Consider the following 288,358-nt stretch of genomic DNA (forward strand, 5'->3'; position numbering starts at 1 on the left):
CTTTTCTGGTTGTCATATTGAATACTTTTAATTCAGGTGTTAAATAAGTAGTAATGTCTATGGTGATTGTGTTATTTTTCACGTATTCCGATGTCAATTTGCGAATGTGCTCGAGTAGCTCCTTTTGACTCAAACTTCTTTCTAACAGCTTATTAGTAGATGGAAATACTGAACGGGTTATATTTATGACAAGTTCATTAGGCATCGAGTCCCTTTTGACGCTTTCAAAATTTGTGGTCAAATTAGATAGCCTGGTATCAACCATTTTCAGCCTTTCTTTTAAGGATATTAGCTTATCTCGCATGTAATCATGAGTTTTCAAAAGTGGATTAGTTTTGACAAAAAAAGGCCTAATATCCAGTGCATAATCTTGCTTAGTATCACTTTTGCTTATATCGCTTGAGACAATGATTAAGGAAGTAGCTACCTGTGTTTCGTAGGTGGATTGAACCAATGAGTTTGTGTATCTTTTAACTAGCATTCTCGGGTTGTCGATATTGTATAATATGGGTAAAGCCAACGGGGCCGAAACACCATTGTAAATTAAAGGATTTTTGATGACTTCAAAAAATTTCCATCCATTATATTGATAAATTGAAATTTCTCCGAAAAGAGTAGTCAAGATTAAACAAAACTCGCCGCTGTGACCTTTATCAATAATTAGTTTAGAAAAAAATATGTCAAAAAATTCAGATTTCTTATTAGAATTAAAATAAGATACTAAAAATTCTGTTAACTTTGGAAAGCCGTGAATTGTTTGGCTCCATTGGTGTGTAAGTTTTGAAACAGTATAAAAGAGCCTCTATAAAATTTGTAAATGACGGAATTCGTTCTGTAAAATGGTTTCCTCGAGTTATCTATAACAAATTTTTTTGGGAAAAAATAGTTATTATATCATAAAAAGATTGTTCATTTTCATATATAATCCATTATATTGTATATAATATTTTTATTATTTTTTTTTTACAAACAAGAATTAAAAGTCTGAGGTTTAAAGATCTAATATAGTATAGAGATCTATCCGGTCTCTTCAATCAATAAAATTTAATATATGATCTTGTCTAAAATTTGGCTCCTCATGTCGTGAAGTCAAATAAGGCGATAAACGAGAAATGTAAAACGATTCTATATTAAATTTTGATATTATAAAAGGAATGATTTGAATAAAGATTATAAAATTTATAAAAAAGAAATATTTTATATTAAAAATAGAGAAATAATGTTATAATTCAATAAGCTGCTATTTAATACCGGGGCCCCCATGCAAAAAATATTAATTACATATACTTATATACTTGGCACTGATAAATATATATAATAATAATAATATATGACCTTTATAGGTGTACTGATTAGCTACGACTAAGAAAAAATCTTTTTGAATGCCTGTTCCGAAGATGAAAAATTCCCAATCGCTAGCAGCGCTGGTGGGTATATACTGAAAGTGATTAAAAGTGTGTTCCTCCAAATTGTAGATCAAAATTTGAGAGTTAACGTCGACTTGAAGTTTATTGTCGTGATGATTAGCTACAGCTAAATAATGATTGTTGAATATTTTGAAATGGGCCACGTCCCTAGCGTTATAGGTGACAAAACTAGAGAATATGTCGAAATGTCCAGTCTGACTTGAACCTTAAGAATCAAATGAACACTTTGTTAAAATTTGCAAAATAATTAGAAAAATTATCGAATTCCTTTTTCTTTTTTTGAAGGGTTTTTTTTTTAAGGGGGGTGGGGGAAGTCAGTTTTTCTTCCCCGTTTCGATTTTCTTTGTTAAATAATACACACCTTATTAATTTTATATTTAAAGGATTTCTCATAGTTTGGGTTCAAACTTTTTTAAAAATTAAATAAGGATATAATATTATTAGTAGATTGATATTAATTTTGTGATCCTATAATTTTATAAATTTATAATTAATTAAAACAAATTTTATATACCTCTCCATTCGTAAACGTAACTTTCAATTTCAACGTTTTCTTTGATGCCGGAATTGGCTACGGCTAAGCAGAATATTCTACCGATCTTGAAAAAATCTATGGAAACGGGACGGTGGGATCTTATAGAATGAACGTGTGTTATATCGCAAGAAGGGGTAATCCTGTAAAGAGCGGATCCTTGTGTTTCGTTGATTATGTCTTAAATTAATGAAATCATGTATTAAAATTAATATCAATTTTTCAAAAAAAGGATATATACTATATCCAATTCAATCCAATGAAACTAGTGTAGGCTAAAAAATTCTCTTTTAGTAATGGAAAATGATCTAGAAGTATATATATTAATGACTATAGCGCTAAACAAGCATTGTTCTAACTGAATAATCTTCTATTTTTATTTTTAAGCTTAACTTGCTACCATTCTAAAAAAATATAATCTTCTCATCCATAAAGAAGTATATATATATAATTAAGGGATAATTATTTAAATTATCATTCTGGAAAAAAAATCTCACCCACCCCCTGAAAATTTTTATCCCAAAAATATGTTTCCTTGAAAATTGGTCTCTTAAAAATTGATCTCCAAAAAATATTAAAATATTAAGAATATTAAATTTTTCCTTTTTTTTGTAGTTCTTTAAATTTCCCTTCCCTAAATATATGATCTATATAATCAATTAGATGTGAATATAAAAAAATTGAAATCAAGCCCCAGCCCATGGTGTGGATTTTGAGATGGCGGATTCATTTTTAACCCCCAAAACTAGACTAGGTATTAACAGAAAAACCTTGTATGGCTTGACACTATACCCGAGAGAAATGCCTATAGCTATACACCCCCTAAACTTATTTGTTATATTAATAGTATAAATGCTATGGAAATTAAATATATTAAAGAGACCAAATAATTATAATTGCTGGTGTCAATTTTCTAAGGACCAATTTTCCGGTTACCCCATAAACATTATACTAACCAAAATCTTGTCCCACGAACAAATAAGTTGAGTTTTTCATGAAAAAGCTCTTTAAACATAAAGGTCTATTCGTTTTGACGGAACAGTGCATAGGAGAGTACTTTTCGTCCTTAGTAGTTTATTTTTCACATTAATATTTCATTAAATTTGAAATTTTTTACACATAATAATTTAATTGCTGTCTATTTTTCAAAGTTAATTATAATATACCATTTAAATATAATATGCACACTTTTTAAATCCTGAAAAATTGATAACTCTAAATGAGATTTATAAAAAAAAGAAACAATTCTTTTAAAAAATGAAATTACTAGGTTGTAAAAAACAGAGTTGTTAAAGATACTTTTTAAATGAATCTAGTTACAAATACAGAGAGAGATACATAGTCTAAAATGGATCTAGATACAGATACATCATTTAAAAACGTATCAGGGTTCGTCGTTGTTCCCGAACAAAGACCCTTACTATGAGAGCACAAAATAAGTAAACAAATGTCATTCCCCCTATTTTTATCATTCTTTCGAACTAATTCTCCTTTAAACGAGCATTTTACATCAAACTTATTATTTATTCATTAAAAGTCATGGGAGTAATTATAAAATTATTTAAAAAAATTCTAAATAAATTTATTTGCTTAAAATAATTTTATCAAAGGTATTGTTTTTAATAATTAATGGGCATCATGAGTAAGCAAGGATTTATATATTCCTTTTAGTTCAAACAATTTGAACGTTTGCGTTTGCAGTAAATTTTTTTAACCTACATAATTAAAATATCCTTAACAATCTTGAACTGATATCTATAGTTCTAAGGGGAAAAAAATAATATTTAATGAATTATATATTTTTTTATATTTAAGTTTTAATATAATATAGACATTTTTTTTTATTATATTAGTCTAAATATTTTTTAATACATATATTTATTTAAATTATATGCTCATATGAAATAAGATGAATTTTGCATTCAAATATTTTTATTTTTAATATAAAAAAGCGTTAAATAAAAGTATATCAAAATATATCTGAAAAGTATCTAAAAACGGATACAGGTACCTCTAAAATTGTATTTCAATTCAGATCCTCTTTACAAGTTTATTTAGATACAGATACCACATTTTTATATCTAGATACATTAATGACTGTAAAAAACACAAATAATTTTTAAAATATAAAATAAATAGAATTGGGTAACTAGTAAAAATAATGCATCATATCTTAACTGTAAAAATTATATTGGCAGACATTTGTTAAAAATAATCCTAAAATGAGGACATTTGAAACGTAAACGAATTATAAAGTTAAAATGCTGATAATAAATTTTCTTAGCAGGATTCTAATTTTTTCTGTATCAATTGCACTAAACGAGGGCTTAATTTTTTTAAAAAAAATTTAAATTGATCAAAAAATATCGTTTTTATTGTAATATATAAAATGGATAGTAGCTATTCTTAATATTTGATTAATTCAAGTATATTATACTGATGTATAAATAACAAAAAATAATTTATACCTGAACTTTCATAAAATTGACAGTTTGATGTTCTAAGTTTCCGGCATATTTCATGTCTATATACGCTAATAAATTATGACCGTTGGGAAATGTAACATACTCTACATCTGTGGCAACCATGAATGGCAAGGTAGCTAAAGTCTTCATTTCACTAAATCCATCAAAGCCTATATTAATATATATAACATTTTAGGCATATTATTTTTGATGGAAAGAAGTTTTTCACGACTTTGAACCAATAAATTATTGGTCATTTTTAAAAAAAAGGATGAATCTTTTTAGAATTCTAAATAGCTGTGATAATCGAATATTATTTTTAGACCTTAAAAGAATAATAACTACACCCTTTTAAGCATATTTTAAAAGTATCATCGCTTTATGTCAAAATTTATAATAATAATAAACAAAAAGTGTGCGCTTACTGCTTGAATATAATTATATCTATTCAAAATTATAAATAGATTAAGACACGTAGCCTTATTTTATAATATCCAATTTCAATCGAAGCGTTAAAGTTGGTTAACTATGACTTTTCTATAAAGGGGAAAACACTATTGGGTGGGGTTTCCGCCGATTTTATTGGGGGTCTTAGGCCTATTTATTGTGACCTTTGTTGATATTATAATTTTATATAAATATCGGTCATCACTTAGGAGAAGGAGGGGGTGCGGGGGAGGGGTAAGGAGAAATTTTTTATTAGCCTAAATATTTAAACAGATAAATCTCCAGTGGGGTAGAAAATTTCCCACTTTACCTGCCGTTAGTTAAACCTATGATTGAGATTAAACTATGACATGAAGTTAACTAAAAAGTTGTTTTATATCAAATTTGAGTAAAAAAAATAAGATTATCTAATTATTTTAGATGTCTTGTATTTCATAAACAAATCTTAAGAGCCCAGCTCACGGTTCAGTCAATTTAACACATTAGCATTACAACTAATTTGTTATAGTAGGATTATTGGAAATGTAATTAGTTATAAAATATCATTGAAAATTTTGTTTTAAGAAACCTGTTTTATCTTCGTATAAGACTTGCTCATTTATCCCTTTATCGTTATAACTTTCTAAAAGAATCATTTAAAAAGAATAAATAATATAATGATGTATACCAAATGCATAATAATTAAGTAGTCCATTAAATAAAATTGGTTAATCTCTAAACTTTACTTTATCTTTTTAATATGGAAAAATAGAGATTTTTGATCAAATTTTACCTAAATGCCAAATAAAAAAAAAATTTAAGTAAATCTTTTGTAATTTTCATATAAAAAATCTTTCAAAAAGAAATCTTTCAAAAATCTTTCAAAAAGAAACCACAAATTTTAAAAAAAAAATTAATTAATTTTTTGAAGATTTTTTTCAAACAAACGGCTCGATCTGAGCCAATTTTAAAAATGGCTAACTCAATTTTTTAACCAAAAAAATCTAGATTTTGATAATAGATGTTCAAATCTTTGTGTCAATTAAGGCTTGCGTAATATTTTTCTAGGTATATTGAGTTAACCGTTTTTAAAAATCGGCTCAAAGAGAAGTTTAACAACACTATGACAATAATTATGTTTATAAGTTAAAATTTATTTTTATTTTACTCAATCAAAACAAATATTTTGAGGAAATTAATATTTTTTTGAAATTACAGAAGAGAATTGGCAATAAAATTCTTCATCTGCAATTAATCATAAAGGTTTTTAGAGATCAGCGCTGCCCAGCTTGCACATATATTTAAAAAGATATTTTGACCCGGCCAGCGAATATTTTTCCAGGTTGGTAAAGTAATGCTGTGCAAATTTTTCAGCCCGGTCCGAATAATTTTTTATGAGGAAGAAATACATCAATTTGCGAACTCTAGACCTAGCCTGTAAAAATATTAAGTTACCCGACTAGGCCTGAAAATTTGTTTGGGGACTTACGGGCCCGCCCATATTGACCTCTAATCTTGATCATAATGAAACTTTTATTTTAGCAAAATATATTATTTATATCAATATTTTCTTATAAACATTGTGTAATTTTTTTCAAGAATGGAAATTTGTATAATATACTTGTCGAAGGAATGGATCGTTGATCTAAGGAATAATTATTATAAGTTATTGCGGATACTTTTATTATTATAGATATCAAAATCCAAATGAATTTAAATATAACATTCAGTAATAATGGCATTGACTAAGTATATTATATTTGAAGAGAGGAAAGAGGGAATATATTATTATGACAAAAACTAAACTTTTTTGTCGAGAATATTTATTGAAAGTCAATTTTTTAATTTTTTAATATTTTAATATTTTATTTAATCAATTTACAAGCATTTTCTTAAAATGAAAAATTTATTGTAGTTAATTGGACTTAAGGGCTTAAAAAACTATAATGATAATCTATTATGTGAGTTGTAAAAGTAAATTGAATATTTATTTTTTCTAGAGACCATTCTTATATAAATAAAATGTTATACCAATTTTAAGCTTTAACAAGTTTTTATATTACATTTATACTAACAAAAATAAAGCGTCATTTGACATAAAATATTTTTAAATCTAACACAGGAACGTAGAAAAAGAGAACGAGAGGGGGGGGTGGTAAAATTTTTATTATAATACTTTATATTGATATCTAAAAGAGAATTTGCTTAAACCATCCTTAATTTTCTAATTCTAAAAAATAACCTGAGAAAGAAGTGCGTGAAAAGATATTAAAAATCAACGAATAAACAATACTATGACATTTCATTTTATAATTAAATTTATAAAAAAATTTCTATAAATTATTATTTAAAAAATTAAAAACGGGACGCTTCCCATAAACACCGTAATTAGAATAGGATAGGCTTTTGACCATTTCTATTCCCAATCATAGTACTACTTAAACAAAATCATTTAGTATTACTTTACTAAACAATCGCTCAACCTTAGCTCTTGAGGGTAAAAAATCATTCATCGTTTTCAATTTTATGGTAATCAGTCCGTCTATTTTGGTATGACATTTTCCAATGCCACAAGTTTATTAAACTACTTTTTAATTCTACCGCTACTAAACTATAAGAGTATTAACTCTGCAAGAAACATCGAGTCTCATATTACGATAAAAGATTGATTTTTTAAGTTGATGATGATTATGGTAATTATTTTTAAATGTTTCGTTTTATTAAAAGCTCCTTAGCCAGGAATTTCCTATGAAGGGGGGGGGGCGGGGTTATAATTTTTCGATGCATAAATGACTTTTTTTAGCATAAAAAAATTATTAGAACTATAATCATATAAAATTTATTAGAACCTATCATGTTTGAAAATTTATAATTTCGAACACAAATAATAAAATATTGAAAATACAAAATATTTAGAAGCGAATATGAGCGATTAAAATACTGTTAAAAAATATTAAAGCCATATAAACCGTTATGTAAATCACAATAAAATATAAAATTAGATATAATATAATGATTTAAAAAGTTAATCAAAATATCATTCATAAATGTTTTTAATAATTTGTTTTGTGCTCTCTTGTTAAAATTTATAGTAAAATTTTGATATATATTATTAGAGGATTATCTAATAAAATTAATCTTTCATACCATTTGAATTCTGAAATTTAATGGCCTTCAAATACATTTGCGAATCTCTTTCGCCTCAACAATCACATAAATCTCGAGAAATTTTTGGTCGATAATATCTCGTAGATTTCTAAGTTGCAATATAATAATATTCGCGATCCTCATGACTTCAGCCAAATTCATACATTTTTTTGAAAGATACTGCATAAAATTGTTGAGTATAATAATTTACTTCAATGAAAAAATCAGTAGTCATATTAAATCCAATAATGTATCAATTTCCGTTGAAATATCTGTTTCCGGTCACTGGCTCTCCAAAATTCAAAAAATGATGTAGCAGGTAGTATCATAAGATTCAAAAATATTTTAAATCAGGGAAAAGGAAACCTTAATATTTATAATCCCATATTTAAGACTTGAGCTAAGACGTGCATTATTAGTTATAATTTCGCCTATAACTATTCTCTGTTTATTGCCTGGACTGGAACATGATTGATAAATGCAGCCGCGTACTCAGGAGTATTCTATGGGGGGGGGGGGGGGGGGGGGGATAAGAATTATTATAGGAATTATTTAACAAAATCTTAAGTTTCAGTAATTTATTAGGACTAGTGAGAAATTCAAATAAATATTATTGCCAGTTATAGAATATTAAATGTATATAACCAGCGAATGAACCATTATAAAAAAAATATCCCGAAATAGAATTTCGTTAAAAAATATATAAATTTTTTAATCATTTAAAATTTGATATATAAATTTAAATCATAAAAAAACAAAAAAGTTGGAAATATAAATAACGGCACAAAAATATTAAGAATTATTGTATGTATATATATAATATATAAAGTCACAAGTATTCATGAAAAAAATATGTATTAAAAATTGGAATTGCATGAAAAAATATAATTGAGAAGCATATTATAAATTTATTATGTGAAATTTAATCTTCTTTGGGATTAATTCATTTCATTGATTTCATCAGTGCTTAGTGTTAACTCCCTATATATACATTACCGCCATAAATGATTGCCCACCCTGAATTTTCTTATTCTTAAAATAAGATAAATAACACACAATATGAGGTTTATCGAATTTATTTATAAGTTTACATATTATTGCATAAAATTACAAAAAATAAAAGACATAGCAATTAATTAAGTTCAAATTTTTATCTCATCAATATCACCACCTATATTCTTAAATACTGCTGCAAAAATTTTTGGTATTCTTTCTATGAGATTTTTTAAAAATTCGGAAGTGATATTGTTCCATTCTCTCTGCAATACTTCCCAAAGGTGCGAATGAGAGGTTAGTGAGCTTTTCGCGTTTGTCAATCAAGGTGATCCCATATATGTTTGATTGGATTGAGATAGGGAGACTGGGATGGCCAAGTCATCAACTGGTGACACTTATCGGGTTTTCCCGAGTCAGATTAATCTCCGCAGCTATCTCTGAGGTGACAAGGTTCGATTGCGTACTGATCCTTGCTATATACCTATCATCACCTAAAGTCTTTTTTCGGGGTCCAGGCCTCTTTGGATTCGATATTGTATTATTGTTGCGTAATCTTTTAAGTACACAAGCGATTATTCGTCGAGCTAGGGTTAATTCTCTGGCAATTCGGCTGTTACTTTTACCACTTATGTGTAAATTAATTATTTTGCATTTAGTTGGAATAGAAATTTCTTTTCTTTTAATCATTTTGGTCGAATGTTCGTTAAAATATTTATAAATACTGAAAGTTTCTTTAAACAATGATTTAAAACTAAAAAAAATCTAGGAATTTTTTTTAAAATAATTAAATAGGTATTAATAAGCAAATTAGAATGTGATTAATGACTTTCTTCCAAAAAACAATGGGCAACTGAAAATTGTTGCTGAAAAAAACTAATGAACCCTATTTTACCAAATTGGTCATTTTTGACATGTTATTTTCAAAGGCTAAAATTTCATAGAAAGATTTATAATTCCGAGTTTTTTATTTCTAAATGTTTAGAGATCTTAAATTAAATAATCAATTCGCTTTTACCCAAATAAGTTAAAAAGTTTTAAGTTATTAATTTTTTTATGTAAAAATGCAGGGTGGGCAGTCATTTATGGCCGGTAGTGTATATTAAGATGGTCCAGTCCATTCAATCTATTTTCAGAGATAATACTTCTCATATATGTTTTTATTCTTCTTAAAGAAGAAAATGTTCTTTCATTCATAGAAGTACCAATGAATAGATTTGCCAAAATATATAATAATTTTAATATATTGGGAAAATAGTCTAAAACGTGCTTGAAATTATGCAAAGCATCTATACCAATTTTTGGAACATTATTAACTGTAGTTAGCCAATAGGCGTATCTAGGATTTTTCTATAAAGAGGAAAAATACTATTAGGAAGGGTTTCTGCCATAAATTTATTTGATATCTTTAGGTCCACTTATTGTAGACCTTTGACTATATTATATTTTAATAAAAATAATATTGGGGATTCACTTATTTTTTTACAAGTGTTTTTTCTGTAAATTTTAAATTATAGTCGTTATTTTAAAAAGTTATTAACTTTTACTAATTTTTCTTTCAAATTCTTCTTTTTAGTGATATATATTGTATACATTTTTGAGAAAAAGGGGGTGAGAGGGGGGGGGGATTTATTAGTTTAAATGATATTTACGAGAACAGACAAATTTGCGAGGGGGAGGGGGGGGTTCCCTCTTTACCTACTCCCATGGTTATGCACCTGAGTTTCATACCAAGTTTGTATTTATCTAGTGGTGCTTCATGGAATACTTTAACATATTCTTAATAAAAATCTGCAAAATATTTAATTTTTTTCTCTATCAAGATTTGAAATAGAAGGCAGGATATACAAGGTAATATTTGCAGATTTGTAAGTGTTACCAGCTGAGTCGAACATTTTATTCATTTGAGTTATAAAAGTTTCCCGGGGGGGGGGGGGGGGGGGGGGTGGAGTTGAGATTTATTCTATAGTAGGGCTGTGCTGATATTAAATAGCAAATCGGAACAGGGTTGATATTTAGCGTTAAAAAAATCGGGCCCATATTTCCCTAAAAAACTATCTCATCTTATATCATTATTTTAGCTTATTTTCTGCTTGTATATATATAATTTTATAAAATTGAATTTTATACACAATTTCATAATAATAAAAAATTTAGAAAAAGTGCAACAATTTAATTTATATACCATGTTTAAAAAAAATTATTTTGAAAGATGGAGCTAAAAATATGTGTATTATCAGCAACAAGAAAAAAAAATAAAAATATCTAACGAGTCGCATTCAGCTAGTGTTGTTTAACGACTCTATTTTGCTAATTAAAACGGTAAACTCAAGATTTTAATCAAAAAATTTACCCAAGCTTGAAAATTTTGCCCACAGATGATATAAAAGTTTGAGATTTAATGGCTGAATTTAAATATTAGGCAAAAATTTATATATGTTATAAAACCTGAGATCATATTTAAGGCATTGTGGGAATTTAACTTTGCGATCCAAGCCTAAAACTGATTTAGACTAAAGATATATAATAAATATTTATATTATTTATTAAATCTTTCCTATTGTATGCAATAAAAGATACTATTTAATTTTATGGAATATATTTTGTTAAAGAATTAAATTTTTTGTTTTATAAATACATTATAGTTTTTTTTATCTATCACTTATTCAAAAAAATATATTTTTAGTTTTATATTTTTCTTTATAATGTTAAGTTTTCATTTTAAGATATTCAAAACTGTTTTTTCTTTTTTTGAACATTTAGATAAATGTTTTATTTTATATTCAAAACACTTATTATAAATTTATATGTTTCATTTTACTTTAAGAAGTCAATCAAAATTAAATATTTCATTTTACCTTCAAATACAATCTGAATCAAAATATTTTACTAAGTATATTATTTATATTTTGTATATAAGGATCATTTATTTTGTATTAGATCATCATTTTGATCATTACGATTATTTTTATTTTACCAATAAACTTCATTGTGTGTCTTCATTTTATGGTAATTTTATAGTGCTTCTTCATCCTAAACAATATTGTGCATATTACCAAGCGATAAAACTTCATTGTGGCAGAATACCTCTACTTATTATTTATTAAATATCCAACTAACTACGAGATCAGGAAATTTGACGACAATATTGGCGAAACAGTACAGCATATACACAGGAGGAAATTTAGGGTTCATTTTTATTATGACAACATTGATTATTTAAATATGATGTATGATATAGTCCAAGGCTTAGAGTGTTGAAATGCCGATTGGGAAATTTTTATTATTGTTATTTGGTCGTGATTGGGACATGAAGAATGTTTAGAAGAGATTTGTTACACGATAATATTCTTGATGAAGCACTATATTATTACCATGAAAATTACTAAGATACACAATGAAGAAAATTCTTGAACACGATAAATTTATTGGTAAAACAAAATTAAATCATAATGATCAAAAATGATCAAACAATACAAAAAAATCGTTTCTTAAATACAAAATAAAAATAATATAATTAGAATAAAATATTTTGATTTAGATTGTTTTCTAAAGTAAAATGGAAAAATCTTTAATTTAGAATGACCTTTTAAAGTAAATTGAAACAAAAACCTCTACATTTGTTTTTTGCATATTATTAATAATTAAAACTAATAGTTTTTCTAAAAAAAGAAAAACAATTTTGAATTCTTAAAATTAAAACTTGACTTATTAACAATTATCAATGCTCATAGATACCAAGGAATATAGTTATATTAAACATATTTTTTTTCCATAACGCATTTAAATGATAATAGAATTAGAAAACTATTCAAAGTAATTGAAATATAGATGAGAATAAATATATTATTAGATGGATAATTTAATATAAAAATCATGGTAATTGTTTTCCATAATATTTTGTGCTCCATGTATCTTTTTGCATTCCTTTATATATCATATAAAACCAATAATCAAATGTTACCAATTTTAGTTAGTCGCTAGCAGTGTTAATATTATAACAAACTATTAAGTTAATGTATATTATTATAATGTAAGATGAAAGAAATAAAAATAAAAATCAGTCCGTAAAGTAATAGGTTATTACGGTTAAGTTAAGGTTTTTTTTTATATTATATATATATCAGAGACTTGCAGGCCCGGCCCTAAACCCGGCCCGGCCCTGGGCCGTATTTTAAATTTTTTAAATATATCCGGGCCGGGCTGGGCCTAAGAAAAATAAACATATACGAGCCGGGCCTTAAAAATTTTTTTTTAAATATATCCGGGCCGGGCCTTAATATTTTTTATGAAAATTTTTACATTATGAGTTAATAGTTATAAGATTATATTATATTATAGTTATGATTAATATAATATTGGGTGATGGTTAACACTACCTAACAACCCACAGATCGATCTAATTATTAATTTCCTGCAAATTTATTCAAAGTATTAATATATTTTTTTATAATTCATATCTAAATTTTTACAACATATTTTACCAAAACAATCAAATAAAGGAATATCTTAAATAAGCCCCAATATTCAAGTATTATTAATATATTTTTTTATAATTCATATCTAAATTTTTAGAATATATTTTACCAAAACAATCAAATAAAGGAATATCACTTCTTAAAGTTTGTAATACCTTTCAAAGCGAAAAGGAGAAATAAAATTGATTTTACTTAATATAAAGCATTTTTTAATTGAAAAATTTGTTTTACACAAGTATCATTTTATTTCTCTTTTTCTCTGTCCCAAATTCAAGCAATTACGTATGTAGTCAGGGACAGATCGCAAATTGACGGAAAACTATATAAAAGATTATAGTAAATTACAAGAGGCTCAGGAAGTAAATGAAATACCATCGACCAGTCAAATTACGACTGTTGTTAAACAAACTGAATCGTTTTATGACAAATGGGGCGATGGTAATTCTGGTAATATGTCAATACCCGATGATGAATATTATAATTACATAAATAAAAAAATAGATGAAACATTTAAGGTGGATAATTTGTTAGAGTGGTGGGCGGCTCATCAAAGCGAATTTCCAATTTTAGTAAAATTGGCAATTCTTGCTTCAAGTGCAAGCTGTGAGCGGAATTTTTCCACTACGAGAATTCTTGAAGAAAGAAGAAGTAATCTTCAACCTGAAAAGGTAGATATGCTTCTCTTTCTTCATGATAATTTGTGAATTTTTAATATCTTTCTTGAGTATAGGGTTTCGTCAATTATGCTGGTTTTTTACTTTGCAAACTGTCAAATATTTATTGCATTTATTATATTTGCCTTGAGTCATAAAAGTTTTTAATCCAACATTTTTCATTATTTTTTTTTACAATATTATATAATACAATTATCTTCTTTTGTTAAAAATTTATATTATAAAATAAATTATATTAATATTGTGCAATTAGATTATATTTTCAAAATACTATTTATTATACATGCATTTTTTTAAATAGCGATTTATTTTTATTTTATAAATTAAATAGTAAATTAAATACAATATATTATATTCTCAAAATATTTTCCATTTTTATAAATTAAATATTAGTTTTATTTTTTTTAAATGTAATATAAAATATAGTATATGACAAATATTATTACCATTTTTATGAATATTAGTTTTATTTTTATAAATGCAATATAAAATATAGTATATGCTCAAAATATCCATTTTTATAAATAACAGTTTTATAATTTTTATAAATTCAATATAATATTTTCAAAATATTAGCTTTTTACATGTATTTTTTAAATAATAAGCGATAATACTGGCTGAAAAATATGGTAAAATACCTCATAGGTGAATTTTTGTATATACCAGGTCGAATATAATTTAAAAAAATTCCGAGCCGGGCCTGAAATTTTTTTAAAAAAAAATATCCGGGCCGGGCCTTAAATTTTTAAATCCGGGCCGGGCCGTAAAAAATTTTTTTTAAAAATATCCGGGCCGGGCCTTAAATTTTTAAATCCGGGCCGGGCCGTAAAAAATTTTTTTTTAAATATCCGGGCCGGGCCTTAAAAATTTAAAACCGGGCCGGGCCGTGCAAATGGTACCTCTGCAGGTCTCTGATATATTTGTTAACGGCAATGTGAAATATTCGGCAATGTGAGGTAGTGGTAGGCAGGGTAATTTTTTTATTTCGACCATTTAAATTTTATTGAATTTTTTTACAAGAAATATATCATATATTCATTTTTAGTTTCTTTAAGGTTAATATAACATTCCAAAATAAAAATATAATTTGCATATAATCTACTAATTAAAACTTATAATCTGAAAATATAATAAATAAAATTAATATAGTCCCCTTCAATCTCAGGTAAAAATTGATATATATATCATAATTTCATTTTTTAGCTAATTTAGATTTTACCTTATTCTTTATTATTATGTTTTATTTCAGCTGCAATCATAAATAATGGTAAGCAGCTTTACTTTATTACATGACACCTAACCTCCTAATGGAGTATATAATATAACAACAATCTTTTATTTTACAAAAGGTATGGACACAAATAGGTGTTGATTTAACTGCTTTGCCTGAAAGTGAGGATGGCTATAAATACATTGCTGTAGCAGTTGATTATTTCAGCAAATATATTGTAGCCATGCCTTTAAAAAATAAAACAGCAAAATCATTATCGCGATTCCTTTACTCGTTACTATGCACACATGGTAGGGCAAAAGTATAATAAATTTGGTAATAAAATATTAATATTATATATAGATTCAAATTAATGATCAAGGACGTGAATTCGTAAATGAAATAAGTAATAATTTTCACAAACTCATAGGGACCATGCAGAGGGTGACAAGTGCTTATCACCCTCAAGCAAATGGCATGGTTGAAAGAGTGAATAGGACAATCCAAAATGCACTACTAAAGTGTATTAAGGATGATCAATTAATTTGGACAGATGCCTTGCCTGGCATAATATTTGCCTATAACACTTCTCTACACGAATCTTCGAAGTTTACGCCATATCAGCTGATGTATGGTAGAAAAGCAAAACAAGCTTATGAGGTATGATAAATCTCATTTTATAATCATATACTATATATTATGTCTCTATTTAAGATTGACGAGGAAGAGGATATTGATCCTGACAATGTACCTGAAGCAGATTTGGAATCTTGTTTTCAAGATACAGTTTCCAGGATGAATGATATTCATGAGATAGCTGCTGGCAATATAGATCTTGCTCAGCTTAAACAGCAGAGGGATTATAGAAGTCGTAATGCTGGTAGAAATAACCATTATTTAGTAAATGATCAAGTGCTTATTTGGAACAGCCGTCGGGCTGATAGGAAAGGTGGTAAAATGACCAGACCTTGGATGGGTCCTTATACAATAGTTAGGATTCTTAAAAGTGAAATTTATCATTATTATTAAATTATTTTTAATATTTAGGCAATATTGAGCTCATGAATGCTAGCGGTAGCATTTTAAAGAGCAAAGCAAATATATGTAATATAAAACATTACTTTGCAAGAAAAGGTATATAATTGTCTTAATTACTTAGTAATATACATATTTTTTAGATGATAAAAACTGTGAGGTAGTGAGTTATAATGAGGAGTTAAATGCTCAAGAAAATCACTTGAACGGTATTATTTATAAAACTCACATTAATTTTTTTAAATATTTAGTCTCAAAATTACTCAACACGATTATTGGGGAAGAGAATAAGAATTGTGAAGACCAAAAATATAAAATATTTATTATTATATGTATTTTTTAGATGATGCAGATTTTAAGAGGATAAAGATATTAAATGATGAAACGAAGATGGTAGAGCTTGGTAGCCATCGAGAAAATAGTAATATTTTTATAAATCGATATAATTTGTTTTTTAAATTATTAGTTATGCCTTCTAATCCTAATATTTCAGCTGTAATTGACAAAGTAGGACTGTTAATTGAGAAAGGTATTAATATGTGTTATTATTTAATTGTGCATATTTTTTAGATAATGAATTGACAGTAGAGACTGTAATTTCTAAGAAAAATGATGCAAATCTATTTCTTCCCACCAACAGAATATGGAAAATTTATCATTCTGAACGTTTTCATTTTCCGATCAAGAAAAGATATCCAAAAAATGATAATGGTGTAATGGGAGATAATTTTTCTACCGAGCGGATTATTGGTGATGGAAATTGTCTCTTCAGGTATACATATTTAAAATAAATTATTGTTAATCATTATTGTAGATGTATAAGCAAAGAAGTTTGTGATGACGAATGCCACTACGATTTTCTGAGACAGCAATGCATTCTCTTTATGAGAAGCAAGGATATTGTTGAGCAGATGGAGGGGTTTTTGAGAGAACCCGTTGACAAATATTTGGAGAGAACACGCATGGCTCAAAATGCAACTTATGGAACAGAGGTGGAGATAGTTGCATTGGCAACTATGCTTCAAACAAATATAATTATCCATACCATTTATAAATGGGCATATTACACACCAATTAAAAAATTAAGTTACATTAAAAAATTTAATTTGAATATATATTTAAGAAATTATCGCGAACATTTTGACCGCATAATAAATTTTAATTAATCTTTATAACGCATGTCTTATTTACATCGCACATCTTTATAACGCATGTCTTATTTATATCGCATATCTTATTTATACCGTATATCTTATTTATATCCCATATCTTTATATCGCTTATCTTTATATCGCATATCTTCATAACGCATGTCTTATTTACACCGCACATCTTTATAACGCATGTCTTATTTATATTGTATGTCTTATTTATATTGTATGTCTTATTTATATCGCATGTCTTGTTTATATCGTACGTCTTGTTTATATTGCATATCTTTATAACACATGTCTTATTTATATTGCATTTTATATACACGTCATTCATAAATGTCTGTATTAATAAAAATATTATATTTAATCTTTACATATGAGTCATAAATGTCAGTATTATTAAAAATATTATATTTAATCTTTACACGTCAGTCATAAATGTCAATATCACTAAAATATTATATTTGATCTTAACATGTCAGTCATAAATGTCAATATCATTAAATTAAAATCTATTTAAAACAGGGATTCACTTAAATATCTATAACAATAGAAAATATAATATTTGATCTTTACACGTCAATCATAAATGTCAGTATCACTAAAAATATTATATTTAATATTTGCGCGTCAGTCATAAATGTCAATATTACTAAAAATAATAATATTAAATCTTAACATGTCAGTCATAAATGTCAATATCACTAAATTGGAATTTATTTAAAAAGGAATTTATTTAGAACGTTGCACCGGTTTAAATCAGGCAATGTATTTATTCTATTTTACAAATTAATAAATTTATTATTTATTTGAGATTAATTTATTATTATTTAATATTAATTTATTATTATAAATTTATTTTATATTTTTTTTAAAATATATTTTAATTTGTTACAATATATTTTTTGATTGATATTTTTTTTTAATATATATATTTTTTTGGTTATTGCTTAAGTCGAAGGGTATATTATTTTTTTTTTATTTTTTTGTTATTTTTTTTATGTTTTTTTTAAATGTTATTTTAAATTAATATAGTATTATTATGTAAATATATTTTTCTGTAAATCAAAAGTAGTAATATATTTAAATCTATTTATCTTAGATATAATAGGTTGGATCAAACAAATTATTTCCATTATAGGGTCAATCATTCCCGAAACTTCGTTGACCCAAATGATAGATCCATTCACACCCAAAAAGTCGAAAGACGATCTTAAGGAAAACTATAAAAGACATGGGGATCGAGAGAATATTCATGAATATTTACTTGAATATAGATATTTTAGAAAACATAAATTATTAAATCGCTTTGATCTTTTTATTCTATTTATAAATGACTGTATACATTTTAATACAATTTTTCAATTTAATGAATAAAATTGACTCGTTTATTACAATATTTCGATATTTTTATTTTGTATAAATTTCAATAATATATTTCAATTTATTTCGAATTAACCCTTCCCAACAAAGGTTAAAAAAATCACTTAGAATTTAAAGATGGGGTCTATTTTACCCCTAATAAATACAAAATTTAAGATTTTGTGCTAATTTTCCTAAAATTGCTTAGATTATCAGACTATATTTCAATTTAATGAATAAAATTGACTCATCACAATTCTTCTACCCTCCTCCCCTCCCTAGGAATTAAGAAATATTTTTAAAAAAGAAAAAAATATTTTAAAATATCTTAAAAGAAAAAATACATATTAATTTAAAAATTTATCACCAAATAATAAAAATATGCTACATTATTTTAAAAATTTATCACAAAACCAAATAATACTATATTAATTTAAAATAACATTTAAAAAAAACATAAAAAAATTAACAAAAAAAATAAAATAAAAATACCCCTCGACTTAAGCAATAACCGATATATCTTTTGATCGCTAATTTTTTTAACTTTTGTGTTATAGGATTTTTTTAATAAATTTTTTTGATTGATATTTTTTTAATATATTTTTATAATAAATTTTTTTAAATATATTTTTTTGATTGATATTTTTTAATATATATTTTTAAAATGTTTAATATATATTTATATTTTACTTAATTTAATCTATTATATATCTTTTGATAGATAATTTTTTAGGTAATAGTGACAAATGTCATAATCGCTATTTTTGAACTTTTTTGAGTTTTTTTAAAGCAAATAGATAAAAATATGTTTTGTAAATATGTTAAATTAGTATTTCAGTGAAAGTGTACTATAGAAAAGTGACAATTGTCGCAATCGCTATTTTTGAACTTTTTAAAGTTTTTTTAAAGTAAATGGGTAAAAATATGTTTTGTAAACATGTTAAGTTAATATTTCAGTGAAAGTGTACTAAAGAAAAGTGACAATTGTCATAATCGTTATTTTTGAACTTTTTTGAGTTTTTTTAAAGTAAATAGGTAAAAATATGTTTTGTAAACATGTTAAATTAATATTTCAGTGAAAGTGTACTATAGAAAAGTGACAATTGTCATACTCGTTATTTTTGAACTTTTTTAAGTTTTTTTAAAGTAAATGGGTAAAAATATGTTTTGTAAACATGTTAAATTAATATTTCAGTGAAAGTGTACTATGGAAAAGTGACAATTGTCATAATCGTTATTTTTGAACTTTTTTGAGTTATTTTAAAGTAAATAGTTAAAATATGTTTTGTAAACATGTTAAATTAAAATTTCAATATAGGTGTACTATAGAAAAGTGACAATTGTTATAACCGTTATTTTACTTTTTTGAGTTTTTTTAAGGTAAATAGGTAAAAATATGTTTAATAAACATGTTAAATTAAATTTAAATATAGGTGTACTATAGAAAAGTGACATTTGTCATAATCCTATTTTTGAACTTTTTTGAGTTTTTTTAAGGTAAATAGGTTTAAATATGTTTTGTAAACATGTTAAATTAATATTTCAGTGTAAGTGTACTATAGATAAGTGACAATTGTCATAATCGTTATTTTTTAACTTTTTTGATTTTTTTTAAGGTAAATAGGTAAAAATATGTTTTGTAAACATGTTAAATTAATATTTCATTGAAAGTGTACTATAAAAAAGTGATAATTGTCATAATCGTTATTTTTAAACTTTTTTGAGTTTTTTTAAGGTAAATAGATAAAAATATGTTTTGTAAACCTTAAATTAATATTTCAGTGAAAGTGTACTATAGAAAAGTGACAATTGTCATAATCATAATTTTTGAACTTTTTTGAGTTTTTTTAAGGTAAATAGGTAAAAATTTGTTTTGTAAACGTTAAATTAAAATTTCAATTTAGGTATGTTTTATATTTTTAAGTCACTAACAGTAATATCAACAATAAAATTCCTAAATTCGCTTTTATTTATATATTCAAAATTGATGAGTTATTTTCCTGCTAATCGTCATTCCTTGATTTGATTAAACTCGAGATTTTATTAATAATACATTAATCACTTCAAATGATAATAAATTCCACTATTATGATTAAACTTTATCTTCATAGATCCGGAAATGTTTTTTTAACATAATTTATGATAGTAGGCCGATATAAGATTAAAATAATTGTAAGATTAATTTATTTTTCCCCAAAATGTTAACTACGAAATATATTAAATATAGAATCCTGCATTAATACCTTTGATTTATTTATTTCAATTCTCTGAGTAAATACATTTTAAATATTTATTCACTTTAGTGAACAATCTGAAATTACAATTTAAAGCTACTATTGAAATTTAAATCTATCAAAGTATTAAATAGCTTTTCGAAAATGATAATTACGAAATTAATTTTATCATTTTCAAAGTTAGCCCTCATATTTATATTTATTTTAAACAATTACTAAGATTATACACCAACTATTCTAAGTTTATCTAAGTTTTTTTCGAGAAATGAAGGCCTTTGGATAATTTTTTTTACTTTATTTTATTGAATTATGCTAGGCTCTCTCTTTGAAAGCCTTTGGCCAATTTATGTTTTAAATTTTCATCGGGTTTATAATCTTTTTTTAAAAAATATTTCTCACAAATTTTATAAGGTCATTATTTTTTTTCATTTTTTTATATTTTTGTGACATCATATACGCACCTTAAGTTATTTGATAGGGGTAAATTTTAATATTTTAAATAAAATTTACCAAATCAGACACGTTTGGTAAAATGTGTGGTAATTTTTTCTTCCCCCCCCCTATCATATTTATATGCTTCTTAATATTCATGCTACAAATAAAAAATGTCAAAATAAATGATAATTTTATATATATATTGAATTATATTGAATTATATTGATAATAAAAAAATGAGTTGTAAATATTGTTTTTTCTATTTTGAAGATACAAAATCTTACAAGATCTTATAGGGAAGGCTTGCTACCAGATTTCCGTTAATAATATAGCGTAAAAATATATTTTAATAATATTAAGAAGCATATAAATATGATAGGGGGGGGGAGAAGACCACCCATTTTACCAAATGTGTCTGATTTGGTAAATTTTATTTAAAATAATAAAGAATTTACCATTATCAAATAACTAAAAGTGCGTATATGATGTAACAAAAATATAGAAAGATGAATAAAAATAATGACTTTATAAAATTTGTAATAAATATTTTTAAAAAAAAGATTATAAACCAGAGGAAAATTTAAAACATATATTGGCCAAAGGCCTTCAAAGAGAGAGCCTAGCATAATTCAATAAAATATAGTAAAAAAAATTATTCAAAGGCATTCATTTCTCGAAAAAAACTTAGATAAACTTAGAATAGTTGGTGTATAATCTTAGTAATTGTTTAAAATAAATATAAATATGAGGGCTAACTTTGAAAATTCAAAATTAATTTCGTAATTATATTCATTTTGGAAAAGCTATTTAATACTTTGATAGATTTAATTTTCAATAGTAGATCTAACTTGTAATTTCAGATCGTTCACTAAAGTGAATAAATATTTAAAATGTATTTACTCACAGAATTGAAATGTCAAAGATATTATAGTTAATTGATATGCAAATAACCGATGCAGTATTCTATATTTAAATATATTTCGTAGTTAACATTTTAGGAATAAATTAATCTTACGAAATCTTAATTTAACATGTTTACAAAACATATTTTTACATATTTACCTTAAAAAATTTCAAAAAAGTTCAAAAATAAGGATTATGACAATTATCACTTTCTATAGTACACTTTCACTGAAATATTAATTTAACATGTTTACAATACATATTTTTATCCATTTACTTTAAAAAAACTCAAAAAAGTTTTAAAAAATCGATTATGACAATTGTCACTTTTCTATAGTACACTTTTACTGAAATATTAATTTAACATGTTTACAAAACATATTTTTACCTATTTACTTTAAAAAAACTCAAAAAAGTTTAAAAATAACGATTATGACAATTGTCACTTTTCTATAATACACCACTGAAATTAATTTAACATGTTTACAAAACATACCTATTTATTTTAAAAAAACTTAAAAAAGTTCAAAATTAATGATTATGACAATTGTCACTTTTCTATAGTACACTTTCAATGAAATATTAATTTAACATGTTTACAAAACATATTTTTACCTATTTACTTTGAATAAACTCAAAAAAGTTCAAAAATAACGATTATGACAATTGTCACTTTTTTATAGTACACTTTCACTGAAATATTGATTTAACATGTTTACAAATACTATTTTTATATATTTACATAAAAAAAACTCAAAAAACTTCAAAAATAACGATTATGACAATTGCCACTTTTCTATAGTACACTTTCACTGAAATATTAATTTTACATGTTTACAAAACATATTTTTACCCATTTACTTTAAAAAAACTCAAAAAAGTTTAAAAATAACGATTATGACAATTGTCACTTTTCTATAGTACACTTTCAATGAAATATTAATTTAACATGTTTACAAAACATATTTTTACCTATTTATTTGAAAAAACTCAAAAAAGTTTATAAATAACGATTATGACAATTGTAACTTTTCTATAGTACACTTTCACTGAAATATTAATTTAACATGTTTACAAAACATATTTTTACCCATTTACTTTAAAAAAACTCAAAAAAGTTTAAAAATAACGATTAAGACAATTGTCTCTTTTCTATGTACACTTTCACTGAAATATTAATTTAACATGTTTACAAATTCTACTTTTATCTATCTACTTTAAAAAAAACTTCAAAAATAACGATCATGACAATTGTCACTTTTCTATAGTAAACTTTCACTGAAATATTAATTTAACATGTTTACAAAACATATTTTTACCCATTTACTTTAAAAAAACTCAAAAAAGTTTAAAAATATCGATTATGACAATTCTCTCTTTTTTATGTACACTTTCACTGAAATATTAATTTAACATGTTTACAAATTCTACTTTTATCTATCTACTTTAAAAAAAACTTCAAAAATAACGATTATGACAATTGTCACTTTTCTATAGTACACCTTCACTGAAATATTAATTTAACATGTTTACAAAACATATTTTTACCCATTTACTTTAAAAAAACTCAAAAAAGTTTAAAAATAACGATTATGACAATTGTCACTTTTCTATAGTACCGTTTCACTTAAATATTAATTTAACATATTTACAAAACATATTTTTATCTATTTGCTTTGAAAAAACTCAAAAAGGTTTAAAAATAAAGATTATGAATTGCCACTTTTACCTAAAAAATTTTCTATCAAAAGATATATAATAGATAAAATTACGTAAAATATAAATATATAAAAATCATTTTAAAATTATATATTAAAAAAAAATACCAATCAAATAAATATATTTAAAAAAATATATTTAAAAAAATCATATAACACAAAAAATAAAAAATATCTATCAAAAAAATATATTGAAAAAAATATATATTGAAAAAAATATATATAACACAAAAAATAAAAAAAATTAGCGATCAAAAGATATATCAAGTAAAATAATTATATTTAAAAAAAAATATCAATCAAAAAAATATATTTAAAAAAAAATATAAAATTAAAAAATAAAACAAATTAAAATATAATTAATCTTAAAAAATTATTAATAATATAATATTACAAAAATTACACATTGCCTAAATCCGTGAAGTTGGCCCCACAATTTTTGATTTTCAGTGGTTTATCAGTTGGTGTGATTAGTACCCGATTTGTACCGTTTTCAGTTCGATTTGTACCATCACCGTTTTTGAGATATTCAAAGAACAAAATGGGGGGCCAACTTCACGACAGCCTCCCAACTTTTGAACTTAAAAATAAAAAGTGAATAGGTCGATGGAGAATGATTTGTACCGATTTGTACCGTTTTCAGTTCGATTTGTACCATCACCGTTTTCCAGCTATTGACCGTTGAAAATATGGTGCCAAAAATAAAAAACACTCAAAATTTTTTAAAGTTTTTTAACATACAAATGTAGAGAATTTTTTTCTCTTCCTAATGATGCCTCAAATTAAGCTTTATCTTCATTATTTATTTCGGAAATCAAATTTTAAACCTTATATTATAGCGTGAAGTTAGCCCCCCCCCCCGATATTCAAAATTTGAGATTTTTCGAATTTTTAAAACGGGATTGATTTGTACCCGATTTGTACCGTTTCAAACTCGATTTGTACTATTACCGTTTTCCAGCTATTAACCGTTAAAGATATGGCGCCAAAAATAAAAAAACACTCAACACTTATTTTTTTAAAAATTTTTTTAACGTACAACGGTAGAGAATTTTTTTCTCTTCCTAATGATGCCTCAAATTAAACTTTATCTTCATTAATTTTTTAAAAAAATAAATGTTGAGTGTTTTTTATTTTTGGCGCCATATCTTTAACGGTCAATAGCTGGAAAACGGTAATAGTACAAATCGAGTTTGAAACGGTACAAATCGGGTACAAATCAATCCCGTTTTAAAAATTTGAAAAATCGCAAATTTTGAATATCGGGGGGGGGGGGGGGGGCTAACTTCACGCTATAATATAAGGTTTAAAATTTGATTTCCGAAATAAATAATGAAGATAAAGCTTAATTTGAGACATCATTAGGAAGATAAAAAAATTCTCTACGTTGTACGTTAAAAACTTAAAAAAAATTTTTGAGTGTTTTTTTATTTTTGGCGCCATATTTTCAACAGTCAATAGCTGGAAAAAGGTGATGGTACAAATCGAACTGAAAACGATGCAAATCGGTACAAATCATTCTCTATCGACCTATTCACTTTTTATTTTTAAGTTCAAAAGTTGGGGGGCTGTCGTGAAGTTGGCCCCCCATTTTGTTCTTTGAATATCTCAAAAACGGTGATGATACAAATCGAACTGAAACGGTACAAATCGGTACAAATCGGGTACTAATCACACCAACTTATAAACCATTGAAAATCAAAAATTGTGGGGCCAACTTCACGGACCTACATTGCCTGGTTATTTCGGCAATATTGCCGAAAAAATTACCCTGCCTACCACTACATCACATTGCCGGGTTAAATCAGGCAATGTATTTATTCTATTTTACAAATTAATAAATTTATTATTTATTTGAGATTAATTTATTATTATTTAATATTAATTAATTATTATAAATTTATTTTATATTTTTTTAAAATATATTTTAATTTGTTACAATATATTTTTTGATTGATATTTTTTTTAATATATATTTTTTTTTAATATATATTTTTTTTTAATATATATTTTGATCGCTAATTTTTTTTATTTTTTGTGTTATATGTTTTTTTAATAAATTTTTTCAAATATATTTGATTGATATTTTTTTTTAAATATATTTTTTTTCTTCTTGATATATCTTTTGATCGCTACTTTTTTTTATTTTTTGTGTTGTACGTTTTTTTAATAAATTTTTTTAAATAAATTTTTTTGATTGATATTTTTTTTTTATTTTTTATTTTTTGTGTTTATATGATTTTTTTAAATAAATTTTTTTGATGTTTTATTTAAATAAATTATAAAATCTTCTTTTTTTAAAAATTTATATAAAAATTATTATAAATATAAACAATTAAATTAATTAAGGTAATATAAAAATATAAAGAATGTATTAATTTAAAAAATATATAATAATTAATATTTGTATATATATTTTATTTATATACATATAAAATTTAAAAAAATAAATAAATATAGTATTGGAGGATATGTTTGTGACGGTGTTAAAAAAAAAATATTGAGGTTAGGAAGGATAATCTTGTGGGAAGAGACTGCCTATGGAGCTAATATAATTAGCCTTGTGTATTGCCATGGCGAGCCTTTGCCTTAAGAAGAAGCCCTCGCGGGGTTCACCGGTTAGTTGACGAATGTGGGAGCCGAGTTTCTTGAAAAAGGATAAGGCATATTTCCCAAAAGTAGTAAGGGTAGTGGAAATAATGGGGATGAAAATATATTCTTGAGAGATTTCGGAATATTTCGATATTTTGAGTGTCTCCTTTCTCTCGTCGAGTATATTGACTGTTTGATTTGATGGAGCGAGTGGATCAATGCAAGAGTAGTCCCAGACCAGGAATTGACCACGCTTCCAAGGAATTAGCGAAATACCGTCAGGCCGTTTCCCATCAGATCTGAAAAGACCGAATGGTTCGACCGAATGGTTCAAGAGTGGAGGGGATTTGAGCAGATCTAAGAGCTCTAAGAATGATCGAATTGCATAGATTATGTCTTACAATTCGACCTTTACATGAGCGACAATGAAGACTATGTCTTCCATTGCCCAAATCTGCGGAGCCGCAACCTGAACATATGTGGGGTTGGGTAATAAGGCAATTTAATCGGATACCGATTGCGTGTGTGAGCTCGTTTTTATTTAGTTGTAATTGCAGATTAATAGAAGGAATGGCCTCGAGAAACTCATGGCCTGAATGGCCTGAACCATTAAGCTTGATTGATATTTTTTTTTAATATATATATGTTAGCGGCATTGTGAAATATTCGGCAATGTGAAGTAGTGGTAGGCAGGGTAATTTTGTTATTTCGGCAAAGTATACATTGCCGAAATAACCAGGCAATGTGTTATTTTTGTAATATTTTATTATTAATAATTTTTTCTTTATTATTAATAATTTTTTAAGATTAATATTATATTTTAATTTGTTATATATATTTTATACATAAATTTTTTCAATATATTTTTTTGATTGATATTTTTTTTTAATATATATTTTTTTTACATATACATATATTTTTTTTTAATATATATTTTTTTTTCAATATATTTTTTTGATTGATATATTTTTTTAATATATATATTTTTTGAATATATATTTTAATCGCTTATTTTTTTTATTTTTTGTATTATATGATTTTTTTATTAAATTTTTTTAAATATATTTTTTTGATTGATATGTTTTTTCTTGATATATTTTTTTTCTTGATATATATTTTGATCGCTAATTTTTTTTATTTTTTGTGTTATATGATTTTTTTAATAAATTTTTTTAAATATATTGTTTTAATTGATATTTTTTTTAAATATATTTTTTTCTTCTTGATATATCTTTTGATCACTAATTTTTTTTATTTTTTGTGTTATAAGTAATAAATTTTTTAAAATATATTTTTTTGATTGATATTTTTTTTAATATAAATTTTTGAAATGATTTTTATATATTTATATTTTATGTAATTTTATCTATTATATATCTTTTGATAATTAATTTTTTAGGTAAAAGTGACAAATGTCATAATCGTTATTTTTAAACTTTTTTGAGTTTTTTCAAGCAAATAGGTAAAAATATGTTTGGTAAACATGCTAAATTAATATTTTAGTGAAAGTGTACTATAGAAAAGTGACATTTGTCATAATCGTTTTTTTTTTGAACTTTTTTAAGTTTTTTTAAAGTAAATAGGTAAAAATAGATTTTGTAAACATGTAAATTAATATTTAAGTGAAAGTGTACTGTAAAAAAGTGACAATTGTCATAATTGTTATTTTTAAACTTTTTTGAGTTTTTTTAAAGTAAATGGCTAAAAATATGTTTTGTAAACATGTTAAATTAATATTTCAGTGAAAGTGTAGTATAGATAAGTGAAAATTGTCATAATCGTTATTTTTACACTTTTTTGAGTTTTTTAAAGTAAATAGGTAAAAATATGTTTTGTAAACATGTTAAATTAATATTTCAGTAAAAGTGTACTGTAGAAAGTGACAATTGTCATAATCGTTATTTTTTAACTTTTTTGAGTTTTTTTAAAGTAAATAGGTAAAAATATGTTTTGTAAACATCTAAATTAATATTTCTGTGAAAGTGTACTGTAGTAAGTGGCAAATGTCATAATCGTTATTTTTAAACTTTTTTGAGTTTTTTTAAAGTAAATAGGCAGGGGCGGACTGGCCATAAGACCCAGTGGATATTTTTCCCACGAGGCCGCGAGAAAATGTCGATTTTGAGGCCGATGAGAGGAAAATATCAAAAAAGAGGCCGGTAGGAAAAAAAAATATTATTTTGTTCACATTATTTTCTCTTATCATTTATTTATTTTTAATGATATCTATTATTTGAATATAACATTCCCTGAGAAGAATTATCATGTCGTATACTATATTATGCATAAAATATCAATTACGTCGCTTGACGCTATATATCATTTACCACGTGCTTTTCGTTTTTTTTTCAAAGGAAGTGAAAACGCTTATGTTTGAGTTTGAGTAGAGTGAAAGCTAAGTTTTGATTAATTTATTATATTAATTTTTATACATTAATTTATTGTACATAGATAACTATAGTGATTGATTGTATTTCTTCTTCTTAATTCACTGATCCTTTTGAGCAAAGGCTTGAGTAGAGTAAAAGCTAAGTTTTCATTAATTTATTATATTAATTTTTGTACATTAATTTATTGTATATAGGAAACTATTGTGATTGATTATATTCTTGTTCTTAATTCATTGATCCTTTTGAGCTTGGGCTTGAGTAGAGTGAAAGCTAGGTTTTCATTAATTTATAATATATTTTTATAATACATTAATTTATTGTATATAGGAAACTATTGTGATTGATTATATTTCTTAATTCATTGATCCTTTTGAGCTTGGGCTTGAGTAGAGTGAAAGCTAAGTTTTCATAATTTATTATATTAATTTTTATACATTAATTTATTGTATATAGGAAACTATTGTGATTGATTGTATTTCTTGTTCTTAATTCATTGATCCTTTTGAGCTTGGGCTTGAGTAGAGTGAAAGCTAAGTTTTCATTAATTTATATTATATTTTTATACATTAATTTATTGTAAGATAGGAAACTATCTTGTTCTTAATTCATTGATCCTTTTGAGCTTGAGTAGAGTGAAAGCTAAGTTTTCATTAATTTATTATATTATATTTTTATACATTAATTTATTGTAGAGGAAACTTTATTGCGCCTAATATTTGTATTACAACAATTTACTGATCATTAGCAAACAAACATAATATAAAAAAAGAATCAACTTTATATACTATTTTTACACGTAAATTGAGATGCATGTAAATAGTCAAAAGTAAAAAACTTATTTATATTTCATAACCCAAAGATAGTAATGTTTTTTTATTATTATTACTGGCTGGTAACATAGATTACTTTATGCTTTATATTAAAATACAATTCTTTAAAAAAAATTATAATAAATTTTATTTTAGTTGAATTGATATATTTTCATATATGCATAGAAATGCCAAAAGGAAATTTAAAGGTGGAGGTGAAAAATTAAGAAAAAAAATGCTACTGGTCTCAAAGCAGCTGCTGATCCAAAACAACTTAAATTATCTTTTTTTGATAAATCAATACCAAGTATTTCAAATACTATTACTTCATGTAAATAAACTATTTTTTTAGAGATATCAACAACTGCCTCCCATTCACCACTACCTGAAACAACTACCTTATCTGCAACATCTTCATGTATTATGGCATCAGTTCAATCATTGCCACTATCCTCACACTTGTCAGAAGCAACTACATCAATAATGGCTTCAGATATTTCTCAAAGTGGATTATCAGAATTGGATATGCATACACATGAAAATTTTAAGTTGCAATTAACAGCCACTATACCTCAAAAACTTAGAATGCAACATCCTATACAACCAATAAACATTAAATATGATAAATTATATTATCGAATGGTAATGAGTGAAAAAATACCTAGAAAATGGATTACCATAAAAATTATATGCAATAAAGCCCAAGCTGTGTACTGCTCAATCTGCCTGGCATTTGTATGTGAAAACACTTTCACAACAGGCCAAATTTTCGTCACATGCACTCAGTTATTAAAATACATGAAAATTCAAGAGTGCATATTAGTGCTGTCGAGGCCTACCTCAGAGCTTCAAAAAACCAGTCATTTAATAATTATTTTCGTCACATGCACTCAGTTATTAAAATACATGAAAATTCAAGAGTGCATATTAGTGCTGTCGAGGCCTACCTCAGAGCTTCAAAAAACCAGTCATTTAATAATTCAATTAGCGTTAAAATATTAAATGAAAAAAACTAACAAATTCATAACAATATCCACATAATAAAATAAATATTTGAGATAATAAAGTTTTTAGGTAAACAAAACTTACCATACTGAGGATCAAATACTATCGAAACACTTAGCCTCTTTGATAATGAAAATTTAAATCATGGCAATTTCCTGGAAATAATCCGTATTATATCAAAGAATGATCAAATACTTAGAGATCATTTAGATAAGGCTATTTTAAAAAGCAAACGTAGAAAAGATACGCTTAAACTGTCTAACAAATCAAAATCGAAGGGAAGAGGTTCTCTCATAACCTTGTTGTCAAAAACAACTGTCAACAAAGTTATTGATGCTGTTCTTGATCAAATCAGGAATTTAATAAAAAAGGAGATTGGTAACAAACTGTTTAGTTTGCAAATGGATAGTACTCAAGACATTTGCGTTTATGATCAAGCAACCATTTGCCTACGATACATATATAATGGTAAAATAACAGAAAGGCTTTTTGCACTTACAAAAGTTACGAACTCTTCTGGAAAAGGATTTTTTGATATCTTGAGTGAATGCTTTTTTAAACATGGAATTCAAATGAGAAATATAATTGGAGAATCATTTGATGGTGCTGCAAATATGCGGGGGGAATTTGTTGAGTTGCAAGCTCTTATTAGACAATAGGCTTCAGGTAGCTTGTATTTTGGTGTTATAGTCACATATTAAATCTCTGTATATGTGATACATGCGATAATATTGAAGGCAAAATTTTATTTGGACTATTGAACAGACTAGCAACTTTCTTTGGTGAATCATATAAATGGATGGACGCTTGGGTGAAACAGAATAACTCAACTGGCCAAAATAAACTGAGAAGGCTACAAAAAATAGGTGAGACAAGGTGGTGGGCACGTGAAAAAGCCCTTAAATAGATATATGGCAAAGAGAGCTTACTTCCAATAACGATAAGTGCACTTCGATTTATAGTAGATAATAAATCATTTGAGGCAAAAACCTCATCAGAAGCGCAGTGGTTGATAGATAATTTATGTAAATTTAAGACTCTTAGTACAGCTGTAATATATTTAGAAATTTTTGAAATAATGGGGCCATTGTCATTGTTTCTTCAAACCAAAAATTTAGTTATTTTGTCGGCATGGAAGATGATAGAAGATGCTAAGTCTTCTGTGTCATCGATAACTATTACATCAATTCAAAATAAAGCAATAAAAATGGCTTCTGATTTAAATGAAACACTTTCATATTTAAAGCTTCCGGAGAGTATCTGTGTACAGACTGCTCTGCCAAAAATTCGAATAGGACGAGCAAAGAGAATATATAGTGATGAAGGCCAGGATGAACGTCCTCAAGAATCGATTGACCTTTATAGGGTTGAAGTATTCCGTCCTATAATTGATCAAATTATAAAAAGTTTGTCGGAACGCTTTTCTGCGAATAGAGAGCTTATTTTGAATGTGCGATATTTGCATCCAAGGAATTTTGATGACATAAATAGTAAAGGTATTTCTGAAATGGCCTTGGAAAAACTGGCGCAATTGGCAAATATATCGAGTGATAAATTACATAACGAATTGTGTTCATTTTCTAGTGGAAATTCTTAAGAGGTACAATATGCATACAAGTGCATACACCAATTTATTTTTGGCGTATGAATACATTTTAACTTTATCATTTACGCAGGTTAATTGCGAGAGAACATTTAGCAAATTGAAAATTATAAAAAATAGAGAGCTAATATAGGCCAAGAAAAATTAGAAGCGCGTTTTTAATGATGTCAGTTGAACGAGAACTATTATCGCAGATTGAAATAGAAGATATTCTTGTTTATTTATGCAAAGGTTCAAAGTTAATGAGAGATTTATTAACATAAAAATTATATATTATTAATTCATTTATTTAAATCTTATTTATATCTATTACAATACTCTAATTTTATAAGTGCAACAATTTTATTCTCTGTTCAATATTGTATAATTGTTATAATTTTATATGTGTAATTAATTGATTTTATATATTGAGTATGTATTATATTATATTTAACATGTGATGTATGATTTGATTTTATAGTGCAATATCCTTGTAAATCTAATATAAAATATATATGTGCAATGAATATTTTTTTATATGTGCAATGAATATTTTTTAATATGTGCAATGAATATTTTTTAATATGTGCAATGAATATTTTTTTATATGTGCAATGAATATTTTTTTATATGTGCAATGCATGTGTTCAATGAATATGATTTTGGATGTGCAATTTTTTAAAATAAAATATATGATTATCGTGTCATTATTCTTTTCTTTTTTTAAAATGTAAATTGTTTGAACCTATAAAAAATAACAAGTAATAAAAATATATAATAAAGAAGCCATTTAAGGGAACCCAGCCATAGGCCGGGCAAAAGCGGACCGAAGGCCCGCAAAATAGGAAAAATGATCCCGCTATAAAAAAATGCCTACGAGGCCGTAACGTCGCGAGTCCGCCCCTGTAAATAGGTAAAAAAAAATGTTTTGTAAACTTAAAATTTCAGTTTAGATATGTTTTATATTTTAAAGTCACTAACAGTAATATCAACAATAAAATTCTTAAATACGCTTTTATTTATATATTTAAAATTAATAATGAGTTATTTTCCTGCAAATCGTCAATGCCTTGATTTGATTAAACTCGAGATTTTATTATGAAAAAATTAATCCCTTCAAATGATAAAAAATTTCACTATTATGATTAAACTTTAATCTTCATAGCATCCGGAAATGTTTTTTTAACATTATTTATAATAGTAGGCCGATATAAGTTTAAAATAATTGTAAGATTAATTTATTTTTTTCTAAAATGTTAACTAGGAAATATATTTAAATATAGAATCCTGCATCAGTTATTTGTATATAAACTAACTATAATATCTTTGACTCATTTATTTCAATTCTGTGATTAAATACATTTTAAATATTTATTCACTTTAGTGAACGATCTGAAATTACAAGTTAGAGCTAATATTGAAATTTAAATCTATCAAAGTATTAAATAGCTTTTCAAAAATGAATATATTTACGAAATAAATTTTAGCATTTTCAAAGTTAGCCCTGATATTTATATTTATTTTAAACAATTACTAAGATTATACATCAAACATTATAAGTTTATCTAAGTTTTTTTCGAAAAATGAAGGCTTGATAAATTTTTTTACTAAATTTTATTGAATAATGCTAGGCTCTCTCTTTGAAGGTTTTGGGCAATTTATGTTTTAAATTTTCTTCGGGTTTAAAATTTTTTTTGAAAATATTTCTCACAAATTTTATAAGGTCATTATTTTTATTCATTTTTTTATATTTTTGTGACATTTTTGGTAAAATGGGTGGGAATTTTTTCTTCTCCCCAACCCCTATCATATTTATATGCTTCTTAATATTATTAAAAAATATTTTACGCTATATTATTAAGGGAAATCTCGTAGCAAGCTTGATCTTGTAAGATTTTGTATCTTCACAATAGAAAAAGACAATTGTCACTTTTCTACACTACACTTTCACTGAAATATTAATTTAACCTGTTTTAAAATATATTTTTACCTATAAACTTTTAAAAAACTCAAATAAATTTAAAATAAAAGATTATGACAACTTTTCTACAGTACACTTTCACTGAAATATTAATTTTACATGTTTACAAAACCTATTTTTTACCTATTTACTTTGAAGAAACTCAAAAAAGTTTTAAAATAAAGATTATGACAATTGTCACTTTTTTATAGTACACTTTCACTGAAATATTAATTTAACATGTTTACAAAACCTATTTTTACCTGTATACTTTAAAAAAACTCAAAAAAATTTAAAAATAAAGATTATGACAATTTTCACTTTTTTATAGTACACTTTCACTGAAATATTAATTTAACAAGTTTACAAAACCTATTTTTACCTATTTACTTTAAAATAACTCAAAAAAGTTTAAAAATAAAGATTATGACAATTGTCACTTTTCTACAGTACACTTTTCTACAGTACACTTTCACTAAAATATTAATTTAACATGTTTACAAAACCTATTTTTACCTATATACTTTAAAAAAACAAAAAAAAGTTTAAAAATAAAGATTATGAAAATTGTCACTTTTTTACAGTACATTTTCACTAAATATTAATTTAACATGTTTTTACAAAACATATTTTTACCTATTTACTTTAAAAAACTCAAAAAAGTTTAAAAATAAAGATCATGACAATTGTCACTTTTTTATAGTACACTTTCACTGAAATATTAATTTAACATGTTTACAAAACCTATTTTTACCTATTTACTTTAAAAAAACTCAAAAAAGTTTAAAAATAACGATAATGACAATTGTCACTTTTCTATACTACATTTTCACTGAAATATTAATTTAACATGTTTTACAAAACATATTTTTACCTATATACTTTAAAAAAACAAAAAAAAGTTTTAAAATAAAGATTATGACAATTTTCACTTTTCTACAGTACACTTTCACTGAAATATTAATTTAACATGTTTACAAAACCTATTTTTACCTATTTACTTTAAAGAAACTCAAAAAAGTTTTAAAATAACGATTATGACAATTGTCACTTTTCTATACTACATTTTCACTGAAATATTAATTTTTTTACAAAACATATTTTAACCTATTTATTTTAAAAAAACTCAAAAAAGTTTAAAAATAAAGATTATGACAATTGTCACTTTTCTATACTACATTTTCACTGAAATATTAATTTAACATGTTTACAAAACCTATTTTTACCTATTTTCTTTAAAAAAACTCAAAAAAGTTTAAAAATAACGATTATGACAATTGTCACTTTTCTATACTACATTTTCACTGAAATATTAATTTAACATGTTTTTACAAAACATATTTTTACCTATTTACTTTAAAAAAACTCAAAAAAGTTTAAAAATAAAGATTATGACAATTATTATTATTTTATAGAACACTTTCACTGAAATATTAATTTAACATGTTTACAAAACCTATTTTTAACTATTTAGTTTAAAGAAACTCAAAAAAGTTTCAAAATAACGATTATGACAATTGTCACTTTTCTATACTACATTTTCACTGAAATATTAATTTAACATGTTTCTACCAAACATATTTTAACCTATTTACTTTAAAAAAACTCAAAAAAGTTTAAAAATAAAGATTATGACAATTGTCACTTTTTTATAGTACACTTTCACTGAAATATTAATTTAACATGTTTACAAAACCTATTTTTACCTATATACTTTAAAAAAACTCAAAAAAGTTTAAAAATAAAGATTATGACAATTTTCACTTTTTTATAGTGCACTTTCACTGAAATATTAATTTATCATGTTTACAAAACCTATTTTTACCTATATACTTTAAAAAAACTCAAAAAAGTTTTAAAATAAAGATTATGACAATTTTCACTTTTCTATGCTACACTTTTACTGAAATATTAATTTAACATGTTTACTAAACATATTTTTACCTAGATACTTTTAAAAAACTCAAAGAAGTTCAAAAATAACGATTATGACAATTTTCACTTTTCTACAATACACTTTCACTAAAATATTAATTTAACATGTTTACAAATCTATTTTTACCTATATACTTTAAAAAAACAAAAAAAAGTTTAAAAATAAAGATTATGAAAATTGTCACTTTTTTACAGTACATTTTCACTAAATATTAAATTAACATGTTTTTACAAAACATATTTTTACCTATTTACTTCAAAAAACTCAAAAAAGTTTAAAAATAAAGATCATGACAATTGTCACTTTTTTATAGTACACTTTCACTGAAATATTAATTTAACTTGTTTACAAAACATATTTTTACCTATTTACTTTAAAAAAACTCAAAAAAGTTTAAAAATAAAGATTATGATAATTATCATTTTTTTTATAGAACACTTTCACTGAAATATTAATTTAACATGTTTACAAAACCTATTTTTACCTATATACTTTAAAAAAACAAAAACAAATTTAAAAATAAAGATTATGACAATTTTCACTTTTCCATACTACATTTTCACTGAAATATTAATTTAACATGTTTACAAACCCTATTTTTACCTATTTACTTTAAAAAAACCCAAAAAAGTTTAAAAACAACGATTATGACAATTGTCACTTTTCTATGCTACACTTTCACTGAAATATTAATTTAACATGTTTACAAAACCTATTTTTACCAATTTACTTTAAAAAAATTCAAAAAAGTTTAAAAATAACGATTATGACAATTGTCACTTTTCTATACTACATTTTCACTGAAATATTAATTTAACAAGTTTTTACAAAACATATTTTTACCTATTTACTTTAAAAAAACTCAAAAAAGTTTAAAAATAAAGATTATGACAATTATCATTTTTTTATAGAACACTTTCACTGAAATATTAAACTAACATGTTTACAAACCTATTTTTACCTATTTACTTTAAAAAAACTCAAAAAAGTTTTAAAATAACGATTCTGACAATTGTCACTTTTCTATACATCATTTTCATTGAAATATTAATTTAACATGTTTACAAAATATATTTTTACCTATTTACTTTAAAAAAACCCAAAAAAGTTTTAAAATAACGATTATGACAATTGTCACTTTTCTATGCTACACTTTCACTGAAATATTAATTTAACCTGTTTACAAAACCTATTTTTACCTATATACTTTAAAAAACAAAAAAAAGTTTATAAATAAAGATTATGAAAATTGTCACTTTTTTACAGTACATTTTCACTAAATATTAATTTAACATGTTTTTACAAAACCTATTTTTACCTATAAAAAACAAAAAAAAGTTTAAAAATAAAGATTATGACAATTTTCACTTTTCTACAGTACACTTTCACTGAAATATTAATTTAACATGTTTACAAAATCTATTTTTACCTATTTAAAAAGTTTTAAAATAACGATTATGAAAATTGTCACTTTTAACAGTACATTTTCAAAAAAGTTTAAAAATAAATATTATGACAATTTTCACTTTTTTATAGTGCACTTTCACTGAAATATTAATTTACCATGTTTACAAAACCTATTTTTACCTATATACTTTAAAAAAACTCAAAAAAGTTTTAAAATAAAGATTATGACAATTTTCACTTTTCTATGCTACACTTTTACTGAAATATTAATTTAACATGTTTACTAAACACCTAGATACTTTTAAAAAACTCAAAGAAGTTCAAAAATAACGATTATGACAATTTTCACTTTTCTACAATACACTTTCACTAAAATATTAATTTAACATGTTTACAAATCTATTTTTACCTATATACTTTAAAAAAACAAAAAAAAGTTTAAAAATAAAGATTATGAAAATTGTCACTTTTTTACAGTACATTTTCACTAAATATTAATTTAACATGTTTTTACAAAACATATTTTTACCTATTTACTTTAAAAAACTCAAAAAAGTTTAAAAATAAAGATAATGACAATTGTCACTTTTTTATAGTACACTTTCACTGAAATATTAATTTAACATGTTTACAAAACCTATTTTTACCTATATACTTTAAAAAAACTCAAAAAAGTTTAAAAATAAATATTATGACAATTTTCACTTTTTTATAGTGCACTTTCACTGAAATATTAATTTACCATGTTTACAAAACCTATTTTTACCTATATACTTTAAAAAAACTCAAAAAAGTTTTAAAATAAAGATTATGACAATTTTCACTTTTCTATGCTACACTTTTACTGAAATATTAATTTAACATGTTTACTAAACACCTAGATACTTTTAAAAAACTCAAAGAAGTTCAAAAATAACGATTATGAAAATTGTCACTTTTCTACAATACACTTTCACTAAAATATTAATTTAACATGTTTACAAATCTATTTTTACCTATATACTTTAAAAAAACAAAAAAAAGTTTAAAAATAAAGAGTATGAAAATTTTCTCTTTTATACAGTACATTTTCACTAAATATTAATTTAACATGTTTTTACAAAACATATTTTTACCTATTTACTTTAAAAAACTCAAAAAAGTTTAAAAATAAAGATCATGACAATTGTCACTTTTTTATAGTACACTTTCACTGAAATATTAATTTAACATGTTTACAAAACCTATTTTTACCTATTTTCTTTAAAAAAACTCAAAAAAGTTTAAAAATAACGATTATGACAATTGTAACTTTTCTATACTACATTTTCACTGAAATATTAATTTAACATGTTTTTACAAAACATATTTTTACCTATTTACTTTAAAAAAACTCAAAAAAGTTTAAAAATAAAGATTATGACAATTATCATTTTTTTATAGAACACTTTCACTGAAATATTAATTTAACATGTTTACAAACCTATTTTTACATATTTACTTTAAAAAAACCCAAAAAAGTTTAAAAATAACGATTATGACAATTGTCACTTTTCTATGCTACACTTTCACTGAAATATTAATTTAACATGTTTACAAAACCTATTGTTACCTATATACTTTAAAAAAACAAAAACAAGTTTAAAAATAAAGATTATTACAATTTTCACTTTTCTACAGTACATTTTCACTGAAATATTAATTTAACATGTTTACAAAACCTATTTTTACCTATATACTTTAAAAAAACTCAAAAAAGTTTAAAAATAAATATTATGACAATTTTCACTTTTTTATAGTGCACTTTCACTGAAATATTAATTTACCATGTTTACAAAACCTATTTTTACCTATATACTTTAAAAAAACTCAAAAAAGTTTTAAAATAAAGATTATGACAATTTTCACTTTTCTATGCTACACTTTTACTGAAATATTAATTTAACATGTTTACTAAACACCTAGATACTTTTAAAAAACTCAAAGAAGTTCAAAAATAACGATTATGACAATTTTCACTTTTCTACAATACACTTTCACTAAAATATTAATTTAACATGTTTACAAATCTATTTTTACCTATATACTTTAAAAAAACAAAAAAAAGTTTAAAAATAAAGATTATGAAAATTGTCACTTTTTTACAGTACATTTTCACTAAATATTAAATTAACATGTTTTTACAAAACATATTTTTACCTATTTACTTCAAAAAAGTTTAAAAATAAAGATCATGACAATTGTCACTTTTTTATAGTACACTTTCACTGAAATATTAATTTAACTTGTTTACAAAACATATTTTTACCTATTTACTTTAAAAAAACTCAAAAAAGTTTAAAAATAAAGATTATGATAATTATCATTTTTTTTATAGAACACTTTCACTGAAATATTAATTTAACATGTTTACAAAACCTATTTTTACCTATATACTTTAAAAAAACAAAAACAAATTTAAAAATAAAGATTATGACAATTTTCACTTTTCCATACTACATTTTCACTGAAATATTAATTTAACATGTTTACAAACCCTATTTTTACCTATTTACTTTAAAAAAACCCAAAAAAGTTTAAAAACAACGATTATGACAATTGTCACTTTTCTATGCTACACTTTCACTGAAATATTAATTTAACATGTTTACAAAACCTATTTTAACCAATTTACTTTAAAAAAACTCAAAAAAGTTTAAAAATAACGATTATGACAATTGTCACTTTTCTATACTACATTTTCACTGAAATATTAATTTAACAAGTTTTTACAAAACATATTTTTACCTATTTACTTTAAAAAAACTCAAAAAAGTTTAAAAATAAAGATTATGACAATTATCATTTTTTTATAGAACACTTTCACTGAAATATTAAACTAACATGTTTACAAACCTATTTTTACCTATTTACTTTAAAAAAACTCAAAAAAGTTTTAAAATAACGATTCTGACAATTGTCACTTTTCTATACATCATTTTCATTGAAATATTAATTTAACATGTTTACAAAATATATTTTTACCTATTTACTTTAAAAAAACCCAAAAAAGTTTTAAAATAACGATTATGACAATTGTCACTTTTCTATGCTACACTTTCACTGAAATATTAATTTAACATGTTTACAAAACCTATTTTTACCTATATACTTTAAAAAACAAAAAAAAGTTTATAAATAAAGATTATGAAAATTGTCACTTTTTTACAGTACATTTTCACTAAATATTAATTTAACATCAAAACCTATTTTTACCTATAAAAAAACAAAAAAAATTTAAAAATAAAGATTATGACAATTTTCACTTTTCTACAGTACACTCTCACTGAAATATTAATTTAACATGTTTACAAAACCTATTTTTACCTATTTAAAAAGTTTTAAAATAACGATTATGAAAATTGTCACTTTTTACAGTACATTTTCACTAATTATTAATTTAACATGTTTTTACAAAACATATTTTTACCTATATACTTTAAAAAACTCAAAAATGTTTAAAAATAAAGATCATGACAATTGTCACTTTTCTATAGTACACTTTCACTGAAATATTAACTTAACATGTTTACAAAACATATTTTAACCCATTTCTTTAAAAAAAGTTTAAAAATAACGATCATGACAGTTGTTACTTTTCTATACTACACTTTCACTGAAATATTTATTTAACATGTTTACAAAACATATTTTTACCTATTTACTTAAAAAAAAACTCAAAAAGTTTAAAAATAAAGATTATGACAATTGTCACTTTTCTATACTAAACTTTCACTGAAATATTAATTTAACATGTTTACAAAACATATTTTTACCTATTTACTTTAAAAAAACTCTAAAAAGTTTAAAAATAACGATTATGACAATTTTCACTTTTTTATACTACATTTTCACTGAAATATTAATTTAACATATTTACAAAACATATTTTTATCTATTTGCTTTAAAAAAGTTCAAATATAACGATTATGACATTTGTCACTATTATCTAAAAAATTATCTATCAAAGGATATATAATAGATAAAATTACATAAAATATAAATATATAAAAATCATTTTAAAAATATCTATTATAAATATCAATCAAAAAAATATATTTAAAAAAATATCAATCCAAAAAATATCAATCCAAAAAATATCAATCAAAAAAATTTATTAAAAAAATCATGTAACACAAATTAAAAAAAATTAGCGATCAAAAGATATATCAAATAATTTAAAAAAATATATATATTAAAAAATATCAATCAAATAAATATATTTAAAAAAATTTATTAAAAAAAATCAAATAAACACATACAATATAAAAAAATATATCAATCAAAAAAATATATTTAAAAAAATCGTATAACACAAAAAATAAAAATTATAAAAAAAAAATATCAATCATAAATATATATTTTAAAATTTATTAAAAAAACATATAACACACAAAATAAAAAAAAATAGCGATCAAAATATATATTAAAAAACAATATCAATCAAAAAATATATTGTAACAAATTAAAATATATTTAAAAAAAAATATAAAATAAATTTATAATAATAAATTAATATTAAATAATAATAAATTAATCTCAAATAAATAATAAATTTATTAATTTGTAAAATAGAATATATTGCCTGATTTTACCAGGCAAATTGCCTGATTATTTCGGCAATGTATACTTTACCGAAATAACAAAATTACCCTGCCTACCACTTCCTCACATTGCCGAATATTTCACATTGCCGCTAACATATATATATATTATTAATATTTATATTTTAAAACATGACATATCAACATTTCACCCTCCAAAAAATCTTGCCTAGGTTTTCCTTGGACATGTAGAGTGAACTAACAACCGTGTTAAATCATTGTTCATACTAGTCCATTGACAAAATTTCTGTTTTTGCCAATACCATTTACCTGGGTCGTACTCTGCCCACTGGTTTTGTTGACACCCAATATGCCATTGATGTTTATCAGGGTTTATGGTGTCTTTAAAGCCAGCGCACAACTTCATGGTGCCGTCTTTCTTGAAGACATGTGTCAGTGGACTTGCCCATCTGATTTGAGATAAGGCTCTATAATTTATATTTTTGCCAGATGTTTAACTCATGAGTCATTGCGTCAACCCTGACATATGTCAATCTCCTAGGTGGTATGATTCTAGGAATAGCGTCATGTTTCAGATGAATCTTCACTTGCCTGATCAATTTGGATTCGTTGGAGCGTGTTGACTCAAGGTCTTTTTTCATTGTCGAAATCATTCGAGATCATCGTCTACGTTACCCACAATGAATGTTTTTAATATATTATTGAATGCGTGGGGACATGTCCTAAAATGGGGCTCTTATCACTATCCACCACTACGGCCTCCAGCGTTTGTATGTTTCTTTCAAACTTCAAGTTAACATTTGCTAAGCTTGTTATTTTCATAGCGCTGCCGCGTCATACCCTGTCAGCCTCATATCAGTCTTGCGTGTCGTGACTATCCCTACAGCCTTAACTGTGTACCTCGGTAATATCGTGAACCTGGCTGATGTCTACTTGCATCAACGTGGGTATGTCGTTAATGTTCACCGTGATATTGTACGCATTATATCTGGTGATTGTCCACCCAATAATCATTTTTTTTTACACACCCGTTGTTGAAAAGCAACTGACATATTATTTCTAACGCATGTTTTTCTTTCTGCTATTATATTCGTCTTAGTCTCTACTCTTATACTCCGAATTTTTTTAAATTATCGTATCTTTTAAGCAATCTATTTGTATTCGAGTCTTTAACATTATCTTCGCATATTTTCAGTTGTAATATTATTACAAATAAATTAATTTAATCTCCACAATTTATGTTCCTTTTTCTTTATCATAGTTATCTCCAGTGATCAATTATTTAATAACTTATAATAATATCTAAAACATCTTATAGACTCAATTAGATTCAGTTGGTTTCTAAGTTTACCAGTAACTTCTCTGTTAACTATAAATTTCATAAATTATCACCTTTAAATAACTATTACACAAACTTCTTTATATCTTGTGTACTATGAATACTACCTTTATACTTCTTTGTTTCTCATTTTAGCTAATCATATTGCTACATCATTTTGAATAATCTAAACAATATTTACAAAATAGTCCGATATCGAAAGGAGCTATCTTTAAAGTTTGATTTAAATAACTCTCAATATCTTTCTTATCCAAAGTAAATTTAATTTTAAATTTAAACGATAAATTTTCTTCCCTTTTTTTAAAAAAATACGTCCTTATAATTTTAATTACATTTCACTAATAATTTTTCTTTTCCTTTTATTTTTAGAATTTTTGCATTAGTATGCAGTTTGACACCCTTCCTAGTCCCCATGTAACCATTAGCGGGCATTAGACTGAAATTTTTCTAAAGTGGCCTAGAAACGCGTTCTCTCTTTGGCACCACTATAAAATTGAGTGATTTGAGGGCATTGTAGAAGATAAAAAACATAGCTGAAAATCTAAATAAAAAAGATAATTGATTAAATAATGAAGAATATGAAAATTGATACAATAACATTTCCTTTATTCATCTCTATTTCTAAAATAAGTAAAATATTTTCAATTAACATTGTAAAAAGATTATAGTAAAAAAAAATATAAAAACAAAATAATATAATACCAATATAATATAATACCAATATAAATACCAATATTAATATGTATAATATAAAATATATAATAATAATTATATAATAATAATAATATAATACAAATATAATATAATATAATACCAATATTATAATGTGTATAATAATATAATACCAATATAATATAATACATATAATATATTACTAATATAATATAAAACTAATAATATAATACTAAAAACGTACTACATTCTAATACTTATATTATAATTAATCTCCTAATATCAGTGAAATATACATAATATAAAATATAAAATAAAAATAAAATCCTAATATAGGTATAATATAATAAAATATATATAACTAAAAATATATTACACTATAATATTAATTTAATGTAATATTATAATACAATAAAATCCTAATATAAGTGTAATATAATATAAAATATATATAATTATAATATAATATAATATATTTTAATATAAAATATATAATAATAATATAAATGTTTTAATCAGGCGTCTTCAATAATATTTGAAATGTAGTGGATGGTAGTCATATTAATTCAGAAGTATATGAAACTCACTTGTCTTACTAGAAACAATAGGAATAAAAATTTTTAAAGGTTTATATTGATTCATAAGTACATGTAACTCACTTGTCTTACTAGAAACTATAGGAATATTTTTTTTTGATTAATAAGTATATGTAACTCACTTGCCTCACTAGAAACTATAGGAATAATTTTTTTATTGATTCATAAGTATATGTAACTCACTTGTCTTACTAGAAACTATAGGAATATTTTTTTTTTGATTCATAAGTATATGTAACTCACTTGTCTTACTAGAAACTATAGGAATAATTTTTTTTTCACTTGTCTTACTAGAAACTATAGGAATAAATTTTTTTAAGGTTTATATTGATTCATAAGTATATGTCTCTGTTTTACTAGAAACTATAGGAATAATTTTTTTTTGATTCAAAAGTATATGTAACTCACTTGTCTTACTACAAACTATGAATATTTTTTTTTTGATTCATAAGTATATGTAACTCACTTGCCTCACTAGGAACTATAGGAATAATTTTTTTATTGATTCATAAGTATATGTAACTCACTTGTCTTACTAGAAACTATAGGAATAATTTTTTTTTGATTCATAAGTATATGTAACTCACTTGTCTTACTAGAAACTATAGGAATAATTTTTTTTTCACTTGTCTTATTAGAAACTATAGGAATAGGTTTATATTGATTCATAAGTATATGTAACTCACTTGTCTTACAGAAACTATAGGAATAATTTTTTTTTCACTTGTCTTACTAGAAACTATAGGAATAATTTTTTTTATTGATTCATAAGTATATGTAACTCACTTGTTTTACTAGAAACTATAGGAATAAATTTTTTTATTGATTCATAAGTATATGTTACTCACTTGTCTTACTACAAACTATAGGAATAAATTTTTTTATTGATACATAAGTATATGATACTCACTTGTCTTACTAGAAACTATAGGAATAATTTTTTTTTGATTCATAAGTATATGTTATTCATTTGTCTTACTAGAAACTATAGGAATAAATTTTTTTATTGATTTATAAGTATATGTAACTCACTTGTTTTACTAGAAATATAGGAATAAATTTTTTTATTGATTCATATATGTTACTCACTTGTCTTACTACAAACTATAGGAATAAATTTTTTTATTGATACATAAGTATATGTTACTCACTTGTCTTACTAGAAACTATAGGAATAATTTTTTTTTGATTCATAAGTATATGTAACTCACTTGTCTTAGTACAAACTATAGGAATAATTTTTTTTTGATTCATAAGTATATGTAACTCACTTGCCTCACTATAAACTATAGGAATAATTTTTTTATTGATTCATAAGTATATGTAACTCACTTGTCTTACTAGAAACTATAGGAATAATTTTTTTTTGATTCATAAGTATATGTAACTCACTTGTCTTACTAGAAACTGTAGGAATGTAACTCACTTGTCTTACTAGAAACTATAGGAATAATTTTTTTTTCACTTGTCTTACTAGAAACTATAGGAATAAATTTTTTTATTTATACATAAGTATATGTTACTCACTTGTAGGGCTGGAAACCAATAGTAAAAACCCAATATTAACAAAATATTGTATTGGTATTGGTATTGGGTCTAAAATATTGGTATTGGTTTAAACAATATTTTCTATTTCTTGTATTGGTATTGCTATTGCTATTGGTATTGGTTTATATTGGTAACTATTGGTTTATATTGGTAACTATTGGTTTATATTGGTATTGGTTTATATTCAAATTACTAATTAAAAGAATAGAAATAGTGATTATAAAACCCTTAATTTCTAATTTTAGATAAACATGGGGAAAAAAATCATGATACCATAAAATCAGGGCTAAGGTGGCCTGAATTGCTAGATAATCTCTGGCAATATTTGATAATACTGGATATCTATTTTTATTTAATTTCCACCAATCTAATGGATTTGTATCATTGGAAATTGTGGCTTCATCTACGTATTTACTTATTTCTAAGTTGTTATTATTATAATGTTTCACCTGATAAATTTTGTCATAAAAGGACAATTTTTTGTTATTTTGTGCTTCATTTGTAAGTTCCGCTGAATTGTTATTATTTATTTTATAAATATTGTATTCATTAGTAAGATATCCAATAAGAGTTTCCATATTATTATGCTTTAATAAATGACTTGATAGTTTAAATCTTGGGTCAATCATTGTTGAAATAATAAAGAGGTGTTTATTAAAATTATAGTATTTATTAAGTTTTGTTAAGTCAGCTAAAGAAGCTGTCTTTAAAATAGCATTAGGATTATTATTATAACTCTCCACATGCTCAAAAATACTGGAATATAAAGGAATAATTGTTGAAATTGTTGGAGTATTAGCACATGAGGCCATCTCTGTAGCAAAATTAAATGGTTCCAGAATATCTCGGAATATTTCTATATTATTCCAGGCTAAGGCACTAATATAATTTTCTTGATTGGTATTTTGTAAATGATTGGTATATGTTGTCAAATAGGGTTTGAGCAATATTGTTCTTTCAAGCATTTGGTATGTTGAATTCCAACGTGTTGGTACTTGGTATATCCAAAATTGGGTGAGGAAATTTTAAGTGTGGATTTTTTTCAAGATATATTTTTTCGAGTTTATTAGAAAGTTTAAAAATTTTTTAAAAATTTCTTATTTTTTTTAAAGTTGTATTTAAGGGTTCCAATGTAGCCATGACAGCCAAATGTATAATATGGCAAAAGCATTTGCACACATTATCAAAATTATCTTTTTGTTTTAAAATTTTTAGAAATGCTAAATTATTACTTGCATTGTCTGATGTAATGCAAAAAAAATTTCAAATTTTACTTTTAATACAGAATTAAAAATATTAATAGAATTATGTGCTGATTTAAAAGGAATAAAATCTAATAAATGATTATTTAATTTAAAATCATTATCAATATAATGAATTGTTATGCCCATAAAGGGTATTTTATTTGGAGAGGACCAAATGTCCATTGTTAAGGAAAATTTAGATGTAATGTTAGAAAGTACAGATTTTAAATTGATAAAAGAACTATGATAATGTTTCATAATTTCTATTTTTAGCGTTTTTCTAGAAACTAATGTTTGTATGCTATTAAATTTTTAAAAGTGATATCCTCAACTATTGAAAAGGCTAAATTATTTTGAATGAAAAAGTTTATAATTAAATTAGCTTTATTATTTATATTATTAAGTAAAAATAATTTTATTGTCTTGATTTTTTTACTGCCAATATTTATTTGCTCACATTTCTTATATAATGTTGGGTGGATGGATTTAAGATGTGTCCATAATCCTGAGGTTCCAAAATTAGGAAGTGATATTTTTTTTTACATTTATTACAAATTGCCTTTTTTTATTATCACAAGTAGTATAAAATTCCCAGATTTTTGCTGAATTTCGTCTTTTATTAGATATTGATAATTCTTCTTGTTCATTATCGCTATTATTATTAGTACCAACAACATCTATATTTATTAACTCTATTTGGTCTTCATTTATTATAATATCCTAAATAAATAAATAAAATTGATAGATATCATGTAAAAAATTTACTTCCATAATAAAAATAAACTATAATTATAAATAACAGAAATATTGATATTACAGTAGTATTTGGAAGAAACAACAGATGTAATCAGTTTTTGCAATGAAAGTAAAAAAAATACCACGATATAATTATCCACGATAAACCCAAATAATTATGTTATTTTTAATATTGGTATTGGTTAAAATTGTAATTAAACAATATATCAAAACCAATATATTTAGGTAATTGGTATTGGTTGTAAAAGCAATACCAATATTTATATATATATTGGTTTATATTGGTATTGTAAACCAATATTATATTGGTATTGGTCCCACCCCTACTCACTTGTCTTACTAGAAACTATAGGAATAATTTTTTTTTGATTCATAAGTATATGTTACTCACTTGTCTTACTAGAAACTATAAGAATAAATTTTTTTTAAGGTTTATATTGATTCATAAGTATATGTTACTCACTTGTCTTACTAGAAACTATAGGAATAAAACGTATATCTTTGTAAAAATATAAAAAAGTATTATTTATTATATTTTCGGATTTCAAATATAATAAAAAACAAAAGTACAATTTCATATATACGCATATCTTTTGTAAAAATAAAAAGTATAATAAAGTACAATTTCATATATACTTATATCTTTGTAAAAATATAAAAAAGTATTAATATTTATTATATTTTCGGATTTAATAAATATAACAAAAAACAAAAGTACAATTTCATATATACGTATATCTTTGTAAAAATATAAAAAAGTATTAATATTTATTATATTTTCGGATTTAATAAATATAAAAACAAAAGTACAATTTCAATATACGTATATCTTTGTAAAAATATAAAAAAGTATTAATATTTATAATATTTTCGGATTATAAATATAATAAAAAACAAAAGTAATAATGTACAATTTAATATATATATAAAATTTAATCAGAATAACTTGAATATATATTAGATGATTGAAAATTAACTAAAAATGATATTTTTTCTAAAAAAGAAAACAAATTTAAAATTTCTCTATCATACATAGACGTTAAATTGTCTATTTTATGATTCAATCTTTCATAAGTGCGATTTGCCCGCCGAACAATCGATCCATTATGAATTTGTATCAATTTAATATCGTTCGAATTCTGATTTTCGATCAATATTTTTATTAGGACGTACACATTCGGATGTGCACTGCTTGTTTTTCTTTTTAGGGCATGATGGAACCCCTCGAGATGGTTATTTGTGCGGGGCCCATCTACATGATACCTAATAAATATTTAAAAATGATTGATTACAATTATTTTAAGTTTTTATACCTTGTCCATATAGTATGAGGGAATAAGGCAGTTTCACCAAGCCATGTATGGTCCATATACTCCATAAAACGAAGTAAGGATAGATTATTAGTTGCTATTGAGTAGTAAGATAAACGAACTTCGGCCATATGCTCCTCCTTGCAAAATGGTAAAGTTGTCATCCGCCTAACAACTAAATGGACATAAGAATCGTTTAGATAATCTCTAACTAAACCCAAAGCTTGAGATTTCCGCCATAAAGCTTGAGAATAATGAAAGAAACATCCTAAATATTTTAAATTAAAATTTAGTATATCATAAATTAACCTTTGATCACTATATTTGGGAATACAAATCGAAGAGCAGATATAGCTGCCGCCTCAAAATCTGTTTGGCCAATTGGAGGATTGAAATAAATACCTTCACGGGTACAAAATTTTTTGACTATATGAAAAAGTTGAATATATGTCTCCCTTGATTTATCTGGAAGGAGAGCATATATAACTGGGATCATAACGTTTTCATACATAACGTGTATCCTATAAAGCTGACAATATAATCTAGGAACTATGTAGAAAGTTCCGTCCATATAAATTGTCGTAGCAGATCCCAGCAACTTTAACATATCACTAGTCCCAAAGACCAATATCCTATTATCATCGGTAGGAATATGGAATCTTTGAGATCTTGAAGATGTAGCATATGCAGGAGTTAAGACAATATCTTGAATAGAATGAGGCATGGAAGGCCTATATTTCTTAAGAATTCTGTCGATAAGGCCCCTAATTGATATGAAAGGGGGGATTGCCTCAGAATAATTTTCGATATAATTTTTCTCTAAGCATCTTATATCAATAGTTTTTTGATATATATTCATCCTCGTTGTAGGATTTTGGGCAATAGTTCTTTCAAGAACTTCTCTTGTTTTGAGGACCTCAAAATACCCGACATCAGGTTGGTGTTCATGTACGCTTGATGAAATGTAATATGGTCATATTTACATTTTGCAGGAAAGCCTTGTTTTCTGCAACGGTAATGAACTACATCCCCCCTTTCATAGTGAAAACGATAGAGATATTCTCGATAAAAGAGGAATGGTTTTCCCTTTTGACCATTAACAAATTGACCTTTAATAACATATATATATTATATCATTATATTATATTTTTACCATAAATGTTTTGATTTATGTCAAGCATAGCATATGCCGCATCTATTATTTCAAAATCATCTATAGTTTATTTAATTTTATTCAATAAAAATATTTAATTACCATCTACATTAGGCAGTAAATTTAATGGTGGGCTTGAAGAAGAATGCAATTGTAAATGTGTTACTGTAGCATCTTTAAAAATAAATGATATAAAATAAAATATTGTATTATTATACCTCCTGAGAGTCCTAATTTGAGGTATTTGGGGGATAAGATTATTATTTGCTAAAAAAATATTAAATTTAATAAAAATTTTAAAATACATTGTAAAGGAACAGGGAGCCTTGATACTGTTGCATCTTTAAAAATAAATTATATAAAATAAAATATTGTAATAATATACCTCCTGTTGCCCTAATTTGAGGAAATTGGAGGACTCTAATTTGAGGGATAAGATTATCATTTGCTAAAAAAAATATATTAAGTTTAATAAAAATTTTAAAACATTGTAAAGGAACAGGGAGCCTTGATACTGTTGCATCTTTAAAAATAAATTTATAAAATAAAATATTGTAATAATATACCTCCTGTTGCCCTAATTTGAGGAAATTGGAGGACTCTAATTTGAGGGATAAGATTATCATTTGCTAAAAAAAATTATTAAGTTTAATAAAAAATTTAAAATACATTGTAAAGGAATAGGGAGCCTTGATATTGTTGCATCTTTAAAAATAAATGATGTAAAATAAAATATTGTAATAATATACCTCCTGTTGCCCTAATTTGAGGAAATTGGAGGACTCTAATTTGAGGTATTTGGGGGATAAGATTATCATTTGCTAAAAAATATATTAAGTTTAATAAAAAATTTAAAATACATTGTAAAGGAATAGGGAGTCTTGATATTGTTGCATCTTTAAAAATAAATGATATAAAATAAAATATTGCAATAATATACCTCCTGTTGCCCTAATTTGAGGAAATTGGAGGACTCTAGTTTGAGGTATTTGGGGGATAAGATTATCATTTGCTAAAAAAATATATTAAGTTTAATAAAAATTTTAAAATACATTGTAAAGGAATAGGGAACCTTGATACTGTTGCATCTTTAAAAATAAATGATATAAAATAAAATATTGTAATAATATACCACCTGTTGTCCTAATTTGAGGTATTTGGGGGATAGGATTATTATTTGCTAAAAAAAATATTAAGTTTAATAAAAATTTTAAAATACATTGTAAAGAATTAGGGAGCCTTGATACTGTTGCATCTTTAAAAATAAATAATATAATAATTTGTTTCAATAAATGAAGAAGATATATTCTTACATTTACAAGTGTCAATATGTTGTTTTGTAACAACAATATCTACTAGTGAAAGCTTGGCTCGACTCCCACATTTACATCTACATATTAGGTAAATGTAATTTTGACCATTGCCCTTGTTTAAATATTCATAGCCCAAATAGACAATTACATCATTGTTTTTTTGGGTTTTCTAATAAAAATATATAATGTAATAATAATGGTAATTTACTTTAAATTGAATATTTGGTATCCTGGAATAATCTTGTAAATTCATATTGATGCAAAAAGGTTTCTGTTAAATATTATAAATAAAATAATCCTTTCTAAACAACTTTGGCTTATTTTTTAAATTTTAGCGGCCATTTTTTGAAGCTCTTTTTAGGGATGTTTTGAGGATGTTATTGTACGTTTTGGCAATTTTGAACATGGCGATTTAGTGGTTATACGGATTTTAGTGCGTGTTTTTAATTTCCTTGATAAATTTGATTTTATCAGATCTATTCTGAAGAGAATCTACCCTGGGAATTTCATACGATCGCCAAAAAATTTTTATATTTAATAATTTATAATGAAAATCTATATATATTAAAGGCTAAACCCTATAAATTTTAGAAGATTTTATATTGAATTTCTTAAAATTTTAATTTACATAAAAATATTTTGAAAAATTATAAAAAAAATTATTATAAATTAAAGTCTCTCCATATGTTTGTATAAAATTGTCCGACATTTATAAGTAGTGTTATTAGCTTAAAAATCAACTATACCTAATTAGGCCTAACCGAAAAATCGCCTAAAACTAATTAGACAAAATGTAGGGATTGGGAGACGTTACACAACACTAAGCCTAGCCTTAATTTTTCTATAATCCTATTTATCAAAATTAAATATATATAATTATTTTATATATATTTATTATGTAACGATATATTCAACACTATTTTGTAAATATTTCTCTTAACTTCTGAGAACTTTTCTATTAAAGATACAATAGATATTTTTTGCTCCTTTTTATCTGATGATAATTACCTTTTTTTTTCTCTATATAATAATAAAATTTCCAGATCATCAATATTGCTATCATTATCATTGTTATCGCTACAACCAGTAGATATTGTCGTAGTTCCAATATATTGTAAATAATAGAGTTTTGGGTATGCCATAAATCCTCAAGATGGTCTATAGCAATTTATTTTTGCTCAATACTTAATAAAACTTGATATCGAGGGTCTAAATATATTGAAGCATATACAACACTATTTTGTAAATATTGTTGATCTCTAATTTTCATATTTTCTAATATTTCATAAAAAAAAGAACTTGTAAATCTAACTCTAATCGATATCTTATCCATATGCCATAAAAATCCGATAAACATAACTGTTCTGCTTGCAATCTTAATCTAGTTATTTTTAAAGGAACCAACACACTAGTAAGGTCTTTTATTTGAATCCAATCATCTTCTGACAAAATGGCTTCACATGCTCCTATAATAAAATCATTACAGAAATCTTTCAAACTTATTAATCGCTCTAACATCATACAAATAGAGGACCAACTTGTTGTGCAATCTAATATTGCCATTTGCCTTTTCATAGATTTTAATATTCTTACAATTGTGGGATTTCTTAAATATTTTACAACATCCCTTGCTTTATCAATTATAGTTTTAAATTAATGGTATCAATCTCTAAATAAAATAAAATGAAGTCCAGGAAGAAAAACGAAAGAAAAACGAAAGAAAAACGCGAATATAAAATAAATGATTCTAAGAAAAAAATTAATGAAATTACATAAATTTATATTTTTACATTATTTTTTAAAATTAAAATCCCTTCACTTTTTAAAATGTCGGGTTCAGCCAAAATACGAGGGTTCAGGGTTAGGGTCCGGGTTCACCTTCCTGAAATAATAATATATTGTTAAATATATATTTAAGCTTTTTTGAAAAAAGGTATTATAAGAATCTTTAAAATAAAATTTAAAAAAAGCTCTATAATAGTTTATGAGGTAGAAGATGAAGTTTTGTGACAATGTTTTTCTAGCCAGTCATTACATTGTTTACTGGCCATAATAAATTATTTAAGAATTATCTGAAATGATTGCAAAAAACCTATCTTATATATTTCTTCATTTTTTAGGCATATAAAAATTTAATAATGTAATTAGTATTAATGTCTAAATTTATCAATATTCATTTAATGATTATACTTTATCAATTTATATCTTAATTATCTTTTTATTAAAAATTCTTATTTCAATTAATCACTATTTATTTTGAATTTATGAATTATTAACTTAACTGTTTTCAATCATTTTATCATTCATGATGTATTAAGTTATTTAGGGAATTATTAACAATAATGAAAACCATTTTATTAATTTATAAATGAAACAATCGTATCACTATTTACATACATAACATACAAATAAATCATTGTTATTCGTACATTGAGTATGAGCCCAGTTTTCAAATTGCAGACAATTAATCCACTCTTCACCTTTAAGGTTTTCTTAGGAATATTAAATTTAGTGGATATTAATAATGTTTATCTTTTATTAATGAATATATCATCATTTGCAAGTTTAATTTGTTCATCATTTGATTTTGTACCAAATATGTTTATAGCGAGCTTTTCATTTCTATATGAATATAGAATTTTGGCCAGTCAATACATATGCCTATTAAATAAAACTTAAAACCATAATTTTTTGTGCGTATAATGCTGAATGCCTAAGGATAATATTTACATAAAATAACAATAATCTAAATTAGTAATTTTTTCACCAAACAAAAAAATGTGTAACGAGATTTTTCCAGAAAGAAGTACTAAAAACAGCTTATTTAAAATTTTTTTTTATTGGATTGCTCTATTCAATAGGTAAAGTACATATCATAAAATACACATTTTGACAAATTTTGGGAGAAATCGGTCGAAAAAATAATAGTTAAAAGGTGGTGGCTAGTCTTCAAACATGGCAATTTATGCCACATTTCCCATATATATTATGTTAATGTTATTTTTCGTTTTTAATATTTAAAAACGCAAAATATTCGGCGTTTTTTTTAGTAATTTAGTAATATTAATTTTTACTTTTTTGCTTCGTAATCGCCTTAAGATCCTTATTTTCTATATAAATTATAATTGTTATATTTGCTTCACTTGCATTTTGATTTTAAAAAACAAATTTTGTTAATTTTTTTAAAAATTTTAAATAAATTGATCGATAAATATTTTCTATATTTCATATAAAGTTTAATATTTTTCTCATTTTCTGAATTTACGCAAATGAAGCTCTACAAATATAGAACGTCGATATATTTGGTATAATATGGGATTCAAATCATATTACTTATATTTAAAGAGCAATAACTATTGTTCTAGTAATCGTCAGTGTAAGATTCTAAAAATATTAGCGATAGTGTTGTTAAACGGCTCGATTTGAGCCGATTTTTATAACGGCCAATATTTTAAGAAAAATATTGCCTAAACCTCTAGATTTTTCTAATAGATGTTTAAATTAAAGGTCAGCATTGGGCGAGTTTTCTCCCGCATGATTATGCCCGGCTATAAAAAATTATTTGAAATTTTTTAACATCCTTATAATATATTCTTTTTAATTTTAAAAAAAAACTTAAAAATGACGATTATGACAATTGTCACTTTTCTAAGGTACATATTCACTGAAAATTTAATTTAACATGTTTACAATATATATTTTTACCTATTTGCTTCAAAAAAATTCGAAAAAACTTAAAAATGACGATTATAACAATTGTCACTTTTCTAAGGTACATATTCACTGAAAATTTAATTTAACATGTTTACAATATATATTTTTACTTATTTGTTTCAAAAAAATTCGAAAAAACTTAAAAATGACGATTATGACAATTGTCACTTTTCTAAGGTACATATTCACTGAAAATTTAATTTAACATGTTTACAATATATATTTTTACCTATTTGCTTCAAAAAATTCGAAAAAACTTAAAAATGACGATTATGACAATTGTCACTTTTCTAAGGTACATATTCACTGAAAATTTAATTTAACATGTTCACAACATATATTTTTACCTATTTGCTTCAAAAAAATTTGAAAAAACTTAAAAATGATGATTATGACAATTGTCACTTTTCTAAGGTACATATATACTGAAAATTTAATTTAACATGTTTACAATATATATTTTTACCTATTTGCTTCAAAAAAATTCGAAAAAATTTGAAGATGACCATTATGACAATTGTCACTTTTCTAAGGTACATATTCACTGAAAATTTAATTTAACATGTTTACAATATATATTTTTACCTATTTGCTTCAAAAAAATTCGAAAAAACTTAAAAATGACGATTATGACAAATTTTAACGCAAACCGACCCAGCAAGCCGACCAAATGGGTCGGCTCAACAGGCCTATTAGGTCGGATTGGGTCGTGAGCAGATTTCTACGACTTCGGCTCGGGTTGTAGGTCGTAAAAAACCAACCATTTAACCACACTAGCATGATGAACACATTCAAATGAGGGAATAAATATCCCTATTTAGTAAAGATAGAACGAAACGAAATAATGCTGATCAACTGTAAAAATGGGATGTAGCGAAAGAAATGGAGAAGTCAGGGAGAGAGGAAGGAAATATGAAGTCGGAAATAGTTGAGGAAAAGACTGATGAAATTTTATTGCCTCGAGAACTAGGAACAACAATGAGTCGGAAATTACAACGATCGAGGTAGCCTGCCTACACATCGTCTGATTGAGAAATTTTAAAATATTAAATGTGGTTAATATGATAAATGGTATATAAGATATTATTATAGTTCATACATAGAATACATTCTATTTGGATTATTTTATGATGTTTATCATGTTTTTTATGATTGACAGCTATGATATACTTTTTGTTATGGGGAATAAATGATTACACTAGAAAGATTACTTTAGCACCCGATCTAAATTGTCAAGACAAAAGCGCTCCAATGGGAAATTACCGATTAAATGAAAATATAAACTAGAATAGAATTAGTTGGAAATAAATTCATTTGAGGAATGAAAATTGTAATGCTGAGAAGAGACGTCGTTGGGTTTTGGGTGTGAAAGCCAAAATTAGCATCAGCTTTAAAATAATTTGCACACATTAAATAACAATCACATAATTTTAGAGCCTATTTTAAATAAATATTCCTTGTGGTATAATTATTTTATTATTAAAATGTTTTTCCTTGCCTTAAATACAAAATGGCGAAAAGTCAAACATAATATATGAAATAAAGGTATATAATCTATAATTATTTTATAAATTAATATTTCATTAGATGATCCTACATATCAAAATGAATTAAACCTAATATCTGGATATCGTTAAGGTTGTATAATTTCAATACATAATCATTTTTACCCATTGTGCTTCAGTATTTTAATTCTGATAAAATTATTATCATAAAACAAACTTCAAAGAATCTAATTTTTTTGATAATTGGGTTATTTTAGGATTTAATATGAGTAAAGCATTTGAGTTAGATTCTACATTTGTGCTAGATATTATTTTGATTTGAGACTATATGTTTATTTTAATTAATTATAGTAAAGCATAAAATCTAGTGTAACCCTACAGAAGCATGAGCAATAACGGGCTGAAGCTTCTCCCTTTCCCCAGAAATTTATACATAAATACTGTAAATTAATTTATAGATATTTTAAGATAATAAAAAAAATTAGCCATTTATAGCACGCCCTTTTATATAAAACTCCCTACATCCCTGGAGTCGCGATGGAAAGAAGAAAATGAAAGAGATCCTTTCATAAAGATTAAATAAATTTTATATTGAATAATCAATTTAAGAAAAAAATAGTCTATTAGTACAATTTTTTATTTGCACAAGTTATAATCATATGCTTAGAATTAAGGTAATCTTAATAACAAAATCATCCTTATATTAAAATATATGATTAATCAATTTAAGAAAATGATTCGTACCCAAACCTAAACCTGTACGCCGCAGACCACGCTAGCACCGCCTGTAATTTTATTCACGCCGGAAATGCCGCCGATTGAGAGTAGCATCGCCGGCTCACCGCCTATTTTTTTTTATGGCGGCGGCGCGGCGTTCATAATTTTTAGAATGCTGTTTAATAATATTTATATATTATATTGTTATTATTTAAATTTGAATATTAACATTAATAAAATTAAAATATGAATTTTATTCTATAGCTATATATAATAGAATAGTGTAATCATTTACGTTCATCCTACATCATATGTTATTTCCACACAATATATTTTCATGGACCTTCATGTTTTATACCACGCTATATACTATTATGAAATAACAGCTCTCTCTACTAATCATAAATCAAGTTATGCCTGGAGGTATTTTGGAAATCTTATTTTGAAGATTGAAAATAAGAAAAGCACAATAATGTCTGATTATAATTATTGTGAACCTTGCTTAAAATTGAGGGAAAAAAATGAGGAAGATTCGGATAAACTTAATACATTTTCACAGTAATTTATTATAAATTTAAACTTAAATTTATATATAATTTATATTTAAGTTATGAAATAAAATGTTTTAGTAAATATATAAGTACAAGTAACCTTTCTCGGCACATAGATAATGTTGATAAAATATCAGAAAAAATTAATTATAATAAATCCATTCAAAGACTAAAAATATTTTTTAAACCAACACCAAGATGTAGCAACAATATAAAGGATAAAAAATGGCTCTTAGGTTAGTATTAAATTTTTAACTGGTTGCTTAAATTAAATTTATTAAGCTTTATTTTGAAAGTTCCGATTTCAAAATCTTGAAATTGTTTCAGAATATTATAAATTCGAATTCTACGACGTCATCGCAATTTTTAATTAAGAGATTCAAGTTGAAGATAATGGGCAAACATTCAGTTCTTATATAGCTAAAATAACTCGTAAACATCCTTCTAAGCAATGATTATAACAACATTAGTAATCTAGAACAAGAATGTCATATTTTGCTAAGCGAACATAATATCCCAGAAGAGGATGCATTAACGTTTTGGAAGAAAAAGTGACTGGAAGTTCATAGGCTTGCTAATTTAGCTAGGAAGAAGATTCATTATATATTTGCAGCCAGTACACACAGCGAAAGTATTTTTTCCATTGCAGGATACTCAATGCAAAAAGGACTTCTTTATGTCTCACCTATCTTGATAAAATACTATTTATTCATGACAATTATAATTTTCCTTTGAATTCTGGTTTATTATATTTTATGCTTTATTTTGCTTGCATTCCAAATTTATATTTTAATCTGTTATAATAAAAATCAATAGAATATTACTAATATGTGTTGCTTATGTGACTTATCTTTGTAAAAATGCAATTCCTTAATCGACTTCCGAGAATGAAAAGATACATAAATTTAAATTTAAGTGAGACAGGAATAATTTGAAATGAACTAAACTATATTAAGTGTTAGAAAAGAGACCTCAAATAAATTATAAAAAAATGTAATACATTGATTTATAAATTAAATTCATTAAAAAATTTTAAAATAAATATCGTGCCGCCACCGCCGATAATTTGATGGCGGCAAAATCAACGCACGCCGAACGCCGAACGCCGATGAAAAAATCAAAAAATACCGCCGCCATCGATTGAGACATCGGCGCACAGGTCTACCCAAACCTATTTTTCAAGTGCCTCCTTGTGAGAATTTTCAAAATATTTTATCATTATTAAATAGTAATATTTTAGTTTATTGTAATTGAAATTGAATAAATATTTTATTTAATATATATTTTATTTTTTCCAATATAGATTGTGTTTTTATAACTAATAAAATCTTATAAATATTATTTATTGATATTAGTGTATATCACTATCGTAAACCTAATAATAATTGATTATTTATGTAATGTTTTGGGAGATTTTTATCAAAGAGATGTCAATTTTTGTTATCACATGAGTTAAACTTAAAGTTTGAAAGGAAATGTGTCAAATTTATGCCAAATTCATTACATGCTTAAAACAGCTGATTAACTCAATTTTCTATGATTTTAATCAAAGATTATATTTGTTGCTGTTGTAATGAACCAATGGGAGAAGTTAATTAATTATATGATACACTATCACAATATATTAAAAGAATGAAATAGATGAAAGATCACCATTGCTCAATCCTAATCAACACGCTTCAAACATGTATTTAAAAAATTTATACATTTTAGTATGTTTTTAATTGTAATAGAAATGAAATAATTATAGACGTTCCTGTTAACGATGAAGGCTCATGTCTAAATAATATACTTCACAAAACTGCAAGGTATTATTGATATAAATAGAATACATAATAATTAAATAAAATGAATTCTGAAAAATAACTATTTAGAAGTTGCATGTTACATTTTTAAAACAAATAGGTTTGTGATTTACATATTTTAATTAAAGCAATTTAACTCTAGACAATTTATAAATTTTAATAAAAGCAATTTAATCCTAAAATACTTATATTAGCAAAAGGTTTTACTAAATCGAAATTATCATGAAGTGAATTGTCATAACATTGAAATAACTTCCAAACTAAAAACTATCAAGTTTTTATTTAAAAATATTTTTTAAATTTCTGTTTCATATACCATTTAAAATATTAGATATTTTTTGTGCAATTTTAATAGAAATTTACTCAAACTTTTGCCAAATTGCTTTTTTATATTGTCCATTTACATATTATTTGGGAAGGGAAAGTTTGGAAGAATACCTCAATTGCTTATTAAGTGTAATAAATTAGTATTTTATTATATTATCTTAAAAAAAATAATAGAACATTCTATTTAAAATTAAAATTATGTGAATATAAATTATATTATTTTATTTGACAACTTGAATTAAATATATAAATAAATCGATGAAATTATTATAGTTTTGTATGGACGAGATGTAAGAAAAAAAAAACTATTTATATGAATAGTATAGTTTAATTTTAAATGGTGGGGTAATTCCATACCAAATCGATAACTTTTCAGCCCGACCTTTTTATTTTCGATAAAATTTTGTATGCTGATAGAATATCATTAGAAAGCATCGAATCCAAAATTTTAGCCTCCTAGTACTCATAGTTCCTGAGATATCAATGGTCAAAAGTGCCAAAAATGACCTTTTATCGAAAAATACGATTTTTTAAAATGGAGATAAGTTAAAAAATAATGATTTTAAAAATATAAGTTATATATCATTTTGTAACTCTATTAAAGGCCTTTTATTAAATATTAAGGATTTTTTTGAAATAATATTGTTGCGGTTTTTATTTACGTTATAAATTTTAAACATGAAAACTCCAGGTGTTTCGCTTTCCAAATTTTTTTGATTTTAATATTATTCTCTAACCTATCTATTCATAAAAATTTTTTTAACTTGGGACAGCCATGGGTTTTTTAGTCATTACGATTTAAAAAATCAAAAAATAAATATTTTTTTCAAAACTACATAGCTCCTTTATAAAATAACGTGTTTTGTTAAGTTTATTATTTTTTTAAACTTTTTTCATTTTTAAACATAAATAATAAGATTTTCCAGCATTACTATCATGAAAAAATATTATATATAGTTTGATAGGCTTGCTTATTATTATTATTATATTGATAACTTATAAAAATTGGTTGTTTTTATAATAAATGATTAAATTTCTTAAAAAGATAGTTAAGATTCCATAAGTTCTCATGCACCTGCCCTAATATTAATTAATTTTTTATTTATAAATATTTTGATATTAATATTTTTTCTTTTTAAAATTATTTATAATGTATAAATATAAATGCGTTAAATCCTTTTAAAGAATCTAAACACTTTAATTATAAAAAGAACCTGCGTATAGTCATGACGTGGATGACACAATATCCAAACATTCAGGCGGAACACTATATTTGTGATAAATGTCGTAAACGATTATCACAAAAAAATATTGAAAATATAATTATTTTGATAGCTAATATGTAAATAATATCAACACAGCATCAACATCAATAGATACAATCAATATAACTTTAAACGAAATTGGAATATCTCCTATTACGAAAAAAAAATTATCTAAAAAAAGGATAGCGAAAATATAAAAAGCTTATTTCAGATATAATAATTAACAATCCAGAATCGGGTACAAAATATAATAATACTCAATAATATGAAATTACAATATCCTAATTTATCTAAAAATAAAAAAAAATACCAATTGCTGACCATTCTGCCTCCTAATTGGAGCGCAAATAAAATAAAAACGACATTCAACGCTACATAATCATATGGTATGGCATATAATTCCAAAATCGTTTTAGAAAAAAAGGAAATTCTTTCAACTCCAAATCGAAAGCCTGCAAATATATCTCAATAAAAAAACAGTTGATATTGTTAAAAAATTTTTTGTGATGAAGTTAGTAGGGTATTACCAGGAAAAAAAGAATGCATAATCTAGCATTGAAAAGGGGGAACGAGTGAACGCTCAAAAAAGGTTAGTTCTTAATAATTTGAAAGAATTATATAATCATTTTAAGGCGAGTAATTGTTTAACTAAACTCAACACTAAACTATATTCTAATTCGCAGACATTTATTGTGGAGAATATAGTATATCCACGAGGATCCTTTGATTAGAGGATATGTAACATGTGCATATGAAAACGATTGGTGGTTAGGATGTACAAGAAGTGAATGTAATTAGAGAAGTAAAAATTAATTTTCTTCACTCTAAAGGACCAGCAAATTCTTTTGTTTATCCAGCTGCACAAGATATCCTTTTCATACCAAAAAATAATATTTTAACAATAGTAAGCCTATCAACGGCTACTGTGCGTACATATAATTTATCGCAACACGAAATTATCATGTCGTCAAAAAAACTAAATTTAATGAAAAACCGAAAATAGAATTTTAATTTATCTATTAATAAAATTATATTAAAAATAACGGAATTTAAGAAAAATATATAATTTAACAATTCTAGAAATTTTAAGAAATTTAACAACCAACGACTTCATAATACAAAGTATAATAATGGGAATATAATTAGTGCAAATGATAATACGAGGAAGAGGGGGGGGGTAATTTTAAATGATTTAGGGAAGAAGAAGAATATCTAGATTAATCGGGCTCCTCGGGGAATGAACCTATGAAGCATGTGAAATTAGATTTTATAATCTGAATTCCTATGCGTTGACGTAAGTAGACGCCTTCTTTTGGGTCTCCTGATTTTGTTCTTAAGGTTCTGCCAATCTTTTTAATTAGGCTAAGAGCCTGACTTAGAGATGTTAAGGTTGTCGTGACAACTGGTACGAATTTATACTCATATATCTCAGGAACTATGAGTACTAGGAGGCTAAAATTTTGGATTCGATGCTTTCTAATTATATTCTCTCAGTGTGCAAAATTTTATCGAAATTAAAAAGATCGAGCCGAAAAGTTATCGATTTGGTATGGAATTACCCGGTGGTGATTCCTTAAATGGTGATGATACCTTAAATGGTGATGATACCTTAAATGGTGATACCTTAAATGGTGATGATACCTTATATGGTGGTGATACCTAAATGGTGGGAATTTATTCTTAAATTAAATAATGTTGATTTAGTGGATAAAAGAAAAATGACAGGCTTATTCACTTTAAATTTGATATTTTGAAAATAGATGACCAAAAATTAAGCAAACTTGTCCATTCACCACATATGGTGACCATCCATTAGATGTTACGGGTGAGACCCAAGTTAATATTAAGATTTGATCACAGACAAGGACCCTACCTGTGCTAATAATGAACTCTAATGGGGAATCTCTTCTAGAATTACTATAAATAGTAGCATTCAATTTAGAAACTCATCAAGTTTCGATAAATCAAGTGCGGAATTTGGTAAAGGTTGCTTTGTTTGACCAACATCAAATCTCGCTATTGACAAAGAAAAATGTTGCCTAGCAATAGATTCTAGAATTAGTTAGTTACACCAAGCAATTTTCAATGATAAGATGGGACATTTACATGATTTTGAGGTGCGAATACATTTAAGGAATAAAGCTGTACCAAAATCGTCAGCCCATAGGGTAGAAAGGCCAACTGGTGGCTGTAGGAATTATCGTAAAGATTGATTCATCTGGGTACAGTGGTCAACGCCAACCTTGAATGTCCAAAAGAATTATGGCATTTGAATTTGCACTGATTTTAAAATTATGCATAATTCTTGTTTATTGTATGCCCATCATGTTATTCTTACCTTCGACGATTTTTTAAAGAAAATTCAAGGTAATGGAAGTAGAATCTGAATCTCAGGAGTTTTTAACGATAGCGACTCATAAGGGGTATTTTCGTTTTCGACAAATGTATTTTAAATTGGGTAGTGCACCTACTATATTCCAGATATGGATGAATTGTTAAAAGATGGTCAAATGGCCGGTGCTTACTTAGATGATATAATTATTTCTGGTCGAAATGATGAGCACATAAAATTTGCGGATCTTGTTAGACAGATTACAGACGGCTAGTCTTAAGGCGAAATTGATGAAAGTTCGATTTTTACAAAAATCCGTATCATTTTTAGGGATTATTGATAAATCCGTTATACATCCAAATACAGAAAAGGTGAAGGCTATCCGGAATGCACCAAACCTAAGAATTTACAACAACTTAGATCTTTTTTGGGACTCTTGAACTATCACGAAGATTTTATCTGTAATCTACATAATAAAGCTGCGCTATTACATAAATTAATGAGCGTGAAAGTACCTTGGCAGTCGATGAAAGATGAACAAGATTTCTTCAAGTTTCTTTATCAATCGAAGCGTAGTGTTTCTCTGATTTTAATAAAGTCCGTAATGCGAACGAGATTGGTTTTGTCCTTCCGTCTACTAATTTATGTAATAACGCAGTTACTAATCTAAATAAGATGCGTCGCATTCCAAAATTATTGAGCAACTGGGCGTTATAAGGAATTAACCTTTCCTATGATGATAGTAATTTTTTAACCTCTTTTAGTTTTATATTGAAAAATTTCATTCATTAATTTATGGTAAAAAATTTTTACTTCGAACTTACCACAAACCATTAGAGCGATTATTTGGGGAGAAACGAGATCTACTTCAAATTTCTAATAATCGTTTGACTCGCTGGGCCTGGAAGGTGGCTTCTTATGATTTCACAATTGATATAGGCCTGTAAGTAGAAATGTGATTGCAGATGCATTATCAAGTCTCCCAATTTTGGACGTGGAAGAGAATCAAGATTCTCAACATACATTGGAGATTCGAAGTATAAATTTGAATGACATGCATTTGGCAGAAAATAGTTTACGAAAGGAGTCGAAGCAAGTTTTAACATTTAAAAAAATAGAACGGCATATTCAGCAAAGCTGACGTAACTTTGATCGTCATAGATAAAGAAATTGTTAATTTTTATAATCAACGAGAAAAATTATCTATCGATTGTGATATCATAGAATGGAATGGGAGATTGGTTATTGCCAATAAATTAAGGAATGCAACGCTAGAAATGGTTCATCGGGAACATCCTGGTGAAAATATAGTGAAATCGATTTTTAGATTATATCGTTTATGGCTAGTTAGGATATCGATATAGAAAATTATACCAAAATATGCTCTGGCCAGATAAATAGATCTGGATGTATTCTTGGACTATAGGCAAGTAATTCTGGGAGCGAATCCATAATGAAGTAGATTCGCGATGGCTAATTGGTGAAGATTACCCAAATGGTTAGAAATTGATCTAATACAGAATCTTTGCTGAGACTATGATTAAACGATTAAAAAATGGTTTGCTAGGTTTGGAATACTCAAGTATATTGTGTTTCTTTTTTAATACTTTTTTTTTGAACAATTAGAATATAAAATTCGAATTTTTTTCTAATTCTCATTTTACCATTGGTTAATTTCATAAATATCATTTTTATTCTAAAAAATAGTAATATTATAGATGTTGCTGCAACTGATAGTTATATTTTTGATCAAAATGAATTTATGGATAGGACTCAATATTATAAGTAAGAAAAATCGATATTATAAATAATAGAAATCAACATTTATAAGTAGTATTATTAAACGGCTCATTTTGAGCCGATTTTTAAAAACGATTAACTAAATATTTTATTCAGAAAAATATGCAAGCCTTATGATTTTGCTCATATATGGCCAAAGGATTGAACATCTATTAACGAAATTTAGAGTCTTATGCACTATTTTCTGTCGCAAATATTGAGTTAGCCGTTTTTAAAAATTGGCTCAAATTGTCGTTTAACAACACTATTTATAAGAAATAGAAATCAGCATTTTAATATAAATCGTATATTTTAGGAATACTAAAAGAATATTCCATTACAAATCAGTATAAAAAAGGGACCATTTTGAAACATCTTTTAAATCAAATGAAATTTAGTATAATGGTTAGATGTGGTGTTATTATTGCAATTAATTATTACCTTAGTTATATATTACGGAGATATGAGCGTTTGTACTTTTAAATGGTGCGTTGCCCAATTTTGTAATATACATAAAAATAAAGATTACTCAAAAGTATAAATAAGAAAGTCCTATAAATCTTCGAAAAAATTTTATTATTCGCTTTTACATAAAAAATTAACCAACATTTAAATCTTTTAGTATTTAATCAGTGACTTACAGCGCTCAATTCAGGCCCAACATAACCCCAGGAATAGTTATTTTTATTTATTGGCTTGGCCGATAATATGTTCAATGACCCCCCCCCCCCTCCTCAGGTAACTATATATATTATTCAGCCCTATCGAAAGTCCGACGCCTGGTCAAAACGAATTTACTAAAAAATTATAATGGGAAAGAGGCCCAACCGTACATTTTGTACATAAAAAATATATGATCCGGGCCTCGCGAATCTACTTAGTATTCTTTGAAATAACAACAACGAGCTAATTTTTTTTCATTTTATTTTAAGAACTGCCAAACTAAATTATTTAATCCCTAATTTATAAAAAATTATTGGCCGGGCTGGACATTTCGTAAAATTCTAATGGGCCAACCCGGGCATTAAAATTTTGATATTTTTTTTTGAAGTTAATATTATGATTAATAATATACAATACAGATATGAAAATGCAATTGATTTAGAAAACGGTTGTTATATAATTAGTTACTGAAAATTTAAAAAAAATCCCGGAATTGAGATTTATTTTTAGTCAAGAGCTTCCTAATTTTTGGAATAAAACTATTTTACAGCCCAGTGACCGGTTTGGACCTGCAGGTCTTTGATAAATATATTACTTGATAAAAAAATGTAATGTTTAAAAATGACAATTTATGCAAAAAATTGATTTCTCAATGAAAATAATAATTTATTTTTTAGAAAAACTGAAAATTTGTAAATGTTGCCAAACAATTAAAAAATGTCCATATTTTTATTTCAAGGCAACCGGAATAGGCAAAATGTTTAAAAGTTTGGGCCTGGCCTGTCTGAAAATATATGGGCGAAATTTTTAAAAAATTTTATTCACATATTTAATAATAAATATTTTGATACTTATTCATTTTTTCTATAATAATATGGAAATTCATTAATTGATATATTTTTATTTTTGACATATTTCGATAACTCTAATTGTTATCTTTGTAAATCAATTATTACAAATTTGTTGACTTTATAAATTTTTAAACCTTATTCGCTTCTTATATCAAATTCCCGTTGAAATCTTTAAAATACTCTTTAAATTATCAAAAATCTATCAATTATTTTTAAAGGCCTGAAAATAAAATTTTTAGTTTTTCCGGGACAGTTTAGGCCTGGAATTTTGAGCGCTGGAGGGGATTGATACTTAAATTCTAATAAAGGTAATAATTTTTTTTAGTGGCCATAGAATAAAAAATTATGAATTAAATATCTAATTCTAATACCAATTTTTACTCCTATGAATTTATATAGAATACATTTATGTTACTTTAATTAACGTTTATGCTAAATTTTAGAAACTTCGAACTCGTCACGGCATCTAAAATAGTCCTGTATCTTTTCGAAAGTGATAAAGCACTGGAAATATTTTTGGGGTTTTCTTTAAGGGCTATCTAATGACATCGAATTAGGTGTTTATCATTTAATTCCGAGTATAATCTATATTTTTAAACATATTGTAAAATTGAGCAACGCATCATTTCTAAACTTTAAATTATCTTCGGAACTAATAGTGCTGGGGCAAAATTTTAGAATGCAATAATCCTCACGACATAATTAAGATATTTATTATTTTATTGAAAAATGTCTCCGAAACTTTTCTGATTTCACGTGGAATGATCTTAAAATAATATGCTAGAACTCCATTATACCATGTTTACAAGTTATATCGAACAAAATTTTAAAATTCTATTAAATATTAAATAGAACTGTTTTGTCAAATATTTCTCCTTTAATTTTGAAACAAATTGCTTTCAAAATTGACAAAAATCTCGGGAGCTCTTGCACGTACTGGAAGCACGAAGATATTAACAAATTATTTTCTGGAGAAGTTAGTAAAAGCATTTCAAATAAGCCACAACATGGAGACACCAAACATACTTCTCGATATTCCTTTACCAAAATGTTAAATATTGGTGGAAAAGGAGATTATAAAAATAAAAGTGGAGTCGCAAAATCGAAAACTTCTAAAAATAATCTCACCTTGAATATTGAAGAAGATCCACAAATATATCTAAACAAGGTTAATTAATATTGCGAATTAAATTATTCGATCTTAATATTTAAACTATATTTATTTTTGTATAGAATTATCCTCATATAAAAAATAAAGAAATCATCCAAAATACTATATTAGGAAGTTGGGTATCGACCGTTAGGTATAATGGTTCGGCCTTATTCCATTTATTATTGTTCGAGTTATTTTTAAAAACTTCAATTGGTTCAAAAAAAATTTTTGAAAAATAAAAAATCAAGAGGAAATAACATATAATCACTTATAGATTTGTATTCGTATTTTTTTTAAAAATATTTCAAATTATGCAAATAATTTTTAACTAATAATTATAATTTAAAAATCGATAGATAGTAGTTATAACGGCTTCCTTCACTTTTTTTTGATATTTATATTGTTTCTGTTACTGTTCGGAAAATTATAACAATTCCATTTTTGCCATCGCTTCGAACCCTGTTAGGAAGGAATTATAATTTAATAAAGGCTCCTATTGAATCTCTCAGAATTAAAACTGAAATGCTCAGAAAAAAATATCCTTAAGGCTTTGTACGACCGGCTGTTTAGCCAGCTATTAGGCTTCAATTAAACAGCTTAAAAAGTAAAAGAAATTTTTAAAAAAAATGAAAAACGAGAAACGAGAAAAAAATACGAAAAAGAATGCCAAATAACAATTACACTGCACTTAAAACAGACCATTGTGCCTAGTTCAAAAGCTGTTTAGTCTAGGTTAAATAATATTAAGTTACAAAATAAGTCGAATCAGGACACAGCCTAAACGCTCAGAATAAATACTTAACGTTCAGAAAATATGCTCAGATAAAAAACTTATTTGCCTAGAAAAGAACTAATTGTTCAGACTTAAATGCTGAGATTAAAAAATGATTTGCTCAGAAATGTATAGAAACGCTCAGAAAAAAGACTTTAAAAAAATCTCTACTATGAAATTTAGGAAAAATTCGTATCCTAGTTCGTCTTATTTTTGAAATTTATGGCTTAATAGATTTTAGAACTTAGCTAACCCTGTTTTGGTCTTTGTACATTATATAAAATTTGTTATTTATATATTTTTTCGGTACAATTAATAAAGAACCGATATCATTTTCGTAAATCTAAATAGTTATTCATTTTAAGTTATTTGAAGCTATTAGATGTGTGCAAATGTCGAAATTTTCGCCCATCCAGGTTGGGATTTAGATTTCGCTCGATCTGGCTCGGTTCTAATTTTTTTACAAAGGTTGCTCACCCCGGTTTTTTAAAAATTTCTGTCAGTAATGATTTGACCATGTTTTGAGATTAAATTATAATTCGAGATTATGATTTTATTTATAGGATAGATAAATATATTAAAAAATACAAAAATTCTATTAAAATAAAAATATAAAAAAATTATAAAATTCATTTTATATACTTTCATAATTAGAATTTAAAAATAATAAATAATTAACGCCAAGCAATTTAGATCTATAGAAGCTATATAAGCGGCTAAACAGATGATTATTTAGAAATAAAACAAACCGAGACATGGCCTAAATATTTTTTAATTCTAATAAAATTTTTGAGCATTTAAGTTTTTATTCTGAGCGAAATAATATAAGCCTTTAATAAATTTATACTAAGATCCTAAGATAAGTGTTTAATATAAATATTTTATAATAAACTTATTTATTTAGTTACGATAATAATTTTGTTTTAAAAGAATCCTCATTTTAGCTCTCAAGGATTGGGCGAAGAAGCAATAATTTCTCAATGCAAATATTTGTGTGAATTTAATCGTTCAAAGAAAGATCTTGAACAAGTTCAAATAATCGAAAAAGTTTGTTATTTTATTCTTGGAGTATAAAATTAGCAATTCGCGGAATGATACATTGTATTAATGCTGTAATTAAAGATAACACGCTAAATATTTAAAATAATATTAAAAACATGTAGGGTAATTCTAATTTTTATGAATTTATTATAATAGAAAAAATCTTTTTTAGTATGGATTAGTTCTATTTATGATAAATATTATTTCAACTTTTTTGCACCTTTAAAATATCCAGAACCTCTTGGTTCTGGTAATAATTTAGAAAACTATTTAGCTTTAAAATTTTTAAACCACCAAGATATATTATAACCCATATTTGTAATTTGGTACATAATTTTGATATAAAATTTCATATATTTAAAGATCGATATATGGTATGAAAATATTTTACAAGCCTTAAGTCAAATCAAGATTCAACATAAAGAAGATTTTGTTATACAATTTTGAAAAATAATTGTTAAAAAATTTTTAATTAATTTAATAATGTCAAATATTTTAAATTTATATTATTAAAATAAAAATTGTATATGAAATAAGTATAGTATTGTTGATTATTTTATAACAAGCTGGCCAGCCCAACACAAATGACGGAAATTATCGTTGGTTATAAATCCCAAATGGCGATGAAAAACAAATGATGGAAAATCATAACAGGTAATAGTGGATTGTGGTCATTTATGGTAGCCATTAGTAAATTTAAAAGTAAAGTTTCTTTGACTGTTACTAATGATTTGAAATAAAAAATAGTAGTGAATCATCAGTGTAAATTAATTACAAATGATGGGAAATACCATAAAATTAGTATTGCTAGTTTAAATATAAAAATTTTATTTATAAAACATTAATACATAGCACAATATCATCGTTGTACCGAGACCTTTAAAATTAATTCGATTCCTTTGAATAACCATAATTTACCTAGGATTATTTGGTCATATTTATTGAATTTTAATCATAAATATTAGTAAGGCATATAAAAATTAATATAATGTATAATTATTAAAAACTAAAATATAGTAAATTCCAGGGATGTTAACCCGGACCCTTGTATTTTTGCTGAATCCAAACCCTGACTTTTTAAAAGTGGATAGTTCAAGAGTTCTAAGGGCTGAGATATTTTCTATTTCTTGTTTTGGTAAAAATTATTAATAAATTAAGAATAAAAATAATGATTAAAAAAAACTATAATCTAAAAATGGAAAGAGCATTGCTGTTTCCCAAAAAGGGGCAGAGAACCAACCCTCGAAATTTTACTGCATCAATCCTTTTTTAAAACATGATTCAAAATTCTAGATGAAAATTTTTGAAATATATTTTTTTCTTTTGAAAACGCACTTTCAGAGCTAATCGAGGCTGAATTTCCTGATGTATATTCTTTATGTAAATTACACCAGTCGATAGCTTATTTATAGGCAACTAGTATTATGAGTGTACTATTTAATTTGAGTTCAAAATAATGTGCAAATATGAGAAAGGCAAATTCCAAAATATGATTTTCCAGCGTAATTTTGTTATATTTGTCCCAAATTCTCATTTTATATAATATCTATTGGCATTTTTTTTTACATGATAAATTAAAATTTTGAATATAAAATAAATAAAAATATAATAGTGTTAAAATTAAATTAATTATTGGAATATAAATAAATTTTAGTAATTTTTAGCGTACAACTATATTAAATTAAAATAATGGAAATTGTGCGCAACTCTCCTACTACCATTATTTTTAAAAAGTTGCCAAACCTTAACAACTGATATGTAGATGGTATAAAAATTATTTTACCTTGATGTCAGAAAACCTTTTCTGAAATATAATTTAAAGATCTACAAAACATTTTAGGTCTAATAAGCCACATGTGTGTTTTTGGATAATCTGTAATTACAAGAGTTAACCGTATTACTTTATTTGGATTGGAATCAAATAAAGGTCCATAAGTTTGTTATAAAAGTCTTTAGTTAAATAAATTAAATTTTTAAAAAGGAGGAACACTATATATTTATGTACATTCGAGTAGTAGAAATTGCATGTGGCGAAGAACTGTGAAACACTGTAGATGGGCAAGAGGGATTAGACATAGTGTCAAATATCATATTAGTCATAAGATCCCTACATCGTTGATAGGTGGTATCAATGTACACGTTCATTGCTTTGCCTAATTTACGATCTTTTTAGGTAGAGATCTGCAATGATTGGGTTTTTATTCTTGCAGGCGTGGTCGGGTTTTCTAAAATATTTTTAATATTAGGCGGGTAGCGGGTTAGTTAAAATTTTCTGGGGGTGGACGGGTGAATTTTTAATATTTTTCAGGCGAAATGAGCAGAACGGACTTCAAATTAGTAAAAACAATTGTTTTATTGCATATTATATATATGTTTAATTTAAAATTAATAAGAGCCAAACCAGCCATTAAAATAAATTTTAAATAGACGGGCGAGTTAAACAAAATAAATAAATGGGCGAGTGGCAAATTTTAAAAATTATAAGTATGAGGTCAACGGGTTAATTCCAAAACAATGAGTGGGCAGGCTTTTTAGTTAACCCCACCCCCCCCCCCCCCCACTCTAGTTTATCCATCAAAATTAAATATATATAAATGCATTATGAGCATTTATCTGGCCCAGAGCTAGTCCAAAAGAGTGATATATAATTGTAAATTATAAAATAGAACAAAGTGACAACTGATACTCAGGTAACGGTCAGCCGTTATTAATATGAAAGCAAGAATTTATTAATTTAGAGATGGCTTTTCTTGAAATCAGTTTAATATAAAATATTTCAAATAAAATTATTTAATGATGATTCTTTTTATCAAATAGGATAAACTTACTTAGGGTTTCATAGAAGGACGCATATTTAAAAATGGTGGATTGAATGCATAGAAAATAATAAAATAAATATAAAGAACCAACATTACGCTATAATCTGACCATATTTAGATATTTTATTTTATTTATTAAAACTGAATAATTTATATAAAGATATCGATGCATAATCTATATAATATAAAAAGAAATATATTGTTTCGTTTATTGTCCGAGATCATTAACAAAGTCTTTGATGTGAGGATATTTAGAGGGTTCATAAATGGCATTCTTGTTTATACTATTTTTCATTTTGTCAGCCAGCATAGTTCTGAAAGATTTTAACAAATTTTCATCCAACATCATTCTAGTAAACATTTCCTATTATTTATATTAATAAATATGGTAATTAATTTTAATATATATATTATTAATAATTTATTAAAATGGGCAAAAATTAAATATATTTTTCCCCTATAAAACTCACATCAAATTCAGTGAATGAAAGAAGTATTCCAGATTCGTGCAGCGATTTTTCCAACATATCTCTGAGATATACATCGATGTAAGGGGAACATAACCTGGTATTTTGGAAGTTCTCCATCATCTAAAAAATGATCATAATGGTAATCGTATTAAAATAATGCATTGGTAAATTTACTTAATCAATTTAACAATATTTTTTTTACTTTTCTTCTTTTTAAGGGCATCCCAGATATATAAGCATCACTATAAGTCATTAAAACTGGTTCGGCGTTATCTGTAGGCAAAGATCTACTTGTTCCAACTTCATTATTATTCAAAGAATCGCCGTTAATCTTATTAATATCATCTTCTATGGTGTTTATCCATTCCTAAATAAAATATTTAATATTAGAATAAGAGGCCAATATTAATTAACATAGAAATAGAAAGGAGTTGTATTTGTAATCTTGAAATTAAATGCTTATTAGTTATAAAAATGTAGTAATTTATAAACAAAGGATTTTTAAAAATATTGTGAAATGGACGGAACCTTAGGTAAATGATTTTTCCAAGAATCAGATTGTTCGACTATAGGTCTTCCATTTGTTTTGTTATTTTTGTGCATATTTTTATTTTCCGCTTTATGCAAATAATTTAGGGCATCTTCGAACGAATCTTCCTCATCTTCGATATCCATATACTTAAAAATCCAAAAAATATTCAATGTAGAAAATGTTATTTGAAGCAGCACATTGCATAAATTTACTATCTAACCATAGATTTAGCCGATATCTCATAACCGATAATAACACGGGTTCAGCTGATACACAATACCGACACCAAAATAATAATGTATATTTCTTATAAATATAATCATAAATATTATAATGTTCAATCTATTAACTAATTAATCAGAAATAGGAAAAAGCTCTTCTTAGTGATAGTTATCATTTTTAGGTATCGCTCGATACTGATACCTTGAGCACGGTGCATCTACAAAATATCATAGTGACCATACTCTTATAATTGATTTAACATTTGATAAAAGTATTTTTAAGCTCACATCAACTTTTCTTTTATCGTTTTCCTTTGAAGGTTCATCAAAGTTTTGTTGAGATGACACGCTATCTGTCGCCTTTTTAACAATTCTAGCATTCTCACCCTGGCCTTCGTTATATTCGTTCGTCGATGTGGAAGAACTTTGTAAATATATGTTTTTTTATAGTGTAATTAGAATGCCATAACAGTAAAACAAGATTATAAAAATAATAATTGTGAACTAACATTTTAAGAGCCAAATTAATTTTAGTAATGTTTTTAATCTTAAACAATTAAACTGAAAATCTATTAACCCTTTGAGGCAGGATAATATAAATTGGATATTACTTGCAAAATATTAAATTAAAATTAAAACCATCAAAATATTAAAATATTTATATCTAAAGCAGGAGAGGAGTTAGTCAAATATGGCATTTATTATTTTTAAATTATCAGCGTTAAAAACGAAAAAAGATTTGTTTTTAAATAATAAAATTAATTTTGATAAAACATTAAGACCGAGGTATCTTTTAGGTTCTATGTCAATTCAGCGAAACTTTTATCGCGAAACACTTTTTCGAACTTTTATCGCGAATGAATTTTATAGCGAATCCAAATTAGCTAATACTTTTCCGCGACAATATAGCGAATTTTTTATAGCGAAACTCTTATCGCGAAACCTTTAATGCGAATACAATAGAGCGAAAACTATTTCGCGAAATATAACGCGGCCTATTATTATTTTTTTATTTTTATTAAAATAATTTATTTTATTTATATGTTAATAATATTTTATTTATCAACAAATAAACATAATTATATGATATATATTTTTTATTTATATTATTATATTATGAAATGAAAAATAGATTTCTTTTATTTGATATTTTTTTAATAAAAAAAATAATATGCTACTATTGTAATATTATTTTTGCTAAATTTATTAGTGATTTTCACGCCCAAAATTTTAAGAAACATATTTTGATAAAAATTTTTAATCTTTTTTGAGGAATTCTTTTAGTGAATTTTTATTATAAATAAACAATCTTTTAGGTGAAATCTTTTATAGATTTTTTTATCATTTTTGTAAAATTATCTATTTTTTAAGTATATTAAAAGAGGTGGGTTTTCTAAATAATATTTAAAATATTTTTATTTAACTTATTTATGTATATGATTTTTTTATGGATAATAATTTAATCTGACAATTTTTATATTCTTTATTGAAGATGTTCCTTGGAAAAATGACAATTATCATAAATCGGTATTTTTAAAAATATTATATTTTTTTATAGTAAAATATCTATTTTTAACATGTTAAATTTAAATTTTAATTAAGATGCACCATATAAAAGTGACAATTATCTTAATCGTTATTTTTAAAGTTTTTTTGACGTAAATCGGTTAAAATAAGTATTGTTAACATGTATTAATAAAACTTCAGTGAAGATGCACCCTAGATAAGTGACAATTGTCATAATCCTTATTTTTAAAGTTTTTTGAATTATTTTGATGCAAATGGGTAAAAATAGATTGTAAACTTGTTAAATTAAAATTTCATGTAGATGTACCACAGAAAAGTGACAATTGTAATAATCTAGGCCAAAAAAGGTATTGATAACATGTTTAAATAAAACTTCAGTGAAGATGTTAACAAGATAATGACAATTGTCATAATCATTTTTAAAGTTTTTAAATTTTTTTGACGCAAATGGGCAAAAAATAAATTGCTAACATGTTTAAATAAAACTTCAGTAAAGATGTACGCTAGATAAGTGACAATTGTAATAATCGTTATTTTTAAAGTTTTCTGAATTTTTTTGAAGCAAATGGGCAAATATAGAAATTGCTAACATGTTAAAATAAAATATCAATGAAGATGTACCATAGATAAGTAACAATTGTCATAATCGTTGTTTCTAAAGTTTTTTGAAATTTTTTGATACAAAAGAGTAAAAATGTCAAATTAAAATTTCATGAAGATGTATTATATAAAAGTAAACAATTGTCATAATCTTTATTTTTAAAAGTTTATTGAAGCAAATGGGCTAAAATATAAATTGCTAACATGTTAAAATAATATTTCAGCGAAGATGTACCCTAGATAAGTGAGTATAGTCATCATTGTTATTTTTAAAGTTTTTGAATTGTTTGACGCAATTGGACAAAAATATAAATTGTTAACATGTTAAAATAAAATTTCAGTCCAAACAAAAAAACAAATCGCTATTTTCATTATCATAATCGTTGCTCCCTTTATCCTGCTTAAAATTTGATTAAAATATGCAAAATGATTATTAAAGATAGTTGTAATGTAACCTATGTTAAATTCTAAACTTTTAAGATATGGATTCAGAATCTTATTCCTATAATTAATAAATTTTAATTCTACATTATAAAAATGTATAACCTTACATTCATAGTTAGCAAATATTTTTGTATACTCGTGGCAAAATAGTGCTGAGTCTGAATTCAGGGTAGGATTTTTATATAAAGAACCTAAAAACAATATGAATATTATTTAGAAATATGATACAATCAACATCCTATAAATTTAATGTTAAGATTTTATTATGGTTAAAATGGATTACAATCTATATTTTAACACATCAAAGAACTTTAAAAATAACGATTATAAAAATTGTCACTTTTCAATGGTATATCTTCATGAAATTTTAATTTAGCATGTTTACAATCTATATTTTTACCCAATTGCAACAAAAAAATTCAAAAAAACCTTATTAACAACGATTATGACAATTGTAAATTATCTATGGTACATCTTCACTGAAATTTTATTTTAACATGTTTACAATCTATATTTATACCCATTTGCGTCAAAAAATTCAAAAAATTTAAAAATAACGATTATGACAATTGTCACTTATCTAGGATGATACATTTTCACTGAAATTTTATTTTAACATGTTAGCAATATTTATTTTAGCCCATTTCCGAAAAAAAAAAATTAAAAAAGTTATAAAATAACGATTATGACTATTGTCACTTTTTTATGGTACATCTTCATGAAATTCTAATTTAACATGTTTATATATTTTTATCCATTTGCGTTAAAAAAATACAAAAAAACTTAAAAATTGCGATTTTGACAATTGTCACTTATCTAGGGTACATCTTCACTGAAGTTTTATTTAAATATGTTATCAATACTTATTTTGGCCAATTTACGTCAAAAAAAGTTTAAAAATAATGATTATAATAATTGTCACTAATCTAGGGCACACCTTCACTGAAGTTTAATTTAAACATGCTAGCAATATTTATTCTAACCCATTTTGGTCAAAAAAATCCAAAAACTTTAAAAATAACGATTATGACAATTATCACTTTTCAATGGTACATCTTCATGAAATTTTAATTTAGCATGTTTACAATTTATATTTTTACCCATTTACAACAAAAGAATCCAAAATAAACAACGATTATGACAATTGTAACTTATCTATGGTACATCTTCATTGAAATTTTATTCAAACATGTTAGCAATACTTACTTTAGCCCATTTACGTCAAAAAAATTATAAAATAACGATTATGACAATTGTCACTTTTCTATGGTACATCTTCATGAAATTTTAATTTAACATGTTTACAATATATTTTTACCCATTTACGTTAAAAAAATTTAAAAATAATGATTATGATAATTGTCACTTATCTAGGGTACATCTTCACTGGAGTTTTATTTAAACATACTAGCAATACTTATTTTAATGCAATTTGATCAAAAAACATTAAAAATAACGAATATGACAATTGTCACTTTTCAATGGTAGATCTTCATGAAATTTTAATTTACCATGTTTACAATCTATATTTTTACCCATTTGCAACATAAAAATTCAAAAATCTTTATAAACAACGATTATGACAATTGTCCATTTTCAATGATAGATCTTTATAAAATTTTAATGCTTACAATCTATATTTTTACCCATTTGCAACAAAAAAATTCCAAAAACTTTATAAACAACGATTATGACAATTGTAACTTATATCTATGGTACATATTCGCTGAAATTTTATTTTAACAAGTAACAACTTATATTTTTGCCCATTTACGTCAAAAAATTGTAAAAAACTTTAAAAATAATGATTATGACAATTGTCGCTTTTATATGGTACATCCTAATTGAAATTATAATTTAACATGTTAAAAATACATATTTTTGCCCATTAGCGTTAAAAAAATCTAATATGTATATTTATTGTTTTGCGGTAATGCGCTCGCGATAAAAAATTCGCTATAAAGTGGTCGCGTAAAATGTATTCGCTCTAATAAATTCGAGGTTAAAATTTTGGGGAAATAAATTCGCGACAATGGTTTCGCGAAATTGTCTTCGCTATAAATGTTTCGCGGAGATAAATTGGCAGAATTGGTTTCACGATTTTACCTTTGCTATAAAAACTTTTCGCTATAAACGACATTCGCGATAAAAGTTTCGCTGAATTGAGCTGATACGTATCTTTTATGAGTTGTGGTATTAAATTGTGAAAATAATTAAATTAAGGAATTAATTTAGTTAATCAATTAACTAATCTAACCTCCCTAGCAAGTCAGGTGGCATTGAAATTCGATCCCCGCTACAACTTTCCCTTTCAGACTTAATTTCATTCTGTCATGTTCAAATTATCATCAATAGTATATCTATCCACTCCTATAGATCCTGACCTATCCCCGACCTGTACCTTTGGGACAGCAACAGTTAGTCCACCCTTTGTCGTCCTGCCTTCTCAAAAAGACTGGGATGCTCCCTCTTTTGATCACCCATTCCGTTGCATACCTCTTTATGAACAGGCTTATGTGATAAATTTCAATAACATAATTTTAATGGCAAACTCAGGATATGAATGGTTAGATGCTATCCCCAGTTCCAATGTTGGCCCTCATGACTGGGGAACAGGCCTTGGCGGTAATGCTGTAGTACTCTCTATTTGCAACGATTGTGGCCAACCCATCGAATCGAATGCCTACCATCCCTTGCACTGCAAGTTCTCTCGTGGACGACAACCCCGCCATAAATCCATCAACAATATTCTCCTAGCTACCCTCAAAAAAGTTAATATCCGTCTATCCTCAAACCAGTGGGCTCTTCAAATGAAAAAGTCAAACGCCCCGATGGTATATCCCTCATTCTCTGGACTTTCCCGTTGACCTGGGACTATATTTGTACCGATTTTTCAGCAAAGCCCAACTTCTCATTTTCTGCCGTCGAAATAGCAGAAATCCGTAAAAACAAATACGCTGGCCTCACTAACACTGTGTTCATACAAATCGTTACCAATACCCTAGACATGTTTGGAAGTGAGGCCTTCAATTTCATTAAAATCATAGGAAAAAAATAAGACAGATCTCTGGAGACCCCAATGATACCTTCGTCAGCAGATTTCCCTTGAAAACTGCCGGTCCAATTTTTTAAGCATTCACTCTTCTCGAGGGTTATATGTACCTTTTTTAAAATATATTTCTAATTATTGTTCGTATTGTATTTAATTTTTTTAAAATTGAAACTACTTTTGTTTAAAAATAAAAAATTTACTATAAAAAAACTATTTACATCTACAAATATAAAAATTTTCCAACGACTCACAAAACCCCTTTCCTTAGCTTGACTGTTAATCCGATCGGGCGCTCTTTGCTGGATTCTCCACTGAACGTTCTTTCCTGAACAGCCAGAAATGGATTATTGCTCAGAGCCACTACTGAGAGTCATAATCTCATTAAATGATTCTCTACACAAGCCCAACTCTTCTATCCTCGTGGATTTCTTTATTTGTCCTATCTCTGCCCTGTTTTTCTTGTGTGGCCTTTTATCAGAGTATCTTGGGTCATATCCCCATACCTTTGAGGTACTTTCTCCCTGTCAGCATCCACCCATCTTCTCGATTCTATAGAGCCTTCATGATTTGCTAATGTAAACAAAACTTTATGTACTCATTATAACTTTACACACGTTGTTGAAAAAACTAAATCATGATTTTTATAAATTCCACACACGTTGTTAAATAACAACTTTACTATAATTATCATCTTCACACACCTTGTTTAAAAACAGCAAAATTGATTCTCATAAATTTCACACACATTTTATTCTTTTCTACCAATTTTCATTTTATATGTTTAATATATCTTGACCAGATTCCTATTTATTATTCAATCTTTACCTCGACTTTTTTCTTTCCGAGATACAAGATGGAATTGCAATCATTATTAAGAGCCATAAATTTATACCATCGTTTAATACCGAATTATGCTGAGGTAATATTACCGTTGTATACGAAAAATATGAAATTTGAATGGGAAGAAAAACATAATGAAATAATATTAAAGATAAAGATAGTAGATAAACCTATTATGAATTGTTTTAATGAGAATTTTTCGCAGTGAATGCATTTAATAATGATATAGAAGGAGCTTTGTTACAAATGGTTGATAATATTGAGAACCCGATTTTATTTTTATCCAGACAATTTAATAGTACTGAAAAAAATTACTAGACAACAGAAACAAGGTTTGGTTTGAAAGTGTAGAGAATATTTATTGGGTCAAAGGTGCTATATACGGATCACAAACCATTGTAGATTTGTTCAAAAAGACAATAAGGAATTGATGATTTCATCCAGGTTACAAAAATGTTTGATATTGGTTGGTAATTTCAATTTTGAAATAAGATTCTAGGCTCGTTTTGAGCCGATTTTTAAAAACGGCTAACTCAATATTTCATCCAGAAAAATATTGCACAAGCCTGAAGATTTTGTTCATAGAAGGAACAAAGATCTAGGCATATATTCTCGAAATCTCGAGGATTAGGGCAATATTTTTCTGTAAAATCGGCTCAAAATGAGCCGTTTAACAAACTATAAGATTCAGTGCAGATAGATAAAATTGTTTACAGATATATTATCAAGACTGTTTGTTAAGGAAATAGAAGACGAAGAAATAGAGCCCAGAATTAATAGTTTAGAGCAGTTTAACGTAGAAGATGAGCGTTGAAAGTAAATGCAAAAGAAAGACCTTTAACTATAGACCTGGTAGATAAAATATTCAAGCAAGATGAAGAATTAATGAGAATAGGAGCATGTTTGAAAGAAGACATAAAATGAAGACAAAGCGTTCAAAAATATAAAGATGAATTAAGTATAAAGAATAATTGTTTAACGAGAAGATATCGCTTAGTAATTCCTGATTCGTTAAGAAAGGATATAATAGCAGCTGTGCATGCCCGACATCAATGCTAGAGAGAATGATGAATAAAGCATGAGAGTAAGTTTAATGGTCCAAAATCAATAGTGAGATAGAAGTATTAGCTAAGAGTTGTGATATCTTCAACAAGTGACCAATGTACCATCAAGAAATAAGGAAGATAAATGGCCAGACTAATTCTATGTAAAAGAATACATGCAGATTTTTAAGAATATGACAAGAAAAGATGTCATCATGGTAGATGCAGGTTCAAAATGGATGAATTTGTCAGTAAGTTTCAGGTTTACAGTGTTGTTAAAATAGCGCGCTACTTTTTGATAGCGGTAACTCGCTACTAATTTAAATTACATAATAAATACATCTAAAAATTATTAAAATATATTTTTTATAAAATCTAAAATTATAATCCTTTTATTTAATTTAATTTTGAAATTTATATTTAAAAATATACATTATTGTTATATATTAGATATAAACAGTTGTTAAATAGCAATCTGTATTTAATTTATATTTTGCGCATTCATTAAATTATATATTTTTGAAATTCCGTTATTGGTATGTCCTTGCTTTTATCTTATTTTATATTTCATTTTATATTAAGCATTATAAATCTTGTTATGTGTGAGATTGTTGAAGATATTGAAATTTCTTTGGAAAATGAGCAAAATATAGATGATCCTTTCCCAAAATTCAAGAAATACTTTAACCTTGAAGAAAAAATTAATACTGGATATCGGTTTCGGTGCAAGATCTCTTCAAATCATACGAGCAGCTTTAATTTGAAAAAACATTTAAAGGTAATATATTAAACAAATTTAATATCAATGTGTAGGCTAATCTTTAATTTTTAAAATAAATTAAAATCAAAAACCAATCATTTTTTTTATATATTCATAAATTTTATCTAAATTATTTAAAAAATTTTAAAACAGTTATTTCAATCATTTTTATGTACTTATCTCCTACATAATTTTTATTCTAAGTATTTTATAATTTTAGACTGTGCACACTTCAAATTATAAAGAGATTGAAAAATATCTCAAAAGTTTTGGGGTAATGGAAGAAGATAAACCCACTTCCAAATCAAATTTAATACAAACAAAATTAACCAATTTGGATTCATCAACACCTGGTGTATCCCAAAAATTGGCTGATAAAGTCATTATGAACTTTATAATAGATACAGTTCAACCATTATCCTTGGTGGATAATGATTCTTTTATAAAGATGATAAACACTTTTTCTCCACAGACCAAGATATTTTGCCGGCAGACATTGATGGCAAGAATTTTGGAGAGCTTTAAGGAAATGAAAGAATCTTTGATATTAAATCTATCAAGATGTCTCCTACGTCTGTACAACGGCAGATTGCTTCACAATAAAAGGTAAAAATGTTTATTTTCTGATTTATAATATGTCATATTTTTAGAGCTTATTTAGGAGTAACTGCACATTGGATTGATCCTAAAATCTTAAACGAAAATCTGTAGCGTTAGCTCTAAAGAGAATAATTGGCTGTCAGACTTATGACATTCTAGTATTATTGCAGAAATCCATAGGTCTTACAAAATTCAAAACAAGGTTTGTAAGATGATTACGGATAATGGGTCTAATTTCCTGAAGGCCTTCAGGTTTTAAATTTATTACAATTTTTTTATAATATGATATAAATAATATAGAATATTTGGGGAAGATAATAATAATAACAATACTAGTAATATTCCTGACAAAAATATTGAAGATGGAGAACAAGAAGAGGATGATGAAATGGAGTTTGAGATAATTGATGTTCATGACATCCTTGGTTTTAAATTATTTTATATTTAATTTTTCACCAATATAAAATAAAATTTATAATATTTAGGATCTTCAATAAAGTCTTCTATGTTACCTAGCCATCATCGTTGTTCCTGCCACAACCTAAATTTAGTTGCGACAGTGGATGCTGAAGAAGCATTATTAAATGAGGATTTTAAAAGAGTATCAAGATCTACATTTTCTAAATGCCAAGCTCTTTGGAATAAACAAAATAAGTTATCAAATACGTCTTATATTTTCAAAAAAAAATTAGGACGTTATTTATTGACACCAAACACTACAAGATGGAATAGTGTTTTAGCATTGTTTCTAGATGAGAAAAAAATGGAAATGAATTATATATTGAATCAAATGGGAATATAGTATTTTAATGTGGAGGAGCATACTTTTATTAAAGACTATAATGAAGTATTTTTAATTAAACTCTAGATGCTTTTTTTAAATCTAAAAATACTAATTTAAATATTTTTGATGATTTTTTATAAAAAGTTTGTTTATTAAATTTAATACTGTGTTGCCCTCAAGTGCTAGTGCTGAACGATTATTTAGTATGGCAAAGCTTAAACTTTCTGATTGTCGCTCTAGACTTGGGGATGACAGTACCGAAATGTTATTATTATTAAAGTGCAATAATAAATAAAGTAACAAATTATAGTCATGTTTTTATATCAATATATTATTGTGGAAATAAAGTTACGTAAAAAAAAAATATTAAAAAAAAAATCAAAGTAGCTAATAGCGCGCTACTCATTTGAAAACGATAGCGGTAGCGCGCTATTTTTAAAAGTAGCGTTTAACAACACTGCAGGTTTATCAAGAAAAGTAGCTTTGGACTTGTTTTTTTAACAACGTGTGTGAAGGTGATGATAAAAATAATTTAGTTGTTTTTGTTAACAAAGTGTGCGAAGGTCATGATAATCACAATTTAGTTGTTTTTCAACAACGTGTGTAAAGTTATGAGTATAAAAAGTTTTGTTGAGTAACGAAGGATAGATTAGTAAATTATGAAGATAGGTAGGTGAATTTCACAGAAATAGAGATAAGGGAGGATATATATATACGCATGTTAATTCTATTTATAGATGAGTCATACTTTCGATTGGGGAACAAAATAGCCAAGATAAAGATCCGAGAGATAGAGAATCGAGAAGATGGGTAGATGCTGCTAGAGAAGAAGCACAACACCAAAGGTATGGGGAGATGACCCAAGATACTTCGATTAATCGCTAGACAAGAGAAACAGGGCAGAGCTGGGACAAACGAAGAAAATCGACGATGAGATGGCTGGGCTTGTGGAGTAAATCATTAAATGAGATTTTGCCAAGTGTCAGTAATGGCTGTGAACAATAATCCATTACTGGCTGTTAAGGATGAAGAAGAACGTTCAGTGGAAAATCCAGCAAAGAGCGCCTGATAGGACTAACTAACAGTCAAGCTAAGGAAAGGGGTGCTGTTGAGTCGTTGGATAATTTTTATATTTGTAGATATAAATAGTTTTTATATTTGTAGATATAAATAGTTTTTATATTTGTAGATATAAATAGTTTTTTTATATAAAATTAAAAATATTATATACTCACAACTAGGGGTGTACCGATACCACTTTTTGGAAGACGATCCGATCCGATATTTTAGATATTAAATTAATATCGGCCGATAACCGATCCGATATCATATCTAATTTTGTATTCTGCAAAGATACCGGTTTTAATTTTTAATATACTTTTTATTAGTACAACATCTATAATTTTACTATACCATAACATATGTCATTTAAATATATTATAATGGTCAGTTATAGTTTATATTCAATTCAATTGCTATTATTTATATAATAAGTAATAACATTAATCTATTTACATAATTAGTAATAAAAAAATATATTATGAAATTTGAAATTAATATTTAAAATTAATATATCGAAGATTTCTTTTTATATCAGAGATATGTCGGCGGTGATGGGGACTGTTAATATCACTAGCATCACTAAAAACAGATACTGAAGAGATTAATGAACACTTTTTTAAACAGATTGCGAAAAAAAATAACTATATTGCAGAATGTTTATTAACTAATTATTTCTATTAAAAAAATTAAACATAAAAATGTATTTCGATTTTATTTATAAAAATAAATGGTTTTTAGATATAACTTTTTTAAAATTTTGTTAAAAGCGCCATTTTATATCAGATCGGAAAATTTTATAATATTTGCCGATAACCGATATTTTAAAATGAGCGAAATATCGGCCCGATCCGATATAAAATATCGGTACATCCCTACTCACAACATAATCAATGAAATGTTCCCCTTCATCTAATTTTATTTAAAAAGTTCTACGACAGATGATATGGCTGGGGGTGAGCGTATCCACACTCATTTATTAAATATTCAAAGTAAATTTTTTTATATTGATAAAAAATTTTTTTACTATAACAAAAAGAAAAAATTATCAACATGTTCACCTGAAAGGATTAAAAGGATAACTTGAATCATTTGTATAAAAATATTTTAAAGGCCAATAACTTAATTATTTAATAATCCTAAAAAAACTTGTCAGCAACGTAGAAATATCTCAGGAATTGGGCCTCTTGAGTATCAATATTTTCTCTGGACGTCAGGATGCAAGACTGTAGCCAATCCATTACTATACCTGTCAGAAAATTTTCTGCCCCATTATTGCTTCCAATGATTGGGAAATTGAGAGAAGAGGATGATGAATTGAGCGATCTTCTAATAATAATGGGTAAGTCTGAAGAGGGTTGAGTCAATGCACAGCAAAGCAATTCGTTCAATTGCTGTGCACAACTAGTAAGAAGACTTATCATGTCAAAAGGAGTTCTTAATATGAAAAAATTTAACAAGATAAAAATGGTGTATAGTAATTTTTTTAAGACAGGCTGCTTAAAATTTTTGGTAAATACTAATAATTTAAAATTCTCATTCAATTAAAATTCCATAAATGGTAACGGTAAATTTTTTTATATAATAGCAATTAATAAAGTTTAAGTTTTTTAACCCTGTTTGATCCTGAGGCATTAAGAAAATTGTTATTAATAGGTAAGTCATAACAGAGTTGATATATTTCAAAACGGTTTCGGACAAATCAATGTCTTCGATAGTGGGTAAATCTCTCTATATAAATTATAATAGTCATGATTATTTCTTTAATTGATATTAGTAAATCGAATTGTTATAAAGATATAAGCATTTTTATTTTTAGCAATTCAAGATTAAAATTTTGTACAATATATTTACTTAATTCTTATAAATAAAAAAAAAATATTTTTAATATCATTTTACAAAAATCTCATCCAAAAAAGGTTCTAGCTCAGCCTCCATTCGGTCCATAAGCATAACGAGATCTTCTTTACTTGGTACAACGTTTGAGACGTTAAAATCCTCGTTAACAGAAGTCGCGGCTGGAGAAACTTCTCGGGTGATAAAATTTCTTATCAATCGATTGAAATGGACTAAACCTTCGGATCGTCTAAGATAAGCATTTTGAAGTGTAGGAAAATCTGTGTTTCTGAATGCGTAAGTTACGAAACGAGACAAGATGTCTTGATCTTTATTGTAATATGCATAAATAGATTTTTAGGTATTATCTTATCAAGATATAATATATAAGATCTGTAATATATTTATTATTTTAATCTTAGGATACTAAATGCGATATTTTTAAGAGCTTTAAAATTATTTATATCTATTAACTATTATGTTATTAGTTACCTTTAAAATTAACTATTATAGTTAAAATCTTAAAAATATATTGAAAGTTAATTTTTTAAATTTTATATATAAATCAGCATTTTTAATATATAAAATAATTATATAATTGCATTGAAAAAATAATAAATAAATATTTATTTTAATAAATATGGGCAAAATTTTTATTTGATTAATAAGAAACAATAACTAGATCTGTGCGCTCACATTCTTATCGGCGGCGCGGCAGCCTTTAATATTTTTCTAACTTAAATTTTTTAATTAAAATTATGAATTTATTGGAAATACTTTTAAAATAAAATTTATGCATTACTATGGAAATTTCTAATTAAATTATAACTATAATTTAACGGTTTTATTAAGTTATAATTATCATGTATAAATATTATTTTATTTAGATTTATAGGACATATGATGATATTTTAGAGTTGAGAGTGAGCACAACTATGGAAAATGCACGATCACCAGGTGTGCTCGATGCTGGAACACGGGACTTTTATAGCTATTATTGAAAGTTTAGGAAGATCCAATTCCAAAAATATAAAAACATTTATCTCTAAATTATAAGGCGAAAATAATGAAACACTCTTTTTTTAGACTAGTTAGATAGTCTTGTTCCAGATTTTTGTGATGAATGTTTGTTAGCTAATATCATAAAATAGAAATCTGAAGGAACTTATGCGGTTTCACATTCGGTTAATTCGTCTATGTAAGGCAACAGAGAGGTAGCGTTTTGACATAAAAATTGCACTGGAGTAATATTTTTTCCTTTAAATATTCACTTACTATGTTTATAGATTGAAAACGAGGATCCAAATCAGGGATGTGAACCCGAATCCGGGTTCAGGAAATTTATAATTGTTTGGTTGGGCATTTTGAAACCATAGAACAAACCGAGACCAATTTAGGGCAACTCATTAAACCCGGGGTAAAATGGACCTGGGACAGGTTCGGACCCCTCTTAGGAAATCGGTTTCGATTAAGTTTCTGTTAACAAAATTACCATTAAATGGAATTTAAAATTATTGTACCCGGGTTCGGGTTCACATCTCTGATCCAAAGTGATCCTAACACCTAAGTAAAATAATAAAAAGGAGAAATATTAATAAAAACTAATTTATGTATTTTAATACTACCTAAAGATCGGATTGATCTATGATCAAATTTATTTAGCATATTTTGTTTAAGGGATGCTATGGGAGAACCATCTATGTTATTGTCACTAACACTTTCTAGCATTATTAAAATACTATGCCAACGTGAGGCACATTTAGTTTTAAGGTTTTATATTTTTCCTCATATTATTTTTGATTTGCACCATCATCATTAAACCCAAAATGAACTCCGTAAAAAGAATCAATATCATCCAAATCTATAATATCCGATGTAAATGATATCGATAAAAAGCATTTCCTATTTTCGATATCGATTATACCGCTGTTTTGAATCTTAAGACAACTATAATTTCTCTCACTTTTTAAGGAGATTTTCCATTTTATTAATTTTTTTCATTCCATCTATTTACTGTCACTAATCCATGTCTCAAACATAAATGATGGTCATATTCTCCTAGATGAACACTTTTTTTAAATTGGACCTTGCATCCGTAACCATTTGAATTTTCTTAGACCCTAAATTTAATTCATTTTCAAACTTTATCTATCTCGGAAAAAATAGTTTAGGCGGTATGTTTATGAGTGACATGATGCGTAGCCAATATATAAAATGCGATATTAAAATTATTATCTATTTCATAAAATAGAAAAGTAAAATAATTTCGCCATCTATATTTATCGACCCACATATCAATATTTATAGCAAAAAAATAAAACCGCAATTTTTAATAATTTAAAAAATATTTTTCTTATTATTCATAAATAAAATAAATATTATTTTTAATAAAAAATATGTAACACGCCACCTCGTCGACGAATTTTTACATCGGCGGCGGCGTCGGGGTGTCAAAAATGTCCAGTGGCGCACAGGTCAAACAATAACTCTATTTAAAGCTGGTGTCCTTTCCTCAAAATATTTCCTAGAGTAAAGAAACCTTCTACAAGCGCTTGATGTAAATGAGGCATAATAAATAATTTTAAATAGGAAAATCATGATATAAAGATAATGAATGCTGTATAAAATGTATACAAGTATTTAACATTTAATTATTTCTAAATTTCATTAAAATGGGTTTTTAAGACTTGAAAAAAATTTTTTTTAAAAATATGCTTTTTTTGTTCCATTACATCCCTAGATAATACTATTTGTTATTATAATTAATAGCTTATGAATTATGTGACTTCTAAATAATTGATGATGAGAAGTCTTGGAACCTTCCAAACTGTGTTAAGGCGATGGCAAGCACATTGAGATTCAAAATCCTTCTAAATATGGGGGGCATATATTACAATTATAAACAATATTTCTGCATATTACAAGCATTAGTAGTTGATAAAGGTATTTTTATAGTAATTGATGTATGCAGTTATCAGTGAATCAGATGGAGGTGTATACTAAATTATTTATCAAAAATGATTGAGAATGGAGACTTAGATATTCCCCCACCTAAAAATTTACCAAATTAAAACATAATTCTGCTACATGATTTTGTTGCAGATGATGCCGACCCTTTAAAATATTATATAAGTTAAAACATATTCATAAAAATTATAATTATCGTCTTTCAAGCGCCAGAAGAATGGTGGAATGCATATTTGGCATCTAAATGGCGTATTTTTAATCGAGCCATGGATACCAATGTTGCCAACAGTGAAATAATTATAAAAACTTGTGCACTGTTACACAACTTGTTGATTAATAGAGAAAACATAGAATTCCACCCCAAGAATACTCTAGATCCTAAACAAAATAGATTATTTATGGAATCATCTATCTATAAAAAGTCCCTCAAAGGGTTTTAAAGATATTAGAGATGCCATCTGAATATTATTATAAAAATAAATTATCATGGCAATTATAACTTTATAATTTAATAAAAATAATGTGATAATTAAAATAATATAAAAGGCCTCCAATAAAATAATAACAATGCAATATAATAGTTATTATTAATCTTCATCAGTTTCATATTCAAATAATATATCAAAAATTATTTTAATTAATTTTTTTCCCATTTCTGATCTTTTTGCTAAAGTTTGGTCAAGCATAATATTATCCAAGAGTTTGTTAATAATCTTCTTTCTTTTATTTCTTCAATTTTAAGAACTTGCTCAAATAAACTAGTTTAAAATAATAAATATATTTACAAATGCAAATTACCTTGATCAATATCCCTCTTAATTTTTTGCATATACATCTTTTGTAATAAAGATAAGAATGGTACCTTATTGTATTCCTTTTCAATTTTATATAGCGTCCAAGATTTGTTAAATTTGTATTTTTTCATTGCGAGAACTTATAAACAAATTTTTCTTTCAGTTGATTTATGGTTTCGGCTTCATCTTTTTTTGCTTAATCCTCTAGATTTATTTAAAAAAAAATTTTTCCCCTGAATTTTCAAAAATTTATTTACAGGATATTTTTTTCATTTAACCTTTTCTTTTAAGAGGTGTCTCCCCTAAAAATGGCAAAGTTTCATTTAAAGTTGAAATTGAAGTATTAAAATCTGTGTAAGATTCGGGATTATTGCATGGTTGATCAGGTTCAGATCACTAAATGTTTCATTAATAGTTGAGGTAGAGGGTAAGTTAGAAGAAGTTAATGTGATTGAGATCGTAGAAGTAAAAGATAGGATGGTATTTGTTGAATATTTTTTAAATTTTTCCGGCAAACTAGAATTTTTTTGATTAAATAAGCTAGAATTCACTTGTATCATCAACTGTAAAACACCTCTAAGATCGTAACGTAATGAATGAGATTTTATTCGAAAGGGGTTACAGAACTTTATTGGAATAGAAATAACTTTTGTAGACATTTAAATTTGTTTGGTAAGAAATAAAAGATGCTTATTAATTTTATATAATTTTTTTAAATTAGTAAATAAATTGGATAATGAATACGTTAATTTAATTTCTTAGAAAAATGGCTATGTAAAATTAATCAATAAAAATGACGACTGTTGCTGTTGGAATTAATTTTGAATATGACTTTAGGCCAAATATAATTATTTTGTTTGATAATTAATTATAAGTAGATTTCGCGGGATTGTCGTGTCGAAAAAGCTCACTATGAATAGTCATTGGTATTTACACATATTTGTATTTTGTCGTGTAGCTCTCTACTATGAATGCACCCTAATAAATCAAATTACAAAACATTTAGTCATCTTCAAAGCGACTAACTACAATATGTTCAAATAGATAATTTGCAAGTGAATTTTTGAAATACCATTAAAATAATAATGTTATATATATTTTACTAAATAAATAAATATTATGATATATATTTTAAATTATTTGTTAAAGATAATCAATAAAGAAGCTTTCATTACTTCAATAAGGTACCATCCTTGTCTTTATGACAAAAGATACATAGGGTATAAAAACATACAGAAAATTCAATATGGAAATACATTGATGTGGAAAATAATTTTGAAACAGATAATTAAATAGTATATTAATTTGAAATATTTTTCTTATGCAGTAGAGATGGCCAAATCAACATGGAAAAATCTAAGATATTGCTTTATAAGTGAGCATAAAAAATAAAATCTCTACAGAGTGGGTAGGGGTTAATCACATTCCCACTTGGAAATTGTACCATAACTTGATTTTAATTACACCCATACAGCGAGGGAAACAGTATAAAAATCTGAAATAAATAACTCAATATTGATGAAGCAAATATTGCTAAGGCATTTTTTGAACAGATGAAATGAAAAATATCAATATGAAGATAGTAAATGATGTGTAATAAATTGTAGTTTTTTGGAAAATGTTTATTTTTTTATTTAATATATTATTTGATATTATTTTAAAGAAAAGATGATTTTGGATACAAAATAAAAGAATAACTACTACTGAAATTACATTACAGTAAATATATTAGGTTAAGATTTTATTATTACATAGCTGTTGAAATTCCATGCATAAAAACTAGTCAAAGTTAATCTAAAATAGGATCATATATATCTTGCAAGGAATTAATTAAAAAGAAGGATACTGCTCGAGGTAATTTGCATTTGTAAATATATTTATTATTTTAATTTAGATTTATTTGAGCAAGTTCTTGAAATTGAAAAAATAAAAGAAGGTAGATTATCAACAAACTTTTGGATCAATATTATGCTTGAGCAAACCCTTGCACAAAGATCGGAGAGGGGAAAGAAAAACTAATTAAAATAAATAATAAATATTATATTGCATTTGTTATTATTTTATTGGAGGGTTTTTATATGATTTTATTCTTCCATTGTTTTTATTTAAGACAAACATATAATAATACAGATAGACAATAATTATAATTTTCTTGAATGTGCTAACTTACCTTTATAAAGGTTTCATAATATAGTATTTTAAAGGGTAAGCATCATCTGCAACAAAAACATGAGGCAGAATTATATTTGATTTGGTAAATTTTTAGGTGGATCTAAATCTCCGTTCTCAATTATTTTTGATAACAAAGAATTTAAGTAAACACCTCCATCTTCAATTATTACAAATCTACCTTTACCATATAATAATGTTTGTAATATCATGAAGGAGTATTAATATGGGTTAAAATATAATAAGGTTTTTTGAATACAAAAATTTAGATTATACAATGAAATATTAACTCTGGTTAATCTCATATAATTGTAAAACTTTTCAGAATTCTTTACATGTGGGAAAAGTAGTGCAAACTCTCCTTCCTCTTCTTTTCTAACATTCAGATTACTTTTTCTTGTAACGATATAGTAGAATTTATTTTAGAGTTGTAATGGATACCAAATTTTAAAAAAATATTAAAATATGCTTGACGCAACTAACATGAATGCAATGACGCTTACAGCACATTATCTGCTCTATCGCTTAATATCATGTCATGTTTACTTGCTGCTCACTAATGTGAATGCACCGTTATATTAAAAAATTACTTGTCAAAAATTTAGATTTCACCGATTTGAAAAAATGGCTTATACCTAGGCCTTAAAATTTCGAATACAGATAGCAAAAAAATATAACACATTCTCGACAAAATGAATTGATCTCGTTTTCGGTTCATATTTTTTTCTTCTAATCTAAGCAATTTATTTCCACATATTACATAATTAACCTCAATGGTAAATCACTAATAGTAATATCGATGCAGATCTGTAATGTTATGAGAAGATTAATTAATTAATAGAGGTTTAGGAGTAAGTTGGAAAAAACAGAAGGGCGGTTCATTTTTGGAAGCAGTTTGAGTGGAGAGATTTATCAAACACTTAAGTTTTAGCAAAACAATATTTTAATTAATATGGCTGGTTCGAACCTTTCCCCAAATATGATAAACATTAAAAACATATACCTTCATTATCAGTCGTAGTTTGGTTAGACGAGGTCACGGGTGTACCGACGCTAAAATCAAACTCTGGAAATAAGTGTGAAAAACCGGCTAGAAAATCGTATATTGATGGGTTTGTAATGTTGCTACTATCAGAGGCAGTACTTTGATCTGTCTGTTGACTCGGCAAAATGAACTGTCCTAGAAGGGCTCCCAAAAAGTTCATTACATTAGGACTAGGGCCAGAAAAGCTAGAAGTGTTGACCTGCTGGGGCATCATGAAGGTGTTTAATAATTGGGAAAAGGGGGAAGTGTTATTTAAGTCCGGGAATGTAGAACCAGATCTAGGGTTAGCCTAAAAAAAATTTCTTATATTATGCTCATGTAATATTAATAAAAAAATGGTTATTATAAAATGCTATTTTTTAACTTAAAACATTTAAACCTAGAATAATATAAATCTCAAATCTTTATCAATTCATTATTTATTTTTAAATAAATTTCTAATAAAATGACAGGGTTTCTCATTCAAAAAAGGCAAAGTCCCAAAGGCTTAGGAAAAAGTACAATCAAAAAAGAAAAGTGTCAAAAAAAAATGATAAAGTCCTGTCCAAATTATTTTTTGATGTTCTACCTGGTATAATATAGTGAGAAACAAAAATTTGTATTAATCATTAATAATTTCCCATCTTCCCCATTTTGGAATATAGGTTTCAATATTTCTTCTTTGCATTCTCCTCATATATTGCTCTCTCTCCTTGATCCGAATTAATTCCTCCACGTTATTGGGATTTTGATTTCTGACAAAATCTTTCCATTGAAAAAACACATTTTCAATGGGATTAAGATAAGGACTGTAAGGTGGTAAGTATTTCAATGTATGCCCTCTTCTTTCTATAGATTCCCTAATTGTATGGTTATGATAAAATGGAACATTATCCATCACAAAAATAATATTCATCATGTTACCTTCTTCAAAATGATTTACTATTTCATTTATAAAGTTGCTAAAGTGCATAGCGATGCAGGGGTAATCAAGAACCTCGAATCTGAATATTCTCGCAATCGTGAGAGCAGCAATGATAGTATAATTCATTGTCTTTATCTCTTGAACATTTTTAATAGCCTTTTTATTTATTTGTGAATATCCTTATAACCGCTTCATTGATATTGAAAACCCGTTATCATGGATAAAGATAAATTTTTATTTCATATAAGCTACATCTACAAACCAATTCGCGTATTTTCTGCAAATCTCGATTCGGTATTTTCTCTAACTGTGCTTAGTGATACTCTTTAAAACTATATTTAAATCCAGATAGTACTATTGATACCGTATTTTTTGATATTTCTACCTCATATCTTAATTATTTCACATAACTATTTTAAGGATAAAAGTGCAATTCAAATTTATACAATTATTTATATTCTTCCTATTCTAGATTTTGCGAGCACGTGAGCCTCTTTTAGGTAAACTATATTTATTTCATAACTGATAGGAGTATTTTATATTTGTCACTGTTTTATGGCTTACTTTAAAACATGATGCAATATTTTTGATACTATCCTTTTTTAAAGCGCCAATTATTAAAGCTTTTGTTTCACTATTTTTTTTCTTCTTGTTATTACAATATCTTCATGATTTTATTATTTAAAACAATAAAATTTATTTTTAAAATATATACTCAACAAATAGAATGAATGGCAAAAAAAACTAAAATCCTTTAGATTATAATATTTACCTCATTTTGACATTTAAATATTCATAAATAAAAAATGAGGCGTAATAACATTTCAAATCGACCAGTGATTCGGCCGACCATCTAAAAAATGAAAGAAACTTGGCATGTTAATTATTTATGCTAATAAAATTCAAATTTTAGAGCGCCAGCTCAACTAGATCCAAAGATATACGCCTTCAAAGTAGAAAATCAAGTAATACATGATTTCATTAAAGTGTATAAATATATTTCCGAAAGGGGGCGTCTTTGAATAAAATTATATTTAAATCAGTTTTTAATGGTTTTTTTTGAACAATTTGATATAATTTAAAGGATTATTCATCTTGTAAATATAAATTATAATATTTTCTTCACTTTAAATGGGGCTTTCATTCAATTATAGAAATTATCTATCGATAAAAGAAACTCAATTTATTACACTATTTATAATTATTATATCCCATATAACATATTAATGAGTATTAATAAAATATGTTCAACCAAGTTTCGATCAATTTTTAAAATTTGATCGTCGCTTAAAAAAAATAAATAATTTTTTCAAAGTCAAGATATAATAAATTTTTTTGTGTCTTCAAATTATGTACATTGTATTTATTATTTTTATCGAAAAAAATAATATATGAAATGACGAATTATAATAGTTTCCATTGACATACTTATAAATAATGAGGAGTAAATTTAATTAGAAGTGGAAAAGATAGTAAAATATTACAAATATTAATTTATTATTATTATGAAATTATATACAATAAAAAAGTATTGGGTAATTCCATACCAAATCGATAACTTTTCGGCCCGACCTTTTTAATTTCGATAATATTTTGTATGCTGAGAGAATTTCATTTGAAAGCATCGACCAAAATTTTAGCCCCCTAGTTCTCATAGTTCCTGAGATATCAATGGTCAATTTTGAAATTGGGATAAGTTAAAAATCATGATTTTAAAAATATAAGTTATATGTCATTTTGTAACTCTATTAAAGGCCTTTTATTAATATTAAAGATTTTTTTGAAATAATATTGTTGCGGTTTTTATTTACGTTATAAATTTTAAACATAAAATATCCAGGTGTTTCGCTTTCCATTTTTTTTTGAATTAAATATTTTCTTATTCTCTAACCTTTTATCTATTTATAAAAAAATTTAAACTTGGGACAGCCATGGGTTTTTTAGTTATTACGATTTAAAAATCAAAAAATAAATATTTTTTTCAAAAATAGATGGCGCCTATAAAATAACGTGTTTTGTTATATAATTATTATTTTTAAACTTTTTTAAATAACAAGATTTTCTATCATTAATATCATGAAATGAGATTATTTAGCTGCGGTTATAATCTTTTTTTTATAAGAAATTTTAATTTTCGAAAATTATTTTATAAATTTTGAAAATATAATAGATAAATTAAAATTCATGAAAGATATTACCTATTTTCGGTTTTTCATTAAATTTAGTTTTTTTGACGTCATGATAATTTCGTTTTGCGATAAATTTTATGTACGCCCAGTAGCCGTTGATGGGCTCTATTGTTAAAATATTATTTTTTGGTATGAAAAGGATATATTGTGCAGCTGAATAAACAAAAGAATTTGCTGGTCCTTTAGGGTGAAGAAAATTAATTTTTACTTCATCTCTAATTGCATTCACTTCTTGTACAAATCCTAATCACCAATCTTTTCATATGCACATGTTACATATCCTCTAATCTCATCGATTAACAGATCCTCACGTGGATATACTATATTCTCCACAATAAATGTCAGCGAATTAGAATAGTTTATTGTTGAGTTTATATAAGCCAATCAGAAACACTGCATGAATTTTTTGTTTCCCAGGTATTGAGATAGATTTACTAAATCTTTCACTTAGCCTTATCTCTTCTTCCTCATACTCTGGTGGTGGCATAAGAAAAATTTATAGCTTTTATATGCTCTTCCGCATATTTATAATATTGTAAAGGTGTAATTATTTGATAAGTATAAGGTCTTTGTAAGCTTGCCTTGGCAACTAACCTTTCTGTGCACTTTTACCATGTGCCGTAGGAAAAAAATGCCATTTTGCTTGAACACCAACAACGATTTCATGGTAGCAAACATTGATGAAGTTTTTCCTATTTTTATATTGCGCTGCTGAACCATCAGAAAAATAGCGATTTTTTTCTGGTGGAGTGTCGAATTTATTTTAAAAAAAATGAATCAAATTGCGATTGGAATAAATGGAATGAAACAGTATTATGAATTAAGGATTCCGATATTACCAAAAAACTTAGATTGTTTATTTGATCTTCTATTTTATAATAAATTGAGAATAGATGCAACGTAACTTGCGAAGTTGTCCAATGATAACCCTGAACTTGGTCTTGGACAATAAAGGAATAATTTTTTGAAAAGTCACAAATAATTAGTGATTATTTTCTAAATTATTTTTAAGGTTATTGTGAAATGAACTTTGTTGTTCACAAATAAATGAATGGCGTATGAGAATATTCATTTTATCGAAAAAATAATTAATAAATTCGTCTGAAGATTGAGAAATAGTCTCCAGAGTTGTTCTATCTACCGAAACCCACTGTTTAAACGTAACAAGAGCTATATCATTTTTTATAAATAATTTTTCGATGCGTTCTTTTAAGAGTGCCGAGCCAGGACATTCGTTGCAGTCACCAAAATAACAGGTGGGTAACGGGGGATTGCAAATCATTCTGCCTATAACATCTCTATAAGTTGTTAATGTATCCTCACCATTTTTAGTCAATGTTGCTAATTCACAGCCTAAAATCATAAGTTTAATATTCAGGTTGTAGCACTATGTGTTCCGCTAGCCCCAGCTATAAGCTAGCAAATTTGGAAAATCCAATTGTTATGTTTGAATTACTAGCCTTATAATGATTATATAATTCTTTTAATTTATTAAGAACTATTTTTTGAGCATTTACTCGTTCCCCCTTTTCAATGATAGATATGCAATCTTTTTTTCCTGGTAATCCCTACTACATAACTGCAAAAAATTCTTTTAACAATATCAACTGTTTTTTGATTGAGATAGCAGGCTTTCTATTTCGAGTTAAAAGAATTCCCTTTTCTTTGAAAATGATTGGGATTATATGTCATATGATATGTAGCGTTGAATGTCGTTTTTATTTTATTTGCGCTCCAATTAGGAGGCAGAATAGTCAGCAATTGATTTTTAGATAAATTAGGATATTGAAATTTCATGTTATTGAGTATATCGTTATTATCTTTTGTATCTGATTCTGGATTGTTAATTATTATATCTGAAATAGCTTTTGATATTTTTGCTACCTTTTTTTTGGATAGTATTTTTTTCTTGATAGGAGATATTCCATATTCATTTAAAGTTATATTGATTTTATCTATCGATGTTATGCTGTTATTTACATATTCGCTATCAGAATTTATATTTTCAACATTTTTTTGTGATAATCGTTTGCGACATTTATCACAAATATAGTGTTCCGCCTCAATGTTTGGATATTGTGTCATCCACGTCATGACTATACGCAGGTTCTTTTTATAATTAAAGTGTTTAGATTCTTTAAAAGGATTTAACGCATTTATATTTATACATTATAAATAATTTTAAAAAGAAAAATAATTAATATCAAAATATTTGTAAAATAAAAATTAATATAAGAGGACAGGTGCATGGAAATTTGCTTTTATCTTTTAACAATTAATTATTATATTTTCTTGTAGGAGATATCGGAATCTTAACTATCTTTTTAGGAAATTTAATCATTTATTATAAAAACTAATTTTTACAAGTTATCAATATAGCATTAATAATAAGTAAGCCTATCAAACGATCTATATAATATTTTTTCTTGATAGTTGCTGGAAATCTTATTATTTATGTTTAAAAATGAAAAAAAGTTTAAAAAAATAATAATTACAACAAAACACGTTATTTTATAAAGGAGCGCCATCTATTTTTGTAAAAATATTTATTTTTTAAATCGTAATAACTAAAAAACCCATGGCTGTCCCAAGTTTAATTTTTTTTTATAAATAGATATAAGGTTAGAGAATAAGAAAATATTAAATTCAAAAAAATTTGGAAAGCGAAACACCTGGAATTTTTATGTTTAAAATTTATAATAAATAAAAACCGCAACAATATTATTTCAAAAAAAATCATTAATATTTAATAAAAGGCTAGAGTTACAAAATGACATATAACTTATATTTTTAAAATCATTATTTTTTAACTTATCCAATTTCAAAAAATCGTATTTTTCGAAAAAAGGTCATTTTTGGCACTTTTGACCATTGATATCTCAGGAACTATGAGTACTAGGAGGCTAAAATTTTGGATTCGATGCTTTCAAATGATATTCTCTTAGCATACAAAATATTATCGAAATTAAAAAGGTCGGGCCGAAAAATTATCGATTTGGTATGGAATTACCTTACCCTATTATCATCAACAACCCAAAACAATTGGATCGGATTTTCTAAAATCGGAATAGCCTTACTTGTATATAGGAATAAAAATAAATGAGTGTTTCAATAAATAAAAATTTAATTGATTAATCATTCAATAACACATGCTCACTATATTAATTCATTTTTTAATTGATTTCTTAGTATTTTAAAAAACTATAATAAATTCTAATTATTCTTATAATATCAAAGGTAAAAAAAATTATTAGTAAGAATGTACCAATATTTTTCATCGGATATAGGGTCGATTTTTTTATTTTTTTCGATATATTTAATTTTTTGATATTTAAGAAAATATATTTATCAAGTTAAGAATATTCTTATATAATTGAAGTGATAACTAAATGAATAATAATTAATAATATGTTTATAAGGATATTTTTGGTTTTAAAACTAAATCAATAATATTTTCAAAAATTAACAAGTTACATTGATCATGATAGTAGATGGGATACTACTTTCTACATCAAAATAAAGTTTTTGGAACAAAAAAAAAGATTATACCACATTTTTACTAAATTTTATATATATTAATATAATTGAATAAATAGCCCTAAAATACTAGGTTAATTTAAATTTTATAATTATTTGTTTTAAATTAAGATAAAATATATAATATGTAGAGCGAGCAAAATCAGATTAGTGATATCGGTTATTTGACCTATAACAATATTATATCTGCAATATCGTATCGGATTAGCCTCCTAAAGGTGATTCCAAATTCACAAATTATATTTTTACACCGATCGTTATCTCTTCCCAGCGGAACAAATTCTTAAAAAATATAGGCGATAAGATAAGAGCCCTTACATCAGAACCAAAAGAATACTATTTTTTAAAACAAAACCTACAAATAACTATTTTAAATAACTATTCATGTTTTTTGGGAACTTGTAGTCCCACCTCCGTTTTTATAAAATAATGTTTTATTTTTTATATTGATATATTGTTATCTAAGGTGATATCGGTACACCTGTAATTATTAGATATTCGGTGATATTTTATAAATTAATATTTTTTATCATATAGAATTTCATTAAAATGAACAAAAATCTTATTCGAAAAACTAGATGCTGTAACCATTTTAAAATACCGAAATATAATAATGTAACTACAAATCTTAGAAATGTACAATCTTGGATGTCACTTCACTCAGATGATAAGATATGTGATAAATAACTCGGAACAGCTCGTAAGTCAAATGACGCATTTATAGACCGTAATATTCATTATACCGAAGTGAACCCAGCTATTGAATCATTTAATATATCATTGATAGAAAAAAGATATCAAATTTAAAAAAATAACAAAATAAAAAACTATAGAATCTCATTTAGATATAAATGCGATTGAGCCAGCTACTATCGCTTGATGATATTCTAAGCAATATTAAAAAAAATCGCACTCTTATCTAAAACTGATAAATATAAAATTTGACGATACTACCTGAATGAATTTAATACAACAAAATACATGGCAAGACAAGCTAAATTATTGATAGCGCCTGGAAAACCTATAGACGAATATATAGTTAAAATTGTACAAGAATTTTATTGTATGGACGAAATAAGCAGAATCATGCCAGGCATGAAAGATTGCGTTTCAATTTTGACCGATGACGCAAAAAAGGATACCATACAAAAGAGATTAATTTTAGATAATTTGAAAGAAATTTATATATTTTTTAAAGAAATGAGGCCTAATGTTAAAATTGGTTTTTCGAAATTTGCAAGCATTTGCCCAAAAATTTGTATACTCGTTGGCGGTAGTGGTACATATAATGTATGTGTTTGCAGCTACCACCAAAATTTTAAATTAATGATCATTGGATCAAATTTACCCAATTTAACCAAAGATGATATGTTGCCCTTTTAAACATACAAACATATTTTACCCTTAATAATTTGTAATCCGCTTCAACCATCCTGTTATATGGGCAAAAGTGATAATTGTCCAGGGTCAACAAATTTATGCGATCAAATAGAAATATTGTTTCGTTCTAAGGACATCGAATTTATAACATACAAACAATGGCTATCTGTGGATAGAACCACTCTTGAAACAATAACCAAGCCAGTAGATGAATTTATCAGCCTTTTTTGAAAAAATAGAATCTTTATTACCCCATTCTTTTATTTCAACGCAACAATCGTTGTATCAAAACAATCTAAAATTGAACTTAGATTAAGGCCAATATTTAATTTTATGTGATTTTTCAGAAAACTATAGCTTTATACTTCAGGATTATAAGTTATCATTGGAATAGGGCTCAATCCACTGTTCACCCTTTTCCTTTTGTTATATATTATAAAGATAATTTTGCCAATATTTGTTGCCTAAATTACTGAGTTGTTAACTCCTTTTTAAAAGTAGCTAGCTCGAGCTCCTACCTTCTCAAATAGAGCTAGCTCGCACCTTCGCTACTACATTTTTGAAAGGAGCTAGCTCCAGCCCCTCAATTTTAAAAAGGAGGGGCGCTTCAGGTGTTTTGAAAAATGTAGCGGCATTCCTAAAGCGCCGCTCCTGTATGGGGGCCGCTCCTTAACATTTCTGCTAAATGTAATGATATCCGAATCTTTGCAACACAATACAATAGAAGTACATTATTTCGGAAAAACATTGGTAAATTTTTTAATTAATAAAATTTGCAAACCAAATAAAATTTTTATTTTTCCGATCCGCTGTACAATATAAAAATCGTAAAAATTTTATTAATATTTGCCTGGATTTCGGGGTACAGGCGGAATGACATTTTTCTGCAGCACACGGGAAAAGTGTTTGTGATGGGATTGGTGGCACTGTTAAAAGATTAGCCGCTAGAGCTAGTTTACAAAGGCCTTACTCAAAGCAAATAACCACATCATATGAATTGTACGAGCTCGCTAAAGAAAATATTAATGTAATATATTTTGAATATATGACTCAAAAAATTATGATTACTAGGAACTATTACTCAGGGAAAGATTTTCAAAAACTAGACGTATCCTTACTCAAAGCAAATAACCACATCATATGAATTGTACGAGCTCGCTAAAGAAAATATTAATGTAATATATTTTGAATATATGACTCAAAAAATTATGATTACTAGGAACTATTACTCAGGGAAAGATTTTCAAAAACTAGACGTATACCTGGAACACAGAAAATTCACACCGTGATTCCCACAGGTCTACATCAATTTAAAAGTAAAATAGAAAGCACTATTGAATATTTATCATATGATGAAAGTATAAGAAGTATAAACTTGGTTGAATATATTTTATTAACATATGTTATATAGGCAAAAATTTTTATAATAAATTATAAATAAAGTAATAAATTGAATTTATTTTATCGATAGACAATTTCTATAATTGAATGAAAGCCCGATTTATTGTTATTTTCATTTACAAGATGAATAATCCTTTAAATTATATCAAATTGTTCAAGAGAAACCATTAAAAACTGATTTAAATATAATTTTATTCAAAGATGGGCCCTTTTGGGAAAATATTTATACACTTTTCTAAACATTTTTATCGATTTTGAGAATGAAGATGGCCGCGTCATAAACCAATTTTTTCTATAAATATAAAGGAAGAGTTTAGTAATATCTACTAAATTTTTTTAAGAAATTGAAGGTCTTCAAAAAATCGTTTTTAGTTCTTATATATTAAATAAAATGGCCGGAAATTGAATTTTTTTTTTAATTTTTTCTAAAAGTGGAATCTTTGTACGTAATTTTGATATCAAATTTGTTATTTACAATTAGATAGTTTTTAAGATATACTTAATTGAATGAAGGCAAATAATGGTAAAAATACGTCATTTTTGCCACTTTGAACCCTAATATCTCCAACAATATAAATATTACGAGGCTAAAATTTTGGCTATTTCTTAACTACACTAACCTTTTTTGCTTACCAAATTTTAAAAAAATCGAAGGGGGTGGGCCAATAATCTCATTTTTTTTGCTCATTTGACATGAAATGACCCTTTCGTGTTATTTTTTTAAAGTTTTTCTTGCGGATATTTGTATTGGGGATTGGCCCAATTCTACTAGACACATATTATGTTCAAAGTTGAACTGAATGGGGGTGGTTCGGGCTCTTCATTAGTTATATCCTCAATGTATTCCATATTTATCAAATATAAGTGACATAATGATTGGCCTATTGCTAATAGACCTTTGGATATTTTAATCATGCTTGATGTCACCTAGTAATATATATATTTAAAATGATCAAGACATCCAATAATAAAAAAATAGATAATAAACATTTTTAGGGAATATCAACATCCAAAAAAAATCCCTTCCTAACAAAGTTATTTTTTTATTTTTAACGGAAATAAGAAAACACTTGAAATTTTTTTAATTTTTTACGATATTTTCCAAAAGGGATATAAAATGATATATAATTTGTAACGCTATCTTAAGTATTTAAAAAAAACAAGATTTAATGAAATCACTTATTGCTCGATTTTCGACTTTGAAGGCGTATATCTTTGGAGCTGGGTGAGCTAGCACTCTAAAATTTTAAACAACTATTATCATGATAGTTATCTATTTTTGCGAAGTTTTGTTCTTTTTAAAGATGTTTGTTAGAAAAATCTCGTTTTTTGGTCAAATCGTTTTAAAAATAATTACAAAAAATTATTTACTTGCTCAAAAGTATTGAATGTTTTTTGGATAAACATTAAAATAAGAATTTATGTATTTTATATTTTATTAATTTAAATATTTGGTATTATAGTTCAAATTTATTTAATTTTAAAAAGGTACATTATACCCAAATGATTAATTTAATTCAGCAATTGTAATTAAATAATTTGATATGCTAAAAATTGTAATAAAAAAATTGTCTACCAATGAGAAATAAAAAAAAAGTGAAAATTAAAAATAATTACAAAAAAGAATGTTCCAAAATGAAAAGAAAAAAAAAATGAGAAAAGATAAGAAAAAATTGCAAAATATAGAAATAAAATAGGAAAATAAAATAAATATTGACAAGAAACTAACGATTTTCCTTTCCTTTTGGGAATTTTTCTTCTTTGTTTGCCACTTTTCCTTTTTTTGAATAATTAATACTAAAGCACAACTAATATAAATAAAAGACATTTCAAATCAAATAAATTCAAATAATACACATCATATTTACACAACCTACTTATTTTTGTATTCTCATTTCTTTTAAACTTCTTGCCAGTACTGAAAATAATTAATTACCACTATATACACTTCTACCTTCTCTCTAATTTAACAGATTTATAGGTAAGGAATACTGGGGTAAAGTGATTGACAGGGTTACAATTTAAACGCGAATAACTTTTTATCCATTGAGCATAAAAAGTTTAAATTTGTTATTTTTATGTCTAATTCTCTACCTATATTCATCTTTTGAAAAACTTTACCTGTTTGACATATCTTCCCCCCAAAAAACGTTTTTTACCCCAAAATTATAAAAATAATCTTCTAGTTTTTTTTTGTTTTTAGTAAGGCTCGTAATTTAAAAATTTGCATACATGTTACTTGAAGCCATAAAATAAAATTTATCGTAAGTTTATAGCTTAACTAGACACGTAATAATTATTTGTACAATATATATCACCTTGGAGTAAAGTTGTGGATAAAACGGTTAAAATGTTATATCTGATTTAATCTGTAAAGATATAATTTTTAAATATTAATGACTACACTATATAAAAAGATATCTTTAAGCAAATAAATAATTTCTGTGTTATTTGGAATAAAATTTTAAGAACAGTCGAAAAGAGGAAGATTAGTTGAAATGTACGATGGCCTAAAATGGGCACACTCAAAATGTGTTATTTTTGATATAATTTTTAACATTTCAGTAATTTACTATAAGTTTATATTTAAAAGTGATGAATAGATGTCAAAATTGCAATATTATGTTCAATCAAACAATATAGTTATGTTCTGTTTTATTTTAACCACTTTACTCTGTAAAATGGCGAAAATAGCATATTTCTCATAATTAATCACAGCTTCTAAGATATCTTAGGTAAGATTTGTTCTGTTATGTTAATATTTCAAAATATTTTGGTAAAAATGTAAAATACCAATCGTTTTACCCCGGTCTCCTCTATTGCCATTCCTTTAAAATCTTGCGGGCCTTGTCTATAGGTAAATTACTGCCTAAAAGTGGACGCTAATCCACTGAAATAGTATATTTCTTTGGGATATCCAATAAGACTCTATAGGACTTTAATTATTTTTGGTTCTATCCATGATTATAGGTAAAATACTTAAATGGCAAAAATAATTATTTTATTCAATGAGAATGAAATCCAAAAAATAAAAAAAATGAACTCTAATTTAGGTTTTCGATGATATAATTAATCAATTTGTATCAAGTTATTAAAAGATTCAAACACCTAACTGAATCAATTAGTACCCCGTAATAAATTTTTTAACCTTGTATTTCATTCCACGTTCCACAACTTATGAAATAAATATCTTATAAATAAAATGATCAATTGGTTGGTATGCAATGAAGCAACGATCTATATTCTCGATACAAATGGTGGTAATTCTAAATTATTTAGATTTTAATTCTCAATTACGAATAGAGATCACAATAAAAATCAAGGTTTTGATTTATACAGAAAAACGGTTTTACCGAAAAATTAGCTAGGCGAGTCTTCCCATATTATTTATAACTAAATGAAAATAAAAGTTAATGATTATTTTTAATTAAGGTAATTATGAACTACACGTTCTCGGTTCATACGACTCGAGTTGTTAACTAAGTTCGTCAACTAAATCGATTAACGACTCTGAGTTGAATAAAATTGATTATTTAAATTTTTAAAAATATTTTTTTTACAAATTATTTTCTCAATTTTTCACACATCAATAAAAGATAACTGAAAATTAGATAAACAAAAGGTAAAAATAAATGTTTTTGAAATTAGTTTATATATATTTATTATTTTTGATAATTATATTTTGTAATAATCATATGTGATTTTAAATCCCCATTATGCAATTAAAATGTTTTATTTGAGTTTATATTTTTAGAATTATGAAGGAAGATTCTAATTTAAGTGACACTTCTGATGAGGAGTTTTTACCAATCTAATTTAAAATTTATGCTCTATAATCATTTTAAATATCTAGATTCAATTAAACAGGCACAAAAATTGACATTTTTTTATATGGTGTAAATAAAATGTCAACAAAATAAAAAATGTTAAGTATTTTGTGCTATCATAATAAGAGCTTCTATGCGAAAAATCGGCAAATCCTGTATATAAAATAATTTCATAAATATAAACATATATTTTTACCTTTTATTTATCAAATTTTAATATTTTGAGATATGCCAAATATCTTATCTATTTTGATATTGAGAAAAATATTTTATAAAAAATAGTAATCTTTAAAATAAGCTATAATAAAAAGAATAGATCACGTGTCCAAAATTGACACTTGAATCGAAAAATAGATTGTTGCTTTAATTACGTAACAAACAATTGGTCCAAAATTTATTTATAAAATATTTATTATATAATTTATGAAACATAGAATGAGATACATGGTATGAAGTACAAGGTAGAACCAGAACCTAAGAAGTGGTTATAACTAAAAAAGGAGGTTGTTGAGTTCTTAATTCACCACTAAATACAAAATTATATGAAAACATTTTAAATGATATTTTAATTATAAGAAAAATAAATCGATTAAATATAATTCTATTTTATTTTTATATGGTGATGATTTAATAAAAAATCATTTAAACATGTCTTATACGCAATAGTTTAAATAAATTATGATAAATCTAAAACCTCTTTAGAACCAGAATCATATACATTTCATTTTCGTTAATAATTTTATAATTAAGTATCACGAATAACAAAATGATATATTTTTTTATAATGCTGATTATTAATTTTAAACTATAATATTAAATATAGCTCCATATCACTAAGTTTACCATTCGGCACAAAATAATATTGAACACAGTATCACAATAAGTGAGACTGTATACGGTAGGTATTTTGCTCTTTTACGAGATAATTTCAATTTTATTTTAGAGGATAAAATTTAATTGGATAGCCTTATTATTAGACTACAAAATAAAGAAACCCGAGCATCTATGGGCGTTATTAAGGTGTAAGTAAAAATCATGCCTTTTACTATTTAAAAATAACACTGGAAGATGACAAATATAAAATTTAACACCTAAAATTTTTATTAAGAAAAATACAAATGATAAATATTTCAAAAAATTAACCTTTATAAGATGGGCATATAGAAAATGGATGATTTCTAGTAAAGATCTACAAAGCCCGGTCCACTAGAAATGCGAGCCCGGAATTTTTTTAAAAAAATTAAAACGGGCTTTAATCCTTAAAAAATTTTCTGGCAGGACGGGGTTGACCATTTATATATAAAAAATAAAACAGAGCATAGATAATTTCAGATTTTTTGTAAAATTTTTATATTTTTTTGAATAAGCTAATATTTTGATGGTAATTACATGTTTATTTCTTTGTATTTTAAGAGCTGTCTGACAAAATACTAAATCTATAAATTATAATAAATTAACAAGTTATTTACGCGATTTATAAAACTGTTGTTGGAGATATAGATAGCCATAGAGGAGAGATATAAGAGCCTTAATTGACATTAAAAAAAATTAGATACATATATGTATATATCAGAGACATTCAGGCTCGGCCCTAAGCCCTGGTACACGGGCGGGCAGTATTTTTTTTAATTATCTCTGCCGGGTCAAATAATTTAACTTGCCATTATTATCTATAAAAATTAAATGTATTTAAAAATTGTGCATCATAGAACAATATATCACACATTTACTTATCATATTTCCTTTTTTCATTTTTTTCGATTAGAAAATATTTTTAGTAAAATATTATTCAAATTAATTATTCAACTAATCATTATTTTAGGTAATATTCAATCAAATTAGATTCAACAAAAATACACTTAGTATTTAAAATAAATACACATTTCAACTTGTAGAAATTTTTTTATATCCAAACCGAATTTTTTTTCAAAGAAATCCGGGTGAAAATTTTTTTAAAAAATACAATTAGGGCTGGCCCGTGCAAATGTTACCTCTGCAAGCCCGATATTTATATTAAAAATGTGAAGGCAAGAAAATTAAAAAATTCGGGCTGTAAAATTTTAAGGAGCCGAGCTGGCTTTTTGAAAGTAACTTTTAAAAATTTTTTAACAGGCCAGATCAAACAATTTGTGGATCTTCAATTCGTAGCACACTTTATCCAATCTTTGAGTTTTTTTAACTATGTTTATAACTTTTGCCGCACATTATAAAATTCCAATTCTTATAATTATATATTTTATTCTTATGGAGATGCTGTGATTATTTCTATGCTTTTACCTTTTTGTCCAGATATAAAGGTTAGGCATAAAAATAACTGAGGATTAAGCTTATGTCGACACAAAGAAATTTTAGATCATTATATAACATTTCAATGTCACTATCAGCATTTGATAATGGGTTAGCAAATAAACTCATTTGATATAATTATTAAAATCTAAAAAAAAGAGATTGGAATAGTATAATGTGAGGCAAAAATTATAACTAGAAGATGTAAATTTCCCAGGAAAATTGGGGAAAAAAAGAAAAATTAAAAAATAACCACAATATACATTTTAATATTTCAATTTTTTTATTGAATAACTCTATTAAATTTGGGAAACTAAGAAAAAAAATAATTTAAAATACACTGTAAACATTTCATTTTTTTGATTATTTATTAATTACAAGAAGCATGTATCATAAATTAAATTTAAAATTCATGGGATGCTAGTGAAATAGCATCAGTATCTTCATGGGATGTAATTGAAATATCATAATTATCACTTTATATTGATAAAACGTTGAACTCTTTTGATGATATCCTGAACATGATGCTGTGATCCTTTAAATGTATGCTACGCCTGATTGATATTAATTTTTCGACTCTTACATTTTTTATTCTATTTTCCAAATGCTCTGACCAGACACTTTCTGACAATACACTTGAGGGTGGTATCGCATCTTACTGCCACTTGACAAAGGGGTTGATTTATACACAATCCTTTCCACCATATGAGTGGTTTGGTATGTATTGAGCTCTCCCATAAACTAGCACATTTATAGAAACCTTGTTTTGAATGATATTCTGCTAAATTACCCATAATTAATCCAATATCGCAATTTTGGCCTGAAATAATTATTAAATTTAAAGCTACTGTTAATTCGCAGTATGTTAATTTCACACTTTAATATTTAGGATCCAGAAGATTTGTTGCTTAAAGATATTTTCGGCAACAAAATTTCTTTCGTTTATTAATATGCATCTTAACACTTTTTAAATCATTTTCATTAAAAATAAAAGTTGATGAATTGAGTTTATCTTTTATATCCCAAAATATTTCCGGTACGTCAGATAATAGAACCGAATACTCCTAATTTTAATAGGGATCCTCCAATTATAATTTTGTAATAATAAATTCCAAAAAAGTAGTACAGACAGTAAATTTCCAATATAATACGCCTTCTTTGTTTGTCTATATATAAACTTGAAATATTTCTTACAAACCTTCCTTATTTTTCAAAACACTTTGCAAGATTATAATAAAACCTCTCCATCCTGTCGGACTTGGAATTTTTAAGGAAGATTTATACCCTTTAAATATTTGCCTTTCTTTAAAAGTTACCAATAGAATACCATTAAATTATATATATTTATTATTTTTTTGGTGTTTTGGTATCTTTTCAATAAAAGGTATTTGGCATAAATCTTTAATAAGCAGATTCAAGCCATGTGAACATCCAAAGCATTCAATTAAAGACTTACGAGGAAAAAAAATGATATAATAAATTAAATTATAAATCATAATTATTGCAATAAAATATTATATTTATATTACGGGAAAATATGAAATTTCCCTTACATCTCTAGTTATAACCATAGTAAAAAAACGCGAAGACTGGATAAAGTGTAAAAAATCTGAATGGACATTTAAGCTGGGTAAGAAATTACCTATTTTATGTGTACCCATTTGGAGAGATTCATTTTTTTAAAAAATATTTATAATATGTAAGTAAATTTTATATTTGCTATCTCTGCAAAAACTTCGTTACTAACAGTACCTTTTTTGAAGAAAACGAACGCCATTCGTTTCTTGTTTCAAAAGGTAACGAGTAACACTTAATTTTAAGTAATGGTAACAGGAAATGCTACTTTAACATTTTATTTTCTTTAAATTTTATAAATAATGTAAGCCGAGTTTTTAATTCAAATCAACCAAGTTCTTCATTTCTATTTTATTTTACATTTTGATTGTTAAATTTTATACAGCCAAGATTATTAATATAATTAATCAATGTATGTCAATTTATATTCTCTACTATTATAATTTATTCTATAAAGAATATGTCCATAATACTTATTATTTCAGATGATTTAACTCTGTCCTGACCCCAATATGTCAATATGAAATTTTTTTATAAATATAAAAAATTAAGGGCATTAAGTCTACACTTTGAAAGTGTAGATTGTGCCCGATTTCAAATATTTTAACCTCAAGTAACTCAAATCTAAAAAAACATATTAAGGTAAAAATATAAATTCAGAATAAATTCTAACGAGGACCTGAATGATGAATCTAATAAGTTTTTTTGAAAATAAAAATCATTCTTTAAATAATACCCCCCACCCCATTAAAATTTTTGCTTATTAAATATAATATTGGTCTTTTATCTAATCAAAATCTTGAAAATCAATTGTGGTTAAAAATAAATAAAAAATTATTACAAAAAGAGCTTGTCTTATTAAGATATTATTTTTGTATAATTTTATTATCTATGGGAAATAAATAAAAAGAAAATTTATATAAAACACTTAGTATTATTTTAAGTATAACGCGTTCTTTTTTCACAAGGTAACACATTTCTTTTAGAAGTAACATTTAGAGCATTGGCAAAAAGTAAGAAGCACGACTTTTACGTACATCTTAAGAGTGCCCATACTAAAAAAGGTAGGATGCCAGGTTTTTTAAAATTATATTCTAAAATAATAACAAAATTTTATCGTAAAAGAGCAAAACACCTGCAGTATAGCCCCTATCTCTACTTCATACTTTAATTGTAATATTTTAGAAATCAAGAATTCTAAACTAAGCAATGAAAAAATCTTATGGATCAAATTATAATATGTTCTACTTGATTGACGAAGTAATATCATATGATCGTAATAATTATATTTTAAAAGTTTTTTACGAATCTTTCTAGGACAGATGAAATCATGTTTTGCAATCCTGGAAGCATATCCATTCCTGGCGGAAAAGCTAAGTTAGAGGCTTGAGATGATACTAGAACATTCGTTGAATGAGGAGGTTGGCCTTGGTGAAAAAAAATAAATTTATGAATTTAAGGTTTATATTTTGTGTCAACATGAATAATAAAGTTCATTTTTAGGTATTATTTATTTTTGAGTATCGGCAAGGTTATTGTTAGATCAAATTTTTTATTTATTTGCTTTAAGTTTAACCGCATTCTTTTAAATTCACAAAAAATGTTACAACTTTAGATAATATTTTAGAGTTAAATTTCAATTCCACATAAAAAGGGTTTCAAAGGCGTATCTATCTTTAAAAAGATAAAATGAATGCTCATAATGAAGAATCTATTTTAAATAGTCTACCAAACTTTCACCTTTCTCCGGGAGTAAGTGCTGAAGGATTTACTTTTAGAAGTTGTTTAATGAAAAATAAATCAGATTTATTTTAAAATATTATATATAATAAAATATGAATATATCGAGATTATGAAGGGTCATGACCTTTTTAAAATGTGAATTAGAACATTATTTTCTTAAACAATGTTGGAATTCCTAACACTTAATTTTTGTTTTTTAACATTCAACTTCATATGGATTTAAGACAACCAAAATAATTCCCAAAATTTGAATAAAAATAAAATATTATCAAAATTTACTTTTAGTTGTCTGTCTTTCCTATATTCAATGAATATAAAAAATATTCTTTTTGTAAATGTGGTACTTAAAATTTGCATTTTTGAGAAAAATTATCTGATATGGAAGACAGAAAACATTTAATCTAAAAGGAGGACAGGTGACAACGCTATCCACAGAAGATGAACGAAGGTGTTATGAATTGTATATTTTTATACATCTAATCAGATTTGAATATAATATTTATGATATTATTTATTTTGTTGTCAGTGAACTGCAGAAGTCGAATTTGAAAAAGCCCGGGATTTTTTTTGCTAGGTTCAGATTATTATTATTTTGAGATTTTTAAGCTTCGCTGAGTATTTAAAATCATAGCTAAAATAAAAAGTGAAACAAGTAATAAATAAATTTGTTTTAAAGATTGATTCAACCAAAAGATTAGGAAGAAATATTCTAGGAATAAATATAAAGCATGTAAAAGAAATTAATATAGTAAAAAGGAGTGCGACTTCTGAATACATAAGAATAATATTAAAAACATAGAATAAACTAAAAGACATGTTTATACAATTACTATAGAGAATGGGTATTCTTATAAAATCACCAATCTATTAAATGAATAGTCAGTTGAAGAGTAGGATGTTGATAATTATGATATAATAAATGAAGGAGAAATTAAGCTGGAAAGATAAGGGATTTACTCACGAATATCATATTACATCAGGTGCGCAGCCTATACTCACCAGTCAGTTATTAACGATGCCTTGAAAAATAATGATGCTAAAACTATTATTGATATAGCCCGGGAAGTTGTAAAATTAACTAATTCCGATGATTATTAGAATATTAATATGAAATCAATGAAAATGTCAATGACAGTATTCATAACTCTATCGTCTTTAGTTTATGGAATGTTGATTAAGTTAGATTTTATAAGTAAACATTATGTCATATAGAAAGTGATATTACTAAAATATTTGCATTTTTAAAAATATCAACACTAAGACATCAGTCAGAACAAATGCGCCTGTCTGATTTTTATGGCATATGAGTTAATAAGCGATAGGATTTAGAAATAAACAAGTTTTTCATATGAAATATTGAAACACATGAAATTCGAGAGACCTATTTACAAAACAATGTACTATATATTTCTTTATATTTAGGCCCTCGCTATCAAGTTATGTTATGTAATGAGCTAAAATAGATGGCTAAAGATTATCTTAAGAATTATGAGATAAACATCACTCAATTATTTTAAAAATATTGTAGCCCATATCTTATTTGATAATTTGATTATGATATTAATAAAGATACAGCTTAAGATGTAAAAATGTACTTTTAGAAGGAGGAAGTAAAAAGAAGGAAGAACGAATCCCTATCATAGAAAAGTTTGTACATGTCAGAATAATAAAGGTGAAAATATTTTAAAATACTGGGAGAAAAATTCTTCTATATCCTGAATACATGATCTAGAAATGCTACGAGTACATACATTAATTAAATTTAGGTCAGCTTGAAAGTGTCTTTGGTTATAAAAATCTTAAAGAGAATATTATGGAACTTGTTATGATTGTTCGATTAAATAAAGCATTTATATTAAATATATATTAATTTAAAAATTTTTTGCCAGTAAATTATGAATACGAAATATATAGAGTAGAATAATTAAATGAACAAAAAAATTTATATTTTATTAATGAAGAGTCGGTATATTTCTTTATGACTCACATACCCTGAGAGATAGTTTTTTAAATTATTTACTCTTGAAATCTAACCCAGACCCGCTTTTTTGACGCAATCTGGATTTTAGTTAATAAAGAATTAATATATAACGTTCGTCACTAGTGTTGTTAAACAGCTCGATTCAGCCAACTAAAAATTAGGATTTTAGCGAAAATAATATTACGTAAGCCTCAAGATTTCGTTAATAGTTGTCCAAATCATTCAGCCATTTATGATCAAAATCTACAAGGTTGATATTTTTTGGAAGATATTGGGTTAGCCATTTTAAAAAAATCGAGCCGTTTGATAACACTAGTCGTCAAACTCTTGAAACCCTTTAAAAAATATAATTAACGTTAAATTTGTACCATATTTTTATAATAAAATAATATAAATTCGAAGAAGATCATTTTTACCGATACCAATGGCTCACATTCTAATTTTTTAAATTTTTATTTATTTCACTTCCCCTCTCTTTTTAATTGTTATTGGGAATGGGATAACACAAAAAAGTCTGTAAAATTAGTCATGTTTATATATATAATTTAGAGATTAATACTAGATTTAAAAAAAATCGACTGTATAAGTAAGTATTGTCAGACAGTGGCATGGGTGGCATTTGATAAATATATGTATAATATAAAACATTGTAAGATATTTTGATCAATATACCTAAATTGGCATTGGAAGTGGGACCAGTATTATTCAATGCAAAATTAGCCAAAGGAGGGTTTCTTCTAATAACTGTCCTTTGTATGGTGGCACCCACTGGTTGAATCCTAACATAATTAATGTTTCTTTCCTCATTTTCCTTTAGAATAAATTAATAAAAAAATGATCTTATTCATAGGAAAAAAAAACGTTCGAAAATCAGTCAATTTTACCCTCAGCCTCAACGTGACGAGGGAGTAAGGATATTCAAAATCCCTGTGGTCGGGGTTATAACATAATCACCATCTCCACGATAAAAAGTAAAATCCACCAAAAAAAGTTGCTGCGATGGGCATATCATTGTAAATTTTTTACAAAGATTGAAACCAAATATTGGAGATATATAATCCAAGGTACCTTGGGAACCTCCCCTACCAAGGATAAAAAGAACTTAGAAGAATTCAGTGGAACCACAATTGGTGATAACGAGACCTATAACGGCCATAAACGATATGACACTATGTGGAATTCGGCGTAGTAATATAATAAGGGTTGCCACATGGAATGCTAGGAACGACGAAGGGAAAAGTGGTGGACGAACTGAACAGAAGGAGTGTAGATGTATGTTGTGCACAAAAGAAAAGATATTGAAAGGTTATGGTATAAGAATGATTGGCAGAACAAATGAATGTAGTTTTTATGGCAAGGAAGTAATGATGGCAGAGCTGGAGTTGGTGTATTTGTTGCAATAAAACTAATGTACAAAATAATATAGGTAAAAAGACTAGGAATGATATTTTTTGGGATAGTCTACTGGAGGCAAGTGACGAAGAGAAAGAAAAGTAGATAGATAATGGGAGGTAAGTGTGCAAGAAAATTATACATGTTGGGATAGACTATTGTATGAATACTACGAAATGTTTTTTGCCTGGTGATTGAAAGGAGGGACATGTGGGAGTGAACAGTCAAAGAAATGAAGGAGCGCATGTGACAGCTCGAGGAATCCTGAAGGGTAATAATTCTCGATTTTGGCGAAGCTATCGAATGGTTTGACCCTGCTTAAGAAAGAATCAAAGAAGTTGGTGGAGTACAAATCGGTTACTGGTAAAAGTGCAGTGGATTATTAGTTAGTGAGGGTAGATGTGATCGATGTATAGTGAACAATGTTAAGGTGACATCGAGGGGGATTAATGTATTGAGCAGCAAAATCTAGTTGTAGGAGATTTTATTTTAGGTGTGAACAACACTTATAGAAATTTTGCGCCGAGGCTGAGGGTTTAAAAATTGAAGGAGTGTGATAAGAGAGTGAGGTTGTACCAAGTCTGAATTCAGGAATTAGTTAAAGTGGGGGGGGGGTGCAGATTGTCTAATATTGGAAGCAAGGTTATGGGACCAACAATTTTTCATGGTGAGGCAAGAGGCGACCCTCAGTGTTCAAGAGGCTGGGTTGCACAAGCAACAGGTGTAATGACAAGTGGGAAGCTATGGAATAGGTCTGGTTAAAGGCAACTGCGTATTTATACGGGACAAAAGGGCCGCCTAGACACAAGAAGGCATGGTGGTACCATTTAGAAGTAGAAAAAACTATATATAAGAAACAAAAATGTTACAAATATGCATGATAGTAAAATGGGAAGTGAGAAACTATGAAACAAAGTGAAATACCAAGAAATTAATATCATGCACAGAAAGATTTTTGCGAAAAGAGCTGGAATACGCGATAGGAAGAGGGATTATGTACTGGATTACAAGGCAGATGGTGAAAAAATAGATAGAATGAGGTAGGTATTAAAGTCTGAAAAATATGGAAGTAAAAACGGTTATTGATAGCAAAGGAATTAAGAATATTTGAAAGACTCATGTGCCAAAACTATTGAATGAAGAGAATGAATGGGATAATAAAGCTAAGAAAGAAAGCGTTGAAGATAAGACAAAGGGATAGCAGTAAGTTCAACAAAAGGGGTAACATCAATGAAGGTTATGACGACTTGGGATAAATGGCTTACGAATTAATTCAATTTAATAGTTAGACAATGAACTATTCTGGCGAAGAAGTGTAATTATCCCGGAATAAAATGGAACATGTGATTTTAAATAGTGGGTAAAGTATTAAACTCTTGGAGCATTACGAAATTAGGGACAGTGTTAGATAAACGAATAAGGGAACTAATGAAATTCGATGAACTGTAGTTTGGATTTATACCAGAGTAATTTTTGTGTAATGAGATAAATACAAAAAAAGTATCTAACGAAGGGGAAAAAAACTATATTATGCGTTTTGTAGGGTATTTGACAGGATGCAGCATGAGGTTATTATATGGACGTTGAAAAACAAGGTGAAGAAGAATAACTAGTTACGGCAGTGATAGCAATGTATGTGGAACAAACTAATGTCCAGATGGACGATGGATTGTGAATGTTTTAAAGGTAGGACTAGATCAAGGATCCGTTCCGAGCCTGTTATTATTTATCCTAGTATGGACAATCCTTGAATGAAAGATAGCTAAGAGAGCAAGGGGATTAAAAATAAATACAAAAAAACAGAGGTTGATAATTGGTGTTGGAACTTACAGAAGAAGAAATCTTGCACCTGGCCTTATGGGAAAGGAGTGACTAAAAATTCAGTTTAATGTGTCTTCTACAAAAAATTCATAATCTGATGTATTAGTGAGAAAGGTAGTTTAAATAGGTGGCTTGATATTTATATGTAGAATGTATGTGAAAGAAGTATATGATGATAACGTAGTTAAGGTTGGATTGGATTTTGAATGAATCAACTTTGAAGGAGAGAAAGTTTGTTATTAGATACATGCTAAGCACAGATGAACGTGTTGATTTTGCTGTTGTTGCAAGGGTCAAGATATACATGGAATAAGTTCCAAGAGATGTTTTCTATTATAAATAAAACAGTTTCTATGAAGCTAAAAAAGTTTACATAAGCTGTGCGAGGAGCTGTACAATCTATGATTTAGATGGATATGTAGGGCATCTCTGAGGGAGGGAATAGAAGCGATTGGGTGGTGATGGAGAAAAATGGGTCTTACAAATGGCGATGCCCAGGAACGTAAAAAATGGAGAAAGGTAATCAGGAGGGAAACTGGCTTACCTCGGTAAACGGTCATTAAACGAAGATGTTTATTAGAAAAGTATCCGAATGATAACAATAAATACAAATCTTTTTATTAAAATAAACCTGCAAATTGACGAAATGATGAGAATAGCAAGGCAGTAAGGGATCATTGTGATTAAACAAAATATTATTATTGTTGAAAGAAGGAAACAGAGATGAACTAGCTTCGTGCATGGGTCTAATATTTGGAATATAATTGGCTCTAGTGGCTGTTCTCCTTCTAGTACTACCCAATCTGGGGGCTTGATAAGTTAAAGCTGAAGTGGTTAGCCTGTTGATATTAGGCGAATTATTGTTGAGACTTAAAGGTATCCGTCTGGCGTTATCTTAAATAATACATTAGTTAGGCTGAATAAATAGTATAAAATACTTTGAGTGCCAGGTGCCAAAGTGTACGTCATTCCATTTGTTAGCGTAAAATTTTCGGGAAAAGAATTCGTGCTAGAACCAATGTTGGTATTGTTGCCAACAAAATTAAGGACTCTACGGTTGGATCTATTGCCTATTATAGATGAATAAATTTATTTAATACACGTCCCATTATATTTTTAAATTATTTTTTATGTTCATAATTACAAATATCACTTGGCTTCTTACCCATAGCGAAAAATATAATTATATAATACACTTAAATATATTAGTTATATTTTTAAATAATATAAAAAAATTCAATTTTTTTAAAATTTATAAATTTGTTATATTTTTAAATAATATAAAAAAATTCAATTTTTTTAAAATTTACCATATCATAATACAATCTAATTAATGGATATTATTGTTCATTGTAGATGTATATTTCAATAAACAATTATTTTTGTTGCACATTCATTTAAAATAAATAATGATAGATCAAGGTTTTGGATTTTTTAGTGTTATTAGATTTATTTTTTACTTGAGAATAATTATTATTAACAAAATTTCCAGTTTATAAACGCCCCTGTTTTTATTTTAAATTTGGCAAAAACAATAAAATACCTAATGATAAAGACCGTCTCAGAGGTTGATTACCACTAGTTTCCACCGAACTGTTGGTTATGTCATTGGGAATCATATTTGAAGTTGAACCGTTTAAATTTGTCATAATTGAAGATATGATTCCTTGCACTGCGCCAGCTACATTGTGAGACCATGATTGGTTAGTGGTGGGTGATTGAACTATATGAGGTAAGTTATGGTTTTGTTGAATTCCTATACAAGATAGAATAATTTGTTAGAAAATATATAAGAATACTGCCAATTTATAGTTGGAGACACGATCTATTCAACCATTGGGGAGGGGAATGCAGACGGGTATACCCCTAGTCCTAAAAGGACAGAACAATCAAAAACTGTCCCGTTCCAAAAAACGTCCATGAAGTACGATCCTTCATTGGACTCGTTACATACTACACAAAATTTATAACGCAAATGTCTATCATAGCAAAACTGCTATATGATCTATTACACCAAGGGGTAAATTTCAACTGGGACCAGACCACGTCGAACAGCTTCAACTATCAAGACTTTACTGCCCCAAATTTTATGCAATTACAATCTCGAAATCAACCGACCCCTATCTGTGATGCTTCCACTTATGGGATAGGAGCCGTTCTATCACATCTATGGGATATATAAATCGAGAAACAAATAGCCTATGCTTCTCGAACCTTATCCAAGTCCAAAATCAACTATACAAACGTGAAGAAAGAAGCCTTAACCATAGTTTTTGCCGTTAAGATCTAGGAAGACAATTTATCATAAACCGCTATTAGCCATGTATGGAAAGCAAATTTGGATCCTAACTATGACTTACGCAAGGTTGAAACGATGGGGAGTACGTTATCTTGGTTCAATTTCAACATCTATTACAAAACGGGAGCATCAAATATGAATGCGACGCACTGTCCCGACTATCGCTCCCCAAAATAGAACCAAAAGGATACCGAAAACCAAATTAAAGACCTACCCTTTACTTGAGACAAAATAGAATCCATAACCATGCAAGACCCAAAACTATTACAAATCAAAGAAAACATATCAAACGGCTGGCCCCCAAAGATAACAACCACCGAATTACAAAAATTTCGATAAAGAATGAATTGTTGATAGACGGAGAGATAATTGTCTGGGGAACCATTAATCATTCCTAAAACCTTACGACCTGCGATATTGCAAGAAATTCACTCAGTGTACACCCGGGAATTGTACGAAAAGAAACAGTTAGGAAGTATGTCTGGTGGCCCTAATTAATAAGGGATATCACAAAAATCAGCGAAACGTGCGACCATTGTAAACAAGTCAAGGAAAACTTCTCATTGATACTATTCTATAACTGGCAAGTGGCCCACATTGTTGGAGAAATTGTACATGTTGATCTCGCATGACTTTGTGACCTCTGTGAAATAACACATATTTGCATCCCAACATATTCCTCATAAAAGTAATGTAATAGCAGAGCGATTCGTACGAACTTTTAAAAAAGCCATAAAAGGATAATTCAAATGCAGCTGACCAACTTTCTAATAGCGAATAGAAACAGTACACAGCCTGCCACAAAACAAACACCAGTAATGTATCTATGACGCGAAATACGGCGTCCATTAGACATCCTCCAAGAGAAATCAGTATGCAGTCCCACCCACTCCCCAATTCTTGCCGACCTAAGCAAAGGTCCAAAAGTTCCCAATTCAAGATAAAAAAAAGAAATCATAATAGATGTTCAGGTATCCGTCGTTTAGTGGATACTACAAAAATAACGGCACCATCGCCGAGATATATGACCCCGTCGGGATTCTGAAAAGTCAGGAAAAATGAGAAGCACGGGAGGATTCCGCCATCAAGACCCCCGCAGACGATCCTCCGATCGTCCCAAGGCTGTCGAAGATCAAAATAAAAGGCCACCCGAACCCCACAACTCCATGCAAAGTTCTACGGAAGGCCAAAAGAATTCTCAGATCCCCGACCTTAGGGGCGAGCCGTAGCATCTCCCAACGAACAGAACCGATAAAGTATGAAGAGCAATCCGCAAGACAGTTTGGACCCCCTTTTGGGGTAGCAGAGCTTAAGGGGGAGGAGAGCTGTATTTTTAAAGAAACCAGATTTTTTTTGTAAAATTAAAATTATCCTAGGAATATAAATGCGCTATTACCCAGCGGTGCGACACATGCCTTTTTGGGGGGGGGTCCATATAGAGTAATAAAGGACCATGAATCCGCCTTAACCCAGCAGTGAGGTGTAGGCCTGGTCATTTTTTGTCTAATTGAATTAACTTAGGACTAAAATCCGCTCTAACCCAGTGGTGTGGCTTATGCCTTTCTTTTTTGATTGATATTTTGTTTGTCTAAGTAAATAACTGGACTAAACTCCACTTTAACCCAGCGGTGCGGTCAATGCAGTTCGTATATACATTTAAATTTAATGAGGACATAAATCTGCCCCTGAACCAGCGGTACAGCGAAGACCGTTTTTTTTACATAATTAAGGTAGGAATTAAATACGTTCTAATTCAGCGGTGCGGTGTATGTCGTTCTTTCTTTTTGTCTATTTAATAAAATTTATTTAGGCCTTGTGGAATAGTTAGAGCCACGATCGTTAGCTGTTCAACCATCGGGGAGGGGGGGGGGTAGACGGCGTTCGATGGTCCGGGATTGTCAGAAAGAGGGACTGGGGGACCGAACTTTGAGGGCATTTTGGTCATAGTACACACTGGAGTTTATGTGGAAAAATTGCGAATTTATTGAATCTAGAATAGTAGCCGTAATCCAAAAACAAACGAGAATATTATAATTCAATTCGAGACGATAAAAAACATTATACAAAATAAAATCATAATTGCTTAATGATCACGATTACATATTTTACACTTCTTATATACTAAATATTTTGTTGATAAAAAAAAATCCATCGACGTATTTTTAGATTTTCACATATTGGCCATCCTTAAAACTGACTACGACTAGTTTCAAGTGAATAAAATATAAAAATAAGCTTTGTTTATAATTTACATATCGTGTAAAACAAAATAAAGAATAATACCGTTTTAAGTGAAAAAAAATATACAAATCTATTTTTTTAATTTATAAATCGTGTAAAACAAAATAAAGATTTATGATGAACAAAGGGGACAAAATGTGAAAATAATGTGGGGAGGCTTAAAAGAAGTAGTATTATAAGTAGACCTATGCGCCGACGAAACAATCGGCGGCCGGCGCAATTTTCAAAAATCTAATCGACGGTCGGCGGCACGCCGATTTTAGCCGCCGTCAACAAAATCGGGGTAAATCGGCGCAATTATAAATTTTTATAACACATTTTTTTTAAAAAAAAACAAATATACAGATACACATCTGTATATATTTCGGCATATTTTTTAATTTTTTTAATAGAAAACTCATAAATCCAAAATGCTTTCGTAATTTTATAATTATCATGTTTAAAAATTATTTTATTTAAATTTTCGGGACATAATGATGATCTCCTTGAATTTAACGTCAATCCAGCGGTTGAGAAAACTCTTTCATTATGTGTGCTGGTCGCCGGAACGCAAAGAACTTTTTGGCGAGCCTAAAGATTGGGAAGTTCACTCTTCTTTTCTCACCAAAATTTTAGAACGTCCACATCTTGTAAATGTCGTTTTCCAAGAAAACTGTGGCATTCTTGTTCAGTCACCTAACTTGGAATCATAATTTATATTTGTTAAATGTTTATTTGCTAATTTTATCAAATAACTTGAATTTAATAATTCCACTTGATCCACATTAGCTATATTTACTACCTGATTATCATCATTCTCTATATGTTTAAAATGTTTTATTATAAATTCTGAAGCTGAGCAATTTTGCTCTATTAAATACTTTGACACAATTGTCAATTTTTGTAATCTTGGATATAAAAGAGAAGCTAATACCTAGATAATTTTGAATAAAAAATAAAAGAATATACTTATATATTATTACTTGCAGATTACAAACCGGAAATCGTAAGGCAATATTTTTAGCATATTTTCTTTAAGTGAAATTATTTCAGAAATATCAATATCATTTACTATTAAATGTGTTACAATTTCACTTTAAAAAGTAGCGCCAAGTTTAAAGTAGACCCCTTTTGTACTGAAAGAAATTCGACAGTTTCTTTAGATTTTGAAAGAAATGATAATAGTTCTTCTACCAGATCAGATTCATAGTTTGATAATTAGAGAAAGTGCTTCCCAATTCTTTTCAAAACATTATTAATTAAATTCTTATTTAATCCAAATATGCTTTCTAGCATAATTAATATACTATGCCAACGTGTTGGGACATTTAATTTTAAGGTTTTCATATGCGTGGAATTATTGTTATTATTATCATTGGAATTGCCAACTATAAAACGGGTATCCGGGTATGGATCAGTGCTGTCAAGATCTAACATGTCTGATGTTAAATCTTTTTTCAACAAAGGGTACCTTTTTAATACCATCTACTGTAACCAGATTGTGAAAACCATGACCCAAACATAAGTGGGGTTCATATTCACCTAATCAAACACCTTTTCTAACATTAGGCCCAGCATCTGTGACCATTTGTATTTTTTTTTTAAATTAAATTCCTCTTCTATTTTATCAATCTCAGTTAGAATAGTCTCTGTTGTGTGTTTTTGAGTTATATAAAAGTAAATCATTCCAAAATTATCATTTATTAAATGAAGTGTATCTTCTGTATTGATCTGTCCACATATCAAATGTAATCGAACAAAATTTTGGCCCTAAGTTAATTTGTTCTTGTACATGTGCTTTCATTGATAGGTAAACATCATTTAGAGCAGTACGGATTAGTGTTGTCCTGTCTGGCAAATCAGAATTGATAACTTTATATTTCTAATAAGTATTTTGAAATTTATAACAGAAAATCATTATATCTTTATTATATTAGACAACAAATTAGGGAGAATTTATCAAGAAGAAATAAATTTGTTAAAAATTTATTTTGGGTTGCAAAGCTACACAAAACAGAGATGATTGAAACAAATGAATATGCAATTATCCAATATTATTTAAATCATATATGTCTATGTGTAATAATATTGTTAGCATGGCTATAAAATTCAACTATTGTAAATCAGTAGCCAATGTTATTTCAATAGAACAAAAGAGACATAAAGGTAGATCTATTATTAAAATAGATAATATATCTATAAATTTGATACCTTCAAAAATCTTACATTCCTATATTATCAATTGAATGAAAAGGAAATAAGTCATAACATAATAACACATAATTACTTACTAGAAGCCATTTTTTAGAGGTTATGGTTTTAGAATTTGCCTGGAATTTTGGTTTGGATATATATTTTTTTAAATCTTGCGATTATCTGCTTTAATATTATGCTCAGAAGTCAAGTGTTTTAATAAATTTCCTGTGCTAATGTTTATTGAAAAGTTTTGAATTTTATAGCTAGATTATATTTTACAAAAAATATATTTATTTATATCATCATCGTCTCCAATAGCCTTTTCTAAGCAACAATTGCAGTAAAATTTGTGAGAATTTATGTGAATTGTTTTATAACCCTTTTTTAAGTGTAAATAACCAAAAAAATTTCAGACTATGGATTTTTTATTTTCCAGAGTTAGGATACTTTTTATAGAATTATTAAATGTAGATGCATCCATTTTAAAAATATGCAAAATTATGGTAACTTTTATAATTTTAAATTTTTGATTGATTGAATTCTATAATAACGTCGATATAATTATGATTTTAAAATAGTGAAAATAAAAATTCAACAAAATCCTGATTGACATTAAAAAAATTACAACAGGGATGTTGACCAATTATTAGAATAAAAAGATATAAAATATGCGGCGTGATTTTCTAAAACGGCGGCGTTTTTGGCATAACAAAAAAGGTCGGCGGCCAGCAAACGGCCGGCCAGTACACAGGTCTAATTATAAGAGATTTTTTATTGTAATAAACACAACATTCCTCCTCGCTTAAATACTGACACCGCCTCATCGCCAGATCAGAGCGGATTCAAAGCTTAAAATTTTTTTAAATAAAACGGCAAGGGTTAGAAGGGATTTTAGTCTTAAGTTATTTCAATTAAACCAAAAAAAAAATAAACCAGCCTACGCCGCACTGCTGGGTAAGGGTGGATTAACGTCCTCATTAAATTAAAAAGTAAAATATGAACGACCTTCACCGCACTGTCGGGTCAGAGCGGATTTACGTTTTGATTAATTTTAAAATGTAAAATACGAACGGCCTTCAATGCACCACTGGGTTAGTGCAGAGTTTAGTCCTAAGTTATTTTACTTAGACCACAAAACTTCAAACATAAAATGAACGGCATACGCAGCGACACCAGGTTAGAGCGGACTTTTGTCATAAGTCAATTTACATAGACACATAAAACAACTTAAATAAAATAAAGCCAGGTTAGAGCAGATTTAAATCCTAAGTTAGTTTAATTTTTTTAAAAAAATGTACGGAATATAAAAAAAGTCTCTTAGATAACACCACTCTCCCCACTTACATTTTGCTACCCTGGGGTGGGGTCAAGCAATCTGGCGGGTTTCTCCTGCTCTCACTTGGTTCCAGGTTATCTGCTTGGTAAGGTGGTTTCAGATTTATTTATGGTGAATTGTAATATGATGGGGTTGTGTTGTTGTATGCTTGTATATTTGAGAAATTGATTTGGTAATGTTATCGATTCCCACATTTGTAACAGGTGGGATTACTATTAAGTTGAAATTTAGGTGTGGGTGTGGAAAGAATTTTTGTTTGCGGTGGGTGTTGTGTAGTGTTGTTAAACGGCTCGTTTTGAGCCGATTTTTTAAAACGGCTAACTCAAAAAACATTGTCTAAGCCTCGAGATTTTGTCAATATATGTCAAGACCTTTGTTCCTTCTATGAGCAAAATCTTCGGACCTGGATGAAATATTGAGTTAGCCGTTTATAAAAATCGGCTCAAAACAAGCCGTTTAACAACACTAGTGTTGTGTATGTGTATACCGTAAAGATGCATTATTGTGGCTCTGGTAAGTTTTGTTCATAAAATGGTTTTTGTTTAGTGTTTCAGCTATTTCCCACGTTTGAGTTATTTTTAAATTTTTGAAGTTATTGGAAGTAATTACTCGGCCACTTTCAGATGATTAAATTATGGCTCCAAATTGTGACGAGGAAGAGATCTAGGGTCGTGGGTTCGAGCTCCACGGTGGGAGCCAGTGGAATAGTTGGAGCCACGATCGTTGACTATTCAATTATCTGGAAGAGGGTGGGATCGACAGCAGAGATAGGGACTGGGGGACCGGACTTTTCGAGCATTTTGGTCATAGTACAAATTGGAGGTGGAAAAATTGAGAATTTATTGAACCTAGAATTTTAGCTTTAATCCAAAACAACCGAGAATTATGTACAATTAAATTCGGCAAAAAAAACTATATAAAAATAAATTCATAATAGCTTAATGATTGCGACTACATATCTTACTCTTCATATACTAAAAATTTTGTTGACAATAAAAATCCATCGACGTATTTTTATAAAGATTTTATACATATTGGCCATCCTTAAAACTGGCTAGGACCAGTTTCAAGTAAATAAAATATAAAAAAAAGCTTTGTTTATAATTTACAAATAGCATAAAACAAAATAAGGAATAATACAGTTTTAAGTGAAAAAAAATGTAGCAATCTTTGTTTTATAATTTACAACTCCTGTAAAACAAAATAAAGATTTAAGATGGACAAAGAAGACAAAATGTGACAAACAATGTGGAGGCTTTAAAAGAAGTAGTATTATAAGAGATATTTAATAAACACAACAAAAATAAAAGCTAGTAACTCAGGAATGGGATGGAAGAGATACTTCAATGAAAAAAATTTCATTATTAAAAACAACTAACCCTTTCAAAAAGCATTTTTTTAAACCTATATTAGGTGTCGCAAGAGTAGAACCTGGCTGCTCCATTGGTTGAGTTGTCAAGGAATTAGTCCCAATAATAATGATCCTGTGAGGTTGATTATTTGTTTCTAGCGGTAGTGATGAAATGCCAAATTGAGTAAGTGGCAAGGGTTGACTGGGAAGGGAAGAAGGTATAACATGTTCACTGCTCATTCCATCTGATTGAGTTCTCAATGTGGCATCTTGTTTTAAAAAAATAAAATGTAAATTTTTTTAAAAATTTATACTGACCTGCGTCTATATTAGTAGGGGATAGTAAATATACACAAAAAAAATTATGCTCAATGGTGGTATCCATGCTATGCTATGATAAGGGAATAAACTAATAAAATTTGGCAAGCTGCTTAAAAAATAATATAATAAATATGACGGCCATTTAAACTTTAAAATGAATATTAATCGAATAATAAAGGAAAACAGATCATGAAAGATATTCTTTCCTCATTATTTAAAAAATTGAATCACAATGCCATCAATGAGACATTGCTTTTATAAAGCAAATGCATAATTACAATTAGAGATAAAACATAATATTATGAAAGATAAAATACCTTGATTATCGTCCAATAACATAATTTGTCGTTCGATACTATTACTGATAAAATCTGCCATGGATGAGGCTATGTATTCTTCTTCCATTTGAGTCACATTTTCCCGATTAATATCGTTTTCATCTATAAAAAATTTTGAAATGGATTAATCAATTCAAAATAATATATTAAAACAAATAATCTCAATTAATAAATATGCAATGTAATTAGTGATAATCTCTAACTGTTATTTAGTCGTAATTTACTTTCATCGTCTGTAAAAAGGTTATCAACATCTCTTTGCTCAATTACTATTCTGAAGTTGTCCCTGGCACCCATTTCCTCGCCAATATTAACATTCGATGTTGATATGGGACCTGATTGGCTGATAAGCTAAATTAATAAAGTTATTATTTATTAATAATAAATGTAAAAAAATAAATTTTTGGAGGCATTTTTGAATAAACACTAAAGTATTATTAAACATATACAAATTAGTTAACCATGGAAATAACATTAAATTTACCTGCCCAATTGTTGAATTTGAATTGTTATTCAAATTTAACGAAATATTTAGGGGTTGAGAAGTCATATTATTGTTAGCAGATGGCATAACGAAAGGGGGAAGTTGGTATGGCTAAAATTAAAAATTAAAATAAATTACATAATTTCATGATTTTTAATAATGGTGAGCTGTTAAATAAACTCGATTTAAATCTTCATTCATTTAGTAAAAATAGAGAGAGATACAAGATATTTCGTGTAAGAACCATGAAATATTTTACCACTGTAATTTCGACGGGTACAACGGCTTGGTGTAAAACGGCAGCTCTTAAATACCTGGGATCGGATTCGGCAAAATCAACCACAATATCACTCATAGCGTGCTGGGCATGGCTCAGGTAATGCATTATACGAGATACGAGGCTGAATTCCAATTGAATTCGCTGTCTATCTTTCTACAAAAAGAAATAGAGATAAAGAAAAATCTGTTCCTTTCTTATTTCTTTCTAAGTTGACCCATTAGAAAAAAGTAAAAGGTTCCCTTAAAAAATCAAAATTTTGTCAAAAAATGTTAAAAGAAATGTTCTCAAAGCTTAAGGAAAAAAATTTTTTCACTTGATATCCTCTTATTTTAATATGATTCCTTTTAAAGATTCTAACTTAGAAAATATAGTTAAAAAATAATGAAATTACTGAATGTTTAGAGCAAAGATATTGAATTGATTACATATAGCTAAGAAAATATAAATATCACTTATCAAAATTTATGAAAGTGTTGTTCAAATTAATAACACTATATAATAAAATACCTTATAAATTTTGATAAAATGTTCTAAATTTATATATAAGGATGAGTTTTTAATGCCTATTATTACTTCATCCTGATCTTAAAAAGGGAAAAGAAATAACAGAATAATCATTTAAACAAAACAAAATTTTTTAAAAATATAAATGTTTAATTCAGCCATATGGGTCGTTTCATGTCAAATCGAGCAAAAAAACGGGATTTTTGGATGACATTTCTAAAATGAACAAAACTTGGAATGAAAGTTATGCTGTATAAGTAAAATCAAAGTTATAGAGCACTATATCAAATCGCCCAATAATTAAATCCAGTTTTTTAAAAAAATACTTAAGATAGTTACAACTTATATATAATTTTATTACCCTTAAAATTCTATATTGGAACATGTCAAAAAAAACATATTTTTCTTTTTTCTGATAAAAAAAAATTTATAAAATTATTAGGAAACGATTTTTTTGGGTGTTAATATTGGATGGGAATGTCCATTATAATATAAACATTTATTGAATATGGACCAAAATGAAAATAATAAACAACACAAGCAAAAACAAACCCCATAAAAATAATTATATAAATATTAAATATATATGTTTATATAAGATAAGATGGATTTTTAAAAAATGAAGTTCCTTTCATATTCATTTTATTTATTTATCTTAGTTAAAATGAAATTAACTATTCTAGCACCCAGAATTAAGTATAAGTATTAAGAAAATTATAATACCACCCACCCAATTCCAACTAAAATGAGCCATATTTGTTTCACAAACATAATCCACAATATTTAAGTATTTTTCTGGGCTAGAGTGAATCTACTTAAAATATATTTATTATTCAAACTAAACATCAACATTTTATCTAACATAGATCAATAAAATATAAAGGAAAAATATATAGATAACCATGATAGCTATTTTATTAAATATAAATTCTATATTTTTTATTATCATGCATATAATATATAGTAAAAAGTGAAAATACAACTTGATGATAAATCTTGTAAGAACTTAGAAAACAGCAAAAGTTGAAATCTTGTAAGAACTTAGAAAACAGCAAAAGTTTTCTTTTTCCAATATAACAACTATAAACTTATCAAAAACATCTTCATTTCTTGAAACTTTTTTAGACTCTCCTTTTGCTCCAATGACATTCTAATTCATATCATAATCCACATAAAGCACATCTAAAGAAAATCATCTATCTTTATGTTTATTACAAGTATCTTCACCTATTATAAGTTTTGGTTCATGTTCCAATATAACATCTGATTTTTCTCATACTCAAACCACAAATTTAAAAAAATTAGCATTAACAAGAAGAGATATAACCTCTACTACAATTATATAAAATATGCTCAGAGAATCCAAATTCTTCTTTACCTTCTATGATAATACAATTTCACAAAATATTCCAATACCATTTATTTCAAATGATAATAGCATTCCTATTCTATCCCTAACTTTAAAGGAAACTTCATCTTTATCTATATTATATCTTTATCTACATTACAAATACCTACATCTGAATTCTAATCGAATATCTAGCTTAAAGAAAAAGATCTCACGTATTAAATCAAATTTATTATTTAAATTCAAATACAATTCCACAAAAACTTGCCTTTTGACAAAAACATCCAATCCAACCTGTGAATCTGGGATTAAATACATCGCATCTGTATTATAGAGTAGTTATGAAATATAGAGTATCACGAAATTGGCTTTTAGTTGCTATAATTAATCATGGAATTATAGATATTTACTGTTCATTTATATTTGCTAGTTATGAAAATTCATTTTCAAAAGGGTACACCAATTATAAACATATATATTCTGTTGTTGAAATTCATGAAAATTCAATTTTTCATATCTAAGCAGTAGAATACCTTAAGGCATCCAGTGATAACAGCATACAAGATTCAGTTAATAATAAACTTATAACTGGAAAAGAAAAGCAGATTTCAAATGATACTCATATAATAAAACATATATTTGAAATTGTTAAGGTATTAGGGCGTCAAAATATGCCATATAGAGGTTCGGATTGTAATGAAACTTTATCAAATTTTGAAGATATAAATTTAAACATGGAAATTTCCTAAAACTGATACGTCACCTATCTAATTATGATCCAATCATGAATGATCATTTAAATAGTCATTAAAAGAAGCAAACAAAGAAAGGAAAAACTTAAACTCTTAGGGAAATTATATTCCAAAGGAAAAGGTTCCTTAATTACCTTATCATCAAAGACGAGCGTTGGCAAAGTTATTGATGCAATTCTATACAAGCTTAGAAGGCGAATTAAAGAACAATTAGGAAATAAAAGATTCAGCATACAGATAGACAGCACTTAGGATATAAGCATATATGATCAAGCTATAATTTGTTTGCGGTATATTTATAAAGGAGAAATTACAGAAAAACATTTTGCAGTAGTTAAAGTGACTAATTCTTCAGATAAAAGACTTTTTGATTTATAAGTTTTTGTTTCTCTAAATATGCGCTAAAATTAAAAATAATATAATTGGAAAATCTTTTGATGGTGCAGCTACCATGAGAAGTGAATTTGTTGGCTTGCAAGCTCCAAATTAATCAAAAGTGCCAGACAGTATATATATTTGGTGCTATAGCCACATTCTTAACTTATGTGTTTTGACACATATGGTAATCACGATGCGAAAAATCTATTTGGATTACTTGCAACATTTTATAATAAATTTTATAAAAGAATGAGAATTTAAAAAGTCTTCAAAAAGAAACAATGGCGGGCACACGAGAAAGAAATTTTTTGGATGTTTAATGAAAAAGATGCTCTAATATATACTACAATAGGCGCCTTACATTATATATACCAAAAATTTTTTTATGCAAAAACGACTTCAGAAGCCAAGACTTTATTAGAGAGGTTATGCAAATTTAAAACCCTCCTAAGGTCACGAATTTTTTTGAAAATTTTTGAAATAATTGGGCTTCGATCAATATTTACAAATAAAAAACTTAGACATTTTACTGATTCTGTAAATTACCTCTCAATACATATGAAAGCTACAAATATGGGATCATCTATCAATAAAAATTTGGATGATTTGATGATACCTGATGACATATGCATGGAAACTGAAATACAGCAGTGTAGAATTCGTCGTAAAAAGAAGATGTGTTTTGAAGAATGTTCAGATGAACGTCCAAATGACTCTCTTCAAATTTACAAAATTGAAGTGTTTCGCGATATCATTGATCAGATAGTAACTAGTTATACAGAAAGATTTTCGAAAAATCAACATTTAATAACTGTTTCTTCGTTAGCAAAGTTAGATAGATATAAACTGCGAGAGAAAATAATTTATTTCATTAGAATATATAGCAATCTATTCATTGAAGAGTACAGAAATTTTGTGATTACACGTCAGAAAGTGAAGGATTTCAATATTCTATTAAAGAAAATTGCAATGGAGATGATATGTGTATATGAGACGTTATGCCAATATAATATGCATACATCTGATATACTAATTTATATATAGTATATGAATATCTACTCACTTTATCTTTTTCACAAATTGTGAACGAACCTAGTAAAATTAAAAATAATTAAAAATAGACTGCGAACAAATATTGGGCAGGACTTTTTAATGATGTCGGTAGAAAGGAAATTATTAGAAGAAATAAAATTAAGTGAGATTCTTAAACATCTGCCCAAATGTTGACTATTAAGAAAATTGTTAAGCTAACTTTGGTGAAAATTTAACCTTAAACACAATTTCAGCAAAAAATTTTTCTTTCCAAATGTTCAAAACCAATTTAAAAGTAAACGTTTAATAATTTCTTATAGTATTCAAATTATATCGATTAGCAATTGAATATAATACAGTTATTTATTTTAATTCTGTTTTGGGAATTGATTTTTATATTGGACCAAAATACATGTTAAAAATCGAATCGGAAGTAAATTTTAATACAATTATCAATACTATATATTATTTAATTTTAGAAACATAAAAAGAAAAATTATTTTCATTTTATCTCACTCTATGCTCCAATTTTTAAGACCAAACCTTTTGTAGCAGATGCGAGATTTAGTCAAATGATATCGATTTTGAGCTGTACACAACGATATATTATTATTGGATCAAGCTCACTATCAGCAGACCATTGCATTAAACAGTTTACATAATTTACTTCTTTTTTTTTTAATATATTTAATTTTTATATTAATATATTTCGTTTATTATATATAATATACCAGAGCTTTTATTTTATTCTTATAAATACTTTATTTTTTTTGTTAAATAAATATTTTATTAACTTATTTTTTTTCTCAGCCTTCCATATAAATAAAAAAAAACATATATAAAACAATTAAGATTTAGTAAATAATATATTACAAGAAATAATAAGAATATGATATAAAATTAATCCTAATATATAAAAAATATGGGAAGATTATTTTAAATCATTTATTTATTACGGATTGGCTTGCTGCGGCCATTAAATGAATGAAATAATATCATTCAAGTCAAAGGACGAGTAATTCTTTTAAATTGATCATACATAAATATAAGAATTATTTTAAATTATAATATAGTGTACTAGATTTCAAATACCAAATATCGGGCCTCTTTTAGAAATCTCCCAAGGGCTTTTAGCCTCCCAGTCGGCCCCTGAACATCAAGGTAATAAACATTTCTACACCCCTAAAAAATCCCATCTCAACAATGTTAATTATTTTATTTTTACCGGAAATAAGAAAACATTTAGTTTTTGATATTTTTCAATAAATGATATATAATTTAAAACTTTATCTTAAGTATTTTAAAAAAAACAAGATTCAATGAAATCACGCATTGCGCGAATTTCGACTTTAAAGGCGTATATCTTTAGATCTGGTTGAGCTGTATAAATAACTAACTGCCAAGTTTCATTCTTGAAATGGTCGTCGGAAACATTTGTTGATTTGTAATGGAATGGCTTACATATCAATTTTTTTAAATGTAAAAAAGAAACAAAAAGAGGATTTAGGCATTTTCATAAATAGACCAGAAGAAACATTATTTATGATTGAAAAAGTTTGCATTTAATGTAATGTTGGATAATGCTAGAAAAGTGAATATTAAAATTCCGAATATAGATTCGTTAACTAAAAATAATTTAGAAAATTTTCGTTAAATATAAATCATCCATTCCAAATATATTTTTTATTACATTAGTTACAATTTATAATTGTATCAGAGATTTGCAGATGTATCTCTTTTCATGTCAACCCTGGGTTTTTTAAATTTGGTCATTTGAAATAATTTTGGCATAAATGATTTAAAGGGAATTCCAAAATAAGAGAGGATAATGAATATTTAAATGATCCATCATATGATTTTTCAACCAGTTGATAGAATTTATATTTAATTTGGAACCCAGTCAGTGAACAAAATTGATGCCTGCAGATCCATGCAATAATTGCCACTCGTAAAATAAAAACTAGAAAGTGGAAAATATATTAGTTTAGGTAAAGTGTATGGTATTATGTCTGTGTAAACGTGTTCATTATTTTTAGTCCATAGCTCTGTGAATAAATATTTTTGAGACAAAAAAACTTAATATTAAAAAATTGTATACCAAATCTGGGATATTATCTGTTCTTCTTAAACTTTGAGATGTGGACATTAGATGAGGCAAAAAAGCGGTCAAGATACTGCTGTATTCATGTATAATATCAGCCATCGCATCGGTTTTAGGACGGCTATAGTAAACCAGAATTACAATAAATACAAATGCTTAAAAAATTACTTTTCAAAGGTCCTAGAAAGTATATCAGAATTCGTTTCAGTGATAGTATGATTAATGGTAGAATTTGCAGCATAATCATGATCCTCAGGGTTTTCGTTCAAATTTGTATTTGTTGGATGGGAAGTAGAGGGTGTCTGGGTTTGAATAATATCCGCGCTACTTGACTCAGAATTATTCAATTTTTCGATATCTTTTTTAGCTTCCTTAAGCATATTTTGGGCGATTTCTAATCTAGACTTAGAAAAACTAAGAGTGTGAGGTGGTGGATTTAATAATTGATCCGAATTGCTGATTGGTGAACTAATGGAGGAACCAGGATTAAAATTCTAAAAAATATTTTTGGTAAAATATAAATCAAATATAAAACTTGTATTATCGGCATCGCTTGATTATTAGAAGGTGGCATATATTGATTTGTTAAATTGTGGGCGAATTGATGAAGTGCGTTCTATTTTTTTATATTTATAAAATATATATTATATAGAAAATAAATTGTCTTAGTTTCTTACAGGCCTGTTCGGGTGGATATCTACTAGAAAATAATTCTAACCCAAGCTTTAACCAATATTTAATTTAAACAACATAAAACAATTTAATGTTTAGACGTTGAAAATAAGTTTTTTTTACCACACATAATATTTTTTTAATATTTGATTGTTTTAACTATTTTAAGGACAACAATGTTAGCCATGATACTGATAATAAAGGTTGGTACAGCCCAGACCGAAACCTGGGACATGAGCTGAGCCGAGAAAATGTTCAAAATAAAAAACGCGAGAATTACTTAAAAACCCATCCGATACCGATCAGATATTTAAATTGATTTTTTATTTACCATCTATCTTTGTATCAATGTCATAAATATATTAATATTTTCTACTTAAAACCAATAACTTTCAGAATGATTAGTGTATTTTTTTTTCCATAGGTTAATTTCTCATTTATATATTGTTTATGAGGGAATGTAGTGTTTTTAAACAGCTATATCTAGTCGATTTTTAAAAAGGGCCAAATCAAAATTTTAACCAATATATTATTGCATATCCCTCGAAATTTCGTCAATAGAAGTCCGATATCTGTGGGAAAAATCAATAAGCATGGGTAATTTACTCTTTAGTAAAATTTTGAGTTAATATTAATAGCTTTTAAAATTGGTTAAATCGAGTCGTTTAGCAAAACTAACTGAATGTAACTCGTTAGAAGTCACAAAATCCTATAACAAAAAAACAACAAATAATTTTAGTTTCTATTATTAATTTATTATTTATAAAATAAAAAATATTATATGATTATATACACAATTATAAAATAACCAAAAACATTAATAAATATCGGATCAGATAGGTTTTCTAAAAAAGATCGGCCCGATCCAATCCATATTAAATATCGACCCAGCCCTATTCAAATATAATAACGAGGCCCCAATTTTCCTAAATGTTAGAACCCAGAACCAAATCCAATTTTTAAATATTAAAAACTGGAACGCTTCTTAGTTTAGGTTACAATGTATGATTGTAATTTAAAAGGTATATAAATATTACATAAATTATTTCTATTCATGAATCCCATTTAAAAAAGACAAACTCCTAATATTATTAGTGCATGAGAATAAGAAAACAGAAAGAATATGATGAATATTATTTCTAAGTAACAGCAATCGCTACAGCTTGAGCCACTTCTTCTGAAACCATCAAAATATTAAAATTACATGTATTTTTAATCATTCCAGATTGATACAGAGTTATGTAATATTTATATTTGAAACAGGAGTTACTCAAATATTTTATTATTTTTAAATTTATCAATTTAAAAAAAAGATAAGATTTTATATTTTTAAGGATATATAATTATTAATTTTGATGATTAAAATATATTTAATAAGACGAAGGTGCAATCAATGCAATGTTATCCTTTATTTAATCATTTTTAAAATTGCTATGCCTCTTGATATGGCTGGGGGAAGTGGTATCCATATGCTGCCACTTATTTTTTTTAAATATTTTAGAAACATTTAAATTATATTCTATTTATATAGAAAAATATATAATTAGAAGAAGAGAAATTAAAAAAAAATATTTAGGTTTGGTCGGCATGGCTTAATGACCCATGTAAGATATACAGTTTGGTTCGACAAATTTCTATTGATATTCTTTGTCATAGGTAAAAGGCTTCTTTTGAATCACCTGTGATTAAACATAACCTTTGACCTATTATTTTGAATAATTTTAGGGCTTGGAGTCCAAATGATCCACAGGTGTCTCAGATTACCTGAACAAACAAAATATTATTAAGTTGTCTATCTAAATTTGTCCTTGTATTTTCAATTTTCTTGATGAAGTTGAGAGAATAAGATCTGGCAAAACTACACATGTATAATCCAAAGGGTGGGGTATACCTTGGTTCCAAGGGACTATCATCATTCCATCAGGTCTGGTTTGATTATCAGGGATGAGGCCAGAGGGTTCCAGGGCTGAAAGAATGTTTGTGGATTTCAAGATTCTATTGATGATAGAAATGATGGCATAGTGCCTGGGTAATATGCCTTTTAAAAAACGACAGTTAGGGGGTGGTGTCCAAGGCTATCAAAAAGTTTCGTTTAATCATAGGTGATCAAAAAGAAGGCTTCTACCTACGACAAAGAATATCAAATGAAATTTGTCGTATCTTTAAATGGGTCATTAAGCCTTTCCAAAACCTAAATATTTTTTTTAAATTTCTCTTCTCTTCTTTTAATTATATATTTTTATATAGAATATAGATATAATATGTTAATTATAATTTTATAATAATATTTTAATAAAAAAAAACTTAGAATTTTATATATAATTTATTATAATGTAACTTCATAAAATCAAAATAATAATATGATATAGAAATAATTTCTTTATATAGATAAAAATAAAACTTTTTAATATAATAAAAAAAAATTATTGACATTTCTGTGCCTCAAAAGGCTTTCTCAATAAATTCTAATAAAATGAAAAATAGTAATTAAAACATACTAATGGGTGATTCCACGTCAAATCGACCAAAAAACGAAATTTTCGGCCGACCATTTCAAAAATGAATGACACTTTGCATGTTAGTTATTTATGTTGTAAATGTTAAGAAAATCAAAATTTTAGAGTGCTAGCTCAACCAGATCCAAAGATATACGCCTTCAAAGTCGAAAATCGCGAAGTGCGTGATTTCTTTAAATCATGTTTTTAAAAAAAAATACTTAAGATAGATTTACAAATTATATACCCTTAAAATATTACGTTGGAAAATATAAAAAAAAAATTAAAAAATTTCAAGTGTTTTCTTATTTCCGGTAAAAATAAAAAATTTTAAAAATGTTTATTACCTTTATATTAAACGATTTAATAAAAAATCTAGATAGCCATTTTTGTTTTTTAATTTTATTAATATTTTTATTATTTTTATATATAAAAAAATGTAATTAGAAGGCGGTATATTAAAATATTTTTATAATATATAATTTTTAATAAAAATATGAATAGTGATGTGATTAAAATTAAAAAATCAATTGAGTATAACCTAGAATGATGTCCTGAGGCGATATATAAGCAGGCAGCTTATACAGATATTATTTTATTTGGACGCTCTATTCTAAAATAAAAATATTTTAAAATTTTATACACTAACAATTATTAAAATAAAATTTCTTGTTTTAATCTTATCCCATTTTGTTTTTATTAATAGAATTTTTTGAGACGATAATTTGATTAATGGGTAACCATATCTTTTCCTCAACTGTGGGGTAAAATAAGGATGGTGATGGTCCATGGGGATGTAAAAAGGATATATATATCTCCTCTGTAATTTCATTCTTTTTTAGTACTGTGGCTAACCACCAAAAATCGTCATAAACACATGTTACGAATCCTTTAATATCGGCAAAAAACAAATTATCGGTAAAAGGCAAATTATCAACATTTGAGATAATCTTAATTTGAAAGTCCTCTGCACATGAATATATTTTTGATTTAAGCTTACTTAAACTCAAAGGAAATACAGCATGTATTTCACGAGTTCCTAGAATGGGAAGAGCTAAACTGAATCTTTCTCGAAGTTTAATCGCTTGCAAATTGTATTGTTCTTTTGTTATATACGTAAAATTTGCTGATGGCATGTTTTGTTTTGCAAATTGATACAAATCAATTGGGGTTAAAATGTGGCCAGAACTGATGCGCTGAAGGCTTGAACGTGCTGCTAATCTTTTTAATGTTCCGCCAAGGCCGTCACATGGACCTTTTCCATGGGATGTAGCTGAAAAATGCCATTCAGCTGCTACACCAAAATCTAATTCATGATAACACATTTTTATAAAAAAATTTCTGTTTTTATATTCCGATCCGTCACAGCACTAATATATTTTGTTTGGCTTTCTGTTGAATTGATTGGTCAAAAACTTTATCATTTTATTCTGGTATAAATGTACTGCAATAACATCATGTTAAAGTGACTCTAATCTAAATAAACTTACCTTTTGTAGATTTTTTGAAATAGATTTGTGGCCCTCTCTAAAAAATGGATTGGTACAAAGCAACTTCATTATTACAATTTTTAATGCTAAATTTAAAAAAAAATAATATTATTTTAAACCTTATGTTCTTATCAATCATTGATTGATAATTAAATTTTCTATTTATCGATTAAAAAATGTAATAGAAAGAAAGGAATAAAAAAATAAAATAAACTGATAAAATCTTTGATTTCAAATAATAACGATAGTAGATCCACAAAAATGAAAGGATATATCTACAAATTATGGCTTTATGAATTTCTATTAATAAGCGCAAAATTATAATAGTTTGAATATAAAATTTTAAAATATGTTTATTTTACAATATAGCGTCCAAATAAAATAATATCTGTATAAGCTGCCTGCTTACATATCGCCCCAGGACATCATTCTAGGTTATACTCAATTGGTTTTTTAATTTTAATCACAATACTATTCATATTTTTATTAAAAATATGATATTATAAAAATATTTTAATATAACGCCATATATATTACATTTAATTATTTATAAGAATTCAAATAAAATTAAAAAAACAAAAATGGCTATCGAGATTTTTTATTAAATCGTTTAATATAAAGGTAATAAACATTTTTAGTGAATATTAACACCCAAAAAAAATCGCTTCCTGGCAATGTTAATTTTTTATTTTTACCGGAAATAAGAACACACTTGAAATTTTTTAATTTTCCAACGTAAAATTTTAAGATAATTTGTAACTATATCTTAAGTATTTTTTAAAAAACACGATTTAAAGAAATCACGCAAAATCCTGCACTTCGCGATTTTGGACTTTGAAGGCATAAATTTTAATTTTCTTAACATTTACAACATAAATCACTAACATGCAAAGTTTCATTCATTTTTGAGATGGTTGGCCGAATCATTGGTCGATTTGTCATGGAATTACCCTATTGCAAACTTTTATATTGAGAAATAAAAATATGAAGAATGTAAAAGGTATCTAAAAATTTTTGCCCAAATTTCAATTACTTTGCATCATTCCTATTAAAAATTTCCCTCATTACTTGATTTAACTAATAAATTATCTTTTGGTAGACTAAAACCTTCATATTTACAAAATCATTCATGTGTTCTCCTGACACTAATATAATACCTTTAACATTGCTATATGTTCTTTGATTCTTTTTTTTGACTATAATTCCCATTTGTTCAATGTGAACCTTTTTATAACTCTTACATGATATTTGACGAATACCTGGTGTTTATAAATTGTATATAGTCTTTTTATTAATGGTATTAGGGCTGTAATTTATATTCATCATACTTTAATATTTTTTAAATAAATATTTTTATTGCAGAGGTTAGTGTTGTTAAATGTCTCATTTTGAGCCGAATTTTAAAAACGGCTAACTCAATATTTTATCCAGAATACTATTACGCAAGCCTAAATATTTTGTTTGCAGAAGAAACAAAGGTTTGAACATCTATTAGCGAAATCTCGAGGCTTAGGCAATATTTTTCTGGCTAAAATATTGAGTCAGCCGTTTTTAAAAATCGGCTCAAAACGAGCCGTTTAACAACACTAGCAGAGGTTATTAATTAATTACAAATTATTATGTATTATATTTATCAGAGACCTGCAGAGGTACCATTTGTATAGCCTGGCCCAGATTATTTTTTAAAAATTTGAGTTTTTTTCAATAAAATTTTTCAGGCCCGGCCCGGGTTTTTTTAAAATATATTTTCAGGTCTGGCCCAGATTTTTTAAAAAATATATTTTATTTATTTTTGATTTTTAAAGCTAATGGCGATTTCAAATATTTGGTTATAAAATATATGGCCCAGCCCAAATATTTTTTTAAAAAAAATTTCACTCTGCCCAGGTAAATTTAAATAAAATCCGGGCCTGAAGATCTCTGATATTTGTAATGATCTTGGATTATTAGTTACTGCAGATTTAATTCTAAACATTTCTATATTTTTAAATTGATTGTAAATAAAATTATTTAACTTGTAAAAATTTGATAAAATAAAATATATTTATTTTCAAATAAATTAAAAAATATAGGAAATGTTTTCCATCAAATCTGGTCAACAGTTTAATATATTCATGCCATGTATTAGCAATTTTTAAAAAAGACAAAACTATTGGGAATATAAATTATCACCTTAACAATAAACAGAGTATTTATGAAATCATGTAAAGAGGTCTACTCAATGACATATATAATACCTAGACTGACAATTCATTCATTAAAATGCATTTTTAAGTGTCGTTAAAAGCAAATCAGCTGGATCCGCCATTTTGGTAACCCTTATGATAATTATTCTCATGTTAAAAACTACAATTAGATCGGAAACTTGCTTCTTTAATTATCTCGATGATCAGGAAATTCTTTAATAAATTTTGCATCAGATATAGGAATAAATTAGGCTATCGTTTAAAATTTTAATAATGATTAGTGTAACCAAGATGGCGTCCCCTACACTTTTAATGAATGAATCGTCAGTCTAGGTTTATCATATGTAATTGGGTCTAATAGATAAACAAAAAGAATGATAGAAATCAAATAAAAGGAGGAGCATATTGATTTTGTAAATGTAAAAGTTTTAGCCACTACAAAAAATATTATATAAATTAGTTATCTTTAATTTTATTAGATTTGATTGACAAAGTTAACAAATTTATAGTTATAATATGTAAAATGTATATTAAAAATATAAATTTAAGAATTTTTGTATTTTATATAAAAAAGCAATCATTAATTTGATTAAATGTAATTTAAGCCCTTTTAATGATAAAAGAGTAACTTCGAAATGGGACATGTCAAAATTTCCATCAGTAAAAGGGATATCAACTGTGCCTAAAAATACTCTTGGTTGAGATGTTGATGGATCTTCATTAATTGTAGGAGATGAGTGAGACTCAGTGCTACTATAAATATTTGATGGAGGGGGCCTCTCAACCATATGAATAACTTGTTCATGAACACCTAAAATGATGTATAATTAATGCACTAATAGAAAAATAAATATACCATAACTTTGCAAAATCTTATTATCTTGCAATACCTTTCCTTTAAATATCAATCTTTGCTTATCAACAGAAAGAGACTAAAAATATATATATTAAACAGTTTAAATATATTTATTTTACTATTCTGGCAGTAATTTTTTCCTTGAACTCTGACACTGTAATCTATATTTTTTTTAAATTTAATATTGTAAATATAACTAATATTTACATTATCATCTAGATCAAATTCATAATTTTCGGACTCTAATGTTCTGATAGTTACGTGGATCATTGATAGTTCGAGAAAAGTGTAAAAATTTTAGTGAAGAATATGAATGAATGAATTAGAATCTACCTATATGGTAACAAAAAGGGAATTAATACAACATGGTAATTATCTATTCTGGCGTTGAAGGGTAAAGTAATAGGACAAAATGTATAAGTATAGACCTAAGCTACCAATTTTTTTTAAAATATTTGAGTTACGAAATTAAACGCATTACTATAATGTTAAAGATTCAGTAGAGCTATTAAGTATCCTTATTCTTAACTAACTCGATAAGTTAAGTTGGATTAAAATTTAAAATGAGAAGGCCTCAACACGTTTGTTGGCAAGCGGCACATACTTTTATGTTAACAATTCAAGGAACTGTCATTTAAACATATAGGTCAAGGAACTGTCATTTAAACATATAGGCGAAGATAAAAAGTATTGGGGAAAGAGAAAGCATGGAAGACAAGGATTTAACTTTGAATATATAAGCTAAATAAGTAATTCTCCTGGTGTTGATGTTAAAATTAAAAGCTTGTCGTGTTGACCATGGAATACATATTTAATTAAATAAATATTTAATAAAAGTTGTAGAAATTATAATTTAATGATAGTATGATAGCAAAGACTTAAAATAAAAAAGGCTTTTTACCGAATACAGTTAGCATCAAAAAATATTCAAAATTTTATAATTCTAGTTGATTGCAATTCTTTAAAAGCCATAAAATAATGACGCAGATTTTGTTTCACAAGAGTTGTTAGTTCAATCCTACGAGTTTTTGAAATATTTAAAAAAAACGATGATCAATGCTACAATTAAAACAAACTACTCTGCAAATGAATTAACCCAACGTTTTCCTTCTGATCTTTGCATAAAAGATTTAAAAGTATAATTAATTTACAGATTTTACTATTTTATTTTTAGTTAAAGTTGATTCTCATAACTGGTGCCACACTTGAGCACATGCATATTCAGATATTTGATAGTTCTGGTAAAATTTTAAAAGATAGCCCAGAAGAATTCACCTGTCTAAAAGATTATTGTGGTTTAGATAGAAATATTACCCTTAATGTAAGTTATTTTACCAAAATAAATTTATACAAATTCTTTAGAACAAATAATCTTTTAATCTATTTATATAAGTTTCATTTATATTAACCTCTCAGAGTTAATGGGGAAAAACATTATTAATGACTGAAGATGGGATCAATTTTTTGCCAATTTAAGTGATATCAGAAAATATTATTAAAATGAGGTCCAAAATTCACAATTATATTAACATTACTGTTATTAATTTTCTAAATTTTATTTATTAGTAAAAAAAAAGGTTAATTTATTCTAGACAAAAAATTATCTTTCCTTATTCATTGTTTTGAAACCATAATTTGAAAAAAAATGTTAATTTAACTACAATTTTCATTATAATATATTAACCTGTATATAAAATATTAAATACAAATACTTTTAAGTTCAATAATGCTTCTAATAATATATAGTTGGAAGTATATTGTTCAACACAAAGTTATAGGGGTCAGTCATTCCACAACAAATCAAGCATAATTTAGTCAACCCCCTTCAATTTTTTTAAAATTGGGTAAACAATGAAAGATTAATATAATCTAATAACCCCAATATTTAGCTTTCTAACATTTATATTTTTGGAGATATTAGGGTTCAAAATGGCAAAAATGTTGTATTGTACCATTATTTGCCTTCATTTAACTAAACATATGATAAAAACTACATAATTGTAAATAAAATAACAAATTTAATATGTACAAAGATTTTACTTTTAGATTAAAAAAAATTTCTACTTTTTGGCCATTTTATTTATTAGAATGATTGAAGATATATAGTTTGTTTTAAGAATGAAGTCTATTTCTGTTATATGTAGAATATTATCTTAAAGTTTTTAAATTTTTAAAATTGTGTTTTATTATGCTTATAAGGGTATTCAATAAATGATATTGACAACCACAACCTTGTAATATAACTTTCTAAAGCTAAAGCTTAAAATATAATCTTATTCTTATCTTTATAGTTTAATCTTGAAAAATTTAGCTATGTGAGAAACATTTAAGCATTCAATCTCCTAAACTCTTGACTTGAAATGAAAGAGATATAATAGTCAATTTATCAACTATCTAGATATATTGAGGAACATTTTAAATTTAAGAGTAATGTTTCTTATACAAGAAGGTTATATTTATTCATAAATTATGTCTTATAAGATTAATATACTATATAAACATGAAAAAATTTTAATTGGTGGGGTTTGACCTAGAAGTCTGCAAAGGTGGGTCTTTAGCCTGCAAGTCCACCTGTCCATTTATTTAAGAAAATTTAACCAACTAGTGTAAAATTTTTAACTGCCTAACCATTCATTCTTTCAATTTTTTTAAGCATCTAATAAATGATTTTGTTTTAGTGCTACATCCCTGTAAAAAAGTTTTATAATTTAGAAAATTATTATATTTAGCATTAAAAAAATATTCAATTTAATTTACGGATAAAGAATTTATTTGATCTAATAAAATATTTATGTAATAATACAATATTAATATTTATCGATACTAAAAACCTTATAGCAAGGCTAAATCCTCATCAGAAAGCAGTGGTTGCTGGAATTGCCAATATTTTTCTAACTAATCTTGATAGCTTTGATAAATCTCTTTCTTGTCATTTCCATCAAAGTAGGATATCCTTTTGAAGTATAGTCTACTCAAGTGAGATATTTAAATAAAAAGTGAAACCATTAATAATAAATAAAAAAAAGTTTAAATTTATTGTTTATAAATTGTAATCTAAAGTAAGTAGCCAAACATCTTTGCCATTTTATACATTAACTTTTTAAGGTTTTAATATTTTGTTATGCCATTAAGTAATGATCCTTTGTAACAGCCACATCTTTCCATCTGTTGTTTAATTTTGTCATGGTTGCTATCTATTTCAAACATTGCATTTATAATTTAATAATCTTTAATTGAATTCTTTTTGCCTTTGGGAAAAAGGTAAAATCATATTTTCATCCACATTGATGTTATATTTTTCATGCAAATCAAATCCAATATGTTTTTCATATATTTTTTACCTAATTAATTTCTTCCACTATAACATCCTTATCAGTACTTTGGTATTAAAAATGTTGAAATTTCAAGGAACATATTTTTTTATATGTACTTAAATGATTTTATGTAACAAATAAAAGTTGTAATTTTTTAAGCTGCCCACCCAAAGTTTACTACCCAATGCAGACCTTTAGTTTGACTCAACAAAAGTTGCTATGCCACTGAATTAAAGCAATTTAATAATAATATTATTATATTAATATAGAATATTTTATATAATTTAAAAAAGGTTATTGACAAAAGTATAAATACTGGAGCCTTTGATGATATTTCTAAGGTCCAAAAATATGAAATATCAAATGATGCATATGCTAACAGAATAGGTATTATACATAAAAAAATTTTATAATTTAGTATATAATATAATTTTATTAAACTTGAAAATTATCATTGGGAATTAGTTTCAAATCAACAAAATAAGGATAAATCAAAATTTAACTTTTTTTATATCAATTGCTTAATTGAAATTAAATATTTAATAATTTTACAGCAGTGCAACAAAACTTAAATTGAAAAACGCAAATTAATATTTTGAAATAAATCAATTAATAAATAGTTAATGATATTTTTGCTAAATCTATGTTAATACTATTTTCAAACCATATATTTAGCTTTTTTTTTTACTTCCAACTAGTCCAAACACCAAAATGGAAAAAGGTGATGTCCTTCAGAATTTAATTCTCTAAAAATCACTTTCCCTCTTGAAGTTTATATTTAATTGATGCCTATCGCGCTTTAATTTACAAATTTTTTGTATGACGAGTCAAATATATATGTTATAGATGATGAAAAATAATATATAAATAATTATTAAAATAAATTTAAGATATTTTTTATCTAAAATATTTAGCCATTTAATAACCTTAATAAAAATATAATTTTAATTTTATTAAAAAATAAATTATAATAATTAAATTTTATTAATATTAGTTTAACACATGAATAAGTTTTAACCTAAAGTCTTACCTAAAATAAAAATTATAAATATATACTTTGCTACCATATAAAATAAGAGTACATATAAATCACCTCTTATAGGTTCCTTTTTTTATTCATACATCAAAAAATAAAGGAAACTGATCGAGGCTGTGCAAAGAGTTTTGGCGGGACAAGTCAATGTTGCCCCAATTTACATAAGCTTTAAAAAAATTTATAAAAAAGAACTTATTTCAGTGACGAAGCGTCAAGTTTACTACTAGGGAAGCAATCAAAAAAAATTTTTTATTTTTATTTAGTCAAACTCAAACCATTAAAATATTAAGATATATAAATAAGTGGTATGCGTCTTTGTTTTTGAGTAAAAGTTATCGCTAGATTTTTAATATTTTAATAATATTTTTTCAATCGAAATCATTGGCTCATCCTGTTTCTGCAATAAGATTTGATTATTTTTAAAGATAAAAAACTCCGTTCTGTACTTGCTGTTGTTGAAGCCAAAGTTAAGATGAATTTGCATAATTTAAAAAAACTCTTTAAAACTTTTCATCAAATCGGTGCATATTAAAAATTCAAATATTTCATTAACATTCTTTTTCTTTCTAAATTCAACATCCCGAAACATTATCTTTAATTCGGTTTTCAGCTTGTGTAAGTCGAAAAATTGAGAATAAGTGTCGTTTAAATTATCTAATAAACATTTTAGGAAATTTTGATTATTTGGAATTTACTAATATCTAACAATTCGACGAATTTAATATTTTTTGGTGTACGACATATGAAATAGAATTAATCAAATCATTTTGAATATTGCTTGATAGTCCAATAAAAACTGCACTATTTATAAATGATGTTTCAATAGTAAATTTTCTTCCGCGAGCAAATAAATAAATTCAAATTAGAAGATTCATCATCACGGAATACGAGCTCCTGAATTCCAAGAAAACATATAAACTTGATCAGTATTTTCAATATTTCTCTATTTGATTTGACTTATTATGCTGTTGGATTGATATTTTGCGCATCGAATCTATCAAATTTTCAATACGATTTTGGCCAAATGTTTTTTATTGAATCATCGACTGCAAATGAGCGGTTTATTCTTTGCCGTTTAACTGTCTTTGAAAAATTATTCATATCCGAAAATCCTTAATCATTCCAAACATATTTTTCTTTTGGGAATAATAGATATGACCAACAATATAGAGAATTAGAAAATTAACATCCAGTGAGCCATACATATTTTTCATATTTATCGCTAGAAAAATTACGAATGCAAGTTTTGATTTCTTTTTTTATTTGTAAAATTGGTTTTGGTCTTCCTTTTTCAATAATCAATATATTCGCATCAAAATTTCTTGAGCTAAATGATAATGTTAATAAATTTTCAATAATACAATTACAATTATTAAACATTAATTAAGATTTTGAAAACGAAAAATTTTTTATTTTAAAAAAGTATGGAAAAATATTATATAAAAAAATTTCTTTTATTTATTAAAAAAATAAGCATTTTTTTATTTGCTACCCCATTATTTATTTTTTATGATCAAATTACACAATACCATGGCATGATTTTCTCTTTCTTTATTAAAACAAATAAGCAATATTAAATTTGCTTCCCTCAATTTATATTTTTTTAACGTAGTAAAAATAATAGTAAATTTTTTAACGTAGTAAAAATAATAGTAAATTTTTTAACGTAGTAAAAATAATAGTTTAGTAACTTTTTTAACGTAGTAAAGATAATAGTATTTCTTAATATAGTAAAAATAATATTAATTTTTTAACTTTATAAAAATTATAATAATCTTTTTAACGTTATAAAAATTATATTAATCTTTTTAACGTTATAAAAATTATATTATTCTTTTTAACGTTATAAAAATTATATTAATCTTTTTAACGTTATAAAAAATATATTAATATTTTTAACGTTATAAAAATTATATTAATCTTTTTAACGTTATAAAAATTATATTAATTTTTTTAACGAAGTCAGTTTAGTTTATTTAGCATATTACAAAGATTATATTAAGTTTATTTAAAAATTTTATAAGAAAAATTTCAAGGGAAGTAATGCTTCCCTTGCTTCTATGGACCCTTTGTCACTGACTTATTTGATTTCAAAATGGGAAAATAGATAAGATATGAATAAAATAGGTAATATGTTGTTCTGTGAACGTTTTTAAAAAAAGTGATATTTTCGTTCGTCGTTCATTTATAAAAATTAAATATGTTTACATTCAACATTCATCTATAAAAAAAGGAACTCAGTGAATTTCATAACCACCTTTATTCAGATCAAAAAATACTATATTTTTAAAAATGAATTTAATATAAATAAATTACAGATGAAATTACACCATTTTAGCCCATTTTTTTGGAAACCTTATCCAATGCAATTCGAGCTAAATATAGAATCATCTAATTCTATGTTTTCCTACCCATTTTTTTAAATATGGTGAAAACTTTATCCAAGCCAATTTGAGTTTAATATGAATATGTATATACTTATAAATTATAAAATATTTCAAATTATAGTAGAAGTAGACACTAATCAAAATGAAAGGGTGCTGGAAAATATCTGAGATTTTTTAAATTTTTTTAATAATAAGTTTGCTTAACATAAACCTGGTTAATCTCTTAGCCAATGAACAACTAAGAGTTACTTTAGGATATTGACTCGGATGCGACCTATTCAGCCTCATCATTGCATGAACTGCAGCCTCTTAGTAAATGATAAGGGAAGGCATAGCCTCAATTGCATCAAATGTCAGTCGACATCAACGACACTCTTCAATAAATAAATTTTTTAGGCCTCCTTTTAAAAAAGGCTCGATACCTAATATCCTAGAACCTTGCAATTTCTCAAAATATGACCGTCTGACCCTATTTTCAAAGCTATAAGCCATTCCCTTATTTGGGATATACACGTGTTTCAGTCTTACCCACCAATATGAGACTAAAATAAATAAACAATTACAAAAGTCTAAGCAATTTTATATTATGACCAATTGCAACGTCTACCAATGGACAGTTCACTCTTATCACTTTAAAAAAATTTGGCTCACAAAATTAAATTGCAAACTTTTGAACCTAGGAACTCCTATTCTTTAGGCAGGACATACAAATAAACATTTTTACATTCCTCTATAGTTCCTTTTAGGAACCCAATTATGCTTTTTTTTAAAAAAATTTTAAAGTCAAAAGATTTTTTTCACATTTTTATAGTTCTTATATATAATCGTTTTAAAAGAAATTTTTTTTTAAATTGAATAAAAAGAAAAGCGCAAGGAAAGTAAAAATACATCCAAGTTCAATCGTCCAAAATAAAAGATGCCTTTCTTTTTTCAAATAAACTAATTTTATTCATAAATCTGTTTAATTTCAATCTTTATTTATTTACAACACTATTTTTACAATGTATTAAAGTTAGATATAAATAATTTATAATAAATGACAAGCGTAATATTAATCTGGAGGCCTAAGGCGGGGCTGCCTTGCCCTCTCTCCCGTTCACACAGGTCTAGATCGAATTAATCCACCATCAAAAATGATAAATACAAAATATAAAATAAAGTTATTATGAAAGCCAGAGATATTTTTAATAAAAATATTAAACGGATAAGATTTTATATAACAGGTTGCGTAATAAGGAAAATCTATGATTAAAGGTTTTAATAAGATTGAAGGAAAATTAATCCAATTAAAAAAATACCTAAGAATAGACCTATAAAAAATTATTATATTTGATTCAAATATAATGCTGTCATTTTATAATATGCGTGTATAAGGAGAACCTTTGCCTCCGGGCGGATGGACACGTATTCAAATCTCAAATAACCATTTTGAACTTGAATTGTTCGGACCGGATCGGCCAGACGGCTAGATTGAAAATTTAACATTACGTAATATAGTGTCTCCCTACATTTTTTAACATTAGGATGATAGTTGATATTTGTATTAACATTAAGAAGATAGGAAAATGAGATTACGGAGATTATATATTAGATTATTTGAATATAAAAAAAACCTTTATTTTAATTTGTAACTTACTGTTGAATTTAATTTTATTTTTACAATGAAGTTGTCAATTTAATATTCTAAATATATTTTTATTATTTGTATATGTTAACGTCAATGTTTTTTTCCGGCAATGTATTATTTTTTTCAACCTTAAATCGATTTTTGAGCGCGTTTTTTTAAATTTAGATTTTACCGGAAATATATTCCAGCATATTTAGAATACCTATCTTGTGAATTGTAGATAATTTTACCGATAACTTTTGAGTTATTTGTTATTTATATGAAAAATCAATGGAAAAACTAGTGCTGTGAAGTAACGTCAAAAAAGTAATTTCCTTACTAACGACGTTACTTTTTTAAGAAAAGGAACGCCATTCGTTACCTTCTTCTAGAGGTAACGAGTAACGGTAACGCGTTTCTTTTTTTTGAGTAACGATAACGCAAAACGTTACTCGTTACTTTATATTTTTTCTTAAAAAGTATTAACAAAAAGCAAAACATATTTTATTGTATTATAAAATTATTTTTATTTATTTTTTAATGCTTAATATAAACAATATAAGCCGAGTTTTAATTCATATCAACCACTTCTTTCATTTTTATTTTAAATTCTCGTTGTTAAATTTTCTGTCTAAATTAATATTCATAAATTTTCTGTCAAAATTAATATTCAATCAAAATTTAATAAATTTTAATAATGATATTATTATTCTTATAATTTATTTTAAGAATATTATGTCTATAGTACTTCTTCAGATGATTTAGCCCTTCTCTGGTCCCAATTTGAAATATATTTTAAACCAATAAAGAAAATTAATGGAAGTCTACACTTTGTAGGTTCGGGTCCGCTTTATATACTCTTAAAAATAACAAAAAGACAAATAAGCTAAAATGGCTGTCAAAATGGCCCCTATAAGTTTGAAGCGAGAGATTTAAAAAAATATCAAAAATTTAACTTTTACAGATTAGATAGTTTTTTCTATTTAAGTATTTAATATTAAATTAATATCATTATAAATTTTAGATAATACCTTAATCAAATATTTAATATAATTATATAATTAATATTAAAATCATTTAATATAAATTTTAATAAATATATAATTGTAATATTTAACATAATATATTATTAATATAATATTGAAAGTAAATAAATTAATTTAATATAAATAAAAATATATAATTGTAATATTTAACAAAATATATTATTAATATAATATTTAAAGTAATTAAATTAATTTAATATAAATAAAAATATATAAATTGTATTAATATAAATTTTAGTAATATATAATTATATAATATGATTTAATTATAATGTAATAATTAATATTATTAACATAATTAATATATAATTAAAATAGAATAATTTATATTATATATATCATATTTTATATATTTATAATATTATTTATCTATTTAATATAATTTATTTATAATTCAATATTATATATAATATAATATGGTTAATATTACTAGGAACTCCATTATTAAAATTTTTATGATTTTTACTCATTATTCCTATAAATATCAGATTTACTCATATTTCAATTTTATTTTAGATTTCTAATGATTAATGGGAATATGTTGATCTCTTTTCCTACTAGGAACTCCATTAATAAAATTTTTATCGTAGAGATTTATACTTATTATTCCTATAAATATCAGATTTGCTCATATTTTAATTTTTTCTAGATTTCAAATGATTAATGGGAGTGTGTTGATCTCTTTTCCTACTAGGAACTCCATTAATAAAATTTTTATCGTAGAGATTTATACTTATTATTCCTATAAATATCAGATTTACTCATATTTTAATTTTTTTTTAGATTTCTAATGATTAATGGGAATATGTTGATCTCTTTTCCTACTAGGAACTCCATTAATAAAATTTTAATCGTAGATTTATACTTATTATTCCTATAAATATCAGATTTACTCATATTTTAATTTTTTTCTAGATTTCTTATGATTAATGGGAATATGTTAATATCTTTTCCTACTAGGAACTCCATTAATAAAATTTTTATCGTTGAGATTTATACTTATTATTTCTATAAATATCAGATTTGCTCATATTTTAATTTTTTTTTAGATTTCTAATGATTAATGGGAATATGTTGATCTCTTTTCCTACTAGGAACTCCATTAATAAAATTTTTATTGTAGAGATTTATACTTATTATTCCTATAAATATCAGATTTACTCATATTTTAATTTTTTTTTAGATTTCTAATGATTAATGGGAATATGTTAATCTCTTTTCTTACTAGGAACTCCATTAATAAAATTTTTATCGTTGAGATAAATACTTATTATTCCTATAAATATCAGATTTACTCATATTTAATTTTTTTTTAGATTTCTAATGATTAATGGGAATATGTTAATCTCTTTTCCTACTAGGAACTCCATTAAAAAAAATTTTATCATAGGGATTTATACTTGTTATCCCTATAAATATGAGATTTATTTTGTTAGAGGTTTCTAGTTACTTATCTTACTAGGAAATCTATTTATCATACGTATTCTGATTACAAATATTGTTAAAAGGCTCGATTTGAGTCAAGTTTTTAAAAACGGCTAACTCAAATTTTCGCTAGCAAAATATTGATTAAGCCTCGAGATTTAGCTAATAGATGTCAAACCTTTATGCTACCTCTGAGCAAGGTCTGCTGGCTTGCCTAATATTTTTTCGGATAAAATATTGAGTTAGCCATTTTTAAAAATCGGCTCAAATCGAGCCGTTTAACAACATTACTTATAAATAATATGATATAATGAATAAGCATGCATGTTGTAAGAATAATGAAATATAAGGCTAACAATTTTATTATTACTTTTGCAATTATATCAATAGTATATATAAATATTATTATTGTGATTGATAAATATAAAATAATGATTGCAATTGTATAATAATGCTATATAAAATAATGATTGCAATTGTATAATAATGCTATATAAAATAATGATTGCAATTTATATATCAATAGTATATAAATTTATATTTATTGAGACTATATATTGATGAAGGTATATAAAATAAAGATTGCAATTTGCATATCAATTATAAAATTATATTTATTAAGACTGTATATTGATGGTGGTGTATAAAAATTTGTATATATTGCAATTGAATATTAATTGTATATAAAATGATGATTCTTCTTCTCCGTTTTATGGCGATTTCCAGGTTTACCCGGGTAGGCCAGTTTTCCCTCTGATTTTTCTTTTCCATTTTTGACGGTCCTGAGCATCAATACTTGTAAGATTCAAGCTTCTCATATCCGCCGCTATCACATTTGTCCACGTCATCTTGGGTCTTCCTCTAGGTCTTGATCCTCCTACTTCCATCATTGTGCATCTCTTTACCCAGTCATCTCTTGTCATACGTTCCACATGCCCAAACCATCTTAGTCTATTTCGTCGCATTACCATACCAATCATTTCTATACCTAATCTTGCTCGCAATTCCTTGCTAGTTTTTCTCTCTCTCAGAGATACCCCACACATCCATCTAACCATCCTCATCTCTGTTCTTTCTAATTTGGCTTCGTGAATTGCTTTCATTGCCCATGTTTCACCGCCATAAACTAAACAACTCCTCACGCAGCTTACGTAAACTTTCCCCTTTAACTTCAGAGAAACTTTTTTATTTGTAAGAATAGATGACATCTCTCTGAACTTCTTCCAAGCTTGTCTGATCCTTGCAACAACAGCAAAATCTACACCACCATCTGCGTTTAGCATATCACCTAAATAACAAAACTTATCCACTTTTTCTAGGGTTAACCCATTGCCAATATCCAGACCACCATTTTTTAGGTTATCATTATTATGTATCCCTTTCATGCATGTTTTACAAATAAAGGTCATTCTTTCTAACATCAAACTGCCTTTTTTCCCACTACATCTTTTATGTACCCATTTCTGGCATCTGGTGCATTGGATAGAATTTCTAGCAACTCCTTTCCCACATACACCACAAGGCCACTTACCTGATTCTTCTATCTTTAGATTTTCCCCACCAATCATCACCTTTGTTTTTGATGCATTCATTTTCAGGCCCTTTGCTTCCATAGTCATCTTCCATTTACTAACTTTATCCCTCAATTCTCCCTCACTGTTTGCCATTAATACAAGGTCATCTGCATATAATATCTCCCAGGGAAGTCCTTCACGCATTTCTCTAGCCACCACATCCATTACTAAGATAAATAATAATGGACTCAGCACGGATCCTTGATGAAGTCCTACCTTCACCTCAAAGCTGTCACTATCACCATGATCCGTCCGTACTGCTGTTTGTGCTCCAACATACATTGCCATCACTGCGGTAACTAACCATTCCTCCACACCGGATTTTCTCAAGGCCCATCTTGTAATCTCACGCGGCACCCTATCAAATGCTTTCTCCAAATCAACAAACGCATAATAGAATTTCTTTTCCTTCGCAAGATACTTCTCCTGAATTTGTCTCACCACAAAAATTGCATCTGTCGTGCCTTTTCCCGATGTAAAACCAAACTGCATTTCATCAATTTTGATTTGTTCCCTTATCCGCTTTTCTAACACTCTCTCAAATACTTTCATTGCATGTTCCAAGAGTTTAATAGCTCTGTAAGACCCACAATCTAAAGGATCACCTTTCCCCTTGTATACTGGGATAATTATACTTCTTCGCCAGTCCTCGGGAATAGTACCTTCTGTGACAATCTGATTTGCTAAATTCATTAACCATTCAATCCCTAAATCATCAGAACCTTTAAACATCTCTGATACCACCATCGTTAAACCCGATGCCTTCCCTTTCTTCATCATTTTCACTGCTCTCCTTATCTCGTCCTTGCCAAATTTACACCCTGGACCTTCTACCTTTGCACAACTAATATTATTATTCCATTCATTTTCTTCATTCAAAAGTCCTTTCATGTAAATCTTCCAGGTGTTCTTAATACCACTACTATCAATCGTCATTTTTCCTTCCATATTTTTCAAACACTTTACACCTATCACATCTTGCCTCTTTTTTGACATCTGTTTTGCCATTCTAACCATATTTCCAATTCCATCAGCGCATTTCATTTCTTTAGCAAACTCGTGTCTTTTTTCTTCTTGAGCCTTCGCTATTAATTTCTTAGCATTTCTTTTAGCCATCTTGTAAATATCATTATCACTATTTTCTTTGCTATTATACCATACTTTGAAACACCTCCGTTTCTCATCCACGGCTTTCGCTACCTCTGGGCTCCACTACCAAGTCTCCTTATGTCTAGGCGGCCCTTTTGTCCATCCACATACCTCCTCAGTTGTCATTACCCAAGCTTTCTTCATGGCTTCCCACTTGTCATTCACCCCAGATGCTTGTGCCACCTCCGCCGCCCTAATCGCCAATGCCATATTGAATTGACGTCTAGCATTCTCCTTCAATTTCCAAACCTTCAGCCTTGGGACAAACTTTCTTTTAGTGACCCTGGCACCCTTAAGAGTGAGATCTCCTACAACTAGTCGATGCTGATTTGTACATTCCTCTCCCGGTATCACTTTCACATTTTTTATTATACATCGATCACATCTCCTTAATAACAAGTAATCCACAACACTTTTGGTACTACTCGACTTATAAGTCACCAGCTTCTCTGATTCTTTCTTAAACATTGTATTACAAACAATCATATCCATAGCATCACTAAATTCTAAAATCCTCTCTCCTTCCAAATTTCTCATGCCGTAACTGAACCCTCCATGTACTCCTTCATAACCCTCACTACTCGCTCCCACATGTCCATTCAGATCGCCAGCCAGGATAATCCCCTCTTCATTTGCCAGTCTCGATGTCACCCCCAATAGACTGTCCCAAAATACATCTTTCTCTTCTTTACTTCTTCCAAACTGAGGAACATATGCCGAGATCATATTATATAGCTTTCTACCAATAATCATCTTGATAACCATTATCTGGTTGTCTAGCCTTCTCACTTCGACTACTTTGTCTACCAATTTCTCCGCAACCAATACCCCAACTCCAGCCTTACCATCATTACCTCCTTGCCAAAAGAATTTATACTTTTCGCTAGTCTTGCCAATCATTCTGGTCCCATTTCCTTTCCATCTAGTCTCCTGTATGCAGCACACATCTATATGTCTTCTGTGCAATACATCGACGACTTCTCCCGCTCTTCCCGTCATACTCCCAACATTCCATGTCGCGACCCTAACTCGATCACCCGTAAACTGGTTTCTCCACTTTTTATTAGGTCGATATAAAATGATGATTACAATTTGTATATCAATAGGTGGTATATAAAATAATGATTGCAATTTGTATTTCAATAGTAATATATAAAATTAGGGTAATTACTTTTTGCATATCAATATTAAATAAAATGGTGTAAATTTGGCATAAAAAGCATTAAAAAATGAAAATTTTGACAGCATGATCATAATATTGATAAAGAGTGATGTGAATTTTTAGGTAAAAACCTAATAATTAATATAATAGTTTTCTCTATTTTGAGAATATAAATAATTATTAGAAAATAGATTTTTATTAAATTTAGATTTTATAAATTTATATTGGGCATTTTGCTTTAAAAAAAAAAAATTAATTGTTCCTGAATGGATTATAAATGATGCTAAGATTAAAATTTCCAGGTTAACAAGATAGCATATTTTAAATTTTCTTTGGTTGGTTGGAGTTCCTGAATGGATTATATCAAGTAATGCTAAGATTAAAATTTCCAGGTTAACAAGATAGCATATTTATATACTTTGGTTGGTTGGAGTTTCTGAATGGTTTATATTAAGTGATGCTAAGATTAAAATTTCCAGGTTAACAAGATAGCATATTTTAAATTTACCTTGATTAGTTGGAGTTTCTGAATGGATTATATCAAGTGATGCTAAGATTAAAATTTCCAGGTTAACAAGATAGCATATTTTAAATTTACCTTGATTAGTTGAAGTTCCTGAATGGATTATATCAATTGATGCTAAGAAGAAAATTTCCAGGTTAACAAGATAGCATATTAGCAATATATTCTAAGAAGAAAATTTCCAGGTTAACAAGATAGCATATTAGCAATATATTCTAAGAAGAAAATTTCCAGGTTAACAAGATAGCATAATAGTAATATATTCTATAATTTACCTGGGTTGGTTATGGTCTCAAATGATGCTGGAGAAAATATTTTAGATAAACTTTCTAAGCAGGCAAGAGCTATAATATGATTATTTTATATAAGATTAATAAAAAATATACCAGTGCATTGTTTGGATACATGAAAGATATTGTTTTTAAATATCCCTTTACCCGCACATGATGGCTTGGTGCATTTGTAATACATAGTATATAACTATCATATTTTCTAAAACGTGAAGGTATCATAAGGTAATATTTATATATAAAGTATATATTGATCAATCAGCTTGTTAAATTGGCATACAAATTTTAAGCTTAAGCAAAATTTAGCAAAAAGTCACGCGACATAACATCATTACACAAAAAAAAAGTATATCATGCGGCACGATACGCACTTTGTAAATGTAAATTATATCCCAACACAAATATTTCAACCTCAATGTCCAGCAGTTCAAACTTAAAAAAGCATTTCAAGGTAAAAAGATGAATTTTACTTTAATAATAGAATAATATTCTTGCATAATATTTTGAAAAGCTTAATCATGGAATTAAAATATAAGTAGGGCTGTGCCGATACTAAATATCAGATCGAATCGGCTCCGTATTTAGTGTTTTCCAAAAATATCGAATCGGACCCATACTTGTAAAAATCCGATCCGGTGTAACGTGATATTTTAACTTAAAATTAAATTAACTCCCTTTAGTAATACTGACATTTATGATTGACGTTTAAATTTAGTAATACTGACATGTAATGTTAAAATTTTCTATTATTTAGTAATACTGACATGTAATGTTAAAAGTTTCTATTATTTAGTAATACTGACATTAATGACTGACATGTAATGTTAAAATATTTCTATTATTTAGTAATACTGTCATTAATGACTGACATGTAATGTTAAAAAGTTTCTATTATTTAGTAAAACTGACATTAATAACTGACATGTAATGTTAAAAAGTTTCTATTATTTAATAATACTGACATTTATGACTGACGTGCAATGTTAAAAGTTTATATATTGCAATATTAACACTTATGACTGACAGGTAATGCTTAAAGTTTATATGTTTAGCATATTGACGCTTATGAGTGATAAATAATTAAAATTTTCTAATATTGTAATTTATGAGATAGATAATATTTTAATTTCTGATATTTAGTTATATTAATATCTAAGTTTTATTCTATACCTTTTTAATTTTTTATACCTATAAATAATTTAACGTCGAAAACGTCATAGCTTAATTTTAAAATAGTTTGATCAAAATCTATATACACATGGTAGGTTAAATTTATTCATATTTAAACCTAAATTAAATAACATTCATCAAATAATTCAATATCGTACTTTTTATAAATATATCTATTAATAAAAAATATAAAAAGCTATATAATATAAATTAGCAATTCAGGCGCGTACGCAAGAATTTGGTCTGGGGGGGGGGGGGGTAATAAAATTTTTAAGAAATATTATTGTTTTTTAAAAATATCAAGCATAAATATATTAGGCTAATAACTATTTCTAATACACAATTTTAAATTTATGTGAATTATAAAAAAATTATATGTAAAGAATCACTTAAATGACCCAAAATAAAAATTTGAATTTTTTGAGCCTTTACACAAAAAGTTTCTTAGGAATAATTGCATTTTATATGTTATATATTTACAATGTAAAATCCAATCTTCGTTGTGATTGAGCTAATTTTTCATTTATCTCATCCTTGCTTGTCGTCAAATGCCTATGAATATTCAAAAGATCCAAACCTTTCAATCTACATTCAGATGTTGTACTTCTTGGTATGTTTTTCAGAAACCTGCAGGCCCGGCCCCTGGGCTGGACAGTATTTTAATTTTTTAAAATATACCCGAGCCGAGCCTGAAATATTTTTAAAAAAACACCCAAGCCGGGCCTGAAAATTTTATTTTAAAAAAAGCCGGGCCGGGCCTGAAAATTTTTAAAAAAAAGCCCAGTCGGGCCTGAAAATTTTTTAAGAAAAACTCAGGCCGGGCTGTAAAAAATCTTTAAAAAAAATCCGGGCCGTGCCCTGCAAATGGTACTTCTGCAGGCCTCTGTTATTCTTCTTAAAAAAGAGAATGTTCTCTCATTAGTTTACTAATGGAAAGAGTTTATAAACCCTTTTAATACATTGGGAATTTAATCTAAAATAGGTTTGAAATAATGCAGAGCATCCATAGCATTTTTTGGGACTATATCAACCATTGTTAATCTTATAAACATAATTATTCAGCTAGTAAGGCATCATAAGATACTTTAACATCTTCATAATAAAAATCTAACAAATATTTTTTTTCTATCACCATCTGAAAAAGATTGGGAAAGCTTTTGTGGAAGTAATATTTGCAGATGTAAGTGCTGCATGATGAATTAAAAATTCATTTATTTGGGTTATAAATGTATCTGTATTTAAGATATACTCTTCTACTTATCCTATATTAATGTTTTAACGATGAGCTTTCCTTGCTACAAGTCGAGGGAGACAAATATTAAACACGTATAGCTCTGCTTTTGACTCAACAATAAAATATGAAATTCTTCATCAACATTAGCCCTAATTTCCTTGAGTTCTGATCTCTCCCTATTCTCATCTTCTTAACCAAGTCAATGTCATGTTTTTGAAAAGTAATACTTAAAATAGTTGTATAATTAAATAATACATTCTAATGAGAAATAAAATTTGGAATAAGCATTGAATCCAATAATTATCTTGCTTCTGAGGAAATATTTCTTTCAGGCCATTGTGATATTTCAGTAATAGCAAATAATTGGCTCTTCTAACTCCTTAAAAGCTGTTACTGCTTGATGGCAGAGACTCTATCTCGTCGGACAAGGTTGCAATTTCTTTCTCCCTGTTGGACAAGAAGTTTCAGAAATAATTATTATTTGACTAGAAATTTGAAAATGGTAGATAAATATTACGCCACTAAAAATTTGAAAATAATAAGTAAATATTAGCCGGAAAATTTGAAATCGAAATTAATTGATAAAATAACTTAGTAGATAAATGTGATAATAAACGAATAAATATTAACAAATATAAATTAATAAAAACAATAATATTTTTGAAAAATATATCCGGCATCTGCATTTTTTGGTTTGGGGTGGGGGATCGCCAATGTAGCAATTGAATAGGACTTAACTCATCAAGAAGATGGCTAACTATTGTTTTTTTTTATAAAAATAACTATTATTAAAAAATATAAAATGCAATAAATATATTGTATAAATTCGCGATTGAAGAACATTTAAGAAAAAGATAAAGTATTGAAAAAATATATAAAATGCAATAAATATAATTTAAATTTGCAATTGAATAGAATTCAACTTATAAAAAGGATGTCAAACTATTGTACTTTTTATAAAAATATAGAGTACAATAACATTTAACAAAAAGATGCTTACCGATTATCATCTTTCAACTAAATTGCAATAAATATATTGGAATAAAAATATTAGAATAGATAATCACATTGATATAATTTTAACAAAATGATTTTTATTTACATTGCATAAATAAATATTTTAATATTATTAAAAAATTTCATGGGCGAATAATAAGCCCACTTATATTGGGTATAGATTAATATATTTGTCTGCAACAATGTGGCCATAGATAATATTTTTACCTCTGTTGCCCAACACCGTTTCCCATAACATTTCTGTTAACTAGGTATTCCTCTACAGGATATCCTATAAATTTTCCCATAACATTTCTGTTAACTAGGTATCCCTCTACAGGATATCCTTTAAATTTTCCCATTTCCAATTTGAAATCTTCGCTCCTCACAAAAATAGCGCATTCCTCCCTCAGGTAATTATAATTTTCCTGGCTATTTGATATCTCTTGACTTATACACCTATAAACATGGTAAATAATTAAATATTATATAAAGATACTAACTTAAAAAAACAGTTCCCATCACCCACAATATGATCGGTTGTAAAAATCTCTTTTAATATACCACATTTTATCTTGGGATAACGTCCAATTACTTTGAAATTGAACCGTTTAGAGTGGTATACCTTCCAGTTCCTTGTTGTGGGCAGAAAAAGTTCACCAATTTTCTTTGGTATTATTGCATCCACAATAATTTCGTCATTTAAATTTGATAATTAAATAATAACATATTTTTAAAAAATATTACTACCCTGATCTTGTACACCTATATATCCTTCCTCTCTCACTATACTTTTAAAAGCTATTATTGGATCTTCACTAAATGTATCTGTATCCAAAAAAATATATTAAATAATTTTATATATTATACCTTTTCTCTTGACACGGTTTATTTTAGTATCCTCCTTTCTAATTTCCAACCCTAGAATTTTAGATTTATCAAAAATAAAATTTTTACAATTTTTAAAAAAGAAAACTTTCTCCTGAAACTTTTATTCCATAGGACATTTCTTCAAATAGTGTTCTTCTAATGGAAATATAATTATTAAAAATATATTTTCCTTTTTTACAAATGCATTTGTTTACCCTTCTCCTTCTCCAACTATAGTTTTAAGAAGCCTACAAACTTAATTATTTGTTCAATATTATTTTATGAATTATCTGATTATATTACCTTGATCTTGAACACCCTCTATAGTTTCACAATGTGCAATTTTTTTGACTGTATCTTTACCATTAAAAAAAGTTATATTCATATATTTAAAAAATAATACCTTTGTTCCCCTCTATATAGTGCTTTAAATTACTTATATTAGCCTTAATATGTAAAAATTTTCCTGTTGAAGAGGATAATTCTACATTGCCTAAATATGTATAAATATTTTGTTAAAAAATAATAAATTTACTATTAACTATTGTATAAGGACCTACCCAAGGCTGCAACATTTTCCCTCCTTTCCTGTCAGCCCGACGATTATTCCACACAAGCACCTTATCATTTATGTGATAAAGTGCATTCTTAGCAGCATTACGAGTTTTATAATCTCGTTGCTGCTTAATCTGAGCCTTTTTAATATTTTTCACTGCAGTCTTGAATATGCCTTTCATATTGTCTGCCCTTCTTTGGAAATTGCAGTCATAGTCTGTATCAGAAAGATCATCAAGATCTGTTTCTGGTTCTCTATCATTCTTAAATAATATAAATAAATATTTATTATGTATGATAATTTTATACAAAGAATGATATATATATATATCATACCTCACAGGGCAGTAAAGCTTTCCTGCCATACATCATCTCATATGGCTTAAATTTTGAGGATTCCTACCTTGATGTATTGTAGGCAAATACAATACCAGGGAGAAGTCCAGGCCAATCTTTTCAAAAGTAAATATTGAATTTATCAGTAATATTCATAAAAATTTAGAAACAAGTGTAAATATACCTTTCAACTAGTTTATCATATGTCTTGTTGATTTCCAAAGTGACCTGATAATGACATTTCTGTGAGATTTGTCTCACATCCTCCATGGAATGAGACTAAAAGTTTTTGTTGTTGGCTAAAGAGTTTTTTGAATTAGGATGTATGTTTTCATAAATTAGATAAATAAAATTAAAATTCGATTCAAAATTTAAATTCGAAAATCAAATTTAATATCAAAAATTAAATTTACAAGAATTTTAGTAATATTAAAAAAAACTGCATGATCATATAACTCTCCCTATCAATTTACATTGTAATTAAGATCTTTGTTATTAATCAACTCCCTCCTTAACACTATTTATCAAAGGGGGAGTTAATCTATCATAGTGATTTCTTAACTCAGAGGTATGTGATAAGGGGAGTTAATTAATCACGCTACACCGGTCTTTTTACTTTTCTTTATTTTGTTATTTTATGTTATGTATATTTATTTTACATTATTATAATATTTTCTAAATAATTTTTTTTTAAACAATGCAAATGCACAACATCCTCTAAATTTTATTCTTTTTTAAAATAGATTATAGCAGTGGCGTATCCAGGATTTTCTTATAGGGCTTCGGCCAGCTTTTCCCCGGCCTTCGTCCGGGTCTTACGTTTTAGCTATTCTATTAAATTATTCATAATTTAATAATAATTATATTTCTATTTTTAACTATTATTTACTAATTCTTACTTATGGATATTACAAGCCTATTTTTTATTATTTTAAGTTAGGTATATTATATTTATTAAAGTTTTTTTAAATGTAAAGTTGAAATAAAGTGTAATGTCATTTTTTTTTATAAAATTTGCTTTAAAAACTAGCCTCAGCTTAAATTCTCATACAATATAAGTAGAATATAATTTTTTTATTGAAAATACTAATAGTAGTGTGTATAAAATATTGACTAGAAAATATAAATTAACAAGTTTTTTTTAACTTATCAAATACAATATTATACAAAATATTTTCTATAATTATAATGTAATTTTTAATTTTCATGTGAATGTTGCCAATTCATCAAGAATTTCGTTTGTCGTTGGAACCAAATCTCTGTGGATATTTAACAAAGCTAACCCTTTAGCCGAGATTCAGTACTTCGTAAATATGTTTTCAACCTTCTCAAGTTGGAAAAATCCTTTCATTCGTACATGTTGTAATAGGCAAACATGCAAGAATATAAAACAACTGCAAAATATTAGGAAATTGAGCCAAAGTTTCTTTACACCGATTGAGCACATCAATAGCATGCTCAGGTAAAATAGCTAAACGTAGTAGATATTTATACCACAATTCGAATTCACTGATTAAATTTATTTCAGTATCAATCTCATAGGAATAAAATTTTGCTAAATATTCTTCAGTTGAACCAATATTTATTTTACATCTCAATAATGGCCTAGGTGCTAGACTAGGTTTAATTAGTGTTATATAATAAAATTTAGCCTTCGATTCAACGTCTAGATAAATATTATAAAAATATTTATCTACATTCACTCTTATTGTATCTACCTGTTCATATACATTTTCCGCCAAATCAATAACCTGAATCAAATCTAAATTGGTTTTTGTAAATTTCTACAAAGTAGTGAGTTAAAAATAATTTATTGATGCAACTAGCAGCAATGATAAACTCTGATTGATCAATTGAATTCAATAATGATATCGCTTCTGACGACACATTACTTTTTTTCTTGCTCAGCCTTATTTAACTTTTGTATTTCTATTTCTTCTGTTCTACAAAATGGAAGTAAAAATGAAAAATATTTAAAAAATTATAGATATTTATTAATAATTAAAATATTATTAAAAATACTTATTATTCTAACTCACTAATAATTTTGAATTTAATAAAATAAATTATCGTTTGATTTCAATCTCTTTGACTAAATATTTTTTCATTTTATTAATATTTTTGAATATGTTAAAAAATTGATATATTTGTAAATTTTGATTGAGGGGGGGGGGGGAATTTTTATTATCTTAAAATGATATTTATGAAAACAGTCAAATTTGCGATGGGGGGGAATCCCCCCCCCCCATTGGTTACGCGCCTGGATTATAGTATTTTAAAAGTTTTTTTTTTAAATAAAGGGAACACCCAAAGTTTTAATTATTTTAAATTTTTTTAAATAATAACGCCAATTTTATTATTTATACTTTTAAATAAAAGAATATTTTTAAATATGGTATCTGAATTATGGAAATATTTTACAAAAAGATAATTTTGCAAAAGGCGTTATCTGCGGAATCATCTGAGTTTACCTTCAATACGGCAGGGGATATAGATACTCCATATCGTAGAAGCTTATTGCCAGAAAATCTAGAGGCTCTCATATTTGTTAAAAAAATCTAATATAATTTTATATATTAAATACAATTTTATAATTCATATCAACATAAAATGGATATATTATCAAATATATGTTTTTTTAATTATAGTCTTAATTGTAGAAATAAAAGAAATTAAATGTATAATTTGATTTTTTTCATAAAAAATATTGTATTTCATAATTATATTTGGTTCATAGGGGGGTGGTGAAATCAATATAAATATCGAATCGGATCGGTTTTGAAGCAATATCGGATGGGATCGGTGTAAAATATGTGGATCGGCACAGCCCTAAATATAAGCAATTAAATTATACTATAGTATTGGGCTGGGAACCAACATTAAAAACCCAAAATTAACAAAGTTATGGTATTGGTTCAAAGTATTATATTGAGTTTTTTATATCTTCCATTTCTTGTTTTAGTATTGCTATTGGTTTGACTATAAATGTTAATAAATTTAAAGAATAAAAAATATTTAAATAATATATACTGTGTTGTGGTGATTTAATGAAACATATTGACGATTAAATTAAAACCCATCCATATAAAATTATAATCTTTGCAAAAATAATTAAAATAACAAAAGGAATAATAAAAAGAAATTTCAATAATGCTTTGTTTATTTTTTAATTATTTTTGCAAAGATTATAATTTTATATGGATGAGTTTTAATTTAATCGTCAATATGTTTCATTAAATCATCACAACACTGTATATATATATATGAAATAGTGGCGTAGCCAGGATTTATCCAATAAAAAAATTTTACAGCGAATTTCATTATAGATTTTATTTATTATTAAAATACTATATAACATCCCATTATTTAAGCAGCTGTGTTGAGTAGTGTTGTTAAAACGCCGCTAGTCGCGACCCCGACCCAAAGTTCGGGTCGTTTTTTTCGACCTCGACCCGAGTCCAACCCGAAAAAAACGATCTCGACCAAAATATGGGTCGTTTTTTACGACTCAGACTTGAAGTTTGGTCGTTTTTTTCGACTCAGACTTGAAGTTTGGTCGTAGGAAAGTGACAATTGTCATAATCGTCATTTTTGAACTTTTTTAATGCAAATGGGTAAAAATATATTTTGTAAACATGTTAAATTAAAATTTCATTGAAGATGTACCATAGGAAAGTGACAATTGTCATAATCGTCATTTTTAAACTTTTTTGAATTTTTTTAAGGCAAATGGGTAATAATATATTTTGTAAACATGTTAAATTAAAATTTCATTGAAGATGTACCACAGGAAAGTGACAATTGTCATAATCGTCATTTTTGAACTTTTTTGATTTTTTTAAGGCAAATTGGTAAAAATATATTTTGTAAACAATGTTAAATTAAAATTTCATTGAAGATCACAGGAAAGTGACAATTGTCATAATCGTCATTTTTGTAAGGCAAATGGGTAAAAATATATTTTGCAAACATGTTAAATTAAAATATTGTTGAAGATGTACTATAGGAAATTGACAATTATCATAATCGTCATTTTTGAACATTTTTCAATTTAATTGAAGCAGATAGATAAAAATATATATTGTAAACATGTTAAATCAATTTTTCAATGATGAAAAACCTTGAAAAAATTAAAATAGCCATGCTGATAATTTTTTTGGAATATTTTGAAGAAAATGGTTGAAATATAAATTATAAACTATTTAATTAAAATTTCAATAAAAGCCATAGAAAAGTGATAAAAGTCATAATTATTTTTAAACTCTATTTAATCAAATAGTAAAAATCTTATTTGTAAAACATGTTATAATAATATTTTAGTGTAGAAGTACCCGCGAAAAAGATACATGGTGGCCAACTATCTCATATAAATACTTTTTTTTTTGGAAAACTGATTTTATTTATAATTAGTATTTCAAAGCCTGTTTTTATAAGAGTTTCCGCTATTTTTTCCATAAAGTAGCCTCTTATTAACCACTTTTACAATACTTCGAATTTTTTTTTATTTTCTTCAAAATATTTCAAAAAAATTATCAACATGGCTATTTTAATTTTTTCTTCATCACTGAAAAATTGATTTAACATGTTTACAGTATATATTTTTATATATCTGCTTTAATTAAATTGAAAAAAGTTCAAAAATGACGATTATGACAATTGTCACTTTCCTATGGTACATCTTCAATGAAGTTTTAATTTAACATGTTTACAAAATATATTTTTACCCATTTGCCTTAAAAAAAGTTCAAAAATGACGATTATGACAATTGTCACTTTCCTATGATACTTCTTCAATGAAATTTTAATTTAACATGTATACAAAATATATTTTTACCCATTTGCCTTAAAAAAATTCAAAAAAGTTCAAAAATGATGATTATGATAATTGTCATTTTCCTATGGTACATCTTCAATGAAATTTTAATTTAACATGTTTATATTTTTACCCATTTGCCTTAAAAAAATTCAAAAAAGTTCAAAAATGACGATTATGACAATTGTCAATTTCCTATGGCACATTTAATTTAACATGTTTACAAATAATATTTTTACCCATTTGCCTTAAAAAAGTTCAAAAATGACGATTATGACAATTGTCACTTTCCTATGGTTCATCTTCAATGAAATTTTATTTTAACATGTTTACAAAATATATTTTTACCCATTTGCCTTAAAAAAATTCAAAAAAGTTCAAAAATGACGATTATGACAATTGTCATTTTCCTATGGTACATCTTCAATGAAATTTTAATTTAACATGTTTACAAAATATATTTTTACCCATTTGCCTTAAAAAAGTTCAAAAATGACGATTATGACAATTATGGTACATCTTCAATGAAATTTTAATTTAAAATGTTTACAAAATATATTTTTACCCATTTGCCTTAAAAAAAAGTTCAAAAATGACGATTATGACAATTGTCACTTTCCTATGGTACATCTTCAATGATATTTTAATTTAACATGTTTACAAAATATATTTTTACCCATTTGCATTAAAAAAATTCAAAAATGACGATTATGATTATTGTCACTTTCCTATGGTACATCTTCAATGAAATTTTATTTTAACATGTTTGCTACCCATTTGTCTAAAAAAAATTGACAAATCTGAGTCGAAAAAAACGACCCAAACTTCAAGTCTGAGTCGAAAAAAACGACCCAAAATTTGGGTCAGCTCTGTTCGAGCCGACGTTGAGCACTAAGCGCTCTTGTTTGTCTGATCATAATTGTTGATAAAAATAAATAAAAAGTTGTTACATAAAGATGCATTAACATTTAATATATTTTTATATAATTTTATTTATATTATAATTAAATATATTAATATTTTTTTTAAAAAACGATCTTATATATTCTTTTTGTATAGTTTTATTTTATTATATATTGTCGGAAAAAAATAAATGATATTTTTATATATATTTAATTTTTTTAAGTAACAAGTAGCCCATTACCTTTTTGAAAAGTCGGTAACGCGCTTTGTAACGGTAATATTTAGATGTAACGAGTAACAAAAACTTATATAAAGTTCAAAAGTTCATAACCAAATTATCTGAAATTCATATGGTAGGTATTCCAAACATGATGGTATACATTTACGGTAAAATCAGATTTTTAAATTCAAAAAATGATATAAAGTTGAAAAAATCACATTACCGGAAAAAACACAGACGCTAACATATATAATATTATTTTACAATGATTTTATGAAACATGTTGACGATTCCAAATAAAAGTATTTTGCTTGCAAAAATAATTTAAAAAACACATTTGCAATTTATTAAAAAAAATTTAAACTTTTCTTAACTTATATGAATAATTTCACTATTCTCCCACATGTAACATTTAACCTTATATTGTTTATTATATATAATTTTTTAGATTTTTCTTCAAAGGAAGAACTATCTTATTCTCAAAATATTTCGCGTTCAGCTTTATTTGACATAACAAATGATTCTTTACCCAATCAAAAAAATAGTTATATAATAAATTATTCATATCCTCAACCACAAAAGAAATATGGCAATTGGAGTCAGGAAAAAATGGCTCAGTAATCCTATACATGAACAGGCGTGTATACAATGTCGCTTAACCTCAATTTATCCATTGCTTCTGTATACCGATTCAAAAGGATCACCTTCTCCAAATACTACGATGACCCCTTGGCCGATTACATAATCAATCAAAGAAGGAGGAACAAAAAGGATGATTTTGAATTGAAATCTAAAATTATACAGCTACTAAAACATAATAATCAGGGATGTGAACCCTTCGACAAAAAAAAGGGTCCGAGTTCGGGTACAGGAATAAAATTTGAAAAGACCCAGGTCCGGGTTCAGGGAACAAAAATAATTACTCAAAATAAGATTTTTTTTCATTCATTTATTATTATACTTCAATATATACATATTCATAATTTACAAATTGAAAAATTTTAAAATGAAATAATTTATATTTTAAATGTTTTAATCAATCGCACAATCATAATATCTTCTAAAATATCATCCTTGAGATTTCCACGTAAATTAGACAATATATATTTTACAGATAAAAATTCACATATACCCTTACCTAAAATAGATAGTTATCTTTATAAAATTATTGTACCTGCGATGCCGGTACAGCCATGAATCTAGATAAGATATATAATTCTGGATATATTGAAGAATTTTTTTTCCCAGAATTTTAAAATATTTATATCCTTATTCATTCTCTTAACTTCTGATAACTACTATTAAAGATGCAATAGGCATTTTTTGATTCCTTTCTATCTGATGATAATTTGATTTTTTTCTTTAACTAAAAGTAAAATTTCAAGATCATCAAAGTTGCTATCATTATTATTATTATCGCTACAACCAATAGGTATTGTAGCCTCCAATACATTGTAAATAATGGAGTTTTGCTTATGCCATAAATCCTTAAGATGGTCTTTAGCCATTTGTTTTTTCTCAATACTCATAAAACTTGATATCGAGAGTCTAAATATATAGAAGCGTATACAACACTATTTTGCAAATATTGTTGTCTCGAATTTTCATGTTTTCTAATATTTCGTATAAAAAGGACTCTAAATTTTTCTAAATCTATTCGGCGTCTAAACTATATTCCATAAAAATCAAATAAACATAATTGTTCTGTTGCAATCTTAATATTGTTATTTTTAAAGGAACTAATACACTAGGTCCTTTATTTGGTAACAATCATCTTCCGACAAAATGACTTCACATGCTCCTATAATAAAATCATTACATAAATCTTTCAAACTTAATAATCGTTCTAGCATCATACAAATCGAGGACGAACGTGTTTATTATCATTTAAATATTATTACACAATTCACTTTAAAAATAATCAACGTATTTCTATATCATAGCATATTAAAAAATTTACATAATAAAATATTATTATCTACACTAATGATCAGGGTTTCGAACCGTTTAGTATAACGGTTCGGTTCGTTCCGGTTTTTAGTTTAAAATTTTATAAAGGTTTTGTTCCATTTCGGTTTTTTAAAAAAAATCATATCGGTTCGGTTCAGTTTATAATTTATAACGGTTCTTTTCGGTTTGTTCCGGTTTTTATAAATTTAATTTTAAAAAAAATTAATCATTAACCATGTATATATTAATTTTAGAGAAAAATCTTTTTAGTTTATAATTTCTTATTTAATTTATCCATGATAATCTAATAGATATTTTTATTAAATTTAGGATATAAATTAGACAAATTAGTTTTTTTTTATTTTATAAATAAATAAGATAAAAACAAACGGTTTAAAAAGAGAATTCGAACGGATAACTAAAATATTTTTAATATTTCAGGATTTAATTTAGTTCTCTGGGCAGAGAGTATAAACTTAAGGCTTGAAAATGCTCTTTCTACGGAGACCTGCGTAACTGAAACTGCTAGCACAGTTATAGCTAACTTATAAAGTTCTGGCATACTATTCTTTACATTTTCCCAATAATTCAAAAGATTAGTATCTTTTTCTAATCTCTCTATATTATCAAATGAACGAATTATATATTCTATTTCTATACATTTATTATAATTTTCGATGCCCTGAGAATTATTCTTATTAAGACTTTCATGCGACTTTAATAAATCTTCAAAATCATCATCTAAATTATCCTTCGAATACGAACACGTAGGCATAGTATTTAGAATTTCAATATTCTTATTATTTAGATTTTGTATCAAGTTCCAAGTTTTACAAAGATGTTTTCTGGCGATCTCTCTTTCTTCAAAAGTTAAAAATACATTATATCTAGGGTCGAGATAAATAGCAGAGCAAAAAACTTCATTTTTGAAATTTATTTCTCGTGCTTTCATCGTAGAAAAAGTCTGGCAAATGGAGTGTTTACTTTACTCGTTTGCATGAGACATTTGATCCACGCAGCATAAAAATCGCTCATTTGTCAATTGTTCACTTTGTAAATATTTTGTCAAAACATAAGCTGGATATAAAGCTTTTAATATGTCACTAATTATTTTCCATTCATTCTCTGATAAACATTTTTCGCGATCGCTTTGGAGCATTTCTTGGCAAAAGCTTTTTAACTCTAGTAATCTCTCCAACATTAAATAGATAGAGTTCCATCTTGTGCAACAATCTATTAGTGGTTTTTTCAAATTTAATTTTGAGAGAATAGCCATTGTTGTCTGATTTCTTATTTTTTTGCAGATGTTTCTTGCTTTATTTATAATGACAATTTCATTTGAATTTTTAATGCAATCATTAATTGCTAATTGAAATGTATGTGAAGCACATCTAATACCTATTAATATGGATCTGGCATTTGGTGCAAGATTAATATTTTCAATATTAAAAAGTTCTTTATTTTCATCATAAATTATATCATTATTATTTAAATCGTCATTATCTATATCATTATTATTTAAATCATCATTAATAAATAATCGTTAAGGTCATCATCTTCTTCATCGTGTAGTATTAATAGCTTAATTAACTAAATCATATTTGCTGCATTATCGGTGGTTATTGTGTAAATCTGCTCAATTTTTATTTCATATTCTTTTAGAACATCTAGAATAATTTTTTTAAGATATTCTGATGTGTGTCGTTCTTTAATCACTTTCATGCATAGAGTCCTTAATTTTATTTTTCCGTTATTTATAAATTGAATATTGATCCCCAATATGGACCTATCATATCTAGTTGCTATATCTAATTTTAACGAATTAAGTTTTTGATATACTTCAGGAAAATTAAAATTTTAAATTTAGGTTAATAATTTAAAATTAATTATTTTTAAAACCGTTTTGAACCGGTTTAAACCGGTTCAAAATATTTATAACGGTTCGATTCGCTCTTTTAATATTTTCTTCATAACGGTTCGGTTAAGGTTACGGTTCAGAAAATCATAACGGTTCATTCCGGTTTTGCGGTTCGGTTCGGTTCGAACCCCTGCTAATGATATCAATCTCTAAATAAAATGGAAGTTCAGGAAGAAAATTGAAAGAAAAACGCGAAGATAAAATAAGTGTTTCCACAAAAAAGGTTAATAAAATTTAAAAAAAATTATATTATTTTTAAAATTTTTTTAGACACCTAGAACCCTTGGACCCTTTATTTTTTAAAAGGGTCCGGGTTCGGGTTCAGCCAAAATACAAGGGTTCGGGTTCACATCCCTGATAACAATGGCCTGACGAAAAAAATATATAGTATAAAATTTACCACATAATCTCAAAATGAGTGATCTTCCTTCAAAGGGGAAAACATATCGGTTTTGCATAGGAATCAATGGTCTCAAAAAATACACCATTATAGACAGGGCATTTACAGTAATAAAATTTAAAACTTGCCTGGATGAATTATCAGTCACTCATAATTATAGATAATGCGCCTATTCTGCCCATATAATAACTCAAAATTATCAAAATATAACAAATCTTCACCTTATTCCTTACAAATAACCCTATTGAAATTTTTTTTTTTTTGGCGTTTTGAAAAATCAATTATTATTTATATAACTCCAGAACCAAATAACAGAATCCATATAATCGAAGCAATTACTAGCCTTTTGCTTATTTTTATTAATTGTGATTTCACAGCCTTCTACTCACATATGATATATCGAAGGGGGTATCCGATCTATTCCTTTGAACGACTAATTTAATAGATAATTACACTAGATTATTATGTAATATAGATATATTTTTTCATTTATTTTGTGCAATACAAATAGAAAAATAAATATACATTAAATAAAGATTTCACAAGTCTTCGAAACTATAATAAGAAAGGTAAATTTAATAGAAAATAAAATAAACAATGAAAAATTTAAGTTAAAAAATTATTATTATTTGACCTAAGTTTTACCCAAAAAGAAATTTTCTTTAACTCTTTCAAAAAGTCTTCAAGTTTATAGATAAAATTAATTTTATAAAAAAAAACCTCGCTCATAAAAACAAATTTTAAAGAAAAAAAAGAAAATTATTTTAAATTTTTTACTAAATTTCAAATGTGTTTTTTAATTATTTTTGCAAACAAAATACTTTTGTTTTAATTTAATCGTCAACATGTTACATAAAATCATCACAATACTGTATAAACGCTTCATTTTTAATGTTATAATAATCATTTTTAGTTTTCTTTTTTAAATTAAATAAAGAAATATTTTGAGTCAATACCTACCTTTGATATATTTTAAACCAATAAAAAATTGAAGGCCTTATAATTGCTGATTTTTTAATATATCATTATTTTCTGATCTAAGTTAAATATAAATAAAATATTTGTATATACTCTATTAACGCAGTATATGATAGGCTCGGGTTAATATTTTCTAAAAAAATCGGGTTCGGGCCGTGTCAGGCCTAATATTTTAAAAAAAAATTCGGGCGGGTCGGGCCTTGGAAATTTTTTTATGTAAAATAAAAATATTTTATTTTATTTATAGAAACTAGATGCCATATAACATATGTCTTTTATTTTGAGTAATTTTAAAAATTAATTTCTATATTTAAATAAATTCGGGCCGGTAAAACTTTTTTCAAAAAAATTTCTGGCCGGGTCGGGTTTTAAAAATTAGGCCCGATGTAGATTACTAATATATGATTTGCAAAATATCTTTCTATTTTTTTCGCTCTTAGCAATGCCTTTGACAAAATAATTCGAATCAAACTGAAACGGGTATATCATGAAAACAAAAATTATTTGTACTAGAACTAAAAGCGCATTAATTACCCGGAAGATATAAAAATAAATAAATAATATATGATTTGAAACAAGCTAGTTAATTATGAACACAAAAAAGTATCTAAAAACAAATTAATTATAAAAATATTTATTTAAAATTTTACCAAATATTTAAAATTTATTGGGGAAAGCAACTTAAAATAAATGTACGCACTTTTATTTCATAGAAAAAAAACACCGTTAATTAATTAGATAAATGCTAAAAAAAAATATTAATTAAAATTTCAACTGAGAAGATGTTAAAATAAATTGACGCATTTTTATTGCAAGGAAACGGTTCCACGTCTTTATTGGGAAACCATTATAGAGAATGTATTTTATAGAGAAACATTTATAGAGAAAACAATTATAGAGAATGCATTTATAGAGAATTGTTTTATAGAGAATGTTTTATATAGAGAATAATTTTTATAGAGAATTAATTTATAGAGAATGCCGTTTATAGAGAATGCCGATTATAGAGAATGCCGATTATAGAGAATGATTTTAAAGAGAATTATTTTATAGAGAACGTCCTTAATAGAGAATGACTTCAAAGAGAATGATTTTATAGAGAATGTTGTTTATAGAGAATTATTTTAAAGAGAATTACTTTTATAGAGAATTATTTTGTAGAGAATTACATTGTAGAGAATTATTTTCTAGATCTTAATTTTATAGAGAAATATTATATATGGGACAATTATAGAGTTCAAAAAATTTATGCGGGATTTGAAAAATATATCAAAATTAACATTTTAACAATACAATTCAGTTTATTTGTTGTATTTTTTCGATTACTTTATTTGTTTCAACAATGGTTTTTTTGTAAAATCTTTTTGGTTCATATCAAGGTTTAGCTTGATTATTAACTCAGCCAAACCAAACCTGAAACGATTTGTTAAATATGTATTAACCTTTATTAAAGAGAATCTAAACTGAACCAACCATTTTAAAAAAATTTATATAATGCATTTATATGTCAGCTACCTAAATTAGCCTATAGAAGGGTTCTTAACTTTACCTTTATGGATATAATATGACGGACGAGAATCTTGATTCTATTTAATTAGGAAAAGGTTTTAACCAGTTGTTTGGGTAAAAAATATGTCACATTCCCGTTCGTTTTGCATTTCGGAACACGTTTCTAAATATAATTTTCTTTCTATTTTATTATACAAATTTTATTCATAAATCTTTTTAATATAGATAACTAAGAATTCATTAATCTCTAATGATACACATTTAGATGTATACGATAGCTTTAATATATTGAGTGTCGAAAAGCGCCGACCTCTATTTGGGGTTCCACATATTTATAGAGAAACCAATATTTTTGATTTAATAGAAGCACCATAATTTTATCCTACCTAAAAAACCAAAACCGTCAATTGAAGGTTTCTATAAAGATATTACATTATAGCGAACGCATTGCCGCGAATGCATTATAGCAAGTATAATACAGCGAAAATATTATAGTGAATGCATTATCGCGAATGCATTATCGCGAATGTATTATCGCAAATGTATTATCGCGAATTCATTGTCGCGAATGCATTATCTTAAATGAATTACATCAGTTGCGACGGGAATGGAGTTTGGTGAAAACTACAATTTTATATTTATCGGCCTTTAGACAGACTTAGTTGAACCTGGAAATTAAGTTAAAGTCGGGCTTGGGTCTATTTTTTTTAAAAAATATAGTTAAGACTTTTGATTTTTTTGACTCAAAAAATATAAAAAAGATTTTAAGCAATAAAATAGATTTCTAAAGATTAGGGTAAAGGAATTAAATTTTTATATTAATTGATTGTTTAAATATGCGTTTAGTTATATTTTTCAATTAAATTTGGGACAGGACAGGCTCAGGCCTAAAATTTAAAATTATGGCTAGGCTCCTAAAAATAAAGATTTTGGATGGAGCTTTGGCCGAAATAAATAAAATTTGCAAGGCACTAGAAAAAAGTTTTATTTAAAACATTGAGCCAAACATAAATTAGACCTCGGATTTATATTATTCTTTGACAAAGCATGCTTTAATTAGTGAGTGATTTAGTATGGACTTGATAAGAATTTTTTGATAATAAATTTGTATAAAGTTCTCTTATTGTTTAATCAAAAAGACAAGGTCAAAGTTTATCACAACAAGACATGAAACAATATTCAGCATCATAGGTAGATTGTCGAATTGAATTTCTATCCATCTCAGTACTTAATTCGTGTAATCTCTGATGATGAAATTGCCACTATTGTGACTCAGGAATTGGGGAAAAAATAGATTATTTATTTCCTTAATTGATTCTTGCTAAGTTCTTGCTTCCTGACGAGTCTTTTTTCTAATTATGTGATCAAAGACAAAATTGTATAAAAATGGATATAGAAATATAATAAATATAAGTAGAGCTAAAATTGAATGAATTAAACATGCCTCATATATTATTAAAAATAACTTAGCTATTTTTAACACAAATTATAGTATATTTCAGTTCAGTTGCTATATTTTATTAATCTGATGAATGTCATAAATTTTATTAGCGTGGCGATAATAGTGATTGGACGTTACTATCATCGCTGAAGATGAGAAAATTTAATGGAATAAAATATTTACATTGTGAGTTGTACTTCAAGGAGTAGATACAACCCTAAAAAATCAAAAGGTGGAAAATATCTCTTTTTTACATTTTCTATGCCTTTATATTTTTTTAAATGTGTATTCTTCAAGACTAAAAGAGGTTTAGAAAGATTTAAAATAAAAGTTTTAAAGGCAAGCATTGACGGATATTAAAATTAATTAAACAAGCTGAAGCGAACTTATCATTTATGATTCCACTTTTTACAGTAGAAAGCAAGGCCCTATAAAAAATATATAAGAAAAGTAAGATATCTGTCTATATTAGAAAAGTAAGATATCTGTCTCAGGAAGCGTAGATAATGAAAAATGTTATGCTGGAAAATAAAAATATTGCTTTAATCATGAAAATTTTTTTATTAAGAAACACCCACCCCCCCCCCTCCCAACAGAAAAGTTCGAATAAATAATTAGCTCTAATGATACGAAGAAATTTAAATATTAATGATTATTATACTTGCTTATAACCAGATCTATAGACCGACTACCAATAATAAAAAGACGCTTAACCATTCAAACAATGTTAAACAATACCATTTACCACAGGGAAAGGGTTATAACTCAAGATTGGCATTGAAATTAGAATGGGTAGTTTATATTTGGAATTCCTTTGTTCTAATTTTGATGTGGTATAGGAAATGAGGGGAGTGGGGGAAGAAGGGGGTAGTATTATAATATATGATGCAAAATCTTTTGATAATTAGGTATTTGAAATATCTTCTAAGTGTAAAAGAGTTAATAAAATATTGTGCAATCTGCTGCAAATGTCAAGCTTCGATATTTTCTAAAGAAAGACATTACAATGCGATGGAAATCAGTGTATATCATGATACAAAGCTTCTTATAATCATATGATGAAATACAAGTTTGTCTGTGAACCAACCATATTTAAACAAATTGGTATCAATAAATATAATCCCAATATGTAAATAAAAAATTTCTTTTTATTAAAAGTCTGATCTTCGGAATGTTAAACAAGTGCAAAAAACCTATAAAAAAACATTTTAAACTTTTTGATTCATCTTTCTCTACACTGCTAAGGAGTTTAGGCTTGTAATAAGAAATTTTCTAAAATCAATTTAGAGAAAAAAGTGTATTATTTTAAATTTTGTCAATGTATAAATTTTAGGTAAGGGTTTGAACTATCATTTTATATTTTCTAAATTCAGATACAATTATTTTCGGACCTATGACGATTTTGACAGAAATTGATCCAACCACACCCTGGTCTTCCCTGCCTATCATGTGAATATTAGACAGTGATCCTTTAACTAAACTTAATTTTGGTAATGCGATAGTTTGATGGGTATTGTTTTATTTTTTTTTATTATTTGCATTTAAAATCATTAATTGAGTGCGTTTTATTAAATTTAAAAATCTGATTTTGCCAAAAATGCACCTGAATAAGTGTAGAATACCTACCCTTATTGTTGCGCAGTCGGTAAATTTTAGGCAATTTCAAAACGGTTAGCCAAGTTTTTAGGTTAAAAAATTGTCTAAGCATAGTTAGGCTTAGCATAAAAATAGGCGAAAACTAATTATTCAAAAATTAGGCATCGGCTAAGGAGCTCGGTTAATCGCCCATCATATATCGTTACACAATAAATATATAAAATAATTTTAATAAAGGCTAGGCTTAGTGTTGCGTAACGCTGACGGGCGATTAGCCTGTCCCTACATTTTGTCTAATTAGTTTTAGGCGATTTTTCGGTTAAGCCAAATTATATTTAGCTGATTTTTAGGCTACTAACACTACTTATAAATTTCAGATTAATGTAAATTAAAATTTCTTCAGAGGTTCAATATAAAATCTTCTGAAATTTATAGGGTGGGTATTCTACACATATTATAATGCATTTTCGGCAAAATTAGATTTAAAATTTAATAAAATGTGCTCAATTTATGATTTAAAATGCAAAAAATAGATCAAAATACCCATCAAACTATCGCCTCCATAATTTTTATTAAATTATATAGATTTTCATTATAAATTTATAAATACAAAAAAATTTTGGCGCAATCGTATGAAATTCCCAGGGTAGATTTTCTTCGGAATTGGTAAAATCAGATTTATTAGGGAAATTATAAAAGCGCACTATAAATCAGAGACCTACAGGCCCGACCTTAAACCCGGGCCTTATTTTAATTTTTTTTAAAATACACGGGCCGGGTCTTAAAAAGCTTCTTTTTTTTAAACCCGGGCCGGGCCATATATTTTAAAACCAAATATTTTAAATCACCATTATTATCTAGGCAATTAAAAATATATAATATATTTTAAAAAAATCGGGGCCGGCCAAGCAGATTAAAATAATGCACAAAGCAACTAAATATTGACAAAATTTTCTAAAACAATTGGCGTAAGGCTGGCTTTGTTGCTATAGTTTTTTTTTTAATGGCTACTCTACTAGTTAAGGCAAAGCACTAATATAAACTGATAAAGAAGGTAACATTTTCATAATTTTAGCATTACTACTTCTAATAGTTCGGCGTATTTTAAAAAAAATAACAACAGGAAACTCAAAAATATTATCATAATTATTCATCAGCGTGAATAATATTTTTTTAAATATTTTTTCCCTTTTTTTATTCAAGAGTTCCGAGAATTTATATGACGGCATCTGGCTTGTTTTTTTGAGAAAATTTATTTCTAAAATAATACTTAATTCATTTTCTATAAAATCATTCTCTATAAAATTCTTCAATATAAAATTATTCTCTATAAAATCCTTCTCTATAAAATAATTCTCTATAAAATCCTTCTCTATAAAATAATTCTCTCTAAAACAATTATCTGTAAAATATTCTCTATAAAATAATTATCTGTAAAACAATTCTCTGTAAAATATTCTCTATAAAATCATTCTCTATAAACGACATTCTTTATAATTGTTTTCTTTTTAAAAGTTTCTCTATAAACGGCATTCTCTATAATTGTTTTCTCTATAAAAGTTTCTCTATATTTGCATTCTCTATAAAAGATTCTCTGTAAAGAAGGAATACCCAAGGAAACACTGATTAATTAAAAAGATAAATAATTGAAATGCTAGACAGTATACCCTCAGAAAAATGATAATTTTAAAAGTTAAAAAATCAGTTATTCGTAAACAACAGAGTTGTTAAAAGATACTTTTTAACTGGATCTAGATACAGATACAGATACATAGTCTCAAAAGTTATCTAGATACAGATACAGCGTCTAAAAAGTTATCAAGATACAGATACAATTTTTAAATGTATCTGTATATAGATACATTTTTTTATGCTCTTATAGGTTTGCATAAACCTAAATTAATATTATATTGTAAAAATTCATGAAATGAGCTAAAAATTTATTGACGCGATATAACATTTATCAGAATATAACTAAAATTATAATTTTAATATAATATATGAAAATATATGATTAAATAATTATTAGATTTCAGTAATAAAATATTTTCAAAATTTTGATCATTTAGGCATCCTCGTTTATCTGTGAAGACATTTTTAGCAACACTAAATAGTCTTTCCACAGGGGCGCTTGAAGGAATTGTAGTGTTATATTTAATAAATAACAATTTTATATCAGTTCTTTAAAAATGCTAAAATCTCTACATTTATTTTTGAAAAAGTTATTTAAAATTTGTTGATTTAGAAATTATATCTGCTGTAGGGTACTGAAAAAAATCTGAAATTAAATTATTTTTTTTTTTGGCAGGTTATTTGCTTGCAGTCAGTTGATGACTTTGATAATTCACCAGCTAATCTTTGTATCAATTGTTTTCTTTTATAATGGCTGCATGCCATCTATAATAAAAGCAATAATTAAATCATCTAAAGTGCCTTGAGTTTAAGTCAAAGGTCTTTTAGCAAAAATATTATTGGAGGATGAGCCTTGCCAATATTTTCTTTAGTAATTTATTTTCCTTCCCCTTTTTTATTTTTGTTAACAAGGTTGGATATTTTCTCTTAAAATTTTAATTAGAATTTTAAATATATAATATCTATACCCTTATGTGCTTCACGATATTGCACGTTGAAGTCATACTGACGGATATTTTTGTATTTTTAGGTAGACACGGGAAACCTTTTACCATCAGAGAATTAATTGTTTTCTTTGTTTTGAGATATTATTTTAAAATATGCTCAATTTGGCCATGGTAAAGCAATAGAACTTGTTGCTTCCTCTTCTTCATCGATATAGATCTAAATAAATATATAAACTTAAAAATTTAGTTATAAAATAAAATTTACCATTTCCATATTGTAATATTAAAATTTGTATGGTTTATTGATAAACTAGGACATAATATTTAAATTAATGAATATTTATATATATTTTTTATATATAAGTTTTAATATTTTATGTATATATAATTCTTTATTATAGTATTAATAAATATTAATATATAATATATTTATTTATTTCATAAGCTCATATGAAATAAAATAAATTTTACAGTCAAATATTTTTATTTATAATAAAAAAAGGGGTATATAAAATGTATCTTAAAAAGTATCTAAAAACAAATACAGATACCTCTAAAAAAATATCTAGATACAGATACCTTTCTAAAAAATCTATCTTGATACAGATACAGATACTACATTTTTATATCTAATACTTTAACAACTCTGGTAAACAACCAGGGTGAAACTCCGAAAATTATTAAATAATTTTAACCTGCTATATCGAGCCGAGCTCAGTGCATAATTTTTTAATAACTAGTAGTAAGATATGATATAATTGTGAAGCCATGTTATATTCTGTTGTTAGATTCATAAATTATTATATTGAATTTAGATACGGTGAGAAATTTTTTAATGCAACATAAAACTTCTCAAAATGATTCTTCTCATCTCAATAAAGGATCCGGCGATACAAATGCTGCAAAAATCAATATTGGTGATAGATGTAAAGTTTTTATAAAGGGACAACCAGTAAAAATTGGTACTGTTATGTTCACAGGTTAATTATATTTTTTAGATTTATCTATCGAGTTGAGATAATGATTTATTTAAAAATTTAACCCTAAATATCGGATATTAATTTATCGTAAAACATGGAATAATAGAGAGATTATTCCTTTACTATCCTTTCCTGCAAAATAAGTATTCTAAAGCGTTTTTTTTTATCCTAAAATGCTTATTTCTTTAGTTATAGAAGGTAAAGCTTAGAGATAAACAATTTTTAAAAAATTTTTTAAGATGATATTTATTTTAATCTTACTGCAAACAATTTATAATTGAACTAATTTAGAATTAACCCATAATTAGGATGGTGTTAAATATTTTATTTTAAATTATGTAAAAATCGATTCAAAATATTTTTATTTGAAATATCATGTACAAAAATATTAAATAGAAAATAGATTTTTAAAACGTGTTCTTTTTTTATATAAAAAATGAGTATGCCATGGATAAAGTATAGTATTGCCATTTATTTTATTATATATATAAATTGGGTTGGATTTTAAATGATATCGAGCCAATCCAATTTTTCTCACCAATAATGATTATCGGTACCTAGCCGAAAACGATTCGATATATCGGACAACTTTAGTTTTGGGCATATTATATTGTTGCTCATAGGCGTAGCCAGGGAAGGGGGGACAAGGGGAAATCCCCCTCCTTCAGAAATTTATCACTTTTTGTAAATATCATTTTTAGCTAATAAAAAATATCCCCCTTAGTCCTCCCCCACTCCCTGACCCTCAAATATGTATGCATATATCTTAAATAAAAATTTGAAAGAAAGAATGTAAAAGTTGATATTTTTTTTATAAAACTATTCATCATAATTTATAGATTTTTGGGAAAATAAATTTATAAATATATAAAATGAACCAAAAATGTTTTTTAATAAATGGAATACAAGCCAAAGATAAATCTTAAGACAGAAGTGAAATGTATTATAATTATTAATAATAGATCCATAAAATTACTAAATAATATAATATATCAAATATAATTTTTTTATAAAGTGAGTAATTTTAATTTATTTATCTTAATAAAAGTAAAATATAATTATAAAACTATTGATAAAATTAAATCATTAATTAAAAAAATATTAAAGCACAATACAAACAGTGGAATATTATATGTCGTAGATTTACAGTATATCTAATTATCAAATGACAATCAAGTAATTTTTACCAATATAGCGAATTATATATTTTACAGAAAACTATAAAATATTGATAAGGACATCAGAAAATATCTTAAGACATTGTGGGATGAATAATATGAAGATTAAATTTAAATATCATTTTTACTTAAATAAAATAGATGGTGTTAAATAATTGAATGCAAATTGTTGCTATAAACAAGAGCATTGATTAGTAAAATTTGTTAAATTATTAACTGTAATATATTCTCTAACTGTCAAATATGTCTGTAAAAATGGAATTTTACCTAGTATTTTATAACTAATTCTATATAATAGAGTAAAATTATATACTACTTACTTTTTATAAATAAATTTCTTATAATTGTTTGGAATAAATGATTACCATGCTCTTATATTAAGGTATATACAATACAAGTAATTTATTATATTTTTATTTTATATAAACTAATAAAAATATATTTCATATTTGTTCCAGGCTTATTTTTTTTATTAAAATTTGTAAAAATAATTTATGACTATATATAGACTAAAGTAACCCGGCCGAAGGCCGGGGGAAAGCGTGCCGAAAGCCCGTCCAAAAGCTGGGGGCGAAGTCCCCAGTAATTTTTTAATTCCCCCCCCCCCTTATGAAAATCCTGGCTACGCCTATGTTGTTGCTAGAACAATGTTGACAGGTATCTACTATTGAAGATTCTTTTTTTTAATGTAGACAAAACGCCTGCTTTTTTTGTTTCTCTATATCTTCACAACAATTAGGCATCAAACGAGTAAATTATATTTTATCTTTATAATTAATTTAAGCTGCCTTCAAATTTCCCAATAATACATGATATTTGGCCCAATAGTAACCTAAGAAGATTTATAAAGATCAAATAGATTAGAGCTATACAAGTCGGCTCGGACTTTTAAATAAAATCCTTAAAATGATTTAAAAGGTTTTTTTAAATTTCCTTTTTTTAAAAAGATATTTCGAACAAAGAATTAGAGATATTTAAATTTATAAAAATTTATCTTGTATTTTTCAATTAAAATTTTTTGGTTTAATTAGGTCAAACTGCATACAGCGAGACTAGATAACTCATTTTATTCTTTCTCTTACCAGTCTTATATGAACCCCTTCAGGGTAAGCATTCGTAATGGATTTTATTTTATTCGATTCAAATCAAGTGAATAAATAATAAAAATGATTATTTGGAGAATAATAAAATATTCATTATTAGGTCGATTAGTAAATATTTGAAATTATTTGGTAATAATTTTATTTTTACATTGTAAAAAAGATTGGAATTACTAAATTTTATCATTTTCATATAAAATGAATTGATATCTTATAATAAATGATTGTTATTTAGATAATAGGTCGACGCTGGTTAGCCCATGGAAAATTTTTAATAGAGTTATTCGGTCTAGACTTTAAATATATTTTTAGACTTGGTTTTGACCATATTGATTTTTTATGAAGGAAAAAGACATAAATTTGTTTAAAGCTTTAAAAAAATTTGCGAACTTCCCTAATGACATTTTTTATTTTTTTATTTTCTATATAAAAACTTTCGTTTTCAGGTTGTTTTAAGTGTAAATATTGTAATGCCGGATTAACTGTTATACGACAATCATAATTACAAATTTAATACAATTAACTTTATTTATGCTATAAAATTACAAAAAAAACAAATACGTAAATTTTTTCACATTTAAAATCTAAAAAAAACTTTTATAATCCTTTTTTTCTTCTTTAAATACATTTTAACAAAAACAATTCTCCATCATTCAAATTAATATTGTTAATGATTTAATCGCGTCTTTTACAATTTTACATATAAATATATATTTTTTTCGACTTTATTTTTCAGATTTTATCAACAATCGCAACACCCATTCCCTTTGATACCTCTATCTAGGGGACCTGACGCGTTTCTCCTTCATTTAATACTCCGGGTGTCTCCTCTTGTAATATCATTCGTTCCCCACTGATAGTTATCCCTTGACTTGTAAAATATCTCATAAGATCGTCTCCTCCACATGTCTAACACTGTTTGGGTCGAGGCCGATCATATGGATGACTTCTCGTCCTTCGCTCTACTCTTTTCGAGGTATTTCCTATCATCTCGTTTATCATTTCTCCATACAATCTCAGCCAGTTTCGTAATATCATCGATCCATCTATCGTCCTTATTTCAATTCCCACGATGTAATTACCCACTCTTGTATATGTGGTCATCTAAAAATGAAATTACAATGCATATCATTTTATCCCTTTCTTCTTGTCTCCCTCCTAACTATTTATAATCAAAATCTCTTTCATCTCCTTTTGCTTTCATCCCAAAATTTCATTTTAAATACTTTCTATCCTCGGTCGCATTTGTTTTGCATGTCTAGGTCATGTACCTAACTGTCCTTTACTTTCTATTTCCACTTTCTTTTTTTCTATACTCCACCCTTCTCCCATTTAATAGGCCCATTAAAAAACAATACCCACACTAGACTTCCTACTGGAAATTTCTCTATATCTATTTGTTCTCTCATTATTACTTTATCTTTTAGAAAATCTAATTCCGATCTTGTTTTTCTTCCTAAAAATATTTCAGCTGGAGATATTCCTTTTGCCGTCTCCGTATTGTTGTATGCTAACAACAACGATAGCCACCATTTTCCTTCTCTATATTTTTCCTTTTTTTAACCATCTTTTCACTATCGCTACCATACGCTCAGCTTGTCCATTGCTCCTTGGTAATATGGTGGTAAAAATACATGTTTTATCTTCCACTATCACATAATTTATCAAATGCTTTACCTTTAAAAGCGGGACCTCCATCTGGTACTAAAGTCTTCATTAATCCATATTTGCCCAATAATCTTTTATCTTATCTAAAGCTACTCTTGTTGATAAACTTGCAACATGATGACAATCTATCCACTTTGAACCCACATCTACCATGATTAAATATCTTTTCTTCTCATATTCTAAAAAAATCTACGTGTACTCTCACATGGAATGTCTGTAACTGGCCATTTATCTTCCTTTTTCTTGGTACATTAGTCCACGTGTTACATGTATCACAACTTTTAGCCACTACTTCTATCTCGCTATTCATCTTGGGCTACCAAACATATTCTCGTGCCTTAATTTTCATTCTTACTATGGCTTGATGTCTGTTATATTTTAATATCTTATATATTTTAAAGGTTACGTTATATATTTTAAAGGTTTCATTATTTGAATATTATATTATTATAACTTTCCTACATTAATTATTAAATTATGGATGTCAATATAATTGCATAATATTAGATGTTAAATTACATAATTATAAAACACTATATATAGAACAGAATTAAAAATACAGGGTTTCACATTCAAAAAAGGAAAAGTCCCAATCAAAAAAGGAAAAGTTTCAATCATAAAAGGAAAAGGGTCAATCATAAAAGGAAAAGGGTCAATCATAAAAGGAAAAGGTTCAACCAAAAAAGGAAAAGGTTCAATCAAAAAAGAAAAAGTGTCAAACAAAAGAGGATAAGCTCCAATCAAAAAAGGAAAAATGTCAATCAAAAAAGGAAAATTCCCATTCAAAAAAGAAAAATCGTAATTTTTTAAAAAAAATTATAAATTTTTATTTATTTTTGTCATTCCTTCTTATTTTATTTCTAACTTTTTGTGATTTCTTTACTTTATTTGTGTCTTTTCTCAATTTTTTTTTTACTATATCTTTTCTCAATTTTTTTCTTCTCATTTTTCATAATTCTTTTGTATTTTTAAAAATAATTTATAAATTTAGGTCGATTTTTTTAACAATTCTTTACGTTTTTTTTCATCATACATATCTCGTAATTTTTAAAGGGATCATAACTATCCGGAATCTCCACGAAATTTAAAGGGATCCCTTTAAAATTTCAATTTTTTAAAGGATAAAGAACTATACGGCATTATCAGAAGAATCTTATTTTAAAAAGCGTTTTCCGCGCGTTTCGTTTGATGGCCACTTGGTCTGAGGGGTGGGGGGGGGGGGGTAATGGAGGGGGGAGTCAAAAATAAATTTTTTTGATATGGGTATCAAATAAAAGCTAATTTTAATATCGTTTGACTGAAAGTCTTCATTCTTGATCTGGATGGGCATGACTTGGTCTGGGGGGGGGGGGAGTAAATAAATTTTTTTGATATGGGTCAAATAAAAGCTAATCTTAATATCGTTTGACAGATTCATTCTTGGCCGTGATGAGTATGACTTAGTCTGGGGGTGGGAGTGAGTTTACCAAGTGAGTATTTTTTATTATTAAGATTTTCTCTAAGCACAATAAATTTTTTTTATATGGGTATCAAATAAAAGCTAATTTTAATATCGTTTGACTGAGAGTCTTCATTCTTAATCTGGATTGGTATGACTTGGTCTGTGGGGAGGGGGGGGGGTGTAAAAAATAATTTTTTATTGTAATAATAATAATCACTTAGAGTGCGGGTCTAGATCTTGGGAGGTCAGGAATATTTTTATCACCACAAAATATCGATATGGGTATCAAATAAAAGCTAATTTAAATATCTTTAGATTGAAATTATTCATTTTTTGTTTTGATGGGTATGATGTCAGGCCCTCAACATATTAACAAAATGTCTAGTTGTATAGAATTTACAGAAATAAAAGAGAATGAAGATAAAACAATTTTTTAAATCTTTTTTCGGTTCCAATCCTGAATTTGAAATATATAATTTGCAGCGTTCTATATTTAGCGCGTTATTCCATAGCTATTTTTTTTAGTATCGATAGCTTTAGCGTGCTACATTTTTTTAAAAAGAGCTCGTTACTAAATAAATAGCAAAAATTATTATAATAATTTTATAATTAATTCTAAAATCATAATCTTTTTATTTTATCTGTACCAGAATTATTTTCATTATCAATGTCTTTTGTCGACATTTAAAAATTATTTTTTTTGAAAAATATATGTAAATGTAAATTTATAAAATAAAAAGATTATGATTTTAAGAATTAATTATAAAATTATTATAATAATTTTTGCTATTTATTTAGTAATTAGCTCGTTTTAAAAAAATGTTGCACGCTAAAGCTATCGATACTAAAAAAATAACTATGGAATAACGCGCTAAATATAGAACAATGCAAATTAATATTGGCCATTCCATGTTAAATTGATAAAAAAAGCACATTTTCGGCCGACCCCTTTTAAAATTGTTAAAAATTTCTGGAAATATTTAGATAGGTATATAAATTAGAAAGCCATTTATTTTAGCTCGCTAGCAGGTTCCCGAGATATAAAGGTTCAAAAGTGCAAAAAAGAGCCACTTTGGAATCTGTAAAATTTTAAAAATGCTTATATCTCAAGAACTATTTACAGTAAAAAAATGTATAATATATCATATTGTAGGTAAAAAAAAATCTCGAAAGTGTTATCTAAAAACAAAAATAATTGGCGCCAATTTGAGCCGTTAACTTCCGGTTTACCTATTTTGCTTTACCTGTGTTAAGCAAAAAAGGGAGTTTGTTTTCGACAATTTTTTATTGCTTTTTATTTAGACACCTTTGCTAAATATATATACGATGTCAAAACCTTGGCGACGCTATCGACTTTTCCGAAATATACATTTTTACCAAAAATTGAAAATAAAAGTAGATGGCGCTAATGGTTGAAAAATATTAATCTTAAGGAAAATGAAAATATTGATACGTTTATAAGAAATGTGATAAAATTATCCAGTTCTGCCCCCCCCCTCTCTAAATAGTTTTACATTTTTTAGATACTTAGCTATTAGCTCGATAATGTATATCAGCTGCAGTAAAAACGAATAATTTATTAGGCATATTATCTATTATATTTTACAAAATAAACTGTTTAAAACGATCTCTCTTTCTGCGTAATATTATTAACTTGTCCGTTCGATTAATTTTAAATAATTAAACCCATCTGTAAGCTTATTATTTTATCGTCTGTCTACCAATAACATTCTGGATTTGGAGAGTGCAAAATCATATATTCTAGATGCAGATCAATTAAAATTTTATTCTATATCACAGATGGACGTACCACATTTAATCTACAGAGACATGCTTATTATCGCGAGAATCTAAGAAAGATTCTACCCTGGATGACCCAAAAAAATTTACCATTCAATTTAGATTATTAATATGCTCTTCATGCCGACAAAAATTAGCAAACATTCCTTATACTTCAAATGACAATGTAGATATTGATTCTCCCCCTCATATAATTAATCAAGAGGCTATTGATAACATTAATATATCTCTACAATCAAATGAGGAACCTCTCATTAATAGAAAAAGCTTATATGAAAATAAATATTCGAAGAAAAAAATATTTAGAATAAAATAAGTTTTAACGACTAAAATTATACCATTATCTTCATCAAATGATGAAAAATTCTATGAAATTCTAGATACCTTAAAAATTAAAAAAATTATATGAAAGATATTTATATTGGAAATTTGTTACATTATTAAGTGTCTAATGGGAATTTGCCCACTCCGCTCTTCTGTTTAATTAGTATATTTAATAGAAATTCAAAATTTTTTAGTATAAAAAGTGAAAATATTCGGTTATTGATAAGTTAGCAGCAAAATCTTAACCATAATCCGTAATTTCATAAAGCGCCATCTATTTATTTCATCAATTTTGGGAGTCGATAGCGTCGCCAAGGTTTTGATATCGTATATATATTTAGCAAAAGTGTCTAAATAAAAAGCAATAAAAAAATTTGGAAACAAACTCCCTCTTTTGCTTAAAAACACATGTAAAGCAAGATAGATAAACCGTAAGTTAACGGCTCAAATTGGCGCCAAATTATATTGTTTTTTGATAGCTCTTTAGAGATTTATTTTGCCTACAATTTGATATATTATATATTATTTTACTGTAAACAGTTTTTGAGATATAAGTATTTTAAAAATTTTATAGATTCCAAAGTGTCTCTTTTTTGCACCTTTGAGCCCCTATATCTCGGGAACCAGGTGAGCTAGCGAGCTAAAATAAACGGCTTTCTCATTTTCTAAACTATCTAAATAATTCCAGAAATTTTTAATAATTTTAAAAGAGGTCGGCCGACGTGATCGATTTGACGTGGAATGGCCTCTTTCAAGTTCAGGATTGGAACCGAAAAAAGATTTAAAAAATTCTTTTATTGTCATTCTCTTTTATTTCTGTAAATTCTATACAACTAGACATTTTGTTAATATGTTGAGGGCCTGACATCATAACTATCAAGACAAAAAAATGAATAATTTCAATCTAAAGATATTTAAATTAGCTTTTATTTGATACCCATATCGATATTTTGTGGTGATAAAAATATTCCTGACCTCCCAAGTTTAGACCCGCCCTCTATGAGTGATTATTATTATCACGATAAAAAAATAATTTTATTACCTTTTATTTGATACACATATCAAAAAATAAATTTTTTACACACCCCCCACCCCCACCCCCCAGACCAAGTCATACCCATCAAGACCAAGAATGAAAACTTTTAGTCAAACGATTATAAAATTAGCTCTTATTTTACCCCCCCCCCCAGACCAAGAATGAAGACTTTCAGTCAAACGATATTAAAATTAGCTTTTATTTGATACCCATATCAAAAAAAATTATTTTTTACTCACCCACCCCCCGACCAAGTCATGCCCATCCAGACCAAGAATGAAAAATATCAGTCAAACGATATTAAAATTAGCTTTTATTTGATACCCATATCAAAAAAAATTATTTTTTACTAACCCCCCCCCCCCCCAGATCAAGTCATGCCCATCCAGACCAAGAATGAAAACTTTCAGTTAAACGATATTAAAATTAGCTTCTATTTGAGACCCATATCAAAAAAATTTATTTTTTTACCCCCCCCCCCCACCCCCCCCCCAACCAAGTCATGCCCATCCAGACCAAGAATGAAGACTTTCAGTCAAACCATATTAAAATTAACATTTATTTGATACCCATATCAAAAAAATTTATTTTTTACTAACCCCCCCCCCCCCAGATCAAGTCATGCCCATCCAGACCAAGAATGAAAACTTTCAGTTAAACGATATTAAAATTAGCTTCTATTTGAGACCCATATCAAAAAAATTTATTTTTTTACCCCCCACCCCCCCCCCCCCCCCAACCAAGTCATGCCCATCCAGACCAAGAATGAAGACTTTCAGTCAAACCATATTAAAATTAACATTTATTTGATACCCATATCAATATTTTGTGTTAATAAAAATATTTCTGACCCCCCAAGACCTAGACCCGCCATTATGAGGAAGAGATTGACCTTCAGTTGAATAGATCTGGCCAAAAAAAACAACATTGAAAATTAATGAATAACAATAAAATTTAAAAACGAAACGCCCGGAAAACGTTTTTTAAAATAAGATTCTTCTATATCATGGTTCAAACGTGAACGTGATAATACCGTATAGTTTTTTATCCTTTAAAAAATTGAAATTTTAAAGGGATCCCTTTAAATTTCGTGAAGATCCCGGATAGTTATGATCCCTTTAAAAATTACGAGATATGTATGATGAAAAAAAAACGTAAAGAATTGTTAAAAAAAATCGACCTAAATTTATAAATTGAAAAAAAATTGAGAAAAGATATAGTAAGAAAAATAAATTGAGAAAAGACACAAATAAAGTAAAGATATCACAAAAAGTTAGAAATAAAATAAGAAGGAATGACAAAAATAAATAAAAATTTAAGAAAAATTAAAAAAATTACTATTTTTCTTTTTTGAATGGGAATTTTCCTTTTTTGATTGACACTTTTCCTTTCCATTTGGGAATTTTCCTTTTTCGATTGACATTTTACCTTTTTTGATTGGACCTTATCCTCTTTTGTTTGACACTTTTCCTTTTTTGATTGAACCTTTTCCTTTTTTGTTTGACATTTTTCATTTTTTGAACGGACTTTTTCCTTTCTTTTTGGGAATTTTCCTTTTTTGTTTGGACCATTTCCTTTTTTGATTGAACCTTTTCCTTTTATGATTGACCTTTTACCTTTTTTGATCGGACCTTTTCCTTTTATAAATGAAACTTTTCCTTTTTTGATTGGGACTTTTCCTTTTTTGAATGGAAAACCCTGTAAAGATACCGATTGTTTTTGACTATAAAAATGTCCAGTATGCACTGATGCTAAAATATCTTTTCTTAATACCTTCGGAATAACAAAACGTCCTCTCATTAGACAATTGTCTCCCATGTTTAATTCACTCTTAACCTTTTTGAACGATTTGTCTTCACTTGTCCATTCTATGCCTCCTTTCAAACATGCTTTAATTCTCATTAATTCTTTATCTTGTTTGAATACCTTATCTACAAGTTCAAAAGTTATCAGTTTTTCTCTAGTATCTACCTTCAAAGATCTTATAATAACATTATTTACTTCATCTTCTGCGACAAATTATTCTAAACTACAAATTCTGGGCTCTTCTCTTTCCTTTACACACAATCTTGACAAAATATCTGGTAAACAATTTAGTTTACCTTCTCTGAACCTTATTTCAAAATCGAAACTACCCACCAATAACAACCATTTTTGTAGCCTAGGTAACATCATTAATTCTTTATTTTCCTTTTTTAATAAATAAAATAAACTAACTCTTTGCATTTGGTTAATCCAAACTTAACTGCTAAAGCTTCCTTTTGAATTGTTGAATAATTTCTCCGCGCTACTAAACCGTCTAGATATGAATAAAATATGTTTCAACATTATCTGTCGTTTGTAATAAAGCTCCTTAGATGCATCCACTGCTAATATAATATCTAAATTCTCGTTTAAACAATTCAAAATCGGTTTATTTACCTTTCTTATTTAAGCATTTCAAAACTTGCATCTTGTTCTTTTTCCCATTCAAATCTTATATTTTTCTTTAACAACTTGTACAACGGTGACGCTATCTCCCCAAAATTTGGTATAAACCGATGATAATAATTTGTAGCTCCTAAAAACTTGTAATTCCGCCTTATTACTCGGTGCTTTCATGCTCATAATCTTATCTATATTTTTGAAATGGTATAAATTTTATCTCCCTTTATTACATTGTCCTAAGTATGTTACTTCCTTTACTCCAAAAACACTTTTTTTCATATTAGCTCTCAGTCCATTTTCTAAAATTATATCTAAATACTTTGATTAATCTTGTATTATTCTCTTTTGTTTTACCTGATTACAAAACATAATCTAAATAATACATGATAGCACTTAATCCTTTTAACATAGCAGGATACTTTCAACCCAAAATCGGCAGAATGCAGACAAACCTCTATGCGTCGAAATCGTTAATATTTTACTTGCTTCTTTACTTACCTTAATTTGTAAGTAGACATTGGAAAAATCTATTTTCGAAAAAATTGTTGCGCCTTTTAGATTAGCCAATAACTGAACTATTCTTGGTAAAGGGTAATTTATTGAAATAACTCATGGATTCAACGATATTCTATAATCTATGCACAATCTCAAGCTATTGTCTGATTTTCTTATGGGGACTAAAGGTGATTGATCTTATTATACCCTTTCAGCCATTTGTCTAGTTCTTTATTTATCTCCTCTATGAAAACGGGAATCTTATGCCACAAAATTTAGGCCGGTAATTTTCCTCTAATCATATATCTACTTCAAAATGTTTTAGCGTACCTAGTTCCTCTTTAAAGACCTCCTTGTACCTATTCAATATCTTCTTTATTTCCTTGCTGAAATTATCCTCAACAACATCAAGTTCTACCATATTCTTAATTCCTTGTTGTTTGACTTCGACTGAATCTACCTCTATTGTCCTTATATTTCTTGATTCCTTATTCTCTTCTATGTTACTTCTATATCTAATAAATTCGGGTGTTCAATTTATCGAGAACTACATCCTGTTTAACTCCTAAACTAGGTAACTCAGCCTTATCATTATACTCTCTTCTATTATATCTCTCGTTACACTATTGTTTTCACGGATATTTACAAATAAAGACCACCAATTATAATCAGGATCTATATTCTTAATTTCATTCCAACCTAAGATAGGCTCTATTTATAATGTCGTAATCCATATCGTTATCTCCTTATTTAGATCTAACAATTCAATTACTTATAAATCTAAATTTTAACCATACTACCGTCTAATTGTCGAGCAATTATTCTTCTTGCTGTGAATCTTTCTTTTGGAAGACTATTAAAATCTTAAAACTATTCTCGGCTCCTGTATCTTATAAAAAGCATGTTTCCCTTTCACCAATTCATAACTTAATCCTCGGGCATTTACTTCTCTTTATCATCTTTTCTAATTCAATTCTACACGCTTCTTTTTCAATTTCTCTTCCACTGATCTTTTCATAATTCTCATCTTTATTTACATATTTTAAATCAATTATACTGTTTCATTTATACCTAAATTATAATCAAAAAAATCAGACGAACTATTAAATATCTTTTTTATAACATTATCTTTAATCACATCTAGTCATTTATTACATCTCTCTTGTGAATGACCTTTAAAAAACCCTCTACAATTCACATCTACATGGCCATTGCGCCCACATTTGCGCACTTCAGCTGCCTTGTTAACTCCCACTGCCGTGATATGTGTCCTTGTTGACCACAAGATTAATAAACATTTGGTCTATAATGATTTATTTGTCTCGTCTTATCTTTGTTTCTTATCATATTTTTAATCTTTTCTACTTCTCTATTCTCAATCCTTATATACGATGTGAATCTTCCTATAATTAATCCTAATACAAAACTTACAATTATCCGCGAAATTAAACATATTCCTACGTTATAGACAATTGTCTAATGAGAGGATATCGTTTAGTTTCCGATGGTATTAAGAAAAGATATTTTAGCTGCGTGCCGGACAGACATCAAGGCATAGAAAGAATGAAAAATAGGCATGAGAATATGTTTGGTGGCCTAAGATGAATAACGAGATAGAAGAAGTGACTAAAAGTTGTAATGCATGTAACATGTTGGCTAATGTACCAAGAAAAAGGAAGATAAATGGCCAGTTACAGACATTCCATGTGAAAGAGTACACGTAGATTTTTTTAGAATATGAGAAGAAAAGATATTTTATCATGGTAGATATGGGTTCAAAGTGGATAGTTTGTCATTATGTTGCAGGTTTATCAACAAGAGTAGCTTTAGATAAAATAAAGAATTTTGTGGGCAAATATGGATTAATGAAGACTTTAGTACCAGATGGAGGTTCCGCTTTTAAAGTTAAAGCATTTGATAAATTTCGTGATAAGTGGAAGATTAAACATGTATTTTCACTACTATTACCCAAGGAGCAATGGACACGCTGAGCGTATGGTAGCGATAGTGAAAAGTTGGTTAAAAAAGGAAAATTATGGAGAAGAAAAATGGTGGTTATAGTTGTTAGCATACAACAATACGGAGACGGCGAAAGGAATATCTACAGCTGAAATATTTTTAGGAAGAAAAACAAGATCGGAATTAGATTTTCTAAAAGAAAAAGTAATAATGAGAGAACAAATAGATATTGAGAAATTTCTAGTAGGAAGTCTTATGTGGGTATTGTTTTTGATGGGCCTATTAAATGGGGGAAGGGTGTAGTAAGAAAGAGTATAGAAAAAAAGAAAGTGGAAATAGAAAGTAAAGGACAGTTAGGTACATGACCTAGACATGCAAATGCGACCGAGGATAGAAAGTATGTAAAATGAAATTTTGGGATGAAAGCAAAAGGAGATGAAATTTTGATTATAAATAGTTAGGAGGGAGAAAAGAAGGAAGGGATAAAATGATATGCATTGTAATTTCATTTTTAATGGCCACATATACAAGAGTGGGTAATTATATCGTGCGAAATGAAATAAGGACGATAGATGGTTCGATGATATCACGGAACTGGCTGAGATGCGACGAGATTGTATGGAGAAATGATAAACGAGATGATAGGAAATACCTAGAAAAGAGTAGAGCGAAGGACGAGAAGTCATCCATATGATCGGCCTCGACCCAGACAGTGTTTATCATGTGGAGAAGACGATCTTATGAGATATTATACAAGTCAAGGGATAACTATCAGTGGGGAACGAATGTTATTACAAGAGGAGTCACCCGAAGTATTAAATGAAGGAGAAACGCGCCAGGTCCCCTAGATAGAGGTATCTAAGGGAAGGGGTGATGCGATTGTTGATAAAATCTGAATAATAAAGTCGAAAAAAGGATAAATAAATATATATATGTAAAATTGTCAAAAACGCGATTAAATCATTAACAATATTAATTTTTATGAATTGTTTTTGTTAACCCTTCAATACTCTGGTGAAAAAAATGACGTTAGTATTCGGGTGGGGTTTAATACACCCCAATTTCAAATGTATATATCTCCAGTTATATTATTAATTTTTATTTAATATTTGGATATAAGATAGAATTAAACCTTAAACTTGATAAAATATTTGTTTATTATTTTTTAAGCTTAGATTAAAGATGATGAGGATAATTGTAATTTGTGCCAAAATTTTCTAAAAAACTTACTTTTTTTAGATTTCAAATATTAAATTTAAAAATTAACTTATCTATCATGATAATTCATAATATGGATATTTATTCTTCAATATAAAAAAAAATTACTAATTCATTCAAACATAAAAATATATATAGAACATTGAAATATATTAAATTTGTCATGCAAAACATTTATTACATATAAATTTTAAAAATATATATAGAACATTGAAATATATTAAATTTGTCATGCAAAACATTTATTACATATAAATTTATTTTACATATTTGAAAAAAAATATTTTGTTTTTTTTATTTTGATGGTTAGATTTAAAAATTCTAGCTAAATAAAGATTTCCCAATAATGTCTTGAATTGTGTTACAACAAATTCTTTAGTAGAACTTTAATATTGGTCAGTATAGTTTTTATAAATAATTTTAATTTTTTCATTGGTATGATAAATAATCTCTTCAATCATTTTTGTGTTATGAACAAGTCAAAACATTTTTCTGGAGTGTCAGCTTATTTCCCTTATTCTTTTACTCCTGGCAGATGAATAACTAAATTTTGTTGATGAGTACTTATTCTTTGATTAGGAAGATCCTTTTTCCATTTGGTAAACTTATTTTTTTAGCTAATTTTAAAGAGAAATATACTATAAATTTTATATTTACCTAAATAATATTAAGTTTATTGTCTTCAACTAACATTTCTTTTTTATCTAATTCAGATTGTGTATCATGATCACTATCATATATAATATAAATTATATTGTCATAATCACCTCAAATAAAATGATATTACATCTTAAATAATTATATATTTAGTTTCAGAATTTGCAAAAATCATTATAAATGAAAAAATAATTTATGAAATGAGTCAGCTGGTGAAAAATAATAATAAAATAACTCCACCAGAGAAAATCTTTACTTTTTATTTTTCATATGTCTCAATCAAAATATAAGATATTTAAATTTTGTTTTAATAAATTTTATAATATAGTAGTATATATTTATAATTTTAAAAATTTTTTAAATGAAAATTTCTTAAAAAATTATAAATTTACTCTGGTCAATATTTTTAAAAATACAATTCTAACATTTTCTTAAATTTATTAGTTAATTACCATTCCCATTCTATATGGAAGACTCTCTAATATTAATATTTATCATATAAATGTTTCAACATAAATCTTTATTGTGATTGAAGGCCATAGCCATACGATATCCTTACACATCTCTGAGCTAAAGTGCTCGTCTTATAAGACAGCTTCACTTTTTTTTACCTCGTTCAATCTGTTTACAAGCTAGAATTCGGTGGAAGCTTTCTATTCTATTTTATTATTTTAATATCATTATTTTATATAATATATAGGAGAAACTCATTTCAAACCTGGCATATGGATCGGTGTTAAATACGACAAGCCTTTAGGGAAAAATGATGGCAGGTATGCATTTTTAGTCTAATAATAATTTTGAGATTTTTGTCCACCATTATTTTCTCTAGATCAATCTTACCTCCCCAGCAAAGAATTTAAAAAATATTCTTTTTCTCTTGTTATTTTAAAGTAGTCACCTGCCCCTCATTAGGTTTCGCAACATATATCATGTTCAATAGATCGTAAGCTTTGTTAAAATCGGAGAAAGGGTTATCTAATATCTTTAAATATTTGTAAATTTACTGAAAAGGAAATCGGCGAATTTAGTTTTATTTTCCTTAAAATTAAATATATTGAGAATTTATAAAAAAAATTTTATGAAATAATATTGATTGAATTTTGAGCCCCTCGGACGAATCGAACCTTTATTTTTTGTATTTTTAATTTAGGTCGGGAGTATTTTACCTCTAAATATTCTTTGCAAAAAGAAGCACCAAAATTTTTTATTTCCCTTTTAGTTTATAATTCTTCCGATCCAGGGCTCAAAATTAAACCAAACTATCATTGTCATATTTATATAAATACTATATTATACTTTTATATTTCTATTTTTTTAGTATCGATGATAAAAGATATTTTGAATGCGATAATAAATATGGAGCCTTCGTAAGATCTGAAAATATTGAAATTGGCAATTTCCCAGAATTATCCCTGGAAAGCTATGAGATATAAATATTAAGAACATTTATTTTATTATAATTTTTTGTGAATACTCTACTTAATTTTATTTATCTAATATTCATTTCAAATGTCGAAATATACATTGCATCTATATTTTGTATACAATATATACTATATACCTTTTTTCCTTCAATTCAACAATATCATGGAGAGGGCAAATATTTTTAAAAAAATTGTCGATTGGATAAAGACCCATTTTACATTTAAAAAATTTTTGTTAACATAAAAAAAACTCGAACCTAAAGAAAGACTAATTTATTAATTGACCTATTAAATCTGTCTAATGACCCTGCACCTCATGTATTATGTTTTTATGATTTTTTTGTAAATTAAAGATTTAAACTACTTAATATTATATATTAAAAAAATATGTTTTCATATATCGTCTGTAGCCTTGTAAGTGAGTGCGTTGATATTGAACTCGATTCCTGGGTTCGAATTCAGCAAGGGCCATGTTTTAAGGCCAATTTGGTGGTTGTGTATTTGGGGAAAATATATATAGTAGTTTGGACTCTACCACGTGATTCCGTTAATATTTATTAAAAAATAAGTAAATCTTTTGACAAAATTTGGCTCTTGCTTAGCAAATAGTTTGACGTGCATTGTCACTAGTAGTGTGGTAAAATTGTTTGGTTGGGTCGAATTTGGGTTTTTGATCAAAAAAATGAACCAAAACCAAAGCAACCTAATTGGTCGACCTGATCGACCAAGTCCATCGACCCGATTTATTTTATATAAATTTGAATATTTTATTATTATCACATCCATATTTATCAACAAAAAAACATGATATTATTTAATATTTTTATTTATATAATATTATTAATATATTATGAAATGAAATGAAATTTATATTATATTATGAAAATGGTTTGATGTTTTTAATAAAAAAAAATGATATGCTGCTAAATTGTAATATCTTTTTAACAATAAATTTGTGATTTTCACACCCAAAATTTTAAGCAAAATATAATCATACATTTGATAGGAATTTTAAATTTTGTAAATAAATCTTTTTTGAGAAATTCTTTTGTGAATTTTAATATAAATAAACAATCTTTTAGGTGAATAAATATTAGTTTTTCTGAAAATTAAGCATGTTTAAATAAGATTTCAGGGAAGATGTGCCCTAGATAAGTGACAATTGTCATAATCATTAATTTTAAAGTTTATTGAATTTTTTTGTCGCATATTGGAAATAATTAATATTGAAAACATATTTAAATAAAACATCAGTTAATATAACCCTGGATAAGTGACAATTGTCATAATCGTTAATTTTAAAGTTTATTGAATTTTTTTGTCGCATATTGGAAATAATTAATATTGAAAACATAGTTAAATAATACTTCAGTTAATATAACCCTGGATAAGTGACAATTGTCATAATCGTTAATTTTAAAATTTTTTGAATTTTTTTGTCGCAAATTGGAAATAATTAATATTGCAAACATATTTAAATAAAACTTCAGTCAATATATACCCTGGATAAGTGACAATTGTCAAAAAATTTAATTTTAAAATTTTTTGAGAGTACCGACCAGATCATAGACCCGAGCACCAACTTATTTTATTTTATTGTGACTGAATGTGGATATTTTGCTAATTGTATTTTGCATAGAGGACGAATATTTCAATATTAGCATAGAAATATTTATATTTAATATTAGATTCCTTTTTCAAAAATTGTTCCTTTCATCGACACGAGCATGGACCGGATCACTTACTCCAAACAAACCTATTAATTTTAAATATTTTGCGCAATCATATTTTTATATATATAGGACGAATATTTCAATATTAACATGAAAAATAATCATATTTATTTAATATTATTTACCTTTATTAAAAAATTGTTCTCTTCTTATAATCTATAAATTAAAAATTAGAGACCGAGTAATTCAATTCCTTATTAATTATTGATATCGAATTGGAAACAATTATCTTCTAAGAACGGGAAAAATTTATTATAGGAATATATCGATTTTTAGATATTTATAATTCATATATCATCAAATGAGGGTATTATATCTTTTTTAATAATTTTTGGCATCTCTAAAATTATAAAAATTGGTTAAGACTTAAACCGATTAGATGAGTTGGCTCAGTAGTTGACAGCTAAACAACGATATCTTTTGAGTTTTGATATTCATTTTTATTTATAAATAGGGGTCATTAAATTACAAATAAACAAAATATAGACTTAATTATAATCACTTAACAAACCACGATATTTTTTTTAACAAAACAATTATTTCTTTTTTTAGGCATGTACCGTTATTTTAAAATGGCATTCCCCATCGATGCAGGCTGTTTATCATTTTTCTAAAAAAATCTTTTAAAATTATTTTAATAAATATTTATTTCAAATTGCATAATATATTTGTTTATTAAGATTAATGTTATTAATTTTTATATAAATAAGCGATTTATCTATAAAAATATTTTATATACTTTTAGAATTGCAATTGAATTGTATATAAACTATAACTGATCATTATAATATATTTAAATGACATATGTTATGGTACAGTTGAATTATAGATGTTATACTAATAAAAAGTATATTAAAAATTTAAACCATTAGTATTTTTACAGAAGACAAAATTAGATATGATATCGTATCGGTAATCTATAGATATCAATTTAATATCGGGGATATTGAATCGGCTTCCAAAAAGTTTTTATAAAGATAATTTGAAATATTAAAAAAATTGGGCATGTCTATGTACAAAATACTAGTTAGATTTTCTGAAATTTTATTTAATTCTTCTAAATTTATAAAAATTATAAATATTCAATTGTTCACCTTAACAAATTTAATATTGCCTTATAAAATGAAGATATCTTTAACTAACAAAATTCTGTATCTTTATTTTAATATGTCCAGGTTAAAATAACCCCGGTCTCCCGTATTAGATTTTTATATTGAAACAATCTAAGTTTTATATGATATGATTAGCTTCAGCTAGTTATTCCACACCTAGTCCCCATAAAAAAAGATCTCATGCACACCATAAACTTGAATATAAAATTTATTTAAATATAACAATGACAATATATTTTAAATATGAAAATACATATTTAAATAAATATAATAATACTAGCTGAGAGCCCGTCAAGAATGACGAGGAATCAGAATTTTCTCCGTATGGATAAATAATAAATTTTATCTTCATTTGACGATGGATTAATCAGAATAGTCAAATTAGAGGATTAGATTATCCATATTCATCCTTCCAAGATTTCTATAAATTTTTAGAGAAAAAGGCCAAATATATTATGGAAAATATGGAATAAAAAAAATATGATTTGTAAGTTATAATATTTGAAACAAATTTTTTACCCAGACACAATGGTTTTTGTCCTCTCACTTCTTATAAAATCTACTGAAAAGAATCATGATAAACGTGCAAGCAAGTAAAAATATATTTTATTATTATTAACTTTGTCTATCTTTTCCATTTTACACTTCGTTTATATATATATTTTACAAATCAAAATTCGAATACGATATTAAAAAAACGAAAAACAAAAAGTAAAATATTACAAAATATAAAAAGTATGGTTACGCAATATAAAAAAATAAAGTTATAAAATTAGATTACAAAAAATAATAATAAGGTAAAAAAATTAGAATATAATAACGCAACATTCTCCCTCTTCTGATAATTTCATCGGAGAAGTCATAGAGAGTTTGTTGTCCAAGTGGTTTATCGTTTTGGTAATCAAGTTGTATCACAAATCATCATAACGTTGGCTTGTCCCAATCGTTGGTTTGTTTAAATCGATTTTGCACGTTGGTTTGTATAAATCGCAAGCTTGATATCCTTATCGTAAGTTGTCTCCATTAATCATAGCTTGTTTGGTAGTACTCCATTAATCATAGCTTGTTTGGTAGTACTCCATTAATCATAGCTTGTTTGGTAGTATTCAGTTGTTATTATTATCATTTTTCAAAATTGTTATTATCATCAATAAGTTGCGAATAATAAGAAATAATAGTTCATCATATTGGATATAAGAATAAACGAAGAATGATAAATCAATAAGATTGTTATATAATATTTTCAGCGTTTTAATATTTTGCGTTTTAATGTAAGCGTTTTAATATTTAATTTACTTTATGCAATTTTATATTTTAAATTATGTAGTCTTTTAAATAAACAGGTTTTTTTTTATTCGCACAGGTCTAGAAATAGGTGTTATATCAGTAATTTTTATATTTTTGTCCACACATCCCTCCTTAAAATAATCCTTAGAGTCATAGTTAATAATTGTGTTAAAACAGTTTCTAATTCTTATTTGATCTAAATGTCTCCTCAAAATACCTTTCTCTGTCTTAATTTGGAACATCATATCACTTTCTTTATGTGTGATTATACCTTTGCACCATTTATCATCACCTTGTACTTTATACCAAACAAAATCTCCTACGTTAAAAGTTCTATTTCGTGGTAAAGTAACGTTTATTTTATTTTCCTTCTCCTCCAACGGTTTTAATAAGTCCCATTTAATTCTAATATCTCGATTAAACATTCTCTGAGATGGTGTAACTCCTGTAGTATCATTACGCGTATTTCTGTAATTAAATAAAAATTTGCCAAGTGCGATATCTAGGTCAATTTTAATATTCCTTTTCATATGTGTTTTGAACGTTCTAACCATGCGTTCTACCTGGCCATTGGATTGCTGGTGATAAGCAGATGTAAGCACATGTTTAATACCAAAATTGTTGCAAAATTTTTCAAAGTCGTTACTCGTAAAGTTAGTGCCGTTATCAGTAACTATAGTTTCAGGTATTCCATATAGCGAAATAGTTTTAAAGATTTCTTTTAAAGTCACATCAGTCGTAATATTTTTAACAGGAATAATAATTGGAAATTTGCTATAGGCATCGACTATTAACCAATTTTTTGTGAAAACGGACCCGCATAATCTATGTGTATCCTTTCAAACGGTTTGGTTGCCGAAACCCATGGTTTTTGTATCTTTATAGGATTATCATGATATATGTTACAATCGTCACAACTTTTCACTTCCATTACTATGTCATTATTTATACCAGGCCACCACATGTAATCTTTGGCTAAGAATTTGATTTTTCCTGCTCCCAAGTGACCTTCATGTAATGACTGAAGTATATTTTTTCTCATAGAAGACGGAATTATGATTTTGTTGCTTTTGTAAAGACAATCCTTAATTATACTTAATTCCAATTCAATGTTTTTATAAATATTATTCATAATAGGCCCGTTATTATTAATATCATTTATGACTTGTTTTAATTCCATATCTTTCAAAGTTTCATCTCAAATTTGATTAAAATTAATAGGTAAATCCTCATATTCATTTATTATGGTTATATTTTCAATAGTTTCATCATGACATTCTTGTGGTAATCTCGAGAGACAATCAGGAACAACATTATATTTACCGGCTTTATACTTTATATTAAAATCATCCTCCCAATGTAATATTCCACTTCTGGAGTCTTAAGGACATGGTGCTATTATCCTTAAGACCCTTGGTAAAGATGTGAACTAGAGGCTTATGGTCAGTAATAATTGTAAATTTTGTACCGATTAAATAATCCTGGAACCTCTTTATAGCGAACATACTGGCGAGAGCCTCACGCTCAATATTGGTATAGTTCATTTCAGATTTTAATAAAGTTCTCGACGTGAAAGCTATAGGTTTTTCTTTACCATCTTTTTCAATATGAAATAGTACAGCTCCTAAACCACATTTCGATGCGTCAGTGGCTATCCCTATAGGTAATTCAGGGTTAAAATATGTCAAAGCAGGTGGAAGACTAATCAACTTCTTAAGATCATTAAAACTTTTAGAGTGTCCTAGGTTCCAAGCCCATTTTTTTTTGTTGACAATCTTATAAAGAAGATCGGCAATTTCTGCAAAATTGTTCAAAAATTTTCTATAGTAGCCAGCCATTCCCAGAAATGTTAATAATTCAGCAGCTGATTTTGGTTCTGGCATATTAATTATTGCTTCGATTTTGTCGTGATTAGCATGAATCCCCTTAGCGTCAATATCATGACCCAGGAACCTCTTTTGTTAAAGTTAGGTATTAGCCCAAACGATTATATTCCATCAAACACTTTTTTTATGTTGTTAAGGTGGGCTTCATCTTTTTTTCCAGTTATAAGTAAATCATCAATATAAAATATGACGTCATCCATATCACCGAAGATTTGATCCATGATCTGTTGAAAAATTGCAGATTAGGTCTTAAGCCCAAAAGGAAGTCTAGTAAATTGGTAATATCCCTTGTGCGTAGATATGGTTAAAATATTTCTGCAACTTTTATCAATTGGTATCTGTAAGAAAGCATTTTTAAAGTCAATCTTCGTAAATTTATTTCCTTCTGAAAGTTTAGCAATTAGATCATTGATTCGTGGTAGAGGGTATCTAAAATCTTCTAGAGCTGGGTTTACAGTGTCCTTAAAATCAGCACAAAGCCTAATGCTCCCATCATCTTTGTAGACAGCGGTAACAGGACTTGCCCATCGGACATCATTCACCGGCTCAATTATCTTATCATGTATCCATTTCTTAAGTTCATTGCTAACAAGATCAATTTTTGAATAAGGAATACGTCTAGGCGGTATAATTTTAGGTTGGGCATCTCTTCTTAAATGTAATTTGACACTTGCTTTGTTGATTGGCCCATTAGTCAATTTGGATTCACACTCTATAATCAATTTTTTTATTTCATCTTCGCAATTAGTGTCAACATTTGCTATAAATTTATTTAAAATATTTTTGAAAGCATTGATCAACGTACGTCCCAACAAGGTATTTTTAGATTCGGCGACTACCGCTTGTAAACATTTTGAGATACCATCATAAGTCACTTTAACTTGAGTAGTGCCGATGATTTTGATTAAATTCCCGTCATAAGCGGTGAGTTGTAGCTCGGATTTCTTAAGATATCTAATACCAAGTTTTCTAGCAAGACAATGAGGTATAATAGTGTGTTTGGAACCAGTATCAACTTGCATACATGTAACAATATCGTTCACTTTTAAAGTAGTCATAAATGCGTTGTATTTGTCATTGAGCATATCACCAGATAAATTGTTGACAGTAAAATCATTATCATCTTTGTCCTTTGTAGAGTCATCTTTCTCTTCAATAATTTCTTCAATATTCATATTATAATCATTGTTATATTGTATTTGCTTTCTATAATTGTTGTCGCCACCTCTATAATTATTTGAGTTATTGTTATATTGTATTTTCTTTCTCTGATTATTGTCATTACCTTTATGATTATTTGAATTGTTGTAATAAGATTGGTAATTGTTACGATTTCAGTCACCGTATTGGATTTGTTTTCTTTGATTATTATCATACCATGTATTATTTCTACCATAATTAGATTGATTATTATTGTTATAGAGATAGTTGTTGTAGTTATAATTGTTATAATTATCGTGGTATCTCGAATTATTATTACCATAATTGTATCTAAAATTATTATTGTAATTCCCATTTCTATTTCTATTATCATAATTATTTCTAAAATTATTATCAGGTCTAAAATAATTATTGTTGTCATTTCTATTTTTATTGTAAAAGTTTTTATCTTTATCGGACTTTTTATCATTATTTATATAACTTATATTATTGTCATCTTACTTAATGCTAACACAGTCAAGTTTCACCCCTAAATCGATCATCTCGTTTAATGATAAATTAATGTTTTTAGAGAATTTATACTTTATCTTATAATTTTTCTTTTAATCTACTGTCGTCCAAAAAAATTACATTTTTTATGCATTTTCGATACTCTTATGTACCACAGCATAAAACTCTCTGATGAGTTTTGTTAAAGCAGATTAAACTTATTAATTAAAGTATTTAAATCTTGCGCTGGTAAAAGGTAAGTTAATTTTTTAATCACAATTTTAAGATCTAGAATGTCGGTATCAGAACAGATTGATTTAATATTGTCAAAAACCTCATCCGATAAATTATTAAGCAAAGTATTTATTTTAATAGAGTCCGAAAATGTACTGGTCGAAAAATAATTTAATATTCTATCTAAATAAATTTCGGTAAGTGGCCCTACTAACTTAGGAATCTTATGTATAAACTCTTGTTTTATTTCCATGTTTTATTAAAAAGACATATATGTAAGCAATTATAACATTTAATATTTTAGCAATTCATATTTTGGTATAGCAATTCATATTTTGGTAAATATACAAATTAATTCGATAAAATCATTATCACTATATATATAATGCTTCCCATTCAACAATTCGAAGCAACAAATCATATCTCTTAAATTGATAAATTCAAACAAAACATCTTCCGTTCCACTTATTCTGAAATAATTTAGGTCACAGTTATAGGTTAAGTCAAATAAAATGTCGTAAATTGAAATTATATGGTGAATATTAATAAAAAATTTGAATGAAAACATACTTAGGAATCTTATGTGTAAATTCGTTTATTTTCTCCATTATATAGGGAAAAATTTTTTTTTATTTAATCAAATTTACCAAAAAAAAATTTAATTTCCATAAGGTGAGTTTTTTATACCTATTATGGAGCACCATGAAAAGAATCATGAAAACGTGCAAGTAAACATATATTTTATTGTTATTAACTTTATTATGTCTATCTTTTCCATTTTACACTTCGTTTATATATATATTTTACAAATCAAAATTAGAATACGATATTAAAAATACGAAAAACAAAAAGTAAAATATTACAAAATATAAAAAGTAAGGTTACGCAATATAAAAAATAAAGTTATAAAATTAGATTACAAAAAATAATAATAAGGTTAAAAAATTAGAATATAATACGCAACATCTACACTCATCGAGAATCATTTATAAGCTTTTAAAACCTTCCTAAATACTTAAAAAAAGACCTGCCATCATAGATTGAAATCAATTATCGGGGCAAACCTGATTATCTCACAAACACTGTGGTGGTATCCACCCCATTGCAATGGGCTATTTAGAATATTATTAGCAAAAATAATTGTCATGGGTCAAAACCCACGGTCTTAACTTATTAAGTATACTTATCAATTAGGACTTGGTGTTAAGAGAAGGCAAAATAGATTCAGATACCATTTGTATTCCAAAATCCTCCTCCTAACATGGCCATTATCAAAGTGAACTTTAAAAGTGCTATCAATAGCAAATTTCGTGAACATTTCATAAATTGTTTTTTATTATATTCCTAGAAATACTGTAACATTAAATCTCCTTTATTCAGCCCACATGTCATAGATTCTAAAGAAAGGATCCAGCAGGAGACAAACGTCCTCGTTTATTACCTTGGTATTCATTATCTCATCCATTATCTTAAATCTAAGTTTGATTTGGACATAAATATTTGGTATCTTAATGATAGAACAATCTGTGATTCTCTTCCTAAAATAATTGGTTTTCAATTTCTTTAAGCCAATTTTAAAAGTGTCATTCTTAATAAGTCCAGATCCGAAATCTGTTACCATGATAACAATGTACAAAATCCTCTGATAAATGCTTAATTCACCCCCCCCCCCACCCATTAATTTTCAAATAATTTTAATAAAGTCATTAATCATTACATTACATTAACGTTTTGAAAATAATTAATTTGGCCTGGCCCATTGCAATTTATTCAAACGCGATCTCAGTTATACATATTTGTAGGCACTACTAACAACCTCCTTTACCTTTGAGTCTGAAAATATTTTAATTTATTTTAAATAAGCTGTTTCGACCAAGCAAATTAACAACAGTAAATATATGATTATTTTTATGTTAATATTCGTTCTCTATGCATAAAAATATGATTGGGCAAAATATTCACTCGCAATAATATAATATGGTTTGGAATAGGTGCTCTGGTCCATGCTCGGATCAATGAAAGGAACCATTTTAAAAAAAGGAATCAAATATTAAATAATAAATATGAATATTTCTGTTAATTATGAAATATTCGTCCTCTATGCTTAAAAATATAATTGAGGAGCGAAATATTAACACTCAGTTCACAATAAAATAATATAAGTTGATGCTCTGGTCGATGCTCGGGACGATGAAAGGAACCATAAAAAGGGAATCAAATATTAAATAATAAATATGAATATTTATGTTAATATTGAAATATTCGTTCTCTATACATAATAATATGATTGAGAAAAATATTAACATTCAGTTCACAATAAAATAATATAGTTGGTGCTCAAGTCTGTGCTCGGGTCGATGGATTTGGTCGACCAATTTGGTTGCTTTGGTTTTGGTTCAATTTTTCGACCAAAAACCGTCGTGGTCGTGTAAAACCAACCAATTTACCGCACTAGTCACTAGCCATTAAATCTGGCATAGCCGGCTATAGTCTATTATCGATTTAAACAGATCAAAAAGAAATTTATATCCCTAGCCAGGCATATACGATAATTAATTAATAAGAACCTAGCCAAGAAATCCATATCATTATATTTTAAAGGTGTTAAAAAAACATTTTTTTAGTTTATTAAATAATATTTTTTGGAATTAAAATTTTGTAAACGAAACTTATTTGTTATATGGAAAATTATATCAGTTTCTCGGTTCAGTAAGGTTCGACACCCTGTTACAAACATTTAAAGAGAAGGGTAATACACGGCCCCTTCCTATAAGTCAGACCCCCGTAATTATAAAATTTTGTTTGGACCTTCTTCCGACGCATAGAGGGGGGAGGTGTCTGTTACATCTATGATATCTCCAAATATTTTAAAAGAATTATCCCCTAAGTTTGTAAATTTTTGGAAAATATTTTAATTCTAATACCATCGTGTTGCCAATACTACAGATAGCATTTGCAATGGAGGGTATAGAAAGTCCATTAGGTTATCCATCATAAGATTTACTCCTTTTAATTTCTTTTATTAATTTAAACTTTCATTTTCCAAAAATACTAAGGTGTTTGATAGGAATCAGAGTAAAATTAATAATGTCTGATTATTTGTTAGACTCTTCGACTAATATGGCTAATAAATAATGATTAGAGACCGCTAATAAATTACATACCAGAGGACCATTGGAAAATGAAATGCTCAATATTCTATCTGCAGGGATACAAACTAAATCGAACTATTATATCAAACTGGTATTAATCCTTAATAGTTACCAAACCTGAACCGGTAAAAAATTTCTCACCAGAACTGAATTTATAAAGATGTTTTCAAACCAGTGAACCTTTTCATATTCTAATTCTTTTAAAGTTGATTAATAATCACTGATAAATATCAGTGATATTGTTATTTACAGTGCCAGCTACTCAGGTTAGCATATAGTCTCAGTAGTATATAATTTAATCCCGAAAATATTTTTATTGAATACAGCTCAATATTACGTTTATAGAGATTAGGGGATAAGTTTTAAAAAAGGAGTTTTTATTTATAAAATTTTATATACAAGTATGAGAAAAAGTTTCAACCAGTTTTAAAGGTTCAAACCGAAAGATTACTTTAAACCTGAGTCATTATTTTTATCTTAACGCGCTGATCCTAGTCGGTTAGGTGTTTTACTTCAGTTAATTTTGGCTGGAGAAATTTCTTTAAAGCTTTATCGATGAAATTAATATTCGTATGACTTTGGTGTCTGCAAAATTTACAGGTGATGATATCATTATACTAGTAATTTAAATTGTAGCATAAACGTAAACATCGCTAGTTATTCAAGGTTCAATAAAACTAGGGATATCTTTAAGCCATTTCTGGAATTTGAACATGTGGATGGCTTTCTTTGAGTGATTGCTTGATATTAAATTCTCAACGAATCAAGTCATTAGAACAGAGGCGTATCACAAACATATTGGGGTCCCCACAAAATTTCCGAGGCCCGCACTCATGTTTAGGCCTCGATATTTATAAAAATCAGAGTTTGAACCTGGACAATATGTTCCGGTTCTTAATATTTTTATAAAGTATTCGGTTTTAATTCCTAAAATTTTGAAAAATGTTCCGGTTCATAAATTTGACTTGGTTCCCTGCTTTGAAACCAATTCCAAACGGTTAAAGCAATCAAAAAAATACCGTAAAATTAAAATAACCCCTTTAAAATAAATCACCATTTTAAACAATATATTATAGTATATATAAATTACCTGCATTTTTTCAGAACCGATTTCTGGAAATTTTAATTTAGGACTGTTTAGCGATATATCTGGTACTTTATTAGTTTGCGATCGGAGTCTGAATAATAAATCTAGCCTTAATTAAGTGAATTACGCATTTTTTTCAGGCTTATAGCCGGGGTAGATAAATCAGATAACTAACTCTCCCTAACAAATCTTTTTACTGTCTCCACAATTATTTTTTATCCGGTAGATCCCCCCCCCCCTTACATTCTATTGTTATATCTAGCCTTATTTTTTTAAACATATATTTTATTGCCAGAAAAGAAAATATAGAATGGCAATATTCCAATTAAAATATTTTTACAGTAGTTTATTTTTTTATTTATTTTTTAATCCTGCCTTTTTATCATCTCACGCAAATCTTTTAAAGACGGAAACTGTAATCAATAGATTTTGACATACATTATTTCATCACTTCAATTAATCTTAGCAAAGACAGTTTTAAAGATTTTGTTTATGGCAGAACTTCTTAATTACTTCCGTAAATGTTTAAAAATCCTTGTGCCGCATTTTAGCTCGCCCGAAGTTTAGTTCTTAATTCTGAATTTTATTCAGAAAAGCAACATGGATATCATTTTTTGGTTTTTTAAAATTATAGACTTTTACATAAGGTATTATATATCAAAAATACCTTTAAAAAATTATTCGTTCCTATTCTTTACATCTAAAAATCACTATTCAGAACAGCTATTTAAAATTTTTAAAAATAAAAATGACTTTTCCTACACATTGCTTAAATTGATTTAGTGGAGGACAAAATTTTTTTCAGAAAATTTCAAATATCGCATACTTATATTTATTCAATTTTCTATTAAACGAAATTATATTTAAAAAAATATTGAAATATTTGAGTGTAGTTGTAAAGTTTTTCGAAAAAATTCAAACTATAAATGATTTGCAATAAATTTGCTAAATATCATTATTAAATTGTTATTTATATTTTTAAAAAGCTTTAGGCCGGTGTACAGACTGTTCTGACGAGATTTTCATTAGTCAAAATATAATAACAATATTCACAGGGTACCGGGGTGCAAGTTATAATTGTTGATGGAGGTAGGCAGCTCGCTAAATTAACCATTGTAGGGCACGGATTGCAATTTGCAATCGTAGGAACTCCTGAACAATCTACAGGATCATCTATAATTACTGCAGTAAGAGTTAATGCAGTAGTGGTTGAAGAAGACAGCGATGTCGTTGTAGGTGGTGGAATGGTAATTGTAATTATAGTTGGTATACCTTATAAATTTAAAAATGGTTATTAACGTCCTGTTTTACTTATAAAGCCAAGTTATCATTTTAAATAAACCTTTGTGGTGAAAGATAGTGCAAATGTAAATCACAGATTATAAATAAATTTCAATAACTAATTAAGTAAAATAATTTTAAATAATTACTCCAAAGTTCTTGAATATTGATTAATAAATAATTATATGAAAATGTTTCAATGAAATTGACTTTAACAAATTACCTCCTGGTACTATTGGACAACAACAACCCTCTGGTTCGCGATATCGACCAATTATATCCATATCACAAAAATATCCAAATGGGCATAGTTGGAATACTGAATCTGTGCACTTGAAATTTAATGCTTCGAATATCTCGCAGCCTTTACAAACTTTATTTTTGAAATAAAATGTTATATTATTATTATTTAGATATACTCCTAGGGGTATAAAGAGGAGAATAGAAAACCACTATGAGAAAAGGTTTGTACGATTTGCCGTTAAAATTTATATATAATTAAATTTGTTATCCTTTTTTATGATTATTCCTCCAATCATTAGAATATATTTTATTTTATTATTAACAAATTAAATGATTGTTGTTAAAGGCCTGAGAAAATACGGATAACGAGCCAAAAAATAATACGCAGACCTGAAGATTTCGCTCATAAAAGGCAGAAAGGCTTGTAAACTAAATATTGAAGGTTGCGTAATATTTTTGGATAAAATATTGGGTTGATTCTTTTTAAAAAATTCTTATAATTTATTTATATTTAAATAACTGTAAAGAAACAGCGAAAAAAAAAGTCATTTTGTTTATTGTTATTTATTTTAAAGTGAAAAAAAAATCATTAAATTAACTACTTTTTTTTATTTGAAAATAAGTAAAGGTATATTTTTTTTTATCTCTATGTTCTAGGGATAAAATTGTTAACAATAAAGATTTTCATAACATACCGAAGAAATTTTTTAGTTATATGAGTGTTGCTAAACTTAACCGAAGCCTCAAAATTTTACCAATAGATGTTCAAGCTTTTGCCATCTATGGGTATAATATCTTAGCTTGGGTTATTTAATTTTAGCTAAGATCTTGAGTTTGGCTCGGCTAAATCGAACATTTTAGTAGTTTGAAAGATATTTATCGATGAAAAGCCTCAATTTATTTTTTTTCCTGGGAAAAGGGGAGGGTTATTTTACGATAATCTTTTTGAAAAATTATTAGGGAAATTTTTAGGAATCATCTTCCATTATTTGTTTAATGTATAAATTAATATAACGGTCTTTGGCGTCTTTCTTTTCAAGTTAAAAGGATAAATAATCTGAAACGTGTTACTAACTTCTTAATTTCTATTCTGATCCCACCCCCTCCCCCACGCATACGGCACACGGACCTTGCAGATTACAGTAAGTTTATCATGCCATTATTTGACAAAGTTATACCATTTTTACCGATTTTTGACAATGCTTTTTAAATATTAGCATTTTAATTTATTGAATTATATTCACCTCATCAAAATATACATTCAATTAAAATAATTATTTATATAAATTTAATAAATTAGAGCGGTTATATTTTCTTCGTTTTAAATCTATGCACTGCTATTATTTAAGATTTTATTTCGGTTAATAGCTAGTAAAGAAAAAAATTAACTAGCTAATTTTCAAGTTACTTTTAAAAATATGCTATAATCTATGAAAGCCTATTTTTGGGGGAAAAGGAACACGCCTTTTAGACACCAATTTTGAAGTAGTTTATTTCTTAAGTCCAATATAGATCTTTAAGCCCATATTTTTATAAAAACAAAAATATGTGGCATTATATTTTCAGAGTTTGGAACCTGGACTACAGGGTATTCTGATTCCGGTCATGAATAATTTCAAAAAAGTTGTTGCGGTTGTTAAAAATTTGAAAAAGGGTTCCAGGTTCGGTTTTTAAATTTGACCCGGTTCTAATTTGTCCCAATTCGGAAGGTTCCAGGTTCTCGCCCAAATTCTAAATTTTTCGCTACAATTATTTAAATTGTATTTTCATGAAAATCTCTTTGATTAACATTTGTAAATCGCAAATTATTTTGTGTAATAAAAAAAAATTATATTAACAATGATTGAGTTATATAATTATTTTTAAAATTACTTTTTTAAAAAAAATAAGTAACTAGTAAGTATAACTAGTTTCTTTTCAAAAACTTTAACAACAATATTAATAATATAACAATCATGATGTAAATCCAGTGCTGTAGTCCTAAAATTTTAGGCGGGGGCGCGCTATTATAATCTATAAAAATAGTATGGGGCACGCAAAAAAATAAGAGAGAGTTTTTTTGAGACACTATTATTTTTGAAATTTTTTTATTTATTTTTTAAATAGTTTATATCCATGCTGTTCATTTAAATTAAAATATATCTATATCATATAAAATAGGTATTTAGAAAGATATGTAAAATTTAAAATATATTGAATAAAAAATGACATAATTTTTTTAGAATACATTTCATAATTATATAAAATAATTAATAAAATGTATAAATCGGAATAAATCAAAAAGAAAATGAAAAAAACTATCATACTCGCCATAGCGAATCTTTTTCAATATTTTTATAATAATTAACCACACGTTTTATTGATTGGTTATCTTTGAACTGTGGCTTAGCCACTTTTTATTTTAATATATGAAGAATACTTCCATTGACTGAGAGAAGGCCCGTTAACGTTTATCATCCTTAAACGGGAAATATTTGCTATCATTACACTTGAAAGCAAATTCGCCATAATGGCATTCATAAGGTGATATCGCGATCAGATAATCTAGTACTACACGTAATTGTGTTAATACAATTGTAAAACTCTTTCAAATCATCGGGGAGTTTTTTATTATCATAAATATATCCCCTCATCCCATTTATTGCAAGGTTCACATCAGTCTTTAAATTTTCTCTTCCCCATGATAAATGTGTGGATCTGCTGGCCAGTTATTTCCAAATCAGATAAAGATAGCTAAAAGTATAAGACTATAATTCATTATAGTATTTTTAGTAGAATTCGCATCCATTAATCTTTTTTGCATAGGTAGTAATGAATTGATTTTTGTTGAACTATTTTCATTCAATATTACTAATCCATATTAATTTATTTCCCTAGCTTCTAGAGCCATTTATATGCCATTTTTTAGAAATACTAAATTAAAATTCGTTTATAAATTATAAAAGAGATTTAGAACCCACCAGAAAAATCCTTAAACGATTTTATAAATGAATCGTTTGTATTGATTTTTCAGCTTTAGGTAAACTGATTGTTTTTATGTCAAGCCTTAAAGATAGTTGGATAGTTCAAATAGAATATCATACATCAAAGATCTAATAAGAGTTCATCACTTTCATCAAGAGGGGGGGGGCAGCCCATTAAATTCTGCACTATAACTAGAATTTGCTGAATTTTTGTAATGCGTATACAGGACCTCATAGTTATTTCAAAACTGACTTAACAGTACGAAGATTGTTAGACACTCATCGTGCATCAAGTGCCTTTCCAATGAATGCCCAATTCAAATGCTATTTGATTCATCGCCTTTTGATATTTGTTAATTGGCTATATAAACTACATGTTGTGTCAATAAAGGCTTTACGATGATTATCTCTTATAGCACTTTTTATTGCCTATCTAAACGGTGATTAAATAATATCAGGATATATCGTTGAATAAAATGTTGGATATTCTTTTTTAAGAAACAATTAAAATAGGAAGGGGTTATTTTTTCAAATAAAAATACCATTTTAAATAATATTTATTTTATGAAAATATTAATATTATGCTAAAATCCTAAAAAAAACAATTCAAATTTTAGAAAGAACAGGCCTTGCCCTTTTTTAAAAATTTCTGGCGGGGGCACGCTAATTTTTTTTAAAATCGGTCCCGCATGCCCCCTCTTCCCACCGAATACAGCCATGTTTACACCATACGGCTGATCATCATATTATATACCACTTTTTTTACTAAGATAAAAAAGATTCAAAATTTATAGAACTGATCTTTCTAATTTACAATGTTGTCACTTAGGGATCCTTCTAAATTTATATCATAATTATTATTGACAAAATTAATACATAAATTTTATTCTGGAAATATTAAATAAACTGATGACATTATCAACTACATTTTGAAATCTGGACTAAATAAGGTCCAGTTTTTAGTTCAGAATATAATTATTTAAATAGTGACTCTGGTTCAGGTTCCTAAAAGGTTTTGAAAGGGTTTCTGGTTATTTGACTCAGTGAACGTTTTGGTTGCAAACTCAGTTAATACGCAATTTATAAAAAAATATAACATACAATAAAAAAAAGGCTTCTAAAATAAATCACTTAAACATTTTGAACAATAAATTTAGGGAATTCATTGTCATTTTATTAGAGCCGGTTCCAATTTTTAGGTTTTTTGTTCCGAGATTCATTTTTGTTCCGGGAGTTTAGGTGACAAATTCTAATTATTTATATATTTTGAACATGTTAAATATTTTTCTTATTAGTTCTAGTTTTAATAAAATTACAAAAAATAGCCCTACATGAAATTGATTGAAATTATTTATCTATATAAAATATTTACATAGTGGAATATTCGGAATCATATTAATGGGTATCATTTGTTGGTTGTCTTTTTTACTATTTGATGACCATTGTTGTGAATTTGGATCTGCGTTTATTTTCATTAATGCACTCTAACCCAATAGATTAAAAAGTGGATTTATTTTAAATAAAATTTTATATTAGCTCTTATTTTTAAATCAGAGACCTGCAGAGGTCATATTTTTAGGCCCGGTTCGTATTTAAAACTTTTTCCCGTTTTAAAGTCCAACCCGTATTTACAAATAAATTATGAATGTTGAATGCTCACGTTGGACAAAATAATTCTTTTTTTCTCGGCCCGGGGGTAATTTTATCTTGAAGCTCAGACCTTTTTAATTTAAATTATAAAATTTTAGAGCCCGCTCTGAGCTGAAATATTTGCTAAGCATATTCGATGTTATTAAAGTAAATTAAATAACTACTTACACATATGGAAATACTAACGATCACAATTAATCTATAGATGTTCATTCTCCAAAAAATTTAGAAACGATTTATTAATAAAATTTGAATTTTTTAATAAAATTTTTATAGATTAGAAAAATCGGAATGTTTTTCTTATAACTTTTAAACTTGTATCACAAACTAATGAATAAAATAAATAAAAGTTGAAAATTTTAAATAACAATTTATCATAATAAATAATGGATTCATAATTTTTCATAATTGTCCTTGCTTCTAATTTAAAAGGGGATAATTAAATAACTATTATTTTTTCGAGTATCATTGAAATTTTTTATAAATATGATATAAAAATGAATAATTCTCTAAAAACTAATTATTCATTGTCATTATTCATTCCATGATTAAGTAGTGGGAAATAGGTTTTAAGAGATAATGAATTTTTAATAAAAAAAAATAATCGACATTTTTAATTATCAATTAAATGAATATTTTTTTTTTATAAAATATATAAACTGATAAATCATCATTCGAAGAAATAGGGCATTTTATTTTGAAATATATTTTTTTAAAACGTTTTATCACTTTTTTTTTATTTTGACAATTTAAAATTTTTTTAATATATAAAGTAATCAAAAAGTAAAAAAAAATACCACTCAGATTTTCTTGTCTCCTCGCCTCGGCTAACAATATCCTTTAAAACTTAATCATAATAATATATTAATGTTATTTCAAGTTTTTTATTTTTTAAATTGACACCATCGGCCCGGCCGGTCTTATTAAAATAGATTTTGAAACTAGAAAGCAGGAATCTAAAAATTATGTTGAAATTTATAAAATTTTCGAGAATTATGTTTTTTATATTTAAAATAGTTTATTTATTTGTTTTCATAAAAGTTTAAAAACTTTGTGAATTTAATTTTTTGATGTTATGGACACAAGTATATAAAAATTAATAGAAAATTTTATTTATATTTTATCAAATTTCTATAATTTATTTATATCATATTTTACAAAAGTTAAAAAAAATAATTGAGAAGAAATAGTGCACATATTCTATAAAAATATTACTATTTCCAATTTTTTATGCAGATAATGCCAATGTGAATTATTAATAAATTCTGTAAGTAGGCTATATTTGCCAGATGCTGCATAATGCAGCTAAAAAAGGCAATATATTTTACCGGATATAAAATCAATAACTATGAAGTGTTAAAAATAAATCAACAAAAGTAAAGGAGAGATAAGTCACCTTTCAGGTCATATATAATACTGCAATATATAAAAGGACGGATAAATAAGTTAAGGATTATTGATGATATATATATTTTTCCTTTTATAAGCTTGAATCTAGTAAAATTATTAGTTTTGTTAAAGTTTCTTTTAAAAAAATATTAGCTACATTAGAAAGTATCTTGTCAAAAGTGTAACTAGCTATATTAAAAGTTAGCTTGTACAAAATGTAAAGAGATGTTATAGCTTGGTTATTATCTTGTAGCTAGCTATAGTTCACAAATCTAAAATATATTACAACATTTAAGAGTATGGGAGACAGAGGTAAAGCGATTGACCGGGTAACAATGTTACGCGAATAATTTCTGGAGTGAAGATGTATTTTATATCTAATTTCTTATCTATGTTCATCTTTTGAATAACTTTCCCGGTTTGACATATTATCCCAAAAAACAGTTTTTAATCCAAAAAATAAAATAATCGCCATCTAGTTTATTTTTACTTTTAGAAAAATATATTAAGGCTCAGAATTTAAAAATTTGTATACAATATGTTCCATAAAGCAAGAGCTATAAGTAGACCTGTGCGCCGCCGGTATTTTTATTCATGCCGGAAAAGCCACCGATTGAGATCATCGGCGCGAGCTGGCTCGCCGCCGATTTTTATTAATGCGGCTGCGCGGCGTGTGTAATTTTTAAAAAGCATATTAATTATATTTATATATTAAATTATTTTAATTTTAATTTGAATACAAACATTAATAAAATTAAAATAGGAATTGTATTCTATTGCTATATATAATAGACTAATGTATATCATTTACATTCATTCATACATCATATTTTATTTCCACAAACAATTCATATTAATTGTTTTTATGGACTTGCACGTTTTAAACCACCCTATATAAAATTATGAAATAACAACTTTCTCTACTAATCATAAATCAAGTTATGTCTGGAGGTACTTTGGAAATCTTATTTTGAATAATGAAAATAGGAAAAGCACAATAATGCCTGATTATATTTATTGTGAACCTTGCTTAAAATTGGTGAAAAAAGATGAGGAAGATTCGAATAAACATAATTCATTTTCACACTATTTTATTTTTATTTTAGACTTATATTTATATATATTTTATATTTTAGTTATGAAATAAAATGTTTTATTAAAAATATAAGTACAAGGAATCTATTTCGGCACTTAATTAATTATTACAAACTAACAGAAAAAATGAATAATAATAAATTCATTCAAAGTCTAAAAATGTTTTTAAAGCCAACACCAAGATGCAGCAACAATATAAAAGATAAAAAAATGGCTCTTAGGTTAGTATATTGTTCATTATTATTCATTTAAATTTTTTAACTGGTTTGTAATATTAATTTTATTAAGTTTTATGAAAGTTGAAAACAACTAAATTTTTAGTTTATTTATTGCCATCTCTATGAGATCTTTTAATGTATAAACTTAATAAATAATTTATTAAATTAATTATGTAAAACTTTATTTTGAAAGTTACTACTAAATCAAATTCATAATTTGTTTCATTCCAACTCTAATTATTATATTTTTTAAATGTCTTTTTAATGTATAAACTTAATATATAATTTATTAAATTAATTATGTAAAACTTTATTTTGAAAGTTAAAACTAAATCAAATTTATAATTTGTTTTATTCCAGCTCTAATTATTTTGATGTTTTTTAAATATTTTTTAATGTTTAAAATAAATATGAAATCTAATAGGGAGAAATTATGTTTTGATGTGCTGCTTAGATTTAATGCCATTTGATTCTATAAACAATAAAGGAATGACAGATTTTCTAAAGGTTTAAAATTTATATAAAATGATTATTAAAAAATAAATTGCCTATAAAATAGAAATATAAGATAATTGATTCCTCGTCAGAATTACCAAATAGGACAACCATTAGTCGGGGTGCACTAGACAATGTTTATTTATCTATAAAGGCGCATGTTTTAAATCTGATTGATTCTGGACCAAAATTTTGTTATATCATTTTTGATTTATGGACCGTTCATTTCAAGCTTCGAAATTATATCACATTTAGTCTTCATCATTTAGATGAAAATTTTGATTTAAAATATTTTACCCTAGCAACTAGAAATGTGACTCAAAAGCATACTGGGGAAACAATATTATCTGAGATTGATAGCATTGAAATGGAGTTCCATTTAAAAGCCAAAATAATACAAATGGTAAATGATGCTGGGGCCAATGTCAAAAGAAACTTCAGATTAGGGAATTATGAGCATCATTTATGCTTAGGGCATGGACTTCATAATTTGGTTACAGTTGATGGCATAAAAAAAGTTATCAAAATTAATATTCTCATTAAAAAAATTAGAGAAATTATTTCAGCCCTCAGATATCGAGTAGCTGATTTGGAATGTGAAATTGAGGCTGAACATCATAAATGTCTGCAGTCAATTTATGAGATAGGTAATATCTTGGATATGAATGATTCTGATCCATACCTTGATGACCATTTTGAAATGTCTGATGAATCGGATAATAGAAATGGCATTGCAACAACCAATCTAATTGATGCAAAAACTTTAAAATTAAATTGCCCTACCCGCTGGCATAGCATATTAATTATGCTAGAAAGTGTTCGCAGTGTAAACAAAATTCCTATAAATAATGTTCTAAATAAAATAGGAAAACAATCTTTAAAACTCTTTATTAATGAATGGGATATGATTGATGAGCTTTACGCAGCATTAAATCCATCCCGAGAGTCGGTGGAATTTCTTTCCTCCCAAAAAGGATCGACAATAAACTTATCCTATTATTTCGCAGTGAAATAGAAGCTCATATACAGATATTATATGCTTAGAAGAAAATATGAAAAAAAAGCTTGACCATAGGTTTCCCATTACTGAACTTCAATTTATTTTATATTTTTTTATTAATAAAATTATATTTTAAACATTAGATATTAGCAACTCTACTTGATCCCAGATTTCAAAATCTCAAAGTTGTTTCAGAATATTTATCGAATTTTACGACATCATTGCAATTTTTAATTCGTCATTTAAAATTTTTAGAGCATGATAGAAATGCACAGAGTGAAATTCAAGTTGAGGATAATGGTCAAACATCAAGCTCTTATATAGCTAAATTAGCTCGTAAACATTCCCTTCCAAGTAACAATTATAACAATATTAGTAATCTAGAACAAGAATGCCATATTTAGCTCAGCCAAAATAATATCCCAGAAGAGGATTCATTAATCTTTTGGAAGAAAAGGCGACTGAAACTTCCTATGCTTGCTAATTTAGCTAGGAAGGTTCTTTATAGACCTGCAACCAGTACACCCAGCGATAGAATTTTATTGCTGGATTAATACTCAATGCTAAAAGGACTTCTTTATGTCCCACAAATCTTGATAAAATACTGTTTATTCATAACTATTATAAATTTGCTAAATATGTCTTATATGTGTTGTTGATGTGACTCTGATCTGAGTAAAAATACAATTCCTTAGTTTATTTCTGAGAATGAGAAAATACATAAATTTAAATTGAAGTGAGACAGGAAATTATTAATGATCTATTAAACTATGTTAACAATGTGTTAGAAAAGATCGCCCAAATAAATTATAAAAAATGTAATACATTAATTTATAAATTAAATTCATTAAAAAATAAATTGATTTATAAATAAAATTCATTAAAAATATTCAAAATAAATATTGCGCCGTCGAACGCCGATTAAAAAAATTTAAAAAAATCTCCGCCGTTGATTGAGACATCGGCGCACAGGTCTAGCTATAAGATAAAATTTATCGGAAGTTTATAGTTTAACCAGAAGTCACGAAATAACGATTTACACAATATATATATCAAATAATTTATAAATAATAACGTCTACACTATAAAAAAAGATATTTTTGTTCAGAAAGAAACATTAATAAATAGTTTGTGCATATTTAGAATTTAATTTTATGAATAGTTGCAAAGGAGATGAATAATTGAAATGTACGTGTGCCTAAAATGTCCACATTCAAAATGTACTATTTTTGATAAAAATTTTTACATTCCAGTATTATATTGATTAGTTTCTATTAAAAGTGATGAATGTCAAAATTGCAATATTTTGTTCAATTAAACAAAATAGTTATGTCCAATTTTATTTTAACCACTTTACCCCAATGCTTGGCCACTTTAAACTGAATGAAATGGAGAAAATGGCACACTTCATATAATTAATCACAGCTCCTAAAGTACTATAGGTAGAGAGCTTCACTTTTCTTATTTTATAGATGAGAGATTTGACTACTTATTTTTAAACATGTTCGAAAAAATCTTAAATATTCGGTTCGCTCATTTGGTATAAAGATTCGGTTATGGTTTGGAAAATTATAACGGGTGATACAGGTAGATCCCTGCAATAAATACAACTTTGAAAAATTAAATTAAAAATATTAATGCTCTTTTTTTAATATAAGCTAGGGCATCGCCGAAGACCGAAAATACTGATTTACCTTAGAAAAAGAATAGCAATTAATATAATTCAATCTAACCATCAGGATCAGATGCTGCGACATCGTGGGCAAATGTTTTCTAGCGACCTCATTTTTATAGGGGGGACCCCATACCCCAGCACCTTTTCTCCGGCCTTCGGATGGGATCCCCATAGTGACTTGCTCTTATTATACATGCAATATTTATTTTTGATATTTTTGAACAAAAATGTTAAAAACGATGGATTCAACACAATATTAGAGTTTTAAAATGATAATCCCTATTTTAAGAATTGCACCGCTTAAAAATTGCACATAATCAATATTTTCATTAACCTGACTATTAAATCTATGTAAATACGGGTAAATGAAGAATTTATGTCGTAATTTATCACTGAATACATTTTCTAATTGTGAAGCCTTCTTTAAGGCTAGAAATACCTTAGATATTTATTACATAAATATTCATCGGGTACAAATATTGCACATTTATGAACTCTTCATTCACCGAAAATTTTATGGTTGTTAAATTAAATTACTTATAATTTGATCAATTATAGGACGAAATGCTTTAAAAATATAGATACTATTTGAAGCGTTCATCCTTGCCTTCATCATTAAGCATTCTTCTTTTTAAACTTATTCGAATTTTGATGTTATATGGCTGCTTTAAATCAGGAATATTTTCATTTAAATTTGTAGCCCTTTTAATAGCTTTATCCAGAATAGAGGAGAAAGTTATAAAAGATACGAAAACTTGGCATCTTCAACCATTTTCCAAGCTGATAAATCTTCATTTTTGGTTTAAAGATATCATAAGAGTCGCCCTATTATTTCAAAAAAATAGCGGATTTAATGTATTAAATTTGCTCAGATTCTCGATTAAAGACTAGTAGATTAGTTTTTGCTCAGATTCTCGAAAGATATAGACTGATAATATATATTCTTACTAGAAATCGGGAGTAAGGTCTCTTCAACATATAACTATCTAAGGTATTTTTCATCCACCTCCTTGTTTAGCCATTTTTCTTGGGAGACTTAGCAGCCTGTTTAAGGATAAATTATTTTTGTCAAAATCAATTGCTGCCTTGTACTATATTCTTGCAAACTAATAGTTTGGTACCTATCTCCCTTTTTAAATATTAAATTCCTAATTTTACCTGAATTATTAGAGAACTTCTTCCCTTGGATTTTGATTTATCGGGAAGTTTCAGCTTTCCTTTTCTACTTTTTCTCCTGAAAAAAGCCTTTAATTGGTGTATAAGTATTTTATCATTTTTTGATACCATTTGTAATATCTCAAGGAAATTCTCATGATTTAATTTTAAATTTCAAAATTGATAAGTGTTTCATTGTTGTATGATCCTCTGTAGGATTACCTAACAACTGTATTATCTCAAATGCATATTGTTACATGGATATTATTGCATTTATTATTTTATAGCTAGTTGAATTCTATTTAAATAATAAATTATAAAATAATGTAAAACAATCAAAACTTGTCTTTTATTTAAAAGGACACACTTTTTTTATGAAAACCCATAAAATAGCCTTATCTAAATTATAATCCTCAAATATACATTAATATGATATTCTAAATGCTAATGATAACATTTTCAAATATTTATATTATTTTTCTAATCTGGCATCTTTTTTCATTTTTTTACTGATCGGCCTCAAAATCGATATTTTCTCGGGGACTCGTGGGCAATAAATTGAATTGCAAAGCTGTTATGAAGTTTTTAACAAAATTTTGATTTATATAATTGGCGGCTAAGAATTACAAGGAAGATTTATTTTAAATTTCAATTTTGAAAAAATTTATTTATAACACTTTTTATCGAAGATATTATAATAATAACCAAGTTATATTCCATAATTAGTAATAGGCTAATTCTTCTTCTCCGTTTAATGGCTATTTCCAGGTTTGCCAGTTTTCCCTCTGATTTTTCATTTCCATTTTTGTTGGTCCTGAGCAGAGTTTTACAAAAATCTTCAAATAAAAATTTGAAGATTTTTTTCGCCCAAAATTTTGAGGAAAAAATCTTTGAAGATCAATTTTTTGCGAAGATTTTTTCGCTAAAAAAAATTTTGAACTTGCTCAAAGAAGATTTTTGAACAAAATAAAAAATATTTTTTGTAAAAAAATCTTCTATAATTTTGAGAAAATATTTTGAGAATTTTATAATAAAATAAAATCTTTTGTAAGGAAATCTTTATTAAAACATTATTGAAATTTTGATCTTAAAATTTTTTGGTAAATTCTTTAAAAATAAAATTTTTGATATATATTTTTTTTTTATTTTATGTTAATGAAAATATTTTTTTGAATAGGTTGTAAATGTGAGAATTGGTCATAATACCGACTGCATTTTTTTTAATATTTGGAATAAGTAATAATGATTATTTTAAAAATATTATGTCATAATTTTAATGTTTTATATTTAATATAAACTATAAAAGTGACAATTGTCATAATACTCATCTCAGAACCTTTAAAGATAATTATAATTAAAAAAGGCTAGTAGAGCATGTTTTGAGATGGTTTCAGTGATTGTAAAGTATATAAAGGTGACAATTGTCATAATACTTATTTCACATATGTTTTAATTGAAAATAGAGAAAAATGATTACTTCAAACATGAATTAATATTTAATGTGTAAACTATAAAAGTGACAATTGTCATAATATTCATATCAGAACCTATAAAAATAATTTTAGGTATTAAATAGGCAAGAAAAATTTTTTGAGCATGTTTCGAGATGGTTTTAATGATTGTAAAAATTGTCACAATCGTTATTTTTGAACTTTTTTAAAGCAAGTAGATAAAAATTTATTAAATATAAAATTAAATGTGGATGTACCATAGAAAAGTGACAATTGTCATAATCGTTATTTTTAATCTTTTTTGAATTTTTTTGAAGCAAAAGGGTAAAATTATATATTGTAAACATGTTAAATTAAAATTTCAGTGAAGATGTACCATAGAAATGTGACAATTATCATAATTGTTATCTTTGAACTTTTTTGAATTTTTTTAAAGCAAATAGGTAAAAATATATATTGGAAACCTGTTAAATTAAAATTTCAGTGAATATGTACCATAGAAAAGTGACAATTGTCATAATCGTTATTTTTAATCTTTTTTGATTTTTATTGAAGAAATTATATATTGTAAACTTATTAAATTAAAATTTCACTGAAGATCTACCATAGAAAAGTGAAAATTGTCTTAATCGTCATTTTTAATCCCTTTTAAATTTTTTTGAACTTACAGGGTAAAATAATAAATTGTAAACTTGTTAAATTTAAATGTGGATGTACCATAGATAAGTGACAATTGTCATAATGGCCATTTTTAATCTTTTTTGAATTTTTTTGAAGCAAAAGGGTAAAATAATAAATTATAAACATGTTAAATTAAAATTTAAAAGAGGATGTACTATAGAAATGTGTCAATTGTCATAAACGTTTATTTTAATCTTTTTTGAATTTTTTTTAAGCAAAAGGGTAAAATTATATATTGTAAACATGTTAAATTTAAATTTAAATGAGGATGTACCATAGAAAAATGACAATTGTCATAATCGTTATCATCATTTTAGAATTTATTTGCTGAAACGAGCAGGTTTTTAGCTGAAGCCCGTCCATGGGCGGCCTTAATAATTTTAAAAAGTGCAGGCGAATCGGTTACAAAATTTTAACAATTAGCGGGCTAAAAATTTTAACTTTTGTTTATTATTTAAAATATATTAGGTAAACATTAAATAGAATCTATAAATATAATTCCCAGGAAATAAAATTCCCATTTTTTAAGATATTAAAAATTACAAAATTAGTAAAATAGTCACTATCTCTGGTCTCTTAGATCTTTCTACATCTACATGTTGTTACCAATTAACATTATATTGTTTATTATATATAATCTTTTAGATTTTTCCTCACAGGAAGAACCATCTTATTCTCAAAATATTTCAAATTCAGTTTGGTATAACAAATAATTCTTTACCCAATCAAATAAATTCTTCTACAATAAACTCTGAAACCTATCAATCATAAATTACAAAAGAAATATAGCAATTGGAGTCAGGAAAAAATTGCAATAGCCATAAACAGAATTGAAATCTAAAATTATACAGTTAATAGAACGTAATAATGTATTTACGATAAAAAATATAGTGGAAAATTTACTACCTCATCTCATAATGAGTGATTCGGGAAAATCTAGATAGATTCATTAAATCAATAGGATGGAGCTGAAAAAGGGTTGGAAAAGAACTCGAGAGACGGAATTCCCCAGATGTTATCAATATTTGTAAAGAATATTGCCTAAAAATGTGAACATGTCATTTCAATATATATTCTATTTAGAATTCTCACGTCATTTCTTACTATGGATGGGTTTCCGGGTAAGAGGCCATCCGTCAAACTCCCTTCTTCAAGGGGGAAAACGTATCGGTTTTGGGTACCATTACAGCAATAAAATTTAAAGCTTACCTGGATGAATTATCATCCATTTTGCTGTTGAATTCACTAATAATTAAGGATAATGCGCCCATATGTAATAACACAAAATTTTCAAAATATAGTATATCTTGCACCTTATTAAAGAGAATAAAGTCATGAAATTATCAAATTTAAAATAAATATTGTTAACGCATTGTTATCGTAACGGAGGGCAAAATTACTAAAAAATAATCAGGGAGACCTTTGAATGAACCAATTAAGAAAAAAGTTCTATAATCTGATATCAGATATGACAACATTGGTCATTGGCCGGATGCCTGCTAAACGAGGCAAAGATGAAAGTTATGCATAAATGCATACCCCAGAACAAAATGTTATATATATTTATGAAAATTAGAAAAATTTTTGAATTCAATTTTATAAAAAAAAAATTATATAATACTTTTTTTCAATCTGGTGCCGACTCGCTGGCACCAGCAAATTTCATTTTTTTTGAGATATTTTATTTTCTTTAATTCATAAGACAAAACATTAAATAAAAATAAATAAAGGAGGGAGAGAGAGAGACAATGGAAAAAACGTAAAGAAAAGAAAATGCATTTTTTGGTAACAGATTAAATCATGGGGAAATTTTCATATATTATTTTTTTTTTTATATATTTTTTTATTTATTATTTTTTTTAAAATTTTAAAAAAATCTTAAGTATATTTAAGAATTTAGAAAAAAGAGTATATTTAAGAATTTAGAAAAAAAGAGTATATTTAAGAATTTAGAAAAAAAGTTTATATTTAAGAATTTAGAAAAAAAGAGTATATTTAAGAATTTAGAAAAAAAGAGTATATTTATTTAAGAATTTAGAAAAAAAGAGTATATTTAAGAATTTAGAAAAAAAGAGTATATTTAAGAATTTAGAAAAAAAGAGTATATTTAAGAAATTAGAAAAAAAGAGTATATTTAAGAATTTAGAAAAAAAGAGTATATTTAAGAATTTAGAAAAAAAGAGTATATTTAAGAATTTAGAAAAAAAGAGTATATTTAAGAATTTAGAAAAAAAGAGTATATTTAAGAATTTAGAAAAAAAGAGTATATTTATTTAAGAATTTAGAAAAACAGAGTATATTTAAGAATTTAATAAAAATAGGTATACTAAATAATTAATCAATTTATTTGAATAAACATAACATATATACAATGTTAAATTTAAAAAACTTTGATATTGTATCAAAAAATTTCCTTCAAAATACACACGATATTTATTTATCAAAAAAAAAATCTAAAAATACGCCAATTGAAAGAAAAAGGTAACATTCAAAAATTTCTACCAAAATCCAGACAATCTAAAAAAAATAAATAAAAAATTTTAAAAAAAATAAATAAAAAAAAAATATTAAAAAAAAAAAAATAAAAAAAAATAATATATGAAAATTTCCCCATGATTTAATCTGTAACCCATTTTTTATATCTTCATTTAACATTTGATTTTTTATAAATATAAATAAAAAAAACATTAAATAAATGTATCCCACCCAAATTTATAAATGGGGGTTTTAATGACATTATTAATTCCTGATTTTTTATTTCAAAATATAATAAACAAGTGAAAATAAAAATAAAAAACAAGAAAGTTAAAATTAAAAATTACAAAATTTTTTTTTTATATATAATGCAAAATAAAAAAATCTCAAAGGTATTCTAAAGGAGCATTTTTTAATCGATTCTTCTGAATATTTAGCGACGTGCAGCATGTGTGACAAAAAGATGAAGTCGATACTATGTAAAATAAATTATTTAATGTATTTTTCTAGCAAATCTTAAAAGGCACATAGCCTCTCAACACCCAAACATAATGAAAGCAGATGAATCTAATAGTGATTCGTCCTTCAATGCTAGAAATACAGCTTAAATTATCTCAAATAATTCTTGCTGCTCCTTGCACCCAGGTCTCAGTTGAGAGAGCATTTAGTGCATTAGCACTAACTGTAACCTCTCTAAGGACAAGATTAGACAGATATACTTGATGATATTTTAATTATAAAGCTTAATCGTACATTGTTAAATAATGTGATATTTTAAATCATTATTTATATAACCTATTTCATTATAAAGTTATTGTTTACATTGAAATTTTAATAAATAAAAATTCATATATATGACTGATTTAGATGATAACAAACAATATAAATAGATTTTTTGTATGAATAGTATAGTCAGATATATCTAAATAGTAGTTTCTAAGATCTAAAATTGATTTAAAAGATTAAAGAAAAAATATTTTTAAATTTGTAGTTCCCAAAAATATCATGTTTATATTGATGCATCTTTCTAGTTCAACTCCATTCCGGTTGGCTCAAAAAATTTAACATATGATACTATTATCATCTGCCCAGAGGTTTAAGGTAAAAATTAATTTTCTTCACCCTAAGTTCAAAAAAATTAAATAAAAAATTAAAAATGATAATTGTCACTTTTCTATGTTAGATCTCCACTGAAATTTTAATTTAACATGTTTACAATATATAATTTTACCCTTTTGCTTAAAAAAAATTCAAAAAAGATTAAAATAAACGTTTATGACAATTGTCACATTTCTATGGTACATCCTCATTTAAATTTTAATTTAACATGTTTATAATTTATTATTTTACCCTTTTGCTTCAAAAAAAATCAAAAAAGATTAAAAATGGCCATTATGACAATTGTCACTTATCTATGGTACATCCACATTTAAATTTAACAAGTTTACAATTTATTATTTTACCCTGTAAGTTAAAAAAAATTTAAAAGGGATTAAAAATGACGATTAAGACAATTTTTAATTTTCTATGGTAGATCTTCAGTGAAATTTTAATTTAATAAGTTTACAATATATAATTTCTTCAAAAAAAATTAAAAAAGATTAAAAATAACGATTATGACAATTGTCACTTTTCTATGGTACATATTCACTGAAATTTTAATTTAACAGGTTTACAATATATATTTTTACCTATTTGCTTTAAAAAAATTCAAAAAAGTTCAAAGATAACAATTATGATAATTGTCACATTTCTATGGTACATCTTCACTGAAATTTTAATTTAACATGTTTACAATATATAATTTTACCCTTTTGCTTCAAAAAAATTCAAAAAAGATTAAAAATAACGATTATGACAATTGTCACTTTTCTATGGTACATCCACATTTAAATTTCAATATAACATGTTTACAATTTATTTTTAATCTCTGTTGCTTCAAAAAAATTCAAAAAAGTTCAAAAATAACGATTATGACAATTGTCACTTTTCTATGGTACATCCTCATTTAATTTTATATTTAATAAATTTTTATCTACTTGTAAAAAAGTTCAAAAATAACGATTGTGACAATTTTTACAATCATTAAAACCATCTTGAAACATGCTCAAAAAATATTTTCTTGCCTATTTTACACCTAAAATTATTTTTATAGGTTCTGATATGAATATTATGACAATTGTCACTTTTGTAGTTTACACATTAAATATTAATTCATGTTTAAAATAATCATTTTTCTCTATTTCCAATTAAAACATATGTGAAATAAGTATTATGACAATTGTCACCTTTATATACTTTACAATCACTGAAATCATCTCAAAACATGCTCAACTAGGCTTTTTTAATTAAAATTATTTTTAAAGGTTCTGAGATGAGTATTATGACAATTGTCACTTTTATAGTTTACATTAAATATAAAACATTAAAATGATCATATAACATTTTTAAAATAATCATTATTAAACCAAATATTAAAAAAAATGCAATCGGTGTTATGACCAATTCTCTCTCATACACATTTATAACTTATTCAAAAAAAAAAATTTTTTTTCATGATTAAAAAATAATTAAAAAAAAATTTTATTTTTAAAGAATTTTTTACCAAAATAATATTTGCACAAAAAATTTTAAGATCAAAATTTCAAAAATGTTTTAATAAAGAATTCCTTACAAAAGATTTTATTTTATTATAAAATTCTCAAAATATTTTCTCAAAATTATAGAAGATTTTTTTACAAAAAATATTTTTTTACAAAAAATATTTTTTATTTTGCTCAAAAATCTTCTTTGAGCAAGTTCAAAATTTTTTTTAGCGAAAAAATCTTCGCATTTATTGATCTTCAAAAGAGCAACGATCTGTGAAGATTTTTGAATTTTGAGCAAATGTTAACCCTGGTCCTGAGCATGAGTATTTGTAAGATAAGATTCATCGTTCTCTCATCCGCCGCTATCATCTTTATCCATGTCATCTTGGATCTTCCTAAATGACATGATCCTTCTACTTCCATCACGGTACATCACTTTACCCAGTCATCTTATACGTTCCACATTCCCAAACCATTTTAGTCTATTTATTCGCATTATCACTCCATTCATTTCTATACCCATTCTTACTCGAAATTCCATATTGATTTTTCTCTTTCTCAGAGATACCCCACATATTCATTTAATCATCCTCATCTCCGTTCTTTCCAATTTGAATTCGTGGGCAGCTTTCATTGCCCATGTTTCGCTACCATAAACTAAACAAATCCTCATCACTACATAAACTTCTTTAACTTCAGAGAGTCGCATTTATTTGTTAAAATAGACGAAATCTCTATGAACTTCTTCCATGCTTGTCTGACCCTTGCAGCAACATCAGAATCTACACTACCATATGCGTTTAGCATACCACCCAAATAGCAAAACTTTTGCACTTTTCTCAAAATTAACCCAATGTCAATGTCCGAACCACCATTTTCTACGTTATCAGCATTATGTACCCCTTTTATGCATGTACTATAACCAAAGGTCATTCTTGCTAACATCAGACTTCCTTTTACGCCGCTACATCTTTATTCACACATTTCTGGCATTGGTTTAAATTTCTAGGAACTCCTTTCCCACATACACCACAAGGTCAGTTGCCGGATTCCTCCGTCTTCAGCCCCACCAATCACCACCTTTGTCTTTACTGCATTCATTTTCAGGCCCCTTACTATCATAGAAATCTTCTATTCATTAATTTTATCCCCTAATTCTTCCTCGCTGTTTGCCATTAATACAAGGTTATCAGCATAATAGCTCCCAGGGAAGTCCTTCACGCATCTCTCTAGCTAACAACATTAGTAAGATAAATAAAAATGAAGCACAGATCCTTGATGAAGTCCTACCTCAAAGCTTTCACTATCTTCATAATCCGTCCGTACCGTAGTTAGATTGCCATCACTGCCATAACCAACCACTCACCCACACCAGATTTTCTCAAGGCCCATCTAGTAACCACGCTCAGCACCCTGTCAAATGCCTTCTCCAAATCAACAAACACATAATACAGTTTCTTTTCCTTTGCAAGATACTTCTCCTTTATTTATCTCACCACAAAGATTGCATCTATCATGCCTTTCCCAGGTGTAAAATCAAACTGCATATCATTAACTCTCGTTTGTTCCCTTATCCGCTTCTCTAACATCCTCTCAAATAATGTTTCAAGAGTTTAATAGCTCTGTAAGACCCACAATCTTAAGAATCACCTTTTCCCTTGTATACTGAAATAATTATACTTCTTCGCTAATCCTCGGGAATAGTTCCTTCTGTGACAATTAGATAGGCAAATACATTAACTATTCAATTCTTAAGTCATCGGAACTTTTAAACATTTCTCTTACCACTCTCGTTATACCCCCTGCCTTCCCCTTTTTCATCTTTCTCAATGATCTCTTAATTTCGTACTTGCCAAATTTATGAACTAAGATTAATTACCTTTTTGAAAATGTAAATAGTTATGGTCAAAGTTTTTTAATAGAGATAACTAGTTGCACTAACATTAGAAAATAAATTTCGAACAATTTTATAGATGGCCAAATCTAATAATAATTTATGATTACACATTATTTAACTCCAAGTGAATGTGAAGACGATTCCGCAAATTTGAGTACCCGCTCTTTTATTTTACCTTATTACTTTGCTGATGCTAGCCATATTTATTCTATATAGATTCCCATTAACCCCATCGATGCACCCCTGAAAGGATAGTGAGTAAGATAAAATAAGCCCAAGCTAGGCTAAGGTCTAATTAGAATTTTTTGTTAGTTTAAACAAATATTTAAAAATTAATGAAAATTATCATTAAAAAGCTCATCGCTCCAATTAGACCTCAGTAGATATAGTCGTTTAAAACAAGGAGGAGGGTGACTGGTCATAGTCCAGGGGAGTCATTAGACTTTTCTGTTGGGCCTCAGAGGGAGCATTTTTTTTACGTTTACCGATGTTGGATCAAGATTTTTTTTTTAAATCTTAGTTTCATTTTATTATAACAAATCATTTGTGGCTGCAACCAAATATGAACAGGGGGATGCGGGCATAGTTTTCAAAAATTGCTTTAGCCATACATTCAAGACAACAAATAGTAGTAAGCTACCCAGACAGTCTGGTATTAGAAATTAATAAATATTAGACCTGCATAGCCCGGGCTCTAAATTATTTGCCCGGCTCGTTTTAATTTTACGAAAATTCAGCATGACCCATTAATTATTTTGTACGAATTTTTTGGTATTTTTATTTTTAATCTCTTTTTTCCAATGTGATTAAGGCTCTTACATCTCTCCTCTATGGCTATCTATTTCTGCAAAAATCGTGTTATATATTAATTGTGTATATCTGTATCTTATATTTGTAATAAAAGCTTTTAAAATACAAAATAAGCTTATTTTCAAATAGTTTTAATCAAAATATTATCCTGTTCAAAAGAATATATTAAAATTTTATTAAAAATCAGAAATTTGCGAGGCATTGCCTTTCACGTATAAATTGTCCGGCCCGAAAATATTTTATGTAGGAATTGCCCAGCCCGAAATTTTTTTTAAAAAGTTTAAATGAAAAATTTAATCCCAGGTTAGATAATTTAAGATAGAGTAATGATATATGAAACTGAATCATATAGGAATTTGCTAAACAATTAGCATATTTTTTTAATCGCTATACCTTCGTCATTACCCCAAAAATTTTGAACTAGTTATCGTAGATATTTTTATAGAATCGAAAAGTTAAAACAATGATGCTACACAAAGAGTATACAATTATAAATAAATCATATTAAATGGATTTTTTTATTGAAATCACCTAGCATGAACACAAATATAAAAGTGGCTCTGCAGACTCTTAATCTAATTTTGTCAATCATCAAAAAGTATCTCATATAATTCTATTTAAAATCACATTTATAATGATATTTATTTCAGATTCTATGTCATTCATTTGCTAAATTTATAAGTTCTTTAAGATAAATTTTTATATCTCGGATTGTTAATGAAATGAGAATGATATATATATATAATTATCTAGAATTAAAGAGAATAAGAAAAAAAAATATTGATAAATATATTAAAAATAAAAATCTCTAATCGAGATTCTTTGCTTAATTTATAGACGTCATCTAGAATCACAAATTAGATGAATCAAGATAAAATATTACATAAACAGAAATTGTGAAGAATGCAAAAACATAAACTCAAAAAAACCTAGAATCTTCAAATAATAAAAAGAAAACAATATCTCAGAAAAAATTTAATAATCTATTAACTTCGTTTGTTTTTAAAAGAATAATATTTAAAAATGGTAGAACCTTGATACATTTTGATTTTGACTTAAAGCTTTAAATAAAGCAACTTTCTGAAACAGGATACAATTTTCTGAAAATTTGCCCAACCTGATATTCAGATAATTTTCCTAATTTAAAATGACTGTTTATTAAATATAAAGTCTCATTTACTTCGGGCACTCTTGTAGTACGTTTATTTAATTTGGGAAGATTGTGAAAATGTTTATTAGTAAAGTCAGGTAAAAATTTATTAAGCCAAATTTTTGAGGGGAAAATATTATAAAATATTTTTTCAGTTTAAATAAAATTACATTGTATATTTTCTTCAGCATCAGAGGGATTAATACTTTACATTTTAATTAATTTGATTAAAATTTTTCAATCGGAAAATTATTTTGTATAAATAAAAAAAAAGTATTTAAAAGTTATATAAATAATTTAAAAAGTCAGTCCTTAATAATAATAAAACCAGTTACGTGAGGACTCATTTCACTAAAATAATTTTTAGAGCAGGAATGTTATATTTTATTTAATCAGCATATACAAGAGCAAGATACACGATTCTTTTGGTAAAAATACGACTGGAACACCAGAAACTAACTAATTTAGTTATAAATGTTTTTTGGGTACCTCAACAAATATACGTAACAAGAGAATCTTTCCTATCGCCGGGTTAATAATTAAGGTCAAAGTAACATCTATATGTCTTATCAATCTCAAAAAAATAATTTTTATGACAATTATTTAAATTTGTTTTCCTAATTTATTTATTAAAAATGTTTTGTTTGCATTTGAAATATATATTATTATAGTAGTGCTTATATATACAAATTTTGTGTTTGTCAATTAAATTTATAAGAAATCATCATGTTTTCTACTTTATTTATTTGATAGATATCACATATCATCATTATTTAAAATTAGAAACATTATAAAGTAATATATATTATTTACAAGTTATAGGTGTAAATATTTTGTTCAATCATTATATATATAAAATTCAATCTCGAATCACAAATATTTCCTATATGTAAAGACTTGCGGCGAATATAATATCCCTTTTAATTTTGGTGCAACCTAAATATTATGATAAAAATAAGGTTCATTATCTTTCTTTTCTATTAATATAATAACACACTGTAACACAACTAGGTAGTGTTGTTAAACGGCTCGTTTTGAGCCGATTTTTAAAAACGGCTAAAACTCAATACCTCATCCAGAAAAATATTACCCAAGCCTGAAGATTTTGCTCATAGAAGGAACAAATGTCTAGACATATATTTTCGAAATCTTGAAGCTTAGGCAATATTTTTCTGGCTAAAATATTGAGTTAGCCGTTTTTAAAAATCGGCTCAAAACGAGCCGTTTAACAACACTACTACTAGGTATGGGAAAGGTTATTACAAAAATAGTTTTATATGCTGATATCGTTACCGAATACAATATAACTCGTTATTATTAAATAGGAAATACAAGGTTAAACTTCTTAGCTATGAATGGAAAAAGAGCTTACGATAGATAAACTGAAAAAAAAGAAAAAGAGTAATTTACTTATTTCAAAAAATATTTAAATCTATTCATTTAAATCATCCACTATTTATCAATCTCAAAAGATGGTCCATAATATAAGCAAGTGAATAAAAGTTTATCTTAAATCTTACCTTCAGAAAACTTATTTTCGAGGTCTACATTACCGATAGCCTTTGCAGAATGATACATTTCGCGCAACAATTCTTCCAACCTTCTCATACATCTAATAATACTACCTAAAAAATATAGTTTTAGATATTATAATTTTCAAAAATAATCTTCTTTCGAATTAATAATGACTCCGTATTCGAACATTAAATTTATAAAATAATTTAATAATCAATTGTTATTAATATTATCTTCAAAATATAAGAATTAAATATGGACATGTAAATTATTTTAAGAAAGAAATAATATGAAAATAATTAGCGTCAATTTGATGTGAATATCTCGTATCATTATATAACAATCATCAAGTGATCTAGTATAATATTAAAACCTGATGTATTGCTTAAAAAATTTTTTTTTATAATTATCAAAAGAATATGATATATAACAATTTTTTTTTATTACGAATATGAATAAATTCTTTTATATTATATTTAAAAATAAAGTCATAAAAATTTACCATAAATATCTATAGAAATTAAAATTAAATAAATTTAAAAAATTTCAATAAATCTTCTTTCTTCGCTTCCTTTGGGCTGTATTTTTGATTTCATTCCATCCGATTAGTTTTGTTAAAGGGCTAGTTTTGAGCTGATTTTTAAAAACGGCTAACTCAATATTCTATCCAAGAAAAGATTACGCAAACCTGAAGATTTTGCTCGTAGGTGCTACAAAGGTTTGGACATTTATTAACGAAATCTCGAGGCTTAGATTGAGTTAGCCGTTATAAAAATCGGCTCAAATCGAGCCATCTAACAATACTACCTGCGATGATTACTTTTCCACATTTTGATAAATGAATCTCGAATTTATTCCGACATTGAAAGTCAATTAATATTTATAAATACATTTGACAAATTATTTACTCTTAAACTCCCTCGATAATCTACTTAATGATTTATTTAAATATCAGTCAATCAAAACATTTAAAATATTTTGAAATTGGGACTATTTCTTGCCTTTAGTGTTGCTAAATCGGCTCAATCCTTAATAGTCGAAATAAGCCTTTGAGATGAGTATATATTTTTTAAAAGATTGAGCTATCTTTTAAGTTTAAACATCGAGCAAGGCTAAAAAGATAGTTTTCGCTTAAAAACTAGGTTTAGCCTATTTAGAGTTGGCTTAAAACCTGCTAAATGGAGCTATTTATCACCACTAATGGTTGATGATGAACCTTCTATACTTTAAATAAGAGGTATAAAATTTGTATAAAAGAATGAAAAATAAAACTTTTTCTTCTCTATATTTATGTGACCATAAAAAACATAAAAGGATTTTGACTATATAAAAATTTTATTTTTTAAATTCTTTGATGGGAGGGAGGGGGGCCCAGTTTCCTCCTCAAAATTAGGAAAGGGGGCTATAAATAGAGAAAAAAATTAGTGGAGGGAGGCTTAGCTCCCCGTTGCCCCACTCGCAATACACTCCTGAGTAAAACCAACAATTTTAATATTAATCTATAAAACTATTTAAGTTATCAAATAGTATGATTTAGGAGAAAATAAACATACCTTCAAAAACGTCTGTCATTTTGATAATTTCGTGAAATGGAGAACCTTTGCTCCAGGCATAAACTACATCCATAAGATTTGGCTTGAAACTATACACGTAATCCATCTCATCTAACTCTAATTTGCATTCACGACTGATCTTAGCTATTCTTCTGGCTGTTTCCTATGATTAAGTTATCAAATGTGAGTTGATATAATTTTATAAAAGGTAAATAAAAATTTGTACGGGTTGTAAGAGTTGCCCGGCCCGAAAAATAAATATTAATATAAATATCCTAAATAATCATTATAATTAATAATGCCATTTATATAACCCTATCATTTTATAATTTACATTAAGAGATCTGCAAAACGGGCTTCGGGCCTATTTTTTTAAAAAGAAATAGGGTTCGGGCTAGGCCGGGTCTAATATTTTTAAAAAAATTCAGATCGGGTCGGACTTTGGAAATTTTTTTAAATATATCTAAATTTATCAATTTTATGTTGAATTTTTATGTAAAATAAAAATATTTGATTTTATTTATAGAAACTAGACGCCATATAACATATCATTTATTTAGAGTAATTATAAAAATTAATTTCTATATTTAAATAAATTTAGGCCGGACTGGGCCGGTAAATTTTTTAAAAAAAATTTAGGGTTCAACACAGGGTTAAAAAATTAGCCCGATGCAGATTACTAATTTACATAACAACCACATATGTGATTATATTTTAGTATATTGCATTGCATACTTAAAACGATATTATTACATACTTTACTTTCATCATATTCTATCAAGTTAAATAAAATATATTTTACTAATATTTATTTAACTAAATAGCCTCATATTTTCATATTAAATTAATTATTTAAATGGATGCCAAATTAAAAAAAATTGGTGAAAAGATTAAAAGCAATGAATATGAAGTAAGGGACAATGGCAAATCTGAGGTCTGGAAAAAATTTTCATTCATATATGATGAAAACAAAGAAAAATTAATTATAGTTGCAATTTTTGCAAATATATATGTTTATAATTCTATAACAGGTTAGTATATTTTTACATAAAATATATAATATTATTAAATTATTTTAGGCACAAATCAACTAAAAAGGCATAAATGTATATTTACAATAGAGAGTAAAAAGACTCAATTAACAATTGATAGCCTTTTTGGTACTGATCCCAAAAAACACAAAGGTTGTACCAAATTAGAGTGTACAAAGGTGCTTACCATGTTTTGTGGACGTGATTTGAGATCATTTGATACAATTCACGGGGAATGCTTTGATTGTTGCCAATATCTTGTAAAAATTAGCTTAATATATGGAAATATTGATGTTAGAAGCATATTCCAAATCCTACGACAATTTCTAGAAATTTAATAGATACTGTTGATGGTATAAGCAATAAATTATTTCCTAAATTAAACGCATATTTGAAAAAGGGTCGATGTGCTGAGATATATGAAAATTAACCACCACAGCCTTTGGACTGATGATTATAAGAAAGTATTCTATGTAATTCTTACTATTCATTTTTTTAAACGATTCCTGGAAACTTAATAAAGTTGTATTGTTTACATGCAAGTTTGAAAAAAAAAAGAGGGGTGAAAATATTAAAAAGGAAATTATTAAAAGTTTCACCTTATTAGGTATTGATATTAAAAATAATTATAAAAATCAATGTATTTTAATATTAGGATACAATAAGACATATTTATCTGAAATGCCATTCATTACAGAACAAGCAGCTAATATGATTAAAGCATTTGAAAATCATAAAAGATTGAATTGTGCTTCTCATCTTTTAAATACAGTATTAAGGAATACTATGATAATAAAAATATTGAATCTCAAGGTTCAGATATCTCAATGTTTTGCTGATTGTAAAAGTTTAGTTACTTATATAAAACAGAGTGGGTTAGTTAACTTTTTATTAAAATATAGCATTAAATTTTAGATTAGCTAATCAACTTGATAAAACACTCCATTTGTGTGTTGAGACTCGAAGGAATAGCAGACTAAAGATGATTGAATCAATTTTTAATCAATGAAATATTGGAGATTATCAGTTCTAGAGTGATTAGGCTCGAAAATATAGATTCTGAAATGATGAGGGACAGTTTCTGACGCCATTTAAAATTGCGAGTGACGAATTTGAGGGTGATAAAACCCACCATTAACAAAGTTATATTGTGTTATCACAAAATATTGAGTTTTTAGCTCATCCAAATTTAAACTAGCAACTTAACCAACATTATAAAGATTTGTGCCAATATATTAACATGTTGATTAATGCAGAGAAGATTAATAGAGATATAATTGGACAAAAATCTAAAAATACCAACTCAACATCTAACGCCTACTCAACTGATAGAGTAGTATATAAAGGTTCATTAAATTAATAATAAAGTAAATATATATATCTTTCAAAATTATTATTATACTATGAATATTTTTTTTCTTAAGAAAATACCGAAATAACGTTTTTGGATTTCTCCCTATGGGAGCAATGCGTTTCTAAATGCTAATGAATTGACGAACTTCAAAATTACCTAGATGCTAAATTATATATAAGATGATAATATTTTAAATTGGTGGAAAACAAACCATAATGACTTTCCAAATTTAAGAATTTTGGCTCTTAAATTCCTAGCTATCCCTGCTTCGTCGGCTAACAGTGAAAGAGTGTTTTAAGGTGCTAGTAGGGCCTTTGAAGTGAAAAGGACTCGTTTAAAGTCAGATAAACCGGATTCCTCATTATTTATATATCATAATTATTCGCTTTGTGATACTTTTGATAATGATATTGATGTCATTATAATATGTTCATTATTATATTTTTTAGTCTCTATATTAACTATTATATCATCTACTTTCGACATAAATCATGCTTATTGTTTTTATATAATCGCAATAATTTTTAAATTCGATTGTATTTTAACTTTTTTATAATATTTTTTACAAATTAAATAAAATGCAATTTAATATATATCTTGATTAGATTATGGCCGTCAAATAAACTTTTATTTAAGGTGGCATGAATAAATACACATAAATTTTTTTTGGTTATTATAATATTCAAACTCAAGTTATAAAATTTTATTAGGGCTCGGGTCTGGTTGGACTAACAAATGTGTGCTGGACTCGGACAAAAAAGTTTAATTCGGGTTCGTGTCGGACTCGGGCTGCGAAAAAATTATTTTGCAGACCTCTAATTAGTATTACTAATAAATATTTCTTAAAGTAGCTCTTAAATTTATGAGCTAAAAATAGAATTATATACAGCAAAAGGTCTTGTGACTCATTTGAGCTATAAAGTAATGGTATTTTTTAATAATTTATAAAAAAAATAGTGGAGTAAAAACTGACGGCGAGAATTACTTTTAAAATATCAGCCAAAGGTCTTTGACTATTAAAAACTTTTAACCCAATTGAAAACTAAGTGATAGAAACTTTTTAAAATATTTCATCATGATCACACATATTAGATAACCTAGTTAACATTGTAACTGACCTGAGGTGGCTCTAGATATAAAAATACGAATCGAATATTTGTATTATTCGTATTAGTACGAATCGATAAATTCCTTATCTGTACTACACATTATTCGATTTGATTCTACAAATATTCGATTCGAAAATTAAATTCTTTAATATATTTTAAAAAATAAAAAAATAAAAGTATGATAGAATCTTAAAATTTTTTGAATGAATCTTTGAATATATTTATTTTTAAAAATTTCGGATTTCATCTTAAAAGATTTCTCGTGTATGAAAATTAAAAAATTTACTTATGAACGATTTTTCATTTAACATAATTTGAATTTTAGGTTTTGATCAAAAATCTTTCTTTCTTTAATTAAATCTGAAAAATTTTTGTTCAAAAGATATTTTTGTTCAAACCCTAGAATAATTAGCTTATTAAAATTGAAAAAGTAATTTATATTATGTATAAATAAAGTAATAAAATATCTCTTAAGGAACATGTTAAATACAAATAGTTTTAAATATTTATGAATAAGTTTTAATATTTACGAATATTTGCGAATAATGTCAAATATATTCGATAATTTAGAATAATATGAAATAATGGATAAAAATTTATTCGACGAATAATATATTCTCCTTATTCGTATTTGCTTCGAATAGAATAATTTTGTTATTCATATTCGTAAATTACGAATCGAATAATTCGTTTTAGGTACACTCTAGAGATGACGAAATCGAGGTGACTAATATTCACCTTAAGTTAAGAGGTGGTTTTTGACCTAAAACTAGACTAGATAGGGGACTAAACCGATTAAATAATTAGAGTAAACTAATATATGAAATTTTTATCAACTATTTGTAAAACAAAATCTTTATAGTGACCGATTTCTATAAAAGTTTAGAAAAAAAATTGGCAAATATAATTAGATAAGAAGCTAACTCCATTTTAATAAAAAGAAGATAAATGTAGAATAAATTATGCGAAAAATGGTACTTGAATCATTTTCAGGGGAGCGGATAATTCGGCCTCTAATTTAGGGATATCCATTGCTTTCTCCTGAAAAACAAAGCAACTTAACAAAGCTACTATTTGATCACAATCAAGATTATTAAAAGCCCCATTGAACATTAGTTCGGTTAAAACTAATTCGTCGCCTCTATATATATATAAATGTTATGTTAAATATATGAACAATAAAATTATTCATTACATTATATTTAAGAAATTATATAATTCCATAAGATCAGACATAGTATTTAAACAAATTTAACTAAATTTTAAAAAGATTTCGAAAGAAAAAACCTAGAGAAAAGATCCATGGTTCAAAATCTTCTGGTAACCCCCCTCCCGTAACAAAAGACTTTTTTTAAAATTAAGTAATCAGTTAATAAAAATAGGAAAAATTTGAAGTCCTAGTCAATAAAAATGTAGGTTTAAACTTTCTATTAAACATAAGATGATCAAATATAAAAAAAAAATTATTTTTGTTTTTCCCCTAAATATCTGAAAAGGAAAATTATGGCTCGGGTAATATAAAGGCTAGCAAGTTAACATTTTGTTTCTAATAATTTATAATTTTCTTACAAACTTTTATAGGTATTGAAGGAGGTTTATGGATTCCCTGTTTACACATAAAGGCTAATTATTTTTGCATAGTTTTTCCTCTTTGTGCAACAATTAATAATTAAATTTTGCGATCTTGTGCCTTGATTTATTCTCAGCAACCCAGAGCGAAAATTAAATTATTAATTACTGCGCAAATAGGAAAAATTATGCAATAATAATTAATCTCTATATGCTGATATAAAATAAGTGTAATATATATTTCTTTTAAGTGAAGGAAGGTAAGGTGGCAATGTGAATTCATCTCATTAAAAAAAATTCAGCCAACCTCTACAGACAGGGAATCCAGTACCACTTTCAATTCCTTTGTAACAAGATTATAAATGTTATTAGAAACAAAATTTTAACTTGTTAGATTTTATATTACCCGATTAGGAGTAAAGGTGTAAAAAAATTTATAAACCTTGTTCGACTCGTTATATAAAATTGCTAAAGAAACAAACCAATTCCAAATCAATTTATAAATTTTGCATATTTTTATTAAAGCTTTTTTCTATTTCTAATAACCTAGATTATGTTTCGTCTCTACTATCTATAAATTAATTTAAATTCAATTCAACAAAAATTCTTTAATTATGAGTACACCAAAAATTGTTATAATTAGCAGCCGAAGGCGTTATGGGTAAAAATACATTTGAAGCGTGCTATCCTTGTGAATTATAATTATTCCATTGACTTATATTTGTAATTGTACATTTATAATGTGGTATAGTGCAGAGGAGGGAAGGGGCTGTCTTTTTCCCTAAAAAAAATTATATATTACGTTGAAATTTCGCAAGCGACTCTTCCTTTTAATTCAATGACATCATTTTCGGAACAAAATCCCAATCTCCTTAAAACTCTCTTCCTATATTTCAATTCATCCATTTTAATGATAGACATAGTTTTTTGTAAATCGTTATAAGCTGTTTGTCGGTCTTTTGATAACTTTAAATATTATACAAAACAGTGAATGATAATTTTTTTGATAATATATCAATCATTAAAGTCTCCTATGGGGGGGGGGGCAATAGTTCTTAGCACGTTTATTTAAGCATGCCTAAATTTTTTCAATATTTTAACGAACCCTTCCATGATTCGAGCTAGACTATTATGGCAATCTGAAATGTTCAAACTTTTAATTATAAAAATTATTTTAGGTATAACTATAGTTATATTCAAAAAATTCTTTGAGTGACACCTATATAACACGACCAATATGGTGATAATTTCATTGACAATTCGACAATCTTATAACATGATATATTTAATTTAGGATGTAATTTGTCACCCATTTCTAGCGTTATCAAACTGTTCGATGTTGGTAGATTTTAAAAAATGCGATTATGATTTTAACCAAAATAATATTATGTATGGAGATATTTAGTTTTCCAATTTCTATGGATCAAATAATTATATCATTTGTATTTGAGTGATTCGAATAATTGCATTATTCCTATATGTAAATATAAGACATGAAGATATACATATTAAAAGACCCGGACCGGATTTGATTTTCAAGCATTTGAAATTTATTGACCTGCCCAAATTTTTATTTATAATTATATGACCCAACCTGGCAGAAGGTTTCCACCTTCTATTTGCCAAATCTTGAGACTTACATAATTATTTTGGCGAAAATCTTAATCGGGCCGTTTAACAACACTACCCATTTTAATCACTCAAATATTGATTAATGCAAGCTTTATATATTATTAATTATTGTTAATAAAAATAGAGAAATTACTTCCATTTTCTTAGCGTAGTCTACGTAAACCTTTTCCATCTCAGGCTTATTGAACATTGGATGGTTATAAATTTTAGCTTCCAATAATTCTATTTTCTTTTTTTGATAATTTAATTTTTTTAAATACAAAAGCAAAATTATTCTGGAGCATAGGCATATGGTTAATAAATATAAAATTTTGAAAAATATCAGGTATAAATTAATTAATATTATTATTAATTTGAAAATTCAAGGCATCTTAAAAAATAACTCATTGCTTTCTTCATGAATCCAAATAATAAAGTTAGTAATATATATTTTAATAACAAATAAAACAAAATTTGACCAACTTTGACGATACTTTTGAGTTGTGGTTCTTTAATACCCATATCACAAATGGGATCCAACAAGGGTATGTTATCACTAGTCGCTTTGACTTTTACATTTAAATTATCAGAGCCAACGTTAGTATTGGACGAAGATATGTTTATGTTTGAGAATCGGGTCTTGATTTCTTGTATATTCCTTAACACGCTTTGCCTATTTTCGTATGATTTTAAATCGTTGGGGTAATATAGCCTCACGCTACTTATTTTGTAGATAAGCGGCAACATGCTAGGAACGACCTATGGTATACAAAAAATAAAATATTTATAAATGATGATATTAAATAAATATATTCGCTATAAAATGGCGAATAAAAATTTACCCAGAGTGATGTTAATTAACGGGATAAAATTATGGTTTGATGGATAGGTTTATTATAATATTTACTAGACCCTCGGTCTCAGTGGATTGGTTGCTAATTCTTAATATTAGATGCATTCATATTTTAGCCTTGGTATATTTTTTTAGATTTGAGATGCTGGACATCGAGTAAAATATTTGAATTAGGACATAATCTACACGTAATTGTAGACTTAGTACCCTTAATTTTCTTTATTTGTGTAAGAAATGTTCGATACTGGGAACAGGGCAGAATTAAATTATCTTCTTATGACGAAATAAAGTAGTATTGACATATATTATTTTCAAAATTTATTAAAATATTTAAGATATAAAATATTAGATTAACAATTTTAACGATATAACAAAAGGAATGAAATAATTAAAATAAGAAACTTTGGCGGTTGGATCTGAATTTAAACCTCGGTTTAACTTATAAAATTTTAAAAATATAATATATAAAAAAATTTTTTTTTAAATGTTATTAGTTCTCAACTGCCATAAATGAAGATACTACTTGTGGTTAAATGTTATTAAATTTTACTGTTGAAAAACCATCTGATGGAAAATTTAAAAATTGCTTTCACGAAGCGAAGGTCGTGTTTTATGGCCTTCTCTACAATATTAAGATTTTTTTTAAAGATCTACTTTCAAATTTAGACAAGATATCTTCCAAAAATGTTGAGTATTCTTAGATTTTAAAAGTGGTATCCTGTTTGAGCATTCTCATACACCTTTTTCAGAGTTTAAAACATTATTATATGCACTTATATTATATTTTATACACTGCATTATTTCATCATGAAAGATTTTTTATATACATAAAATATTTACCTATAAAAGAGTTTTTACAAAAAAATTTAAAGCATTCTTAAAAATTCTTTATTTAAAAAATTTTCAGGTATAATCTTTTATTTTTAAGCAGATGTCATACTCTGCCTATTTTTAAACATGCTTTTGGATGTTAAATAAACCAGGACTGTGAACCAGAACCCGAACCATATATTAGTGAACCCAACCCAAATTCGAGCGCTTTTTTAAAATTTAAGGTTCAGGATTCAATAACATTTTTTTAAATATTAAATTTTCATTTATTTTGAAAAATATATTTAAAATAACAAACATATATAAAACATTATTAAAATTACATATAAAAACATGCAAATTATTTTAACATATAACATATTTTTTTTATTTTCAATATAAAAACATTCTTTGATAAAAATTATTTAGCGGGGAATTCTTATTATTATATTTTATTAGACTACTCCATTTTATTAAAATTTTACCAGCATATTTTGTAATTTTTTTAAATATAAGATAATAATATATATTTTAGGAATATATATTTTTGTGTTGGATTGTATTAAAAGTAAGACGAAAGAAATGAAAATAATCTCAAGGTAAAATAGCTTTATTAATTGCAATGCAATGCCCTGCAAAAGTTAGGCATAAAAAAATTATATTTTAATTTTAACATCTTGATATTGGAAGATATCATGACAGACATATTCTAATTATAATGATATATTTTATGGTAAGGTCTAAATATAGTAAAATAAAGTTTATAAAAAACTGATTTTCTTTTTATTTTTTACTAAATTGTATAAGTCTTAATATTTATGGATCATGAACCCTGAACTAACTTGAACCCGAGCCTGGTTTAAGGATATTTCACTGAACCAGAACCCTTTTTTTTAAAAGGAGGCTTCAGTGGTGGAATAAATTATATAAAAGTAAAATAGAAATAAACCTTCAATGAATGGTGATCTTTAATCCCAAACACTGCTCATAAAATTAAAATATCCCCAAATATAGATGTTAGATTTTAAAAAATATTTAAATATATCAGACGAATGTTTAAAAATCTTGCATCTTCCTAAGTTTTGGAAAATCTGGCCTGCCTTTTTGGTAAAATTTTAAATATAAATTTTATTAAATTATTTTCTCTTTATATGGCTACAAATGCGAGTGTGTTGAAAACAGATAACCGTCAAGTCTTGAAGTATACTTGCTAATTATAAGAAAGGAAAATGTCTGACTCTTCCGCAATTAAATCTGCCCATATATAATAAGGCAATAAAAATTAATAATTATTTCTCAATTAATCTGCAAGGTGGCTTATTGCTATTTAAATAATATAAAATTATATCATAAATTAAAACTAATATATTTTGAGATAATTTTAAAAAAATTAGTGATATTATAATCATTATAATTTAAATTTTCATATTAAAAATCTCTAAATTTTAATATAATTAGTTATAACGATGAGTTTACCTTACTGATAATTTAATTTAAATATTGAACTTATTTTACTGGTAATATAATTAAAATAATGGAGAAAAATATATTTACTGTCCCAATTAGAATACTGGGGAGTATTTACTGGTAAATCTATTAAAATAACGAAAAAAATATATTTACTGATTTACACTGAACCATATCTTAACAATTTCGTTTTTATACTAAAAAATTATTTCCAACAATTCTGTCAATTTTAAATAAAATACTGAAGAAGTATAACAGCCTATAAAATGAATTCTCATATTCACTTTTAACTTAAAGAGTTATATTTCGGCATATGCCAATACCGTGATTGATTATAATTTCATTGTAGGCAGTACATTGCAATAATGCGTTCTTGTTTCGAGAAACTCAATTTGATGTCATTTCTCTAATTAATAGTTTAGGAAGAAAAATACCAAAACAAACAGGGGATCTTAAATATCTGTATACATCAGGTAACAAATATCCTTCGAGGTCAGCCGCAATTACGTGAGCTACGGGATGAGACCTTAAAATTTTTTTTGGTTGTTACTATGTGTTACACATTTTTAAACGTTATTATAAATATTTTAGTAAAGATAAAGAAGGAAAAAAAATTAGATAAGTTTATTTTTTTTTATTTTCATTTTTATAACTCATTTATTAATAGTTTTCTTCAAATAAAATTCAAATCAAAGATGAATCAAGATTATCATTATAATAATTTTGAAATTTGCGAATATTCAATTCTTATAGTTTTCCAAAACAAGTGGTGCTAAGATGATTCAATTTACAGACAAAGAAATAATTATCAAGATCTCTACAATAAATGTTTTAGAAAGGACGTTGACTCGTCCAAAATTTGTCCTAATGAATGATGTTATTACTCAAAATGAAGGGCACTAAATGACTTGTGTACGTAGGAGTACTATCATAGATTTAAATTTAGGAAGATCACTTTAAAATAATCTTGCTACTCGTGGAAAGGATTGGCGTCAATGCTTTGCTAAAAGATGACATCAAATTATCAAATTTTATTACTTACAGTATAAATAGGTAACATATAACTAAAAAATTCCAATAGCAAGTTCTATGGAGAAATACCGTAGTCTATTTGGAAAATTTAAAATGGCTAAATGCTCAAATGGATAGCTTCATTCATACATTTAGCTACCCTACTTCCATAATATCTCGCGGAATCTGACATGGCTAGAGAAGAGCAAAAGAGTGATCTGCACGGATAAAACATATGCCTCCACAAATTTAAATCTATTTATTCAAAAGATTATTGCATTTATAATTTATTATAAATGTATATCATAGAAAAAATAAATTTTCACCTATAGAAATATATTATTAGTGTTGTAAACGTCGGTGATCACTTTTTTAAACGGCTCACGGCCCAATAAGACTAAATGATTTTAGTCTAAATAATGTTATGTAAGATTCAATATTTAGCAAGGCGTTTGAGCATGAATAAATCAAAAGATTTATTAGCAAGCCTGAATAATAAAAGCTGGTGAGGTTACTGAAGAAATCTATTTCAGGATTTAGAAATTTAATAGACATTTTCTATCATTAACAGCTCATACATGCCAGAAGCCCATTGGACCATGAAATACACAAAATTTTGTCTACAAGGATACAAACGGAACCAAACTATTATAATGGTATTAACCGTTAATAGTCACCAAACCTGAACCGTTAAGTGTCCTTTATAAGATTTTAAACATGATGTAAGACGAAATTCTACAACCACCCAAAATGCTTGGACAAAGGAAATTCATTAAGATGACTGATCGGTGATAATATCAATTTTAAAACTCGAAAAGATATAAAATGATAAGAAAAAGGCAAAGCCTAGTTAAAGATTTAAGTGTAAAATTGATATCGCCTGCTAAAGAGGTTTAGAAACAAATGAACAATTGATAAAATACATAAGGTACTACTCAAACTACATCAGATACGATTGTAACCATTTTTAAAAATTTACAGATAATAATTTATCAAGTATCATGCTAAAATCTTAGCCTCGATGGTAAGGTGGGGTACATCAATATCCCATTAGGGCTGTGCCAATCCACATATATTTCACCGATCCGATATTAGTTCAAAACCGACCCGATATTTATATTGATTTTTCACCCCCCCCCTCCCCCGGAATTATGCATTTAATTTAATTTTTTTATTTCTACAATAATTAAAAAAAGTTTACGAGTATTGGTAGTATTAAATGAATTTTTCATTATTCCTCCCCATGAAATTAGAATTCCGCAGATAACGCATTTTGCAAAATTATCTTTGTCTTTTGTAAGATATTTCCATAATTCAGATACCATATTTTAAAAAGATTTAAAATAAATAAAACTTTGGATGTTCCTTTCTATTTTTATAAAAAAAACTTTTAAAATACTAAAAATCTATTTAAAAAATAAATAAAATTTAAGGGGTATTGTGCATATGCATTGTTTAAAAAAAATATTTAGAAAATATTATTAATGTAAAATAAATATACATAAAATAACAAAAAAAGAAAAGTAAAAAGATCGGATAGGATTTTAAGGGTATCGGCCTTATCCGATATTTTTGGAAAACGCTAAATATCGGTGCTGATCCGATCCAATATTTAATATCGGCACAGCCCTATATCCCATATCTAAAAATATTGATCATAAATGAATATGCAGATGGGTTTTCCACATTTGTTAAATAATGGATATTTTGTTTAAATTTTGCGATGAATTTATTTAGGTTAATTATATGTGTGTGAGATGTGTAAATATGGGGTCAATTTTTTCCACATTAGCACTGAAGGTTAAATCGATTATATTAATATTTTTATGAAAATATTACAATCATTTCATTGGCATCGTCATGACCACTATTTTTGGTGTCAAATTTTTTGCTTTTGGGCACCGTCCCGTTAGTTTTCGCGTTTGTATCGTTGTTTTGAGTATTAGAAGCGTTACTTCGTTCAGTGTTTATCGCGGGTTTGATGTCTTTACTGCATCTGTTATTCGGATTTTGTTTGAGAATATTCACCAAAACGTCGACTATGTAATCAAATTTGTTAGAGAGATCGCTCATATTCATCGATAAATCTTCACTATTATTTGGACCAACCGGGCTAGATAAAATGGATGGGTAAGTATTACCTGATGATAATTTCGAGGATGTCTATATTATAAAATGTTAAAAAATTTAATTTCACACAAAAAGCTTTTATCGAGTAACTAAATTTCCAAATCAAATCCAATTTATTGTATTTATTAGACTCCAACAATTAATCTTAGAAAAAGTAATTTTTTAAAAAAATTTATTTCAAAAACAAAAAATGATTTAAATCCTTGTTTTTACCTGCTCTACTTATCAGTTTCGCTCATTCAATTATGCAAGATGCATTTGGGAGATAATATTAGCGTGAAGTAAAACCATAAATAATTATTTCACAAATCTCTCTTTTAAAACTACTAAAACCTTCATTAATTTATCATAAAGATATAACAATATAGGATCGGCTTAAACTTTTATTTTAAATCGGTAATCAGCGGATCAATATAATTTACCTATCCAATAATATAATGGCGAATAGCAAAAAAACTTTCACTAATTTTTTTTAAACGGAAATACATTTAAAAAACGTATTAAAATGTTAATTAAAAAAAAAATTTTTTTTATAATATTATTATTTTGTTTTATTAGATACACTTGTAGCATTATTATAGAATATAAGAGAAGGGTCACAAATATTTTATAAATTCTATGATATATTATAAAAAAAATAATGGGCTAGAAAAGGGACTAAACAGATCTTTTGCTGAGGATAATAGTCTTCACTGGGATCCAGTAGTTGTAATTATTTTTTCCCCTAGCTATTTGATCTCATCGCGGAAGTTTACAAAGAATAGGTAATTTATAGGTCAATATTTGTTTGGAACATTGAATCAGTGCATCATCAGGTCTGCTAAAACTATCACCCAAAAGGCGGTTTTTGGGTAGATTGAAAGCATTTAGAATGCTATTGTTAATCGCTTTGTGACGGGGTTGACGTTAGCAAGAATATTTACAATGAAGAATTTTCTTAGCATCCACTCCTCTTTCCCCATATTTTTATATATTTATTCCCCTTTCGAGTCAATTATTTTATTAATTTTTTCTCTCCTATACTCCTATAATGTTCTTTTAGAGCAGTGTTTTTTAATAATTGTTTTTAAGTAAAAAAAATCGGATTTTTCCATTTGAATTTATTAGTAAATTTTAAATCTTATTTGGTGATATCTTTGAAATAATCTACATATTTTTAGTATACAAATAAAGTAAATATACGATTTGAAAAGATGGGCTCTATTATGAAATGAAATGATTTTAATTGCATGGTTACAAGGGTAGTTAGGAATATAAAACATTGAGGAATACCATGTATAAATTCTGATTTTGGAAATATTTTAACTTATAGATGGGCTTCTCATTATATTTATCTCTCTAATGATCTAGATGTAAAGAAACAAACATTAAATATTATAGAAATAATTATTTTGCTATTACTTTATTAAAATATGATTTTAGTGAGTCAGAACTCAGAACACACTAACAGAGAGTATTTAAGTCAATGGACCTGTAAAATCAAGATGTATAAAATCATTGATTTTTTAATGTAAAATAATCAATTTTTTTTTTAAATTCAAGAAATGAGATTTAATTTGATTTTATAAAGCTTTAAGCCTGGGAATTTACGAATAAAATTTTTATGTATTTCTTTGCTCGTCGATTAAAAAAAAATTATTTGTCAGAATAAATATTTCGAGAAATATATCGTATTTTAAGATGAAAAACAATTACTAAATAATATATTAAGATATAGTTGTGGACAATCGCTCTATTTTTATCCGTTTTAGGCGGCTTAAAAAAAGGTTTATATTTGACCAAAATCTAACAACTCGAGGTTTTTAAAAATTTAGCTAACTACTAGCGGTTATCTCATTATCAAAACTATAATCAAGAGCAATAAAATAAAAATAATACTTTCTTTGCTCTCCTGTAAAAGTTAACCACGATACCCCAATCAAACTCATCATCATTGTTTTTGATCTAAAATTTATATATTATCTATTAAATTACAATTTAGTGGTGATAAATGAATACCTAATACATTTAGACTAATAAAATATTATGCAATAATTAGTTTGATCTTTTTTTTTCTTCCTTCGTTCCTTCCTTTCTCTCTCTTATTATACAAAGTAAGTCTTTGGTATAAATGAAGAGTATGAATAAATTACCTTAACCATTCGTCCGGGTTGTAAATATTGTAAAATGTATTCAGGCTTAGTAATGATTGTTCTCAGATCTCGATTCAACTCTTCTAACTTGACCCTTAGTTTATAAAACTTTGATATTTCACTTTCATTATCGATGTCCAAAGATTCTAATTCTTTGTCTAATGCAATCATTTCTACGAAGATGAAAAAAATATAATTATAAAAATGAGAAAAGAAAATGTAAGAAAATTTATATATTAAGATCCAAGTTAAATTTTCTATTTACATACAAGAATATAAGGCATATTTTAATTTAAATCGTGTTTTCAAAAAAGAAACAATATTCTTTGAATACAGAATTTGGGGAATATTCTTTTTGTTAAAATTTTAAAAAGTGATAAAAATTATTTAGTTACTTTTGAAAATTAACTAAGCAAGCATAATTACAAGTTACACGTTATTAAAAGGGTGACTAGTAACTAGTTATATTTCAATAGTAATGAGTCACATTTCAAGTTACTTTATATAATTTTTTTCCGCGTAGAAAATTATTACGGGTTTACAAATTTTAATCAAAAGAATTTAAATGAAGATACAAAAGAAATAATTTTACGGAAAAAACATACTACATTGTAATATTTATTTGCACTGAAAAAGAATGATATATAATATTTATTTTTCAAAAGAGTTGGGCTTAATAAATCTTTATTTAGGAGCACATGATATAGGTGTGACATTATATTTAATAAACAGTAATGTTAAATTTGGGAAATCAGCATATAAAGATAATGAATGATATATAAATATTTAGAAAAAGTATATTGAAAAGTAATAAACTAGATACTTTTGTGGTTTTATATTCCAAAAAATGCAATTAGTTACATCTCAAAAGTATCAATATTGTTAATTTAATGCAAAATGTAACCGCTTACTTTTAAAAGCACTATAAATAGTTGTAATAATAAAAATATAAATATTAATTCTTTTTGTCATTTATTATTAAGGAAACAAACTCATTAACTGTGTCCTGACTCGTTTATTACTTTTAAGAATTTATAATATCACTGAATAGTGATTTTCAGATTTAAAAATAAATATAGCTCGAAGAGTATTTTAAAGATTTTATAATCTGATGTCAGAATCTATTTTTAAAAACCAAAAAATGTTATCAGGGCATTCTGAAAAGAATTCAGAATTAAAAACGAAAATCGAATGGAGCTAGGAGGCCCTTAGGATTTTTGTGTAGATAGTTTTTTAAGTCAACCCCATAAACTGTTTTAAATAATATATGGTTTATAACCTGTTAGCGTCATATATTAAAAATTAAAATCTGGCCCATTCTATGAAGGATTCTTGGGCCGGGTTGACCAAGTACCGGAAAAATATTTCAGTACATCTTTAAAATAATTATATGATTTTCAAAATTTCTCGGTTGAATGATACTCGTTATTTTGGTAATTATCTTAGATGCCAAGATATTGATGGTTTTATAATTATTTTATATAGAATAGACAAATTTTTAAATATTTCATTCATAAAAGGATACGGGGTGATGAATAAGGAGGATTTGGAGTTGGACCATCCCTAAAAATATTCTAGAGATAAATTCCCACCTTATAATTTCGAGTTTCTTTTCCCATTTCTATAAATAAAATTATCTTATAAATACTTTTTACCATTTAAGATGAAGGTGAAAAAATTAAGAAAATTTTAAAAATTAAACTTGTTAGAAAAAATAAAAACATTCCTTCTATTTAGAAAAATGGGAAGTTTCCCAATATTTAGACAGCTCATCTCAAGGAACCTATTATAATTTGGACTTTCTTCCAGGGGCATTACTAAGCCTTTACAATCTCAGGGGGGCTCAAAAAATTTTTTAAAATTATTTTCTATTTTCAAAATTTTTTGAATGCTCTTCAAATTTTTCAGGGGGCCCGAGGTCCTGTGCCTCCACCCTAGTGACGCCACTTTCTTCCCTTATAGGATAGATAAAGCGTAAATATTAGTATACACTTTGTGCCTTACTAAACAATCACTCAATCCTAGCACTCGAAGGTAAAAAAATCTATAATAATGATTTTCATTTCATCGTTACAAATCAATCTTATATGAGTTTTTACAAAGATGCTACAGGTCTATATTACCTTTTTATGCTGCCGCTATTAAATTATAAAATTATCAAGACTACAGCTAGACGCAAAAAGAGCACTTATTATTGTAATACGATTTAAAAAAGATTAATGTAAATTGTTAACAAGATATATAATAACAAATCAAATAAAGGTATTGTATTATTAATTACTTTCTTTGAGAGAAGGAATAGCGGAATAATTTTGGAATTGATGAAAACTTTTCTCCAGCATATATTCAGGATTTATTCCTTCAACTCTCAGTAGGTTTAAAACCATATTATATGTCAAATGAAACGCGCTGTTTAAGGGATCTGCTTTACCCTATTACAAAAATAATTCTGTAGAAAAGTTGAAAAAAATAACTAAAAAAAAAATTATATAATTAAAATTTAGAAACTAATATAGTTTTTGTGTACAAAACTTTGATGATATCTTTGCCTATAACAGAGCCCATTCTTTGATCAATCATGAGTATAATGATACCCTTGTCGTCAATCCCTCTCCTTCCGGCTCTTCCACTCATTTGTATGTATTCTCCTGACGATATCTTTAAGATGTTCATTTTAAAAAAAACAGTATTGTAAACGAGTAGTGTTGTAATTTAGATAGTTTTATATCAAACATTTATTCAAAAAATCGTCAATTTAATTTATTTGAAATTCATTACTTAAATTTTTTTGTGAGTTGTTATAAATATATATTTTCCATCAGGACAATATTAATATGAGATTAAAGAAAGATCGTGTCAATATTGTCAAGTTCTTGTTAAATAAATATAGGAAATATTATTAGAAACAGATAAGGGTACTAATTATTAAATAGACCTATTGAATAACTATTCATTATTCGTACATTTGAATCAAATAATTTTAAAAAATATATAAATAATTAAAATTATTTGCACAAAATAAAATTCTATCAAAGAATAAGCCTGGACTAGGCCTAAAATTTGTTTATACAAAATCCAGGCTGGCCCGATTTATTAAATTAAAATTATATCAAATTTAACCCGAATGTCCACCCATTGTTTTAAATTTTTTAAACTTACCCATCACTGTTCATGATAAAATTTATACGCCCGCATATTTATCAAATTTGTAAAACTCTTCCACCCGCAAATGTTTAAAAATTATTTGAAATTTATAAAATATAAGCCCATCCTGGTAATTTTGCTTAAAATTTCTTTTTATTTCTTGGCCCATTGTTTAAAATATTATTAGCACACCCACCTTGGGCTTACATTTTTAACCGCCGGTCCACACCCACCCATAGTATATGTGGACGAATTAAAACCTGTGAACGAATTAAAACCCCGCTGATTGAAAATAGCTAGTTGGAGGGAATATAATGGAGGGTTACTCATCTTTCCAATTTCCCTTTGAAACAATTTACAAAATACAATAATTATTCAGGGTTGTGCATTTGACATGTCAAATAAGATTCGGTCAATTGACCAATATTTAACCGGTCAAATATTGTCAAATCAAATAAATGTTTTTTAAAACAATATTAATTCCATTTTATATATAATAGTAAAAATATTAAATTATTTTTCTAAATTCTATAATTAATGTTTCGCTCTCCATGGCAGAGCCTTTTTAATCAATCTTAGGTTATGATATACTCCTAATATCAATTTGCTGGTTGTCGATATCTTAAATCTGATTTTTTAGACACTTCTCTTAATATTAAAGGTGAACAAAGCCCAAGTAACTTGATCCCGAAATCTATTAGTTTTTATGACAGTTACTGATTTCCATATATTTTGGCTATTAAATATACCACCGCATTTAATTCTGAAATTTATGATATAACTTAAAATATTTTGATGATCATCACTTTGTAATACGACTAATTTTTGTATTATATCATATGCTTCATCAAACTCAAGTAAGATGCCCTTTTATATTGGGGATCCAACAAATAATCGCAGTGCAGAGTGAGCACATGTATTTAGATTGTTTTCTTTTTCAAACGTATCTTTAATATTTTTTCTTAAGATTGGTAAATTATAAAATTATGGACATGATTGTATTATATGTTATCTAAATTAAGTATCTTGTTTTTTACGTGAGCCAAGGTCTATAAGATAGCTAAATGTTTATGAATAGTATAAAATTTTAAATTTTTTGTAAAAAATATCTTTAAATATTATTGGTAATTTCTCTTGGACAAATATCCAACTTATTAAAACAGCTGCTTTCTTGCATATTTGTATTTGCGTATTACATTTTATTGATGATGCCCATCTTGTTTGATTAATTGTACATAATGTAATATAAATCGGCAATTAGTAATTTTCTCAAATCATGCTTAAGTAAAATAATTATATTATATATATTTAAATCTAATCAAATTAATAATGGGAAAAAATCATTTTTTTATATTTCAAATTGAAATTCTAATATTTTAATATGAAAATTTTATATTTTATAAAATTATAATTAAATCGATGCTTTGATGATTTAAATATGTTTTTAAATAATTTGCAAATAAATTAGATTGATAAACATGCTTTAAATACATATTAGTTAATTAATCAATATAGTTTTTCACCAATAACATTTTAGATTAATTGACCGTATTTGACCAGGTCAAATACTCCTTCTGTCAATTGACTGACTTGCCAACCCTGTAATTATTAAAGATAATAAAAATTTCCGATTGGGCCATAAATCAAAAATATATATTGGGCTGGCCCAGGAAAATTTTCTGGCCAAGCTAGAAAATAAAACTTAAATCCGGGCCAGGCTCTGCATTTCAGATATTTACAAATAGGAATAATGAATTATTCGAATCACACAAATACAAATAGTATAAATATTTGATTCATACAAATAAAAACTAAATTATTGTTTTCTATGAATATCTCATTATTCAATGTAATTTTTTAGGAAGGTAATGTATTAATGAAAGGACGAGAAGGTTTCTGGAAATTTATGTTTAGAACAAAATTTCGTCAGAATTATTTATTTAAATCCCAACATTTGTAATATAATTTGAAATAAATCTAAAAATATTGGAAACTTACAATGGATATTATAATATTATGATTTTTAAGTGCAAGTTTTTTATCAACTAATTTTTATGATTACATAGAGTAAACTTTTTATAAGAAGAGCATGGTTACCCCCCAAAAAAATTCGATAATATTTTTTAATACATTCAGAAACCGAAAAAAGATGCTTTTTTAAGGAAAAAATCAGAAAATTATTTAATACTTTTTTAAAATTATTTTGTTATTAAAGTAGATAAACCCATCTGTTATCTGTTCCATCATATTTCCTGCAACTTGTGAATAATACCGTCCTAGCAGGCATGTTCAAACCCATAGAAAACGTTTCAGTCGCAAATAACGCCTAAGTTTTTTTCATTATTAAAATATTAGTAGAGTAATTTATGAGCAATAATATATTTTTATTCTTTATCTTTTTTTATAATTTAAAACTGTATTCGTATAATATTTATTTTTTACAATAATGATATTCACCCAAATCCGTTATAAACTTTTTATGCTTTAAATTATTTTTAAAACCTTAATTAACCCCTCGGAAAATAGTATTTCGATAGTCTCCTTGATTATGGGGAGAAGACCGGAATGATGAATGCCTACCCCCTTTTTTAAGATCGGTAAAAGATGGTTGATTTGAGGCAACTTCTTATCGTCGTCAGATAAAATATCGATCGCGTTGTTAAAAACCTCTTCCACTAATGCTTTTTCTTCGACTGCGAAAATATAGAATTTAATAAAATGTATACAAATATATGCTATTTCTTTTTATGGGTTATTTATAGCTAGGATTATGATTAAAGTTAACTTTGATCGATGCAAAAATATCATCATAAAATTTTATTTGACACTAAATCTAATAAATTTCTGTACTATAATTAATTTAAGGTTAACTTAATATAAATGTTTAAAATATTAAAGCCAGGAGCGATATAAAAGTTTTAAAATGGAAGTTTGATTAACTTCAACTTACCAATCTTTACACTGTAGGGCTAAAGATGTATGTTCAAAAAAAATCCCATATTTTATCATTTTATGTAATATGAATCCCCAAAACTTGTATTGAAATCCATTTTAGAGACTTGTAAAGCGTGAAACTCGCATTCTTTTCGACTAAAACTAAATACTATAACGGGTTGAAAATCTCTTTCCATAATCATCTTGATCAATTTGAAGACATCGTTTTCATCTTTATATATTATAATTTAGCAATTGATGTAAATCATAAACATTTATACCATTTTTCATATAAGAATTTTCTTAAGCTTATAATATCCATGAATAGTTCTTAACAAAATAAATAGATGTACGAAAGCTTAATATATGTTAAGATATGCTAAGGAGAGATTGCTTCTACTATACTTAAACTTAATTTAAGCATGCCTAAAATAATTTTTACAGAGTAACTAGCATTTTTGCCTAAATAATTTACTTTTTACTGTTTAAATGCCTAGATTAGGGCTAGCAACGCCACTGTAATAATAATGATAACATTTATTTGTTATTCGATTAATTTTTTATAAGTTTAATACAATGTTATGCACATTTAATTCAAAACATTTCCATATTTTTTAATTTATTTGACAATAAAATTATTTGACTTGCAAAAAATTGTTAAAAAAACATTTATATATTCTTATCAATTTTTACAAATTACATAATTTTATTTACAAAAGAATTAAAAATATGGATGTTTTAAATTAAATCTGCGTAGCACTGTATAATTAAAAGATGAGTGATGGCAAATATGTTACAGATATTTTAGATCTAAGACTCGCAAAAAATATTGCGCGATATTATTGTTACATATTGAAATGTAAAAAAAACATTTGATATATTTAAACTTTAATATGAATATATAAATAAATGTATAATATAACTTTTATTAGATCCACCTTTTCTGCCCCTATCGTCGTTATCACCAGTGTCTCTCAAAGCCGTCATGGCGGATGAAAAATTTCCTTCATTGAAATCACCCTTTATTAAGATAATAACGAATCAGATATATTATTACTATTAATTTCTCTGGGTGTATCGGATTTAAAGGGTCCAGCATGTTATAAAAATTAGCCACATGACAATTACTTTAAAAATTCCCTGCCAGCCATTTTTATAGAAATATATTCAACAACGTTTAAGTTCGTCTAACCTGGTGCAACTTTAAAAAGAAAATATAGTATCAGAACTATACACAGTAGATTCACGCAGATCACCATAAATAATTCTTTTTTAAATGGGTGGGGGCATAAGTATATCATTCGATTTCCTTATTTAAATGATATAAACAATTTGGAACTTACATTCTCATCAACGACTAAGTATAGACAATCGCCGTTAGCTGGAAAAACGTAATGTTGTAGGGGCGTAGGCCTGTAATCAGTATAAACAACGTGGCAAGGCTGTTTGGTTGATGCAAAAAATAATTTATAAATAAATTTAAAAATATATATTGAAAATTATAACTTTTTAACTAATTTATGATAATTTTACTACTCAATACTTCCCAGATTCATAAATATGGGCTGCCTTCAAAGTTATGAATTTTCATGAATATGAAAATTTTATATATCAATTACGAATTAAAAGCTAAGGTATTCATTTGAAGTGAAACATTAAAATTTATATAAGAGCAAATCAATTTATAATTTTTACTATATTTAATTTCATGAAAAAAATTGAGTTTGAAAGGATCGGACAGGTATCGATAGGAAATGAACATATAATTTTCAGAATCGTATAGTAATGTTATAAGAAAATTTTGAAAGGAGAGAAACCCTAATTGTTATATAAATAAGTATAATGATTTTTGAAACAGTATTTATTTATTTTATAAAAATCTATATATATTATTTAATTTGTTATCTTATTCATGTTTTATAATAAAATAAAGAAATTCAACTTATTTCTTTAATTTTGTTTAGTATTTGTTTTTAAGTTTTTAAAATATTTTGGTTTTTATTTATAATTTTAAAAATTATTGATTGGTTATTTTTAATTTTAAATAATTTTGTATGGTTTTTATTTCTAAATTGTAAAAACAATATCAGATAATTATGGAATAATTAATAACATATTCCATAAACCGATGCGGCTGCTTTTAGATGTTCCCCTGTGATGTTGCCTAGACCCAAAGCTTTATGACTCCTGTTTCTTTAGAGCTAAGAATATCTCTGTAGTGGAGAAATTTACAGGCAGGGATTCGAACCGAACCAAGAGAAGAAAACCCGGGTTTTTGGGGAAAAATTCTGAACCCAAACCGAACCCTGTTTATAAAATTTTCAAAACCCCTAACCAAATCCATGAATTTTATTTGAACCCAGGTTCAACCGGGCTCAGTATATTCTTTAAAATCATATATTAAGATATTTTAACTGTAAATACAAATATAAATAATTTAATTGAGATTATATAATATTTTTAAATTTCCAATTAAGTGGAGTGTTAATAAATTTTAAACGACTTAATTCATTTACGCCATTTTTAAATTTTTTAAAATTTATTCTCAGATTTCTATTGGAGTGACAATTAAATTCATTTACACCATTTATTTTTAATTTTTAACTTATTCTCAATGATTATTAATTAGAGGAAAATGAAAGTGAACAAGTCAAAGTAAAAATTATTATATTGGATATTGTTAATTTAAAGAAATATGTCATTAAATTTTTAAAATTATAAATGACTATGCTTTGTATTTTAACTATATTTTGCCTATAAATAAAATAAAAATTTATTTTTTATACCAAATTTAGGTCTAGTTATTTAATTATTATTTTATCAATTCAAAAATTTTTAATCCAAGCTTAACCCGGAACCAAACCCGGGTTCAAAAATATTTCCCTGAACCGAACCCAAACCCATCTATTTTTATTTTTGTTTACAGGGGATCGGGAGGGGGGGATATGAGGTTCTAACGCTACTAGAGTGGTTAGCCATAGTAATGATTACTCATCAGGTTGTTATTATTCAGTTGTTCCCTAAACAGATTGTGAAGAGTTTTTTGAAGGTGCTAGGGATTCAAAGATCAAAATGATATAGAAGGATATAATAGGAAAGCAACAAAAATAGATATTGATATGAAGTAAAATATAATTTATTATGCATTCAACAAACTAAAATTGTAGACCTAGCACGTTCAAGGAACTCTCCACAATCTGTTTAGAGAACAACAGAATAATAACAGACCCTGATGAGCAAGCAGTTATATGGCTAGACCCCTATATGTGCATCCTCAACTCAAGGAACCTTAGTAATATTAGAACCCCACCCCTCCCCAGATCCCCTGCAAATTTCTACAATTTAAAGATAAAACACTGAGGAACAATAAGGCTCCGGGCCTAGAAACATCACGGGGGAGTATCTAAAGGCATCCCCTTCGGTCATAAAGGACTCAACTAAATATAACGACTCTATGACCATAGCTCTCATATCCGTTGCAACAAAGATTTTATGGTCTTATTAAAATTTCGCAAAATCTATTCTCCAAATTATATCTGTGCATATCGCCCCGGCAAGAAGATATTGGAACCAATCCTAGCACCAAAAATCGTAATTCAGAAATGTGACTCTTTACCTTCATTGTCTTCAAAAGACCTTTCGACAGCATCCCATGACGCCTTGAGTGCATTCTATGGAGTTGGGCATAAAAGCCAATATAATTAAAATTCTAAAAACTAATATAATCTATTTTATTCCTTTAAACTGAACAACAAGATGTCCCCACTTTTTAGAATAAAAAAAGGTGACAAACAAAGGTGTGCCCTTTTACCGATCCTATTCAACTTAATCATAAATAAAGTAATGAAGGATACACTGGCTGCTGTAGATCTTCGGAAATTGAAGTCAAGCAACAATTAGTATTGTGTTTAAATGAAACCCCGTTGTTTATATATATATTTTTTTATACACATTTTTTATACACATTTTTTATACGACTTTACAATACCTTGTTATGATATTTTCTTCACGTAAAAATCTTTTAAAAGTACTTCTTTCAAAGTCTCCCGTTTGTCATATTTTATCCTCTTTGTCCATCATCATTCTTTACTTTTTTTATACGATATTGCAAATTTTAAAACCTTGTTATTATATTTTATTCACTTGAAACTGGTCCTAGCCATTAAAGATGGCCAAAATGTATAAAATCTTTAGAAAAATACTTCATTTGTTTTTTTTGTAGACAAAAACAAAAGTTGTCAAAGAATTTTCAATATATAAGAGGTGTAATATATGTAATCTGGATCATTAATTATGCTTTTTTTTATCGAAATTGATTGTACATAATTGGAATGAATTTTCTTATTCTCTTGGATTTAAACTTGGAAGAAAATTTTTAATTGAATAAAGTCTAATTTTCCTATGTATCCGTGAGTTAAATATGTTGTTTACTATATTCTATACGATGACTACCGCGATTAGTGCTATGTACGATGACCAAAATGCCCGCTAAATCAGGTCCTCCGGTCCCACTCACCGACAATCCCGGACCATTGAACCCCATCGATCCCTCCCCCTCCCCTATAGTTGGACTTCACACGGTCGTGGCCCCAACCATTTCAATTATCACTTAGAAAACAAAATTTCGTACAAAGTATAGTCAGAATTACCAAAAACCTTGAGAAAACGTATAATCTAATTACGTTCTTAAATCAGGCAGTCTTAGACTTGCTGTCAACTTAAACAAAACTACGATTCTTTCAGGTAGCTAAGCGACAATAAATGGTGGTTTCATAAAATACCTTGGTGCTTCCCTGAATAACAATGGGCAAAGCATAGAGGAGCTGAATATTAAAATCCAAAATGCAAGCAAGGCTTTTCTATCTGAAAATTATATCTGACGTTTATTACCCAAGAATTATATAGAATGACAGGTTATGGATGATATACAGGCACTATGCCCGTTACGTTAAAAAAGTTACAATTTATTGCTTATATCATTAAAAATGTAAATCAAAACCTGGAACACTATGCTCTGACCTGGCTTTATTCCTTTAACGGAAAGCTTATAGAAATTACAAAACTCTCTGGTTCTAGAGCAATAAAGAATGTATCAGATTTAATGTAAAAATGAAGCAATTATCAAGACTGAACAAGAAGAGATCTATCTATAAAGAAATTTCAAGTCAAGCGAAAATACCTAAAATAAACCTAATGTCTATTCTATCCATACTTTCCTCCCACGTTAAACAAAACCGATCAAACTTCAAAAAATGATTTCTTCAATCTTTTTCTACCTTATAAATTAAAAAAATTAAATATAAAATCAGCCATCTCCCATCCTTAAAGTAATTAAATTAAAATGCAGTTCTCGGGAATAAGCTTTTTCTTGGCTCTTTCCTTTTTGTCTGAGCCTATAATGACAATTTTCGCGCTTTCGGTCTTCAACATTCAGTTTTTAAAAAAATATTTTTAAGAAATGATATGGAATCCAAAAAATTTAAGCTTACCTAGAGCACTTTAAATGATTTTTAAAAATTAAATAAATTCAAATATATTTTCTATTTAAATGTTTCATTTTTGGTCAAGTTTATCACTTTAGCAGCCAATATCTTAGTTTGTATGGGGCCAGGATTGAAAATCTATATTTTTCTGGCTACCATAAGGTATATCAGTATTAAAAAAAATTACTTGATGATGCAAATAACAAATCCATTCGGCGAATTGTGTTGCGTTAGGTATAGTCGCTGACAAAAACACGTAATGGACCTTATCGGGCAAGAGAATTATAGTTTCTTCCCAAACTACTCCACGTTCTTCGTTTTATGTTATGTTTAAAAAAAATATTCGTATAAGTACCGACAAGAAGGGCACTCTTTTAATTGTTAATTTAGGTAATTTTCTCAAAAATATATGGCGGAAATTTTAAATATTACAAATTTTTTTTAATGAAAATATTAACACTTAAAAATATCATTATATCTTTAAATAAAATTACAAAAAATAACAATCAAATTTCTAAGATTCTAATATTTAATTTATCTAAAATATTCGTCATTAGGAGCACTAATTATTGAAATACGATGAGGCCCGGCCCGTAATCATTTTTCCCGCTTTTATATTTTGCATAAATTTTCCAGCCAAATTGTAATACCTTTTTATGAAGGAAAACGAAATAATTTTCTAATAATCAGCTTAAAAAAACATATTCAAAATTTCGGCCTAGCCCGGGTCATTAAAATGTTTTGAACAATTTGTCCAACCTGTCCTAGAAATTTATTCGACGCACTTTAGGGTCGCGCTCCACTGACCTCTTCTAGTTATCGCATATATAATTTTCGAAACATAATTACCTTTATCTCTCATGTAGTGTATTTCGTCGAATATAACCCATCCAACTTCTCTCATTACCTCTGATCCACGGTATAGCATACTTCTTAAAATCTATTATAAAAAATAAGGAATAAATATTATAAGAGATTTTGATATGGTTTTAAATCTAAAAATATAACACTATTTAGTTCTATTCTAGGTGTGCATCTCGTATTTAATTTCCCAAGCCCACCTATAATATATATAATAATCATATTATAAATTATTATTTTTTATAATTGAATTTTAAGGTTTTATAATTTTTTAATATTAGAAAATTAAAGCCCTAAAAACCTGGGATCTGGAATGTACGGAAACCGAAAAGTGAGACATTTAAGGAAATATAGAAACAGGACCAGGAACAAGATTTTAAAAAGTATCTGTAACGTTTTACGGAGATTACCATTTCAGAATATTTCTAATATCAAAATCTTTTAAATAGGAAATTTAAAAAATTTATTCTTAAAAGAATTTGTACGAAGTGGAGAAGAAAAAAAAATATACTGCTTGCTCCAAATGCTTGTAAAGTTCTTAAATTATTATTCATATGTAAATGATATTTGGCTCCTATTCATAATGCGGGGATATAATAAAAATAATTTTTCCAAACAATATTTTAAGCTTTATTCCCAAATATTTAATAGCTCGTAAATATCACTCTGCCAAAACAAAAAACATCCATATTTTTCTAACACATAATTTTAAAATAAAAAAAACACTTAAAGGACAATTATTTTAAACGAGTTTTTCGAAAATTATAGTATACAATCCTTCATATATAAAAAACTTAAAAACATTTATTTTCCTTTAGCCATATAAGAATTATCCTGAAATAAGGAAGTGGGGCGTGTTTCAATAAATTACATATAAATAATAATTTAAAAATTTAGATGTCATCGTTTGTTGAATGATTTGAATTATAATAATAGGAAAAGATTTAATTGTTGCCAAGTCTCTGGTGCTATTTTATGTTACATCTTTGAATATTTATCTGTAAATCTGCCTTTGTATTATTCTGTTATCAAACAATCATTATTTGCGGATTTGAATTGAGATGCCTTCTATTATGAGTGAATTTTGTGATAACATTCTGGAGAGTCGAAATATAATCATGAGATATCTCGGAGTTTTCTAAGACATTTTTTACTAACATTTTAACTAGAACTAGGTAATAAAATTTTTCTCGTAACTCTCTTTAACAATCGTGTAACCGTGCTATTGAATGATAATATCTCGAACTCTAGATCTATAAATTTTTGGTCGAGATTTTCTTTCTTTGTAAGCATAAATAGCTAATAAATTTATACTATTAATGCTTCCGCGAGTTATTCGAGGTTAGGCAGAAGAACGAATAAATACGTGATATTATAGGAGCATTTTTTAAAAACAAAAACTAAAGATAAATTTGCTAAAAATATCATACCATTAGCTTTTATGTGGTAGTTTTGAAACACACCTCACTTTTAATCTTGTCTTGTCATAATTCTGAAATGGAAGGAGGAAAAAAATGTTATATATACACTAACGTAATAGATTGTACTATAATATCCTAAAAAATTCTTTGAAAATATTAATGCCTTCAAATATTTTTTTAAATATTATAAATAATGATGCAGGAAAAAATGAAAGTGGTCAAATTTTATTGAGTAATAGTTAGTCGTATTTAAAATTTTGTAAATATTAAAATTATTAATTAATGTTCGATATTAATAATGAAATTTATAAACATTCGTATTAAGCCTTAAAAAATAATAGAATAATTTAGTATTTTTATTCTATTCATTTACAAATCAAAGAGTTGTATTATTTGTATTTTCTAAGTATATTGTTTAAAAAAGTTTAACTGATTTTTTTAAATAAAAAAGTGCCGTCATACCTATCTAATTTGAGGACCATTGAGACAAAGATTTTTTACCCAACTTAGACAGTTGTCTAATTTATTAACAATTTTTACTTTTTTAAAAAAAACATTTTACAATCAGTTATATACTTGATTTAGCAAAAAGTGAGATTATGTTCAACAATTTTCAAATAATTTTTTTTTTTATTAATTCTTAATTCATGATTAAAGTTATGTATTTATACATAAGCTTATAAAAATAAGACTGTATAAAATTTATAAAATGGTTGTATACAAAATAAGAATAAAAAGTAATTTATGATAATGTTATCTTTGTTTGTTTATTTAGTACAATATGTTTTATTTGCATGGAGTTTGATAATATTTTCTTTTCATTTAAGAATGTGAACAGTTCCTTTAGAAATATTATTTTTTAGCACATTTTTTTTGAGTATGATAATTTAGAAATTAAATAGCCTATGTTTTTTTAATCAACAATAATTTATAACATTTGTTTTCTTTATTAATTTTACTATTTGACATCAATAGTTTTAAAAAGATTATAAAATTTTATAATATAATGAATGCTACAAAAACAACACATGTTCAATTTATAGAGGTCTTATGCAAAATGACAAAAAATTAAAAATTTTCCCACTTTTCAAATTAGATAGTTGCCCAATTTATAGACATTTTCAATAGTGTTTAATAGGAATTGAGACTCAAAATTTTGGTAATAGGTAGTTACGCAAATTAGACAAGTTTGAATATATTAATAATATTCAAATGAGACGAATAAAAATAAACTATAAACAATTATTATTTTTATATAATTATATAATTTGATATAATAAATGACAAAACATTGCTGAAACGCTTTCCTAATGCATTACATATTTGGGTCAATCCATGTCAAATTGATCAAGATATGCCCTTTTCGATTTTATAAACTAAGATATGTAACTTATATTGGAATTTTAACATAAACCAAAGCCTCCACTGTAGATAAGGCATTAAAAATATTGCGACAGGAACTTTTTAGATCATTTATTAAAAAATCATAAAGCATTGTTAATCATACAGGCAGAATATAAAATATGCTATCTATAATTATTAAAAATAGCTCATTTCTTTGTTAGTATTTTATCGATCTTACCTATGAAGTTATGGAAGCTCACCTCAATTTGTTTGTACTCATATGCAATGGTAATAGTAATAAATGTTTGATTAAAATTTTATTAAAAATCGGAGTATTTTTCTTTATAAATTTTTTAAATTTGTTCAGGGCAAAAGATATGCCTCCAAAATTTTTAATTTATTTTCTAAAAATATTAAGATGCTTCATTTTGATACTATATTTATTATACAATTATGTAGTATTTATCATTCATTATATGCAGTCCGACACTCATTAAAAGGGTAATTTATCATGCTTTACCCTTGATATCTTTAAGGGTATAATAGTTAGGATGCAGTGGTGCTGAAGAGAGGACGCCTTCTGGGCAATTTAAAAAATTCAGTTTAATGCTACAAACTGCATTCTAAGGCAAAAATTCCAAAGATAAAAATTAAAAAAAGTAAGAAATTATTTTACGTTAGCTCATTTTTAGGAATATATTTGTAAATTAAGATTAAAATAAAAAATTGTGTAGGGATATAATTATCTTAAATGAAAAACAAAGAATTATAAAGGTGGTAGCATTTATAATAGAAAGGATATAAAGAAGTTGTTATTATAGTTATTCAAAGGTGATAATTTATGAAATTTATAGCAGAGAAGTTATTGGTTAACTTAGAAACCAACGGAATCTAATTTGGACTATAAGTAGTGTTGCATAATTGGCTAATTTTAACCGACTACAAAACAGCTTAGCCGAGATTTTAGGTGAAAAAATCGGCTCATAATTAGGCTAAGCATCGGCTAAGCCTAAAAATCGGCTAAAACTAAATTAGTCAAAAATTCTGCATCGATGCCTAGCATTAATTATTATTTATTTATTTTAGTAAAATATTTATTTCATTTATATTTAATGTAAATAATTTATTATTATCAACAAATAAACATGATATGATTTAATAATTTTAATTTATATTATGAAATGAAAATAAATTTATTTATTTGATGTTTTTTTTAATAAAAAAAATAATATGCTGCTATTGTAATATTCTTTTTAATACAATTTATTAGTGATTTTCACAATCTTCTTTGTAAATATATCTTTTGAGGAATTCTATTGTAAATTTTATTATATAAATAAACAATCTTTTATGTGAAATCTTTTATAATTTTTTTTATCATTTTTGTAAAATTATCTATTTTTTTTTATTAAATGAGGTGGTTTTTTCGAAATAATTTTTAAAAATATTTATATTAAACTTTTTTATGTTATTTTATATGATCCTTTTAAGGATAATATTTTAATGTGACAATTGTCGTAATCGTTAATTTTGAATATTTTTGACGAAAATAGGTTAAAATAAGTATTGATAACATGATTAAATATAAATTATGATTAGATTTCATAGGTGGTTAAAAAACGTAGGTGTGAAAACCATGATGATTAGAGTTCAGTGATTGTTCAACAACGTGGCGAAAACTATAATGATTAGACTTCATTGATTTCTCAACAACGTATGTATGAAAAGAGATGTATACATTTCAGTAATTTTTTTAACAACCGGTATGAGCTGAAGGAGAAAAAAACAAATAGATATTACGTTTTTCCTTAAAGACTTGAGTGTCCAAGAGTGCATAATGTATGAGGAAATAAATGCAAAATGATATTTTTTTTTAAAAAAAAAGAAGAAGATATTTTGATATATATTTTAGAATAAGATTTTTAGGTAAAGATTAATAAAATAATTTTAGATAAAAATTTAGTATTAGACATTGCTGAAAAGAAAATCATGATCAATAGCTAAAGGACGACCACAGGCAAATGGCTCAATAAAGATATGGGTCTAGACTTCATTTAGGGTAAAGGGGTGGTAGAATTTGACATATAGTATATTTTGACTATGTATAATAAATTTTAGATTTACTTTAAGAAGCAAATAATTCAGCAGTTAAGAGAATTTAGACAATTTAATACATAGAATTTGACATATTTATATAATTTATTAATATATTGGACTATGTATTTAAAATTTAAGAATGAATGTAAGAAAGGTAATAGAATATTTCAGAAGTTATGAAAAATTTATATTTCAGGTAGAAACGTGGACATTAAAATTAAACCAAGATCAAGATAGGATAGATAAACAACAGAATCGATATAACGGCATAAACAAACGATCTCCGAAGACACAGAAGTCGGCCATCAGTATCGGTACAGAAATTATGGAACGTTTAAAGGAAATCATTAATCTTTAACAATGATCATCAATCGGTTACAAAGATAAAGCGATAATCATTTATGGCTAAAGAACGTTAGAAACTGGCGACTAGCAAGAACAACTGGGCAAGACTTTCAGGCTGCAACCGTTAGTCCATACAAATGATCGCCAATCAATTACCGAGATAAAGCGCTAATCGTTCATTACAGAGAGCAAAAGAATTGAATAATTAAGATAATTTAAAAAATTGTAAAGAAAGAATAGTATCTAGTTGACTGGCAATCGGGAATAGTTGAAAAGCATGAGTTTATCAAGATCGTCAATCGCTATCTAGGGTTATTTAAAAATTGCAAAGGCAATAAAATGGTAATCCAATATGTGCAATAGTGTGAACTATAGAAGACGTAAAAGATTAAGAAGACTAGCTTTGGTGAAGATGCAAGATGAGTAAAACAGAAATCGAAAGAAAAGTTGATCATTTGCAAAAGGATTGGTCCATCTTAAGTGGAAGTGTGTTGTGATATTTAGAATTGTATTATTTTTGTTTGCATTTATTTTAAATAGTTTTGTTCATATAAATTTGAATATTTATGGAAAATAGTTTTTTTTATATAAAGTTGAATATTTAGAGTTCATGTAAAATTTGAATATGTATATTGTTAATAATCTATGCAAATGGTTATACTATATAATATGATTTTATATAGAAAGAGACAATGACATATAATAATACCTAGACTGACGATTCATTCATTAAAATGCATTTTTAAGAGTCGTTAAAAGCAAATCAGCTGGACCCGCCATTTTGGTAACCTTTATAATAATTATTTTCATGTTAAAAACTAATATTAAATTGATAACTTACTTTCTTATTATCTCGATGATCAGGCAGTCCTTTAATAAAGTTTGCATCAGATATAATATAAAATTAGGCTCTCGTTTAAAATTTTAATATTTATTACAGTAACCAAGATGGCGTCTCTAGCTGATTTGTATTGATGTACACTTTTAATGAATGAATCGTCAGTCTAGGTATTATTATATGTCATTGGAAAGAGATGACTTTTATTTTTCGCCTATAATTTTCTTAATTTTTAATCTTTTATTTTTGTTACTCTTTCCTTTTATGTTAATTTATAATTGATTAATTTATAATTAATAGAGTTTAATAAAGGAATTAAAATTTATATTATGGTTTCAAAACGATAAATATATTATTTAATTTTATTTCTAGGCACCAGAGTTGTTAAAAGATACTTTTTAAATAGATCTAGATACAGATACAGATTCTAAAAAGTTATCTTGATACAGATACATTTTTTATTATACTCTTAGATAAGGTTTGAATAAACCTAAATAAGGATTATTGTGAAAATTCATGAAATGATCTAAAAAATTTATTGACTCGATATCACATTTATCAAAATATAACTAAAATAATGATTTGATATTAATATAAATAATTATTATATATCATTAATAAAATAATATAATATATGATTAAATGATTATAAATAATTATTAGATTTCATTAATAAAATATTTTCAAAATTTTGGTCATTAAGACATCCTCGTTTATCTGTAAAGACATTTTTAGCTATACTAAAAAGTCTTTCAGGGGGTGCTGGAAGGGATTGTGGTGTTATATTTAATGAATAACATTTTTATATCAGGATATTGTTTAAAAATACTAAAATCTCGGCATTCATTTTTGAAAAAACTATTTAAAATTTGTTGATTATCAGAATTTAAATCAATAACAATCATATCTCCTGCTGTGGGATACTGAAAAAAATCGGATATTAAATTATTGGTTTTTTCACAAGTTAATTTGCACTCATTTGAAGACTTTGATAATTCCTCAACTAATCTATGTATTAATTGTTTTATTATGAAAATTTTCATCCTTTTGCAACCATATCCAATCAAGTTTGAAAAAAGGATGAAGCATAGTTGCCAAAATATTTTCATCTTGAAAAATTGTCCCAATAAACCTAGAATTATCAAATATTGATTAATTTATTATTAATTTACCTATCTTCAATCCCTTTAAGTAAGGCATTTAAGAGTGGTAAACAAAATTTCAGGTTCATTTGTTTAAAATTTTTCAATTTAATAATGAGCTGGGAAATATTTGCACAGTAATAAACTGTGAACTGACTCCTATGTATGAACTAAAAATTAACATTTCTTAAAAACAGCTCAAATAATTTGTTTGTAATTAAATTATTATACAAATTTAAATGTTAGCTATACCGGCGATAGGCACTCCAACAATCTGCTGTTGTGCATATTAACGATAGTTCTATTAGACTTTTAATGATTTCTTTCTTTTCATTCTCCCATCTTTGGGAAATTCTAGCAACCACTGTCTGTCTGCAAATTATATTTTTTTCTAGAGCAATTAATCATTTTTATAAATGATGGATTTTCAACAACTGAAAATGGTTGAATACTATCTATAATAAAATCAGTTATTAAATCATCTAAAGTGGTTTGGGTTAAAGTCTGAGGTCTCTTGGAAAAAAAATCAATGAAAGATGAGCCTAGTCCAATATTTTCTTTAATAGATTTTTTCTCCTTCCCCTTTTTTATTTGGATTAAGAGTGTTTGATGTTTTCTCTTAAAATTTAAAATTGTAAACAATTATTTAGTATCTATACCCTTAAATGTTTTACAATGTTGCAAGTTGAGGTAATGCTAACTGAAATTTATATATTTTGTAGATATGGCAAACATTTTACTAACAGAGATTTGTTTTCTTTATTTTGAGATATTATTTTAAAATATGGTCTATAAATTGGCCATGGAATGTCGTCATTTTCTTCATCAATATTAATCTTAAAAATTAATATAATAGAATAAAATAAATTGCAATTAAAAATGGCAAATTCCTTGAGATGGATTGTAATATCAGAATTTGCTTGTTATTGATAACTCAGACATAATATTAAATTTTTTAATATATATTAATATTAAGTTATATGCTCATATGAAATAAAATAAATTTTACATGTATTTTTATTTATAATATAAAAAAGTGTTAAATAAAACTATACCAAAATGTATCTTAAAAAGTATCTAAAACAGATACAGATACCTCTAAAATAATATCTAGATACAGATACTTTAATCAAAAATCTATCTAGATACAGATACCACATTTTTATATCTAGATACTTGTATCTAGATATTTTAACAACTCTGCTAGGCACTAATACTCAAATTAACACAATTTGTATATTAAATTACGTAAAAATAGAAAGGGGTAAGCAAAAAATCATTTTTTGATAGATTTGATATAGAAGACCCATTTTATAATATTGTCTCACTTCTTATTATTCTGATTACATTTTCTTATCTATAAATATTTTGATTTGGTGTAAGAAAATAAATAATTATCTAGTCACTATCAACATAAACAAAATCAATATAGTCAGGAAAAAAATTTAATTATTGTTGGTGACTATCCTAATCAATGGATCATTTAAAAAAAATTAATATACCTATAAATGATGAATAATGTTAATTTATTATTTTCTGAAAAATCAAATAATTATTGGTAAGATTATAGTTTGTAAGTCAAAATTACCATTGGTTATCTTTTATTTATTTATCTGTCATATGATTGGTTAAAATATTTTTTTTGTTCAATATAACCATTTTTGTAAAAATTTTATTTTATAATTTTAAAAGCATTTTTTTAATTAAGCATATATTTTGATCAACATTTTTTGAAACTTAATAAAAATGAGATGCACAGGATAAAATTTAAATAAAGGGCAGGGTAAATCCTATAAAATATATTTATGGATTATAAAGAGGCCTAACAGTTGTAATTTAGATACATATTCCAATTTTTTTTACTTAAATTGCATACTTTTATGAATTATAAACTATTTTAATAGGTAATTCATTCTCAGTGGTCAATAATATCATTACTTATAGGCTTTTTTTAAATTACATATTATCTGAGCATACAATTAAATATTTGACTCTTTATTGAAAATATTTATTTTCAAATTTAAAATAAAAAAATGTATAACAAAATATATATTCCATATATTTATATAAAAAAATTCAATAAAAAAATATAAAAAAAAAATATTTTAAATAAAATTTAACCAATCATATGTCAGATAAATAAATAAAAGATAGCCAATGGTATTATGGCTCACAAACCAATCTTACCATTCGGATATGATGTAATCTGATCATGTAGTTATATCCTATATTTTAGTACTAACTAAATAGAATATGAAAATTCTGAAAATTAGAAATAAATCAGAAACCTGTTAAATTATTAGACATGTTTTATATTTTGGCTGTATTTATAAATGTTTCATTATATAATTAAATTTTCCAAAATTTCCAAAATAATTTTTATATATTTTATATTGGTTTATAATTTATTTTATGGCCTGCAGATTTTTAATTTTTTCTTATATAAAATTTATAAATATCTTAAAATAATTTCAAAGCTTAATATCTATTTCTAATGAGATTATTTATTTAATGAATTGAATTATTTGTAATAGATGAATATTAAATTATTTGAATGGCACATATATGTTTTTTGATTGATTCATTTTTTTGAAGGCCTTGTAATTATAATACAAGGTAAATTAAAAAAATTTTTTTTAAATATAATTATTTATTAATAAAGAATTAAAAAAATATTAGAGGAATGTTTTTAATAGTAAAATACTGTAACCTCTGTTGTCATGACTAAACAACTTGCTGTAGGATTAATAGTTATATCCCCTGTCATCAATCCAACATCTTTAAATTCTTCAAACAATTCACGGTATTTTTGATTACTTAAGGCCTTAATAGGTGTTGTATATATTACTCTTTGCTTATCTCTTAAAGACATGGCTATTGCATACCTAAAGTATTTTTATATAAAAATGAAATATTTGTTAGTAAAATTTTTATAAAATAATAAAGGAAGGTGTTAGTAAAATTTTTATAAAATAATAAAGGAAGGATTACTATGATATTTGCTTTTATGAATTCTATTTTATTAATTTATAGAATAAAGTTGATATATAATAATTTAATATTAATAATAAAATAATATGCATGCTAGAGGTTAGAGGTAGGCGCGGGCCGTGAAATTACGGCGTGAGTGTGAATAAATTTTAAATTCCAAGGCGTGACGGGCCTTCCCGAAATTTTCCCCGGGCGTGATCAAGCGTGAACATAAATTCCCCGTGAATCACGGAAATTTTAATTTTAAAATTGTTTTTTTATAAATATAAATTTGCAATTTTATAATTTTATTATATATTTTCCTATTTAATTTAGTTAATTTATGAAAACTAAGAATCTTCCGCATTTTATAAACAACATTCGGTATAATTTCGTTAGTTCTTTTTTTTATGTTTAGGTGTTTTTATCGCGAGACTTTATGCTAAATTTTGCTTAAACATTACAGAAAAGTCAGTTATATTTTATTTGTAAAGATCTTTAATATTTAAATGCAATAGAAAGTTGTTACATATGGATAACAAAATATAAAAGTTGTGAACTGAAAAACTCTCATGAATACTATAGGTTCAAAAATATACCATGAAATAAAATTTAAGATTAAAAGCATGATATATAATAATTACTCACTGATATTTGGATGGATGACTATAAAAATTTAAGTTTTTTAACCATTATAGGACATATTATCATTAAGGATTTTAAATTAAAACATTTGTTATGGCCACAAGGGCAATGGATGAAAAAAACGTCAAAATTAAAAGTGCAGTCATTTCAATTTTAGGAGAATATACAGAAGTAGAAAATCACTTAAATAAATGTATAGTTGTGAATGATAACGAAGCAAATCTTATAAGTGCATTCAAAGATGACGAAACGCTAGCATGTATATGCCATATACAAATAATATTATGCATTATGTTTTTGACAATCGTTTAATTGAAATAGCCTTAAATATAAATGGTGTAAAAAAAATAGTACAATATTTCAAACAATCTACAGCTAATAGCAAACTAAACGACACCTTTAAACAAGATGTAACAGCGAGAATAACGAGATGGAACTCTGTATATATCATGATGCAGAGTTTCTTAAAATCATATTCTGAAATACAGGAGCTTATTTAGCGAGCAAGAATTAAATAGATTAGCCACAATTGATATCAGCATCATACACGAGTTAGATAAATTTTTATCAATATTTAAAGAATGCTCGGATAATCTGAGAGCAGATTCTCGTCCCACAATAAATGAAGTTTGTCTATGAAACAAAAATTAGTAAAATTTTGTTAACCTTCTGAATCTGAACGTGATACAATAATAATCAAAACCTTAAAATACAGAAAAAGATTTCTTTTAAAAGATTATTATGCAGCCACTACATAAGGTAGGCTTAATTCTAGATCCGAATTTAAAGAAGAAAATGATAACAATCTTAAAAATGCTAAATGATATAAAATTAGATGATATGCATAAGTCAATGCCAACTATCATTTATAGCTTTACTAACTTATCCTAAACTCATAAAAAACCATTCTAAATGGTCAATACCAACTATCACTTTCCTAATTCATCCTACACTCATTAGAGAATTTCTAGATAATTCTGATAAAGCATCAACATCACCGATGAAGGCTGTGAGGATGAACTTAAAAGATTCATATAAGATAAATAACAAAACAATGTTTGAAGTTTTGGAAGCAGGAATATTCGAGAAAATTACCGAGTAAAATTTTGTCAGCTTCAAGTTCGGCTTCTAGTGAAAGGTTATTTTCTGTAGCCAATCTCTTATTAGAGGAAAGGCGTATACAATTGAAATAAAAAAAGATGGACATTCTTCTTTTTCTAAATAAATTTCGATTTATAGATTATATTTATTTTTTGTTATTAATATGGATTATGAAATTAGAGAAATAAATAGAATGAATTCAAAAAAGTGTAAAATTATAGCAATAGTTTTGAAAAATTTAAAAACACCGTGAATTTTCAGGCGTGACGGGCGTGAATCAAAATATTGATTGCCGTGAGCGGGCGGGTCGAAATCTTTTTAGTGGTAAGCATGAATTTTATTTATTGTCACAGTGAGCGGGCAGGCCGTGAATGAAAAATTAGGCCCACGCCCAACTCTACTAGAAGTTACCACAGTCCAGGTAAAAAAAATTGTGCCTAGACAGGTAAAATATTAATCATGGGCTAGGCATTTCAATGGGCTGATTTGGGTTGGCCCTCACTAACTTTTAATACATGTCTTAGGCTTAGGCATGCTTTAAAAATATGAGTGAATCTATGAATGTTTTAAAATATAATTAAGGTTAAAATATGTGAATCTAAGAATTTTTTAATTAATAATTAAGGTTAAAATATGAGTGAATCTAAGAATGTTTTAAAATATAATTAAGGTTTTATGTTATGTTTAATAATACAGCATTTTGGTTCAATGACATATAAATTATGGTTATAATTCAGAGATTAGCCAATCATTTTTTTAACTAATACCAACACTCCTTAGAAACAGTCATTACCAAGTTTTTTTGAAATATAATTTTATTATTTAAAGATTTGAAGAAAAAAAATATTTAAGATTCTCCATCTTTATTTCCACAAAATTATTTTAGGATTTTTAATTTAAGGCATAATGCCTCTAAATCTTCAATAAGCTTGTAGTCGTAATTTATTTTATTATATGTTTTCTTCATAATAAATTTATTCCACAATAAAATTTTAAAAGTAAGATAAAATAAGAAAAGAATTAACAAAACTTTCTTAATTATGATGGTTATTGTTAAAAAGTAAAGTAATAGGTATTCAATAACCACTTTTTTTTTAAAATGTTTTCTGCTTTCAATCTGTTTAAAAATTTATAAATCAATTTTTTTTTAGGCTTAATAGGCATTTTGAATTTTTTATAAGGGTTCATTATGATTTTAGTCATCGGTCACTGATAATGGTTAAAATGGAAGGTAACAGCTGATACTGAATGTATGGGTTATAATTAATTTACACTCATAAAATCTCAAATTAATAAAAAGATATGTGATAATGAGTCTGAGAAATAATGGAATTATTGATTAATAAATATCAATTTTTAGGATATATTTATGAATATAAAATTAATAACTCGGCAATTGCAGTTTTCCCAGCTGAAGTATGAGCAGAAACTAATATGCTCTGGTAATTTTCCAATACCATAATAGCTTCCTTTTGAAAAGGATCTAGGATGAAAGGGTATTCTTTTGCAGGTTTAGGAATAATTTCTTGCTGTTCAGAATTTTCTATGGATTGAGAGGGAGACCCATCTATCATATTATTTTTAGTGGAATTTTCTAATATCTCCTTGTTTTTAGCTAGATTATTTGCAATATTTTTTAAAGGGAAATACTCTGTGCCTGGTGGTATAGCTACCTAGATATATTTATTTATAAATATAAAAAATATTTATAATTATTTTTAAATAGGTTATTTTATAAATACATATAAATAATACAGACTTTTATATTATGAAATAGTATACCTCGTGTAAACAAGATTCAGAAGTTTCAACCGTGTGTACCATAATACAGGGCATATCATCTACATCACTATTATTATAAAATTATTTTTAAAAAATTGAGAAATATTTTTACATTGCATCTAAAACTTCCTGGGGCTCTCTCTCATCTTCCATATTAACATCATTTGTTTTAATAACCAATTCCTCTGGTTTTATATCCGCCATTAACCTAAAAAATTTCCATCATATAATCAACTATTTATTAATATAAAATTATACATCGTAAAAGTTTCATATAAGTAGAATTTATACTCAATTTTTTTTAAATCTATCAGGTGTTAAATATATTATTATAAAATATTTTTCCATGCAATTATATATTTATTTGAGTATATATAATAAATAAACTTAATTTTATATTCATTTGTCTTTAACTTTTTTGTTTTAGATTCATAGTCATGGAATACATCGAAAAAAGTATCAGTTTCCATTGAATTCATGTTAATAAAAATGCTTTAAAACCGCTCTTAGAATAGTAAAAGTTAAATATTTGAGATAAGAAAAATATATATTTTAATATATTTTATAATGAACATAATCAAAATAGGTTATAACAATTTATATTAATAATTCACAAAAATAAATATTTTATACAAAATCAAAATGATATCCAGAATTATAAATGGGTATTTTCTTGATAGTAAAAGTTAAATATTTGAGATAAGTAAAATTATATATTTTAATATATTATATAATGAACATAATCAAAAAAGGTTATAACAATTTATATTAATAATTGACAAAAATAAATAATTTAATACAAAATCATAATGATATCCAGAATTATAAATCGGTATTTTCTTTAAAGTGATAAATGTAGTGATGTAAACATTTTTTTTAAAATTGAATGTGTTCGCTGCAACGTTTGTTGACAAAAATCGAACGGTTCAAGTTCATTTTCAAAAAAAGGAACATGTTCACGTTTTTTTAAAACTTTATGAATAAATTTTTAATTTTTTAAACTGCAGAAGTTAAAAAATACACATAATTTTGAAAATATCCTAAATATTATGTATAAAAAAAATATCATCATGCATTTAAAGAATTGTATAAATGCTACTCAGCAACCATCATCATTAGGGTACCAACGGCCTCTTGTGTGGCCTCACTCTCTACAATAAATAGAGTTCAATTAAGCACTTGAGAGTCGATGAAAGATCAACGCAAACAAAATTTAGTATTGATGGTTTATGAAAAAAAATAACACAAAATATATCCTTAAATTTAATTATGTTAAAATTTAAAAATAAAAATTGTCGAATTATATTATAGTATTATTTTATATATTCATATTATAGTATTATTTTGTATTCATATTAGAGATCTGCAAATCTAAGCCCGGCCCATACCCGGCCCGAACGGGCTCTGGCTGGGTTCGGGCCTATTTTTTAAAACGGGTTAGGGCTTACCCGGGCCTAATATTTTTTTAAAAATTTGGACTGGGCCGGGCCTAATATTTATTTAAAATATTCGGGCTAGGTGGGGTCGAGCTTTGCCAATTTTTTTAAATATATCTAAATTTATCGATTTATGTTGAATTTTTAATGTAAAATAAAAATATTTCATTTAGTTTATAGAGACTAGACGGTATATAACTTATATCATATATTTTGAGTAATTATAAAAATTAATTGCTATATTTAAATGAATTCGGGCCGGGCCAGCAAAACTTTTTAAAAAATATTTCGGGTTCGAGTCGGGCCGGCAAAATTATTAAAAAATGTTTAGGCCGGGCCAGGCGTGAAAAATTATGCCCGATGCAGATCGCTAATTCATATTACATTAATAAATTTTTAATAAAAATAGCAAAAAATATCTATGAATGCTTAATTATTTGTTTTATTTTTAAAAAATAGTGGCCCCCCAAGTAAGCAGCTGGCCCGCATAGCTGAAATTCCTGGTTACGGCCCTGTGTTCAACTATTAAAATATGAAACTCTTGATAAAAACTTAAAAATAATAGCGTAATTTCAAATAATCACAATAAAAATAAATAAATTCTAAAATATATTAAATATTTTATATAAATGTATAATACTATCAAATATTTAATGATTTTTACTTAATTTATCTAAATAATAATATAATTTAATAAAAAAAACAGAGACCTATCGGCCCTGCATTAAACCCACGGAAGGAGCCGAATTTTACCCTGGGTCGGGTCTGGCCCTGTACTGAATAATTTAAATAGCCATTATTACCTAGAAAAATTAAAAATTAATGTAATATATTTTTTTTAAATTCAGGCCGGGACGAAAAATCTTTTTTAAACAAAAATCCGAGCCGCGTCGTGAAAATGGTATCTCTGCATGTCTATGAATGAATTACAATCATAGAAAATATAGATAAATATATAATTCGTCTTTGTTTTTGAGTAAAATGATCAAGTACTGAATTATAAAAGTTATTGCTAGATTTTAAATTTTTAATAAGTTTTTTTAAATCGAAATCAATTATAGATAAAATTTAAAAAAAAAATTTTTACATTAAACTTATAATTTAAAGGTTAACGGAATATCTATAAAATTATTTTACAAAATTCTAAATTTAAAATAATTTTGTGCATCAATGGCATTGTTCTTATTAAAAAAATAAGCATTTTTTTTATTGGCTTTCCCAATGCTTATTTATTAAACGTAAAATTACACAATATCACATGATTTTCTCTTTATTATTTATTAAAAAAATGGGCAATATACGCTCATGTATATTTTTTTAAATAAATATAATAGTAGTTTTTTAACGTTAAAAATAATATAATAATATTAATATTTTTAACGTTATAAAAATTATATTAATTTTTTTTAACGATCAGATTAGTTATACTTAAACACATTATAAAGATTATATTAAGTTTATTTAAATATAGGAAAATTGCTTCTATGGAAGCTTCGCCACTGCAATCAAGTAAGGGACATCACTATCCTTTAAACTAAGGGTACTCAAAAAATTTTTAAAATTATTTTCAAAATTATCTTTTTTTAGCTAACATTATCTAAAATTACTTTCTTTTTTTTATAGCTAACTTAGCTATTTTCTAGCCCTATAAAAAAATTTAAGGGCTCGAGCCCCTGCCCTTCCCCCCGCCACCAATGACGCTACTGTAAGTATCTCTTTAAATTAAAACATGAAGATTTTGAAACTAATTTTATACTTTTTGGAAAGAGTTTACATTTGGTAAGAATAGAATTAGTTTATTGGATATGATGTTATTGTAAAGTATTTATTGTATTTGGGCCATGGTAATTCATAATCAGATGATGATAATCAAATAACATCTATGCTTACGCTAATCTCTAAATAATATTTAAATTAATAAACTATACCAGGGTTGTGCATTTGACCGGTCAAATAAGATTCGGTCAATTGAACGATATTTGACCGGTCAAATATGGTCAAATTCAAATAAATGTTTTTAAGACAATATTAATTCCATTTTATATATAATAGTAAAAAATGTATATATATTAAATAATATTTTTCTAAATTCTATAATTAATGTTTCGCTATCCATGGCAGAGTTTTTTTAATCAATCTTAGGTTATGATATATTCCTTCTATCAATTTTTGGTTGTCGAGATCTTCAATCGGATTTTTTAGATACTTTTCTTAATATTCAAGGTGAACAAAGCCCATTTCAATAATTTGAGCCCGAAATCTGATTGTTTTTATGAAAGTTACTGGTTTCCACATATTTTGGCTATTAAATATACCGCCGCATTTAATTCTGAAATTTATGATATCACTTAAAATATTTTGATAATCATCACTTTGTAAAAGGACTAATTTTTGTATTATATCATATGCTTCATCAAACTCAAGTAAGATGCCCCTTTATATTGCAGATCCAATAAATAATCGCAGTGCAGAGTGAGCACATGTATTTGAACTGTTTTCTTTTTCAAAAGTATCTTTAATATTTTTTCTTCAGATTAGTAAATTATAAAATCATGGACATGATTGTATTATATGTTTTCTAAATTAAGTACCTTGTTTTTTATGCGAGCCAGGGTCAATAAGGTAGCTAAATGTTTATGAATAGTATACATTTTTTAATCTTTTGTCCAAAATAACATTTAATATATTATTGGTAATTTCTCTCCGCTGCTTTCAGAGCTTTCTTGCATAATTGCATTTGCTCATTACATTTTTTATTGATGATGCTAATCTTGTTTGGATAATTGTATATAATGTAATATAAATTGGCAATTAGTAAGTTTCTCAAACCATGCTTAAGTAAAATTATTTTATTTATTTAGATCTAATCACAGAGAAAAATTTTTTTTTTATATTTCAAATTGAAATTCTAATATTTTAATATTTTAAAAAATTTTGTATTTTTCTATAAAATTATAATTAAATCGATGCTTTGATGATACAAATATTTAAATAATTTGCAAATAAATTAGATTGATAAACATGCTTTAAATACATATTAGTTAATTAAATCAATATAGTTATTCACCAATAACATTTTAGAGTATTTGACCATATTTGACCAGGAAATACTTCTTCTGTCAATTGACCGAATTTGACCGGTCAATTGACCGACTTGCCAACCCTGAACTATACTATAGGACAAAAAGAGCGGCAAGGAAACAGCTAATTAAAAAAATAACCCTCTTTTTCTTAAAAAATCTGGATTAATATTAAATTCATATTTTTTATTTTAAAATGAATACTAAAGTTGAACGAACATAAAAAACAAACGCATTCTGCAAAAAACGAACGCGTTCATGTTCAAAATTCGTTAAAAATAAAAGGAATGTCTTCATCATTTTTTTCAAAAAAACGAACTTGAACGAGTTCGTATGTTAAAATATTTCAATTATACATTTTTTAAATAGTAATGGCATTTTGATATAATTTACCTAATTTTATTTTTACATTAGTTGTATTATGTAAGTTAATCAAATTTATAATAACAGCTAATTAATGATTTTTCCAAAACTCCAATACCACCCATAAATTTTATTTAACTTTTAACTCTTTTTTAATATGGTGTTTAAAACTCGGAATTCAGATTTATTAATCAAGCACTAAATATTGGCTAAAACTGGATGTTTAGTGCTTTTATAGTTTTATTTTGATACATCATATTTTGTTTATTTTGCAACTTTTTATTCTTAATTTCGGCAACTAAACTGAATGAAGCACTCATCTTTACTAAAAAAAGCATTAAAGAATGATATATGTTACATCGTTAGTGCTTTTAATCTACTTTTAACCATAATTGTGGCCAAAATTTTTATTTTTGCTTAGTTATTTTCTTAATTTAGGCTACTATAGGGGTGGAAATATTAGCAAGCCCCAACGATAATGGCATAGGTAGGTTTATCGTGTGATTCTAACCATTCAGCTAACTTTACCGAGTTGAAAACACTAGAGTAAAATTTACTAGATGATAAACATATCTAGGCCAGGATTGTGCTTAGGGGAGAGAGCTCTTAAAGTTATTCCCCATATATTTTATTAGAAAGCTTTAGGCGCACTTATTTTAAGCCAGGGTATATCTTTTAAAATAAATAATTTTGTTTTTGACTATTTTTTTAAAAAAATCTACGTCCAAAAACTGTGTATTTAATGTTTACTTCTCATTAGATTTAATTAATTTTTAATGCTATTCCAACTTATTTGCTGGAAAGTTCCACCAAAAATAGATTAAACTGACAAAAAATTAGAGACCTGCAGAGGTCCATTTTCCGGCCCGGTCCGGATTTTAAAAAAATTATTCGTCCCTATATATTTATTCTTATTTTTTATAGGAATGGCGATTTAAAATATTAGCTTTAAAACATACGTCTCGGCCCGGGTATTTTTAAAAAATATTTTTAGGCCCGCTTGACCCTGGAATTTTTAAATAAAATTTTTTAGGCCCAGCCCGGGTTACGGCCCGGCTCGTGTACCCGAGCCGATCTTACAGCCGGCAGTTCTTTGCAAAAAATAACAGTAAAAAATATAGCTTTGGACGTTACAGATTTAGGGGCTATCATGATCTTTCATTAATTAAAGATCTAAGTATTAACTGTTAATAGACAAAAAAGTCATTAGTATGCACATATTTTATTTTTATATACTTATAATGAAGTGGAAGATAATTTTATATTTTCTTTATTTTATCAACGAAAAAATTAATATTATGAGTAGGCCTTCCAAAAATACAAATAAAATTTTAAAATCGAATAATGCTATTCGTTATTTGTACAAAATAAATAGGTAATTTAATTTTTCTAACGTTTATTAAAGAAATAGATTATATTTAGCAAAAAAATATGAATAGGTGTAAATGTGATATGTTTTTATTGACACTTTTAATTATTCTTAAAACTAAACTAATTGTCATCAGCGTATCAAAATTTATGGAAAAACCTATACATTTCATAAATTTATATGAACAAAACTTCCAATAACACACTAGATTTTTACAATTGCTTATAAAAATGATTATAAGACCATATAATACGTTATTTCTTCATGCCCAAATTCTTTAATTAAAATATAATTCATTAAATTACAAGAAATGTTAAAATTTTATTAAAACTTTCTTAAAATGCACAATATGAAATCATTATAAACACTAAATAATTTTGAATAAACAAAATATATAATCAAATATGTACTTTTTAATTTTTATGGTGAAAATACTGGGAGTTTTCTTATATAATGAAGGTTTAGTTTAATGTAATATATTGTAATATTATAAAAAAATTATCTAAATTATGCCTATTCAATTCAATATATGTTCCATTCTTTTTTTTATAATATAAAAAACCATGCAGGGGTAAAGTAAGAAATTAAATCAATCCGCTAGGAAAGGAAATTTGATTATTTATCTTTATTAAGAATATTTACAAAATAATTTTGAATAATTCATACGATTATTAAAAAGCCTATTATTAGACGAATATTTTTTTTATTATCCGATTCGAATGTGCTATTCGTATTCGTGTATATGAACTGAATCAAATAACTAATATTTCTTTTTATGCCTATTGCTAAATTATATTTTAAAATAATACACTACCGATATCAATACAAATTAATAAGTATATAAATATGAACATGAATTAAACAATTTTCCATTTATCCCGTGATGGTTACTTTTGTATATTTTGATTATGGATCTAGAATTCCCTCCGATATCAAGGATTTATTAATATTTAACATTAAATTTGACAAATTATTTACTTTTAAATTTCTGGATTAGCTACCATGATCAAATTAGTAAGGTGATAGAAAGCCTCTTTCACATTTGGCAGTACTGCAGAGTAAAGCACCCACACAGTTAAGGAAATTTAAAAATTTTCATTACATCAATATACTGTCGAAGCTCTGCAATCGTTTCATATCCATTTAATTTACATCTTTAGCAGATTCTTTTTATTTGCTTCTCTTCCAATCGCGCATCTAGTTTCTCACCAATTATTTTTTTGATTGAACAATATATAGTAAATATTTCTAAGATATAAAAATTATTTTATTAAAAGTCATTATAGTGATTTTACCTATCAAAATTATTTTTAAAAAAAAAATAAGAAAACGCTCCATTGTTAAATTCACTGAAGAAATCAGAGATGGAATATGAATATTCATATTTAAATTATTAAAATTTTGCTTAATTTAAATATTTAAAATTACAAAATATTTTTATTTTCAATTTAAGAGTATTGCCATGATGGCGATACCTATAATTAATTTTCAATGATATTTTATTTCTCTTCTTTTTATTCTTTTAAAATAAAGTAAAACATAAATATTTACGAATTAATAAAAAATTTCATTACAATTTTTTAAATGTAATTATGTTAATCCTCCTTCGAAATTAGTACATCTGTTAAAAGCAGGTGGAATTAGGGTTTATAAATTTAAAATTATTTCGTTGGGCATTTTAAGACGAAATAAAAACCGATTTATGGGCAAC

General features: G+C 26.3%; 6 protein-coding genes and 2 long non-coding RNA genes across 11 annotated transcripts; 3 read left to right on the plus strand and 5 right to left on the minus strand.

Annotated features, from left to right (window-relative positions):
- The first annotated feature begins 16,414 nt into the window (after window positions 1-16,414).
- Window positions 16,415-17,689, plus strand: LOC135931534 (uncharacterized). Its single transcript, XM_065468725.1, has 7 exons — window positions 16,415-16,486; window positions 16,531-16,596; window positions 16,639-16,683; window positions 16,731-16,808; window positions 16,854-16,916; window positions 16,958-17,159; window positions 17,202-17,689. Exons 4-7 carry the CDS (start codon window positions 16,778-16,780, stop codon window positions 17,551-17,553), a joined length of 648 nt encoding a protein of 215 aa, XP_065324797.1. The 5' UTR covers window positions 16,415-16,486; window positions 16,531-16,596; window positions 16,639-16,683; window positions 16,731-16,777; the 3' UTR covers window positions 17,554-17,689.
- A 33,480-nt stretch (window positions 17,690-51,169) lies between these two features.
- On the minus strand, window positions 51,170-52,084 carry LOC135928439 (uncharacterized). Its single transcript, XM_065464902.1, has 8 exons — window positions 52,016-52,084; window positions 51,936-51,971; window positions 51,825-51,896; window positions 51,563-51,598; window positions 51,461-51,523; window positions 51,381-51,416; window positions 51,294-51,342; window positions 51,170-51,249 (listed from the first exon to the last, which is right to left on the minus strand). Exons 1-8 carry the CDS (start codon window positions 52,082-52,084, stop codon window positions 51,170-51,172), a joined length of 441 nt encoding a protein of 146 aa, XP_065320974.1.
- Window positions 52,085-52,146: 62 nt separating this feature from the next.
- Window positions 52,147-52,464, minus strand: LOC135928374 (uncharacterized). Its single transcript, XR_010572319.1, has 4 exons — window positions 52,389-52,464; window positions 52,295-52,330; window positions 52,211-52,255; window positions 52,147-52,163 (listed from the first exon to the last, which is right to left on the minus strand). It is a non-coding gene; the product is annotated as an uncharacterized LOC135928374 (long non-coding RNA).
- Window positions 52,465-60,345: 7,881 nt separating this feature from the next.
- LOC135922136 (ragulator complex protein LAMTOR1-like) lies at window positions 60,346-71,346 on the plus strand. Its single transcript, XM_065456552.1, has 7 exons — window positions 60,346-60,465; window positions 60,507-60,562; window positions 60,609-60,683; window positions 66,312-66,389; window positions 68,750-69,065; window positions 70,753-70,869; window positions 71,227-71,346. The coding sequence occupies exons 1-7, from the start codon at window positions 60,412-60,414 to the stop codon at window positions 71,308-71,310; spliced, it is 780 nt and encodes a 259-aa protein (XP_065312624.1). The 5' UTR covers window positions 60,346-60,411; the 3' UTR covers window positions 71,311-71,346.
- A 2,483-nt stretch (window positions 71,347-73,829) lies between these two features.
- On the minus strand, window positions 73,830-143,406 carry LOC135922794 (uncharacterized). Of its 2 annotated transcripts, none has more exons than XM_065457271.1 (26): window positions 143,308-143,406; window positions 143,220-143,261; window positions 143,101-143,176; window positions 142,874-143,055; window positions 135,937-136,017; window positions 135,570-135,895; window positions 135,399-135,522; window positions 129,266-129,439; window positions 129,007-129,117; window positions 128,747-128,873; window positions 128,502-128,624; window positions 127,944-128,132; window positions 120,005-120,217; window positions 119,400-119,531; window positions 119,093-119,355; window positions 115,921-116,059; window positions 112,830-112,951; window positions 94,384-94,714; window positions 87,514-87,779; window positions 87,230-87,345; window positions 86,764-87,051; window positions 75,194-75,329; window positions 74,681-74,830; window positions 74,355-74,519; window positions 74,153-74,272; window positions 73,830-74,046 (listed from the first exon to the last, which is right to left on the minus strand). In XM_065457271.1, exons 1-26 carry the CDS (start codon window positions 143,368-143,370, stop codon window positions 73,891-73,893), a joined length of 4,215 nt encoding a protein of 1,404 aa, XP_065313343.1. In that variant the 5' UTR covers window positions 143,371-143,406; the 3' UTR covers window positions 73,830-73,890. The 2 variants fall into 2 exon arrangements, with proteins under 2 accessions (XP_065313343.1, XP_065313342.1); XM_065457270.1 differs by having other exon boundaries at window positions 73,831-74,046; window positions 127,917-128,132.
- A 635-nt stretch (window positions 143,407-144,041) lies between these two features.
- On the plus strand, window positions 144,042-200,691 carry LOC135931720 (tubulin-specific chaperone B-like). Its single transcript, XM_065468992.1, has 6 exons — window positions 144,042-144,236; window positions 144,275-144,421; window positions 146,708-146,801; window positions 182,896-183,060; window positions 199,064-199,136; window positions 199,685-200,691. The coding sequence occupies exons 1-6, from the start codon at window positions 144,150-144,152 to the stop codon at window positions 199,797-199,799; spliced, it is 681 nt and encodes a 226-aa protein (XP_065325064.1). The 5' UTR covers window positions 144,042-144,149; the 3' UTR covers window positions 199,800-200,691.
- LOC135922371 (uncharacterized) lies at window positions 158,414-158,940 on the minus strand. The gene is made up of 3 exons (XR_010570868.1): window positions 158,709-158,940; window positions 158,598-158,666; window positions 158,414-158,537 (listed from the first exon to the last, which is right to left on the minus strand). It is a non-coding gene; the product is annotated as an uncharacterized LOC135922371 (long non-coding RNA).
- A 12,065-nt stretch (window positions 200,692-212,756) lies between the features above and the next one.
- LOC135922625 (exosome RNA helicase MTR4-like) lies at window positions 212,757-280,883 on the minus strand. 3 transcript variants are annotated; one of them, XM_065457034.1, is made up of 24 exons: window positions 280,814-280,883; window positions 280,512-280,607; window positions 280,400-280,466; window positions 280,007-280,290; window positions 276,612-276,786; window positions 266,703-266,793; window positions 266,041-266,165; window positions 261,714-261,812; window positions 261,294-261,390; window positions 260,471-260,602; window positions 259,939-260,129; window positions 259,661-259,762; window positions 256,825-256,950; window positions 256,574-256,724; window positions 254,293-254,465; window positions 254,039-254,104; window positions 251,870-252,193; window positions 246,373-246,648; window positions 246,044-246,139; window positions 245,081-245,244; window positions 243,688-243,850; window positions 239,216-239,378; window positions 213,436-213,585; window positions 212,757-213,203 (listed from the first exon to the last, which is right to left on the minus strand). In XM_065457034.1, exons 1-24 carry the CDS (start codon window positions 280,876-280,878, stop codon window positions 212,920-212,922), a joined length of 3,660 nt encoding a protein of 1,219 aa, XP_065313106.1. In that variant the 5' UTR covers window positions 280,879-280,883; the 3' UTR covers window positions 212,757-212,919. The 3 variants fall into 3 exon arrangements, with proteins under 3 accessions (XP_065313106.1, XP_065313105.1, XP_065313107.1); XM_065457033.1 differs by having other exon boundaries at window positions 280,787-280,873; XM_065457035.1 differs by lacking the exons at window positions 212,757-213,203; window positions 213,436-213,585 and adding exons at window positions 236,908-237,083; window positions 237,668-237,772 and having other exon boundaries at window positions 280,787-280,873.
- Window positions 280,884-288,358: the final 7,475 nt, after the last annotated feature.

This window comes from Gordionus sp. m RMFG-2023, chromosome 1, assembly GCF_954871325.1.
Source record: "Gordionus sp. m RMFG-2023 chromosome 1, tfGorSpeb1-WG-v2, whole genome shotgun sequence".
Taxonomy (NCBI): domain Eukaryota; kingdom Metazoa; phylum Nematomorpha; class Gordioida; order Chordodea; family Parachordodidae; genus Gordionus; species Gordionus sp. m RMFG-2023.

Bases quoted from the DNA above. Each gene is read 5' to 3' on its own strand.
- LOC135931534 (XM_065468725.1), top strand. From the start codon at position 16,778: ATGGTAGAGCTTGGTAGCCATCGAGAAAATA. The intron at 16,917-16,957 runs GTATTAATATGT...CATATTTTTTAG, and splicing joins AGGACTGTTAATTGAGAAAG to ATAATGAATTGACAGTAGAG. The intron at 17,160-17,201 runs GTATACATATTT...TCATTATTGTAG, and splicing joins GATGGAAATTGTCTCTTCAG to ATGTATAAGCAAAGAAGTTT.
- LOC135928439 (XM_065464902.1), bottom strand. From the start codon at position 52,084: ATGATAATCTTATCCCCCAAATACCTCAAACTAGAGTCCTCCAATTTC. The intron at 51,599-51,824 runs GTATATTATTAC...TTATTTTTAAAG, and splicing joins TCAAATTAGGGCAACAGGAG to ATGCAACAGTATCAAGGCTC. The intron at 51,250-51,293 runs GTATAATAATAC...TTATTTTTAAAG, and splicing joins CAAATTAGGACTCTCAGGAG to ATGCTACAGTAACACATTTA.
- LOC135922136 (XM_065456552.1), top strand. From the start codon at position 60,412: ATGATTTTAATCAAAGATTATATTTGTTGCTGTTGTAATGAACCAATG. The intron at 66,390-68,749 runs GTAAGAAAAATC...AATATTAAATAG, and splicing joins GATAGGACTCAATATTATAA to AACTGTTTTGTCAAATATTT. The intron at 69,066-70,752 runs GTTAATTAATAT...TTGTTTTAAAAG, and splicing joins CACAAATATATCTAAACAAG to AATCCTCATTTTAGCTCTCA.
- LOC135922794 (XM_065457270.1), bottom strand. From the start codon at position 143,370: ATGATCCACGTAACTATCAGAACATTAGAGTCCGAAAATTATGAATTT. The intron at 87,780-94,383 runs GTATATGTTTTT...ATTACAATAAAG, and splicing joins AACTACGACTGATAATGAAG to ATCAAGACATCTTGTCTCGT. The intron at 74,520-74,680 runs GTTCCGTCCATT...TATTTTATTTAG, and splicing joins GGAAAAATCATTTACCTAAG to GAATGGATAAACACCATAGA.
- LOC135931720 (XM_065468992.1), top strand. From the start codon at position 144,150: ATGATCAATGCTACAATTAAAACAAACTACTCTGCAAATGAATTAACC. The intron at 144,237-144,274 runs GTATAATTAATT...TTTTATTTTTAG, and splicing joins TTTGCATAAAAGATTTAAAA to TTAAAGTTGATTCTCATAAC. The intron at 144,422-146,707 runs GTAAGTTATTTT...AATTTAAAAAAG, and splicing joins ATAGAAATATTACCCTTAAT to GTTATTGACAAAAGTATAAA.
- LOC135922625 (XM_065457033.1), bottom strand. From the start codon at position 280,869: ATGGAAACTGATACTTTTTTCGATGTATTCCATGACTATGAATCTAAA. The intron at 261,391-261,713 runs GTAAGTTCCAAA...ATCTTAATAAAG, and splicing joins ACTTAGTCGTTGATGAGAAT to GGTGATTTCAATGAAGGAAA. The intron at 259,763-259,938 runs GTTTTAAAAATA...AAAAAAACTTAG, and splicing joins TTTCCGAGGGGTTAATTAAG to GCGTTATTTGCGACTGAAAC.